General features: G+C 39.0%; 41 protein-coding genes and 2 non-coding genes across 90 annotated transcripts; 21 read left to right on the top strand and 22 right to left on the bottom strand.

Moving 5' to 3' along the window:
* Positions 1-19276: 19276 nt before the first annotated feature.
* Positions 19277-20080, top strand: LOC122398630 (39S ribosomal protein L30, mitochondrial). The gene is made up of 3 exons (XM_043398711.1): positions 19277-19442; positions 19510-19636; positions 19720-20080. The coding sequence occupies exons 1-3, from the start codon at positions 19336-19338 to the stop codon at positions 20005-20007; spliced, it is 522 nt and encodes a 173-aa protein (XP_043254646.1). The 5' UTR covers positions 19277-19335; the 3' UTR covers positions 20008-20080.
* A 166-nt stretch (positions 20081-20246) lies between these two features.
* On the bottom strand, positions 20247-32165 carry LOC122398629. The gene is made up of 15 exons (XM_043398710.1): positions 31926-32165; positions 31208-31833; positions 30143-30927; positions 28971-29208; positions 27273-27327; positions 26286-26567; positions 25445-25753; positions 24293-24708; positions 24021-24233; positions 23591-23953; positions 23357-23468; positions 22886-23301; positions 22604-22825; positions 22200-22542; positions 20247-21696 (listed from the first exon to the last, which is right to left on the bottom strand). Exons 1-15 carry the CDS (start codon positions 32163-32165, stop codon positions 21442-21444), a joined length of 4875 nt encoding a protein of 1624 aa, XP_043254645.1. The 3' UTR covers positions 20247-21441.
* Positions 32166-52011: 19846 nt separating this feature from the next.
* LOC122398316 (paired mesoderm homeobox protein 2-like) lies at positions 52012-54292 on the top strand. The gene is made up of 3 exons (XM_043398052.1): positions 52012-52195; positions 52905-53080; positions 53888-54292. The coding sequence occupies exons 1-3, from the start codon at positions 52072-52074 to the stop codon at positions 54290-54292; spliced, it is 705 nt and encodes a 234-aa protein (XP_043253987.1). The 5' UTR covers positions 52012-52071.
* Positions 54293-54781: 489 nt separating this feature from the next.
* LOC122398601 (dual specificity protein phosphatase MPK-4-like) lies at positions 54782-56738 on the bottom strand. Of its 3 annotated transcripts, XM_043398647.1 has the most exons (3): positions 56575-56738; positions 56414-56482; positions 54782-56139 (listed from the first exon to the last, which is right to left on the bottom strand). In XM_043398647.1, exons 2-3 carry the CDS (start codon positions 56454-56456, stop codon positions 55091-55093), a joined length of 1092 nt encoding a protein of 363 aa, XP_043254582.1. In that variant the 5' UTR covers positions 56457-56482; positions 56575-56738; the 3' UTR covers positions 54782-55090. The 3 variants fall into 3 exon arrangements, with proteins under 3 accessions (XP_043254582.1, XP_043254581.1, XP_043254583.1); XM_043398646.1 differs by having other exon boundaries at positions 56414-56738; XM_043398648.1 differs by lacking the exon at positions 56414-56482 and having other exon boundaries at positions 54782-56368; positions 56575-56585.
* Positions 56739-58208: 1470 nt separating this feature from the next.
* Positions 58209-60447, top strand: LOC122398600 (surfeit locus protein 4 homolog). Its single transcript, XM_043398645.1, has 3 exons — positions 58209-58441; positions 59142-59816; positions 59912-60447. Exons 1-3 carry the CDS (start codon positions 58391-58393, stop codon positions 59996-59998), a joined length of 813 nt encoding a protein of 270 aa, XP_043254580.1. The 5' UTR covers positions 58209-58390; the 3' UTR covers positions 59999-60447.
* Positions 60448-61187: 740 nt separating this feature from the next.
* LOC122398303 (histone-lysine N-methyltransferase ASHR1) lies at positions 61188-63026 on the top strand. The gene is made up of 6 exons (XM_043398030.1): positions 61188-61332; positions 61500-61741; positions 61825-62129; positions 62237-62516; positions 62586-62748; positions 62819-63026. The coding sequence occupies exons 1-6, from the start codon at positions 61217-61219 to the stop codon at positions 63024-63026; spliced, it is 1314 nt and encodes a 437-aa protein (XP_043253965.1). The 5' UTR covers positions 61188-61216.
* Positions 63027-63417: 391 nt separating this feature from the next.
* LOC122398209 (rab-like protein 6) lies at positions 63418-66673 on the top strand. Its single transcript, XM_043397898.1, has 6 exons — positions 63418-63677; positions 63911-64112; positions 64186-64670; positions 64750-65531; positions 65731-66232; positions 66304-66673. Exons 2-6 carry the CDS (start codon positions 63986-63988, stop codon positions 66502-66504), a joined length of 2097 nt encoding a protein of 698 aa, XP_043253833.1. The 5' UTR covers positions 63418-63677; positions 63911-63985; the 3' UTR covers positions 66505-66673.
* A 683-nt stretch (positions 66674-67356) lies between these two features.
* On the top strand, positions 67357-69527 carry LOC122398470. Its single transcript, XM_043398341.1, has 5 exons — positions 67357-67598; positions 67911-68414; positions 68504-68592; positions 68889-69110; positions 69187-69527. The coding sequence occupies exons 1-5, from the start codon at positions 67476-67478 to the stop codon at positions 69392-69394; spliced, it is 1146 nt and encodes a 381-aa protein (XP_043254276.1). The 5' UTR covers positions 67357-67475; the 3' UTR covers positions 69395-69527.
* Positions 69528-69672: 145 nt separating this feature from the next.
* Positions 69673-71796, bottom strand: LOC122398474 (DNA-directed RNA polymerase II subunit RPB7). Of its 3 annotated transcripts, XM_043398346.1 has the most exons (8): positions 71529-71796; positions 71257-71366; positions 71029-71188; positions 70907-70957; positions 70774-70839; positions 70380-70451; positions 70269-70302; positions 70111-70198 (listed from the first exon to the last, which is right to left on the bottom strand). In XM_043398346.1, the coding sequence occupies exons 1-8, from the start codon at positions 71538-71540 to the stop codon at positions 70182-70184; spliced, it is 522 nt and encodes a 173-aa protein (XP_043254281.1). In that variant the 5' UTR covers positions 71541-71796; the 3' UTR covers positions 70111-70181. The 3 variants fall into 3 exon arrangements, with proteins under 3 accessions (XP_043254283.1, XP_043254281.1, XP_043254282.1); XM_043398348.1 differs by lacking the exons at positions 70111-70198; positions 70380-70451 and adding an exon at positions 69673-69840; XM_043398347.1 differs by lacking the exon at positions 70380-70451.
* On the top strand, positions 71515-75746 carry LOC122398475 (uncharacterized protein C1orf131). Of its 6 annotated transcripts, XM_043398350.1 has the most exons (4): positions 71515-71641; positions 72569-72734; positions 74864-74934; positions 75186-75746. In XM_043398350.1, the coding sequence occupies exon 4, from the start codon at positions 75195-75197 to the stop codon at positions 75705-75707; it is 513 nt and encodes a 170-aa protein (XP_043254285.1). In that variant the 5' UTR covers positions 71515-71641; positions 72569-72734; positions 74864-74934; positions 75186-75194; the 3' UTR covers positions 75708-75746. The 6 variants fall into 6 exon arrangements, with proteins under 6 accessions (XP_043254285.1, XP_043254288.1, XP_043254287.1 ...); XM_043398353.1 differs by lacking the exon at positions 74864-74934; XM_043398352.1 differs by lacking the exons at positions 71515-71641; positions 72569-72734; positions 74864-74934 and adding exons at positions 74445-74609; positions 74734-74804.
* On the bottom strand, positions 72149-73689 carry LOC122398471 (nicotinamidase). Its single transcript, XM_043398342.1, has 3 exons — positions 73133-73689; positions 72781-73025; positions 72149-72713 (listed from the first exon to the last, which is right to left on the bottom strand). The coding sequence occupies exons 1-3, from the start codon at positions 73325-73327 to the stop codon at positions 72149-72151; spliced, it is 1005 nt and encodes a 334-aa protein (XP_043254277.1). The 5' UTR covers positions 73328-73689.
* LOC122398472 (exosome complex component RRP4) lies at positions 73689-74915 on the bottom strand. Its single transcript, XM_043398343.1, has 3 exons — positions 74634-74915; positions 74323-74563; positions 73689-74230 (listed from the first exon to the last, which is right to left on the bottom strand). The coding sequence occupies exons 1-3, from the start codon at positions 74765-74767 to the stop codon at positions 73718-73720; spliced, it is 888 nt and encodes a 295-aa protein (XP_043254278.1). The 5' UTR covers positions 74768-74915; the 3' UTR covers positions 73689-73717.
* A 174-nt stretch (positions 75747-75920) lies between the features above and the next one.
* Positions 75921-85527, bottom strand: LOC122398469 (b(0,+)-type amino acid transporter 1). Of its 2 annotated transcripts, none has more exons than XM_043398339.1 (6): positions 85115-85527; positions 77886-78236; positions 76938-77689; positions 76536-76749; positions 76140-76445; positions 75921-76061 (listed from the first exon to the last, which is right to left on the bottom strand). In XM_043398339.1, exons 1-6 carry the CDS (start codon positions 85137-85139, stop codon positions 75997-75999), a joined length of 1713 nt encoding a protein of 570 aa, XP_043254274.1. In that variant the 5' UTR covers positions 85140-85527; the 3' UTR covers positions 75921-75996. The 2 variants fall into 2 exon arrangements, with proteins under 2 accessions (XP_043254274.1, XP_043254275.1); XM_043398340.1 differs by lacking the exon at positions 85115-85527 and adding an exon at positions 78421-78570.
* Positions 85528-87121: 1594 nt separating this feature from the next.
* On the top strand, positions 87122-87194 carry Trnar-ucg. The gene has a single exon. It is a non-coding gene; the product is annotated as a tRNA-Arg (tRNA).
* A 386-nt stretch (positions 87195-87580) lies between these two features.
* Trnay-gua lies at positions 87581-87675 on the bottom strand. The gene is made up of 2 exons: positions 87639-87675; positions 87581-87616 (listed from the first exon to the last, which is right to left on the bottom strand). It is a non-coding gene; the product is annotated as a tRNA-Tyr (tRNA).
* A 3197-nt stretch (positions 87676-90872) lies between these two features.
* Positions 90873-122504, top strand: LOC122398468 (ABC transporter A family member 1-like). 6 transcript variants are annotated; one of them, XM_043398338.1, is made up of 27 exons: positions 91267-91616; positions 96662-96833; positions 100294-100667; positions 104235-104356; positions 109952-110125; positions 110205-110386; positions 110499-110703; positions 110797-110872; positions 111162-111315; positions 111494-111680; positions 111754-111897; positions 111971-112121; positions 112214-112287; positions 112355-112819; positions 112970-113319; positions 113514-113811; positions 113881-113920; positions 113988-114248; positions 114459-114726; positions 114798-114972; positions 115134-115470; positions 115559-115833; positions 115939-116085; positions 116169-116548; positions 116624-116831; positions 116920-117259; positions 117328-122504. In XM_043398338.1, exons 4-27 carry the CDS (start codon positions 104264-104266, stop codon positions 117429-117431), a joined length of 5088 nt encoding a protein of 1695 aa, XP_043254273.1. In that variant the 5' UTR covers positions 91267-91616; positions 96662-96833; positions 100294-100667; positions 104235-104263; the 3' UTR covers positions 117432-122504. The 6 variants fall into 6 exon arrangements, with proteins under 6 accessions (XP_043254269.1, XP_043254273.1, XP_043254270.1 ...); XM_043398334.1 differs by lacking the exon at positions 91267-91616 and adding an exon at positions 90873-90890 and having other exon boundaries at positions 113514-113920; XM_043398332.1 differs by having other exon boundaries at positions 91268-91616; positions 113514-113920.
* LOC122398473 (tubulin polyglutamylase complex subunit 2) lies at positions 105597-108864 on the bottom strand. Its single transcript, XM_043398345.1, has 2 exons — positions 108621-108864; positions 105597-107524 (listed from the first exon to the last, which is right to left on the bottom strand). The coding sequence occupies exons 1-2, from the start codon at positions 108862-108864 to the stop codon at positions 106944-106946; spliced, it is 825 nt and encodes a 274-aa protein (XP_043254280.1). The 3' UTR covers positions 105597-106943.
* Positions 122505-124931: 2427 nt separating the features above from the next.
* LOC122398614 (NADH-ubiquinone oxidoreductase 75 kDa subunit, mitochondrial) lies at positions 124932-136265 on the bottom strand. 4 transcript variants are annotated; one of them, XM_043398678.1, is made up of 13 exons: positions 132392-132484; positions 128420-128471; positions 128004-128197; positions 127780-127887; positions 127321-127686; positions 127004-127225; positions 126799-126934; positions 126364-126716; positions 126098-126283; positions 125825-126014; positions 125582-125757; positions 125376-125510; positions 124932-125279 (listed from the first exon to the last, which is right to left on the bottom strand). In XM_043398678.1, exons 3-13 carry the CDS (start codon positions 128160-128162, stop codon positions 125130-125132), a joined length of 2181 nt encoding a protein of 726 aa, XP_043254613.1. In that variant the 5' UTR covers positions 128163-128197; positions 128420-128471; positions 132392-132484; the 3' UTR covers positions 124932-125129. The 4 variants fall into 4 exon arrangements, with proteins under 4 accessions (XP_043254613.1, XP_043254609.1, XP_043254612.1 ...); XM_043398674.1 differs by having other exon boundaries at positions 124932-125282; positions 132392-132411; XM_043398677.1 differs by lacking the exons at positions 128420-128471; positions 132392-132484 and adding an exon at positions 136127-136265 and having other exon boundaries at positions 124932-125282.
* On the top strand, positions 132882-134570 carry LOC122398615 (elongation factor 1-beta'). Its single transcript, XM_043398679.1, has 3 exons — positions 132882-133221; positions 133732-134162; positions 134290-134570. Exons 1-3 carry the CDS (start codon positions 133007-133009, stop codon positions 134442-134444), a joined length of 801 nt encoding a protein of 266 aa, XP_043254614.1. The 5' UTR covers positions 132882-133006; the 3' UTR covers positions 134445-134570.
* A 73-nt stretch (positions 136266-136338) lies between the features above and the next one.
* Positions 136339-138812, top strand: LOC122398616 (lysozyme-like). 2 transcript variants are annotated; one of them, XM_043398680.1, is made up of 4 exons: positions 136339-136538; positions 138099-138287; positions 138371-138444; positions 138553-138812. In XM_043398680.1, the coding sequence occupies exons 1-4, from the start codon at positions 136478-136480 to the stop codon at positions 138691-138693; spliced, it is 465 nt and encodes a 154-aa protein (XP_043254615.1). In that variant the 5' UTR covers positions 136339-136477; the 3' UTR covers positions 138694-138812. The 2 variants fall into 2 exon arrangements, with proteins under 2 accessions (XP_043254615.1, XP_043254616.1); XM_043398681.1 differs by lacking the exon at positions 136339-136538 and adding an exon at positions 137478-137602.
* A 72-nt stretch (positions 138813-138884) lies between these two features.
* Positions 138885-141981, bottom strand: LOC122398613 (nucleolar MIF4G domain-containing protein 1 homolog). The gene is made up of 8 exons (XM_043398673.1): positions 141474-141981; positions 140838-141355; positions 140478-140762; positions 140214-140401; positions 139960-140135; positions 139513-139865; positions 139301-139432; positions 138885-139228 (listed from the first exon to the last, which is right to left on the bottom strand). Exons 1-8 carry the CDS (start codon positions 141913-141915, stop codon positions 138938-138940), a joined length of 2385 nt encoding a protein of 794 aa, XP_043254608.1. The 5' UTR covers positions 141916-141981; the 3' UTR covers positions 138885-138937.
* Positions 141982-142168: 187 nt separating this feature from the next.
* Positions 142169-145719, top strand: LOC122398576 (mitochondrial-processing peptidase subunit alpha). Its single transcript, XM_043398592.1, has 11 exons — positions 142169-142335; positions 142564-142814; positions 142891-142970; positions 143041-143226; positions 143468-143560; positions 143639-143811; positions 144548-144677; positions 144775-144983; positions 145061-145226; positions 145314-145446; positions 145526-145719. Exons 1-11 carry the CDS (start codon positions 142280-142282, stop codon positions 145702-145704), a joined length of 1656 nt encoding a protein of 551 aa, XP_043254527.1. The 5' UTR covers positions 142169-142279; the 3' UTR covers positions 145705-145719.
* Positions 145720-146325: 606 nt separating this feature from the next.
* On the bottom strand, positions 146326-148600 carry LOC122398577 (60S ribosomal protein L5). Its single transcript, XM_043398593.1, has 6 exons — positions 148495-148600; positions 147829-148014; positions 147619-147753; positions 147209-147411; positions 146765-146942; positions 146326-146532 (listed from the first exon to the last, which is right to left on the bottom strand). Exons 1-6 carry the CDS (start codon positions 148495-148497, stop codon positions 146344-146346), a joined length of 894 nt encoding a protein of 297 aa, XP_043254528.1. The 5' UTR covers positions 148498-148600; the 3' UTR covers positions 146326-146343.
* Positions 148601-148906: 306 nt separating this feature from the next.
* LOC122398585 (protein-associating with the carboxyl-terminal domain of ezrin) lies at positions 148907-152174 on the bottom strand. Of its 3 annotated transcripts, none has more exons than XM_043398621.1 (6): positions 152159-152174; positions 151682-151890; positions 151079-151523; positions 150817-151006; positions 150588-150724; positions 148907-150525 (listed from the first exon to the last, which is right to left on the bottom strand). In XM_043398621.1, exons 2-6 carry the CDS (start codon positions 151874-151876, stop codon positions 149567-149569), a joined length of 1926 nt encoding a protein of 641 aa, XP_043254556.1. In that variant the 5' UTR covers positions 151877-151890; positions 152159-152174; the 3' UTR covers positions 148907-149566. The 3 variants fall into 3 exon arrangements, with proteins under 3 accessions (XP_043254556.1, XP_043254554.1, XP_043254553.1); XM_043398619.1 differs by lacking the exon at positions 152159-152174 and adding an exon at positions 151989-152121; XM_043398618.1 differs by lacking the exon at positions 152159-152174 and having other exon boundaries at positions 151682-152115.
* A 3473-nt stretch (positions 152175-155647) lies between these two features.
* On the bottom strand, positions 155648-169243 carry LOC122398584 (protein PRRC2C). Of its 6 annotated transcripts, XR_006259200.1 has the most exons (20): positions 168864-169242; positions 167666-167813; positions 167231-167473; positions 166751-166907; positions 166281-166367; positions 165872-166167; positions 165255-165792; positions 164340-165128; positions 163717-164147; positions 161897-163621; positions 159770-161710; positions 158916-159110; positions 158503-158811; positions 158249-158434; positions 157987-158122; positions 157546-157896; positions 157333-157478; positions 156667-156940; positions 156355-156583; positions 155648-156284 (listed from the first exon to the last, which is right to left on the bottom strand). XR_006259200.1 is itself a non-coding variant. In XM_043398617.1 (19 exons), the coding sequence occupies exons 2-19, from the start codon at positions 167756-167758 to the stop codon at positions 156432-156434; spliced, it is 8010 nt and encodes a 2669-aa protein (XP_043254552.1). In that variant the 5' UTR covers positions 167759-167813; positions 168864-169243; the 3' UTR covers positions 155648-156431. The 6 variants fall into 6 exon arrangements, 5 of the variants coding, with proteins under 5 accessions (XP_043254552.1, XP_043254548.1, XP_043254550.1 ...); XM_043398617.1 differs by having other exon boundaries at positions 155648-156583; positions 165255-165753; positions 168864-169243; XM_043398613.1 differs by having other exon boundaries at positions 155648-156583.
* A 325-nt stretch (positions 169244-169568) lies between these two features.
* On the top strand, positions 169569-170485 carry LOC122398594 (peptidyl-prolyl cis-trans isomerase-like 3). The gene is made up of 4 exons (XM_043398635.1): positions 169569-169710; positions 169808-169882; positions 169969-170249; positions 170331-170485. The coding sequence occupies exons 1-4, from the start codon at positions 169708-169710 to the stop codon at positions 170455-170457; spliced, it is 486 nt and encodes a 161-aa protein (XP_043254570.1). The 5' UTR covers positions 169569-169707; the 3' UTR covers positions 170458-170485.
* A 29-nt stretch (positions 170486-170514) lies between these two features.
* Positions 170515-174472, bottom strand: LOC122398593 (sarcosine dehydrogenase, mitochondrial). Of its 3 annotated transcripts, none has more exons than XM_043398632.1 (15): positions 174206-174470; positions 174042-174144; positions 173715-173971; positions 173427-173639; positions 173019-173348; positions 172741-172903; positions 172511-172658; positions 172262-172400; positions 171992-172189; positions 171662-171929; positions 171455-171584; positions 171127-171383; positions 170905-171067; positions 170738-170845; positions 170515-170668 (listed from the first exon to the last, which is right to left on the bottom strand). In XM_043398632.1, the coding sequence occupies exons 1-15, from the start codon at positions 174227-174229 to the stop codon at positions 170515-170517; spliced, it is 2655 nt and encodes an 884-aa protein (XP_043254567.1). In that variant the 5' UTR covers positions 174230-174470. The 3 variants fall into 3 exon arrangements, 2 of the variants coding, with proteins under 2 accessions (XP_043254567.1, XP_043254569.1); XM_043398634.1 differs by having other exon boundaries at positions 174042-174115; positions 174206-174468; XR_006259201.1 differs by having other exon boundaries at positions 170648-170668; positions 170901-171067; positions 174206-174472.
* Positions 174473-174583: 111 nt separating this feature from the next.
* On the bottom strand, positions 174584-192601 carry LOC122398567 (probable E3 ubiquitin-protein ligase HERC2). 2 transcript variants are annotated; one of them, XM_043398568.1, is made up of 12 exons: positions 191838-192601; positions 191561-191761; positions 191260-191470; positions 190856-191113; positions 179420-190737; positions 179017-179340; positions 178601-178910; positions 177744-178465; positions 177202-177640; positions 176897-177120; positions 176639-176793; positions 174584-176545 (listed from the first exon to the last, which is right to left on the bottom strand). In XM_043398568.1, exons 1-12 carry the CDS (start codon positions 192028-192030, stop codon positions 176312-176314), a joined length of 14589 nt encoding a protein of 4862 aa, XP_043254503.1. In that variant the 5' UTR covers positions 192031-192601; the 3' UTR covers positions 174584-176311. The 2 variants fall into 2 exon arrangements, with proteins under 2 accessions (XP_043254503.1, XP_043254504.1); XM_043398569.1 differs by lacking the exons at positions 190856-191113; positions 191260-191470; positions 191561-191761; positions 191838-192601 and having other exon boundaries at positions 179420-189074; positions 189143-189286.
* A 166-nt stretch (positions 192602-192767) lies between these two features.
* Positions 192768-194963, top strand: LOC122398568 (xaa-Pro aminopeptidase 3-like). Of its 3 annotated transcripts, none has more exons than XM_043398571.1 (5): positions 192773-192987; positions 193105-194046; positions 194128-194490; positions 194556-194752; positions 194823-194963. In XM_043398571.1, exons 1-4 carry the CDS (start codon positions 192939-192941, stop codon positions 194720-194722), a joined length of 1521 nt encoding a protein of 506 aa, XP_043254506.1. In that variant the 5' UTR covers positions 192773-192938; the 3' UTR covers positions 194723-194752; positions 194823-194963. The 3 variants fall into 3 exon arrangements, with proteins under 3 accessions (XP_043254507.1, XP_043254506.1, XP_043254505.1); XM_043398570.1 differs by having other exon boundaries at positions 194556-194740; positions 194823-194948; XM_043398572.1 differs by lacking the exon at positions 194823-194963 and having other exon boundaries at positions 192768-192987; positions 194128-194396; positions 194556-194651.
* Positions 194964-195058: 95 nt separating this feature from the next.
* LOC122398570 (multifunctional protein ADE2) lies at positions 195059-197997 on the bottom strand. Its single transcript, XM_043398573.1, has 6 exons — positions 197859-197997; positions 196486-196809; positions 196073-196416; positions 195728-196003; positions 195436-195580; positions 195059-195358 (listed from the first exon to the last, which is right to left on the bottom strand). The coding sequence occupies exons 1-6, from the start codon at positions 197863-197865 to the stop codon at positions 195192-195194; spliced, it is 1263 nt and encodes a 420-aa protein (XP_043254508.1). The 5' UTR covers positions 197866-197997; the 3' UTR covers positions 195059-195191.
* A 1229-nt stretch (positions 197998-199226) lies between these two features.
* On the top strand, positions 199227-202912 carry LOC122398562 (amidophosphoribosyltransferase-like). Of its 5 annotated transcripts, none has more exons than XM_043398558.1 (8): positions 199227-199585; positions 200514-200721; positions 200784-201091; positions 201168-201417; positions 201560-201796; positions 201881-202008; positions 202125-202346; positions 202440-202910. In XM_043398558.1, the coding sequence occupies exons 2-8, from the start codon at positions 200520-200522 to the stop codon at positions 202710-202712; spliced, it is 1620 nt and encodes a 539-aa protein (XP_043254493.1). In that variant the 5' UTR covers positions 199227-199585; positions 200514-200519; the 3' UTR covers positions 202713-202910. The 5 variants fall into 5 exon arrangements, with proteins under 5 accessions (XP_043254493.1, XP_043254494.1, XP_043254496.1 ...); XM_043398559.1 differs by lacking the exon at positions 199227-199585 and adding an exon at positions 199647-199785 and having other exon boundaries at positions 201563-201796; positions 202440-202912; XM_043398561.1 differs by lacking the exon at positions 199227-199585 and adding an exon at positions 199647-199785 and having other exon boundaries at positions 200799-201091; positions 201563-201796; positions 202440-202911.
* Positions 201533-205005, bottom strand: LOC122398564. The gene is made up of 7 exons (XM_043398563.1): positions 204962-205005; positions 204554-204738; positions 204175-204433; positions 203294-204091; positions 202581-202735; positions 201874-202000; positions 201533-201664 (listed from the first exon to the last, which is right to left on the bottom strand). The coding sequence occupies exons 2-4, from the start codon at positions 204710-204712 to the stop codon at positions 203301-203303; spliced, it is 1209 nt and encodes a 402-aa protein (XP_043254498.1). The 5' UTR covers positions 204713-204738; positions 204962-205005; the 3' UTR covers positions 201533-201664; positions 201874-202000; positions 202581-202735; positions 203294-203300.
* LOC122398561 (protein SDA1 homolog) lies at positions 204895-210147 on the top strand. 3 transcript variants are annotated; one of them, XM_043398553.1, is made up of 10 exons: positions 204895-205092; positions 205458-205552; positions 205618-205722; positions 207442-207540; positions 207623-208138; positions 208218-208452; positions 208530-208665; positions 208736-209054; positions 209150-209773; positions 209852-210147. In XM_043398553.1, exons 2-10 carry the CDS (start codon positions 205466-205468, stop codon positions 210050-210052), a joined length of 2322 nt encoding a protein of 773 aa, XP_043254488.1. In that variant the 5' UTR covers positions 204895-205092; positions 205458-205465; the 3' UTR covers positions 210053-210147. The 3 variants fall into 3 exon arrangements, with proteins under 3 accessions (XP_043254488.1, XP_043254490.1, XP_043254489.1); XM_043398555.1 differs by lacking the exon at positions 204895-205092 and adding an exon at positions 205147-205264; XM_043398554.1 differs by lacking the exon at positions 204895-205092 and adding an exon at positions 205282-205357.
* LOC122398563 (origin recognition complex subunit 5) lies at positions 205532-207264 on the top strand. Its single transcript, XM_043398562.1, has 3 exons — positions 205532-205552; positions 205618-205722; positions 205828-207264. The coding sequence occupies exon 3, from the start codon at positions 205937-205939 to the stop codon at positions 207236-207238; it is 1302 nt and encodes a 433-aa protein (XP_043254497.1). The 5' UTR covers positions 205532-205552; positions 205618-205722; positions 205828-205936; the 3' UTR covers positions 207239-207264.
* A 356-nt stretch (positions 210148-210503) lies between the features above and the next one.
* LOC122398560 (cyclic AMP-dependent transcription factor ATF-6 alpha) lies at positions 210504-214598 on the top strand. Of its 3 annotated transcripts, none has more exons than XR_006259196.1 (9): positions 210504-211017; positions 211278-211475; positions 211551-211708; positions 211786-211999; positions 212083-212669; positions 212760-212914; positions 213035-213639; positions 213717-214337; positions 214404-214448. XR_006259196.1 is itself a non-coding variant. In XM_043398552.1 (9 exons), exons 2-9 carry the CDS (start codon positions 210936-210938, stop codon positions 214145-214147), a joined length of 2430 nt encoding a protein of 809 aa, XP_043254487.1. In that variant the 5' UTR covers positions 210504-210696; positions 210886-210935; the 3' UTR covers positions 214148-214598. The 3 variants fall into 3 exon arrangements, 2 of the variants coding, with proteins under 2 accessions (XP_043254487.1, XP_043254486.1); XM_043398552.1 differs by having other exon boundaries at positions 210504-210696; positions 210886-211017; positions 213717-214598; XM_043398551.1 differs by having other exon boundaries at positions 213717-214598.
* Positions 214599-214609: 11 nt separating this feature from the next.
* LOC122398454 (sulfiredoxin-1) lies at positions 214610-215067 on the bottom strand. Its single transcript, XM_043398298.1, has 2 exons — positions 214869-215067; positions 214610-214758 (listed from the first exon to the last, which is right to left on the bottom strand). The coding sequence occupies exons 1-2, from the start codon at positions 215065-215067 to the stop codon at positions 214610-214612; spliced, it is 348 nt and encodes a 115-aa protein (XP_043254233.1).
* On the bottom strand, positions 214956-217190 carry LOC122398565 (iron-sulfur protein NUBPL). Of its 3 annotated transcripts, none has more exons than XM_043398566.1 (5): positions 217148-217190; positions 216465-216793; positions 216003-216376; positions 215742-215923; positions 214956-215075 (listed from the first exon to the last, which is right to left on the bottom strand). In XM_043398566.1, the coding sequence occupies exons 2-4, from the start codon at positions 216728-216730 to the stop codon at positions 215754-215756; spliced, it is 810 nt and encodes a 269-aa protein (XP_043254501.1). In that variant the 5' UTR covers positions 216731-216793; positions 217148-217190; the 3' UTR covers positions 214956-215075; positions 215742-215753. The 3 variants fall into 3 exon arrangements, with proteins under 3 accessions (XP_043254501.1, XP_043254499.1, XP_043254500.1); XM_043398564.1 differs by lacking the exon at positions 217148-217190 and adding an exon at positions 217006-217139; XM_043398565.1 differs by lacking the exon at positions 217148-217190 and adding an exon at positions 217010-217113.
* Positions 216739-222780, top strand: LOC122398559 (protein SMG7-like). Of its 3 annotated transcripts, none has more exons than XM_043398550.1 (5): positions 216739-217105; positions 218148-218218; positions 218307-218645; positions 218740-221614; positions 221689-222780. In XM_043398550.1, exons 2-5 carry the CDS (start codon positions 218187-218189, stop codon positions 221905-221907), a joined length of 3465 nt encoding a protein of 1154 aa, XP_043254485.1. In that variant the 5' UTR covers positions 216739-217105; positions 218148-218186; the 3' UTR covers positions 221908-222780. The 3 variants fall into 3 exon arrangements, with proteins under 3 accessions (XP_043254485.1, XP_043254484.1, XP_043254483.1); XM_043398549.1 differs by lacking the exon at positions 216739-217105 and adding an exon at positions 217353-217442; XM_043398548.1 differs by lacking the exon at positions 216739-217105 and adding an exon at positions 217474-218034.
* Positions 222781-223674: 894 nt separating this feature from the next.
* LOC122398566 (transcription factor A, mitochondrial) lies at positions 223675-225487 on the top strand. 2 transcript variants are annotated; one of them, XR_006259198.1, is made up of 6 exons: positions 223675-223730; positions 223801-223949; positions 224242-224614; positions 224679-224777; positions 224963-225254; positions 225352-225487. XR_006259198.1 is itself a non-coding variant. In XM_043398567.1 (5 exons), the coding sequence occupies exons 2-5, from the start codon at positions 223891-223893 to the stop codon at positions 225164-225166; spliced, it is 735 nt and encodes a 244-aa protein (XP_043254502.1). In that variant the 5' UTR covers positions 223675-223730; positions 223801-223890; the 3' UTR covers positions 225167-225312. The 2 variants fall into 2 exon arrangements, 1 of the variants encoding a protein (XP_043254502.1); XM_043398567.1 differs by lacking the exon at positions 225352-225487 and having other exon boundaries at positions 224963-225312.
* A 255-nt stretch (positions 225488-225742) lies between these two features.
* On the bottom strand, positions 225743-227003 carry LOC122398557. The gene is made up of 3 exons (XM_043398547.1): positions 226458-227003; positions 226105-226343; positions 225743-225985 (listed from the first exon to the last, which is right to left on the bottom strand). Exons 1-3 carry the CDS (start codon positions 226564-226566, stop codon positions 225749-225751), a joined length of 585 nt encoding a protein of 194 aa, XP_043254482.1. The 5' UTR covers positions 226567-227003; the 3' UTR covers positions 225743-225748.
* Positions 227004-227017: 14 nt separating this feature from the next.
* Positions 227018-229727, top strand: LOC122398555 (chromatin assembly factor 1 p55 subunit). 2 transcript variants are annotated; one of them, XM_043398544.1, is made up of 5 exons: positions 227018-227109; positions 228212-228710; positions 228794-229051; positions 229122-229449; positions 229533-229727. In XM_043398544.1, exons 2-5 carry the CDS (start codon positions 228301-228303, stop codon positions 229710-229712), a joined length of 1176 nt encoding a protein of 391 aa, XP_043254479.1. In that variant the 5' UTR covers positions 227018-227109; positions 228212-228300; the 3' UTR covers positions 229713-229727. The 2 variants fall into 2 exon arrangements, with proteins under 2 accessions (XP_043254479.1, XP_043254478.1); XM_043398543.1 differs by lacking the exon at positions 227018-227109 and adding an exon at positions 227543-227661.
* A 1040-nt stretch (positions 229728-230767) lies between these two features.
* On the bottom strand, positions 230768-237028 carry LOC122398552 (slowpoke-binding protein). Of its 2 annotated transcripts, XM_043398539.1 has the most exons (10): positions 235945-237028; positions 234978-235838; positions 232824-232993; positions 232261-232526; positions 231852-232149; positions 231685-231776; positions 231270-231395; positions 231133-231206; positions 230998-231045; positions 230768-230908 (listed from the first exon to the last, which is right to left on the bottom strand). In XM_043398539.1, coding segments are annotated over exons 2-10 (1404 nt in total). In that variant the 5' UTR covers positions 235307-235838; positions 235945-237028; the 3' UTR covers positions 230768-230907. The 2 variants fall into 2 exon arrangements, with proteins under 2 accessions (XP_043254474.1, XP_043254473.1); XM_043398538.1 differs by lacking the exon at positions 230998-231045 and having other exon boundaries at positions 230774-230908.
* A 153-nt stretch (positions 237029-237181) lies between these two features.
* Positions 237182-238985, bottom strand: LOC122398556 (non-structural maintenance of chromosomes element 3 homolog). Of its 2 annotated transcripts, XM_043398546.1 has the most exons (7): positions 238844-238985; positions 238323-238522; positions 238179-238229; positions 237942-238110; positions 237773-237867; positions 237557-237688; positions 237182-237344 (listed from the first exon to the last, which is right to left on the bottom strand). In XM_043398546.1, exons 1-7 carry the CDS (start codon positions 238845-238847, stop codon positions 237261-237263), a joined length of 735 nt encoding a protein of 244 aa, XP_043254481.1. In that variant the 5' UTR covers positions 238848-238985; the 3' UTR covers positions 237182-237260. The 2 variants fall into 2 exon arrangements, with proteins under 2 accessions (XP_043254481.1, XP_043254480.1); XM_043398545.1 differs by having other exon boundaries at positions 238179-238522.
* Between the last annotated feature and the right edge of the window lie 5919 nt (positions 238986-244904).

Raw genomic sequence — 244904 nt, 5'->3', positions numbered from 1 at the left:
TGCTCTTTTCCAGAAAAAGAAAAGCAACTTGCACGAATTCTCGAGCGTTTCGTCGTGTTTCCTCGACTCTCGAAAGGGCGAAACAAATTGCAATCAACCTTTAACTCGGAACTCGAAGGAAGACCAAGTTTAGCCCGATGGTCCGACTTAACTTTTAATCATTGACCGACGCGACTCCCTTCCACGAGAGCTACAGCAACATCGCTTCGGGATTGGCCTGTTCATCTTTCGTACAGCGGAGGCGAATACGCTTTTCGATTCTCCATTTTCGTACCTTAAAATCAGGTTCGCTAGCAGCGTGAACAGCGCGCTGGGAAAATTGTTCCCCCTCGACGTTCTCCGGTATGAAATACGATTATTTTCCGCGTAAATATATCGCGGCGGGGCATAAATCGTCGCGAATACGTCTCCCATGGTAATTTTTAGGTGAGAATGGCTCTATCGCCGATACATATATTAAGGGAAGTTTTCCGTGCAGCCAAGAGTTTTCTCACAAATCTAGCGAATGGCGAAGACCCGGACGTATCGACTCGCGCGGAATTGAATCGCGCAACTTTCGCAAGCCTTCGGCTCCGCGCGACAACAACTTTAATATCCGAGGGTAGGAAGTTCGATACCGCGACGTTATGCTTCGACTTTTCATCGATCAGGCGTGCACCTGCAGGACCGATCTTCCTCGCAAAAGTTTTTGTCACAGTCACGATTCATACCGATATCCCGGGATGAACAATAAAAGCGAGACGCGGAAAGTCGCGTGATTAATTCGAGAAATTTTCAAGAAATTTTCACGACGTTCGATAAATCTGACCGCTTTTTCCCCGACAAAGTTTCGCGACGCGGCGTTAATTGCAGAGGCTGCATCTCGATGGTAGCGCGCGGTACGCTGAGTGTAGCTGCGCGACACAGCCCACAATAGACACCGAAACGAGATTACCGATGGTGCTTCGCTCACGGTCCATTAGCTCCGATGAAATTACACTCGGCCCTTGTGCGATGGAAATTCAAGTTCCATCTCGGACACGCTCGGAACGAGAAAAACGCGAGTGTTGCGTTTCCGGCGGCCTCCCCGTAAAGATTTCGGATTCGACGGAGGAACGGAATCGATGAATGGGATGGGAAACGCGGGGAAAGATTGAGCGAACAGATTTCTTTTTTGCGGGAATAAATGCTCGAACGAGGAGAAGCTTTCGAACGTACTATCGAGCGAAGCGGATTACCTTCGCTGTTCCCGTCTAGGAGCGTTCGCTGTTATTTGGAAACGATTCCGCGATACGGATCAAATCCAACCGTTGAAATTACTTACTCTATCCGCGGAATATAGCCTGCAGGGTCGACGTTGCGTAATTGAACAGCGTCGTGTCCGCAAACGTACCGGAACGCCTCACCGTTACCCATAAATCACCGTCTAATCGACATTTTAACCGCAACGACGGCCACCGCAGCGCGACGTATTACGTTTCGCTGAATAATTCCGCCGATGGACGCTTCCGATCACGAAATTTCGCTACAGCGCTGGAAGATGTCAAACGATACTGTTCCATTGTACGGTATGGACCTCGGATCTCTGCCATAATGAACCGAGTTATGAACTAATATTCTAAACAAGACCGCTGCTCTGAATCAAAGTACAAGTTCGAGTTTCATCCCTCCTTATTTTATAGACATTTGTATTACGTAGACAACGTTACAGAAAGATTGGAATTAATTCGTTACCATCGACGCGCTCTAAAAATGGGGGAAACCCGTGCTAACGAAGGGTTAAATAAAAACCGGTTACACTGGCTTACGAGGAACGATATGTAAACGCAAACGATTTTCAAAGTCTCTACCGGAGCTTTCGGAGTATGCAAAGTGCTTGACGTCAAACGATAAGCTTGACAAAGATCGTCCGCCATGAATACATTGCTCGAAAACGTAGGAAAATGTTGCGCTCCCGTGACCGGCGTTGCAAACGACAGCAAACGCGAGGCTGTAGCGAAGTTTCGTGACCGTTGGAAAACAAAAATTACCCTTTTTTCAATGGATTATTCGTACCACGGTCGCAAACGAATTTTGAGGGAAAATTGGAACGCGGGCTTCGTTCCATGCATCGCCAGATATTGAATACACACCAAACCCCTTTAACCATTGGTAAATTTAATAAGTTTTCCGGGAAAATTTCCAATTTTTGGTAACGCGTCGCGCGCGGCCAAACGAGCAAAAAGCAAACAGGAAAGAAAAAAGAACGGCGAACGATCGCGGTTCGATCTATTATTTCGGTGGAAAACGTCTGGAACAATGCGTTTGGGGAAGTTTGCACAGGCGGGGGAACAAGGAAGAGTGTTTCGACGCGGCTACATGCTGTAAAGTTTCGAAGAACAAGCATTTTTCTTCCATTCCGCGGTCCGGACTATTTTTTCCCTCTCGTCTCTTTTCTTCCGCTGTTCCCGGCCATAACACGGGTATCATTTCCGCGAGAACAAGTTTCCATTGAGAATCCACGCGAAGGAAGACTCGCTATACCGAATGGAATCGATTGTATCTATCCTGAACGTTTGGTCTTTGCGTTCTCAAAAACGCCCAGCCGCGCTTTGATATCGTGTTTGCATTCGATAGGTTATCGGAAATTCTTTCCCCTCGAAAACTTTGTCGATTCGTTTTTAACAGAGATATAAAGTAGCGGATGTAAACCAGCGGGGATGAAGTTTTCGAGGAAGATCTTTGGCCGGCGGAAAAAGTGTCGAACGAGGTAGAGTTTTTATTAGTCTCTCCGCGTTAGTAAAATGTGCGAACGAATGTATTACGTGTAAAAATTCAACTGTGAAACTGAACTTTTGTACGAGTGTCGAGAGAAATACCAGGTTTGGAGATACAGAAATTCTCGCGGAAGCTAATTACAGTTAATTAACTTTTCGAGCAACAAATTTTTTCGCGCAACGATTCTCGCGCGGGTCGCCGGACGTAAATTCGTTTCTGTGTTTTCGCAAACACGATGGCGCGGTATTTGTAAATTGTTCCGTGGAAACGGGATGCCAAGGAGTGTGCAGCACGTAGGAATGTGCTGTATTTCTACGTAATCTCTGAACACGGAGGGGTTGCCGGGTTGCAGACAGCCAGCCAGCCAGCCAGCAAGCCGGGTCAGGAAGGGAAGGAATATTTGAATGCGCAATGTCGACGAATTTGTATATACGCCAAACGCTCGAACGCGCCTTTAATTTCTTCCATTCGAAGCATTCTTGTATTCCTAACAATTCCCTGCCTTTTTCGCGCGGAATAGAAACATTGCGCGACAACATTTCCTGCGAAAATCATAACTTTAACGCGGTACCCGGTGACAACGATATTTGTTCTCCGCTTCCGTAAAAGGAATTTCTAGCAAATTGCACGAAAATTTAGTCGGGGATCAACGAAAAGTTTAGTGTGAATTCTACTGTAATATATTCTAGTCTTTAGCACCCTAACTAGATATTCATGGGAATGCTACCTGACATTCTTAATGGACTGATTTTACAAAGATGCTTTTTATCTGTATCCGCCACATTTTATTGACTTTTTCAAAGGTGCCCCCATCTGACTCTACTGCTATTGATTTTCTCAAAGAATGGTTGATTTTAAAAGGTACTTTACTCTTTCCTTCTTCATCGTCAGATGATATCGGTGTCGTTAGCACAGACGAGATATATGAATAGACCTTTCACCTTATGGACTTTCGCGGCCGAATCTGACTGCCATACCGACCTGAAAATTCGGAGGTGATTTTAGCGGCCTCTTCTCTTGGATGGCGGTCAGTTGAGAAACTCACTGAATTAGTGTGATAGGCAGCAGCTAGTTGCATGTAAATGCATACGAGTTGAAAAATACGAATTATTCGCCATTCCTTGACTAGTTAAAGTTGTAAATAATTTGCTAAAATCAGTCTAACCGCGGTTTTTACCTGACGCATCCCTCGGGTTCGTAATATCACAGACGAGGTACATATACGAGTAGACCTTTCACCTAATGTATTTTTTCGGCCCGTTTCTCTGGGGTCCCGGGACCACATTACCATTTTCGTGTCACTCGCAACGTTATCAACAGATTTAGAAATTAACACAAGAGGAAGTGAGACAAAAAATAAGAATAACATAAATTTTATTATTTTTTAACGGAATGAAAGCTGTATGGTCCAGAATTGAGCATCGATCGATTAATTTCATTGGAATAACCAATCGATAGAGATTATTTAAAGATTTCAAAATTATTAAAATACGTAAGGATCTCATTGATAAATACACCGCAAATCCTCTATTTTTTATTGTAAATTGTAATATATTATTTATTTAAAAACTAACTCGGCAAAAACGTATTTGCGACTCGAAATCGGTGTTATCAGACCACACACCGAGACGAAGAAGCTATGTGGACCTATACGAAGAACGCAGCCATTAGCTCATATTATTTGCTATGTAATTAATAATTATATTAATTACATAGTAAATAATATGACCCGGGTCTCACCACGAGGAGGTTGCTGCGTATGGAGACCCGCCCTAGCCTCGCCCCAACCACCCTTCCTTTGGCGAGGAATTCGAATACCTATCCAAGAGAGAAGCTATCGAAAAGTTAGAAATGAGCTAGAAAGGAACAAGTTCTTAAAAGAACTGTCCAATCAAGAGATGAAAGACCTAACAAAACGTCAATACATGTGAGATGATACACATGTTTTCTAGAAACGAAATTGAAATGTGCCCAACAAAATGTTGATACATGTGAGATGAACCAGCACATGTTTTCGAGAAACGAAATTGGAATGTGCAACTGCACGTACGAACTCTGACCGATGAAGAGATCAAAAACCTAACAAAATGATACATGTGAGGTAAACCAGCACATGTTATCTAGAAACGAAATTGGAACGTGCAACTGCACGTATGAATCTTGATTACTAAAGTATCAATGTGTACTTTATTATAAAGGATCCTGAAGATCCAACCAGAAATGTTAGAATTCTAATATGTATTTAATATTAATCATTCACACTTAAATTCACGCACACGTTTTGGTAATCCTTAATAAACGGCAGGAGAATGCTTTTTTATCTTATAATCTATATACATTTGTACTTATATTCTAACGCAATCTGTAGAAGCATGAAGAAATATCAGGAAACATTTTCTTCTTGGTGTCTTCATCAATCCCACGATGTTTTTCTAAAACATACACTCATATACAATAAAATATATCTCATAAAACAAAGAAATATGAAAAAATATTTCTTCTTGGCGTCTTGATTAATCCCACGATGTTTCCCTGAAACATAAATCAGACAATAAATAAAATTGTACGAAATATTTTTCTACGAACGATCAAGATGGAATCCGTGTACCATTTTCAATTCCATTCTTCAATAATTTTATATCCTGTAACAAGAACTTGTTCAAAGGATTAATAGCTGAAATGAAAGTGTATTAATGGACACAGAAAAAAATAATTATATACCGTCAAGATAGACTGAAGTTTCCACGAGCAAAAATTAATATTGAAAAGTTTAAAAACATAAATATTACGTAAAATTGAATGAAAAGATAAATTCGTCTCAGTGTTAAGATAAATACGAAATATTCATTTATCGAATAAAAAATTTTTCAAGACGTATACATTGCAATAACTATATTTTACTGTATTCAAAACTAAATTAGGTTCATATAGAAAAAGTAATAGCGAACGAAAATGTCGATTCTACGCGGAAATTAACTCTCAATATGAAATATCGAATTGCAATTTGCATACCCTTTTGATACAAGCATTCTATATTCCATCAATTAAAACAATGATCGCGAGCAAACTTTGATTTATGCAAAGAATACAAAATATTTATAAAAAAATCCACTATTTATAAATAACAATTAGGTCGAAAAGGTGATTATATCCCGTAAAAATTATCAACTCTAATAATGAATAATTGGTGATATATATATGAATCATGAATTTAATCTATGACACAATTAATTACAATACAGCATTTTTAAATGCATCACAAATCTGTGATCAAAATATATTCATAAAAATTACAGGTTTTAACGCGTTCTGAAGAAGGAAATAATTGGTCTATTCACAACAGTACTTTCAAGCAGTGTTTTCATTGGCAAACATATAAAGAAAAGGATATATTTTCCACTCATAAATTCAAAAAACAACCCGTGAGTGGATTTCTTTCGCAACGCTAATTTATAAAATAAAAAACTATACGCGAATGGTGCTTGTTATTCGGAAAACGAACCACACAGGGTTCCTTTATTAATTAAATCGCGTGCACCCATATTCAATCATGCGCAACACTAATTTTAATAATGACGTTGAGCCATTCGAGGCTTTGCAGAATCTCTTCTTGCTTCTTGATGATCCTGGTGCAATGGCCAGCGTTTTGGGCATTGGATCGCAACTCTAATTGATAAAAAACGCGACAAGTCAAGATCGCAACGCTAATTTATAATATAAAAATTCCAAACGCGATTTCTAACAATAAAAGCAACCGCGAATGGTGATTATTCGCAACGCTACCCTGAAAAGTAAACGCGAAAAATAGTAATTCGCAACGCTAAGAACAAACCGATCGGTACGTTCGCAACGCTATTCTTAAATAACGATAAAAGCAATCGCGTATGGAATTCGCAACGCTAACCTGAAAAGGAAACGCGAAAAATAGGAATTCGCAACTCTACGAGCAAACACGATTATTGTATATTCGCAACTCTATCTTTAATGGAAATATATTTGTTTCGCAACGCTAATGCAAATCGCGTTGCCCAAAAACGCTGGATCAGGTGCTGGCGTCTTCGGTTGTAGCTAGAAACATACATGCACACAATAAACTAACTACATCAAGCTACTTCAAACTACAATAGAGTGGCACATATGGGGATGAAGTTAGACGTTTTAAAATATCGCAACACTACGGGCAACAACGCGATAAATCAACAATCGCAACGCTAATTTATAATAGAAAAATTCCAAACGCGACTTGTAACAATAAAAGCATTCGCGAACGGTAATTATTCGCAACGCTACCCTGAAAAGCAAACGCGAAAAATAGTAATTCGCTACTCTAACAGCAATCGCGTTTACTAATAATTCGAAACGCTATTTTTAAAGCAAACGCCCGGTTCCTAGGTTTGCATAAAGACAATCGCGAATCGTATTTATTCGCAACACTGATATATCAACGCGATAAATATTTGTTCGCAACTCTACGAGCAAACGCGAACATTGTATATTATTCGCAACTCTAACTTTAATCAGGGGCTATTGGTACATGTACATAGACATGTACTGGCCACAAAATAAACTAACTACTGCTAGTACTACAATTGGGGTAGAATTTGGGCATTGAAAATATCGCAACTCTAAAGAAAAAATCGCACGATTGATCAAGATCGCAACGCTAATTTATAGTATGAAAATTGCAAACGCGGTTGATGTCCATTATATGTATAAAAGAGTAAAAAAGCAACGCGAATCGTGATTATTCGCAACACTACCCTGAAAATGAAACGCGAAAAATGGTAATTCGCAACTCTACGAGCAATCGCGTTTATCAATAATTCGCAACGCTATTTTTAAGCAAACATTCGGTACCTAAGTTTGCAAAAAACCAATCGCGTATCGTGTCAAGGCGCAACACTACCCTGAAAAGGAAACGCGAAAAACAGTGATTCGCAACACTACAAGCAATTACACGCGATTATTGGATATTCGCAACTCTATGTATATCATAACCGCGAGTTATGGGGACGGGTGGCTGGCATGTATGGTGCAATCATGTACCATCGGGTACATGCATACGTGAGCCAGTCAGAAAAATAAACTAACTACAACTACGGACGAGTTAAGTGACAAAGTAGTAAGAGGAATGACTTTCCATTTTCATCCGAGGATGAAGATGAAAAGCCATTCGTTGCAGCCCACTCTTGAGACAGTTTGTCAGGGCCTCTTCAGCTCATTGAGAGCCTTTTCTTTCTTCGGCGGTCCTGCCGATGCCTGGAACTTACTTAAGACCGGGCTCGAGATTTCGTGCAATACGTAGTCTTCCAACAATGTACGAATTGTTGAAAGAGCATACGTGGTCATCTCGAGCGGGACGAACGTTTCGAAAGGGACCTGATCCCGACCGCGAGCGCGAGAGAGCGACTTTAAGAGTCGCGCGATTCGAGGAGTCGAAAATAAAGCCGAAACAAACAGCACAAGTACACCGTTTGAATCAGCAAAATTTCTACTCTCGAAATCGTAACTACAGGAACAGAACTGCCACGCGAAAACGCGCCTACCCGAATTACTAATGTGGACAGTTCTGCCCTGACCCTACCTACTTAGATTAAGCACACACACACCAGAAAGTTACCTACCTACCTAACCCTATATTTAAAAAATTGCAAAACTCAGTCTCTCAAACAAACACTCCACGGTTCTCATTCACAATGTCCGGGCGCGACCTAAACTAGAGAGGACTCCCCGGGGTTCCTCCGACACCCGGACACAATCTCATTCATACTCTAATTGCGTACGTACCAGTTTTTGTAGTGGACTGACAAAGCTAGTGCCTATTGCGTACTTTTATTATTTATGTAAAACATTTTCATATATCTAATATAGTCTTTATGAAAATATACTCTACAATATACTCTATATAAGATTGAAAAGCTAATTCATTATGCATTTTGCAATATTATTGACTAATATGCAATACGAACAATTGCCAAGTAAATAATAACTATAAGTTTAATATTATTATTGTGACTGGTATGAATCTAATGTCAAAAAATTCTGTATCTGAATTGTAATAAACTTTTGCAACGATGCACTTCCACATCCTAACCACAAACACACATATGTGGACAGTACATCGTGCACGATACACTAGCATTGTCAGTCGCACGGATGAATTATTATTATAAATGTTACAAACTAAGTCATCGTGCCCCGTTGCCTTTGCTCGTGCAAATAACACTTGGGCATGTGCATGAACTTAGGCAACGAACACGGAAAAGTATCCTGAAAATCCTGACTAGAAAAACTGGTTATTAGTAATTAACTAAACGGTATCTATTCTCAATTAAAATCACTCGACTTGTTATATGTAATATATCAATAATAAAATATGATAATATTGAAAAATACTACTATTCGATAAAACTATTATAATTGAAATTGAATTATTTAAAATGAAAGACTCTACTTGAGATTTCATGATAAAAGAATTTACTTTAAAAATTGAAATGAATTCATTGAATTGTCAATCAAAATACTCAATTATCCTTGATCGATTTTGTCGTCAAAGTAAACTTTTTAAAAGATGAAACTAGTATAAAATGCATGTTACTTTGACTCAAAAATCGACCTGTCGCGAAATGCCTTCTTGCACGTTAAATCGCATGATAAATATAATGTTTTCACATTATATTAATTCATTTTCTATTCGATCATACAACTCGTATAAAGTTAAGAAAAATATTTCATATATTCTATAAAGATTGTATATTTGTAAAAATTTTATAATAATCATAATGTGTATTCATTTGTAACATTAAGAAACGCGAGTGCAAGAAGACCCTAAAACCTGCTCTAAAAAATATAACAGTGGATGTTACTATTCACTTAACTCGTCAAAAATAGCAAGTATACAACTGGTCACCCGTGTTGATTCGGATCTTTCATCCTACAACATGGTTGGGGACCAGAGGAAACAAAATAGCATGCGACTCACCAGTGATGACTTGAAGTTCCCGAAATCATCCATCAGTCATCCATCAGTCAGCATGGTCCTGCTGGTAAGATTCAGGTCCAGAGACTGTAACAAAAATGCAAGAAAACAATTAGAATCTATTGTGAAAATTATAGAGATTTTTAAGTAACAAATTTCAAAGTATAAATTTATACTTACGTTGTTCGCTCGTAGTCCACCGCCCGATACCCCCCGGGTACTGCTGCTGGTTCCCAGGATCATGTTCAGAAACTGTAAGAAAACTGTAAGAAAACAATTAGAATCTATTGTCAAAACTGTAGAGATTTTTAATTAAAAATTTATAAGTATAAATTTATACTTACATTGTTTGCTCGTGGAGCATCGCCAAATAATCCTCTTCCGTGATGCACTGATTCTAATTCCGGTAACGAGGAGTTTAAATGTCAAATTGAAAAAATAATTAATTTGATTGGAAAGTATTAAATTAGATTACCGCGACCGAGGATTGAAATCGGCGAACAAATGACTCTATTATAGCGATTGAGAAAACAAGGAGAGCCACGATGCTCTGGAAATAATTTAATACCGCGTAAGAAACACTGCTTCTATTCTCGCGTTTGCCTAACATCGTGAACGATAACGTACTCGGGGTCACTTTGCCCCGAGAAACAAACTTGTTGCTACGTACAATCACTGAATCTACCGGCCGCATTGCGCGCGGCCAACCTGGAAAGAAAAGAGCTGAAAAGAAAAGGACAGGATACAAGAAACACAACAAGCACATCTGTGCTTTGCCTATCGATTTTTGTTTTTCTTCTAACTAGAGTCCTCAACGAAAATACTGCTTTACTTAGTACTGTTGTATACATAGTTTGTCCTGTACAAGATCAATGCCACGAAGGCGAACGATTCTCAATCAATGAGAATTTCAACGATAAAATATTATCTACGAAAATAATTACGTACAAGTAATTATTCAATTTATAAATATTATATCACCAAGTTTCATAGTTAGAGTTGTAAGCATGATTATGTTTACTTTCTCGAACGTTAGAATATCCCGTAATTTTTATAAATATTCCGAAATTTGCAAGAATTAAAGTTCGTTGGTTATTTGTGCTCGAATAGCATATTTCAACGCCGAAGTTACTACATTTTCTTAAACTTGCATCGAAATATGTATGCAAATTGCAATTACAACAATTCATAAAGAGATATAAACGATCAATTGAATAAATAATAGTCGGAAATATTTAATCGCGATCAGAATACAGTCTAATATAAACTATTGCAATTTATCGTTGATATCTACCATTTTCGCCATTTTTGTGTACTTCGATATTATATCGAAGTGGATAAAAGGTTTGTCAAAGATTTTCATAATTTACCTTCACAATGGCCGATTATAAAATTATGATCATGCTCGCAACGAATGACACAATAAAGAGATACAAGTATATAAATATCGATATGGATGTTAATTTTGGTTACAATTGTTTAGAAGTTACCAATACTCCCTCCAAAATTTTTCGACTCGTCTGCCATCTGTTATGGTGTCGCTTACGCACCAATGAAACTCCATGGCCTCGAATTTCAATCAGAAACTGCAACAGAAACGAAATAACGATGCATTAAAGTATTGCAAGAGATCGTGGAAGGATAAACAGGTTAGAAATACGCACCTCGGTCGCGAAACGCCGATACGTCTCGACACGTCTTGCTATGTTTATTTTCAAAGTACGAATGATGGCCGTCCTCTGTGCTCGGCAACGCTCGCGAATTAGGTGGCGGGAAGGGGGAAGCTCCGATGTCTCGCGAAGCTTGTTTACGAACCCGTGGGATACCTCGGATAGAAACCGCGGATAGACTGATTTTTAGTAAATTATTTACAACTTTAACTAGTCAAGGAATCGCGAATAATTCGTACTTTTCAATTGTAGGCCGCTAAAATCACCTCCGAATTTTCAGGTCGGTATGGCAGTCAGATTCGGCCACGAAAGTCCATAAGGTGAAAGGTCTATTCATATATCTCGTCTGTGCTAAAATCACCTCCGAATTTTCAGGTCGGTATGGCAGTCAGATTTAATTCATGCAAATTATTGGCAACTTTAACAAGATAAAAAAACGCGAATAATTCATACTTCGCAACGCTAATACCAAACCGATACCAATTCTCATTCGTAACACTACTCTGAAAACAAACTCGAAAATATTCAGTTCGTAACGCTAAAAGTAATCGCGATAGGTTTATAATATTCGCAACGCTATCAAGAAACCAAACGCGATTATTCGTATTTCGCAATGCTAATACAAAACGCGATATCCAAAAACACCGGACGCTGTGGTACAAGTACCATCTGAAAAACTACTGAATACTACAACTACAAACGAATACAGTGACAATAAATAATGATTCTCCATCCTCATCCGAAGATGAAGATGAAGAACCATTCGTTGCAGCCCACTCTTGCGACAGTTTGTCAGGGCCTCTTCGACTCCATCACGAGTCTCTTCTTTCTTCGGCGGTCCTGCCAAAGCCTGAAACTTAAAACTACGCTCGGGATTCCGTGCGATACACGGTCCTCAAACAATTCTACGAATCGTTGTCAAAACAAGTGTGAGGAAACTCGAGCGGGACGAGCGTTTCGAGGGGGACTAACCACGACCGCGTACGCGACAACGACATTGAAGTCGCAGCGATATCAAGAATGGAAAATACAACCAAAACAAACGGTACAAACCGTTTCGATCGGCTAACTTTTCCACTCTCAAAATCCAACTACAGGTACAGGACTGCCACGCGAAAACGTGCCTACCCGAAAAAGACTGTGGACAGCCCTGCCCTGACCCTACCTACTTACATCTAACGGAACCACACCCGAACTTAAGTGACCTACCTACCTAAACCTATATTTAAAAAATAGTAAAACTCATTCTCGCCAAAACATACACTCCACGGTTCTCATACATAATGTTCGGGCGCGGCCTAAACTAGGGAGGACGCCCCGGGGTTCCTCCGACACCCGAACATCGCAAACATTCACACTCTAAGGTACGTACCATTTCCTGAAATCGGCTGACAAAAACTAGCGACCATTGCGTATATCTATTATATGTATATATAATGTTTTAACGTGTGCACAATTGAGAAGTTAATCTATCAAGCAATTACAACATTCTAAACTACAAAATAATGAACTTTTGAAACGACGCACTTCCACAGCCTAACCACACACACACATACATGTGGAAGTACGTCGCGCACGTTACACTAGCATTGCCAGCCGCACACATATACAAATCTTACAGTCTAAATCATCGTGCCCATTGCCTTTGCTCACCCAAGTAACACCTGGGCACTTGTGCGAGATCAGGCAATGAACACGGAAAAATAACCTGAAAATCCTGACTAGAAACACTGATTAGTAAATAATAACGAGACAATATAATATTTTTTTGTTTTTTCGTATTGTATTTTCAGTTGCAATGAATGGACTTTTTATTTGTAATAAATGAAGAGCAAAAGTTTGGTATTAATATCAATGTTAAAAAATGTTAGCATTACAGAAAATTTCTGCGATTAAAATTTAATTATTTAGAAGAAAAGACAGTAATGGAGACTTTAAGACAATATAAATTACTTTGAAAATTTGAGATAATTATTCGAAGTGCTGAATTATCAATTAAAATATTTAACTACACTTGGGTCGATTTCGTTGTCAAAGTCATTTATTTAAAAGATGAAAATAGTAAACAATGCACTACTTCGACTTGGAAATCAACCCGCCGCGAAATGCCTTCACGTACACGAAATTCCACATCATATTTTTAAACGACTAACAAAAGACTGTAGTGTCTTCCATGGACACTTATCAAATTATATTTTAACAAGAATTCAGAAAAATATAAAAAACGATCAATATTCAATACTTGTATTGTTATAATAACATCCATACTATCATTATTCTTTAGTAAATAATTATAATTTCATTATAATTATTATTCATATTTTAACGTTACTCAGTTACATGCACATATTAAAACACGCGGGATACGTGAAGGCCCTAGCCTGAACTAAGTAATAAAAAATACAAGTCACTGTATTCGTCAAAGATAGCACGTATACAACTGGTCACCCGCGTCGATTCGGACCTTTTTGTCCTACGACGTGGTTGGGGACCAGAGGAATAAAAATTGGCATGCAACTCACCAATTGTAGAATGCAAGGATCCGTACAACGATGTTGGCTAGTAGGAGTCATCAGCGAAGTCATCACCGACGTCAGCAACGAAGTCAGCATCAATGTCACCAGCAAAATCATCGACGAGGTTCTCTGGATCGACAAATACGATGATAAGATGTCAAGATCCTATAGAAAGAAAGAGTAAATGTTTTAACGAAAAAGTCACTACCGTATTTGAAAACTTGATGTAGGAAAATTTGAATCAAAGAATTTTTTTTAAACGTACTCGATTAAAAATGCGAAGGATACTTACATTTTTCACTCGTGAGCATCGCCAACTACTCTTTTTCGCATAAATACAAATTTCCTGTCGAAACGTGTTCAAACTCTCAAAGCATTATGGCGTCGCCGTGACCGTTGTTTGACCGTAGTTGAGCGTCCCATGTGTTAATTGTAATTACGGGCTCTAACAGAAATAAAATACAAATTTGTTAACAGACACTTGTTAATATTGTAAGAATGCATCGATGGAGAATGACGAAGAGAATAGAAACGGTTAAAAATAAAAACTGCGTACCTAATTAGACGCGAAGCTGTCAACGTACTTATCGCACCACTTTCCGCACGAAGAATGACGAACAGGATCGGACACGTCTCCCGCGCGAGGAGTGGGGAGTGGGGTGAGGGAGTCACGTAGTCTCGTCTCGATTCTCAATGCGTATCTTCGAAGGAAAAGTTAAACCTTATTATTTCGAATAACTGAAAATAAATAAAGTAAATACAGAAAAGAAATAAAATAAAGACAAAAAGATATCAGATAAACAATTAATTACTTACTTATTTATTATCGTTATATTCTTGTGACGTCATAATGCAAACCTGTCATTGGCTGTCCTTCAACGTTGTATATCGATCTGTTATTGGATACATAAGTAACTAGATCAATTAAAATATATTAATTCTAAACATAGAAACATATAATGTGTCAATATTAATTTTCAATCTAAATTTCAATCAGTTTCTTATATAAATGTTCCTTTTGTGTATAGTATATTTTCCAAAGTTATTTGTTTCAATTTCCACTAGATCTACGTAAAAACCTATCGTGATTCTGGGTCGATAACTTTGAATAATCTGTGCACAGATGTCAGCAGTAATATTTTTTTCGTGAGACACGGATTAACGGCACAGACAATGCATCGTGTAGATGTGTAAAAAAACACAGTTTCTCGTGCCACGCGAACAAGGAATACAGGAGCCCAGCTCCAAGGTGAAGTCGAGAGGACGGCGACGAAAAATATAAACACGGACGGATCGGGTTTCCAAAGCACAAGAGTCTCGAATCGCTGACCCTGGCTTACGAATGCTAGCAATGGTAGGAATAAAATTATTTTCAAGAAATATTTTAGAATACACAAGAAATAGGTACAGACGCGTAATAGATTAGAACAGTCATTTAGTCAAACATTGTGAATATGTATTAATGTCTTTGTGTATTCTATACATGAAAAGCATTGATTAATTTTTCGATCAAACATTAATATATTCACATGTTATTAAGTAGATATTTCGATCGATTAAACTACCCATGAATAGTATAATATATCGATATGTCATTTTTAAGAGACACTATCGAATATGTCGAATGTATCGATGTTCAAGCAGAGCCAATGAGAAGCTTGCATTATGACGTCACAAGAATAACGCGGTAATACATCATTAAGTAATTAATTGTTTCTCTGATATCTTTTTGTCTTTATTTTATAACCGCAGATCCTAAATATATATGTATATCATCAATGTTATTCGAAATATAAGGCTTAATCTCTTCTTCGGAAACAAACACCGAAAGACGAACGTCGAGGCCTTCCCCCCACCCCCCGCCGCACCCGCCATTCGTTCCTTCGTAACGGTCAACGACTATTCTGCTCAGCGGTCGTCACTCGTCCTTCGGAAAGTGGTGTCGTGACAGGCTTCGCGACTAATGAGGTACGTAATTTATAATTATTGTCATCTAAAAGTCCCGAATTACTCGTAGTACTTTCCGTTACTCTTTGTTGGTGCTTTCATGTAATATTAACACGTATCTACTAGAAATTCTATCGGAATCGTGAAAAAAGTCGAGTCAGTTTCGTGCGTTTTCTTACATGTCTAATCGACACCAATTATGATATCTGCAAACGTAATTATCAATTCATAGACCATATTTCGGGTTCAGTCGATCTTTAATTAAGGTGTGGATGCATTTATTTTAACGCATTGGATCGTAATTTTTGTTTTATTTCTGTTACAAACTTTGCTGCAACTCGGCTGGAAGGGGCGCTACCGGTATGCATTGGATGGACGCCATTAATGCTTGCAAGCTACCGGCAAACGGTGGATGGACGCCATTGATGCTTGGAAATCGCAGATCGAGGGAATACGAAATTCAATATTGGTAAACCATTATAAATCATTGTAACAAGTGATATGTTTACCAATTTTTGTGTTTTTATCGATGAAATTTAATACTAAATCGATAAATAAACAGATCTTTGTGTTTACTAAATTATTTTTTATTTCTAATCTCAAATTTTCATTTTATCTTTTAGAAATTTTGATGACCGCGCGCAATGCGGTCAGTAAATTCAGTGCTTGTGTCGTTTAGAATTTCTTGTTTTTCGAAGCACAGTGGCTTCTAGTAGATTATCGTTTCGATTTTAGGGACACGCGAAGTTCGAGTCAGTGTATATTGCACTCTCATGAATTTTAGTCAGAGCACCGGGGCTAATGAATCGCAATAATAGAGTCAGGGCATCACTGAACGGGAGTATTTGGCGATGCTCATGAGCAAAGATTGTAAGTATCTTCATACTTTGTTCCGAGTACGTTTAGAAAGAAATTGTTTCTTTAAAATGTTGCTACATTAAATTTTCAATATTAGCGGACGTTTTTTTATTAAAATTAAAATCTCTATAATTTAAGAAATAGGGTGTTATATTTGCTGTTTCTTTTTACAGGATCCTAACATCCCATCAACATATACATATACCTACTTATGGATCCAGGAACCTCTTGGATGACTTTGCTGCTGACTACGTTGCTGACGTCGGTGATGACTCCTACTAGCCAATCTCGTCGTACGGATGCTTGCATTCTACAATTGGTGAGTTGCATGTCAATTTTTATTCCTCTGGTCCCCAACCACGTCGTAGGACAAAAAGGTCCGAATCGACGCGGGTGACCAGTTGTATACGTGCTATCTTTGACGAATACAGTGACTTGTACTTTTTTATTACTTAGTTCAGGCTAGGGCCTTCACGTATCCCGCGTGTTTTAATATGTGCATGTAACTGAGTAACGTTAAAATATGAATAATAATTATAATGAAATTATAATTATTTACTAAAGAATAATGATACTATTGATGTTATTATAACGATACAAGTATTGAATATTGATCGTTTTTTATATTTTTCTGAATTCGTGTTAAAATATAATTTGATAAGTGTCCATGGAAGACACTACAGTCTTTTGTTAGTCGTTTAAAAATATGATGTTGCATTTCGTGTACGTGAAGGCATTTCGCGGCGGGTTGATTTCCAAGTCGAAGTAACGTGCATTGTTTACTATTCTTATCTTTTAAATAAATGACTTTGACAACGAAATCGACCCAAGTGTAGTTAAATATTTTAATTAATAATTCAGCACTTCAAATAATAATCTCAAATTTTCAAAGTAATTTATTTTGTCTTAAAGTCTCCATTACTGTCTTCTCTTCTAAATAATTAAATTTCAATCGCAGAAATTTTCTGTAATGCTAACATTTTTTAATATTGATATTAATACCAAACTTTTGCTCTTCATTTATTACAAATAAAAAGTCCATTCATTGCAACTTAAAATACAATAAGATAAAACAAAAAAATATTATATTGTCTCGTTATTATTTACTAATCAGTGTTTCTAGTCAGGATTTTCAGGTTATTTTTCCGTGTTCATTGCCTGATCTCGCCCAAGTGCCCAGGTGTTACTTGGGTGAGCAAAGGCAATGGGCACGATGATTTAGGCTGTAAGATTTGTATATGTGTGCGGCTGGCAATGCTAGTGTAACGTGCACGACGTACTTCCACATGTGTGTGTGTGTGTGTGTGGTTAGGCTGTGGAAGTGCGTCGTTTCAAAAGTTCATTATTTTGTAGTTCAGAATGTTGTAATTGCTTGATAGATTAACTTCTCAATTGTGCACACGTTAAAACATTATATATACATATAATAGATATACGCAATGGTCGCTAGTTTTTGTCAGCCGATTTCAGGAAATGGTACGTACCTTAGAGTGTGAATGTTTGCGATGTTCGGGTGTCGGAGGAACCCCGGGGCGTCCTCCCTAGTTTAGGCCGCGCCCGAACATTATGTATGAGAACCGTGGAGTGTATGTTTTGGCGAGAATGAGTTTTACTATTTTTTAAATATAGGTTTAGGTAGGTAGGTCACTTAAGTTCGGGTGTGGTTGCGTTAGATGTAAGTAGGTAGGGTCAGGGCAGGGCTGTCCACAGTCTTTTTCGGGTAGGCACGTTTTCGCGTGGCAGTCCTGTACCTGTAGTTGGATTTCGAGAGTGGAAAAGTTAGCCGATCGAAACGGTTTGTACCGTTTGTTTTGGTGTTACTTTCCATTCTTGATATCGCTGCGACTTCAATGTTGTTGTTCGCGTACGCGGTCGTGGTTAGTCCCCCTCGAAACGCTCGTCCCGCTCGAGTTTCCTCACACTTGTTTTGACAACGATTCGTAGAATTGTTTGAGGACCGTGTATCGCACGGAATCTCGAGCGTAGTTTTAAGTTTCAGGCTTTGGCAGGACCGCCGAAGAAAGAAGAGACTCGTGATGGAGTCGAAGAGGCCCTGACAAACTGTCGCAAGAGTGGGCTGCAACGAATGGTTCTTCATCTTCATCTTCGGATGAGGATGGAGAATCATTATTTATTGTCACTGTATTCGTCTGTAGTTGTAGTATTTAGTAGTTTTTCAGATGGTACTTTTACCACAACGTCCGGTGTTTTTGAATATCGCGTTTTGTATTAGCGTTGCGAAATACGAATAATCGCGTTTGGTTTCTTGATAGCGTTGCGAATATTATAAACCTATCGCGATTACTTTTAGCGTTACGAACTGAATATTTTCGAGTTTGTTTTCAAAGTAGTGTTGCGAATGAGAATTGGTATCGGTTTGGTACAGCTTCAGTTCGTTAAAAAACAAGAGTATTGCTTTAATTTCATTTCCTACCATAATAAGCGCTATGATCGTTTTCTATAGCCCGTTGGTAAGGCTGCGAGTAATACTCATTTGATACATTTTGCTTTCGTTTTTTACCGTTAGATCACACTGAAACCTAACCTCTCTATGGAGAATGTAAGGTACACAGTGCGTGCATAACCTTACTTTACTCGGTTGTACGACGTTTATCGTGGTTTTTAAAAAATGGCAAATCGTACGAATGTTCTGTTAACGTTTGTACGCCATCGACATAGTTCGAAACATTGGCTTAAGGATGGTGTTCGATACGGAAAGGTCACATATTACCAAAAGTAAGATGACGAAAGCTAACCTTTCGCAATTATTGTTTCGTCGGTACTAAACACATTCTTCTTTCAGAGACAAAAGTCTCGTGGATCCTCCGATTACGCCGTCGAAAGTCTTAATGGTTCATAGAGTAAAACCTATCAAAGGCAATCCATGGTGGGAAAAGAATATACTTGAAAGATTAGGCTTCGAGGAAAAAGTAAGATTGAAATTCTAATTAATCGAACGATTAGTAATTTTCTTGCACGAACACGTATTTAACTCGAAACTTGAACGGTACAGGTGAAACAACCGGTGTTTGTGAAGAACACGCCAGAAATGTGCAAGGCTCTTTGGGTTGTGAAGCATTTAGTAAAAATCGTTCCTGTACAATTGCCTGAAAAACTGCCAGAAGTAAACGATTTAACGAACATATATTTTCACGACGACGGATCTGTTCATTCTTATGGAAAGCTTGATTATGTTCGTTACGAAGCTACTATGAAACATAAAATGTCTATGAAAAGATTAAGTAACTATACCATAAGCGAGAAACTTAGGCTGAGGTGGATGCAAGGGAATCTCGTGTAATGGGACAAAAATTAGACTCTACGATACTAATTTGTGGCGCTGTAAGGTGATATGCTATGTTAGGAAATATAAATCAGACTATTGAACAAATAATATACTTTATTTGTATGTTGATTACAGCCTTGCAGCTGTGTTATAACCTACCAACAGTAATGTTAAAATTTCAGTGTTTTTTTTACAATTTTTTTTCTCGTTTTTGTATATTCGAGTAAGATCTATCGTGGAAGATGAGTGCCGCTTTGGGTCAGTCGTGCGGACCTACTTAAATACGGTGTTCAAAAAATTAAATAAATCGTATCTAAATTTTAATGAGCGAGACTAGAATCGTAACGAGCAGTCTTACGCGATAAACGAAACATCTTGAACGTTACAACTCGAAGACATTCCACTAGGCCGTTTCGCATCCTTTCTTTAAAGTGACCGTTCCGTTAAGAATTTGACAAGCGCGCTACGATACGGGACGCAACTTTTACACTCTGGAACTTTTTTTTAATCGGCTAACCGTTCCCGGTGAGAGAGTACTGATTTACTTGAAACCGTTTACAAGACGAAGAGATAGATCTAGTACTGGAAATCGTAAACCTAATTCCGTACAGTTACGCTAGATTCTATGAAAACAAGTTCGACCTTGTACATGCTTAAATAGAATTCAAAAAACTTGAATAACGCGAATACTGGAAGTCCTAATAACAAAGACACGGCCATTGCTCTGTCGTTCGCCTCTATCTTCCGGAACATATTCGGCGTACCCTCCGTTTACGAGGAGTTGGTTCGTCTCCGACTCCGAAGCTTCCAAAATCGCCTGTCCCTGGACGTATGATGAATAGAAATAGTATTTTGTGCTTTGGATCCCTTCTCGGGCATGTACATTCTGAGAAGTCTCGCTGCTCGTTCCTCCTGCGATCTATCCGCGGCCTTTCCGCTCAGGAAACTGAGTAGCTTCATGCTACGCCTTTTTATTCTCAATCGATTCAAGAAGTTTCTCTCGGTGGTTCTGGTGGGACTGTCGTTCAGATCGTCCGAGTCTTGCTCCAGCTTCTTCGATTTCCGTTGAAGCAGCTCCATCTGTCTTCTTCGATCGTGTTGCATGTCCCCCTTTTTCAATCTACGATTTCTCGCGTCCGCGGCCTCCGTCGCGGAATAAGCTTCTCTCTTGGCTCTTTCGGCGTTTTTGCTGCTAGTTTCCTCGGCTCTCCGTGCCACCGATTCCAGTTCTTCCAAACGTTCCGCCTCTTTGGAACTTTTAAGCGTGTCCGGCGACACGGGCTCCGTGACGGTGCCACCGTCGTCCACGTCCGACAGTTTCCTGTGGAGGTTCACTATTTTTCTACGGAACTCCTCGTCTTCTTGACTCAGTTTCGCGAAGATACGATCTCGTTCGTTCGCATCGGAACTCGAGCCGACGTTCTTCGACGTCGCCGTGTGAAACCTCTGTCACCACCATCCCACTTGATCCTTTCCGCTACCTGGCGAGTCCTCCTCCTCCGGGAGCGGCTCCAATCTTCGTCTGCCCAAAAAACACCTCAACGAGCTGAGGCTACCGCTGCCCAGCAGCTGGTCCATGTTCAGCTCGGGCAGATTGCAGTCTTCGTTCTCGGACTCCTGGTCGGCGTCGTCGTCCACGGACAGGTTCAGACCGTAGTTGTCCTCGCCGGAGGCGGCCGCGATGCTCACACCGTTCGGCGGCGGCTAGGGAAGTCAGGCACAGCTCGGGCTAGTGATTCTTTGCAAACAAAGGGCAAGCAATTGTCATGCAGATGCGTGCCAAGCTTACGGACTAACTTTTGTGTGTGTCGCCACCACTCCCTCTCTCTTTTCTGTGTATCGTTGAAGGTACGGACACATCCCAGTCGGGCTCGAATGGACATTTCGATCGTTCGTGGTTAGGAATAAGATGCAACTCTACGAATGTAGCAACGTTCCGAAGCGAATTTGGCGAAAGTAAAAGTATCACCTTACCTTTAACGCTTCGGGAATTCGCAACACGAGGATCGGCGTTGGTGTATGTACAAGCAAGCCGCTTTGAACGTGAGGTTAGGATGGAAAAAAAGCGAAATCGTTCAAGAAAAAATACGCGCGCATACGCAGCAAGAATTTTCCAACCCCTATAACTGTTCTCAACCCTTGAGGTTCACGCCAGTACCTTCGAGTGCCAAAGTATAGTGCTGTCTTAGAGTGACCAGTGTCATTACCGAGCTCGCGGTAAAGCTTTCGTCGTCCGGGCCACCGGAAGTCGGAGTTCCCCAAATATCGTCTCCCGAGGTAGCCCCAGACGTGGTGCCCTCGTCGTCGTTCGGATCCAAAGAGTATTCTGTTCGCTCCGGTGGAACCGGTGGTTGAAGAAGGTAACCACCGACACCCTCGCCAAGCTGCTCGAGCAGTACCATTTTACTGACCACGTAGCTGCTCGCCCTTGCGGTCCAGGCTCTCAATCCCGTAGGCGGAGACTCGGTGTCTCGATTGTCCTCGTCTCCTTGCTCCTCGAGCTCGTCGTCCTGATCCAGGCTGCTCATCGTGCCGAATCTTCTCAGAGCTCTGGAGGATTTCATCCGTTATTCTAAATAACTTGTTAAAGTCCCAACGTAGACCGTTTTACCTGTAAGGCGGTTCACCGTCGCAGTCGAGGTCGTCCTCGCTACCGTCTTCCGTGTTTCCGTCGGCCGGCGTGTAACTGGGACTGTTTCGTCCAGGGCTATCGTGCAGGCCGTTTCTCAGTCTGTGTCTGGTGCACAAGTCGGGAGTCGGTGGGACGACCGAAATTTTTGGAGGCAGTGGGGAGAACGGATCCCTCGTCAAAGGGGGCGTGGGGCAACCGGATCTAGGATCGCAACGTCCAGTTTGCCAAGTGATCTTTCAACGTTTACGGGTAAAACTTTACCTGTGGCATCTTCTGCAAATGTTAATCGAACTGGTCGAGTTCTCTTTCGAGGACGTTAGGCTCCCGTTCTTCTTGGCGGTCACGCTGTTCGACTTGACGGTGCTGAGACTCGCGCTAGAAGTGGTGCTCTGCAGCTCCACGTCGGAGTTCACCACTTCCGCGATAACTTCTTCCGACGGAATATTCTGTTCTCTGTCAGGTTCGTTTAGGTTCTCCTTGGGGGCTCTGGCCGCCAACTCCTCCGGAGTCCATTCCTCGATGGGCGCCTCCTCGTGATCCGGGGGCGGAATCTGACGGGAATTGCGCACCCATTGCGCCAGATGATTGTCTTCTCTCGAGTTCTTAATGATGGTATCGATACTCTCCGCCGAGTGCGACTCTTTTTCCTCGTCCTGCTTCTGCGATTCCCTGGTGGTCTGTCGCGAGACTCGATTATCATCCAACCCCTCTACGAATTTGATCACGACTCACCTGCGAGCTTTCCGTCGGTTCCCTAACCGCGGTGAAATTGCTACCGATGATCGGACTCTCTTCCGGGCTATCCTGGCTCGGCGTACCCCCGTAGCCTGTATTCACATAGATTCTAAAATACAACGGATTAGTGCAGACAAACGGACGAGCTTCGTCGGAATCCCGTCAGGGTCTGAGTGAGGACACGAGTTGAAATCGTGCCCCCTTCGAGGCGTTACGAAACCGAAGACTTACATCTGCCGCTGAAGAAGATTGTGCCAGACAGCCTTCAGTTCCGGAGTAGGGGCTCGCAAGACCATCACCCGTCTTCGCGGCCGACTGTGAGGACTACAACCCCCGGTATTGGATACTTCGACGTGGCCGTTCTCCGCGTTCCCGCTAGGATTGATGGCGATTTGCAGTCGAAATTCCGTGGGCCGTTTCCGGACGGTGAAGCAAGCCTCGGCGATGTTCGAGAGCCGCAGCGGCTCCTCCGTCACGAACAGAACGCGATCCCTGGAGACCCGAGCGAACACCAGAAGATCAGTCAGGAGCAACGCCCAAGAGGGCTGCAACCGCGCTCGACCTTCCACTTTCGCGAGCGCACCCCCGAACAGCCTAAAATGCCGTACAGTTGAGAAAATCGCCGAATTCCGTTCGTCTCTCGATAGTATGGCGATCAGACCATTGTCTTCCGGGCATGGCCAGAGTGAATGGCTTGCATCTCGCGAAAACTAGTCGGGACTCGACCTCCTGCAAGCTAAGCAGAGGCCTCCCGGTATCGCGCGGTGGCTCCATCACCCCGGCGTTGGCCGTCGCTTCCCTGTATCCCTGAGCCAAGTCTCTCGCTTGCTGGCAATTCCTCGGCGATGCCAGACCCAACAATCTCGTCATCTCTCTGCACAGGAAAACCTCCGCGTAACTGCAAAGAATCCCTACACCGGATCCAAGACGCACCTGTAATGTTCTAGAGGCAGGAGCAGAACGCCCGTCAGATCGGGACGTCTCTTTTGCGGAACGGCGGGTTCGCAGACGAGTTTCGCGAATGCCGTGTTCCGTCTGAGAGCGACCAGAAGACAGCAGGCTCGCTGGAGGCCGCTCAGGTATCTTCTGTAGGCGGCGGTGATTCGGGGAACGCGACAGAAGTAGCTGTCGACCCCGCCGCCCTCGTCGCGGATCTCCTCGGAAATCTTGAGCAACTCGTCGAGATTTTGAAAGAGTATCATATAGTCCGCCGCGGAGAGGACGTCGCGTCTCTCGGCCATCGGCGCCATGAAACGCGTGTGTCCGCTCTTGAGGACGCCCCAGTACCGGGACTCCCTCACGGACAGCTCCTCCTCGGGCGGCGCGTCCGGGGCCAGGTTCGGGAAAACCTGAACGCGCGTCCACTCGCAAATTGTCGTGCCATACGTTCCAGTTTATGTAAATGGAGGACGTTCACGTGATCGCAGGCGATGCATGCAGGAGGATCGTATCGACGACACGCGTTAACAAAAACAACATTCGCGTCGCCTTCGAGACACATGCACTCGGGGCCGACGACGACACGCGGTATCGTTCGTACGCGCTTAAAATTAAGGGATAAGGGTGAAATAAATGAACGAAACGCAATGGATGGTTTGAAACAGAACTTGTTAAACAACAAAAAAAAAAAAGAACAACCGTTGGAATTACAAAACATAACTTAACCGTGTCCCCCCGACAGAGTAATGGGGCACGCGCTATACACTACGCGTTTACATCAAGTACAACACAGTCATGAAAATGAATGTACAGGAACGTCCGCGCGTACATGCCGTGCAACGAATAAACATAAAAGTAAGCTCTGAAGTACGCATGCAGAGTGTCGCGGCTCGCAAAAACTCAATACGGCGGGCCATCTCCGGGGGAACCGTTTCAAAAGAAGCCTTTTATCGTTCCCCGCGCGATCGCGTCGAAGCTCGTGAGCTTCGATCTTACCCCCTCTGTCTCGATTATCACTCTGAGCAAAATAAAAAAATAAACGCAAAAGCCGTGACGCCGACATTGTTGCGGTACGTTCTCGTCCCGTAGAGAGTCGAATACGAAACCGAGAGCCTGTCGTGTTCAGACCAGGACGCCTGTACCGACCTCGGCGCTGAACGCAACCGCGGGCTGCCCGCCGCCGATCGGTTGCTGCAGGCTGACGTTCATCGAGCTAGGCCGGTGCATCGACGAGTGAATCTGCCCACCCTTGCGATAAACTTCCAAGATCAACTGATTCGTGGCCGCCTGGATCAGTCCAAGTATCTCTTCCCGTGGCCTCGTCACCACGTTCGTCATGTCGACGAATACCACGTAATCACCTGGTTTCAAACCGGATCGCTCCGCCGGGCTGCCGGGGTCCACCCGTTCCACGCGGGGCGGTCTTCCCCAGGACAACGAAAATCCCCATGGAATCTGCGTGACAAAATACCCACCGTTAGAAAAGAAAACTTGGAGCGAGAATGCATCGCAACGGTGCTGGATAAGACGAAAAATATATAAATTTGTTCCGTGACGAACGTCGACGTCTCGAATAATAATCTTCGTGCCACGGGAGGGCCTCCGGCGAAACTCCGGTGCAACGGGGGGTCGAAGCAGCGGGGTTTTAAAGGAGGCCTACTTTAATACCTACAATCGGCCCTAGTGCCGTAATGGTAACTACAAGCGTACCCGCTGCGAGTCTCTCGGGGCCAATTGCGCGAGAGGACAATGGCTTTTCGCGATATAGGTAGTTACATCGGGGCGGGTACTCTTGAATTTGATCGATTGCCTTTATCGACTGTCAGACCGTGACGTTAACTTTAACGATGCTTGGACGTTGTTAACGTATCGATACTCGATCCGCTATCGACATCGACGAGGGAGCCTAGACCTTGATCAAGGAACACCGACGAAAACCTAAAAACGTGAAACGGAAAGTTAGCGTGAAAGGAGGGAAACGACTAACCTGATTAGCAGTAGTCTGTCTGATCAGTCTCCTCGTAACGGTGCAAGGTGTTCTACCGCCCCTGGCAGTGAAACCCGGATGCAATGGCAGACCAGTCAATGGATCTACTGGCTCTAACTCCAGATGCCTCAAGTACGTCAGGTTCTCCGCTCCGGAATTATTATTATCTGGTTCTCCGTCCTTGGACAAGGGCGGCGAGACTCCGCAGTCTTGAGGCAAACCCGCATAAAGAGTGCTCGTGTTTCGACCGGTTCCTGCTTCTAGTGGATGCCATGTCGCTTCCTGAAAATTTACAATCGTGTCAGGAACACCGTCGGACGAATGATCGTCGCCGGAATCGAAATTACCTCCGTAGCTTTTTCAACCGCGAGCGCGTTAATCGACGATCGAAAGCTTCCGCAAAATGCCACGACTTCCCGTCTCGGAGCACAGACAGTTTCGAGACGGAAGTTTGTCCGTTCCATTCACGCGTTATTTAAAACGTTTGTCCGTTCGACGCGCGCAACCGACGAGAAACAGTCCCCGCGAACGTTCTCTCCATCGTTTCAGCAAAACATGAATATCTTCAACAGAACACCGACCACGAAAAACACCACGCAGTAAATGGCCACCACGATCATCGTCGCTCTCACGTGTCGCGTCGACGAACAATACGCGAAAAGAACAATTTTCGGATCGTACCGCCGGAGGGTGCACCCCGACGATGCGCGGCTGTCACTTTTAACGAGGTCAAAACGCAAGTGAATCTTCGCCGGATGAATTTCCGCTTCGTTGCCCCGTAACGAGCTTAACCCTGACCTTAAGCCAAGGAAGACTTACGAGTCCCGGTAAACAGCTGACGTGCGACCGTGTATGAAACTTCCTCGTCGCGAACGGAAAAAAAAAAAAACAGAAGAAATTCACGCCAAAGCGACGCTTCACGCCGCGGCGCCGGGATATCCCATTCGATACGCGTCGTATACATGCTTAAAAATTGCAAATATTTACCTTGTCTTGGGACAGGGGTAGAGGCAGAGTCATGCAGCCCAACAGTTCGCTACGTCTGAAACACGAAGAACGAAAGCGTGCATAAATCGTTGGCGGCCGTATCGGCGTGCGTTCGCCGATAGAATCGCGCTTCTGTGTGCGGATACGTACGCTACGCGGCTGGTAGCGTGGTTACATAGGCGGTACGCACACACGCGACTATTTGCACAGAGAGGAGGGCCGTTGCAAACACCGTTGCAGAGACGAAGTGCACGTGGTAAACGCGATGCGCATGCTTCCAGGGAATCGATTCCCCTCCTACCGCATGGAATCCGCGTATACCCCAGAAATTCGTTTCGCTATTCGGATGGACCGTTGCCTCCGAATCGACGGAAAATTATCTCATTCCGAGACAGTCGTCTATCGACCGCTAAATTATCGCGCTTATACGTCCCGTCTGGCCTTCGTAAGCGCCGCGGGGACGCCGCTGGTCGGTTAAACGGTCCGAGGAGACGTATGTACGTTTCTTCAGTCGCGTTTAGCGGAAGCTTATCTCGAGTCTGTCGCGAATGTTTGGGAACGGAACCGTGTAACTCGTTCGACTCGAACTAACGTAACCGAGTCGCAGTTCTTGACCTCGATACTCGTTTCTCGGAGACGGCGCACAGTGCGTCGCTTTGGGGCTGTTCTGCCGTAAAACGCGCATTTTTAGGTCCTTTTTGGCAAAGAACCGTGGAACGTTTTTATACCGATCGATGCTTGCGAAGTTTGCAGATATTTTTTCAAAATAAAGTTTCTGGAATCTATGCTTTCAGCTGTTTTTGAAATTGTTAGAACCAAGGTAGCTCGAATCGCGTGCATCTTCAGACACTGTGCAAACGTCGACTCTTTTGCAACGGATATCGCATTCATCCGCTTTTAAGAAATTAGTTACGTGTTACTTATGTTAATAGAGCGCTATTATCATTGAAAGAAACGTCTACGTCCTGGTATCGTAAATATGTAACTCGCGGAAGGACGCGAGGAATCAATCGACTAGCAAACAAGGACGGTTTCCGTCGAATCGCGTGCATCGATTCCTCCGTTGTTACGCGTAAATACGACAAAGCACCGACGAAGCTTCGTTCCTGAAAATGTACGGGACGAACGTTTACTCCGTTTCAAGTTTCGCGGCGGGCGTAAATGTACCGAAACATTCTCACGGTGCACGCAAGCTCGGTTTGCGTGAGAGATTCGTATCTCTCGGGTGGCGTTAACTATCGTTACCGAGTTAACCGACTATCGTTCGAAAGGTGTTATCCGTGGCTCGAATTGCATGGTACCTGAACGCGCCAATTACGAGGGAACGGTTAATTGCAACGTTAATACAAGGGGAAGACGTCCAGCGTGTCCGATGCCAACGCGTCCCAGGTCGAGCACGTTTCGACTAAGGTGATTTCTCGTGAACTTTAAGCAATACCGCGAATAACGAAACACCCTGTATGCAGCGTCGCGTAATTTTTGCACGGTCACACAGCCTTGCAAAGGCTATGCAGAAACGATCTACTTTGTTTCGTTGAAAATCATGACTGGGAGATGTTGAGAGCAATGTTAGGCTCGATAAATCTAATCTAATGATGATTCTTCTTCCTGAGCCCGTTTCACCGTCTCGATTCCCGTTATCGTCGAGCACCGATTCCCCTCTTCGTCTGTTGTTTTTCGTTTTTGGAGCATGCTCACCTTGCACGGCGATCCCTGTGCCACACCGCGATGTCCAGGGACGTGGGCTTGCTGGCGCAGTGGCTGTTGTTCGCCGGACAGGGCAGTATCAAGGTCTCGTGGAAAACGGGATTCGGTGTGGCCCGGTGCACCGCTGTCCGCTTCACCACCCCCTCGCGGTTAGTGTTCTTCAGGCTCACCTTCACGTAAGCGTGAATGGAACCCTCGTATACCCTCCTCAGGTCCTTGCACCGTATCACTGCACGAAACAGAAAGACTCGTCAGATCGCGAACCTGCATCGTCTCACACTTTCCCCGGGAAAGTAGTTTTATCGGAGACAAGAGACTGTCGCGGGCACACGTGCGATTAGATAGAGCCGCTGCACGTCCCGCCCCTATTCCCGCACGCACTACTCGCGCCCGACCAATGCGGCACTCTTCTACTAGCCGCGACAGTTATCGAAAAGTTCCTCCGTTCCCGTTCTCGCGGCCGAACAACCTCGTCGTTCGGACCGGAACGGGAGATCGATGCGTTCGCGGAGGACGAGATTTATCGACGGGGGGTTTTCCTCTGTCCTAGGAGGGGTGGCGCGCCACCGAGGGAACCCAGACAGAGGAGGCCTACGAAGATTTCACGAGGGTTGTTTACGCAAGGACGTGTACCGCCAGGAATCAATGTTGCTAGGCCTACTAACCGGGAGCCAATTGCCAGGAGGGTCTGTGGGTTACTGGCACAGTCGTCTATCGCGGGGTGCCAACTGAAATACCCCCTCTATCACTGCCTAACCGGCGCATGCCCTTTCAACCGAGCTTTTCAGGGACGTCTCCGCCTCGTCAAGAACCTCCACCCTCTGGTTCCGCGGTTTTTCTCCGCTCGACGAGGCACAGCCCTTTACTCTCGTTTCTGGAGGTGTGCGGGTTCTCCAGTTTGCAAGCTTTCGGCTAGCGTCGGGAAAAACCGGCCAAACTCTCGAAAATATGATAGCAAGATCCACGAACGTTACAGTGAATTTTCTAGTACCAATGGACATTCAATAACGAGCACAAAAATGAGCATCAAACATCAGGAAACAAAGATATTAGAGTCTCAACAAAAATTCGATTACGAGGGAAATAATTGCTCCCGGAAAAGCTTGAAACTAGCGAAGAACAAACGATTGTACGGTACGATGATTCCTGTCAAAAGAACTCACCTCGAACGTGTATCTGATCGCCGACGACAGAGTACTCGATCTCGATGGATCCATGGCAATTGGGTTTCGGTTGTTCGCTCTCGGGACTGTATTTCAGACACCTCCTGACAGTCGCGACCAACGGGGCTTCCGGCGTGTTGGACATGGAGTTCAAGAACGATTTGGAGCTCTGAAAGTCGTCCGTGATGGTCGACTTGGGGCTGTCCAGGTCCCAGGAGCCAACTTTCCTTCCTTCCTCGTCCTTTCGCGGATCCTCCGCGCCGCATAGCAACGTCTTCGGCGCGGACGCGCACTTCTCGTCCAACGTGGAGTCCAGGTCTGTCTCCAGGGCGAGTTTCTTCACGTTAGGATTCACTGCTTCCACCAAAAGGTCCCTCTGCTTCTCCGTTTTCGCGCTGGTCGACGGACTGTGACTCGACAACCGTCTTTTCGCTCGCTTTCCCTCGTAAATCTTCTCGGTATCCTTCCGATGCCGCTTCCTCCGTATGCCTCGCTGCCTCTTCAGGGTGAACTCTCCGTCCAGGTCGTCGGGCGGGGAGGAGAACGCCCACGACATCGGTGAGGGATCCTCCAAAAGCTGGCTGGCCGAAGAGACGGAACTGTCATTGTGTCGAGCAGTTTCCTCTTCCGCGTTCTCTTCTTGTTCCACGATCGTCTCGTACGTGTGGTCGGATTTAGTCAGGTTCTGGTCGTCCCGGGCATCCTCCAGAACCTTCTTCCTCTCCTCCACGTCCCCCAAGAGAATTTCCGCCACCGTCTTGCCGGTGAAGTTGATCTCTTGCTCCCTGAGAAAATCCAAAAGTCGTCAACATTTTGGAAACGTGTTATTTTACGATCGATCGAGTCCAATCGTTACACGATAAATCTTTGCATCCGTAGACCAGAAGGCGATCTTTCGGTCGACTTAACAGCTAACCGTCCGCATAAAATAGGTCGATAACGTTATACTAATGTGCTCACAGACGCGCGAGCCCATAATCGTTCGATTCCAGGACTCGCGCAGACTTTGATTGCATCTGATAATCGCTAAATTGGACACGCGCGAAGAAATTACAGTTATCTCACCTGCTGAGCACTTCCGTGACGGTGTTGTCCATGTTCTCGAATTTAGGTAGATCCTGGTCGATGGCCAGCGTCGATAGTTTTCCGGTCAATGGCGTCTGACCGTGATTCTTAGCCTTGAAAGGAGTCCCGACCTGACCGGTCTTGGTATGATACGGGGTTTTGCATCGAGCGTGGATCTTCGTGATCCTGGCCAGTTTCGGTAAATACGTCAGCTTGGCGCAATCGGCGAACTTTGGCTTCGATTCGCCGTTCGTGACGTATAGTCCGTTCTTCGCTAAGGGAACGGAGTCCGACTCCATCACGTCCTCCGGGCTTGTGGCCATCGAGATCTGTTGGAAAAAGTCCGAGACGTGGGATTGGAGGTTCGCCCTGGCCTCGTTCACGACATTCTGCGGCAACTCGCTGTCGCTCTGGAAGCTCTTCGTTCTAGTTTTCATAAACAACGCGGGATCCGTTGGCAGGGTCAGAGCCGTGGAGCATTTGCTACCGCCGGGGAAGAACGTTAGCGGACCGATATCGGTGTCGACTCTCGGGGTGCTTTGATAAAAGCTCTCCGTGACCGATGACTTATCCGTCTGCTGTGACATCGACTGACGCTTGTTCCCGCGCAAATTAGGCTTTGTCGCCTGCAAACAAACGTGTCTCGTTCAGAGTATTGGGTTGGAAATTCAAATTATAGGACTGATCTGTTTCGTTTGTTCGGGTAAGCAATCGATACCTGAAAGTAGGTTCTCAGATCGCTGCCGTGACTCCTGCATCTTCTCCGACGTGCTGGCGTCGTTCTCGCCGAAACACTCTCGGCCGTTTGGGCAGGTATGTTCCGGGTTTTGGTTCCAGCGGCGGGAGGCGTGTTGGACAAGTCTCGGAAAGGCCTACGGGGCGCCTTGTTCAAGGTGGATGGACCGTGAGGCGTCGAGCTATTCGCTGACAACGATCTCGAGACCGTCCACTTCAGCATCTCTAAAGGCAGAAAGCAAAGTCCTAAACAAACGGGCCGTTTTACACGCATAGCGTGTCTTGGAAAGGGTGCAAAAGATTAGCTCGTAGACGGTTTCGTGGGAGGACTTTTCCGTTATCGTTCGCGCCGAGGAGGGTTTCCACGCGGGTAAGAATAATTTCGTAAGGTGCACGCGTAGCAAAACAACAGGAAGCTTATCGCGGCATCTCGCGTTAAAGGGACACGATCGCAGGAAGAAGAAGGGTCGTCTTTTATCGGCCCGTATCGACCGTACGGGTTCCCGAAAATACATGTCCGGTCCTAATTACGTGGGGGGCTCGAGGCAATGACAAAAAAAACACAGAGAAGAACGCGAATAACAGAAAAACGATGACGAAACGCCGGGGTACGCACCTGTCGCGACATACGGGAAACACCGAAACAGGTGAAACCCGTACACCTGAGTCGGTTTCACCAGTTAACACTTGTCTTGCTCTAACGAACAGTTAAACGGGCCCCGCAATCGCTATTGCCTGGGTTCTATTATCGCAATTTCACCGCGCCCGTGAAAAGAAATCTCGTCGAACCGTAGGTCGTACGATTTTCATTATTTTTACTTGAAAAAAATCCTGCGCATGCTCGAAGCGTAGGCGAATGTATCTGCAGAATCCCAATACGAAACAGTCTTCGGTTTCCCTTTTAAAAAATAACACAGTGCCCTAAAGGTTCCGTACCGAAATGGCCTCTTAACTCTAGCCTGATTCGAATCTCATTTCAGAGAAGCTCTGTCGCGTCTGTCGATCGATTGCCAAAAATCTCGTTTTTCCCCCAAGACGGAAACAGGTACAAAGCAGCAGTAGCCAGCGGCAGCAGGTTTTCACTTTTAACGGTTCCTCAGGGGGGGTGAGCTCGCTGCATTGTGAAGTAGGTATAAAAATGCATTCATTTGCATACAGGCTGTTACCATGCCGCGCACGCGTTCTTGTCCCGTAACACGCACTTTTTCACGCGCGTTCACGTACTTTCGATTCTACCTTTGGCCGCGCACTCGCGTACGCACCAGCGCGTTTCGTACCGCACACAGTCTCGCGAGCCTATCGACATTTACACGCACACGGTCATGTAAAACAGCATGGGCACCTGCCCATATGGTGGAAGCCGCCGGTAGCGTGCTTTCCATCTGGTCTTGCAAAGCACGAGAACTCGGTGTCGAAGCACCGTCAACGAGACGATCGCTATCTAAGCTTATTTCACCCGTCTTCCTTCTTTAACGTATTCTATTCTTTACGCGACCCTTTTCTCCGCCATCCACTTCCCAGCGCGCACCACCGAGCGTTAAACAGCTTTCGGCGCCACTGACAGCGTGAGAAAAATGTTATGCAATCTGTAACGAATTAACAAGTTCGTACAAATGGACGTTCTTTTGCGGTCGAAATTTCGCAAAGGGCCACCGCAAAATGCCCGCCGCGAAATTAGCTAAAGCTTCCCGCCGCGGCTTTGAAACTACCCCGAGAAACATTTACAACCCTGGCGATGATACATCTTCTTTAAAAAATTGTATTGGGAATTGGAAAGACGCTTCTCGTCGCTCGAGTGATTGCAAGTCACAGCGATCCCTCGCTGGCTTGCTTTTTGTAATTTATTTATTTAGTTAGCGTACGGGATGTACCCATTTGCGTACATATTTGCAGTGTGCGAAGTCGGAGTTTTTAATGACCCCTTAAAACGTTTTAAGCGTTCGTATCAGCAAGCGGAAACTACGGTTCTTTGCGTAACGGCTGCGATTTTTGTCACCAGAAATGGGTTTCGAGTGTCGCGACAAAGTAGTCGAGCAAACTGCACCTGCGATCGCGCGTATCCTACTTGCTTTCCGGTTCGGTTCTCGAGGCGACAGTTTCGGTTTAACTATTTGCATGGCGCAACGCTAGACGTATGGTAACTCGCCCCTTGTTTATCGATACACCATGCATTGTATCGACTCATTTTTATTTAACCGGTCGGGATTCAGTTGATTAGAGAACAAACGTACCTTGGCGCCCATAATAAGCGCAGCTGAAGGGTCCTGGTGGCGTAATTACCGGTCAACGATAAATCCCGAGTGCGTGCTACAGCGCGCTTAGAAAGGGGACTCGTGGTCCACCTGTGAGCGCGTTATCGTTTCATCTAAACGATTTCCAGTGTACGCATCCGACAAATGGTCAGCGTAGATGAGAGACTCTCATTATTCGGAGCCCGCGTGCTTTGCGAGTAGAAACAAGTGCACGAAGGGAACGTTTAAGTGCACTCTCGATTCACTCCAGGTCGCTTTAAAGTTATTCGACCGATTCTCAGCCGCTGACGAGCATTTCAGATGCCTTTTTCGAAGAGCGAGATACTGTAAAATAGTCGTATACCAATTCTTTATAGACCGTGCTTTAAAACTACAATCGTTATAGAGGGTTAAGTATGGGTGAGAATTGAATAAACGCGTCCTATAAATGATTCGAGGCTGTAGAAATTTGGGTGGTAAACGAAAGTCCGAAATGTTCGACCCTCGGCGAGGTGTTTACATCCCGTGGATCGCGTGACAAGTGCAAAACGACGACGTTAAATTGTTCCAGTCCCTTTTGGTTCGTGCGAGTCGAATAGGACGCGGTCCATATCTGTCGCTTTTATGGCTTGTAAAATATCTGTGCCGACGAATACACGATACGCGTCGGGCTTGTGTTCCGAATATAAAAAGGGGGGCTGTTCCGGTCCCCTCGATCGGGTTTAATCCATTTCGGTGCTCCCTTGCGTACCAGGTACGCAGACCCCGCGAAGAACACAGGAGACAGGATCGAGCGGAGTCCTCCAACCGAGGAAAGGAATAAAATGGAGCGACGGTTGAAAATCTTAACATGCTTGCAAGCATAGCAAGACCCCTCCTTTTCGCGTAATGTATGCTGCGAGAGCTGTTTTTAACGACTTCAACGAGGAACGTTCCAAGAGGATGGGAATTAACCGAACACATCCCCCCTCGTTCCCCTCGCTATCGCCGATCGGAACAAGCCAATGAATATTTTCCCCCCGAACCCCTTCCAACGATCAAATGTTTCATTCTCTTCGAGCCTAACCCAAATAGCAAGCTTTGTAATATTGCAAGCGTAATGTCATTCTTTTTAACGAAATATGGAAAAGGATACCCTGGACAGGAAGGTCAAGCTCCACAATAATTTCTACGAAGCTAAATTTGTCAAGCAAAGATTGCAAATGGTCGTCTAGACGTGACACCGGTCGGGGATTGGAATTTGTCGCTGTCAGCGCGATTAATTCGCGTGAAACGCGCGACAGAGGCATCGCGAAAACCGCCGATACAATGCGATTATTCACGGCTCGGAGACAAGAAAGAAGAAACCATTAACGGTCCCGATTTGCCTCCTCGAGGGTTGCTTCCTCGGCTAACCCCGAAGAAAACAAGAATCGCCACGAAACTTGGCACGAGTTTCGCCCGGTCCAGCCCCCTTCCACGCATGAAGGGAGATCCACGGACGAGAGACGATCCGCATCGTTCTTGCGAACTGAATCGTGCCTTGATCGGTTCAAAGGAACCGTGCAGACTTCTTGCGAGCATAGAAAAACAAAATGAAAGAAGGATCGTTGTAGAAAAAGAGCAGGTGATCGCTGCGCGATCCCCCGAAATCTCTGGAAGATCCACCGATGGATTGCGTTTTCAAAGATCTCTTGGCTAAATAATAAAATGGCTCGATTGAATAAATAAACGGTACGAGCTTCGGTGGAAAATAAAACATCTGGATGCCGAGGAAGCTTTCTTGGAGCTGACGCGCGAAGAGATAAGAGATGACATCGCCGCGGAGCTGTGAGTTTCTTAAGATGATATTCGGTGGTCTCTGGCGGTGGAAAGAGGTGGTCGCAGGTGAGCACTTCGTACCTAATCCCCTTTGAAAACGTCGTGGTGAACACACGCGAGCAAAGGTTACACGCACGAGAAGAAGTGTACGGTCTGTGTACGGTCCCTAAAAATAGTCTATTCAAGTTGGCGAACCCGGTCCCCTCTCGCCCAGCCCCCTTGGCCGTCGTTTCTTCGGGTTCCTTCCGCGCTCTCCTCGCGGCCAGGCTCGGAGACTCGGTTCTGATTTATATTGGATTGACCCCGGGCACACCTTTCGCTGGTGGCGTTTCTCTCGAAATGGTCCCGTGTCTCCGTCGAGTACGAGGAACCGAGGGGCGAAAAACGGCCAAGGGCGAGACGAGCGAACGCCCGGTCGGTAAAGGAAAGACGACCGAAAACCTGGAACCCACCGGAGGGGTGGGATTTCACAAGAGAGCCAGTCGAGGGACAATCAAACGCGCATTCACGGGGTTTGGCTCGGTTTTCGGCGATAGAGCGAGACGGACGGATCGAACCGGAGCTGGGGAGGTCAAAGAATCGGAGCAGGGACAGGAAGCGGAGGAAACGCGTCCCGAAGACAGACTTTCGAGCCCGCGCTATTTGGAGCACACCTGTCCACCGGTTTTCTCCGTCCCTCTTTCCTATTCCCATGTTCCCCTCGACCTCGCGATCGCGATCCTCTTGTCGCTGAAACGTACTTTTCGGCGGGGGTGCAGAAACTAACAACGCAATTCGCTAATAGAAAACGCAAAATCTTCAATCCTTCGAACCAAATAATCTTCCAGCACCTGTACACGAACATAGTGTTTCCATCGATCGAGGAACCGAGTCGTCGTTAACTAGCATTATTTTCTGCTAAACTAATTCTAAAGTGGAACCGATTTATAGGTTTCCCGGTTAAGTAGTTTTCGAAGCCGAGGCTATAGACGGTAACTTTAGATCGATAACGCTTTCGAGCTACTTCCGTTACTCTAAATAATACATAGTTTGATACGTGTCGTTCTACAACGCCAATATAGCTTGGAGTAAATAATTCAATCTAAATTACGATATCGTTGCTCGAAGCACAATGGTTCGGTGTTTGCAAAACGCTAAAGATCCCGTTCGACGACAGTCAACAGTCACAAAGTCCAAGTTTCCCTTTCATCCCGAAGTCTGGGAATCGGTTAAAAGGGAACGAGTCCCGGCCCCAACGCGAATAATCGAAACGCAAATGACCGTCAAAGGGGTATGGAATAGCTGGAAGACCGATTGTAATTAAACTGGAAATTTGCGAATTGCAAAGGAAATCGGGGGCACGTTTCAGGGTGGCTGACACCCTTTCCCGACGGGCCGAGGCAGGGTGCGGACATTCAGGACGCGCCTCGAAAATAAGACAGGAACAATGGAGCGAAACGAGTCCTGGCGAACAAACGCCTGGCCATTTAAATGAAGGGATCCCCGAGAAAAGGTTCCACGAGCTGGACCTACGGGGTCCTTGGAACTTCGACAGGAAAGTTTGTATAGGACCCACGGGCCTCAGACTTTGCTGGCTCCTTCGTTACGAGTCCCTTTCAGTTTTTTCTACCCCTCCCCCCCTACTTCTTCTTATCCGTTTCTTTTTCTGCCTCCTTTCCCGATTCTCTTTCGTTTACCCTTCTTTGACAGATGTACCGGGAGCCACGCGCGTTCACGGTCCTTTTCTCTTCGCCGTCGTTTTACCAACGAAAGACCCGTGTGCTACAGGATCCGCGGTGCCTCGCAATTAGACGAACTTCTAACGTCGCTTTTAAGAGAGCACTTGGCTTTGTTCGGTCAACAACCAAATTCTTCGCGCCGTTTCGAGATAAGCCCCGACCCTCGCCTTGTTCGCGTTTTCCTTACCTACTCCGCGCCAAGGTCGCATCGTTCTCTGCTCCTACGCTTCGATGATCTTGCAAATTCGCTGGACTTTTAACTTTCGCGGTCCTCTTCCCGATAACGTATCGAATACGTTAGGAAATCGCGTTGTAGGAGAATTTTTAGGAGAAATTCCCCTGATTTCAACAATCATTAGAGATCGTCGAGCCATTAGGGACCCGAATGCTTTTTCCCTGGCGTTTTCTCCATTTTTCCACGGCTATAGAAGCCGATCGATCGCGGAGAAATAAACGAATACACGAGAAACTTGATAACGATTGAGACATAAAGGTTCGTGCAATCGGAAACGATAATAATCGGACGGTAGACGGTAAAGGATACCTATCGATCCGAGCCATTAATAATTCAGGGCTGATATCCGTGCGGTTACCGAAGAGTGCCTTCGATTGATTCCAAGGTGGATGGTCGCTCTAATGCCGATACGCCCGGGAATAGCGTTACAGCCAAGAGCTGATTAACCCCTTGCATTACGATTTATTTTCGAGCGAACTTGCTTACTCGGTTTATTAAATTTCCATTTTTGGGCAGCGAATTATACGGCTGCATCGTTCGAAAATAATACCTTCAAGACGATAAAAACAATTACCATTCTCATCGCTGACTCGAATCGTACCATTCGATTACTGTTGAAAGCTTATGTTTCGAAGAACCAACGAAAGACGATGGAAAAGTACAGCTCGGAACGGTCCAAAGGACGAAAACGTCGAGCCTGGTCCTCCGGGTTCGCCCAAGTTCCCGAAACCGGTCGGTATAAAATGTATACTCACTGTGTGTCCTTGAGGATAAACGCGATTCGGCTAATACATCCAAAATTAGCACCGATTGTCAGTCACTATTTCGATCACAGATTTCGATGCACATAATCCGCGGTGGCGAACACACTGGCGGGAAGAAACGAAACGGTTCGCGATAGAACGCAACGAAAGGTGCAGGAACACGGCACGGAGAGGTGTCGGGAACGTGAGCACTTCAAAGGCTGGCTCTCTACTGACGTGGTGGGGTGAGAACGTGGGCCTTATGTAGGAAAGGGTCCCTAGGTGAGGCTACGAAACAAGAGAGACCGGCTCTATACTGTCTGTACTATACCTGTATCCCCACTCCCGAGAACCACAGTGACCTGACCACGGCAGCCACTCCACTCGCCCCAGGTGGACGGGTCCCTGGACTCCGCGACTCGAAGGCACTGGTGGGTGTCTCGAGATTGCGGACGATTGGAATGTTAGGTACCGATAACGGAACGACCACCGGAGATCCTTCCGATAAGGCCCTCCGGACAGATTATTGTCTCTATCTTCAATGGAGGAGCCTGTTACAGCGATCTCTCGTTAACGTTACCGAGGGATTACTGTTTGTTGAAACAAATTAACTCTAGAGTTATAGAGAGCACTGATCATAAGAAAATTGTTATCCCCCTCAACACAGTTTGAAATTACCATCTTGCAAAATAACAAAGACGTAGATTCAGTCGTTTCCGTCTCTATAGAGCTCCGATGTCGCAATCTCGATCAACCGTGTCGCGTGTTCAACGATACGTAGCAACCGAAATAATCGAGTTTTCGAGTGGGCAGCTAGATTAAGATCGGAATGTTTTCCCAACGAGAAAACAACTCCGGTGCACGTTGCCAGTCGCCAACGTCGCGCTAAATAGTTAAAGTGCATTTGTACTCGTGCAAGAGAAAGTCGGGACACCGAGGGACCAACTGCCTACGTAGTATAGTCGGTTAGATCTGTTTACAAAAGTTACATCGAACCCACGTCAGGCCGGTCTTTCGCGTGATTTCTAATCTCACGGTTGTTTCCTCTATGGAAGACCTTAAAGGTTCGATCCCTCGACGTCCAGGTAAAGCATACATCTTTCAGAGGCCTGTCCTTCCGCGTTAAAGGCCTCCTCTGGTCGAGGCGTACCACAAATGTGCACGATGGACTTCGGTTCCAATATCGATGGCACACTTTTCATTCAGAGTGAAATAAAACGAAAACCTTAAACGTCAATCGTTAACGCTAGATTTAGTCAGATTCCATATTTAAGAAAATTGTTGGCAATTTCAATGTTTTCTATCGAATCCTCCAATTCTTCTTACGGATCTTTCTATAAAGTTATCCACTTCAAAAACTAGAGAGAATTTTTGTTGGTAAGATCTCACGACGTACGCTTGAATAAATGTTATTAAATTCCACAACCTGGAATCTAACAGGGTTTTAATAAGCTAAAAGAAGTAACCGCGTCCTTCGGGCGAATAGGTCTCTGTGCAAGGACTGGATTCTTTTGTGCACTCCCCCGCACGCGCCAAGAAAGAACTCGGGTCTCCTTTCTCTCCTCTCTCCCTTAAAACGCATACGCACAAGGTCCAATTACTCGGGCCGATTCGACGTATTCTTCGAGTCCGAGCTCCTCGATCTCGAACCTCTCGACAGATTCGTTCGGCATCCTCCTGACAGCTGGTGGTCTCTTCACCCAAAAATCGACGCTCGTATCGCAGGGAAGACCTCCTTTCCCGTGTCCTTATATAAATATAAGAAAAAGATTAAAAGTCTGAGGATTCGCGAGCGGAGCGCACAAAAGTCGAGGAACGTTGAGGAACCGTTTCATGGTTTTGTAGATGCGGGACAGCTGCGCTGGTGGGTGAGATCGTACGAGAAAGGATATATCGAGCAGAGATCCTTGTCCCGGGGAGAATAAAGCGGTTTCATTATTACTGGCGAATTTCGATGCGAACACAAGGCCCCGCATGTCCTCGGTCATAATTAGAGGCGGCCCGTTTCGCGTGTTCTTAAACGCAACGCGTACCCGCACCGAACCCCCCCTCCCAGACAAAGAAATCCAAGACAAGGGAACTCTTGACTCGTAATTAAAACCGAGTCAATGGTTCCGAGCGAGAAACGAACGGGGGCGCGATGACCCTAACTCAAATAATGGACCCTTTCGAAAGGAGCTCTCTCTCTCTCTCTCTCTCTCTCTCTCTCTCTTTAACGCGTTCGAATTATGCTCGAGTATAAGTGTACTCGCATTAAAAATCCTAAATGTAAACGATTTTGAAGATTAAATCACATTCTGTGGCAAAGAGTTCAGTTAATGGTACTGATCTACAATTTATTTAAAAACCCAACATAATTTCTAATTGTAAAGCGTTTCAACGACTTCAACGACTTCGTTGCTGTTATTCGAAACGAAAAGGGGAAAGAAAGGGAGCTCGTTTCGAACGTGACGCCATGTTGAAAGAAAAAACCGCAAAAGGGCACACGTACCAACGAATCACCCCAGTTTTCCTCGAGTTTTTCCGAAACGGGACCGGGAGGGAACGTTCGCCAAATTAGAGCGTGATTCGATTGTTCGGATTCGCGGGCCTGGAAACATGTAGACGGTAGATTTTTTTCAACATCGACTACGAAGGGAGAAGCTCCTCTTATTTTCTTCGTTCCTCTCGCTCTGCCCTTCGCGATTCAAGTTTTCGAGTTCCCACGTCTGTCACGGCCCCACAAGGCGACACGTCGCCCTTTGTCGAGAGATTTTTGCAAAATATGATCAAAATACGTTCTTGTTTGCCTTTCTCGTTAACGAAACAGTCGCTCAGGATCAGGGTTCTTCGAGCTTATCCACGAAGACCGATCCAATCCACCCCTGTATCCGGGAACAAGGTGAAACTTTGATCGACATCTATATAAAGAATTTCTGTCCATAAAGCGCACATAAATTTTTGAATCAAGGTTTGGATCGAGCAGCGGTGGCTCAATCTTTCTCAATTTCACATCGACAACTGGCACGGGTCCAGAATTACGAAAAATGAGTTCGTTAATTATTATTTATAATGACAAGGAATCGTAAATGTAGCTTTAATCTCTGGGAAATCATGGACTTGTTCAAAATTATTTAATTTCTTTAGACGTTTAGAAACGAATGACGCGTGCGGCTTTCGAGTCGCCAAAGCGCCTAGGGAAAATCGAGGATAATTAATAAAGCAACTGTGGGGAATAATAAACGCGGTAGCTGTGCCAAGCAAAAACAAAAGCAGCTGCGCTAAAGAATTAATAGCGTGTACGTTGATTATTCCTATCGATCGCTAGACGAAGGGAATTGGGGGGTTGTTCACATGGTGTCCCTGAAAGTTACACGTAGTCATCGGGTAATTCCCGAAGACAGCAGAGTTTCCTGGGTCGTTTCCCGTAAAATTAGTCCTCTAGATTGACTTTGAAAGGATCCTTTGGCTCGCAACCCTTTCGTCAACGGGGTTTAGACTCTCGAGGAACGTGAAAAGCCCGAAGAGGGGTCGATAGTATCTTCGAGCCTGGGACATTATTTAAAAACAAGCCCTACGAACGATCTCTCGAGAAACCCTATCGCTTCTGTGGCCAACCAAAACGTACGAAACCATTTCGTCGACAAATTTCTTTTCTGAAATTAGGGTCTGCGGACATTAAAGGGGTCCATGAAACGGCTCGACTATCCCTTTCGACTATCGGGTACAGCCTCCGTGATTGACCGGAAAACGAATCCTCGATTCTTAGATCGAATTTGTGAGATAATTCTCGAAAGTTATGGAGACGCAGCGACGCTTTACTAATGGCCATAAATCTCTAGTGTTCGCGAAGCTGAAAAAATAGTACTCGAAACTCTTGTTTCTTTTATCAAATATGATTTTATAGCCTCGGTGTCCCCTGCAGAATAGTTGTTCTATCAAACGTATTTAAATAACGAATCGAAAGGGAAAAGAGCACAGTGGTATTTGTCTCGATCGAGAGATTAGAATTCCATGCATGGAGGTGTTTCATCCACCTTATCGGACATATCGATCGCGGTTGGGGGTCGTGCGTACTTGTAAAACGTGTCGCGTAATCGCTCGAGGGGCTTACTTTTGAAAAGAAACGTCGACGTTTTGCGGTAAAGCGATCGCAACCCTTTCAACGAGCAAGTACCAACTTTTGCGCGGCGAACAATGGACACGAGTCGTTGACCCCTCCCTCTTAAACAATCAGCTATGAATGCCCCTATGGATTATCGTCTAGCGTTCGAAATAACGCGAGGAGAAATTTGTACAGTGACAAAAAGGGATCCTGATTTCGAAACATAATTTTGGATCAATTTTAATCCTTCGGGACAAAAGATGGAAACGATTTTAATACTTTAACTGCCGCGTCATCCATCTATGAATGACAGGATTTTTACGAAGGAACGAAAATAAGTACTGAGACGAGATCAAAGCTATATAGTTTACGATTGTCGAAGCTCGTACTTCCGTACCAATGGCGGAGCGAATAAATTAGTAACAAGTTTAATTCGGTTAGCGAGTCCGAGCCCTCGATCGAAGCTGATTGCACGGTTTCGTGAAATGTTTATGTAATTAGACGACGGCGTGCATAGATTAGGGATCGATCGGCATTGCCGCAGCCCCGACAGATTAACGGGGTTAATACTGGAACGAGGCATGAATCAGGATTACCACCTGCCAGGATTTATGACCGTGCTCATTGTACCGTCACGCGTTACTTTTTGGTCAGGAGGAAGGAATCGTATCCGCGTATGAATATGCAATTTCATCGACGGCTGCTCGCATATCGATCCGAGTTACGCACGGAACGCGTTTCTACGCCACGAAACACAAACGATCGTACATTTTACACATCTATCTCCGACTTTCTGAAACGAAAGCTACGAAAGACAATCGGACGCCCGTTTTTCGATGACGTTATAGGCTGCATCGAGAAAGCAAAGATAGCGTGGGAGTCACGAATAATTGAAAAATTGATGGCAAAGGAACGCGACGACCGACAGAGCTTCGATAAACGCGTGTCAAGTACGGAAGAGTTCCTCGTTGCAGCGGCGGACAGCAGCGATAAAGCGTGTCAATAATTCCGTGGACTTGGGGAAAACGGTGCAAGATATCGAGAAGCAGACGCCAGAGAAGAATATAAACATGTCACGGTGATGACGAGGAAATCGTGGAAAAAAAGAGGCGCGGAGATATTTATTAGAAGCTACAGAGCAGGAGGGAGCTCCCTCTCATCGACCTAATCGACTATTGTCGCGTTATTTCTAAGCCGTTAAGCCGGGCCCGATTCCATTCTCCGGTAGGTGACCGTCTCCCCGTTTCACCGTGACACTTTTTTCGTCGCTACCGCCACTTCTTCTTACTTTTCGATCGTCCTTCCAACGACGCGACATGTCGAGAAACTCGAAAATTGACGCTACTGTAAAGTACGTCGCAGAATAATCTTCATTAGAGGTTGAAACTGACATTGAGATGGTTGAAATTTCGTCGATCGGGGGGCGTCGGTTCGTGGAAAAGGCGGGAAGAAAGAATTTAGCCCATCGAGAGGCACATGTGCGCGTCTCTTCTTGCGTGGAGGGTATAGATCGAAGGAGACGGTTAGCAAAACTGCCTCCCATGGGGGCTTCTCTCGCGCTAGAACACGCGGATCCCGCTTCCGTTACGAAAATAAAGCACGGCCGGGAACGGCGCCGCGAACCGTATCAGCACCCGAACAAACAAGAAGAGCGCAAGCGTTCGATTGTGCTGCCAAAAGCTATTACGGTTCTATTCGAAGTCCGCCATCTAAACGGAAGTAAATCAGGGCCTTGTTGACGTCATGAAAGAAACGAGGGAACGCGCACAAGTCCCATCTAATCTTAACTCTTTCGCTTCCTCACCCTTTCCCCGTTCCGAATGTTCTTGGCCGTCCCGGTTTTACCACGAATCGGACTCTCGTACAACGCGGTTTATACGATACGAGAAATCCGAGAAAAATTATCGAATTGCGTTATTCTCAGCATGGTGTCACGTAATAAATTGTGAAGATCTCGAAATACTTCCAAACCACATTTCGAAAATGGTGGCGATACACCCTGACCTATGGGATATTAGGCACAGTTGTCGTTTCGGAGGGCACTGGACAGTCGGATATAAATCCCACCCCCGATTATCCGTGACACCCCCGACTGGGTAACTGCCAAGAGCAGCAGCGGTGGCAATGGAGCGAAGATATTGCCGGGAGGGATTGATGGAAGGCCGTGTTCGTGAAAACAGGTCAACGAAGAATGCTGCTACCGCGTGAGAATAACCTAAATACGTTGGACACTCCATGAAAACGACAGCTGAATTATCCGCAGATTTCGTTTACCTTGATCCTCGAGTTACCTTCCCTGTGCGAACATCTATTTCATTTTGTTTTCAATTTTACTGAGCTGTGTCGGATTTACGGGGGAAGCAATTTCGTTTACGGAGGTACGACAAAAATTGGACACTTTCTTATCCTACCAACTAGACTGGATGATAAGACAAAGGAACTAGTTTCCAGAAACTAAGGGATTAGTAAGTCACGACGTAACCAATACAAATCCAGCAAAGAGATGAATTTTTTAACAAGTTAACAAGTCGATGAAATGACTTTTCCATCGATTCAATACGTATCGGAACGCAAAGGGTTGGTCTTCGAGCAGCGAGAACCTTGCCGATTCGACAATTTATCGCGGCAGTTTCTCAAGCCGGTGCTTCTTTTCTCGAGGAGAGGACGTCCTTCCCGGGGAGGAAGACGAACGAGCGTGCGATATACGCCACCCCCGATCGGTCGAGACGCCCCTCCGAGCGTGAGAGGTCGAAAAAGGTGTTATAGGAGGGCAGGAACGTCGAAGGAAGGAAACGCGTGACGGAGCAGGTCGAGAAATAGTCCGTGCTCGCCGCGGGAAGTCCGACGTACAGAAGGATCCGGGACACGATAATGAGCCTGATTCTCGAATCAAGCCTGTCATTGTCATCCGAGCCATTCGTCGCCGTTGTATCGCATTATCCCGCCATAGAATCGTGCGTGTTACCGTTTTCTTTCATCCGAGTCGTCTCTTCCACTTTCTTCGCCGACCCTTCGACACCGTTAATCCCGAAAGCAGCTGTATCGGGATCTACGAGGCTCTGCGGCGAGAATTCCCGTGCAATTAGAATTCATTCGATTCAAATTCGGGAGATTATCCAATCCGTTGGTCAGCATTATCCGGAGAATTAACGAGGACGTGCAAACCGGAACCGTTATTTTGTAACGTTTCGGGGCCTCCACGCAACGCGAGCAGGATACTTTCGTTCGAACTATCGAGCGACTCTTATTTTATTACCACTTTCCACTCGAAAGCAAGGCATTTCTTTATAGGCCATAAAAAATATACTAGTCACCAGACAGCAATTTATTCGTTCCGGACGGCTTAACGGAAAGGTGCCAATGGATACGATGAAAAAGATGGCTCCGGCCAGGCTTCCATTATCCATCGCCATCGATCAATTATACTAAAAAATTAAGGGCAATGATTTTGCAACATCTCTATTTCCCCCTACAATTCGATGCATGAGCTCTTTAACATTTTGATCCACTTTGAAGGAGCGTATCGAAAAAATGGATAAAATAACTAAAATGTTTTGACCACGTCGCAATAATCGTGCATCGACTTATGTTCCCTCGACTGGGCTGCTTATCCATTATCCCCAAAATGACCCCGTGTTGGCCGCGTATGCCACGGTTACTGTCGACATTTCGTCGTCAATAATATGTGCGTTCTGGCGTAATAACGTCGACAGGATAAATGCCAGTGATAAGACCCTGTAATTAGGTAGGTAGACTCGAGTCCAGAGGGGTTCTCGCGCGCGCTCGCATTGTTAGTTGCATAGGTACCACCTCCCACGTTGGTCGTAGTGGTCAACCCTTGACATACATTACAATGAGAAACGTAAACGAACGTAGAAAAAGCATGAGTGCATAATTTACTGGGAACCGGTGGCACAGGCCACGGCGATGATGAGGGGGTGGTGCGACGAGTTACGGGGTTTACGCTCTGTTAACCGCGCACGGGGCACGAAGGGTTGGTATACGTGCCTCCCCGTGTCGCCGCGGATGAACGGCGGTTGTCCAAACAGAATGACGTTTCCTCCTTTCCACGAAACGCTAACCTTCTGCGCTTTAACTCCATTTTACACGCATTTTTATTTCAAAGGGAGGTTCGAAGATTTCCCTAATGTTTCTTTTATAACCACCCCTTCGTTCGTTCGAATTCGGTGACTATTTAAAAATTGAGTAAAAAAATCAAGGGTGGTCGGTGAATAGAGGACACGAGTGGGAAACGCATTTTTTGCACGGAAGAGTCGTTATCGAGAGATTGAAACAATTGAAACAGGAGCGGTGGGCTGTCTCTGTGTCAAGAAACAAGATCGACGACAGACGCCGGACCAAGGGGTAGCGCGAGTAAAATTATCTCGGTTCGGTCGGTGAACGAGCGAGGAAGAAAAATGGCGGTGAAGCGAAAAGGAGAGAGAGGAAACGTCGGGACGGTGGATTTTCTACCCGCTCCGACGTCGCTTCCTCCGCCGCTAATTGGCGAGAATGACGCACGACCCTTATAATTGCCCAAACGATGCGAAGAAACCGAAGGATGATATGTGTCTTCCTCCCGCGGGCCGCGCTCCAACTTTTCTCGTTTTCCTCGGAAATTTTCATCGTTATCGGATTACATTTTCTCCGACTTCGTTAAACGTAATATTCAAAGATCTCCTTACACGGTAAACCGATATACCTCTTAATTGTTGGCAAAACATGCCCGGCAAACAGTTCTTGGTTTCTTTCATTCCGTCGGAAATATGTACGTAACCATTTTCATTTACTCGTCGTTCTTAAAAACGAAGCAATGAAAAATAGAAAATTCAAGACGCTGCGACACGGCGGCGAAGGTCGCCGAGGAGAGTGCTTTAATTAAACCTTAATTAGTAACCTTATTTCGTAACGAAGCGACGAAAGCATCGAAAGCAGAGAAGCGAAAGCTATCGCCCGGAAGATTTAAGGGAACGGGCGAGCGATCTTGACCAGCATTGTAGCACGAGGGTGAACGGAGCTACATTTCGTCGGAAATTTATGCTCCAGCTTTATTCTTGGTTTCTTTAGACAAGGCCTCTTGGACACAGAGTTTTAACATTTTAATGGGAGATTCTAGAGGTCGAAATAAGACAAGAATCAAGAATACCAATTTGTTGATTGAATAGTAAGGAATAGTTTGACGAACGAATGTAGCTGAGGTTATTGTCTAGGCCCAATTCGTACAGAATAGAGCCTCGTGAAACTCGTCCGATTCGACGAAAACGTAACCGTCGCTCGAAAGAATCGAGGTCCGTTTCGCAGACCCCCAAAATTTCCTTTCATAGTTCTTAATCGAATGTCTTCACGGTGGCCAATGGCCGCCATCCGCGTACCATTCTTGTCTTCCGTTCTCCCGGGACGAGTTGCTCCTCTCCGCGACGCGTCTTCTTCTACTGTTACTTAGATTTAAGGCGTCACGGGACATTAAACGTCGCTGCTCGGCCGGCACCCTTCGACGTTCGTAGACACCCGACGAGAGGCGAATTTGAAAGAAGAACTCGGAAGTTGATAGTTAGGTAATTATCGTAAATTCACCGGGCTTCTCTGCCGTGACGATTGCCGTTCTTCCGTGGCGCAGGACACAGCCCCCTTCCTACGGCAGAGCAAATTTCTGTAAATATCGATGAAACCGACCATTTCTCATCCCGAAAACGAGCCACTCCAATTTCGAAAGAGTTTCTGCCACTTCTAACTTGAAACCTCTTCTCGCAAGGAACCGTTCCGTCGTTCGAGTCAGAGTTTTGGGCTACCACCTCTATCTAAAAGTGAATTTAATATACCGTCGAACAGAGAGCCCGTGAAGTAAATGGAGGCTATTGGAAAAACCGACAGTCATGTTTACTAGCACTCGTAAAAATGTCAGGGGACCATCGTGGTCGAAATCTGGAATTACGGAACGATGACGAGGCAGCTCTTCTATGCCAAGTCTAATGGCGTTAACCATACCGTAGGGAATGTAAATAATTTATTTACAATAACATTTTTACGAGATACTTGTTGCCACCTTCCGATCTCGATTAACGAGTGGTACCGAGACACACTGCGGACAGTGAAGAAGGAAGAAGACGGTGGAGAATATGGAAATATACGAAGAATACTTTGGAGGATGTTTCCCCGAAGTCACGCATATGGAAGCTATTCCGGGGGTTGTCAAGCAACGATCACTGTCACGGTGGTCAAAACTGCATCTGTGGTTTCGGCAGACCGACCCCTCTTCGCGTTTCAGAACGTCGGACACTGATCGGTCTCGACGGATGCTGGATCTCTCACGATCCCTTCTCAGCCTTCTGAAAAATCGGCTGCTTTAAAACGGAGAGTAAAACAGCGATCGAAAGCTGATGTACTTCTCGAAATAATAGTATTGTGAGCAGTGAAAACGACGGAGGAGCGTGGAAAGCGAGGGACAAAAGCGACAGGAGAGAACACGATGTCTTGAAGGCACACGGGAAGAGAAAGACGATGACAAAGACACGACAGAGTGTCCAGGCTCGACTCATAATTTTCCACCGAGCGTCGCACGATGCGCGACGTGTACGTGTCACGGCGTCGCGACGCACTCGTCCGTCTCAACGCGGCTGGAACACCAAAAACGAAGCTATTTTATTGCCGTCCTTCGAGACGGAGATTCCTCCATTTTTCTTTGCGCGGTCTTGCGGTTGTTTGGTGGCTCCCAACCGATTCTCCAGTTGTGTTTGAAAATCGCTTCTTCCAGTTAGAACCGACTGCTTTGCAGAGATGGAGAAATATCTATCGATCGATGGCTTCCTCTTTAATTTCGATCACTTTAAAAGTCGTGTAAGGCACGATATTATGACTAAATATTTGGCAAAGCAAAGGGTCAACGGAGCCTATTTTATAAGATAACCTGATACATTCGGCGGTTCCCTATTTATTCCGAGGAAAATAATCCGACTTAAGCGAGCGTCGAAAGTGGACAGCGAACGAACGGGCGCACAGACGCGTTTTATTGGGCCAGCACGGTTGACAGCAAGAGTGACTGCGCTCGTAAAAGCCTCGTATAAATAAAATCGCCGGGAATATAATTGTTGCCGAGAGCCAGTAACGTTCGTTCCACTCTGAAGTGTAGAACGCGGTCAGCTGTCGACAGTCCGTTCTCCAGCTTTTAATGCATTTTTACGTCGATCCTTACCAAACACCGTAAAACTCTCCTTTATTCTCGAATTCTACTCCGTGCCGGTCAGGCGAAATATTCTTATCCGCGCGGTACTTGGTTTCGATCGCTCGTAATTCCAAAGTATTCGAACCATGGACTTTCGGGTTACAGTAACTATTGCTCCTCTTTTCTCCTAATTCGAATCAGAAGCAAGAACCAAGGACCGTGTATCTCGAAAAAAAAGCGGGGGAAGTTCGGCGAGTAAGAGAAAGGATCGGGGTTCTCGCGTTAAAGCGAAATCGTTACTCGACACCCTTGTGTAACGAGAGCCAAGCCGCGGCCATGAAGAAGACCAATGTTCTGGGGTCATAAAGAACCGTGATTCGAAAAGACCCTGAAAATCGACACCACCGTGACGCCGGCGCCTGTCGTTTACTCTGTTTCCATGCTGAACTCGTACACTTTCGAAATTTCGACACTTTCCCCAGAAATTCGAACACGGAAGTTCGAGTTTTACGCGTTGGGAGTCGAAAAAACCGCGTCCACTTTGAAAGTATCGCGAACAGGAAGAACAAAAGACGTCCAACGAATTCCGTCAAGCGTGAAAGTGTTATCGCGATGACAGTAAAATTTCTTGAAGAATCGTCCGCGTACGAGTCTTTTTAACCCCGAAGAGCTGCGTGGAGAAAACGGCAAAGGCCCAGCGGTATCGTTTCGAAACCAATCAGCTTCTAATGAAGGTGGAGCTTGACGAGGAAATCTCCACCTACTCTTAAAATGCGCTATTTCTCTCCTCTCCTGCGTGCGTGTCTCTCCGCGTGGAAGGCAGAACGCGTCGAGGAACAGCGGGGGTGAGAGAGAAAGAGAGAGTGAGAGACAAACAGTCGAGAGGGGAAGGAACGAAGAGGAGAAACAAATGAAGAGACCGAGGAGGAGATCTTCAAGTACGTTTTAACTCGGCCAAGTCAGTTGGCATCCCGCCGCACCGACTAATACGATGGTTTCGTTGGAACACGGTTTCCGCGGTGATCTTTCGATGAAATCGATCGGTCAGTTGTGAATTTCGCGCGCGTCCTGACCGAGCAAACGAACGTTTCGTCTCGAGGCGGCAAAAACGACGATCTCTGTATTTCCGTAGTGGGTGATTATCGTGCGAATGTCCGAAATTTCGCATTTAAATTGAAATCGAAGACATTACGCTTCCCTAGAGAAACCAACAACCAGAAGGATATTCTCAATCCTCGCTACTGCGAAAGAGAAGATCACGAGAAGACACAAGGATCGTGAATTTCGTTAGAACTCTAACGCGTAGAGGAGCGATTCTTCCGACGGGAATTGATATTCGCGTAACGCGATAATTGGGTCGCCAGGGTTCTTTTTATCCCGCCTAATTTGCATCCTCGCGGTTGCATTTAAACGCGAGGAGTGAAGGCGCGCATTGACTCGATTCGCCCTTTTCAGCGAGGGAACGAATCGTAAAATTGATCGTAACGAACGACGAAATCTTAATCGTAACCATCGATAATATATTCGGCGATAAATCTCCGATAAAATTTCCACGACGATGCGTCGTCACGGATGCAGGAGAATTGAAACGCTCCCAAGGTAGTTGAGGGATAAAATACGAGAAATTAATGTTCACCGGACGAATACACATAGACGCGACTCAACTTTCAACAATTATTATTAAACGAGTGACGGACGATCGTTCGAATAGAAATAGAAAAGTTGGAACGACGAGGCCGATAGCGAGGCGAAAAATATTTTCGGAAAACCAATAAAACGTTTTTCGGAAGGTCGTAAAAACACTGAGGCCGTGCTCGACCGCCACGTGACAAACAAGACCTTAATTGCTGTGTCACGCTTCGCCTCGGCGATGCTTCGATTAACATATTCGAGCGCAAATTACGTATGAAAGGACCATCTCGTATATCTTCGTTTACCCGTAAATAATTGTTACATCCAGCCGAACAAGTTGGCGGTACCGGCGAATCCATAGGACGCCCGTTTCCGGAGATTGGAACGCGTGAAATGTCATATTGCGATCCGTCGGACACCGCAATAACGAAATCATCCTACAACGGTCGCCTCCGTACCTCGAAATAATCGCCCTCGAAAGGAACGTTAATCGATGCGTCCAGTGAACGAATCGAAAGAGGAATACAATGTTGTGCGCGAATTCCGAGCAAAATGGAAACAACGGCGTGATAGTTTCGCAAGTCGCGAACCTTCACGCGCCGCAAGACTTCACCGTTTCGCGCCTTTTATCCACGCCGACTCATTCGTTGGGTAAGAATCCTATTCGATACCATTTAATTTCTTCTAACGACATTTGGAATTCTTTGAATACGTGATAAAGAAACGCCATGATTTTTACTTAAAAGCGACCTATCGGGTTTTGCCATCCGACCGCAGGATTAATGCTTTCGTTTTTGCCGAGATAAAAAAAACAAAGAATTGTTAGCTTTAGCATTCAGGACGCACAGTGTTTTACGTAATTTTCTGTGGGCACACTGTTCGATATATTAATTCTTACAAACGCTTACGTAACGTGACAGGAATTGCTAACCGCGGTTTAGAGATCGCGCGTGTTTCGCAGAGGCAGACAACCGGAATATATCCTTGACGCGTTTCCACGTTCAATCCATGGTCCACGGTGCGTTTGATTCCATCGAAATCATGCATTTCCAGTCATGCTGTTCACGTTATACCGCTTTGATGAATGCTCAAGCACAGTGGATTCATTCAAGAATAGCCGCGCCTATGCCGCCTCTCTTCTCATTCTCCTTTAGTTTTTTGAACGCGTTGCTTCTTCATCGCTAGCGGCATCTCCGAGCATTCTGGTTAGATTTTCGTTTTAATATAATTAATCTCGCCCCCTGACCTCTCAGGTACAACAACAAGTCGGACACTTTCTGATCGTATAAGCAGGGTCTGATTTTCTATTTTTGGTCTAGACAGATCCTTTGTCGATGGTTCGATCGTTCAATTTTTTTAGAATGCAACGAGAGTTCCTCGCCGGCCGCGAGCAGGAGACCCAGACGAAGCAGAACGACGTTTTCGGCGCAACAATTGGCTGCTTTGGAAAGGGTCTTTGAAAGGACGCACTATCCCGACGCTTTCGTCCGGGAGGAACTGGCAACCCGAGTGTCCTTATCGGAGGCCAGAGTCCAGGTAACGTCTAGACTATCGTAATGAGTCGGAAGTAGTCGCGGGGTTTAACCAAGACCTTTTAGAAACAGTTTGCATAATAGAACCAAGGAGCAAAGAATGTCCCGGATGACAATTGACGCGACGAAAAAAGCTTCGACCTTAAGTCGCGGTAGTATCTTTTGATGACGACTTCCACTTTGCAAAGAGGAAGAAATGTCCGTCAGAAAAAGTATCGGTGCCTGTGATGGGCCAGGTTCACACATGTTCCACGAGATTATGGTGGATAGCGGCATAAAGACAGACGGAGGCGGTGGCGGAGGGTGGCGTAGGGAAGAGAGGGAAGGAGAAGAAAAAAGTGAGTAACGGAGAAGGAGGGTGGAGGTCGCGGATAGCTAGGCAGAAAATCGGAGGAGACAGGTTGTCAGGGCAAGGAGCTATGATTAGCTTGCCGGGATATCTGCGCCGTTCCAGCAGCATCTGTGCTTGGCATACGGCACAGAGGGTATGATGCGCGGCCGTATCCAGCACGTGTGTGGTGTGGCTCGTCTCTTCTCTTCTCCTATACACGGTCGGGCGGAGAGCACACTTTTCGTTGCTCGTGTCAAACCATCCGCTACCGCTGGGCTGTTGCTACGTCCCGCGTCTCCCGCGGATGTCTGTCTATCCGTCTGTCTGCGGACTGTACGCCTGCCAGGAGCCGTCACGCTGTCCCGTCTTTGCTCGGTGCATCCCTCCTTACCATTCGTCCGTTCGTCTCCACCTCGCTTCCTTTCCACGGTCCGGCCGGAATCTCCTCGATAAGACGTTCTAACGACAATTCCCTCGCAGGTATGGTTTCAGAACAGACGCGCGAAATTCCGTCGGAACGAAAGGAGTTCTGCTATTAACCGCGGAGTCTCCTCGAGCAGGGAAATGGAAGCCGCGTTGCCTCTGCGGCCAATCCGAGTAACCCACGCCCCGGAAAACAACACGGAAGCTTTGCAAACGTCTCAAACGGCCCCGTATCCGTACACCGAATACTGGCGGTCGTCGCAACACTACGCTTCCATGCAAGCGACGACAACCTGCCACGGGTTCATCAACGGTAATTTGGGAAACGTGAATCTTCCGTCTTACCATCAGACGGAAATTCACGGGGGACTAGAGGGAACCGCGATGAACAGTCTGAACGCGCTTAGGTTCAGAACGCATCCGTACGGAACCGCGTACTCCGCCATGCACGCGAGCATGTAACGTCTTCGTGAAACCGAGCAAGTGCTTCCGATCGCGATGAACAACCAGGGAAAACAACCTGATACACCGAAGAGAATATACACTATTTTTAGACGAACAATGTCCGACCATCGGCTGCATTTTCATACACTTTTTTTTTATAAAATTGGAATAGAATAGGAGTAGCGTGCGGTCAGATGTTTGTTTCCCTGATTGTACGTGCTTATCGGCAATCCCAAAGGCACTTCATCTCGATAGATGCCAATCTATCTGTTTATCGAATGCCAAAGCTTTTATTCTGTTATGTAAGATAATCCAGAAGCGCGCGAAATAACGAAGCGATAAAGACTAAACGCTCACACGCAATTATATAAGGTATATAGCGTTTAAGCACAAAACACAGGGTAGAATTTATGTAGCGTAATAAATGATAAAAATCGTAAATATATTATGTTATTGATACAAGAAATATATACAAGAAAACGATATTATAATCTACAAAGCCGACATTATATGTACGTTAATAGTAAAAAAAAGGAAGTTGTATACGAATACAAATATTGAAGTACGGAAGAACGGGACGTTCACTTGTTGCGGCAAGAAACATCTAAAATTACAGTCGTAAACAAGTATGGTTACTTGTACACATATAGTACGTGAATATTGGCACAAAATTAGAATTTATAGATGTATTGGTCATATTCGTGTCTTTTATAGTACTAAACGAGCTACAACCACGTAAAAAGTTTCCAAAAATGTGTTCTTTAGTATGTTATCGTCCGTCCAAAAATTCTTAAATATACAAATACGTCTCTAGTACTATACAGTTACTTGTACATTTTGTACAGCATTGCTCCAGTCCACTTTGGAAGGAACCAAATAAAACGCGGGTGCTATTTTGCTGCCACATGGGCACTGACTGCCGGCTATCCAACTAAAAGAACCCAATTTTGTACTGCATTTTGGGCAGTTCAACTTTCCTTCGACCTTATGCGTTATATCGGGCATCCAAGCCAATGGCTCTACAAATAATATTTTAGTACAAAGCTCTGCAGGCTGTTGCTCCTCTTTCTTCTGTGGTTCCACAGGCTCGTGCGAAGGTTTTGATTGCTTAGACGTTCTCTTTGTACTTATATGCCTCCAGATTTGTTTTTCCCTCGGCATATGCGGTAGAATGTTACTAGCACTAGCCACGATTCTCCGACATTTTTTACACCGATAAACCGTGGGCTCTGGACGTACCGTAGCAAGAGCTGGATCCGGTTTTATCAATTCTGTACAGTTTTGTGGTAAAATTTTTGCTTTCCGAACTTTATCGGCAGCAATTTGCAATTTGTACATCTTAAATTGGACGCTAGTACTGTCTATACCAAAATTCATTTCTTCGTAAAGTTTCAACTGAGCTAGAAACCCGGCATTAGGTCCAACAAAACGTCGCTTTTCTTTCACAACTTCAAACGTGTCGGAGAAACTTTTACCATACTTCTTCATTAAATACGCAATTACTAATGTGGCTGATCTAGAGACACCAAAATAGCAGTGCACCAATATTTTATTGTTCGATTCTAAAGCATGATCTATAAATTCGTAAGAATCTCCAAAATGAGTCAGGAGATCTTCGCGTGGCATGTCTGTAATTTGTATGTACTTTACAGTCAAATTTGGCAAAAGCTCTTGGATCTTCCTAGGTAATGGACAAGAATCCACTGTAAGTATATAGTTTATTTTTGCTTCTTTCAACCATTCGACATCCGTGGCAGCTGTAAGATTTCCAAGAAATAAACCAGAAATAATTTCATCGTAACTGGAAGGACCGGCGTCAAAATCTTCTCTAAATAATTTGTTTGTAGCTTCTTGCGCCATGCTGGCTACTCTGAAATACAAAATAAAGCTACGGTATGCAATCTTGAACGTAACTAATTGATTTTTCAATTATAATATAAAATGCATATAAATGTGAAATAAAATTTCTACGTAATCTTACTAATTACAAAAATAATTTGTAAAACCTAAGAAGTATTAAATTAAACATAAACTTGCCAAATAAAAAGACTTGTCCACGCGTGGTAGAACGATGAACATCCAAAATTTGCCAGCCTATTTATGAATCATGCTCTAAGTTCAAATTAAAGTGTTTATTACCTGGCTTATGCGTACAGCGAATAATTAAAATATGCCAGTTCATAGAACTAAATATTCTATGAATTTTGTCTAATAAAGAAATTTTTTTTCTAATATGAAAAACTTTTGTTTTAGCAAACGCAATTGCATTTCTAGAACAAAATAATCAACGGTTTTCAAACCTTAATCGTATCACACATCTTGCACACGCTTTGCTACATCTCGAACGTGAATAATATATCTTTTTTTTTATTTTTTAAAAATATAAAATAATAAAAAAGACAATATTTTACATTTATGAAATACGACTCGAGAGTAAATTTTTAGTTATCAACGCATGAGTGCGATGACTCTTGGTTGTAGTTGTACATTCATAAACAATACGATCCCTAGCGTATCAATAGTGTAAAACTAGGAACAAAATTTAATCCATTTTATGCGTTTACGTCGCAATCTACCAACATTAGAAGAGATGGTAAACTCTACGCTAGTAACTTTCCCCTCAAAATGTTGAGAACTAAATTGCCAACGATTTAAAAATATATTAAATCTGACAATTATGGTTCATAGTCTATCAGAATCAATTTGATCGCTTGCGTGTACGTCTATATAGTGAAATTCTATTTATATGAACCTGACGAGGGACAAACAGTTCATATAATCGGATAGGTTCATATAATAAGAGTCCACTGATTATCCCCACTACTTGCAACCTCTCATTCAAATAACCGGAGTTCTCGTTCAGATAAGTGGATATAATCATTCGTTTAGCTCATTGTTCAGATTATACTAATAATAATATTTCAATCTTTATGAACTTGTAGATGGCTTGTGAGGAATAAATGCTAGATCCTTTAAATCTTTCAAGCATTGTAGATTAATTTCATTTACATCCGGCTATGCTTTCGATCATTTAATAATTGCATTTACAGAATAGAGTAGGTCAATATGCCTGGAAACTAATTCGTTATACAATCTTCACTATCTTACACCGACAACAATGACAACAGAGTATAAATATGTTTTGTTTACATAACTGAAGTGACGCTTGGCAATAGTTTAGATAATGAAAGTTCAAAAGTTCATTAAATCGGGCATTAATAAAAATTTCGTTCCAATAAATGGAATTCTACTGTACTTCTAAAACATTCTAAAGTATTTAATTTCGACACGATTAACCTGTGTGCATCATATCGTATAGGATCGCTAAAAAATAACAATATTTTGATAACAGTTTCGCGATATTTAAACTTTTGTAGATGATTTAGTTGCGCCATCGAGCGAACGAATTGAATGAATACTTTCTAGTGATTAATTATTAATGTAACGATCTCACCTGCTTCAATAGTGATATTTCTCTCGCATATTGTTTGAAAATACACATTTAGACAAATTGTATTCTATAAGCAAAGAAATACTTGTTTTAAAATGGTATAAACTTTGTTAAGTAGCCATGCCATTGTTCGAATAAAAAGAACTTGGATAAATTTTGTAACGCAATTTCATTGACTTGAACTATTAAATTTTACTTTGAAATAATCGTAAAAATTAAGAACAATGTTCTTTGTTATTGTATATTTGTATAGATAGTAAAAAGTATATTAGCAAAGACTAAGGCATATCAACAGAAGAGACAAATTACCAAAGGAGGTCCAATTTATTAGTAAATTCAAGCGACAGTCGAGAAAGTAAATGTAATTCGAGTGGTCAACCCATCTTTACACTTTCGAAAAGATAGCGGAATAAGTTGTTTGACCACGTACGCCGGAAATGACGCGACCTCGATCCTCCACATCACTCGAAAGAGTCGCGAGAATATTGCTCGCATAGTCGTGCCAAGCTACTGTACCTGCCTGTTCCGTGTTTCTCCGATTTTCTCCCTCTATCTCGCTCCTTTCACCTATCTCTGTTGTTCTCTTTTCTGCGGTACCACTTGCGTGCGCGCACGTGTGTATACGTGAGTGTATGGGTTATTTTTTGATTTTTGAATAAAACAAGATGCGGATCTCTAAAGAGGTGATCTCTAAAGCAGAGGAAATCGCTGATCAGGTGAAGTTACAAGCCAATTATGCTCGATTTAATTTCTTGTGTGTGTGCAGTGTTGTGTTTGGAAAAAAATTCGTGGTGGAAACCAGCAGAAATCCTGTAGGAGCACAGGTGCACTCCTGTCAACGTCATCGTAGCCCGATTGCCTATATATACTCGCATATTTTAAATCGGATCTGTCCTTTCTTCCATAATGCGTTGTTGTAAAATGCGTTTTATGTCATTAAATGTTGCAAACTGTCCTGTATTACTACCTGTATACTTGGAAAGGTTATGCACTCTCGAGAAAATACATGTTGCAAATTTTACCATCCCACCCGGTTTTAGTTCGTTGTAAAATAATAATTCGAAATAGTTTGTTATTTGTGCAATACATTTTGTACTTGCCGGCAAAACTTGCTCTTGTGCTTTAAATTTAAATAAATTACATTAATAAGAATTTGAAAAAATATATAAATGATGTTCATTTTTATCATTATTCAGTTTATCTTATGTAATGCTGTTTTCACTATTAATGCTTGCTATGATACGTATGTATCATTAACTTTCACAAACATAATTCCATTCTTTCTTTTTTATTGTAATGCTGAAGAATGTTCAGATGATGCGACAGAAATGTTGTGAATGATTTTAAGAATTTAGTATACTATTATATTTTAAGTATTCAACGTTATTATAGTTAAATTTCTTTTCATAACGATAGGTAATCCGCAATGGGAAACACATACTACCAACTCTTGCAAGACTTTGCCTCATAGCCACATTTTTAGAAGATGGATTGAGAATGTGGTTTCAATGGTCGGAACAGAAAGAATTTATGGACAACACATGGAATTGTGGTGTTTTTTTAGCAACACTTTTTGTCTTGGTTAATTTAATTGGGCAGCTTGGAGGTTGTGTTATGGTTATTGCAAGATGGAGAGTCAGCATTGCTTGTGAAATCTTATTCTTCATAGTGGTCCTACAAACATTAGCTTACAACATTCTATGGGATGTAACATTCCTATTCAGAAATTTAGCATTAATAGGCGCACTTTTACTTGTTCTGGCTGAGTCAAGAGTAGAAGGGAGATCATTATTTGCTGGAGTACCAAGTCTTGGAGATAATAAGCCTAAAAATCTACTACAATTAACTGGCAGAATTTTGTTGGCATTCATGTTTACCACATTAATTCGCTTTGAAATATCATTACTTCAAATTATGCAAGATATTCTTGGAAGTACTTTGATGGTATTGGTGACCATTGGATACAAAACTAAACTCAGTGCCTTGTTACTTGTGTTACTATTAACAGCACTTAATTTCTACCACAATGCATGGTGGGCCATTCCAGAATATAAAGCACTTAGGGACTTCCTTAAATATGACTTCTTTCAGGTAATAATTTATTAACTATTATTACAGGGATACCAGTATTTAACTTACTTGATATTTCTTTTATTTTTTTCTTAAATAAATTTATTTATTTGCAGACACTGTCAGTGATTGGTGGGCTTTTAATGATAGTCTCCTTAGGGCCTGGAGGTGTATCAATGGATGAACATAAGAAAGAATGGTAGATGTCATGATGTTAACTGACTGCACATCATTACATTTTCATGATTATTAAGTAAAAACAGTCTCCCATTCCTGTTCCTTCCTATGCTCAATTGAGTTTACAATATGTTTACAATTTATTGAATGAAAAGCTGTAGCGTGCACTCATGTTGAATCGATCAATGTGGGTACAGGCATCATCAGAGTATTGTTGAAATTATGTATTTTAAGGTGACATAAATTAAAGTACATGAAATTATAGAGAAAAATACAAGAAACTCCAGGATAATGCTATTAAGATACAAACAAAAAGAAGACAACACCAAGACTAATTTATATTATGAAGCATTGTACTTATGACACTGCGTTTATCAAGGCAAAACAAAATATATTTTTTCTGTGTGTTTTTAATACATCAGCATATTCTTCCATAGAACTACAGTTATGTTATTTTATTAAATTTATAGACAATAGAGCAATGAAAATATCAAGTTTTCAAGATTTTTATACTATTAAATTATTGCAAATAAATATTCCATTTCAGATTTTTTCATTCATAATTATTTCTACGATCGTTAGACAATCATTACTCGTAAAATAACTATTGCTAATTACCAGATTTCGATTCTCCCAATAATAAGTTTTACTAAAATAAACTGATCTCAAAATAGTCTATAGGTAAACTTACATGATCAAAGTGATAAATAACTAGAGTTACTTAATGTTGCATTGCGTTATTTAATATCGTATTAAAATATAAAAAATTAATTTCAAATAATTCGTTTTTAATAAAAATGAGAATACAAAATGGATATAAACGGCTGCCCGTAGTTACAGGAACTACTATTTTAACTGCTAAACCTTTTGTTTACGTTTTACGATCTTTGTATCGTAGTGAAAGATGTGACCATTGTTTTCAAAGGTAATTACAATTAAATAAATAACTTTTGGTCGTAAGTGTACGCTATATATTATTCTTCGTTATTTACTATTTCTACCAATGACTAGTTTTTATTAAATAAATTTCTTGGGTGTTTACTATATATTATCAATATATTCTTTTATTCTTTAATAAATTACATTAAAATAAAACGAATGTGTAAAAACATTTAATCAATATTAATTTAGGTTATCTTTTCAAACCAATCGTTTCCTATACTCTCGTTTCTATTATTTACAATTTGTAATTGCTTATTCATGTTGAAACTAAACGTTTTTAATAAATAAAACTTTTGATAGAGATGAGTATACGTGAAAATTCTATAAAGAAAGGGAGTACTATATTAACTACCAAACCATTCGCTTATGTTCTTAGTTCAAAATACAAAACTGATCGATGCGATTATTGTTTAAAAAGGTATAATTTGATCGTTCTAAAAAAATGAAAACGTCTTTAACCTTAATTATATTTTTATACATTTTTGTAATACGTTTAAAATTTTTTTACTACTTAATAAGTTTATAATAATATTAACTACATATCTCAAAAGGACATATAATTTGAACTATATTTATATATTTTAGTGGGAAACTTCTAAAATGCTCTGCTTGTCAGTGTGTTTATTACTGCAATCGATCTTGTCAACAAAGTGCTTGGTCCGTACACAATACAGAATGTGCAAATTTAAAAAGAGTTTCGCCAAAAGTTGTTCCAGACATGGCACGACTTATAGCTCGTATAATTATAAAATTAAATCAAGGTGGAGGTGAAGAAGTAGGATATTACAGTGAAACAAATTACAGAAAATTTAAAGATTTAATGTCTCGTAAGTGTTTTATAATAGTTAGAAAGTCAAAAAAAATATCTGAACATTCTGTCTCATTGATAATTAACTTATTATATCGTTAGATTATTCTGATATAAAGAAGGATGAGAAAAGAATGGAACATTTCATGTGCTTATGCGGGGTTTTATTTGAATTCCTTCGAGATGTACCTATGCCAAATTCTGCAGAATTAATGGGCATTTTTGGCAGAATATGCATTAACTCGTTTAATATAATTGATTTGGATATGAATAGCATTGGTGTTGGTATTTATTTGGGACCTTCCATCATAGATCATAGTTGTGCACCAAATGCTGTATCTATTTTTGAAGGAACTACTATAATTATCAGAACAATAGAAGATCTTCCTTGTTTAGATTGGTCTCAGGCAAGTGTTTCACATTTTGATGCTTACACCAAGCTTCAATGAAAGTTTTTATTGGAAAAACTTTGTGCAATATACAGCATTGTAATTGTAACTATTTATATATCTAGATAAGAATATCATATATTGACATATTTAAGACAACAAAGGACCGGCGTGCAGAATTGCAGAGTTCATATTATTTTTGGTGTACTTGCAAAAAATGTGAACAACCAGATGTACTAGCAGAAGCTGCAGCATGTCCAAACAAATTTTGCACATATCCATGTACTCCTGATACAAATATGTGTCAAAAATGTAATACACAGTTCCCTGAAAAATTTAAAGAAACCTTTGAAGAGGTATCTGAGTTTAGTACACATCATTTACAAAACATGAAGAATATGGCTTGTATCCTTTTTAATGATAATATTGGGTAGTTGCATTAGCAATATACAATTTCTTTAACTAGGAACTTAGATCTAGATATAAGCAAGATGTGTCTGAAAAAGCAAGAAGGTATTTTACATTCTTTTAATGTACAGCATGTGCAAACTCTACAAAGTGCTTTTGACTCAGCTGTAAGTTTGCAGCATTGGGAGGAAGCAGAATCCTATGCTAAAAGACTTATTAATGGCTACTTGTAAGAAAACAAATTTTTTATCATATCCAATTAATAAATGAAAAATAATAACACATTTTCATGTTGTCAGGATCTATTATGGAGAAATTCATCCACTTACTGGATTATTGTATCTTATGACAGGAAAACTTCAATTGCATTTGGACAAATCAAAACAAGCTGTAGAATCACTAAAGAAAGCAAAAACGGTGCTAACAATAACACATGGAGAAAAGCACATTTTCCTAAGAGAGAATTTAAAACCTCTTCTTCAACAAGTCACAATGAAAGAATTTTAATAAATCATATTTATTAAAATGTATTAACAATTTGTAATAATACTAATAAACGGTTTTAGTACTTAAACAAGTACGATTAGTCTCCAGTTTTTATTAAAAATGCAGTACCCGTTAATATGCGCAGCACATAAACGGATCTTAAAAAGTACCGCTTGCATTACTGCCACAATTTTAGCAAATATTTACGTACCAACATTACCATCAGAAAATAAGTACCAACAGTAATGTTACCAAATGACAGACTGCTGACTGATGTCCAGAAGAAACTACTCCTTCCCTTACGCACGACCACAAATACATGAGCTTTTGCGCTTCGAAGAGCTTCGGAAATTCCAAAAAGAAGGTGAATGTGTACCATTCTTTCTCGCTCTAGAAACAACTGAAATCGAAAACGAGAAGGAAAGGCTCACGTTTGTCTACTTTTCTCAAATCCCCGAATTTGTTCGAAGCACCAGAGCTCACATATATGTTGCTGTGCGTTAGTGTGCGTAAGTGGAGGGGTAGTTTCCTCTTGGACACCGGTCTGCCGTCTGGTAACACTGCTCTACAGCCATGTACAGCTGCTAAGTGACAGCTGCTTAAGTTCTATTAAATCGGTTATCTGTTTCTAATGAATTTTTATTTTCAATGGAAAATTTAGAATAACATGTGGTAAGCAATCTAATAATCTGCTATTCACGTTGCGATTTATTCCTAAATTGATCATATTAGTATGTTTATTTTCCTACAACAAACATACTTTTGCAATATAATTATAACAAGCATTAGTGAATATTAGTTTGTTTATTAACGAAACACTCTCAAATTTTTCATCGTGTTGGATAGTTCAGTAGGTCAAATTATGATAGCGCGAACACTAATATTTGTCTACTCTTTCTGTTTAGATATTTGTTTTAATATTATTAAGGAAAATAGCCTTTTCCTACATTATTATTGACTGAACTGAAAAAACGTGAACAATGTTATCTGCATTTAAAAGATTAGCTGGAAAATCTGATGGAGTTGGTAATATATCTCCTAGACCAGCTCATCAATCGATGCCAACAACATTACAGAGAAAATTTGCCAAAGGTGTACAGTATAATAGTAAGTACATTTCATTAATTGATCTTTAATAAAAATGTAAAATACTTAAAATAAAAGAAATTTTATTTTTTAGTGAAAATTATTATAAAGGGTGATAGGAATGTGGGAAAAACCTGTTTATTCCATAGACTTCAGGGCCAAAAATTTATAGAAGAATATATACCAACAGAAGAAATACAAGTGACCAGTATTCAATGGAATTATAAAGCTACCGATGACATTGTTAAAGTAGAAGTTTGGGATGTTGTAGATAAAGGTAGACGTAGAAAGAAATTAGAAGGTCTGAAAATGGACAATTTACCATCCGAAAATATTATCGAAGAACCTGCATTAGATGCAGAATTTCTCGATGTATATAAAGGGACCAATGGTGTTATCATTATGATGGACATTACAAAATCTTGGACATTTGATTATGTACAAAGAGAACTTCCAAAAATACCTAGCCATATTCCAGTCATTGTTTTAGGAAATCATTGTGATATGGCACATCATAGAACAGTCACGTCAGATCATGTGACATATTTTATTGATTCATTACACGAAAGATCAGCGCAAGTAAATTTGCTGCTATTATTAGACATAATTGTTTGAAATAGCATGCTTGTAACATTCTGTACTTTCCTATTTTCCATAGGTAAGATATGCAGAATCATCTATGAGAAATGGCTTTGGATTAAAACTTTTGCACAAATTCTTCAATCTTCCATTCCTTCAACTACAACGGCAAACACTGCTGAAACAAGTTGAAACCAATGAAGAAGAAACTCGTTTAACGACCCAAGAACTTGATCTCTTTCAGGAGAGCACTGACGCCGATTATAACGTATATTTGGATAATCTTATTAACAAGAGAAGAGCCTTTGCTGACTCTATTTCTGCCACCATTCTAGTCCCCAATGTTACATCTTCTCTAAGCAATCATCAAATATCATCTTCCAATGGTAATACAAACGTAAATGTTGAAATTAGGAGATCGGTTACAATACCTGGTCCAATAGGAGGTGGAACACCGATTCCAGTGAAGAATATAGATTTGAAATCTTTGCCAAAAAAAGAAAATACGAGTACTTTAGAGAATCAAGCAGTTCCTATTAAAAACTCGCAAATTGCATCGGCATTATCTGCCACACAAATTATTTCAAAGACAGATTCGAAAATGGCTGAATTTTTAAATGATAATTCTGATAGAAAAGACTCGATTGGCAAACCACAATCACTTATGTCAAAGATATTTGGCAATAAAAAGGAAGATGAAGTGGACAGAGCAGCACAGACTAATAATACGAATACGAGTGTACCATTAACTAGCGTTGAAGATTTTGTACCGGACGACGGTCTTTTAGATCGATCGTTTTTAGAAGATGGTAGTCAAATTTCACCACAGAAAGTACAACACGAAGACCTAGATTCTGAAAGGTATATTGTAAGCAATTTAATAGTTAAGTAAGGCGGTCACGCGTCGAGCCAGGCTCGTGTTAACGTTTGTCCCGAACCAAGTACCACGAGTCACACTCGTGCTTATTGCTTTTGACCCGAGTTTCTTATCACAAGTCTCATTCGTCATTGTAGGCCAAGGGGTTAATTTAATTTTCACTATTATTATCTTTTTTAACAGTGAAACTGAAACTGCGAATCCTTTGGTCGCTGGTTATGAGGATGATTTATCATCGGCTGAAGAAACGACTCCTCCTGTTCAACCAAAATTGGTCGAAAATCCTTTATCTAAACAGAAACACAAACGTGAGACTTTATCGAACGCAGAAGTAAATTCAGAAAAGCAACGGCAAACCGATAAGCGTGATTCTGTTTCGTCCATAGACCAAGAATTGCAAATATCGAACGATTATGATATAAATGAACAGCAGGAAATTAGTTCCGACGCGTTTGATAGTTGGCTTCGACGCGATTCTAAATGGAGACAAAGTCCTGAAGGCGGTGAAGACGTAAGCAGTAACAGCACCAGGAAAGACAGACTAGAGTTAAGTGATAAAAGTTTAGACGTCAGCGTGACAAGTTCTAACGTTCATTTAGAATTACTTGACAATACTAGCGTACGTCAAATGAGTTCTGATGGCGGTAGCCCTGTACTAAAAGAAAAAAAAAAGCACAAAGAGAAGGTACGGAATTAAATATTTTTTAATGCATTTCCATTCTATAGTAATACCTCTTTGAACTGAATTTATTTTAGATGGAAGATAAGGAGAAAAAGAAGAAGAAAAAAGCTAAGGATAAAGACAAGGATAAAGACAAAACAGATAAAGCGGAAAAGAAAAAGAAACGTTCGCTGCATCGTTCTAGAGACGAAAATAGAGAACGCGATGAACTCGAGGAATTTCTCAATGGTTCAGCGACTAGAATTGGTGTTGATGTTGCTTATGAAGCGATATAGTGTTTTACATAAATAACGTTACATTAACCGTATTTTTAATTAATAACGTTGTCTTCTGGTAAGATGCGCAAAATGTCCTTTAACAATAAATTTACAAAAATCGAAATCAAATAAATGTTTGCAACTAATTTTACAGCAAGCAATATACGATACAAAAATTATGTTAACATTCTATATATGATAAAACAATATTATGAATTGTAACAAGAAAAGAATTTTTAGCAAATCAAAAGTAAAATTATATTTTTAAGTTTGAACCTTCGATACTTGATGATTTATATATATGCATATAGTATATATGTACATTGCCAAATTAGCATTCTACGCGTGTCTGATGTAAAAATGTGTACGATATCGTTCGAATTCAAATATTTTATCATTGCATGTTTAAAAGCATTTATAATCTTATGTATTTAAAATATTTATTTTGATACTAATTTTCACCAATGACATACTTCTTAAAATATTTGATATAAGTATTTCTTAAATTATTAATTGTAAGTTTCCATTAACGATCATTTTTATTGTTGAGTATGTTTTTTAAAATAAAGAGATGAAAAGTTACAATAAATTAATATGTTAATTAAAAAATGTTACATAATTATTGTTTCTTCTTTTCTTTCGAATATATCATTATAGTTCCACTGTTGCAGCCTCATGTTAATATATGTATATAAATAAATAACAAATTGTCATATTATATGATAATCTTCTATTTGTTCGTGATATTTCTGAAGACTTTCATACCTAAAAATATTGAGTTTCCCTCTGGCAATGAACGCCCTCTCCTAAATGTAAAGTTACGTCTGTTAAAAAGCTATGAAGAATTCGTTCGAAACATAGTGAATTTATCAGAGACTGTCTATAGTATCATGTTGAGGTCATGCCGACATTTTCGTCTGTCGCACGTTGTGATATATTCCTAATTGAAGAATATTGAGCGTGATAAGTGAAACGAAACTTCAGAAAAAATGTCTTTATGTTTACGTACTCTTCCAAACAAGTTAACATCTTTTGTTAATACAAGAAAACAAGTAACGAAAATCGACCGTCACTTACTGAAACATGTTACATCGTCTCTGTTATTTAAAGAGGTATATACTTGATATTTTTCCAAGACATTTGTTAGTTATTAAACTTTCAACAACATTTTTCTCTGTTAATAATTAAAATTCTTTTGTCATAAATTATTATTACTTTCTATCACTATACAGATTTGCCGAAATAAGTTAACCTTCAAATTCTTATGTAATAGGCATTTTGTTATATTAATTGTATATGTTTGTAATTTATGATTGTTATTAGAATTGTTATAACTCTGAAATTTCTCTCCCCTTTCCGACATCTGTTTCTAAAACTAAAATTTCAATAAATAACACTAAAAGATACATTTTATTCAATTTCAGTTTTTGGGTACGCAAACAGCAGCATATACAAGAATGAATTGTAAAGAAAAATCTTTAAATCCTACAATTCATTCGGTACATCAACATTTATTTGCAAATTATATGGATACTTGTGTAAAGTGGCCAAAAACATTAAATAAAACGTGTGACTGGAATCAAGAGCAAACATTATTGTTGCAACAACAGAGACAAACAAATACTAGAACATTGGATGCATGTAATATTAATGTTGGAAATAACTTTGTACTCGATAGTACAAAATGGTCGGAACCTTACATAAATTCTAAGTACTTGCATAGAAATAAGAAGTCTTGTATATTTAATACTAAGATGCTCTCAGTTAGCAGAACTATAGACAATGATTTATTTAATCCTGAAAAGCAAAGAATCTTATATACAGAATTGTCCCCTAATAAACAAAATGTAAATGAAAAGGCATCTCCAAAGGATCGTAAACCATCTGAAGCACAATTGCAACATGTATTTGATACTCTTAGCAAAGAAGTATGTTGTTCTATTTTGAAAACGAATTACATACTTGGAATGATATAATGTTTAATAACCTTTTTTTTATTGAAATATGTTTCTTTCAGTTACCTGCACTGTTTATTAAAACAATGACTTATGAAATGTATACACAGGATATAATATTTATAAACAATATTCGAGGAACATCAACTACGTACGTATATAATGTGAAATATTTTCATTGTTAATATTATTTATACAGGTATCCCGCGAGTTATGCGGTTAATTGGTTCCGCGTAAGTCGAGGCTCAGAATTAGTCTCTGAAATATTCTGAAATATGTACAAACTATTGTGAAATACATATCGTGGAATACCTATTATCTTTTTTATTTAAAAATATTCATCTATAATTACCGCGATAATTTCCGCGTAACTCGAGGGATACCTATAGTTAAATTAATATGTATTATAGAAAATGTATAATATATATGCTTGAAAATGTTTCACAGGGGTATTATTAATTATGTAAAACAAATTGCATTCTTAAAAATACTAGGACATATAAAGTTTGCCTATGTTAAATTTGATATTTTAAAAATAACTATGCATCCAGAAGATAGTAGTGTTAAAGTTCGTTGGCGAATAATAGGTATTACCGGTACACACGTATTTCTTCAATTTTGGAGAGTTAAAATTTGGCGGATGAAACAACATATACGAGATCAAAATTCGTAAGTAAATTCAATTATTGTTTTAGTAAATTATTTCTTATATTCTGTAATATCAATTACAAAATTTTATCAATAGGTGGTATGACGGTTTTTCTACGTTTTATGTTAATAATGACGGTAAAATATTTAAACACGTTGTCGATAAAATGATGCCAGATCAAGAATATACAAAACCATCTATAGAGGCAAAATTAGCTTTGTTTGCATCATTGCTAAATTTAGATTCCTATAATTTCAGTAAACTTTGTTCAAAAATGAAATTTCGTGTCAGTCAAATAAAATGAAATAAACAAATGTAAAAGAATTTGCGGAGTTACTATCCTAAATAAGAAGTAATTCATGTATCAAAGCACATTATCTGTTTAGATATATCACTTGAATATATCTGTGAAACTACACGTGCGAATAAACACATGGCATGAATATTTTATGTATTTATAATAAAATATAAATATTTAATTGCGAAGAAGTTTTGTGAATTACATTTTGAACAGTTTACACCAATGGAGTAAGAATAAGCAAACCCACAATAGTATTAATATTCTGTTAATACTATTAAAGTTGTGCAAATTGCCGTGGTCGTTATCGATACATTGTATATGGTTTCGGGTGCCAGTTATTGTATCTCACTCGCGTTTATCCTCTTTCCTTATCTCCGTTGAATTCGGAGAAGTTAACCATGCCCACCAACGACCACGGCCGGTCCTGACCGCGGACATTTAAGTGGGCACTACTATAATTATAATCACTTGTATGTTATGGGCATTTAATAACAATTAAATTATTTATTATTAATAAATGCAATAAAACATTTTTGGTTTAAATGTTCCTTAATTTTGTAAATTATATTTAGAATTTTATATTAAATGTACATATTGTGATTAAAAATTGTTTTCGTTAATAATTCTCAAGAAAATTTTTTTCCTTTGTTTGTTTGATATTATAGCAATTGGAGGAACTTATATGTTTTGATCTCTTATTGAAATGTATTTTAATATTATTCCGTAAAAAATAATTTTATTTACTGTTACAAATTTATGGATATAACTATACAATCAATCTTTATTCTCCTTAGTTGCACACAAGTCCTACAAAAGAGATACGTTTATAAAGACAGTATTATAAATAAAATTGTTAGTCGATAAAATATATAATTACCTAAATAATCATCCATTAATGTGCCAATGGCAAACTGTAAATAAAAATATAATATTAACATTTAGTAGCATAAAATATAAAGAAAGAAATGTTATGTGCTTCAATACTAACAATTCCTGTAGCATCAACTCTTGTACCAACAATTTTTAATCTTATTTCATCATCTGGTTGAATAATTACATCCTGTAATGTATATTATCATATATAGAGTGTTTGGCCACCCCTGGGAAAAATTTTAATGGGAGATTCTAGAGGGCAAAATAAGACGAAAATCAAGAATATCAATTTCTTGATCGAGGCTTTGTTAAAAAGTTATTCAAAAATTTCAAATCGTTCACGAAAAGATCATTTTTGAAGCCTCAATCAACAAATTAGTATCCTTGATTTTCGTCTTATTCTGGCCCTTAGAATCTCCCATTAAAATGTTTCCCAGGAGTGGCAGAATACCCTGTATAATTATAAGGTTAGTAGAACTATGTAACACATTATTTGTAACAAAATTTACCTCTTCTTTTGATTTGTAGCATGGAGGATTTACATTTGGGCAAAATTGCATATCTGCTGGGATTGACTGTAAACAATATTACTAAATTATTAAACAAAATTATAAAATTACGACTCGTTCGAGAGTAACTTACATGATGAGATATAAAACATGAAAGTGGACCAATTTCTGCAAACATTCCAACCTATTGAAAAGAAAAAAGAAATTACCAGTAATATTGTTCTTTTATATACATGTATATAACTATTTCTTTACCTTGTTTACTTGTGTTACAATAGCATCCAATACTTCTCCTTTGAATGGTCTAAAAACAATGGCTTTATATTTAACTGGATATACTACAAATCCTTGTCCTGGTTGTATGATACCTGCACCTATATTATCTATTGTTGTTACAGCAACTACAAAACCGTATCTAAAATACCATAAATTATTTAATGTAAATTTCCCTGCTTTTAATACAATTATAAACTATGAACTTACTTTCCTGTGCAGGTACCTTCAACCTCTGTGTACAATTTTTGTTTGACAGTATCTAACAATTGAGGTCCAAAATATCTAGGATGTAACAAAATTTCATGTTCCAAGGATATCTACAAAGGTATAATAATTTTCAATTACAATACAATTAGATCGAGTCAAGAACTATTTCTAATCTTGGATTATTAATCGTTATTCAATTACAGTATCTGTTTGTTAAGATTCTTTGTAGATTAGTAGATGGAAAAAAGTTTCGTACAACTGAAATTACTTACGTGATAAAACATGATGTGTTTTAATATTATAAAATCAAACAATATTTAAAAATTCAAAGCTCGAGAGGTGCACTACGTATGTGCCGCTGTTTTAGGTTATATTCGAAAATCGAGTAAGTACCATCTTTTATGGAGAATTTTCATTTTTATTCAAGAGTTTATAATTACTTAAATGTTGGGTAGATTTTTCTATGTATTTCGTCAATTATTTATTTACGATATTGATTTACAAGGAAAAATGTGAATCAATATTAAAATATAATTTCTGAAATTGATAGTATAGATATCGCGGTTATGTATCATTAATTGCGCGGGAAGATGTGGATAGAAAAAGAAACAGTTTACATCCATATTTTTATTATTTCTTATTATATTACATTTTTATACAAGAAGCATATTGCGGATTCAAAAATTAATTTTAGAAAATGATAACACATCCGAATTTGATGCAGAAAAATATATTTATTCTAGTTGGTTTAATACATTTTAGGAATTCTTAACAGAACTATCTCTGTAACATGTAATATTATATTAATTTAACTAATTCACGTACTAATTTCGGGCAAGCCGGTATGCTAGTTATTAATTTATACGAATTATAGATCGAATGTGAAATTAAATTATTTATCATCATCTACGGAGTTCATTTTTTTTTTTATTTCTAAAGCTAATTTGTATCCAAGTTCCGGTCGTCGATCTTTTCCTTCGACCATTGCTTTTACCTGATTCGAATTCACAATCACACCATTATCATTTATGACGGTAGCTTTCGTTTTTTCTATATCTACGAGATCTACTCCTCGACTACAATCGTCGATGAGAATAGTTCGATAACCACTTTTAAGCGCATCAACCGCGGTAGCTCCGACGCAAACATCATAAGCTAGTCCACAAATATATATATCTGTTGTCCCGGTTTCTTGTAATTGTGAGGACAACGTGGTATCTTGCAATTTCTTGTTATCCCAAAACACAGAATATGAATCCACTTCTGGATTTGTTCCTTTGTATATTTTAATTGCATTATCAACGATTTTTAGGTCTTTATGAAGCTCTGCGCCCCAAGAGTCTTGAATGCAATGACGCGGCCAAAGACGTTGCGTTAGTAGCGGTGGTCCTTTGAATGTAACCGTATCATAAACTTGTGCTATTTCTTTTGGAATTTCGCTGCTAGGATCAACTTCTCTGCAGAAAGATATTCAACTTGTAAGTATAAAAGTGTACTAATAAGATTCAAATATGTATTAATTACCTAAGATGTAAATTATCAATGAAAGAGACATGGTCTACAGGATGCCAATCAAGAGAGTAAAATACTGCATCAAATGGTACAGTATCCAACAAACGATTGATTGGCTCGATCACTTCTGAACCATCGTGTTGTGCAGCACATTGTTTTATATTTAACGAACCCGTTATAAAATCGTTTTGTACATCAACGATCAAAAAAACACTCTTTGGACGACAACATATTTTAATCCAACGATTCCAGCACATCTGCAAAATTATGAAAAAATGTTAAACTCACTTTCAATTTTTAACATTATAATTAGATTAGATTAGATCTCATAGTTATGTTGGGCATGCAATATTTACAAATATACCTCGAACTCTTCTCTATCAATCTTTCCATCTTTTTTCCAGTCAAATACAGAATATATTTCATTCAACTGGTTCTTGTCGAGACTGTAAATTTTTCCGCGATCGTTACGAAACAATGCACGACAAATGAGTTCAAATTCTGTGAGAGACAAATATCCATCTTCATCTTTGTCAAAAGCAGTGAAACATGCATCCATATTCCTTTGCTGTTACTTGTCTCTAAGTAATTTGTTTAATCAATACTCGTTTTAGCAGTGCACAGCCACATTATATACTTCTTTTTATACCTCCTTACAGGCAAAACTGCTGATAAAATACTGCAGTGTATTTCTATATGATCTATTTCAATTTTACTGCAGTGCAGTACTAACTTTTCATATTTTCATTCAGTGGAGCATACACACCCTGCTTCAATGTCATAACATTTTAATATATTTTGCATGTGAATATTAAAAAAAATTTATTAGAAACTAAAAAATATTTATTAGTGTCTGTCGTAAATTAAAAATTTACATTAAGAATTATTATAAAATATATATTCTGTTTATATGTCGAGTAACATGTAGTTATATAAGTGTAATACAGAATCATTGTGACAGTCTTTGATGAGTTAATAATGATACATCAACCATTGCCTCAGGTTCTAATAAGTTATTTACTTTATATTTCATAGATTCTTCGTAAGCATATGTAACAGATGTATCTGTTAGGTGCATATTACATTTTGCTAAAATTAAAATACAATTACGAAGTCGTGCGCAAACTTCGCGATTTTCCTGTGGGATCCTTGATAAATCTTGAGTGAAACCACCCTCTGATCTGTCGGTATCTTGTTTACTAGCTCCGATCCATATATAACCATTGTTTCCTAATATTAAACTTGCACCATTCTCCAAATTGTGAAAATGCGTTTTCTTTCGTTTTATGAGTGCTGGTGAAACTTTTATCATTATACCCTGAGATAATTTACCATATTTTAAGACTCTGGTATGCAACGAAAGCGAGCCATCTACAAAATTACTTTGTACTTCTGCACAAATTAAATCTCCCTCTTGAAGATATCGTCGCATTGTTTGTTCATCTTCTGCGGATCTTCTCCTCTGATAGATTACAATGAAAAATGTATGTGCATTTAAAATCATTTACACTTTAAATATCGAGTTACGAAAGATGGTATAGTTCTATATCCTACCAATTCTCCTCCAGGCAAATTGACACTAGATAGTAAAAGTACAGAGTCAAGTTTTGAATTAGTATCAACTTTCCATCGTTTTTGTTGTACCTCGGTTATACGGCCAACAACAACATCTCCTATTTCGCCCTGATAACGTGCCTTCAAGGGTCTTATCGAAATAAGTTTGTTTACTTTTTCTAAAACGCCAGCTACGGACGCACGTAATGTGTTCTCATCATCTACGTATGTTCCGTGACCCCTAATGAAAATTCGTATAGAATGAAAATTCTGCTACTTATTCATAGGTAAGTTACACGCAGTTTCATTACCTCAAAAAATCAGGTTGACTAGATATTTCTTCTCCCGGTGTATATATTCGCGGCTGTATATCTTCGCTCCTGATTAAATTTAGATCAATTCTATTTACAGCCAAACGTATATTAATCGGCGGATATTCTTCCATCGCAATTAAATTATAATTTTCCTATATTACTATACAGGTAAGAAATATTATCGATATGCTCAAACTTATTTTTTCTTATCTTTTACGCATGCACAGATTGTATTTGAGGTTATGTCTACGCATCGCTTGTATTAACCATTTCTATCCCGCAATTTTTCAATGTTCATGTAAGTAAACCTTAGTAATTGTAAATTTTTTATGAGTGTAATTGATATTACGAATAGTATAATTATTAGAAATGTGGTAACTATTTTTATTAGTCGTTGTTCGTGTACATGCGAAGAAAATAGATATATAACTAATAATTTAATATTCAACATTGTACAATAGTTTTTAGGTATCATTTTATTTAGTATGTATGTAATTATTATTTAGCCTCAACTAATTTCACTGCTAATAAGTATTCATTGTTTTTTAGTACATTACAATGGAAGATTTTATTCCGACGCGGGTGTCGAGGATGAAAAAAGACGTTGCAGAAGAATTCGTATCAGTTAATTATAAGCAGCCAAGGAAAAAGGTAAAGGATAATGTTAACTTTGGAGACGACAAAGAAAAGACAGATGCACAGGACAACACTAAAGAAGATCAAAAAAGGAAACAAGAATTAGAAATGAAACGTTTTAGATACGAAGTTATGAGATTTGGTATATCCGGCTTTGAAAAAGCAAAGGCAAAGAAATCAAAAATCGAGCTTGTTTTAAATTTAGGCGCAAAACCTCCTAAAAACAGGAGAGTAAATTATAAAACATTGAAAATGCAAAAAGCAAGGCAAAAGGAAAAGCAACAAAACGAGAAAGATGTATCGGGAGCTGCGAGTAGTATGGTAAAACATAAAACTACAAAGATTCGTAAGAAAAAATCTGATAATATATTGGAGGTTTATGGAAAAGTGAGCGATAAACCACAGAGTAAAAAAAAAAAAAAGATGAAATTTTAACTGTAAATGTTTAAAATAGTTTTAGTTGTTTCATCGTAATCTATACAACATCAACTAATTATGTTTAACAATAACATGTTCCATATATTATATGTTATATACGAACAATAATGAGTAATAAAATAATATTTTCATGTTTGTGAATTCATTTGAGCCAGCTTTGCGAGCTTTAATAATAGGATACACATTTTTGTCTATGCATATTTAAAATAGATATCCACAAATGGTTCACGATGCTGCAATGGAATGATTTGGCATTAAAAGAACCGTTCCTTGCATTCGATCGAGGTCAGTCAAAGGCTGCAGCCGTCGGTGCTACCTCGAGTAACATCTGAAGGAAGGCATTCACACCTTCTGCAAATCAGAAAAGTAATATTTTACCCTCAATATATTTGTTCCTTGTGTGTTGCTTCCTATTAAATTCCCGCTTACCCATAAATTTGGGCACATATCCGTATTTAACAAATGGGAGGTAGACAAGCATGCCCGCAAATATGAACCCGGTCGCGTACAAGTACTCGATTTGAGGCTTGTCAATGATTGGTGCTACAATCAGGTACGCAGAGATTCCAAGTACGAGCACAGGTATCACCAGCGGACATTTGTATGGTCGTGGATGATTTGGTCTGGTCCTTCGCATCACCAACAGAGCAAGCATTGCTCCGCCATAAAAGATCCAAGCGGTAAATGAAAAAAAGTCGATCAAGGAATCTATGTTTCCAGACAATACCATCGTTCCTAATTGACGTGAACGTATTTCATTAAATAATTAGTATCTCTATACTAATGTATATTTCGTTCTGTTTAGAATAGACGTATGAACGATACCTGCAACGAGAGAGTGGAAGATAAGTCCTGGCGCGGGAGTGAAGCGTCGCACGTGCACGTAACTGAGACAGTCGAGTAAATGACCCTCTCGGGATGCGGCGAAGCATAGTCTACCTGCTGCAAAGAGAGTACCATTTGCGGAACCGAACGTGCTGATTGCAACCGAGAGCGGCATGAGCCACGCCATAACGCCAAGAATCCGATTGCCAAAAGTCTGCAAAACATTATAGAAGGATGACTCTCTCCGTTGAATAGATTTTTGACTTGTATGCTTTTTTAAAGTTTTTCTTTTCGAGATATCCGATCGATCTTAGCTATAAAATATAACGAGGATGCTAGGTGTCTGTTCTAATTCTTGGCTTCTAATCGAAATAACGATGAAATTACAGATTGTCGTCTTACCACTGCAACGGCTTCGCTTTCGATCATTTCCGACGGCGACATCACGGCTAGATAAGAGACGTTTATCAACGCGTAACAGAGCGTGACAAGAGGTATACCGATCATGATGGAACGCGGCAGATTTTTCGAGGGATCTTTGATTTCTTCCGTGACGTAATTAAGATTGTTCCAACCGTCGTAAGCCCACAGGCCAGTGTAGAAGGCCGTGGCCAGTCTTCCGATGTTCACGGTATTGTTGCCGTCAATCATGTCGAACGCGCCTTTCAGATGTTGCGTGTTACCCTGTATCAGCTTGTAAGAACCGCCGGCGATTACAACGAGTATGGCGATCAATTTGGCCGCAGTGAACGCGTTCTGCACACCCGTGGCCAGATTAACGCTGTAACAATTCACCAGCAGTATAAGTATGATCGCCAGGAGCGCGACGATCTTTACGATTTCCTCGGGTGGATCGCAATCGGCCGCGAACGCTTCTACCGCGTATTGCGCGAACGAGAGGCATATGATCGCCATCTGTGACGGCTTCAGGACCAAAGTGGAGACCCACGAGAAGAGGAAAGCAGGCGGAGCACCGAACGCGTCCATGAAGTATGCGTATTCGGCGCCGCTGCTCGTGTTCATCGTACCCAGCTCGGCGTATGCCAACGCGCCGCACAGACTCAACAAGCCGCAGGCCGTCCATACGAGGAAGCTGATTCCAATACTGCCAGTTCGAACCAAAAGCCCTGACGGCGAAACGAATATCCCGGAACCTGGACCAGAAACGTAAACAAATGTTATGCATCCTACGATTAAAGTGCAGGTCCCTCGGGTTCCCGATTTTGGTAAAACCTTACACGCTCGTGGATCTAGGCATCCTGTTCATGATAACAGCTGGCATAATTTCGGGTCGAGGTTTGAGGTTTCACCGAAATCGGTGACCGATATTTAACGTTTATCGACCGTTACCTATCATGGTACCAACGATTAGAGCCACCCCACTGACGAGTCCCACCCGTCTCTTGAGGTGAACAGAGTTGTTCTCCTCTGGGTCCGCCCCCTCCAGCCCTCCACCCCCTCCACCCCCGTCTTCATCATCTCCCACATCCCCAGATTTAGTTTCTTTTTGTTTCCGTTCGTGTAGCTGTTGTTGAGGCTGAAACGGCGTCGTAACAACGGGGTTCCAGCCGTTGCTGTTCCCATTGATCCTAGCTGATCGCGAGACCAACGTTGTCTCGGGAGCTCCACTCCAACTACCGGGTTGCAGTTGTTGCTGCGGCTGATTGCCGTTGCTCGTCTGTGGATCATGTCCCACGGTAGCTGAAACAATTCATTTCATGTTTTTACTTTTCTATCCTCCGAAACACGATAAAATGCAAATATCTGCCAACGTATCACGTACGCCGCTACTCTCTCAAACATTCAATTTTATGATCCAAGCGTAACTTCACTAATTATCCTACTAATTATCGTATGAACTTTCGCGAAGGAATGGAATTTTTACCCGTCATTGATTCCTATCATTTGCTACCAGCAGTTATCGACAAGTGGAATTGTTAGCATTCTTCACTGCCGCGCGACATAGACAGGCAAACGGTGGTTGTCCCACGAAAAAAAACAGTTTCACTTATAGTTCCATTCGCATCGTTTAAGTGAATAGGAAACACCTGCTCGATATAGCCTGTTAAATCGGTGCTGGTAGTCGTGTGCACTCCAGTAATTGTTAAACACCGTCTCGAAAAGCCGGTTACACTGCGCCGCGAATCTTTAACAATATAATAATTTATAATATTGTATCAAGTACCGCGATAATTGTTCTCGAGCAAAAACCGTGCCAGGTTTGCTTCGATAAACTCGATCGACTCGAAATAAATTCAAATATCTTCTACGGACTCGAGAAGCTTAAGAACCACTGTGTTGCTTGAAAAATCACTTGCGGTTCAAATCACGCGACCGTACCGCGTCGTTTGCTTCCCGTGACTAACGAAAGATGAGCGAACTAATTCAAAGTAATTGTTGAGAGGATCCGAAAAGTGGCAGATCGTCGAGTTTGTGTTTACTTCGTCACGTGACATATATTATTATCTTTGGGACGTTGCTGTTACCGTAATAGTTCTCGTGGCCGGATGCCAAAAGATTTCTCGTGACCGAGATCGTTATGCCTTCTTTACGTGTATCATCGCACAATAGAACAACACGCGCGATTTTCCTCCGATTATACAGGATGTACTTTCGAATAGTTACCAGTTGTAAATATTTCGCAAACTTTATAACTTTTCAAACCAACACCTTGTACGGCGGAAATGATATCGGAACAGGTCGATACAGAGTTGATTGATCATTCTCGTAATTGGTTCCGCGATTTTACACGCACGTCGAAAATCAATATTATGGATAACAAACGACTGATAAGCCGTATAGGAAGGCAATAAATCTTTCTGGATCAAACGATCGTGTGGAATAAACGCATTAACTGCTTATAATGGCGCGCAATACGAGCACGTTGCATTCTTTCAAAACGGATTCAGTCTTGAAGCGATTGAACGCTCGTAATACGCCAGGCGTGTCGAGCGTGGTTTCTTATTCAAGGTGACCTTTCGATAAAGGATTATCGATTTTCTCGACGCCTGCTATGATTTTTCATCGTATAACATTTAAAGTACTGTCCACCTTAAAATATCGTTCACTTTTTCCCCTGAAAGGTGCACGCGTGCGAGTTTTTCTTTTTTTTTTTGCGTGGCAGAAATATCCATCGAAAATGTTTCAAACGTTCGACTCGATTTTCCGATAAAGCACTTATCCGCCAAGTTCAAAGATCTATACGTAATATACGAGGGTGCATTCTTTCGAGTATATTTTCAGACTGTAATACTTTATTACCGAACGCGTTAATGAAAGTCATTGTACAAATTGCTGACAGCAATAAATAATTTGTGTCACGAATACCTCGTGTATTGATTACACGCAAGAATTCGAAACATAAATTATTTCTGTCGTAGTCATTTTTCAGTTACAGGAATATTTCGTTGTTTTAAACGCCAAAATATCTAATCACAGCGTTGAACATTAATAATACCGCCTTTTCATAAATTTTTTGAAAATATGTTTTCTTATTATTATTGAATGTACACGTATTAAATTTTCATTAGATAGAGAGCAAGGTCATAGCTAGTAATTAACCGAAAATATTAAAGAAACGATTTATATGACCAAAAGTTGCGGCGTAATCAGTAAAAGAATTCGAAAGAAAACAGCGCCAGAAATTCATGCAGAACCGAATAATGCACGATTAAAATCAGTATCGTTAACAACTGTAGAAATACGTGTTAGGGATTTTAGCTTGAGGGAGTAGTATTGTTCTACCAAGAAAAAGATGATAACATCACGTATACACCTCACAGTGATGCATGGAGATAGATCTATTTAAGTCTGAAAGATGTTTGTCTCAGGAATAGGTGATCTTGTTCGCATAGATCGTAGATCCTAACAAAGAATATTATAAACAAATATTGGAACACCACGTCACCGCGTCTGGACTATGTCTAATCAGAGATTCGTCTTGCAAAAAGATAATGATCCTAAATATTCGTACAAATTTTTTAGTATACTTCCTCTTCTATTTTTGTATTAGTGATTATACTTAGGTCTGATTTTATAACTTTCTGACCTGCAAGGAGGAAGGATGCTTTTGGTTTTAGTGGCAAAAAAAACTACAAAGTTTTCAGTTACCTTATGTTAAGTATCGCAGGCCACTCTTTTATGATAACGCGCTTTAAATTGTATGTAACACGAGCACAAAAAATGCTTGGTAATAGTTCCTAGTCAGGTATGCAATTAACAATATATTAGTCGTATAGTTCGCAAATATCGACGAATATGTACTCTGTCGGCGGAAAGTTAAACCGACCACTTAAATGCTTGGCATAGATTCGTCGATTAATTAGAAATAAAAGTTAAGTCGGTTCGGTTGATGTACGAAACTAAGAAGAAATACAAAGATTATATTGTCCTAATATCGTATGAATTTATAAATAGAGCAAATCCAATGAGACCGCTCCGTAGTAACGAAAGTCTTTCTGGCTTTGATCGTTCGGTTGCAATGACGCAATACCGAAAATGATTTCCAACGTCCCGCGGCTTTCGAGATGATTTATGCGACCGAGACACAATGAGTTTAACATCGCAAAACTATTTTACGAGGCGTTACATAAAATGCTCGTACAAAGTAAAACGAAAGAGGGTAAGAAAGACGGTTTTCGTTACTTCGCCGATGCTATTGCGTCGTTTTCAACCGGAGAAGCGTGTCGAGAGTACGCAGAATGTAATTCGGTCTTGTTTAAAAGCAATTGCGAGCGATATTTCGTTCTATCGTCGAGCGATCTAATTGCTCGACTCGAAGGGAATACGAGTTTAATGGTTTTAAACGATTCAAGTAACAAAGATGTTGCTCGATAAAAGGTGATTGTCACCTGTCACGGTTGTTCTCGCGCTACGAATTAAGTTACAAATTTTTTCGAACCGGTAACACGATACGCTGGCTAACACTGACGTTTGCAGAGTTTAATAAGCAGTGTCTATCGATGGTTACTTTATCTATCGATACTGCGCAAACATTACATTCCTTTAAATGCATTAATTATCACATAGGCTGAGAAGATTTTTTACCAAGGAACTGAAAATATTAATTTCCACCGTGGAATGTCAAAGAAAGATGATCAATGGAAATCCAGACGATCGTATTATAAAATGTAAGTACTTTGATCATATTAATCTATTTATTCTTGTTTGAATTACTCTAAAAATTGCTTTGCTGTCAGTGAATGTAACACTATCCCGTACTTTTCTTTCAGTTAATCTTCAACGTACGGCCACGAAACGAAGACAATCGTCAGCGTCGTTGGGACTCACGTATGATTAACAAACCATAGAGCTGTTGTTAAATTGCGCGCTAATGGCTCATTGTGGCCAAGCATCGAGTTGATCCAATTGCGTTTAATTGATCGTATATGAAAGGAACCGATATTCGCGCGCGCGTAGACTCGCGAACTCGCGCGTCCACAACGAAGGTCGAGTCGGTCGTAAAATGAGCATTAAATCGCGCCTAGAAGCAATTAAATTCGTTTGACGGAGTCTCGTTCGTGACGAGAGCTGCATTTCTACGACCTCCTCGCAGCCGCCGGCGACACGTACGCGTCTGCAGAAAATCTGAAACGATGAGAGATCAACGGCTACGACAAAGAGGAACGGCTTTTTGCGTCGCGACCAACAGTTGTCTCCGAGTCCTATACGGTCGACACGTGGTTCATGGTGACCTACTCCGCGAACCGTGTGGTCTACACTTTGAACCACTTGGCCGGACGCGTGAACCCGTCGATCGATTCGTCGAGTCGAAAATCGCGTTGAAACGTCGCTGCATTCCGTTGATATCCGAAAGCTCCCGTTTCTGTTGCGCAAATACCGCTGGGAAACGTTCAATTCGTTTCCCATGCCAAGCCCGTAATATCGCCCGTGTAAAGCCGACGATTCGATGATTTTCGTTTCGTCTTATCGATCACGGACGCTCGCCGTTGTCTTATAACCCGGAGCAGATAGCTTTTCTTCGCGCATAAAATATAAATTGAAATCGAAACGACGTTACGCGGATAGGAACGGTCACGTCGGAAGTGATCGGTGAGCTTTTACAGTTTAAATCAGAGATTTTCTTCCACGCGGTTCTCGAAGGAATAAAAAATACCTAACGAATTTTGACCGCAGAACCGACGGACTTTCAAGCACGTATGACCCAGATAGCGACGGACCACCATTGAAAAGAATTAACGCGCGTATTGGTTTGCGCGTAAACGGGCATAATTGGCTTAAACGGTACGTGTCGCCTGAGCGTTTGTCGTCGTTCTTCTCCCTCGAGTGATTTGTTGAAGAACTCGATCGTCTATTTACGGCCACTTCGTACGGCACATATTCATTGTGAAACGTTAAAAATAAACCCGCGAACTCAAACGTGGGAAGAGTGTTCGATCGGCATCGAACTTGTATCCACAATGCTTGCTCGTTTACAAGAAACTATTTCTTCGTACGATTATTTCAATCTGGACGTTCGATTCGGTATAATAAGTGTAAAGAAATAATGTTAGAACGAACGTGTTCTTGACTTGGGTCATTTTCTTTGGCATTGCCACTCCACGGAGGGAATCAAACAGGAAGCACGAAGATATTTTCGGAATAACTTAAGGATTCCATGCACCCTGCAACTCGAGCTTTCCGTTTCACGAGATGACGCAACTGTCCGTAGATTTCGGTGGTCGGGCTCTCGGGTTGCATAACCAAGACTTTCCATTGCATTTAGACCTAACGAACGTTTCCGTTTTTATTCGACCTCACTGCCGCGAGTTCCGCTTTGGAACGGTTCGTTGAATCGGCCGCATATATAGCTATCCGTGCCAATTACGCGCGACTGTAAACATCCGAAATTGCCAAGATCAAACGGTGCACGTGCGTATATTACGTGCTACGCGTTAAATAGCGTTTCGTGTTGTTCTATACGATATTAAAGGCAAAGCGCAGAGAACTGCACGGCTCGATTTCCACGATCTGTCCCCACTCTTCTCACGAGCTCGGCAAAAATTGACCCAGCGGGGAGGGAAAGAGAATCGATTAACTCTGGGATTCACGGAACTCGTCGATTTAACGGGTTTCAGATTCCATAAAAGTTACAATTTCTATTGAATCGTATCGTTTCAGGTACAAGTGAAATGGTTTCGAGGACCACATAATTCTAAGAAGAACGAATGGCACGTACTTATGCGATGACCTAGTGCATAATATCAGCTGCAGTATTGCGAACCTTCGGAGTGTTATCAGCACTTCTCTTGTAATAGAAGATAGCGATAAAGAGTAATTCTGTACGAAGGGCAGTTCTCTTTCTATAAGGTAACGTGACACTTGAAAAACTCCAGGTGATAGACGACAAAGAAATTGTACGTTTGAAAAACATAGGATCTGAATTGTTTTCCCGCGTAAGAGAATATCAACTGGGTATATAACTAAATCGGGTACAGTGTTAGCGTCGTACGTCACTGGGTCTACTTCTTGGCTGACAAATTATGGGTTCAAATTATATTATAGAAAACCGTTCTTACAGGTAATGGTACCCAGAAGACTGGGTCGTTCGAGTACCCTGTCTCGGTCATACGGAGAATGTCGAGGGGGATGGTAATTCTGGGTCTTCCCCCCGCTCCCCTCCTCCCTTTGTTGTGGAAGGGCCAGAGGGTGGATTCTGTACACAAGCTGAAGGAAGTATGTAAGTAAGAAATTCTAAGAGTCTAAATAATACTGGAGGTTCGTGTGGAATGAATAATGTAACACGATACTCGTGTATTCAAACAAGAAAATTCAACACCAAATTCCACGAACAATTCATTATTACTTGTTCTAACGAACTTGCATTACGTCATCTGCGCTGTTTGTTTCAAACATTATCGCACGGTAGAAAATTATAAGTATTTTCTCTCGTATAGTACAGCGTTAGGAGAATCCGCCAGACAAGACTAAAACGTTAATACACGATTACACTCACCGACAGCCGGGTACAGCGAAACTAAAATGGCGGTGCGACTTGGCACGTGCTATCTCGTTCTATAACTCAAACACGAGCTTGGAACCAACAGGTTTTGTTCGACCGATGAATAGTGTCTTTTTCCGCGACGATTTCGAAACACTTTGCGCTTGATTTACGCTAACCAAGTAACGTCCTTCTGACCGGTAACTTTTGAAATATTTACATGTAAAGCAGTTTCTGTGATTTCGCTTATTATCTATATATTTTTAATCGTTAGTCGGAAATATTTTACGTGAAAATTAGTATACCGATAGAGTTCGTTATGTTTTTATAGTAACAAAATATTCTGTATAAAAAAGAGTCTCGACAGGGTCAGCGTTAAACGGTTCCGCGCAACTCGAAACTTTTCGTGTATAGTAACAATCGCGCACGCTTGACGCAGTGTTCGTATAGCTCGTCAGTCTCGACGAGAGGATCTTGCCCTAAGAATGAGAGCAGTGTTTATGAATGAAGTGGACCCGGCGAGGGTAAAAAGCGCGCGAATCTTTCCAATTACGAACAAGTGCCAAGCAGCCACGACGATATCGCGCGGCAAAAGGATAAAAAACGGCCAACGAATGGGCAAGGAAAAAGCGTCGCTCACCTCGTTTGAAAGGTGCGACATGCATGACTCTAATAGGGACCGATAAGAAGGGCGGACTGTGAGACCGCCTCTCATGACACCACGCCGACTTTTCGGTGCGACCACTGCCTTTGCCAGACTACAGCTGTCTTCTGCTCGCCGTCTGACTCTCTTCTCGCGCTAAATTTGCTCGCAGGTCTCTCGTTCGCGGTTCGAGGGGCGACCGTTCCGTACGCCCTTCTTTTCTGCCTGGATTCCTTTAACGGCGTCACCACGTCGCGACTCTCCTCTGCCCTGCGAATCCTCTGCGTCTCTGACTTCGGCTTTTCTACCGCGAATATCCGTATGCGTCGCGCGAATCTACGGTACTGCAACACGATATAAATCCCGATCCAGCTCTGACCAGCTCTGACGATGAACTGGGCGTTTAACAGAAGGAGACGTACTCGCCGAACAGCGAACAGAAACGAGGTCGGGTAGGGGAATCTAAAAGAGCGAGAGGGAAGGAAGGATGGACGCCGGAGCGCCCAGCGTCGGCGCCCGAACTCGCTCGATATCGTTTTTCTGTCTTTCGAGTTCTACCGGACACCTACGGATGCACCTCGTAAATCCGTAATATCCAAATATCTAAATCGTATCTGTATATCGATATCGTATCTAAATCACATCTATAAAATGCTCTAGCGTTCCTTTAATTCCTCGTCGCTGCTTCGACGAATCGAATCTTATTAATATTTCTCATTTTTTCTCCTCGAGCATCGAACGAAGATTTCCACCATTACGCGTATGGTAGAACGTAGATTGTTCGAAGTAATTTAAAAAAAAAAAATATGCACATATTTTATCCGAATAATGATTTCAGTAATGCAATATCTAACTAGACTTTGTTTTCGGAATATTCATTTCTGTGTCAATGGGTCTAATATATATCGTTGTTTGCTAATTTTTAACACGGGGATGATTATTACTGTGATCATTCGTTTCTGTTTCGTTGACTTTTCAATATTCCGTGGTTAAACTGGAAACTCCATCGCTTCTTTTGAAACGTTCCATAATGTGTAATTTCAACTACGTATTTACATTTAATATTTGCGGCACAGCAAGTGCGTTTACACAGTCAGAATTTATGCCAGTGTTACATATAACATCGATATAGACCGGGGAACATTAATTCTTGCTCTCCAGGAGAAAGTTACCAGCTTCGTATAATAACTTGTCAAGTGACATATTTACTATTGTATTTTTACAAAAATCCATCACGTGATTATATTTAACAACTCATCGTAACTTCGTTTCTATTCGGATGAATTGTTTAACGTATTTGAATCATTAAAGAATGTATCATGAATTGAGGACTGAACCACAGACTAGGTACAGAATAGATCTACCGATGTATTTTCGTGTCTCACGGTGTGGGGGTAATTTTCATTGGTCATAGTTCTCAAGATCACCGTGCCCCAAACAAAAAGGTCGCTCGAAAACCTATGGTTTCTTACCAGATCGGTATTGCAGTATGCGCGACACCAATTACCATAAGTAGTCTACCTGTATCGCAAATGTTACCTACAGATGCACAGACAATATTTTTGTCTTCGTGAATTTAATATTATTTAATTAGAAATTTGGTATGTAGTGTTTCCTTTTATATCTAATATCTACATAGCTTTAAACAGTTATCATGCAAAAGAAATTTTCTAATTTTTATTTTTATAAAATGAAAAAATTAATGAATTATAAGAATAAAAATGTTGAACATTATTTTCTGAAATTGTTTTAGTTTGTTTTTAATGTTAGTGTGTATAGATTATTATTTCATTAACATCAATATTTCAGCCTTTCTAATATAAGAACGTATTCTTGGTGTTAAATCGTTACAGATGTATAGTGCAAGAGAAGTGATATATTATGTGAATTAATTACTTTATTAGATCGATGTGCATGAAATATAAAATATGTTATTTGATATTTAAAAATAATATACTATGGTAAGCACCATAATATTCAAAGTTGGGATACAATCATACAACTGACCGTGTGGCCTAATGGATAAGGCGTCGGACTTCGGATCCGAAGATTGCAGGTTCGAGTCCTGTCACGGTCGAATGGTTAATTTTTTTTTTTTCTTGACTTTGTTTAATTTTATAATATTTATACACTAATAAAAAAATACATATTACATGTAAATTCATTATTTCTTAGCGACATTTTGATCGAATAGTAATTATATAATTTTATTTACTTGTTTCTCTACGTCCATTCGTTATGAAATGAAAACGATTGCATTCATTTGTAATGTAGAAGCGTAGAATTATTAAATACACTCTTAACATTTTATACTGTATGTTAATGTTCAGTATATGTCTTACAGCTAATTGCAAAAGTAATTACATCATTAATAATTGATAATATTGGGTAACAAAAATATTATTAGAATAACAAAGTTGTTACAATATATAATGCATTAAAAAGTGAGAATAAAAAAAGAATTCCTTCGAGCCGGATTTGAACCAGCGACCTATGGATGTCTGAAATTCAATCGTGCCTACTACAGTCCACCGCTCTACCAACTGAGCTATCGAAGGTTCGACGATTCTGGTCTGTCGTTAAAATAATGATAAGTAAATTATTGTATAGATTCATTCGGATCGTTTGATTTTGTATTAGTTACGAACATTGTTTCAGGAAGACTGAGTTAATACTTCGAAGTAACGTTTATGTTGCACACGAAGTGCATCATAGTCGTGAATTACGACAGAACACGAGAGATAAGAAACTTGATGGGCATTGTGCATTATTTAGAGCAGAAATAATTCATCAAGATGTAACGGAATATAATATTTCCAATCTTTCGTTTCTTTATAACGAGACTATCATCAAGTTCTTCGATAAAGAACACGTTTGAGGAGCAATTTGACCTCGAAACATTTCTTTCAACAGAGAAAGATAAAAGAGTGAATGTGACGCGAAGATGAAAGGAATTATTTGTCGCACGCATTGACATTATCGTGATTATAAAGGTCGGAGGTATTTTTTAAAATGTTATCACGGATTTCATGTATATTTTTGTTTGTAGACCATCATCGAAAATAATCAGAAGAAATATTACAGTATATGTATATTAACGATCAATTAGTGCAGGTTATGATTGTATAGGTTATGTAGCTTTTATATAAAACATGTAATTAGCGAACGTTTTCTTTCAATATTGAAAGAGCGTAATTAGAAATTATCTAGAGTAAATTAAGACGATTACCAATCAGGTTAATTAACATCTATGTACGTATAGCATAGTTCGAGGTCGTCTTACGTATCTAATCGATCTGAAAGGATGAAAATCGTTGTCAAGTGTAGAAACAATTAATGCGTGCTAGTGTGGCTGTTAATTTAATTACTGTGGCCAATTAGCATATTGTCAGCGCGTAATACGAAACGATAACAACGCGGTAACCTCTTGGAAGTTGTTTTAGGACAGATAAAGGCTATTAATGTATCCGATGAACGACGAATTTTCCTGTCTCGTTTAATTGTTATTTTCTTCAGTCGACCATCATTCGACACATTTTCTAAATGTTCTCGTTGGAATTATCGTTATATTGTTCTTTCTAAAATTGAATCAATGTTTTCAAAGTGTCGGGAAATGGTAATTTGTTTTCGCATAGGATTGCGTAATATGTTTTTTTTTTTATTCGAATGATTCGTATCGATTCGAAGCATTTTCACGGTAAAATCCATCTGGGTGTGTCGCTTCTCTAATCAGAATATAGCGAATCTATTTTGACATAACCGCACCTAAATGTCAGTCGTACTTCAGACGACCCTTCCTTTTGGTTTTGTTTCATCCATTCGTTCGTGCAACCAAATATATTTTGGATATTTCTTAGTTTCTTGTTTTAAAGGACAAGTACAAAATTGATTATAAAATGTGGATAATAAATAATTTAAAAAATGTTTGTTTAGTGCACGTATTAAGCGTCCGCCGGGAGAAACTTAAAAAAGTAAAGTAGTGAATTTTCGATCGAAGAAGCTTATAAGGAGAGTACATCAATAAAATAGTCAACATCGTCCTCCGCGGAAGTAAATATTCGATATTGCTCTACCAGTAGCCGGAAATTCGTACAAAGGATAGTTCAGTGGCATGCAAATACTTGAAGATACTTGGAAACTTCGATAAATATTCGGAGACGTCTATCGGATCAATCTCCGATCATCCGACACGATGCAACCGTTTTGCGATACAATTATTGTATCGGTTATTGTTGCACGATGTTATACACTCGTTTTAGCGATTTTTTTATTACGTTTTTAAATTCATGTATGCCATAGATACGCGTAATCGTGGCGTGCGGTAACAACATACGGTACAAAAATCGTGGGAAATTCTATTATGTATTTTCCCACATATTAAATAATATATGTCATCGATACAGCGGAACCCCTTTTCGATTGCGTGTACTTTTTTTTTATTTCGATCGCCAGCGTCGTTGCTAACGTATACAAAATTAAATATCTATATGTAGACATGTCGTTTGTTTTAGGGTGACTTGTATGTATAGTAGGACAATTAATTTTAAACTTTCGTATCGAAGGTTACATGTCACAATTAGGAAGTACCTGTATTCGTTAGGGCAGTTTGTACAACGATAACAGAATTTATTTATAGGTACCTTTTATTTTTAAATTACAAACGAACTGCGTATATATATTTATACATGTAAATACTATTGATCGCATGCTTCCGTGTTTAAATATTTATCGATCGCGTCTTATACAATAGTAAACGCAAATGTACTTCAATAAGTATTCCAATGACTGATACATTCGTTATAAAATATAAAACGCGCAAGTAATTTACAATTGCCCAGTCAATGAATGGCGAATATATTAGCATTTCGTATACGATAGATTAGAATATGCAGACTGCTTTATTCGGTTTTAGTATTCGATACATTTTAATGTAGGTCATGGCTGGCGAACTTGCGGCCTGTGGGTCGCATGCAGTTCCTTCCCCGCTTTGTCTATTCCGTTGAACAACCCCCATCATATCCATTTGACTCCTACATTTTACATTACAAAGAATACAATACATACATGGTGTTCCAAGACAGAGGGACTAATTGTTTTGAAACATTCTGTATATTTTGGACTTTAGACTTTGTACAAGTGGGGAATGAACTTCATACGGCCCGTAGCAGGAAGTTCGCTGGCCCTGATCTATGTAATGAATAACTAATACCCGACCTATGAATAAATTTTTACCAAAATGTTTAAGTGGTAAATTTCCAATTTGTATTTACATATTAATTCCTAGAAAATTTATTTGATCAAAAACTTATAAATGGTCAAGAAAACATTTGTTGTGTCATTCGGGAAGAGACTTTGAACAATGAAAAAATTATTGAAATCGATGCAGTAGTTTGTGAGTGTTCACCCCCGAACGCAGCCTACGAACATGCACGTTAAAAACGTCATTTTTGTCGAAGGTGCATAATTTACCCCGCACGGTCATACGTCCCCCGACGATGGCGCAAGAGGATGAAAACGCGTGTCGCCATCCGCCGGCTGACGTCGGCAGGCAGCATAACGTATTCCCGATGCCGGAGGGTGAGACGGGCGGGTAATTCCCTCCAGATCACGCTACTCCAACGAATAGTCTTGTAGCGAAGGAAGAGGATGAATAGAGAAAGAATTGGAGGGACAAAGAACGTTAGAAGAACGCAGACGCGGGCCTGTTCGTGACAGCGTGGTGCGCCTGTGCGGATCATGACCGGGCTGGAGGGCGAGAAAGAGGGTTACGAAGGTAGGGGAAGAGAATGGAAACACGGTAAGAAGAATAGAGAGAAAGATAGATGAGCGTGACACGAGAGAATTATAATAAAGGTAGGGAGAGGGAAGGAGATGCACTGAGAAAAGGAATATACGTGTAGAGGAAAGCATAGAAATTACAATACAATAGGAAAGCAACAGAAAGAGCGTTGGATGAAGATGGACAAAATGTTATGAGAAAATACACGAAGTTACGCGGTAATTAGAGGCGGCAATATAGAATATACATAATAAAACAATTGGCATATAGGATTAGATAATGAAACGAGTAACGAGTGGAAAGAAAATACGGATAAAAGGGTGGATAGAACTGAGAAAGATAGCATGCGAGACGTCGCCGCAAAAAAGAGAGAGATGACCAGTGTAAAACGATACAAGGGATAATAGTGGGGATGAAGCAGAACAGGCAAGAAAGGTGGCGCTCTCGGGCAGTCTGGCGTCGTCGGCCGACGGGTACGTTGTCGGGTTGTCGTTATTTCCAACCTACTGTCGTTTCATCGTATTTGCGGCCGTGTTCCAACCGCGATATCGTCGGTTTTATCGTTCTTGAGGACCATTCTTTCAGTGTCGTAGCAAAGTTTGTAATAGTATTAACGGTGGTAAGCAAGAAAACTCGTTACGCCGGTCGATGAGCTCCTTTAACCTGTGCCGTGGGGAATCTCGCGTACGATGGTCGTCGGCCGATTCGAGGGGTAATAAGGTAAAGTTTCATCGTGAGAGTTGCACTCGCGAGTTATTTAACGTGGACTGCTTGTCCAGGCCGGTAGCGGATCGATTTTCACGAGGAGTGGAAGCGGGTGCTGTATGAGAGGGACAGAGTGAACGAGAGGGCAGGGTGCGGAGTGAGAGAGAAGAATGGTAACAGCCAGGAATTCAGTAATGCGTGTAGGGTTTTGCCATCATTTTCCTTTGTCCTCTTACTACCCCCTTCCTCTCTTTCTCGTGTTTACCCCTCGTTCCTCGACTCGCCTTTCGACCCTTTGTTTCGTAATTTCTGACGCCCGAAACGTGTTTTTTTTTTTTTTTTAGTCCACTCTATTATTACATTCTCGGTTTCTTATTTCATTATTTTTCTCCACCTATTCCGCTCGGTTGCGCTTTCCTCTTTCATCCGCGTGCACAAGCGCGCGCGCGCGCGCGTATATTTCGCGATCAGAGGGACACGAACCCTTAACTGGAACTTGGAACACGCTCCGGTAACACCGCATCGACCATGTTACCGTAGATTGATCGTCGGGAAGTATCTTAGGTGAGACAAGTAAAAGAATCGGGAAAGATTGTCGGACTGTTCTCCCATCGATCGTGTTCGATCGCGCGGATACGTTATTTCGTCATAGAATGTGCTTTCGAATCACGAGAACATCGAGAAAACGAGGAAGAGGGTTTACCAGCTCGTGCGAAAAATGAGAGACTCCACGGTAGATTAATTTCAGCCATTGTACCCTCCGTGCACGAACGCGAAGACAAAAGCACTTGGCGGTTCAGAGGACCATGGATTTTCGAACGATTACGACTTTATCGTATCGCGATCAAAAGTGAGAAATCGCGAGTGGAATGAGATCGAACGATCACGAAGATGCTAATGACAAGGACGATTAAACGGATTATTACCAGATGCACGGGTGCGACGTTTAGCGACCTCTGCGTGCCGATGCACAACCAGTAATCGCTTTAAAAGCGTCCTAAACGAATTAGAATTCGTTGACCGGAGGAAAGCTTGACGCATCCGCGAGCACGAGAAACTCGTGGAAGAATTGTGCCGAGATGTGTGCAGATACGCGTACCGTGCCCGTAATCGTGCAGAATTTTCAGTGTGTACCGCGTCTCTGACCCTCTTCCGCCCTCCGATTCTCACCGGTCGATAGACCCGACTCGACGTGGGTAACTCTCTCTTTCTCTCTCTCGCTCCAGCGCGACTCCTGTAACGAACAGAGACGCCAGCATAAGAAACAAGGAACGAGTAAGATACACCGAAAATCGTACGATCGCGATTGCATATACGGGACACGGTGGTCTCCGCTGCGTTTCCGATCGATATACACGGTCGTCGAAGTGCACACGTAAACGAGGAGAACGTGATGATAAACAAAGTGACGGTGAAAAGGTTAGCACGGTGATAATTTGACCCTTTGTTTCGTAAGGATCGCGGACTCGGGACCAGGGAGGGATTCGAGGCACGGAAAAGGGAATTTCTAAAGCTCCGCGACCCGAATTAATCGGTACACAGAACACACGTCCGAGTTAGGATTTCCGGAAGGAAACGGTGTTTCTTTGCTCGCGATGGATCGAGGGCCCCTCGGGCAATTATGCTTTTCGACTTCATCCGGCGGTGAGTCAGCGACAGAGAACATTATGAGTGTTGAACGATGCAAACAGATGCGTGCGGTTAGTTGAACGCAGAATGAAATTTCATTCCGTTTAAACGAACGGAAACGGATGGCGCTCTTGTAACAAACGAGCGAATCTGTCTCGAAGAATTTAGGATTTGCCTCCTCCTTCTTTTGCAAATGAATGACGAATTTATGACGAACGTCGCAAATTCAATTAACGGATTTGTGCAGAGAATAGCGATGCAAATGTCTCCGTGTTTTTCGATTAAGCTTTCCGCCAGCGAGACGAACGGAAACAATGTTCTCGATGCTATCGTTTTATTTGCGTTCGTTTTATCCAAATCGCGACGTATTACTACCTTTGTTCGTGCGTTTAAAAGGTTAGGCACTGCGTGATGGGAAGACGAAGGTAATGAGCCAAGTTGGCACTTTCATAGGAGGAAGTAAAAGAGGTCGGTGCGATCAGAGCTTTCGGAACATAATAATCAGGTTCTGAGGGAATTCGTTCGCCTACCCTTTCTCGAGATGGAGATTCGCGCGGTACGAATATCGCGTTGGTAGTTTTTGTTTTGCCGCGAAGACAGCGAGTTCATATCGTGAAACCTTCTTCCGCCGTGTCTGCGGCTTACGCGACTTTCGTTTGATGCGATTAAATCCTGGATACGTGCGCGACGAGTGCACCGCAACAAGTAATCTCGTAGGGTCTTTGTAGTGCTTCGAGATTATACGCTTACGTGCCGGTTTGTTCCTATTCCCCTGTCTTCTCGATATTAGCCCCCGTTATTCTTTCATTACACGTATGTATCTCGTTTCACTTTGTCATCGCGACATTTTTCTCTCCGAAGAAAAAAACCCGACTGCTCGCTTCGCCCCCTAAAACTCTTCGAGGCGTAACTTAAACCGTACGCTGGCGTCAAGTTTTATGAATTTTTCTCCATATTTACGGTACAGAGAATATTCATGTTTTTAGACAAATTCGATAATACGGATGAAACATTGGTAACAACAAGAAAGACACTGCCTTTTTAATCCACATAATAATGTCCTCACAGAGTAATAGACTTGTAGCGCAAGTTGGAGCTCTTAAAGCATTGGCTTACTGAGAAAGTGACAGAGTCATTTAACCGATCCTCCAATTATTTTCAAGAGCCTAAGTGTCCATTATGTCCAAAGTAACGTGGGTGAGTTGAAAAAAAAAAAGAAAGAAGTTTAACCATGTATACGTACACGAATCCAACATTTGAACCTGCTTATTATAATCACATTGTTCTTTCGTAGTAATTTTACTTGTTACGTAATCATTTTATCCCGAATAGTAATTGAAATTTTTAATTGGAATCTAATTAACTGGAAACGCGATCGAGGTAATTTACGCGTCTGTGCTTCTAATAGCTTAACCGTCGAGCTACTTTCTAATTTAGTGCAGTGCAAACAATGAAGTTATCGCTCATCGTGCCCCCTCTGTTTGATTTTCTACATCGTTTTATCGTCGTTAAGCCCTTGACATTACTTTCATTTTTTTCTCGTTATCTTGAACATATATTCATCGCGATGCGTGCATTTTGCATAAATATTCACGAACGCAGCGGCAATTGTGCCAATTCCCTCGATTCATTTTCACGACGATCGCGCGACGAATAATCCTTTATTCGTTTTTTTGTGGACTGTTCGGGGAGAAGTCTCTCAGGAGTCTGTTTCACCACCCGGTATCATTATTCATTCCTAGTAAACATCTCATTATGACATCAGTATTCTGTGACGCACGTCGACAATATCAATTGTTCCGGCACGGAATCATCTTACGTATCTTCGATCGTGACGTTTACGACATGGAACGAATATGCACACATACGTGATCTATACTTTTCAAAAGCGCGACGTAAAACGCTCGGTGCCGTGCATAGATCGTGATACATAAAATTTCGTCTACATTCCTCGAATTAAATTAATATCAAAGTTCCGATAGAAAATATTTTTTTATTAATCTGATTCTTGAAGCGTTTATCTTTTATTCGATCGAGAATGCTTTTCTGTTTTGTTTGGCGTGTAATTCTAGCGGCGAAATCGCCGAATGGGAGGCGTAGAAAGCCACGATGGCGTCGGTTTGTCTCGTCGGCCGTTCCTTACCTCGACAACCCTCCATGTCGTGGGGTGACGACCCTGCACGTCTGGCCAGAGACTCCCGTGTATTTCGTATTTATTATTTATACGTCGCCAAGTGTCTACATCCGGTGGAAAAGCGCGGGGGATCCACTTCGTTAGAGCCGCCGTATCGTGCTCTTCGCGCAAAATTATACAATTAAGAGCTTCCCGGCTTCTTCTTCCAAACGAACGAACGTTAAATTCAACGCTAATGCGATATAACACGACAAAAGATGCTACACGCGTGTTTCATAAAATAGATTCCATTATCTGAATTCAAAATGGTATGAAATAAAATAATAAAAAAGAACGAATTGAAATATCAGTAAATAAGATGATTAATATTACGTACAGCAAATACTACTTGAAACTATTACAGTCTGAACAATTGTACCGATTATTTACGAAACGTAATCTGCTTTAGGGGGGATTAAAGCACACAATTTGTAGGATTTCTGTCTTAATTATTTACGGTTCTTCGCGTTGGGTAACATCCGTTCGGGAAAGAAATCGTTTGATTGGGAAATAGCAAATGCCAGTATTTATATCTAAATCACAACTATTTATACCTACACCCGTCTGTTGTGTTTCATTTATTATTTACGTCGAACGGAGGCGCGCACCCTACGTAAGTCCAGAGGAAGGAAACCTTTATAAAAAATGTAACAGCACGCGTGCAAAACGCGATATCCTGCGTGAAGCATTCTATTTCTGTTTGTTGATCGTTCCGAATCGTACAAATGCTCCTATCCGACTCATGGTTGCTCAAAGGCCACATTTATTTAACAAAACCAAGTATTGAAATTGATGTTTCGTCGATCTCCGACGTTAAATATTTAATGTTCGCCACGAGCAGCCGAGGGTTAATATTAATCGCGAAACGATTTTGTACGATACCGACAATATTAACGTCATTAAATATTGGTAGAAATCGCGAAACACGCCAAACTGTATATCGAAGAGCCGAAAAAGAACGTTCCTCGGTGGAATTTAGATTCACCGATTAGAACGAAACTGCGTATTTATAAAATAAAGGAATTTTCTGGGGAAAAACGATACGCCAAGTGCGTCCATGCTTAATTAATTCTCAAAGTCGATTATCTCGGAAAGGAAGCCCCGTTCAAGAATTATGTATCCCGCGAATTCGATTTAGTTTTCGAGATAGAAAGTCGATCTCGACGCACCCTGCCTAATATCGTACGCGAAATCTACTTTCATTTGGAATTAATGCGCTCCATGTTGGATAACAAGTTTCACCGTTGTTCGTTCACAGATGAGAGGTAAACTTTTCCGTTCGATTTCTATACGAGGGTAATCCATATGGATGGAGCCAGCGGAAAGGGTTAAGGGAACAAGAAAATCGTCGTTTCCTTGGTCTCCGGCTCGGCCCCTCGTCGGATCGCGTACGTCGACCAGGGCCAGGGTTCATCTCTCCGTGGCCAAATGTGAGTAAATCTATTCTATTGTCGATCCTCGGCTATTTCCTCTTCTTATACACGGTGTTCCACGCGTCTAGAAAAAGCCTATCTCGATACCAGATATTTCAAACATCAAGTACGCGACGAATAAATATTTATCTGCATACAGGAAGTAAACATATTTTAACGAAACAAAACATTTTCGTCCTATTTTTGTCCACGGAACGTCTTGCCAAAGTTTATATCGGAATCCGTTGTATTTCCTGCATGTTTTCCATCGTGCATATCAAGTCATAAATATGGACGACGAAGAACATTTATTATACTAATTTCTTTTCCCTCGGAATAATGATCGTTTCAGCAATCTAATGACGCAAAGAAATTCATAATTCGATGCATGGAAACGTTCCGGAACACGTTCGTTATTAAAATGATTTCTATCGCATTCAACAAACATTCTCAAACGTGTATTCAATTCGCGAGCGTGTTCGTGTCGATAGAACAGAAGTTGGTGCGTTTCCTTAATCTGTCTGCGTCACATATTGGCAAAGGTAACAATCTCTTGGCAAAATATCTGAAAAGTATATTGTACACATACAATAAATATGTATGATTATATAATTACTTGTCAAACATTACGCAAACACTAAAGTTGTTACAAATGATTTGCAATATTGTAACGTGCAGCAACACAGGATGTTAGTGGGATTTCAGATTGATTAGTTATTGACATTTAACTTTTTTTATGGGTATTTTTTTATGCAACACACCCACCCAAGCAACCGTACTAAAGGTTTAACCTTAAAATGCCACACCGGGGTACAGTGGACCCCCAGTCTATTTGTACACAGAGTGACATTTGGGTTCCTTCTCCCACGATCAGAAATGGTTATGGTACCAACGTTATGGTCGGTGTCGTGTATAAATTTTACAATCTTTTCCTTTCATCAAGAAGTACACGTCCACGTAAACTTACTTTGGCTCCCAATTGGTGGATCGTCGAGTATTGCCATCGTGTCTCCGATGGTATGAACAAGTTTTTTCGCGTGGGGTATACCACACAGTGTCCTCGTACGTTTCTTTCCTCGTCTATTAATAGCTGTAAGGTCTGTGAACTGTCTTCTCTGTCAAACGTAACGGGGCACCGAGGTTTGCCTTAAGATTTTTAAGGCATACGCGGTCCAGGTTCTTGCGATCGATCGTTAAAATAGCCAACTTTGATCGAATCGTTTCGAACGGTACACTTTATCCGCGAATATATCGGGCAACATTTACATTTACGAGCAATGTTTTTCAATTATAAATACAAATATAAACCTAGGACCATATAGAATGGAACTCTGAATACCATTATGCAACTTGCTACAACTTTGTCGAGGCCAAATGTTAAACAGCTTGTGTTTAAGATGTAAAGCCAGTCTGCGAACTTATTTAACCTCAAGAAGCCAGTAGAAAGCAAACTATAGTAAGCCTTTATAAGCCCTGAATATATGTGTATTTTTTCAAGCAAATTTTATATTATTACGTTACGGAATAGATTATTCTATTTTATTTAGTCTACCATTGCTGTAAACGTTAGCCAAAGAAGCGAGTCGATTGATAATGAGCCTCGTATCAAGGTAAATGCACCAATAACAAACATTAATTATTATTGAGTATATGCGCTGGATAGAAATAATATTTTGACTAATTTATATTATGTGTACATTATAATATGCCCTGGCGTCTTAAGCTGCTGAGTTATTGGTATATTTGTCTTATGAGAAACACGGTACAGTGGCGTGCAAAAATTTTTGAACAATTACTTTCATAGTTATCCCGCCGAGAGAAAAGTGTCCCCTGCAAATGAAATAAACGTTTCTGTTACATATTTCTGCCTTGTAGCTCATTGTATGTACTCTACTTCACCGGATTAAGGCCGTCGCATACTTAGCAACGCGACACATGAACAGCATTAACCCGGAATCGACACGTTCGCATTATTGTATACCATGTGGCCCAAATAGTGTTGCCAGATGTTTTCTCAAAGACCAACGAAGATATTGCCTTTATCGTGTTTTTTAATTAAACGATCCAGGGGGTTAATCTTTCCATTTACGCGAAAACAATTCTCGAACCATTGGATCCACGCTCGGTCGTTTATTCGTTACGTTGGCGGTCTTCCTACGAATGATTTAATTCTTTGTTATTACGAATTCATCTCTCGATGAAGATACGTAGTTTGTACGCCACTGTACGTCCCTGAACGATATATGAAATTTAATTACATTGTTGAAGAGATATCGCGTAACATACTAATTGAGAATTTTTAATAAAAATGTAGGGCCTGTCACGGCTCCGTGAGATCGTATTGTTGAATCAAGTGTTTTTTAATAATGTCTCGTGCTCCTGAACGAGGACAAAAGTGCAGTATATGTTTGCTGTTCGGGTTACAAGTGTGCAGCCATGTTTACAAACCGACTTATCTATAGTAATCTCGTATCGTGATCATCGTATTAAACAGTTTGATACGTAGATCCAGGACTGCGCAGCGGGTCAGAGTTAATTCGAAACTCGACAACGGTAATTGGTTAATTTCAGCGAGAACCGCGTAGAAAAGTATTCGATAAGTAATTTATTTAATATTTAACCACTAATTGTATTTGAAAACGCAAGTTATAGATGGAAAGACTGGCTTCGTTCCCATCGTGATTATGACACAAAGTCATACTTTATAACTTCTCGTAGTAGACAACGATAGTATCTTCTTAATGTTCTTGTCAGCTATGACTGTCAGCAACGACAACACCGCTCATGAACGTTGACATCTGCAAACAGTTATGAAATATTGATGCACGTATGTATAGACTTCATGGTGAATGTTAGATACCGTATAAAAATTGCTGCGTTGGCAACTCGGGGCTTTCCATTATTGGAGAACTGAAGAATTTTAATAAATAAAAATTGTATCGCATTTAAAATTTTACCGAAATTAAATTAATCACGTTGTTCTCGCTGAAAGCAGTCGATTGTTTTTGTCGTTCCATGGATGAATTTTGCCCCACTTAGCTGCAGAGTAAACTTCGAATGGGGTAAAGCAGGCATGGTAATTAGATTCAGTATGATTCAGTAGACTTTGCAAACTGCTTTACCATTGTACCTATTTGTTTCGCGTTTATTGTGATAACGCAGTTTTGTCTCCTGCGTGCTATTTATGCCGGGAGTATACATTTGCACGAATAACTTCTACCACTAACGAAAAACAACGCCTAAAAGATCGGTATCGGTTAATTTGGTCTTCCAGTTTTGATATTTGTTCCCATCCCCTATCGTAATTAACCATGGTGTTCGAAACTGGTGCCGACACTTGGTCTCTATCGTTGACCGGTGTTAAAAGGCTGCGAAGATCCGCGACCTTCGACGCGGTAGCCAGCTGCAAATTGGTCCTTGGGCCAAAATGAGTTTAACATGCCTGGGATAAAGGGTTGAACGGTTGGTCTCGTTTCAGAGCGTTAGCGATCAACGTCCAGCGATGCACGGGAGCCGGTTCTCGTAAAACCGAAACTGTGTTTGGCGAATTGCAACGACTCGGAACTGGTCGGTAATCGCTGTCGGCACCGAGGATGGCGAGGAACAGCGGCACTGCAAACGCATACCGACGATGCACCGATTGCACCGTGGTCGTTCATCGCGATGCCGCTGTCGCAGCCCGTAGTACGTCCCCTCGCGAATTACGATCGATCGGAATCGGGTACGGTAGAAACGGAAACGGCACTGGTACCTCCGGCAACACCAGCTACGCTACCAATTTCGATCAGGGAGAGGGCACGGCCGATTAGAGTCGTCTCTTTCTATATAACTGCCGAGCAGCACGTGATTCATGTAAGTCTTGAACCATTGATTTTTAGATACGCGCGCAATGTATTTATTTTTACCAAGACCCATCGTCCACCCACTCTAACAGCCCCTTCACACGATACGATTCTTCTTCATCGAATCGGTAATACCCAAAACAACAGGCGCTACTCTCGATAATATGGAATATGTTGCATTATCCATAACACTAATTTTATTTTAAAGTTTCTTTAAGAGATGCTCCTCATTGTTGATTCCACTGTATATGATACATGTATGGGATGTTTCACGCAACTGGCCCAGGCTGTAATATGTAAACCCGAAGCATTAATGTTAAGGATTATTTCATTAAAGTAATTGTTCAAAAAATCGCCACGTAACTACCATAAGATTATTTCATATTAATATTTAATTAAATTCGGTAAAACCGTATCGTGTGAACGGACGATACAGCGATCTATTTGCCATGTTTATTGGACCAGATGTACATATAATCGATAAAAATGTAGATGGATTTAAATGGCTATCTCGCTGAAATCCGTAATGACGGGAGGATTTGATTTTGAAAAATACATGGAAATTATTAGGTATTTTATCCATACAATAATCCCTCCTATTTCATATTTCGAGGGTTCGAAACGTAAATAGACCGTTCTCCACTTACTACTAATTATTTACTTACTACTACGAGTTATTTGAACAAGTTTTATATCCATTCGATGTGAATTATAATTTTATTCCGGAATCTAATACTCTTTTGTGGAAATACAAACTGACCTAACGTGGCATAATTCAAAATGTGTCGTTCTCTTAGATAGTAACTCTTCGTTTAAACATTAGAAGTGACGCCGGGTGCCATATGGTATACTAATTTTAAACTTCGATTCATAAAATTTTTACGACAAGTAGAAATATCCTACTGGTTCGATCGTAACAGAGAAATCGCTAGTTTTTATCACGTGTTACTTTAGTAGCTTACGCGCGATGCGTAGGTCCGTCGGTTAATTGTTTTTTAAGTATTTAACAAAAATTTTAGGAGCATCGAACTGACCTTGACGGAACATTGTTCTATTTAAGCAAACAGGTTTCGATTCGATAGTTGTATTAGTCATTCATTTTCGCGAAGGCAATGCGATAATATTGTCGTCGATTCTACGAAACGCTCAAAGGTTCCGGGAACACAGCCGTCGAATAGATTAGATTTTAGTCGGTTCTATTGGCTTTGTTATCAGGTAGTGGAATTTCTTTGGTAATTCACGATTCTACGAAACGTGTATTCGCGTTACGCTTAATTCGATGACACAAGTGTTACACCCATGTAGCGTAATACGATGATTAACTGTCAATTAAAGCCATTGTGTGGATATAGATAATACCATTACCATTTTAACGCGCGAAAAATAAAACGCGAGACCATTAAATGAGCCCGCAATATTAGAAGCTTTATTTATACCTAAAAACGTTTGAACAGTCTGTCGTATTTTGTACAATCACCTTGTGTTTCTAGGAATTATTGAATATGTTGTGCACGTTTATCGATCACAGCTTATCGATTAGATATCCAGGCAGAATTATATAACGAAACAGTTACAGTTTTGAACTTAGTATCTTTCTATCGTTAATATCAATAGCCGAGCAAGTCGTTGTTTAGGTTGGTTTTCTGGTTGGTGGGGTCATTAGCCTGTCGCTCTTATCGAAAACTGTTGTTTTCAAAGCGATCTGTTTCAATGGTTCGAGTTAATAAAATTTCTTGTCGTAAAACGTGCTGCGAAAACTTCGAGAAAAATTGTTTTGTCGCTCGAAACAACCGGGGCGAATGTAAATCCGTGGAAGTTGTTCCTTGTCCGGGCTTTTTAACTTTCGACGAGGTCTCGAGACAGGAATAAAAGGGCTCAAACATGGCCAGTCGAGATCGCGCGTGGAACGAAGTTAGAATTATGCAACAGCTTAAGCTAGCATGGTGATGCAACCTCGAGAGAGAGAGAGAAAAAAAAAATGTGCAATGAGTGTTTTATTATGTAATTGCATCGACTGTAAAAATTGGACGCGAGCGATGATTCAGGAATGATTATCGTGATTCTACGCGTTACGTACGAGGCTCATTCGGTTCTTTGATTTACTTTTTTTTAAATAGAAAATCAGACCGATGAGAAACGCCTGATTAAAACACGGTAAGAAACGACAGGGTTTGTGGGACGGCTTGATATATTAATCTTCAAAAACGCCTATTAATTCTACGATCTTTCGCTTTAATGAAAATTCTTCGAGCTGTTATGATTTTTCATAACGAAACACGTGGAAAAGGACGAGCGAGAATTTTTCAACCGGACTTTCGTTTATGAGAAAAACTGCTTTGAAAGTGGTCGCGCGCTGGTGCATTCGACAAAGCAGACTCAGTGGTTCTCGCGCTCTGCCGAGCAACGGTAATTGATTTTCAAAGTCAATTTTCTCGAAAAGGAAGCCTCGCGCGAGAAACATTTATTCCGCAGTTTCGACTTATTTTTTAACGAGAATGCGGCTGTCGTTCGTTTGGAACCCAACGATATTAAAGTTGCCGCAAAATTCGAGGAAAAAGCGAAAGCAAACTTACGTGCTAAGAATTTGAAAATTTCTATAAATCGAAAGATGAAAATGGCTGATTATTCCGTGCAGGAGATAGACGGATTGCTTCACGCTTTCCCCTTCCTTCGTTTTACGCCTCCATCGCTCAATATCGTACAACGAACCAGGTCCGCACAATATGTATCGGTTTTTTTGTTTCGTAGGCCACGATAGAGAACTATGCGAGGACCTTGACATATTCGTTGGTATATTGCTCGCTACTACACGCGCGAACGCTCAAATAGTGCAAACGACGAATTATCGACCACATCGCGACTGTTTCTCTGCGAAACAGACGTTAGAGGCCCTTGACAAAGAAGTTATGGTCGTGGTAAACAGTTTCGTCGCGTTTGGGTGGTGTTGGGCATTATTCGAACAATTTTATCGCAATTTTTATGAACCATACACGAATGTACAAAAATTACATAACAAAGTACAGGAAGTTATCAGTTATAGATATTGATATTATGTAATAAATTTTCCTACCACATTTTAATAAACGTACGAGTTGGTCGAGTTTTAAATCCTACACAGTAAACTTATTTTGCAACAGTTTTTACACGATATGCAATCTATGCTAATAACTTCGTATATTTTTCTTATGTAAGCACATTGTCCAACCGCAGGTTTTTATCGTTTCACAGTCGAGCACATTTATATAAACGTGCTCGCTTTTTCTTACCGTTTTCTTTAATAAAAATACCGGTTCTCAGCGTTTAGCCCCGAGAAATTGGTTAAAAAGCACCGATACGAACGATTTGGCTCCAATCAGGATGTTACGTTAGAGGGTGCACTCCCAAACTTGGCACACACTAACGGGTCACCCCGTTAGTTATAGAAGCGACACGTGCACTTGACTAACACGTCGTATTGATTGCTTTGGAACCGATCGTCCCGGTGTAGTTCGTTACATCCGCCTGTATATTTCGTTCGATCGAACGGTTCTCATCTCTCGTTCAATCGGCTGATGATCACGGTTCGTTTCTGTTGCAGAAATCGAGAGGACGAGTGAATCTCGCGGAATGGATTTGTGCGGGGTCTACTTGTCGCAGCTGCGAGCAATGCTCGTGAGGAATCTGCTCCTGAAGAAACGAGAGAAGCGGAAGACTACGGCGGTACGTACACAACTTTTCATCGTTGCTTCCTCGAAAATCGTAAAATAGATCCCGCGAGATATAGTACGTTCAAGGAGAATTTATCGACGTCCTTGGAACCGTAGAAAGTAGAACGATTCGCAAAATTTTCGTCGAATATTTTACGAAGTTGCTTTTAGTGTCCCTTTACGCCTCAAAAATCGATCGCCAACTACAGGTAATTTCCGATTATCCGGATAACTTGGGACTGGGGCAATGCCGGAAACTCAAATATGTTGGATAATTGTAATATATCTATATATAGAGCGATAAACACGAGGAATATAATCATAGATCTCTGGCCACACATTATACTTGCAGTAAAGAATTTTTTCCTCAAAGATGCGTAGGATTTCGAGGGTATGTGTATTGACCAAAAATGTTTGTAATCGACCCCTGCAGCTAAAAATAATTTTTTTAGAACGATTTGAAAAAAATTTTTTTCTCCAAAAAATGTACAACTACCCCCTGTCGATTTTTCTTAAAAATATGTAAATTCCTACGCTTTATTAGCCTGTGAAGGTTCTCAAACATTTCAAAAAGGTGCAATTGTTTTTTCCAGATACACCAGTGCATGAAACTGCATACAATTATTTTCAGATTATCGTTCGATACGATATTTTTATTCATCGATAATTGTTTTGAAAGCGACACACTTTGTATACGTTTGATGCAATATCGTTCATCGAGCAGGAACTGTTTCGATTCCTGAACGACGAAGAAATGCAAAGTAACGTCTCGTCGGTAATGAGAGGAGGATGTTTTATAAGACAGAGTGTACCACATATTACTACACACGTATTTTTATTCCGCTTTATGTCATCGGCGAGGTTTAACAATTTTATGGTAGAAGATATTTTAATCGAGTGACTCGCGTTAGGAGGGCGGGGCTAAGTATAGACGCGAATACTTATTTTATGTATAAATCGATTTTCTCTGCTTCTAACGAGCTATATTTAGGTTTGCTTTTCCCCTCTGCCCCCTTTGGTCGACCCTTTATCCCAGAAAATTGACGCAGAGGTTTGACGAGCGACGCTGAATTGTTCGAAATTTGATCATGGAAACGTGCTCCCCCGGGAGACAGGAATTTTTTTTCAAATTGGAGGTACATTGTTAAGCTGATACCTCAAAAGAGATTGAAAATATTCGGTGCAATTCTACCTCGCGAATAACAATTATTTTTACGATTTGGAAACTTTTTTTTCAGAAATGCGATATAGTAGTTGGTATTTCGATATTTGGTTGTTTTATCCAGACACGAACATTTGTCTGGATCTCGACAAATTGGAATCTTCTTAAGAATAGTACTCGAATTAGTAGAGTACACAACTGCGGAATGTTCTAATATGTAAATGAATGCCTGTAACCGTAGTCGAGGAACCACAGAATAAACATTTCGCTGGATAGCGCGGAAACGTTTTGTAAATCAAGAGTTATCTCGGCAATGTTGATACCCACGAAGAAGGAGCTTCCGAAAATAGCAACGAAATTATATTCCGCCCGGAAGAAGAGTTATTGAACTCGTTTAGACATTTGGAGAGGTATCCGAGCTAATAATAAAATTAATCGGAATTCGTTTGTAACAGCAATTGTTACGCAATTGAAATTTTTGAATTTAAATCACTTCCTCGGTAATTAATTAAAATGGCCAAACATTTCGATGGATAATGCGCAAATATTTCCCAAACTAGAGCAATGTTGGTGTCGCCGATGCTCGAAGAAGGAGAGAAAAAGCCCCGCAGCTCTCGCGAGTGCCAGCGAAATTATGTCTTCGCGAACAACAAGAATTATCGTATATTTCTACCGATTTGGAAGTTCGCTAGGAAATCCGTACTGAAATATAAAACAAACGTAAAGGAGCCTCGTAAGGCGAATCGAGTACGTATTAGACGAGAGGAAAAAAAAGGAAAAGAAACATGTGGACGGTCGACGCCAGCGTAGATTTGAATTTGCCAACAACAATCGCGAAACTTGGGAAAAGAGAGAAAGAGGGTGTTCGCAGACTTCCACGAATGGCGACGAAACGACTGCGTTTCGCGGACGGGTCACGTTTGCCAACCGTGAGGGCGTCTTGCCAATTCGTTTTCGGCGGATGTTTTTGCGTGCCCATTTTGCTCGGTGGAATTTTTCTGTTTTCCGCAACTTTCGTCTCGTTTTTCCGTTTCCTTTACGATCTCGATCGGATCGCATCGCGAACCAACCCTCTTCGATTAACGGTTCGCTTCAGACGATCGTCCACGGTGAAAAGTATTATAAAAAAACGTTGCTTTCGTCTGCGTGTTTCTTTTAAATCGAGCAACAAACGAAGCAGAATGCATTTATCCTCCTCCTCTAGCGATCTTAAAATAAAGTCGATCGTGGGATCCGTCTCGTAATTTCGGTGATGATTGCGCGTGTATTATTCTCCGCGGGATGAAAGGATGACGGAAGCGTAGACGGATCTGAAGATGGTTACGCAACTACGAAGAATCTTTGTCCTTTTGGACCTGGCTGTCGTGTAAAGTATCGTGCGAAGTGAGAATATTAAACGGTACCAATTTTAATATCAAGTACAATAGAGGATAAAAGCTCATTTCTTTCGAGAGATCTTCTGCTTCTCTCTCCCCTTGAAAATGGCGGGATCTAGGACGTTGATCGGTCCGTTGTTCCACATCGAAGTGGAAATGGTCTCGACGGGTTCGACGGTAGAAGGCAGTAGGTGTGGACCAACGAGGAAGTAGACTTGCTCGACCCACGTGGGCAGTGGAACAGCAGTCACGCAACACTGCCACATCGGTAGACCAAGATGGACGATCATCATGCGAAAGTACACGGTGAAATTGCCCGCCAAGTGGTACCATCGATCCGCGTCTTCTCGATGCAACCAGACGCTCGGTGGCTCTTGTTCCGGTTTCGTACGGTACACCAGATAAACCTTGGCCTTTCCACTACCCGGGAAACATCGGCCGATCTCGAACATCTTGCAGCTACGCGAGTCGTCGTGCGGAAGAGAAACCGCGTCCTCGAGGCTGGTCGCGCTTCCGGGTTCCGTCTCTGGTCTCTCCGGATCGACTTCCTGTTTCGTGGATTCCGCTTGCGGCTCTTTGCCGTTGTAACGTTTCAGGGAAGAGAAACTGCCGATTTCCATGCGACCCACCGAGAATTCTTCGCCTGCGAAACCGTGAAATTACTCGCACTGCGGTATTTTCCAAAGCGGGGGAGTAACGTCTATTTGTATCATTTTTAGAAGAAAAAAAACCTAGGAATTTTAACATTGAATAATCTTTAATTTCGAACGAATATTATATATTGTTTTAAAAAGTATGGTCGTAGAAATTCTCTTTTTTTTAAGCAAGATATTCTCCGAAAAGTTTGAAAACCACTGCCATAAGGTTACGTCATCCAATTGGGGACGAGTTGTACCTCGTGTTTCGTTGAAGATAGAACGAAATTGTAGAGGAAAATGTTCAATGGTATAACAAGGTCTATCTTCCTACGACCTCGCTTTTTTCCGAGTGCATCTGTGAAGTGCAATTCCACTTTGTATTAAACGAAACTGTATATCAATTTTTTTTTTTTTATTCTTGTTGCCTTGTTTGCGAAAATATTAGGGCAAGATGCCCAAGGAATGTAATAATGGAAAAGTATCGATGTAACTAATTATGCCTCTGTTCTCGCGTATTTATCCATGCATTTCGTTTGCAATTATTCTGTTATCACAACCGGCACGTTGAACATGGCGACAATCCAGGTCACCGAAAAACATTAAAGACAAAGACATTCTATTCGCCCGAAATAAATGGCTTTTTGATTTATGAACCAAAGACGGAACGAAGAAACGACTGATAGCAAAAGTGAAGATATTTGTATCAAGCATTTTTACACCCTGGTAAAAACCTCGAATTATTAGCCCTCTCGATATTCTCCATACCATCGAGGGGTGCTTGAACGATCCAATCTTGACTTGGAGTGCTATTTCGTGGATGATTTCTTGGGTTTCATTATTCGGTTCGAGTGTATAATATAATCCAGCAGCTCGGCCAGGAACTCTAGTCCCGGAAACACGGGAACAACAGAACGATAGTATTGATTTCTCCCGTTTGAAACGATACGAATGGAAGTACCGAGTGATCGTTAATAATTTCTGATTAATAATCGGCGGGAAATTCCATGGGACAGAAACGCCAAGAGGAAGAACATATGGCGCGGTTGAGACCCTAACAAAGGGAATAGTGGAAACACGTGGATAATTATCTTAATGGGTTACCTGCTATCTCGAGGTTCCACAGAAGCTGAAAGCCGTCGATCGAGAGATAGAAGTTCCGAACATCCTCTGGGAGAAGGCAGCAATGCCTTTGCTCCCAGTTGACGATGGTCGTCAACTCGCATCCGTTTCGCCTCTCTACTCGTACATTTTTCACGTACGGCACGTTCTCGAGAAACTTCACCACGCCCAGCGTCAGGTTCTCGTAGAAGGAATCCTCGGTAACGACGTCCACGTAGAAGGACATGTCAGCCTCGTGGAAAAGGGGCCCTGTCGCGATCAAACTCGAGTCTTGGACCGACAATGTTCGTGAAAATTTCCCTCCCGTTTCGAAGTATAATTTTTAAAACTCTGAAGCGTCTGTTTTATTACCAATTTAAAAAAAAAACAAACCTTTAAGCAACTGTACCTACGATGTTTCGTTAAAATCAGTCCACTTCGCTCGCGAGGCGAACTTCATCTTCGAATTCTTCGGTTACCCCCAATCGCCCTTAACAGTTTACACTTGCTCCCCGTTCGGAATGTCTCGATTCCCGAATATTGTCAAAGTTCGCGACGGGATCCCGGAACGCTTCTAATATTCGTGGAATCGAGGACAGTCGTCCCCGATAAGCTAAAATCGTACGGTTTGTTGATCGCCATGGTGACCGAGTATCAAACCGAACCTCCGTGTCTAACTTTTCAGCATTCGTCGACGTTGGGCCGTCCGTATCGAACCGCTTGCGCAGGTTGCACGACAGGTGTGGGAGAGGGTGCAGGTGGACTAATTATTATGCACGCACGAGAGAGTTTCTTTTCACCGGTGGCCCTACCATTTCGAATGCGGAATAATTATATAGAATTTTCAAGTTGCATTATTAACTATCAATCGAGGGCAGCAACGCCACCGGGACCAATTCTGCCGGAGTTGAAAGCTTGCCGGATCTGGAGCAAAAAATGTCTCCCTCTTTTTTTTATTTTGTACCCCACGCTTCGCGTCCGTTACGTACATCGCTAGAAAACTTTTGCTATACGGCGATATTCGTTGATATTTTTTTCAGAATAATTCCCCGTAGCAATCAATACGTTCGTGCATACGGCTAAACCGGTCATTAAACGTTTCCTGCCATTTTTCCTCCGATGGATTTGCGCATTGTTCGGTCCCACGATGCTGAAAGCGTTTTATTCCTAATTTGGGACAGCTTTCGCTCGATAAAAACAAATATCAAGCAATTACCAATCCTCTATCTGCGCGCCATATTTTCCTGCAGGCCGTGTTCGTCGATAAGTTGGAAAAAATGCATGGAACTTGTTGAGTTTAGGATTTATGGTTCCTTCGATTTGTTTGTTCACAGGAGATTTTCCTGCCCCTTTGCACCTTAGGCGTGTTGATCGTGGTAAAAGTCTTGCCACCGAATCCGAATTACCCTGCGATGACAACGCAGAGACAAGAGGGTGGGATTTTCGAGACGTTCAACGGGTACAAGAACAACACGGTGGCTGTTGTTCCCAACTCGACGGAAACTTTGGTACACATTAATAAAGAATTCACGAAGGAAAGAGTAGAGTAGAATTTTAAGTAATTTTCCTCCATTGGTCCTTTTTTAGAACTTTTTGAACTCGATGAACGTCCTGTGGTTGTCGATGTGGGATTATCCCGGCAAGCTTCCCCTGAATTTCATGGTGTTCGACACGAAAGACGATCTGCAAGCGGCATATTGGAGAGACCCTTACAGTGTACCCATAGCAGTCATCTTCGAAGACTCTCAGCCTATATCTCAACGTCTCCTGTAAGCTAATTGGATCAACCCTTTGCGGTCCAAGAGATTTTTAATATTTCTTTAATAATCTGGCTCGACGCGGGACCGCGAAAGGTTAAATTTGTATTCGTATGGTTCCTAGATACGAGATAAGAACTAATCCTTCGTACACGAATCCACCTTCGCCGACCGAATTGTATTCCGCCCCAGTTACTTGTCGAAAGGACACGAGCCACTGGATGGGTGGCGTATTGTCGATAGAGACTGGTGGATCATGCCCCGTGAACAATTACTTGCATTCTGGCTTCCTGGCGTTGCAATTGATAATGGATATTACAAAGATAAGAGTACGTCTTTAATGCTCCGTTTTACCCAAATACAAATTTACCGTCGACAAATGCACGATACTAACGCGACTGTGTACGTTTGGCACTTTGCAGCTAGACACAGGAAACAATGATGTAACCGTACCGGATGTTAAACTCGAGATGTTCCCAAAGGAAGCCTTCACTGCAGGTGAAATTATTGTCTTAAATGTTTGAGAGATTATCATCTTCTTGTACGTTTTTGCACGATAAGTAATAAATACTATCTACCTGATATTAGAATTAAACTTAGTAGACTAATGATTATAGAAGAAAGAAGGTACCTTTGTTTAGAGATTAAATTTATATTTAACACGTTGACTGCCATAGCGATAACTGGGTGACCGGACTAACAAGTATGTTTAACGGTCAACGTGTTAAAAAACTTTTTTTTTTTACTTTGTTTCGCGGGCATATTTCTAAGAATATGTTTTATTTAGACTGGATGCTGGCCTTTAGAGTTGTTATACCTCTCTTTATGGTTCTGGCTCTTTCGCAATTCGTCACTTATCTCCTGATTCTGATAGTCGGTGAGAAGGAGAAAAAGATCAAGGAAGGGATGAAGATAATGGGCCTAAAAGATTCTATCTTTTGGTAGGTTTGCAGTTTACGGTAGCGCAGCTTACGAATTCTATTTTTTACCCTTTTTTTTTCAATAAGCAACGCATGTTTAATGACACGTGTCTTGCATGAAGCAATCGGTAGAAAAGTTCACGCGAAAGTTTACGAATATGCCCGAACGATTAAGAAATAATTTCCTTTCTCGTTTCAGGTTGTCGTGGTTCATTATCTACAGCGTCTTTGTCTTGTTGCTATCCGCCGTTGGGGTGATACTACTTTTTACACTGCAAATGTTTCAGCACACACACTTTCTACCGATATTCCTTTTAGTAGTGCTCTACAGTTTCTCCATAATCATGTTTGCTTTCATGATAACGCCTTTCTTCGACAAGTCACGGGTAAGCATTCGAACGACGCTTGTGCCGTTATTATGTAAATGTTAAATTAAACAACCGTAACTCTGTTTTCCAGACCGCCGGTGTACTCGGCAACTTTGCAGTGACGATATTAAGCTTGATGTACTTTATCCAAGTTTTCGTGAACGACTCTAGCTCAATCTCATTCTGGGTAGTCTCTCTTCTCAGTCCAACGGGCGTTGCTTTGGCAATGGATAAGGTTTGTATCTATTAAATGAAATATTAACGCAAAAAAGTGATTTAAGTAAAAGACTTGACGTTCGTTTCTGCAGGCTCTTGTGTTGGATTTACAAGGAGAAGGGGTAAACTTTGATAATCTTTGGTCAGGGCCCGGTATACCGTTTGGCGGGAGTCTCATTATGATGACTTTAGACATATTTCTGTACGCCTGTTTAGCCTACTATTTCGATTCCGTCATACCTAGTACGTTTACTCAAATATTTTTTACACCCTTTGATGCTTCGCTGGAATTATAAATAGAAACAAATTAAATATCAAACGAATGTTTATCCTAGGTGAATATGGAATAAAAAGAACTCCCTGGTTTTGCTTCACGCCGAGATTCTGGTGGCAGAGGAAGGCTCCACGGGTGGGTTTAATGCATAACAATACAATGTATCGAATGCATAGGAAACTGGAAAAAATTTTGTTCACAGTCGTATTTACAGGTACCGTCGTCTAATGGAGAGTCGAACTCCTTTATACCTGGCGAGGAGACCAATCGTGATATCGAGCCAGTGGTGCGAGAAATGAAAGGACGCGAAGCCATTAGGATAGTCGGTCTTTACAAGTCCTACCAAAAATGTCGCAAGCCGGAGATCAAAGCCGTGGATGGCATTAACCTGACGATTTACGAGGGACAAATTACAGCAATACTCGGGCATAACGGCGCTGGGAAAACAAGTCTCTTCAACATACTGACTGGTTTAACCGCGCCTACCGCCGGCACTGCCTTGATTTTCGGTTACGATGTCAGAGATTCCAACGACATGCAAATGATTAGAAGCATGACCGGCGTTTGTCCACAGCACGACATCCTCTTCGATCTTCTAACACCAAGAGAACACCTTGAATTCTTTGCTGCTGTACGCGGCATTCCAAAATCGATGATCGAGCACGAGGTACGTGTTCGGTCTTCTTGTAACTTTTATCATTTATGAATCATCTCATTTTTCTTGCCTCTGTAGTACAAAGCAAACTCCTTTTTTTATTCTTTTTTTTTACCATCATTAAATTAATCTGCGGACAATTTGTTCCGTGATCATCCTCAGGTGCAGAAAACTTTAAAAGACATCGATCTGTACGAGCAAGCAGATACTTTCGCAAAATATTTAAGCGGTGGTCAGAAAAGGAAATTGTCCGTTGGTATCGCTATTATTGGCGATCCGAAAATTATTATCCTCGACGAACCCACCGCCGGGGTAGATCCTTATTCCAGGCGACAGATGTGGTCTTTTTTGCAATCTAGACGTCACGGGAAAGTGATTTTATTGACCACGCATTTTATGGACGAGGCGGACATATTAGCGGACAGGAAAGCGGTTATCAGTAAAGGAAAGTTAAGATGCTGCGGTAGTTCTCTGTTCTTGAAAAATAAATTCGGCATTGGATATCATTTAACGTAAGTCGGAAACATATTAGAGTATTTCCTTGAAAGATGTCAAGAAACGCTCAAACGTTTCTTCGTTGCGCTATAAACATGTTCGATAACGTTTATATCAGGCAAGTGAATATCTCTCAAGGAAGTAGTTGGGAAGTAAATAACACCATGTTATAGTAAGATGTGTTTTGGTACATTATAAAAATACTACACAGGTTGGTGCTCGAAGGGAACGCGAGAGAGCATGCCATTTCCAGATTAGTAAGTTCTCACGTGTCGAAGTCGGAGAAAGCGAGACGCCATGGACGAGAATTAAGTTTCATTCTGCCACACAATTCCGTCGAGAATTTTGCACCACTTTTCTCAGCCATAGAACACGAGATTAGAACTCGATCGAGTCGGTTGGGCATTAGCAGTTACGGGGTCTCTATGACTACTTTGGAAGAAGTATTTCTACATCTAGAGAAAGACGAGGGCACAGAGTGCACGATGGATAATTTGTCGAAAAAAATGGTGCGTAACCGTGCACTAAGCAGGTCATTGTCGTTGCAATCCAAAAGCACTTCTTATCAAAGTTTGCAGAACGAAGGTGTCACTGTTCAAAACGATGGTCAAGGAAAAGGTGTGTACATTTTTTTTAATGTATACCAAGTATTTATATAAAGTTTCAAAATTGCATCTGATTGCAGGCGGAGGAGATTTACCAGATGGAGTTCATAGTGACAGAAACCCTCCTATTCTCGGCCTCGGATTAGACCCCATAAAAATCCGGCCTAATTTCCTACAAATCCTGTACGCTATGCTTCGCCTAAGGATACTAAGGCTCTTTAGGAACATCCAGTTACTGTACTTCACTATCGTTGCGCCTCTTTTTCTGGTAGTCCTTGGCCTCTATTTGAATAGCATTCAAATGGTTGAGATCAAAATGCAATCTCTTAGATTGAATACCGGTACGTCGTGTCTTTCGTTATTGAAGAAACTGTTTTTTATATTTTTATAAATAAAGCGACTACGGAAAGTAGTGACAAGGAGAGTTCACGATTCGGACGAGGAGTTTTTTAACACTTTTGATAAGCTCGTCTAGGTCTTCAGCTTTCCTTGCGAGAATGTTCGTTAACGTTAAGACGTATGTACATATCTATTTCTTTCCATTTTGATAGACACGTACGGCAACGAAACGAAACTTTTGTACGCGAACAATACCGACTACGACATCACGGACTTGATCGAGGGAATAAGTCAAGACGTGAAGTACATTGACGAATACTACGGAAACTTTGCGAACTTGCTCAAAATTGCACCGCACATGGCAGCTTTAAATATTAACGAGTACAGCCTGCAGAAGCTCGATTTGACCGTTGCTTATAACGACACTACGCAACATTCCCTACCAATTTTGATAAATCTTTTATCCAACACCTATCATAGGTAAGATCAGAAGTTCAGAGAAATATTCGGAATTGAAATATTCACTCGTAAGATTTATTGTTTCCTGTTAGGTTGACCTCGGACAAAAGTCATTTAAAACCAATCGAAGTTAAGACACATCCTTTCCAGCAGACTTCCCAACCGCAGGAGTTCAATATCGGTACAGCTAGCTCTGCTGTATTCATCGGAATGAATTTTGTTCTGTTGCCAATAACTCTAGTTGTAGACATGGTCTACGATCGAGAAGTAAGATATCTTCATGGGGATTGTATATAAATAAACAGAATGCAGCTGAATAACATGCACGAGTGGGCAATTCTTCATAAGAAATTACATCCCGCTTGTACATGTTATTTAACCGTATCCCATGTATAATTTCATTAACTTTTAACGTTATGTACCCGTAGATAAAAGCGAAGAATCAACTTCGTGTGAACGGTTTGTCATTCTCTATGTACTTCCTGACATACTTCATCGTACTTGTCGGCCTGATGATGTTCATTTGTCTCTGCATTCTCGGCATTATATTTCTCTTCGATGTGCCTTCGCTTCAAGAAATACCAGCACTGATCACCCTCGGCGGTCTTTTAATGCTTTACTGTCCGTCGTCCATTCTATTCTCAACGTGTTTAAGTTACATTTTCGACAAGATGGATTCTGCCCAGAGTATTTTGCCCAATATATCAACATTCTTCGGGCTAATACCCTTTATACTAGTCACGATTCTTGACATGTTAGGTCTCAGTAAGTAGCAATCATTTCTGAACAGATCTATTATCAAATAGACATTTCTATACTTGTAAATGTTAAACATCGAATAATCAATTTTCAGGTGGTACCGCAGCATTTGTTTTACATGTAATCTTCTCGCTATTGAACACATTGTACGTGCCATACGCTGCGGTGTATTACGTAGAACGAGTCCACTTGATGTGCTCCATTAATGCGGCTTGCCATCATTTGACTATGTCCGATTATCTGACCACAGAAATCATTTTAATGGCCTTTGGCGTACTCCTGCACTGTCCGGTGTGGTTCTTCGTGCTTTTGTTATTGGACATTAAAAAGAGCGGTGGGAACGTCAGCGATATCTTCAAGCATTTCCTGGTTAGAATATTCTTTACACAATCTGTTAAAGGTGTTCCGTTAACGGGTTGGTTGCCGCATATCTAAAATTGCATTCGATACTAAAAGTACTTTTTATGCCCATAGCGCAATGGTGGTTCCGTTGGCGAGGAAATAATGGAGAACTCTGACATTGGAGAACACGAAGACGCAGATGTTAAAGCCGAGAGACAAAAAGTTTTCAATCTGATCACTTCATCATCCGTTCAAGAACCACCTGTAGTTCTAGTACAGGTATGAATCGTTCAATTGATTTTGTATTATAGTATAATTATAAACATAAAATTGCAATTACATTGAAACGTTGTATCTGTTAGAATTTGAGAAAAGAATATAGACAAAGGGAGTCAGGATCGTGCAGTTGCTGCTCTAAACAGGAAGAGGAAGCCAATCAAATACAACGAAAGGTTGCTGTAAGGAATCTCTCGTTGGCGGTCGAACCGGGAGAAGTATTTGGTTTATTGGGTCATAACGGCGCTGGAAAAACTACGACAATGAAGATTATCATAGCAGAAGAAGCAGCCACCCGAGGCAGGGTGCAGATCGGTGGTCATAACATTAATTCCAATATGGCGGAAGCTTTCCGACAGATGGGATATTGCCCCCAACACGATGCTCAGTGGAAGAACATTACAGTCAGGGAACATTTAGAATGTTACGCTGCGATACGCGGTGTACCATGGGGAGATATCAGCAGGTAATTTATTCGAACCAATTGAATATTACAGAACCTATTAGAAACGATAGAACTGATACAAATTTCGTTTTGTAGAATCGTGGACTTGTATCTTACTGGTCTACAAATCCACGAGCATGCCGACAAGCAGACTCAAGAATGTTCAGGCGGGACTCGAAGGAAACTTAGTTTCGCCATGGCGATGATCGGAGGTCCAAAAGTTGTTCTAATGGACGAACCTAGTACAGGAATGGATCCTAGATCGAAAAGGTTTTTATGGGATACAATTCTCGCCAGTTTTCAGGTTGGTTTAACTAAGTACTTATGATCTATGTTGCAAGAGGCACGACCTTTAAATATCATTTGTTCACTGGTAAACTTTTTTGCAACAGGGTGGCAGAGGAGCAATTTTAACGACTCATTCGATGGAAGAAGCTGACGCCCTGTGTTCTAGAGTCGGGATAATGGTGAAAGGAGAATTGAGGTGTATCGGTTCTACCCAACATCTGAAGAATCTCTATGGTGCTGGATACACCCTCGAGATGAAACTGTTAGGCGGTGACTGTACGCCGACGACACCCTCCGGCGACAGGATCACGGGTCTGAAGGAGTTTGTTTCCAGTCTCTTTCCAGATGCAAGTCTTGAAGAAAGTTTCGCTGACAGATTGGTTTTCGGTGTTCCCCAACACGCAGTTAACTCGCTGGCCGAGTGCTTTATGCAGTTGGAGAAAGGTAAGCGTGTAACGCTAACGATTGGTCGTATTATAAAACATTTATTACATAAAAACTTATATTTCTAGCCAAACTCGAGCTGGATATTGAAGAGTACAGCTTCAGCCAAACTACTCTGGAGCAGGTTTTCCTCAAATTTTCACACTACGATGAAACTAATCCAGGAGAATGATAACTCGTAAAAAGAAACGTGTTTGTTCTTATGTGTTGCATAGTGATATAATCGTGAAACTGTTCAGAGTCGTGCGATAAAGTGTGATAAAGTTCTTCTCGTCGAGAAAAGTGATTTGATTCTTTTAGTGTTGAAAAGGCGAACGCTACGCAAAGCTAACGAAAACAGGAACGATATCTGTATTCTAAATATCAAAAACATTATTAATAGTTACAAACAGAAATTCACATTTGTCATTTGATGCAGACTTCAAAGTTATGTATTCTTATTTTAATTTCGACGATCCTGTAAGTGAACAAAAATCGTAATATTTTTACGGTACATATCGATCGACCTAATACAGAAACAGAAAAATTAGATGGTATATCTTTTTTTTCTAACTGTTGTTCTGCGCTGTTATGTACATCAGAGTTGCAGTGACTTCCTGGTGAGTGAAATAAATAAACAGGACGTTGTAAAATTAACTTGATTTGTAAATAGTGGAGACTACGAACAATTTATCCCATTATCGACAGAAGTGGTAATAATACTATTCAACACTCATCGTTTTGAAATTGTATTGTAATCTAGTCTATTATTCGATTCCTACAAATAGGTCTCACAATTAATATTGCTGTGGAATTGGAACGTTATTATCATCATTATAAGTATATAAATATTCGTTGACAGGGGGAAAAAGAATAAGGATCAACGCATCGATATTAAATTCTTTTTAAACGCAGTGAATTCAATGAATTACCTATCTACATTGACAAAACATAGGGAATAACCTTAACGAAGGCTATTCGTTTAGCAACATTTATAATCGCTCGTGATTATTTCAAGCGTCGTTAACACGATGACACCGTTGTTTAGAAAGGGTGCTGTTATATCGAGAACGAGCTGCATATATACAATCGAGTGACTTAATTTGTGCATATAACTTACTGTGTAGTACGTATTTATAAATTTCTCCAGAGCTGGCTTACGGTAATTACCAAAGCCTTTCAAATAATGAGAAAGACACGATAGGTTGTTAATCTTGCCTCAATAGCACGTAAGATGATAATAATTTGACACGAGACATTCTCGCGATGGTGACAATTTAAGCATAATAGGGCAACTCGAATTCGGTAAAAATAATCCGAGGAGGAATTTTTATGGTCCATGAATTAAACTTTATCGTTGCATACGCATGTAGATCTTATAATTTATTCCAGTAAAATTTAATTATAAAGTTATTTGCTAGCAATCTTCCCGACACATTCATTTCTCTTGGCAACACCGAACTCGAATTATTCTTCTTTTTTTTTTTTTTGCAAATACAAAGAGAATCATTCGTCACGATGAAAATAAAAGATTAATATTTAAAAAAAACAGCCATTTTTGATTACATTGTATAAGGCTACTTTAAACGATTTCTAAATTTGACATTTGTAGGTAGGTCTAGAGGATACTAGATGTCTTATCTTATTAAAGACGAACTTTGAAGCATAACCAAGGAAGCCTGGTATGCGTAAAAGGATCCATTATTGGAAGAGTAAAAAAATAAAAAGTACGTAGTCAAAAGTATTAGGAAAAAAAAAATTGTACGCTCTTTGAAACTTTCTATGGTGAAAGATTTTGTTTTTAGACATACACATGCATACGTTCGATCTTCCGTGAACAGAATCCCGAAAAATCGAACGGAAATAAATAGTAGGGGCACCGTTTCCAGAACTGAATGAGATATTTTGTAGTGGATAGCGCATAGGTAGTCGAAAATTGAAATCTCGCGATTAAGGGATATATTAATTTTTTTGTAAATATAACTCGTTGTAAGAATGATTCGTATTATAAATCATATAGGATTTCCTATACGTCGTATAGGAGGAATTAAATGAAAAGAAAAAAAAAAAACAATACATACGTGTGCCCCGATGCATGTACGCATTTATAGGGATTGTGTAATTACGCACAACTCTCGTTCTAGCTAATACCAATATGATATAAAATTTAGTCAATTATGGAATTACACGAATAAAAACAAGAACTACAGACAATTTTATGAAAATTATATATAAATATATAAATGTGCGTATATTTATATATTTATATAAAGTATGATATATATGTATATATACATATATATATATATATACGTATACCATTTTTTAAAACACGTGTCACAGTTACGAGATTACACAAGAATATTGTAAACATTCCTAAAGACAAGTACTGTTGCTCTGCATTAAGAAATAAGCGTACTTGCATTCATGCCAAGTAATTTTATTATGTTTTTTTTTTTTTCTTTTGTCTGTAGCTATACCTACATCTCTCTTCTCTGCTCATACTAATCGCCACTTTTTGGCTTTACTTGTTACGGCTCGTTCATACACGTCAGACTTTCATATCGATCAATATATATACGTATATACACGTATAAATATTAAAAAAATGATATATGTTAATATATATGGATTTATATTTATGTATGCTATTGAAGAGTTTGCAACAAGAATGAGATCACGTTTTTTTAGACTTGCTCGATGGTACTTGTTCTTTGAAGGCTTACAGAAATCCATCGATTGTTTAATATTTTTAGAACAAATTGAATTCGAATAATCTTTAATAAAAAAAAAAAAATTTTTAAATTCTAATTCTACGGAGAATAAAAAGAAACAGTGCTCTGGTTAAAAGTTTCATCTTTCATTATCATGATCGAGGCAGAACGCGATCGTAAAATATATATAATAATATATATAATTGCCTCTTCTACTGCAAACCCTTTAACGATTTTAAAAGAATACTGTAACAATATCGTAAACCATTGAATTGATTTATAGCAATCGGTTGTACTTTGAATCTTACTTATTCTACGGTGATTTCTATGGAGACTAAAAGTTTTTCATACTTTACGTTTTCTATATATCGTAACTACGAACAAGTACAGAAAAATATGATATTGTGTAACGCTATCCAATTATTTACAGAATCGAATGAAAATAACCGAGTGTACGTGAAGCATTGTTTTCTTTGTAAGAATGATCAGGTTGCACATAATCGAATCTTAAGCTTGTAAATTGAATGTAAAATTGATTGCCCATTGGTATGTATGATTTTATAGGAGTAATATATACATATACATATACGTATCGAGATACGAACCAGCGGCCATTGTCGGCCGGTTTTTCGTTTTGTATATCAACGAGAGCTCGTTCGTACGAGAGAACGAACGAAAGAAACGAGGGAAATTATCCTTTGCACGTACAGCACTCATGCACTCTACAAGGACATCGCGCGTATAGACAAGACACGCACTCACACTCAAAGAAATTTAAGAGAGAAAGAGACTCGTATATAATAGATACAATTATTAAATGCGATTATCATCATCAATAAGCTACACGCCGAATACACCCTGTCGATAAACAATTGACTTTGCGGAACTACGTATTTGTTGTGTAAAGTGAATGTAATCAATTGGTTAACAGAAGCTTTTTCACCAATAAAAAAAGATCAGTTAAACATTTACGAAGTGTCCTTCTTCAAGCGTTTCGTCGTTTTTTAAGTATAATGCAAATAAGTATCGAAGAACAACGCGAACGCCCAAGTGTTTCTTGTTTCTCGAATCTATTCATTGTTGTTTAATGTATAATTTAGTGTAATTAAATTAGTGATACACGTTCGATCTAATTGATACCGTTTGTTATGTACTAATTAGCGAAGGTTTAGGGATAAGCAATATTTCCTTTGAAAGACTTCGTTTCATAGTGCATACGCTGCGACTGTAATGGAACTTGGCAGATTTTTAAGTTATCTGTCGAGGATCTTGTATTAATATTGGACTCGTAACATCTATTATGATATCTTCGATGGACTTGTCGATGAGGTGCATGCTCGCGGTTCCGAATAGATTTTAAATCTTTTATCAACGACGTCATTTTGAACAATTTTCTTCTTTTCCATTTAGTCTCGATCTAAGTTTTAAAAATGTATTAGCAAAAATCTGACGAGAGAATCGAGCCTACCCTGAACTTAATTCAATTAACTCGAAAAGTGAAACAGATAGGCAGGGAAAACATGATTCAAGGTAATTAAAATCATCGAATAACCTACCTACATACTTACCCCATCGACAAATTCACCGTATCTTACAACGTCTTACATTTATTTCTACCGGACGGAAGATAACATTTGTTAAACGAAAACTATATTTGTATAATCTTTTATATAGTTGGAAAGACAATAGCTTTGTCGAGAATTAATTGGCTTAGACTTTGTATACAGTTTTTGTAAATTGATTGAAACGTTTACGTTGTACGAGGATTTCATCTACCGTAAAATTATTTTTATTACTACGTAGGGTAGCAGAAGAAATTTCATTATCAATGATATTAGCATAAAACATATATTTGTCCTCCATTTGTATTTACACTACTGGTTCTTACATTATATACATACACGTACGTAGCATATGCTTTCTATCGAACAGAATTTACATAATAATGAAAAGTGTTCGTCACGTTTCGTGAACTGCAAGACGTATCAAAAATATTTCCGATCAACCCCTTAACCGTAGCGAGCCTCTTTTACTAAGATATTTAGACGATTTGTTTACTAACGATTGCCGACGATAACGATAATAATTAACTCTGTAAAAGGGCGTTAGGTCCGTCGCTTCGGATAAATAAATTTACAACATTCAATTTATTGTATTATTGTTATATTACAATAAATATATGTATACAAGACGGTTTATAAAATTGCAAAGGAAATGTTATTTATGATCAGCTCGTTTTATAATATTTAACGTACATGTATAATAGTTATGCCGTTAACCAAATGTCGTCCAAGAGTTTACGCGAAAAAATGTCCTGCATAGATGTTCTCTATTATCGTTACCCTAATTGACCCCAACTCTTTACCGCTTTCTCCGCTGTACAGTGATTGAAAAAAAGGAAATTCTTTTTACTATTCCTATGTATGAGCGTAGATACGTATACACCTTACCTTCATTCGGTTATTTAGACTCGATCGTATTAATAACACGTATACATATTTCTTTTTCTTCAATAATAATTAAAATATGATTAGTATGCTGTAAAGCATGCATCCGGGAAGGGGTCAATATGCACAGAGTCACTCAGCTTATTATAGAAATAACAAAAAGCACTTTGAACCTTAAAACTAAATTTCAATCGTAAAAGTACTATAAAAAAAAAACATACTACTCATCGATTTAATTTATTTACGAAATGTGCTATCAAGATTTCGAGGCATGTTTTTATTTAATAGAGTTAGAAATCTGTAAAACATTCCATATGTTTATATTAATAAAAAATTGAATCATTGTACATACTTCTCATGCTTCTTATTTACATTCCCCTCAACCTTTAACGTTAATTTCGTAATTTTTATAATCCCCTCACGACTGTTTCAAATATTATTCGACTCTAATTACTATCTAATTAAGTTCTTCGACCATCTCTCTATTCGTGTAATTAATAAGTTATAAACAATTACTGGGAGCAGGTATGTATTTCTCTTTATATTGAATTTTATTCTATCCGCGTCATATATGTATTTCAATTATTTGCGCAAAAAAGTGACAAACTACGGTATCGCCATCTAATATCAGGGATTCGAACTCAAAAAATCGTCCCAGGATCACAGAATGTGTGTGGAGGTATCCGGAGTACACCTACCCCCCCACTCCTCCTACTCCTCATACGCGAAAAAAGTGACAAACTACAGTATCGCCATCTAATATCAGTGTTTCGAAGTCAAAAAATCGTCCCAGGATCACAGAATGTGTGTGGAGGTATCCGGAGTACACCTACCCCCCCACTCCTCCTACTCCCGATACGCAGTACCTTGATTATTCGCTAATTACTCCTTTCCTGGGAATAAAATATGACCATTTAGAATTGAAGAATATAGTATAGACCCTTGGCTACATTCAGGGATACTTTTCAAAACCATTCCGCCTGTAATTAACAAGTTATTAACAAATATCGGAAGTCGGAACATTTGCGTCTGTGTCACTGTCTCCTTTAATCGATTAATTATCAACTTTTAAACAGTAACAGACATATATTGGCTATTGGAGAACCAAGTAGACATCCCTGGGAACATTCGAGGACCGATTTTGCAACGCTCCATGCTCTAATTAATTAGTTATTAGCGATAGATCCCCAAACTGTCACGTTAACAGGTTAGAAACAGTGTGCCGGCTTCCGATATTCGTTAATAACTATTTAATGAGGCACGGCATGGTTGCGACAGGTATCCTTGAATCTTGCCAAGGGTTCATACTATATTCTTAAACTCCAAAAGTTCATAATTTATTCCTAGGAAAGGCGTAATTAGTAAATTAAGGAGCAATTGTTCGTTAAATGCGAAGAGATACATAGTACGCTATTTCTGCCGCTAGGCGGCGACACATGTAAAAATCAATAATTCACCGATTTAATGAACAATTGCTCCTTAATTTACTAATTACGCCTTTCCTGTGAATAAATTATGAACTTTTAGAGTTTAAGAATATAGTATGGACCCTTGGCAAGATTCAAGGATACTCTTTAAAACCATCTCCTGCCTTATTAAATAGTTATTAACGAATATCGGAAGCCGGCACACTGTTCCTAACCTTTTATCGTGACACCTTGGGGATCTATCGCTAATAATTAATTAATTAGAGCGTGGAGCGTTGCAAAATCGGTCCTTAAATGTTGCCAGGGATGTCTACTTGGTTCTCTAATAACTAAAATATGTCTGTCATTAGTGAAAAGTTGATAATTAATCGATTAAAGGAGACAGTGACACAGCCGTAAATGTTTCGACTTCCGATATTCATTAATAACTTGTTAATTACAGGCGGAATGGTTCTAAAAAGTATCCTTGAATGTAGCCAAGGGTCTATACTATATTCTTCAATTCTAAAAGTTCATGTTTTATTCCCAGGAAAGGAGTAATTAGCGAATAATCAAGGTACTGCGTATCGGGAGTAGGAGGAGTGGGGGTAGCTGTACTCCGGATACCTCCACTAACATTCTGTGATCCTGGGACGATTTTTTGACTTCGAAACACTGATATTAGATGGCGATACTGTAGTTTGTCACTTTTTAGCGCAAATAATTGAAATACATGTATGATGTGGATAGAATAAAATTCAATATGTATAAAGAGAAATACATACTTGTCGCTTCCAGTAATCGTTTATAACTTATTAATTACGTGAATAGAGAGATGGTTGAAGAACTTAATCAGATTGGAATATTACTTGGAGTAGTTATAACGGAAAGATAAAGGAGAATATAAAGAAGAAGCATGGAAAACATGTATTATGGCTTAGACTTTTTATTAATGCAAACACAAGGAATGTTTTACACATTTCTAACTCTATTAAATAAAAACATGTCTCGTAGAAAGGTCAGTTGGCTGGAATTGGGGACACTTGTGGCTCTCAACGGGGAAGTTTGTCACCCCTGTTGTACGATATACTCGTAAGTAATGTTGAAATGAATATTTTGCTATTTCGTTAAATTAATACTTAATTTGTTTATTTTATTAAGTTAATATGTATCACATCGGTTAACATAATAATTAAAAAAAGGTCCTTTCACTTCTGATGTGTCTTTAATAAAAGTACCATACTTAGAATATGTTCTCATGTTACTATCTACTATGCGTATCTACCATAACTCATTCCTATTTACATTTTCTATAGTTAGTGGTTTACGCTGTACTTTCTCGTTGCCGGATAACTGCTTGCACACACTTGGCCATTGTAGACGAAGCGCGGGATATTGCGTCTGTCATGAAAAATTCATCCAACGTCTTTTGCTTAACTTCCAATGGACTCGATGATGATAAAGATCCGCTTGACTCCTATACGATCATGTATAAATCAATATTAACTCATTTTGTATTATATCATTAAATCGTATTTAATTCCTATTTAAATATTATATGTACGTGTACCTTTGATAACTGTAATGCCTGGGCAAAATAATTGGCTGGTTCCACGTTACCGTATCTAACCAAATGCGGTGCAATGTCTTCTAGTCTAGACCTGACCTCGTCCAAATTGTCGTACGGTAAACGAATTCCGCAAATCTATGGAAAATTTTCATTAACTCCAATCTTCCCGACTAATGCTAAATATTTAAGAAAATATTAAAAATCACCTCGGAAATAGCTCGAATAATCTTCCAATCTGGTCGTGCCATACCCGGTGGGGTAATTGCAGCACAAGTTTCTTGAGCACGACCTTCCGTATTTACGTATGTCGCCACTTTTTCGGTATATGCAGCACCAGGAAGTACAATATCTGCAATCAAAGCTCCTGCATCTCCATGGCTACCTGAAAAAATTCATTGAAAAGATATACATTTACGTTTGACCGCTAAAGAAGTAAATTAGCCATATACCTATGTATACGATAGAAGTGTTTGGAAAGTCTTCTTTCTTTATATTTGCATCGTCGGCTCCCAATAGGAATAGAACTTTTGGTTGCAGCTGCTTTATATCCTCGATGGTCGAGGAATAACCTATATCTAAAGCAGCTACTTGTGACGCATTCGTATGAAGAACATTTAGAACTTTCCATCCTTCGGGAGTCTAATGAAAAGTAAAATCATACAATATACCTGCAATGCATATGCGTGCATAAAGAAAATATTATACAGCGATTTCTTTCTTACATTCGTATTGTCTCCCAAAGACTGTGCCAGTAATTGCGTTTCGGACAAAATTTTCGCCCCATCTTTCCTATTTAATTGCTCGACGCCCAAAATGACGAGAGGTTTCTTAGCAGCTTTTAAAGTTTTCGAAAATGCATGAGTACCATTCCTCAATTGTGTTATAATTTCCGGAGACTGGCCCAAATGCTGGAACGAAGGTAAAACTTCAATTTTTGTACATCAAAGGTAAAGATAATATAAAAATTGTCAAATGATGCAGTACCTACCTCGTGATCGTATGTTAAATCTACATCTGGACCAATTAAAGCAATAGTCTGTTCACCATGAATGTATCCTTTTCTTAAACGAGTATTCACTAGTGGTGCTTCGTATCTTGGATTTGTACCAATCAATAATACGACATCGGCATCCTCGACTGCAGCGATCGTGTTATTTAATAAATAATTGCTTCTTATATCAATACCCGCGCCACTTTTTGGGAAATTTTGTTCCGTTGCAAGAGTTTCACTACCAAGTGCATTTACTAAATCCTTCAGTGCTACCAGAGACTCGGCATCCGCTAGTTTGCCAGCAATTGCTGCACACTTATTCGCGGCTACGTTATGTAAAACTTCACCAACTAAAAAATAGTATATTACAATTTGCTACATGCAATCTTTAACATCAAAGACCAGAATGCTTAAAATCTAATTACTACATACCTGCCATAAGAGCATCTTCCCAATCAATGGACTCCAACTTTCCATTAATTTTCATCATGGGTATTATGAGCCTTTGACGCTTAAGTCCGTCGTAAGAGAAGCGTGCTTTGTCCGATAGCCATTCTTCGTTTATTTCCTACACAGTGCCATGATGTTAAAGGTAATGAATACACTTTAAGTAGTGATCGCCAATAACGATACTAACTTCGTTTACCCTTGGTAAAATTCTTAAGACTTCACCTGTTCTGTGCGATAACACTATGTTACTACCAACAGCATCATGGACATCGATGCTATCTGTGCGACGCGTCTCCCATGGACGCGCAACAAAAGCATACGGTTTACTGGTTAAAGCTCCAACAGGACACAGGTCGATGATATTACCAGATAATTCAGATAGGAACATCTTTTCTACGTATGTTCCTACCTAAAAAATACAACATAATAAATACACAAATATTAAAAGAACTAAACTATACCTAAAACAAACACTAAGCTGATTTTAACAAATTATTAGCTTACTTGCATATCATTTCCACGACCTGTAGTTCCCAAATCATCGATACCAGCTACTTCGGACGCAAAACGAATACACCTTGTACAATGAATGCAACGTGTCATAATTGTTTTTACCAGAGGTCCAATGTCCTTATCTTCGACTGCTCTTTTACCACTGTAATTAATGTCAACAAATCTGCTCCTATCACTGCCAAATGCCATACTTTGGTCTTGCAAATCACATTCGCCACCTTGATCACAAATCGGACAATCTAAAGGATGATTTACCAACAAAAACTCCATGACACCTTCACGAGCTTTACGAGTTAAATCTGAATTAGTCTTCACTCTCCAGCCTTTCATTACAGGCATGGCGCAAGCAGCAACAGGCTATGTATATTTATATAAGAAAATATATACGTTTATATGTATAGATACATAATATTATTATTGTTTGTTTGTCATTTATACCATAGTACATACCTTAACTTGTTTTTCAATTTCCACCAAACACATTCTACAATTTCCTGCCACGGCTAAACGTTCGTGATAACAAAATCTGGGAATTTCTACTCCAACCTTTGCAGCTGCCTAAGAAAAGAATAATTAAAGAGTTACAAATTTTCATAAAATTCACAAAGTATCTAAATTGAATTTATGGACAAAAACGTTAATGGAATTTAGTAAAGAGATTAAAAATGATTTACCTGCAAAACAGTTGTCCCTGGTGGAACTTGAACAGGTTTGTCATCGATGAATACCTCTACCAATTCTTGTTGCAGCTTGGAGGATGTATGCAATCCCACAGCAAAAGGCCTACCATTTTGTAATCCTGTAGATAGTCTTATCACTGAGAGCCTCAACATTTTGGCTCAATCACCCCTTATGCGTCGATATTATGCTGTTATGTAAGAAAAAGTCATAGCTGAAGCTTCGACCAACAAACCAAATGTAATAACCTAGTTCTACGTCAATCGGTAGATCTACACTTTATTCTTTTAACATACATAGAATGAAATCAACCAGCAAGTCAAATTGTATAAAATAATAATACAATGAAACTCTACTCGGTGTAATTTCTGTTTTAAAATATTTACATTGATTTTATTTGATCTAAAATTACCAAAACTTTCCTCCGTCCCACGAATACCTTCCCAACGTAGGAAAGCCTGGACTTGGACAGAGTTGCCAGAAAAGCATCGACGGAGCCCTACGCACACATGCCAGATCACGCGTACGTGTGCTCGTGGAGTTTCGGACAGTCGACAAAGGCAAACTGACATATGCCCTCTTTCTCGATTCTCCGAAGCTGCCCGAAGTAATTTCGAACCATCTCGTGGGACTCGAGAGAGGAAGGCTCACATTTGCCTTCTCGTTCTTGAACAACTGACATTCGACCTCACGTCAACGGCATACGATTCCAAGTCTCGACTGCCCAGGTATTTTATACTTTACTATAACCCTTTTTACCTGAAGTATAAGGTAATAAGTACGATGTATAAGGTACGACTACATGTACTTTTCAATTTTCCTACAGTCCTCCGCCCGCCTCTACTGACTGCTGCTGACCATTCCTCATACTTTTGACAACGTATAGCGATTACTACGTATTACTGCTTGCTCCTGCTGGTCTCTACATGCCTCTACATGCCTCTACATGCCTCTACATGCCTCTACATATCTTTACATGCCCCTGCTGGTCTCTGCTGGCCTCTACTGGCCTCTGCCTCCCTCCGCTCGCCTATGCTGACCGCTGTTGACCACTCCTGATACTTCCGACAACGTATAACAATTACTACGAGTTACTGCTTGGTCCTGCTGGTCTCTACATGCATCTACATGCCTCTGCTGGCATATGCTGGCCTCTGCTGGGCTCTGCTGGCCCCTGCTGACCGCTGCTGATCACTCCTGTTACTTCTGACAACGTATAACGATTACTACGGGCTACTGCTTGTTCCTGCTGGTCTCTACATGCTTCTACATGCCTCTACATGCCCCTACTTCTCTCTGCTGGCCTCTGCTGGCCTCTGCCAGCCCCTGCTGACCGCTGCTGACCACTCCTGTTACTTCTGACAATGTATAACGATTACTACGGGCTACTGCTTGTTCCTGCTGGTCTCTACATGCCTCTACATGCCCCTACATCCCTCTGCTGGCCTCTGCTGGCCTCTGCTGGCCCCTGCTGACCGCTGCTGACCACTCCTGTTACTTCTGACAACGTATAACGATTACTATGTGTTACTGCTTGCTCCTGCTGGTCTCTACATGCCTCTACATGCCTCTACATGCCTCTACATATCTTTACATGCCCCTGCTGGTCTCTGCTGGCCTCTACTGGCCTCTGTCTTCCTCCGCTCGTCTTTGCTGACCGCTGTTGACCACTCCTGATACTCCCGACAACGTATAACAATTACTACGAGTTACTGCTTGGTCCTGCTGGTCTCTACATGCCTCTACATGCCCCTACATCTCTCTGCTGGCCTCTGCTGGCCCCTGCTGACCGCTGCTGACCACTCCTGTTACTTCTGACAACGTATAACGATTACTACGGGCTACTGCTTGTTCCTGCTGGTCTCTACATGCCTCTACATGCCCCTACATCTCTCTGCTGGCCTCTGCTGGCCCCTGCTGACCGCTGCTGACCACTCCTGATACTTCCGACAACGTATAACGATTACTATGTGTTACTGCTTGCTCCTGCTGGTCTCTACATGCCTCTACATCCCACTGCTGGCCCCTGCTGGCCCCTGCTGACCCCTGCTGACCCCTGCTGACCCCTGCTGACCTTTATTGGCAACTTCTGCCATGATATATATGTATTAAAACTTTGTAAATGTAAATCTATGGCAATAAATGTTATAATTTCAAAGAATTCTATGTCTTCTCGTCATTTTTACCTTCCTTTACCTCTCCAAAGCATTCCCATAGTTATAAGATACGTGCCACCTCTTCCCATATCATGTCCTCGTAATAACAAAGTCTAAAAATTTTTGCCCGAAAAATTTCTAAGTTCCTCGAAAAGATTTGGTCCTGAAACAACTGGGAAGTCCTAAAACAACTGAAAAGTCCTGAAACAGTTGGAAAGTCCTGAAACAGCTAAAAAGTCCTGAAACCGCTAGAAAGTCCTGAAACAATTGGAATGCCCTGAAACGACTTAAAATTTTGGAAATCCCGGGCCAGTTGGGAAGTCCTGAAACAGTGGGGTAGTTCTGAAACAGCTGGAAAGTCCTGAAACAGCTGGAAAGCCCTGAAACAGCTGGAAAGTCCTGGAATTTCTTGGAAACGCCGAAAATTCTTGGAAACACTGAATTTTTAACAAAGTTCTGAGTTTCAGGACTTCCGAGGTGTTTCAAGACTTCCTAGTGGGTTCAGGGAAACCAAGAAGTTTCAGGGAGTCTTATAACTAAGGTAATGATTTGGAGAGGAAGAGAAAGGTAAAAAATGATGAGAACACATAGAATTCTTTGTAATTATATCATTTATTGCCATAGATTTACATTATACAATGTTTTAATACATATATATCATGTCAGAAGTTGTTAACAAAGGTCAGCAGTGGTCAGCAAGGGTCAGCAGGGGTCAGCAGGGGTCAGCAGTGGCCAGCAAGGGCCAGCAGGGGCCAGCAGAGGCCAGCAGAGAGATGTAGGGGCATGTAGAGGCATGTAGAGACCAGCAGGAACAAGTAGTAACACACAGTAATCGTTATACGTCGTCGGAAGTATCAGGAGTGGTCAGCAGCGGTCAGCAGCGGCCAGCAGAGGCCAGCAGAGAGATGTAGGGGCATGTAGAGGCATGTAGAGGCATGTAGAGACCAGCAGGAACAAGCAGTAGCCCGTAGTAATCGTCATACGTTGTCGGAAGTAACAGGAGTGGTCAGCAGCGGTCAGCAGGGGCCAGCAGAGGCCATCAGAGAGATGTAGAGGCATGTAGTGGCATGTAGAGACCAGCAGGAACAAGCAGTAGCCCGTAGTAATGGTTATACGTTGTCAGAAGTATCAGGAGTGGTCAGCAGCGGTCAGCAGGGGCCAGCAGAGGCAAGCAGAGAGATGTAGGGGCATGTAGAGGCATGTAGAGGCATGTAGAGACCAGCAGGAACAAGCAGTAGCCCGTAGTAATCGTTATACGTTGTCGGAAGTATCAGGAGTGGTCAGCAGCGGTCAGCAGGGGCCAGCAGAGGCCAGCAGAGAGATGTAGGGGCATGTAGAGGCATGTAGAGACCAGCAGAAACAAGCAGTAGCCCGTAGTAATCGTTATACGTTGTCAGAAGTATCAGGAGTGGTCAGCAGCGGTCAGCAGGGGCCAGCAGAGGCCAGCAGAGAGATGTAGGGGCATGTAGAGGCATGTAGAGACCAGCAGAAACAAGCAGTAGCCCGTAGTAATCGTTATACGTTGTCAGAAGTATCAGGAGTGGTCAGCAGCGGTCAGCAGGGGCCAGCAGAGGCCAGCAGAGAGATGTAGGGGCATGTAGAGGCATGTAGAGGCATGTAGAGACCAGCAGGAACAAGCAGTAGCCCGTAGTAATCGTTATACGTTGTCAGAAGTAACAGGAGTGGTCAACAGCGGTCGGCAGGAGCCAGCATAGGCTAGCAGAGGCCAGCAGATGGATGTAGAGGCATGTAGAGGCATGTAGAGGCATGTAGAGACCAGCAGGAGCAAGCAGTAATTCGTAGTAATCGCTATACGTTGTCAAAAGTATGAGGAATGGTCAGCAGCAGTCAGTAGAGGCCGGCGGATGACTGTAGGAAAATTGAAAAGTACATGTAGTCGTACCTTATACATCGTACTTATTACCTTATACTTCAGGTAAAAAGGGTTATAGTAAAGTAAAAAATACCTGGGCAGTCGAGACTTGGAATCGTATGCCGTTGACGTGAGGTCGGGTGTCAGTTGTTCAAGAGCGCGAAGGCAAATGTGAGGCTTCCTCTCTCGACTCCCACGAGATGGTCCGAAATTACTTCGGGCAGCTTCGGTGAATCGAGAAAGAGGGCATGTGTCAGTTTGCCTTTGTCGACTTGCCGAAACTCCACGAGCTCACGTACGCGTGATGTGGCATGTGTGAGTAGTGCACTCGGTGCTGAATGTGGCATCACTGGACCTGGGCAAGCAATCGACAAGACTGATCATAAATAGGACTCGTTGCTATTTAATTTCGAATATTGGCAAGGAATCATATGTTCAATAATGGCTAATTTTCGAACAAACCTTTGACACGATCAACCAAAAATAAATTAATTTTGTATAAATAATTGTTTGGCTACATAAGGTAAGAAGACTGTATATACTTCTATACGCAACACGCTATTAATATACATTTCGTTCATTCTCGGAAAAATGTTCTACTTCGCAATACTTCTTTACATGAAGTAATCTACATGAATATAATTCTGAACTAGCTTTGTAGATAGATGAAACATGCAATAATAGTAATTACGACTCATATACCTTTCTAAACAATAATGTAGAATAAAAACAAGTATAGCTAAGACCAAGATAACTTGGCCAACGATGGCTAAGAGTCCAATCGGTGCAGTATTGAAAAAGTACAAGAGTTTGCGTTTGATAGTTTAATGAAGAATAACAGTTTCGTAATTTTGAGTAACATAGGACTTTAGAACAGATAAAGGGGGATCATCAGGTTTCATAATTTGGGTTTTCTATTTGCCAACCAGTTACTAGTTACTTTTTTATTTCCCGACAGTAATGTACCGGAATGACGTCATGTTGCATCGAGCAACGAATCGTCAAGTTTTCACCGCATGTAGCTTTCTCTTCCGGTGAGCAGATAGAGGGTACTTTGTTACCATCAGCTCCCATCAAGTACTATCTTTTTACCTGCATTTTCGCGATGGCTAATGGTGATCTTAAGACTGATAAGGGTATCAAAGATTTAAATTCTTATTTAGCAGATCATAGTTATATCGAAGGGTGAGTCTATTTCCATCATTGTAGAACTTTATTGCGGTACACGTGCTCATCTTGTCGGCATTTTAGTGAAACATATTCGTTTTTTATATTTCTGTATCGAGTAACGTCTTTTAACTAAATAAACATTTCAGTATGACAGTCTCGATGTCGTTTGACATTATTTTTATCAATCTATATACAGTATTTGCAATTATCTATGTTTTCTATTTTTGTAAATGTTTCGAACTTCCCTTAAGCCACCCGATCCATATGTGTATCGAAAATGTGAATGAAAATCGTACTTATCGTTAAAAAAAACTATTATCTAGTAGTTTGTACACGACTGTAATTAGAACTGTTATATATAGATACATTTAATATTGTGTACCATCCTTTAATCATTACAACATCCGTGATGTGTAATCACGTGTCTATTTTTGACGTTTCGTTAAAAATACAATTACATGACTTCCATTGACACAAGCACTTCACGTTAGACAAGAAAATTAAATAATAAACGATTTTTTCAAGGTGGCAACCCAGTCAAGCTGATGTGGCAGTCTTAGAAGCTTTAGGAAAACCCCCAACATCTTCAAATCCTCATCTTTTACGATGGTATAATCACATCAAATTGTATGATTTAAAGACACTTCCTGGAGAAAAGAAGGCACCTAACTTCTTAAATAGTGATAACTCTAATAATGCAACAACAATAGCTAAAACTGAAGATGATGATAAAGATGTGGATCTTTTTGGATCAGATGAAGAGGAAGATGCAGAGGCTGTGAGAATCAGAGAAGAACGATTAAAGGCATATGCAGAGAAGAAATCTAAAAAGCCAGCAGTCATTGCTAAGTCTAGTCTTGTATTGGATGTTAAACCATGGGGAGATGATACGGATATGAATGATATGGAAAAAGCTGTCAGATCTATTCAAATGGATGGATTAGTTTGGGGAGTTTGTAAGTTGACTTTAACCCTTTGCTGCTCAAAGCCAGAATATTTTTATTGTACCTTATCTTAACCTTTGTTACTTTTGCAAAGTCTTATACATTTCATAGATAATGAAAACTAACTTCATGTTTTCAGCTAAACTGGTAGCTGTGGGTTATGGAATTAATAAATTCAGAATAATATGTGTCATAGAAGATGACAAGGTATCTGTGGACTTACTGGTGGACCAAATTGAAAGTTTTGAAGAATTAGTTCAATCTGTCGACATTGAATCATTCAATAAAATATAAATGACTGTTTATGCCCGTTACTTTTAATATAAACTTAATAAATAATAACCATTGTTTTGTATATATAATTTGTTATTGGATGATCCTGAAGAATTACTAATGGAACTTCAGTGGTAATATATTAGCAAAGCTTTAAATAGTGTGTTTGTTTGAATGATTCTGCCATAGTAACAAGAATAGATTGTAACTTTCACGTTTTAAATTTAATATGGTCTTTGCCCGTTTCAAAATTTGATACTTTATATTCGTGTAACTACTTGGCAATGGATAATGGAAAGAGTATACTTTCTTTATTGATCAAAATATAGCATGCAATGTTATTAAGCTTGATTTAATAGCAACAATGATATAACGAAACTCCATTTTCCTAATTAAGAAGCATATCACATTGTCGTTTATTAAACACCTTTTCGAAGCGTTTCTAATTTATTGTAGAACCACTAAGTTCATACACTTCTGCATACTTCTTGAATAATTTGCCAGGTGAATTAATGTTTATCAAATACATGAAACATTGACCATAGAATACACATAGAAAAGCAATGAATACCATGTATGTTAAGACCCTGGAAACTGACTAGAAAAAGTTTCTGCTATGGAGAGTAGAAGAGACTGTCATTCTCTATTCTCAGTTGTTTGTATATTATACGAGTCATTTATGATATACATATGTAGCTTTCCCAATAAACACGTTGGTATGGATCAATCGATGCACGCGAAAAGTGAACTAATTGAGATGAAAATCTCAAGTTGAGATCCCTAGAGAGGTGAGCGTTATTGGAGCGTGCCCGATCATGATCGAAAAAGGATGATCGCATCCTTCTATGTCTTATAGCGTCCACCGAGAAGTACATACAGTGGATCATAAAATTATTCACTCGATCGATAATGCAGCAAAGGATATTTTTATACTTTCGTTTGGATATATATAATTTACAGTTCGATGTAACAAAATCGTAAAAAGATTTCAACAGTTCTGATTTATAATTGCAGAAAAAAAGAATTATAACAAATTTTTATACTTTTGAATATGAAGACCTGAGTTTATCTTACAGGGGGCTCTATAAACTATTGAATTATTAATTAATTGCAGAAAATAGTGTAAACTCTGAGAGTTTTTCGTATTATAGATGTTGCACGATCTGCTCTAGCGTTCATATACATATATACATGGCACACTTAGGCTTCAGTGTGTGGGAATCCGGGTTTTAACATGACGACATTCCCCCTCACACTTCGCCGCGCTGAAAGCATCGTTCCTTGTTTTATTCTATGTCCCCTTATTACTTCGTCTGTGAATATCATGCAATAAACAGCCCTTGAGGCTAGAAAAATTTTTTCGAACTGACTTTGTTCATGTTCAATATTGTATTAATTATAGGTGAAAAATTTGATCCGGAAAGAGTACGAATAAAAGGATACACGACTAAAGAATCAATATCTAATCGAATTCGATCGTACGGTTCTCGAGAATGTTAATATCTATGTCAGTCTGAGCATTGATTTGTTATTTCATAAATAAAAAGTTATCTACCGATGTAATCTTTCTTTTTTTATGTTGCCGTGGCCTTGAATTGTCTATGAATGCTAAATCAAAATTCAAATGCATAATACAAATCGAAATGTACGATTTGTCTAATTTCGACCTTAAACTAATATTCAATTTGATAGACACCACTTACAAAAAGAGAATGTCATTTCCTTCTGCAACCACGATGTCGCGACAACTCGAATTCCAAAAGAAGATACGAATCTTTGTTTTTCGATCGCGATCATTCTCAAAGGATTGCAGTCCTTGCCACTGACCTCTGTTGAGATCCCCACTTCTGTAGACGACTCACACGTTCACCGCCCACTTGCCGCACACGCTACAACTGTTTTCTATATAAAAGAACGAAAGAACGGAGTATCGAGTGAATATCGTGTCAACTATCGCGAGGGAATTCCCAAATATTAAGCACATTACGAGTTCAAAGATAATTAGCTTCTCCGTCGAATAACAAAATTACTCGAGTACGGAAACAGTGGGAAACATGGCCCTTCTTTCGAATATTTTCTTTACTGTGTGTTTATTGCCGGTAATATTAATTTACGGTAAGTAGACACCTATCGTTTCAAGTATAAGTACGCAAACAATCATTTCTGCTGTAATCTCATTTAAATTAAATATCAATTCTACTATAGAATAAAGCTTTTCACACAACATCTTCCTTAGACCCCAAAATGGAAGGAAACTTTAGAGGACCTCTGGAATAGTATTAAATTATTATTTTTGAAATAAAATAAGTTATTCGATCATAAAATGATATGGGGAACTGTAGAATTCTCTTTGTTAAATCGAGATTTCATTGCACACTGTCTAGCTGCCTTCAAAATCATGTATTTATATTTTATAATTTTATATTAGATTTAAATCGAGTGGATTGAATACGATTTTTATGACAGATTACCTGGTTAACTCGTTTAGTTTTAATGACGAGGAAGAATGTTTAAGACAAAAATTGTTTGATTTCACGAGAGACATAGTGTGATGACGTTTTTTAGGCCCACGTAGAAGCGTCAAGGATATTTCAAGGTTGAGATTTATAAGACGAATAATTTACAATTCAAAGAACAACTACGAAGAAAAATATTTGATCCCAAAAGACAGATGTAACAGTTATATTTTTATATTTAAAATTCTAATTTGAGCGTTCGAAATAATGACCTTGAACGGTTGATACGTGGAATGGATTCATACATGGTTGATGCATTATTGCATTTTGAATTTTATTTTCAACTACTCGTAGCACAAGCTTTTCTTTGTATTCCCTTTCCTTGTATGCACTTACTACTACATTATAATTCAACGACGTGTCCTTCAATATTAAAGAATATCTAAACAAAGAACATTCTATCATGATAAGGTAACGACGAGAGTTCTTTGCAATTGCATTCAAAGTTTTATAGTGTTTTATACGAATGAACAGTATACATATATTGACGTTCAAGATCACTATCTTGAATACTTACATTAGAACTTTTAAGAGTTACCTTTGATCGAGATCCACAACGGATGTCTTGTTTGCCACTAGGATAACGCGTCATTGCCCTCATCAGAAATTTGCGAATCCTTAGATATCCGTGAACCACTGCAAGAAACACTGTAGTCATGCAGAGTACGTAAATTTCAGTTTATCAGAAATAAGTCGTAAATAACATTATATCGCATTATATATTTTTAATATTAGTCATATCATCGTCGAAGTAGTTTAGCTGAACTCGATACAATGTTATATAAAATTCTTGATTGCTTTTAACCTTAGGAATAGTTTAAATTGCATAGATCAAGAATGTTCAAGAATGGAGACAAGGATATGGTAGAATTCAGGTTATCTTTTCATTTTTTTTACCGAGGGTAAAACTGCGTTAAGATGAAATCCGGTTTTCTATATAAGCATAATATTACGACCGGCGCTATTTACGAATGGTTCTCCCAAGGTGTAATGAACTATGCTTGACAAGTTCAAGGAAATCCAGTCAAGGCGTTGAAATAGAAAGCCTTATTATAAAAATACTTATTATTATTTACTTCTTTTCTATCCATATTTCGCTCCGAGTTATTTTTGAAAACAATACCGAACGAAAAATTCTAATGGGACTTCTTTTACACAGCACAAGCACCGGCATCAGGGGGTGTAACGATATCAAAAACTTGTTTCGGATGCATATGCGAAGCTGCCTCCGGATGCAATGTTACATTGGGTTGCGACGGTTCCGTTTGCGGAGCATTTCGTATAACATGGGGTTATTGGGCCGATGGTGGAAAACCAAAACTTGAGAATTCGGATCAGGACAAAGACGGTTATTATGAAATACTGTCGATGCATATACATAAATAAAAATCTTTTTTCTTTTGTTTTATAAAGATGTTTTCTTTCGTTTAGCGTATTCACGATGCGTGAACGACCCGTATTGCGCGGCTCGTGCGGTACAGGGTTACATGGATAAATTTGCTCAGGTAAATTTTCAAATAAACACATCTCTACGCACGTACACATACATATTTAGAATAAATATCAAAGCGATCATAATTGTTCTTTAATCTCATCACTTTCCTCGTTTATAGGATTGTAATGGAGATGGTAACATCAATTGTGACGATTTTCTACGCATTCATCGATTGGGTGGATACGGATGCAGTGCTCCTCTAGAGGCAAAATACGAAAATACTTATAAGCTTTGTATGAAAACCTTTGAGACGGTTTAATGACGAACTTTTAATGCCGTGCACGCATGACGAAATATGAATATTGAATTATAAAATTATGTTACATTTATTCTCATTGCAAGGTTTACAAACTGATCAAATAAACTTTAAAAATAGTCTGTGACATTGTTCTAGTTCGATTCCCTTCAAAAACGTGACGTAGGGAAGTAAAAAAAGGGTGGTGCGTTGAAGGTATTATTTACAATTATGTTAACGTTGGAGAATTTGTTATATTTTACTAGTATCAAAATATAACCTTGGACCCATCTGAAATTAATATTTTATCTACTAATTCAGCTCTTCTCTTTAACATCATTATTTTCGTATCTAACATATCGCTCGAGTTTATATTTTTTATTAGAAAACAACTGATGAATAAGCGAAGACTTTCTTTAAAAGTTTGCAATTGAGGAGAAATGGATATTCTCTTAAATACATCCAGACAAGCCTGTTCATTTTTGTGCAATAGAATACCCAATATGATTTGTCTAACGAGTTTCATAGTAGATTTGTCTAATTCTGTGAATTCAATAACCTGTAATAAAGAAAAGAATTCATTATACATTGCAAACCATTAATAATATATAGTAAAAAGTATAGAATTTACTTTTAAAATTGATAAAGCCAGACATTTTTCAACGAATAAATAGGTAAAAAATCGTGCCAGGTTGTTTAGCTGTCTTGTTCCATAAATTTCCAGTGTTTTCAGTTTATCCCATAAAGCGTATTGTATTGTGAGCTAAAATATTATTAATAATTTACATATCTGCATATGCTTGTGTGTGCATTTGTGCAACATATGAAATTAGAATACTGTACTTGGTATTTTCGGTTATATTCGCATAATTTTTGCGCCAATACCGCATAGTAAGGATTGAACTTATTTTCTTGCAAGCAACAATGCATTAATACATGTACAATTTCATCTCCTTGTTGGTCTTTCAAACCAAGATGATGAAGTTTTTCAAAAGCATCCAAGTAGTCTTCAGCAGTCATAAGAATGCAAAAAATATTTTTTCTTGTATCAGTGTTCATTCTTTGCTTCTGTGCCAGGTCTAATATTTTTTTACCGAAGTTAAGTTTATTTTGTCTCTCTGGCTTTCCTTGATTGTCCATATTATTAGATCCTGTCCAAGCTGAACCAATGATCCACCATTTTCCATTTTCATCAGCTATTGGAAGAAACAATTGAACACAGTATTTGAACTGTTTAAGTGCCAAGGATGATCGCAATACTTTATAGTCTAACTCAACAATATTACTTACTATGTAACAAATCCTCTAGGGACACATTAAATTGTGTTACACTATTGCCTTTGCGTATAACGCTTTTTATTATTTTCTTTAAATGTTCCACGTGTGAAGAGTCATATTGAGGCATTTTACTGATGTTGTTATTCTTTATTGCTAACAAAACATCCAGCATATATTTAACTCTTGAACTGAATAATAAAAATATTATGTAAATCAAGTATCTATGCTGGTTTCTATCTTTGAGATAATTAATGTACAAAGCTTACCTTTGTCCGTCACTATTGCTAGCCTTTTGTTGTAAAGTGTGTATAAATTCTTTCAAAGCGATTGGATCATCTTTTCGCAGTGGAAATCCGACTGTTTTTAAAATAAGCAATATCAATTCAATTTCTTTCTCTGTGAATTTGATCATAAGTGTATCGAGTATCTGATAGAGAAGTTTATGCCCATATACCTGTATTAAATTCAATTAAGGAAAATACAATCCAACATCTATTTTAATTAATGATCAATTAATAAAATTATTGTACCTTAAAGTTGTATAGATGGGAAATCATGAGAATCACATTATCTAATTCTTTGTTCTCTACATCCTGTGGTACTTCCATTGTTTTCACAAATTTTTTTACAAGTGTTTCTAAAAAGTGAGCACCAATCTCAACACCAACATTAGCATGTAGAATAGCAATTAACATCATATGTTCACAAACCAGACGGTCTGGTGTAAGTACATGTGCAACTAAAGCTTCAAATGCTAAATTTGATAACATGTGATTCATATTATTACGGCTGTGTGTCATGTACATTTCTTCAATCTATAATATGCAAATTATATAGTGAACAAATTTATCATTTTTACATCCCTGCTTTCCTTTAACATATACTATTACCTGATTGGCTATAGTGTGAATATTATGTTCTGCTACTCTATTCAAACATCCCTTTAATTGTTTTCTCAAGGAAAGTAATTTTTCAGAATCCATATTTCCATTTGGAATAATACGTGCAGCTGGAGGAATATATCTTGTAACTTCATGTACAATATTACCACCTTTATCCCTTTTTCTTCCATAGATGTCTTCCCATAAACCTTCATCTTTAATATCGATATTTACAGATTTTTCATTTTGACTAGAATCAGGTTTTACTTTGTTATCCATACATATATTTAAATTGCTGCTGTTAGCTGCAAGATCTTCACTTGTGCAAGTAGAACTATTATCTGTGTCTTCATTTTCATTTTCATTACTCTCAAACGACTCATTAGTTTGTACATTTTCTATCAGATTTTCTTTTACAGCCATAGTAAAATCTGCTTCAAATTCATTATTAATTTCATTTTCTAACTGCTCCCTTTCTGTTTCTACCATGCATTTTCTATCTTCCTCTGAACAAAAATCCAAAAGATCTGTATTCATATTAAGGAACCATTCATTTAGCCAAAAGTAATTTTTGAGACATGTAATAGTTTATCCTAATAAACATTCTAGGACAAGATAAATCGTTAAATAAAACAAAAAGGATACAATCTAAACCATCTGCTACAAAAGATTGAGGAATTGACTTCTTCTTTCTTTTATTTAATTTCAATTGCTTCTCCAATTTTTTAATGATTTTATCTTCTTTCAAGTTTGCTTCCTTAAGTAATTTACATTTTTCATTGTTTTTTTTGCATTCTACTTTCTGTCGTTTTTTTCCCTTGACAGTTTTTTGTTGCAAATTAATAGTCTTGTCAATCGTACAATCATCGCCATTCTCATCTTCGTTGGCTGTAACTGCTTTTAATCGTTTGCCACCACGTGTACCTGTAATACCCAATTCATTTTTCTTTTGAAAATAAATTGCTCTGTCTGTTTTCTTTTGCTTCCTTGCCTCTTTACGCATTTGTTTACGTGATTTCTTTACCAATTTTGAATTTGCATTTCTCCTTTCTTTATTCTTTACTTTTGATCGTTTGAACGAACTCATATTTATTTAATTTAATAAAACTTATAAAAGTATCGACTTCAAAATTCATTTAGTTTCATTCTTACTGCTTGCTTACATATTTTTAATATACGATTTCCCGTAATAATTTGTACAGTCTAAAGCGAAAGTTACTAGCACCGGTTGATCCTTTCTCTGTTTTAACAAGTCTTAAAAAGTCCTGCAACAGTGGCATCACTGATTCATACAATATTTCCTTTGATTCGTAATTCATAGCTATATGTTTGTTCATATTCGAAGGAAAATTGCTTATTGAGGCTATTTTTAGGTTAATCACTTTTCACTTTCGAAGTGCAGGAAGTGGAGAGTCAATTTAAATGTTGACAAATTTTTAACAATCACTAATATGCAAGCATTGATGAAGGTGTCACAAAGTTCCTTGATATTTGCCGTTACAAAAAGGTAACTATCATGAAAGAAGGAAAAATTGTACGGTAGTACGTATAAATTTTCTTTTTACTAACCTTCTAAAAGCACATACTTTTATAATTATGGTTATATTATCGAGGATCTGATCGTGCCTTTAATAACTGTGTGTTTTTTTAAACATAAGTAATGTTCTTACAACCAAAAGTATTACTCCATTCGGTTAACCTATATGATAAACAAATAAATTAATGTTTGTTACAGTACAATGCAAAGAAAGACGTTTTTCTTCTTGAGGAGGTGCAATTTTTCCTCCCAAAACATTTCGGATAATAAAATAGCGCGAAATTCAATTGTTACGCCATTTCCTTCACTGACCAAGCCTATTCCTAATTTACCTAAAGCAGTCTATGCTACAGCAAAAGAAGAATATCAAACAACTAAAGTTACAGTTCTCTCCAATGGATTGAGAGTTGCTTCTGAAAATAGATTTGGTCAATTTTGCACAGTAGGAGGTAAGTTTAGAAAAACATTTATGTACTATAAATGATTATGTTGTTGTCTATGTTGTGAATTATTGGTATTTTACAGTTCTACTTGATTCTGGCCCTCGCTATGAAATTGCATACCCAAGCGGTATTTCACATTTTCTAGAGAAATTGGCATTTGGAGTAAGATTTTTATTGTACATCAAAGAATTACTATTCGAGGAATAAAAAAATTAGTAATTTACTTTTGCAGTCAACAAAAACGTACGAGAGTAAAGATCAAATAATGCTTGCGCTAGAAAAGCATGGAGGAATATGCGATTGTCAAGCAACAAGGGATGCATTCATTTATGCTGCATCTGCAGAACGTCATGGATTGGATACAGTTGTACAAATTCTAGGCGACATTGTTTTAAGACCTCAAATTACAGATGATGAAGTAAGAAAAATGTCCTTCGTATATTTTATACATACATTATACATTGTACAATCTACAGTATAGAAAGCACCATGTAAATTGGTGACTGTCGCCAATTGGTTGTTCGCAAATCAATTTGCATGGTGGTTACTGTTGTACTATAATTGTGAATGTAATCTATAAACTATAAAATACAAAAATAAACCAAGCATTGATCCAGAATAACTATTGAAAGATAAAATATTATAATTTCTGTTTCTAGATAGCTACTGCAAGACAAATGATCAAATTTGAATTGGAATCTTTACTTACAAGGCCAGAACAAGAACCAATACTTATGGATATGATTCATGCTGTAAGTAAAAGAACTAGATTTACGTAATGTTAAAAGATATTCTAAATAAATATAAAAAACACGCGTTTAATTGTTCAGGCTGCATACAGAAACAATACTCTTGGTCTTCCAAAAATTTGTCCAGAAGAAAACATCGATCATATAGATAGGAAAATATTATTTGAATATTTAAAACACCATTATACTCCAAGCAGAATGGTAGTTGCTGGAGTTGGTGTAAAACACGAAGATTTGATTTCAGCTGTTCAAAAGTAATGATATATAAAAGTGTTAAGTATTCATTGATATAAATTAAAGTACAGTAAAACTCCCGTTAAACGCTCGGAATACATTCTTAACAGTTTGAGGTGCTGCAATAGACTCAACTTACTATTTTTGGATTCTGCTGCAACACAGTTTTCATTATATAACTATTTAAAGTTTTCCTTGATAGAACATAACATAGAGAATCTTTATTACATTTTACACAAATGAAATTTGATTTTCGAATGTTAATACCAATGGTTAGATGGTTTTTTGACATGAAACAATGATTCTCCTTCTTGCAATGACCCTCGGTACTCAAATGGCTAAAATTTAAAGCATTATACGAAACAGTGCTGAGTGAGGCCATTTTAACGTCAGATAAATAGGTAAAAGACAAATATACTTATACTAGACGTTGCTAAATTTAAAGTAGCTTCAATATCAATCTGACCAGGGTCGAATCCAAGAGTTATGAAATTTTAAGAACATATTATTTACTTTACATTACGTTCTATAAACGTAGACTATATTATTTTTCGTAAATAACTAAATACAATTTGTTTAAAAGACTTTCTTGTACGTTCAATAGCTTTAAAGATGACACAAAAGGACTCAAATTTTGTAAACTCATAACGAAACAATATTAAACGGGGTAGCGTTAAGTGAGGTCTTACTGTATTATCATTAGTATTTTAATTGATTAACAATATTCGAAGAAAGTTGACACTACTATTATTTTAGACATTTTGTTGAGAAAAAATCTATTTGGGAAGAAGAAGAAGAAAAAGGAAATACTAATTCAGTATCGTCGGAGAAGCTGTTAAATACAGTTGATAAATCCATTGCGCAATACACTGGAGGCTATATACTAGTAATTATCTAAAATTAGTTAATTGTCAATGACATACGCAAAGAGGTACGTTTAAATGTGGTGATATTTAATAATTTTAAGCTTCGTAATTCTATAGGAAGAATGTAACGTGCCCGTATATGCAGGACCAAGTGGTTTACCAGAATTATCCCACGTTGTAATAGGTTTAGAGGGTTGTTCTTATCAAGATAAAGATTTCGTAGCGATGTGTGTCTTAAATATGATGATGGGTGGCGGTGGTAGCTTCAGTGCCGGTGGTCCAGGAAAAGGCATGTATACTCGTTTGTATACAAACGTATTAAACAGGTGAGGGCTGGAATGTGTTGTTGGTCGGGAAAATAAATTATGTTTGAAGTTAACAATCACAAGAAATCATTTTATAGGTATCATTGGTTATATAGCGCAACTGCGTACAATCATGTATACGCTGACACAGGTATCTTTTGCGTTCATGCATCGTGTACTCCATTTCACGTGAAGGAAATGGTAGAAGTGATAGTGCACGAGATGGTTGCCATGACTAGTAATATAACGGACAGCGAATTAGCAGTATGATTTTATTTATAATTTCTATTTGTGTATTGATATTTATATTTTTTATTATAATTTAAATGAAACTATTCCTTGATAATTTAGAGAGCTAAAAAACAACTACAATCTATGTTACTCATGAATTTGGAACACAGGCCGGTTATTTTTGAAGATATTGGAAGGCAAGTTTTAGCCACTGGATCTAGAAAACGACCGGAGTTCTTCATAAAAGCAATTGGTAAGCAATAAACACCAATAAAATAAATTAAACGCTGTACATAATATAAAGTAGAATTGTGTACTTTGTGTAATTGTAGATGAAGTATCAAAAGAAGATATAAATAATGCGGCACGACGTTTACTTAAATCACCTCCCAGTGTAGCTGCCCGAGGAGAAGTGAGAACAGTTCCTTCGATAGGAGACATTCAAGCCGGATTGATCGACGAGCAAGGCAGATTACCTGGTTCTCGCAATAGATTGTCACTTTTTCGTTAATACATAAACATACCATTTTCCTCAAATTCATGCATCTTTTTTTTCATGCGGCAACTTTCAAACGAAAGTGCGTTATATCGAAGCCATCGTGTTTATATTGAAATGCAAGATAAAATATACTTTTCTAGAATATCGGAAAAAGTAAATTTCATATAACGTTTCATCTACTTGAACCTAGATTGTTAAGTAATTTATTACGATATCTCAAATTGTTATTATATTATTAGATGCATTGCGCATAGGTGCTCTACAATATCTAATGTACGTAATGTATGGTTGTAAGTATAATCCATAATATACTATGTTCATAAGTTGTAAATTAAAACTAAAATATGTAAAATGAAATAGTAAGAATGAACAGTCGTAATTATGTTAACGACTAATTTGAAACATATTTTTATGTTATACACGAGGCTTACCAATGTAGGGCGGTATGTTTAAGTAAATTATTGCATCATAATTAATTGTTATTCTAACAAATAAACGAAAATATGGAAAATTGTCATCGAATGTTTTTTTATTCTTATATCATAATCTTTTCTATATATTGGACACATACTCGAAATAAAAAATCCACGTGTTCCAGATAAACACTGATCTTGATATAAAATAACAAACGACTGACGACTGACGACGAACTTAAACCTCCACTTCTTCCAGTTTCTTGAGGAATGAAGCTTTTTTCTGGACGACACGATTCTTTCTTTCCGACAAAGATAATTTTGCGCGGTTCCATCGTTTTTTCACAGGTACTTTTTCTTTTACAGTCTTCGTGTGTTCAGGATTACTTCGTATCGCTTCATGAGCATTTTTATATATACCCTCGATCTATTAACAGAAACAATATGTTTTTCAAACGTAAAACATTGTCTTAATAGCAGAATATATTAATAACTAAGATGTAACATTGATCAATGTGAAAAATGCCATTGCTTAAGCTGTTATCTTTTATAATCAATGTATTTATTATAGTCCAACTGCGACACTACGAAGATGGTGATATCTGGGAGTAATTATTAGTTGGACGAAGTCCATGTGCATAAAATACGTTGATACTTACGCTATCGGCAGTAATGCCGTTTTTAATATATTGTGAAAACTGCCTCTTAAAAACTTCATCGTCCTCTTCTTCCAATGTTCTCATATAATTTGCAACGTGTTGTCCGAAAATGTGTTGTCGATGGACGTCATCATTAAATGATTTTGATTCGCTATCATATCCAGGAAACCTCTTGGTACTGGCAACAAAAATAAGAAACAAGGATTAGAAGCTGTCAACCTTTGTGCAACTGATATATTCTACTGTGCGTTATCAGAGACACGTTTTAATCTTTTTATATCTGTGCAAAGCTTGTACACTGTATTGTAAAACACAAATACAGAGCCATGCTATGCTGTGATTCAGATGACGCGCATGTGTCATAAAATCATCATTACGTCGTTTATCTGGTACTTTTTTGGCACTATGCAAAAAATATTCTGTAAAAACTTAATTAACAAATACCTATGTGGAATATTAAGACCACCATCAACAGCACCTTTCATGGCACCAAAAACTCTAGCACCCGTAGTTGTACGCATAAGACCAGTGTCCAAGTAACACCTGAATGCTCCAGGTCCTTTATCCGATTCTTCAACATTATATTCATTTCCCGTTACTTCTGTTGTTCCAGTATACAATGTGTCTAGACCCAATTTTTTCAGCAACTAAACAAAAATGTACTATTTTAAATGCACATGAATGTGTTACTTCAATCACATTTAATGTTACAAGATTATTGTTCAGAATTAAATAATTGGGAACAAATGAGTTTTCATCATTTAAGCATCGAAGCGAGCTGAGTGGTTCATCATTAGATAAAATATACATGATTAAATAAGATAAAATAGATAATTAAATAAGAAAATGCTTACTCTACGAGCTAAAAGAAGACCTGTGCAATATGCAGATGCATAATTAGTAAGGCCAACTTTAACACCATACTTGGGAAGTTCATGACTATATGCTGCACATACTATTCTATCTCCCTCGATTCTTGAATATGCAACCTATACAAAAGTATATGTGTTAATATCTTTAAGTTCAAACATTTATTTAAGTAACTTGAAATTAAGTATAATTACCTGGCATGTAATATCCTTGTTTGATAGACGTACTATTAGTCTATACTTGGGGGTATTATATTTATTTTTATCCTGAATAGTTAATCTTTTGCGTGCATAATAATCAGTCTTTCCTTCACGTCGCCTTTTGAATTTGACTTGGTAACGTTTAAAATACTGCTTATTTTTAACAACTTTTACAAAACCCTAAAATATAGTATACACCTATCAATATAAAAAGATACCATTTCTACATTCTGCATTTTATTTGTACGTAAGATTCAGTTATAGAGGATTAAATATATTCATATTTTTATCAAAGTGAGCTAAGATCATCATATAAAATAGAAACTTATTAATTCACATAATGGTTCTGTTAATTTATACATATATACTCTTACTAATATCATATATCTAAAATGAACTGTAATAAAACTTTTAAAATAATTCGTAACACAAAATCCAATATTTATAAAACATTATTTCATACAAAATATGTTAGCACATTGTTCCAGCTTATAAAAATAATGGTTACTCGGAACAGCTTCGTGGTCGCAACGAAACATGGATTTTCGAATCCTACTGAATTTCAAGCATCTAACATTTTTACTGACATTAAATAACTTGTGTAAATAGTAAAGAGTCTCATTTATTGAATTACATTAATCTTAATCAAATTTAACTTACCATTTTAATGAAAAATACAGGAAAGATCCTGTATGAATAGAACCTCCGAATGTTCCACGTACAAAAAGGAAGTTATCGTTTGTGCATGTTGCGCCCTCATCCCGAGTTGTGAATCTAGAGTATTTTACGTATGAAACTGTTCGACGAATTCTACGAGAAAATCACCAGCTCGGTATGCAACCACATTGTCGACTGTGATTGGTATAGATGATATATCTTGTTTAATGTTGCGATACTAAAATATAAAATTAATGTATTTCGATTTCCATTGTAAATTTAAGTTTAAAAAGCTTGTAATTTTATATTAATTTCAAGGACCTTTTGTGAAAAACCTTGTTATTCAAATATAATTTATTTCTTCTATCGAATATCATAGTTATTTTTCACGAAATTCGGCATGTTGAAAATTTGTTCGCTTGAAAATTATTGACAAAACTTTACTGTACACATATAATGATTACGATTAAGGGACTAGTATTCTTTTGGTTTAATTAGATACAGTTAACCAAATGTTAATAAGTATCTTATTTTTCATACGTGTAGCGCCACGGCCGACTCTGGTACTAGTCACGCTAAACGAGAAACAGTAAAACCGCGAGTTTGATTTTACACTTGAAAGTACGCAGCATTTATACATCTGTTATCCAGTGCAAAATCATACTCTAACAGATTTACTGCCTCTCGTTCAGCGTAATTCGTAAGAGATTCAGCTGTGGTAGGATGTACAAAATATTTCTTACTAAAATTTGTTAAAAAATTCAGCTTGACTTTGAATTCAAGGATGCAAAACAGAAGTGCTTTTTGGTGAGAAGCAATTTTATACAACCTAATTTATTAGCAAAAACTGTACCAATTTCTGTAAACTTTTTATTTTTTTTTTTTGTAGAGTAGTTTATACAGAAGCAAATAAAAAATTCAACGTTCAATTTCACAGTCAAGATGAATTTTACAATTATTTTTTTTAACAGCTTTGCATGGATTCAGATGCATAGATTCATCTGTGAAAGCTACGATAAATAATTCCATTTTTACACATTGTATAATAAATACGATCAAAAACAGTAAATTTTTCTTAAATTTTCAATTCTTGAGCATCTTCTGTTCCCCAATCACTTAAATCATCGTCCCAACCATCATTTTCTTCGGTTGCTTCTAGTTCGGTTAATACTTTTATGTCAAATACACTTTTTGGTAGTATTTGCGGTTGTTGTACATGCAAGACTTGTGTTTTTTTTATTACAGGTTCCATATCTGTGAAGAAATCGTACTCTTCCTTGGCAGAATTGGTCAGTTTTGAATTCTTGATATCAAGCTCTGAAATATCGGATAAAATAATCGATTTCTTTGGCAATTTAGATTCAATTATTTTGGCTTTGTCTATATTTAATATTTTGTCTGAATCTGTTTCAATCGTTAATGTTGAATCCACAGTTGAAATCTCATTAGATTGACAAATTATGTCAGGAGATCTTGAAACACAAAGATGTATGTCTCCAGTAGTGGTTTCTTGCGTATCCCAATCAGACCATGTATATTCTTCTTCAGTAATGGAAGACATGATTTCCTTTCTATCTTCACCTCCGTCTGGTGATGGTCTTTCCGGTAATTGAACTGTTTTTTTGTCATCGCTCATAGGGGCTGTAAATTCAACAATATTTGTAAAAGATGAGGTACTGTTATTATCTTGTCCAGTTTCTTTTACTTTGTTTGGTCGACCATCTGTAAATAATTTCCCTCTGTTTCCACCAATCACAGTGGCCGCACCTAGGATCGGAACTATATCGGCCAATGCTTTTAATGTTGCGGACACAAGATGATCGTTAGTATCTTTAATTCCAACAAGTAATTCTGGAAGTACTTGGGATTTCAGTTCATCCACTTGAAATGTATGAACAAACGAATTCAAATGCGATAACAGGACTAAACGAATTGACACATCTCTTATACAAAACATTTGCAACAGTTTAGGTACTAAGTAAACTTTGAATGTTGAAATTGCAAACAGATTATTGTCCATTTTGTCTTTCCCATCTGTAAATGAACATGTGCTCTCAATATATCTTAAGTACAAGGTTTTATTAAGAATTTACTACCTCTTGGTTTTAAGACAAATGGCAGAAGTTTTTCCTGTGCTGTTTCATCTAATAAAACCATCCTAGAAAGTAATAATCGGCCTAATTGTTCCGCGACAATACTTTCAGGAAATTTTCGTAATTGCATTATTAAGGTTCTGTAATTTGAATACATATTTTCTATGTGTAACATGAACAACTACCTTTTATTAAAAACACTTATTCGTTTGTTTTCATTAAAAATGTTTACCCAAAAAATATTTCTTTCTCTAGACTGTTCTTTAAGGGCAGTTCCTCTAAAAATGCATGTATTCGCATAAAATCATGGGTAAAAAATGGATGCCGAAGCACACTTGATAATTCGCTTCTCAAGCATGGATCTGAATTTTGCAAATTTTCCTTGCAAAATTGTTTAAATTCTAGGAGACTTGGGACATCTTCTGAAATGATATAAAGTATCTGTTAAGATTCTAATTTCTCAAGATAGAATAAATAATACATTATATGCTTACCTGAATCTTTTAATTTTAGTATGTCCTCAGCCAAAATTCCAAATGCATATGCATCGATGGTCGAGTAACTTGCAGATGAAACTGTTGCATCTTCGTCAGCTGATATTGCTCTCTCATACCTGTAGCTTCTAATCTTTTTTAAATAAATAGAAGTTAATTCCTTAGATTTACATAGACATTCTAATCCACCAAGTTTCCAACATCCTTCCGACGTAACATAAATAGAACTTCCGCAAATGTTGTTATGGGATGCAGATGCTTTTTCATGAAGAAATACTAATGCACGTAAAATGCTGTATAAGCCCATACATATTTGCAGAGTACTTTGTGTTTGTATTGATTGAATCAGAGGTTTAACGTGTTCGGTGGTAAGGAAAAATTTACTGCCTTTAGACCACGAAGAAACATACTTGAGTATACAAGGATGTCTATATAACATTAAATTCTGAAAAATACAAGCCTTATTCGTATAAACATATCTATAAAAATAATTTAGTTAGCTGAAACTATAACGTAAGAAAAATGCATGATTTGGGTGAGCGACTCGTACACATATGCGTGTAATCCTACAATATACGAAGTAATCAATAAACTAATGTTAACCTTTGCAGCTTTTTCTAAAGGAGATGGATTTCCAAAATTTGCGCTATAATGCAAAGATGGTTCACTGATAAAAAGGGACACTTTTTGTGCACCATAACCATTCACACAGGCTGTATAATGCACCCAAAAATCTGTTACTTCCACAGATTTTTCATCAATTTCTAGCCCGTTAAGGGCACTTATTTCATTCCCCATTAATTTTGCTAATCCTTCGAAGAAAAGAAATTCGTCGTTACAACGATTATAACCATCAAACCAACAATAAACATTTAACTCGTTCTAAAAGTATTTGTCGAAGGTTTATTACTTGTTTCACAATCATTGAAATTTATTAATTCACAGAATATCGACTATTACGGGCAACATTCGCCCATTTCTTATTTTTTTCCTCCGATAAAGTGTAGGTAACACCAGGTAACACTACGCCCTGTCAGCTTTCTGTCACTATATTTATAATAAATATAGAAACCTACCTACCTTACAGATCTGCGATTTTAGCGCCGTCAGATAAATTTTGCATCAAAACTTGCCAAACTTCATTTTATGCGATGTTGAAAAACAGCACGTTATTTGCAATGATTTTAGCATTTTGTATTTACAGGATATAAGAAAAAATATGCATGTATGAAAAAAGATAATATTTTTGGTGGGAAACAAACAAATTCAAGTTAAATGTTTTGTTACATCTACAAGATTAGATAAATTACGTAAATATCAGATACTGTCGAGTACCGATTAGAAATCGAGGATCGTTCTTTATCAGTACTTACTTTATTTTCATGTTTTAGTAGATAGTTTTATGTATAAGTTAGATCATTAACTATAGATAGATAAAATTATGGGTGCTCTAGTCATTAGAACTAGGTACGAGGGTCTGTCACATTTGTTTATGTTGCATTTTAAACATTTACAAAGGGTAATGATCACCGTAATATTTATTTCGTTACTTTCGCAGCACAGAACTTAGTAACGTGTCTTTGTAGTGTTCGAGAATATAACACTAAATTTAAAAACAAATATATAGCGATACATGTGTATATTGTCAGAAATAATAATGATTATCGCAATCACGTTCATTACACATTTAACGTTTTTGTACTAGCCACATACACACATATGCGCGCACTCGCTTCTTTTTTTCAACAGACGAAAAGTATTTTCAAATTTTACATCAATCATGAATAATTGAAAATACTCATCACCGACATAATAGTACATACTTTTCCTACGCCTAAATGTACCGGTATATTACAATTTCATGGTAAATTTTTTCATTATTACCACCTCGTCACAGAGTAATCAGACAGACCCTTGCGCCTGCATCCAAATCGGTATTTTTAATATACATCCCAGAAAAAAGATCATGTCTCATATAAGCGATAATAGGCAAACGAATAAACAGATTGTGTGTATTTATATATATATATATACATATACATATATATATATATGCTTTGTAATATTTTCGAGATACTTTCACGCAATCGGACGCTGTACTTCTTACTTACTCGTCTTTCTATTTGTTCTTCATCTTCATGTTGCCAGCTGCTGAATGTGCACTTGTAAGAATAATGTTGTTTAATTAATCATGAAGGTAACAATGACAATTAGATCAACAGTATTGATCTCATTGACAACAAGGATGATAATAATAGCAATGATAATGACAACGACGATTGATTATGATTGTATAAGAGGTATAGTCTAATACATTAACCATGAATATGTGAAACTGGTATATAAAATTCACGCAGTATGTTATACTGCATGACAATAGTAAGGAGGAGGAGAAGGTTGACGGCGACGACGGTTAGTGGTAATTATATCAAGTAGTAGTAAACGTAACACTAAGAACGGAATAGTACTTTAAACAATATAATGAAAAATGATAGTGAAAAAGAGGAAGGTGATACTCGATCTAGCATAATACAGATAAATGTAAGAAAACAAACAATAAATGTAGTGGTACAATTACAAAGTATGAAATAATACTACTGTAGTAATAAATAATATGCAGCAGTAGAAATAACAGTAGTAGTAGTAGTTGTTAAAGTAACAGCAGCGATAGTGTCTCGCATTTTAATAAACTGTAATAATACTTTTGCTACTGGTTGGTAGTGATGATAGATAGCTGAAGTAACAACGCACTACTATTACTATTTTTTTCACTACTGCTATTACTACTACTCTACTACTACTAGTACTACTGCTACTGCTGCTGCTGATGATGATGACGACGATGCTGCTGCTGCTGCTGCTGCCGTTGTCGTTGCTGCTGCTACTAGTACTAGACACCACCGCCGCTACTACTTCTATTAACAAATACTTCTGCTACAACTATATTACTATTAGAAATACGAGACGACATATGAGAAGAAAAAAATATAAAACGAGAAAGAATAATACACTGTCAGAACTTATTATTATTTTTTAAAATTTCGTCATTTTCCTTAAAATATTATATTTTTAACATCGTTCGAAATGAACGAAAAAGATGCTTATTTACGTGGCAGTATGTTAAAGGCACCATGTCTCATCTTTCTTTCCAAGCGTATGCTACAGTGTTGTAGTCGTATTTGCGTGTAGTCAAGGCCATTGAAATTTTGTTAAAAAATATGCATTAAAATGGAAAAAATGAATTGGATCTATAACAGGTACATTTTAAAAGTGTTAAAACTGTGGGTGTGAATGTATAAGTGCGCGAGGCGTCAATCCCAATTGGATTAGGCAAAGGCGACAGGGGGGAGCAGAGCAATTGAAACGAGTGGTTAATGCGGAGTGAGCTTGGATCGAAACGATTATTTTTATGTAATAAACTTTTTGATAAAAATTCGTGACAATCGTTGCTCTCGTAGCCAGCTTGATCCTACAAAACTGTTATAAGATTCTATCATTTTTAACGCCTTTTTAATTTGCATGCAATATTTGCATCGAAGTTGTATAACAGTACTTAAAGTTCAAGAATAGCGATCGATAATACAATTGGCAGTATATTAATTATTTCTTGATTACTTATATTTTGATAATATATAGTAAATTCCATTAAGCTTGTTTTGAATGAATATCTGTTATCCTAATAGAACTAGTAAAGATGAACTCTTGTAAATACTACTGTTTATTTTCATTGACTGCATAATTATAATATAGTAGCAATGATAATGTTGTTGATGAGGACTACGATGGTTATAATAATAATAATAATAATAATAATAATAATAATAACAACAACAACAACAACAACAACAATAATAATAGTAGTAGTAGTAGTAGTAGTAGCAGTAGCAGTAGCAGTAGTAGTAATTATAATAATAGTAATCATCGAAGTAACTACAATGAAGTGATGGTAATTGTCGTAGTAAATAGATAGTAAATAGTAGCAGCGGCAGTACTAACGACGATGATGGTAATATAACATTACATGATATAGTATACCGATACAATAGAAATAATAATAATAATAATAATAATAATAATGACGATGATGAATGATAACATTACAAATAATAATAATAATAATAATAATAATAATAATAATAATTGTAATGCTCGAATCGCAACGAAAGCAGAGAATATACAATCCTTTTTCTACAACTTGTACGTTGCGACAGTGCTGCGACCTAGCGAAATATTACTACGCACAAAAAACCGAGTGCGTTTCATATCATTTTTTTCAAGCGTTATCATATATTATTATATTTATAATTATTGGTACTCTTTCTGAGCGTGGCTAGGTCATGATAATATATTCAGTAACTATAAACAATTGTTGCACTATTTATTTTTCACAAGCTTCGTCATGACCTCACATTATATCAGTAAACGATTAATGTACACGAACTTTTTACTTGTCACACTGTATTAGGGACAACGTCATGCAGATCTATACGACCATCGCATGGGTAATTTATAATTTCGATATACACAAAACAGTCTTCTTTATCGACGTCTGTTTTTTTTTTCTTTTCCCCCATTTTAATGGTGCTCTACAAAATGTAGCGACGGTCGTGTAATATCTTTGTCGAACTACATTTTTCCGAAAAAATCTGGATTTTACATTATCGTATACCACAGACCGCCGTCGTGCCCATATACAGAAATATGAGTCTTGTGCACATTTATTATCTTCATATTTAATGTAATTAATTGTTAGGGTGATCGATTAACACCAAGTAGCGATACGTTGTGCGTACCAGTCCAATCGGTTGGCTCTTTCGAATCCCACTGCACGTTGAACTGAACAACGCGTTGTAATTGCAACATTATAATGTTGAAGTAATCCGCATAGACTTTTTCTTTTGGACAATACCAGTCTGTTCCCGATGTATCGATCGAGTTCATTTTTCTCGAATTTTTTTTTTTTATCATCTTTTTAACATTCATTGCAGCATTGCAATTAGTTCGCACTATTTTTTTTTTCGAACAAAGAGGAATGTTCGATAACGTGATTAGTTCGTTGAATTCATGAGTTAATTCGGAGAAGCATTGGTGTGTACAATGACAATATCACGTATTTTTCTTTCCATCGATGCACCAAGATTAAATTATTCTAACTAGACATGGCCAAGTATCAATTACGATTCCTAAGCTCGCGAGCTTCTTTAAACTGGCAAATACAATATCATTTGGAGCATTGTTTTTTCCATGTACGAGAACAATTAATCATTATCATTTACCTTTCAATCGACGTCATGTCAGTATGATCAAAACTGTATTCTTCAAATGGTAGAACGAACGCGGTCTTTTTTCACATTCACTCATTTTGTTGATTCACTTCTTCCTTATTCTCATTATCCTGTGGATTTACATTTGGTTTAGTACTTCCTTGCTGAGCACCAGAACCATTGTCGTTGATTTTATCATTATGGGAATCTGTTTTCTCATTTGTATCCATTTTGACGTTTCCTGAATGACAACAAAGTAAAATAAGAAATGTCTTCTTAAATCTGTAACGTTTCATCGATATAATGTCGTGTCAAAAAACAAACCTTGAGTAGAATAATATTGCTGTTGCATCTTCATATTACGTTGTTGCTGCTGCTGTTGATGCAAATTCGATCTGTGACGATTAATTTGAGTCTGTGATGGTTGTTGTTGTTGCGATGGCATGCAATTAGGCTGCTGCTGGGTAGGATTATTCGGATTTGGACCTGGTGTGAATGGAACAACTGGTCTTTGAATCGGTGGTGGATACCGTTGTTGCGACGATTGAATACCGGCGCGTGGTGGCATACCCATACCACGTACATTTTGCTGTAAAACCTGTCATTTAGCTAGTGTTAGTTTTATAATAAGTAATGCTTGTACTTCAATTACATTACAAATACCGGTTTTTACGAAACTTAACCGTTTGAGTCCCAAGCAGCGCGACTGCGCTGTTCGGGATTCTTCGACAGTGGTTTTTCAATATACCCTGGGACTCAAACGGTTAAATTACATTTTCTTCTCCTGTCTCCTTCGTTCATTATTTCTTTGTCTTACGGTCATGAGTGAAAATTCTTCTTATCTAAGGTATACTACTCTATAAGTATTAATTATAAATGAATTTTGTAACTTAGCAAACATTAAAAAAACATCCATGCTAATGAAATCCAGTATTTGTTAATCGGTTATTTCGTTAATGATGTTTGATTAAATGTAAGAGCGATACATACATAGTTATTATAACTGCTTACCAGAGCAGATTGATTAACGCCCTGATATTGTTGATACTTGTAATGTTGCGTGGGACTTGGTTGTGGTTGTTGAGACGAAGATTGTTGTTTACAGTTTCTCGACTTAGGAGACGGTATTTGTGGCGCTGTGACAAACGTTTGCCATTATTGTACATTGCAAAAATGATCAAGATAAAAACAAATCAAACTTACTGCAACTGAAAACTGATGCAAGAGCATCTTGTTGATTTCCTGACGGGCTCTTTAATTGTCTCGGTTGTTCCTGTGGTTGATGCTTGCTAAGAAAATTGGGCCCCGCGTTTCCCGGTCCCGGAAGTCCTCCCGTGGGATTACGAAATTGCTGAGCTGCCGCAGCCGCGGCAATTTGTAATCCGGAATTGGATAAAAAGCCGGAGCTAAAATTTTGTAGCCCAACAGGCGTAGCACTGCCAGTTGCCAAACTTTGGCTATGTTGGCCGAATCCTTGTAATCCGTAATGAGTGCCCGTCTGTTGTGTAGCACCGCCTGGTTGATAAAAACCTGTTTGCGAGCCGGGAAATACATCTGAAAATGTTGTTAGACGGGCATATAAAATATAAAAGTAACAATACATAAGCAGCGAAAATCGGTGTGTATTCAAGATTCAATACTTACCAGCCGAAGTCGCGCTATAATAACTATTGGCAGAGGCTTGGACATTCGGACCAGGTCTCTGTACCAATTGGGAGTTGCCCATGTAACTGCCACTCACGCCTAGTACTTGATTTGGATCATACGATATGTACGTTAACTAAAAAAAAGAAAGAAAAAGAAAGAAAAAAAGGACTCGTACATATGCCACAAACAATTCAGTACGTTATTTAACCCAAAGAGTTAATGAATCTTAACTATATCGTTGAACTAAATTAAGACGTACTGAGTTCGGTTGTGGAGCAGATGGTGCTTGGAAATGTGGAGCTTTTGTTCCAATAGCGCCAATGGGTTGAGAGGATGGCTTCACACTCGCTGATATCAAAGAGTTTGACGAGGAACTAATAAGAACTGTATTTGGATTATTACTGAGCTGCTGGTTTTGTCCGAAAGGGGGGGCAGCAGCTGCGGTCTATAACAAGTGAACATTATATATAATATTGTAAGTTTTCTTGAAATAAAGTATGCTATTCTACTTACAATGCGATACTGGGAAAGATTGTTCTGATACATATCCGGAGTAGGTGCATTTGGCGCATGCGGTGGCGGTGGTGGTGGTTGCTGTAAGTAGACGTTTTGTTGGCTAAACGAATTTTGAAGGGATGGCGCATATGGTGAATACTGTGTGAAAGAAGACCGGCTCTGGTCCAACTGAAATGCTCCATAAAGACCTCCTGCTTGTGCTGGTAATTGACCAGAACCCGTGTTAAACAATACGGCTGGTGGGGAAGGTATAGCAGACATACTGCCATACTGTGCAGCTTGAGAGCCTGGGTATTGAGGGAACTCCTAAAAGAAAACAAAAGATACGGTTTAACTATGTTATAGCAATAAAGAGGTGACTGCAGACAAAATGTAAAAAAGCTGGAAATGCCCTTCAAGAATAAAAGCACCTGATAATTTATGTGAGAAGGTTGTCCAGTAGAGTTAAATGGAAGTGGGCTCAATGGTCCTTGAAGACTAACGGAAGGATGACCAATAGGACTTTGACCTGCTCCGATAGGACTTGGTCCAGGAACAGTTGAACCAGACTGGCCACTGCTGCTGCCCGAAGATTGTTGCTGCGGCTTCACCTGCGGGGGAACCAGCTGCGCATCAGGCAAAGAGTCAGCATCTTCCCACAGGGGACATGGTGTTTCGTTATTTAGTTTCCTATTTACATCACTATCAACTGCCGTTCTAATTGATGCTGACCGAATGACACGTATTTCGAGAAACAATCTTTTTCTCCTTTAATCTTCTTCTAAACTCTGGTGAAAATAGTTAGGTTCATCGCTAACCGCGTAAGCTTCATAAAAAAAAAAAAAAAAAAAATAAAGAAATAAAAGAAAAGTAGAGGCCAACAAAAAACGAAGACTCTTACGCAGAGAAAAGCCGTGATTGGATGATGATAATAAAAGCAACAACGACGATGAAAGTGAAGGTAACATATTGAAATGGCAACGAGTATAATTAATCTATAAAATGATTATATACTAATATTTGTACAATGAAGAGTCTTATAGAGAAAATGATACGTGTTTTAAATGTAAACAAAATTGGATTAACGATGCGCGTTAGCCACTTACCTTTCTGATTTTCACCATGGTAACTACTTAAGGGAATTTTTAACTAACAAAATGAACAAATAAGAAAGTATATTTTACTTGAATTTATGTTGAATGCCGAGTCAATTTCTAGTGATGTAATAGCTTAGATATGCATGCATGATAATATGATAATTAATGTTCGCGAAATGATTTCTCACCTTGCACACGTTCGTAGAAGTGGTTATTTCACTTTTCATGTTATTTTGATTGTACTGTTGATGAGGACTGTAACTATCGTCGACATCTGTACTTTCGAACGCCTGAGGGAAAGTATTACCGCTACTGACAACATTGCCATCTTCGTGCTCGACCACCGTTGGCATAGGAGGGGCATTTTCCCACACTTTCTTCACCGATGCAATCTTTAAATTGAGCTCTGCAGTGGAGGGCGAAATAGTACTTTGGCCAGCAGCCATATGCATAGATCGAGTCATTCCTAAGCTTTTACTTTTATCTTCCGTCAATTGCGTGAGGTCCGAGTCAAAAGTGAAGTCCAATTTCATGTCGGCGTTATCTTCATTTTTGTTAAAGGAAAGAGGCATTTGAATTGGTTCTTGATTCTTGTCTTTCATCAAATCGTTCGGTTTGTTCGAAAATGCGACAGGAAGGCTTTGCTGTTGTTGCTGCATAGAAGTAGCATTACCTTCCTCTTCCAAATCCACGCGCTTCTCAACACGTTGTTGTTGAGTCTTTATATGATTTGGAAATTTCGTTTTCACTGCCAGATCGGAAGGACCAGCCTTGGTAGTTTTTGAATAATTTGTATTCTCAAAAATTAAAGTTTGCACCGGAGGCGAAGAAACATCAGAAACAGAGTTTTTTTCTACCAGCTGCTCTTTCAAACTCTTCCCGGTTTTTTCGCCGTTTGGTGAATTTCGTTGGCTACTGTTTCCAGAGTTCACTTGTTCGTTTACCTCGTGACTATGAACGTGACCGTGATCATTTTGTGTAGACAAACCTGGCATTAACTGAATATCAGTAGGAACAGTCGATGGAGAATTTGATCGTAACTGACTCGTTGTAAACGGTTTGTCCCAAGCATTAACGGATGGTGGTGGCGCTGGGCCGCTCGACGAATCTTTGCCATAGTTGTTGTTCGAGTTGTTCACTTTATTCGAATCGTTAGCGTCTGATGGACACATCTGCTGTTGTTGCTGTTGCTGCTTCGCTAAGCGTTGTTTTTGAAATCTTGGAGCAACGAATTTCTGACTTCTCGAAGCTCTGTCATACTGTTTTTGCAACATATTCGCAGGTTGTAGAATGGTTTGACCTAACAGAGGTGGTATATTTTGCATTTGTTGCAAAGAAGCCGGTTGCGAACCGTTTGCCTTCGACTTTGAACGATCACGTTCTCTATCCTTCTCTTTATCGCGTTTTATTGGTTTCGACTCTTCCTTTTGGCTATGCCTAGATTCCTTTACGTTTTTCTTCGAACGAACTTCTTGGAAGCCGTCGGAATCGACCTTATCTTCCGTAGCATTAGATCCATCCTCGGCGCAATTATTCGTCTCTATTTCACATTCGATCGTCGTCTTTTTTTCTTTTATCTGAGACTTCTTGTTAATGTCGTTAAGAGCTTGGTTAACCAAATTGGGGTCGCTTAACTTTATTTCATCTATACGATTCACCGTACTATCTTTTGTAGTCGATTTATTCAATATCGTTGAATTATTTCCAGAAGTTTGACTTCTTGATCTTCCATTTTGAACTTGACTGGTTTGCATCAGTGGTGGAATGCTAGAAGAGTGACTTTTCTGGTTGCCAAAACCTAAATTTTGCAAGTTTCGTTTTTCTGCGCCGGGTGCACGGGATGTTACATTGGAAGACTTTAAATTCTTTTCTCGGTGTTCACGGTTATTTCCTGTCTGCTCATTTCTGCGAGCGTGTATATTCGATCCTAGAGCATTTAGACTGCTACCTGAATTTGCACGTGCAGCAAACTGTTTGTTCCGACTGCTACGTGATTCTTTATGGTCTTCCACGTGTTCCTCGCTGTTCTCCGATGTGGTTTCCCAATCTTCGTTCCCTACGTCTGAAGAGGCTTGTTTCGACACGTTGCTGCTGCTCCCACGATATCGTGGTTCACGATTGTCTCTACCCTGCAAACACAGAACGAGTTTATACATAAATTGATCGAATTCGTTGAACAGTGTGATAGGATAAAAAGAACTTGATCGTTTCCCAGAAAGGAATGATTTCTCAGAAACGATATTAATACTGGAATATTTCTATTTTCAAAGATTTTTACATTTAATTCTAATATCGTCCAGAATTTTGAGACTTACCCTTCTGCTGCTGCTGCGGGTTCGCTTTGAGCGTGATTCTTCTTTACGAACTTGCACCTTTTGCGAAGTAGCGTTACTGCTTGCGTGATTAACGTCTTGTTTACTGGAAGGTTGTTGAGCCTGCTGAGACTGTTGGGAGGATTGTTGATTTGGAGACTTGGAACGTTTACCGGTTATTCCAGCAGTGAGTGCTTGTTGCTTTGCTATAATTTTGTCGCTGGCAGACTCGACCTGAGAAGACACCAAGGAATTTGTTTCCTTTTCGGGAGTAGGTGTCAGTGGATTCTGTCGTGTGGAATTTTGTTTCTCGTCGGCGCTGCGTTCAGACGAAAAAGGACTCTTACTGGAGGGTGGTCCGTATCCCTCCATACGGCTGCCTGTACTGGTCGCGCTTCGAATTCGAAAACTACCTCGACCACGACGAGACGGTTCACCAGATGGCGCGAATCCTTCGCGGCTAGATTTACTGTCGTACGCTCGTTTCTCGCTACGCTGTGACTGAGAATAGTCAGTTCGTTTCTCGTCTCTGCCGGATACTTCACGGTTACGTTCCTCTTTTTCTGCTTTCTGGTTAGGTTTCGGTGACCTAGAAGATTTCTTCTCTTCTTTGCCAGACTCGGTCGAACAGGATATCTCATCGGCACTATTCTCCGAATCTGTGTGTCCGTATGAACCGCTTCTGGCGGAAGCTGGCCTACCAGCAGTTCTAGGACCACCCCTTCGTCCTCTTGACTCTGAGCCACGCCAACCTCGAGTATATATACTACAGGTACCTCCCCATTGGCGTCCTCCTCGAGAATCACGGACTCTCGAATTCGATCCTCCGCTACTAGTTCGATTACGAATACTTTTCTCCCGTTTCTCTTCTTTTACTTGTTGCTCCGTCGCGTCTTCGTTCAGAGTGTCTTCCCTCTTCTCTGAACTTAATTTGTCAAAATTCTGTTTTATGTCGTCCGCATCCTTATCAATTTTAACAGGCTCCATTGTTTTTTCCTCCTCCTTTTCAAACGTTGGAGACACAGCATCGGCCCATGCTTTCGGAGAATTATCGCCTCTTTCTATCGTTTTATTATTATCGTTAACTCTTTCAATTTTTCTACTCCAAACTTCGGTTTCCTTCTTCGTTTCCGCAGAAGGTTCTTTCACCTGATCCTTCTTATCCTGTTCCGAACTCGCTCGTTTCAATTGAGTTAGATTGCGTTTCTCACTTTTCAATTCGTCTGCTTCAATTCTCTCTTTGGTTACCGGTCCGAGTGGTTGTCTCCTTTCTCTTTCCCGCTCCCGGGTATCTTCGTGATACGTGTCACGCTTATTTTCTTCGAAATCAGCAACTTCGTTCACCCAGGAACTACAATCGCGCAACTTGTGCGAATCGTCTTCGCGCAAAGACGTTTTCGATTCTCGTGAAGCACGACTGTTACGAGAATCTGGTCTCTGAGGACGTTCGTTACGTTCCACTCGCTCTTCTCGTTGCGTATCGCGGCGATTATCGATCGATCTGTCTTGTACGATACGCTCCTCGCGCCACTCTGTACTCTCTGATCTTTCTCTTTGATCACGATCTCGTTCACGATCACGCTCACGCTCTCGATCACGATCACGCTCGCGTTCACGGTCTCGGTCACGCTCACGTTCACGTTCGCGCTCGCGCTCGCGGTCACGATCACGGTCACGATCGCGGTCACGGTCACGGTCACGATCACGGTCACGGTCGTCAAAGGAATCCTATTGATGAACACAGATTTCGGATTACAATACATGAATATACGTATTACTATTAAATTTTAATTAACATGTTAACGATAGAAAATTCTAAATACCTTCACATAATTATCATAATCCTTCTTAACCTTGTTATCTCTTTCCTTGTTTTCCCTCACATCTCGGTTGTCCCTGTTTGCTCGATTATCTCGAACATCTCGACTTTCTCTGACCTCCCTCGTTTCTAGATTGTCCTTCGAATCTCGATCTTTGTCGTCGAAGTATCTTTCACGCTCCCAAGAATCACGAGAATGTCCTTCGTCGTAATCATGCTCCCTGTAGTTTCGGTTGTACTCGTCGTAATAACCGCCAGACTTGCGAGTATCGTAAGGTCGATGAGAAGAATGACGGTATCGATCATCTCGGAGAAGCGATCCACGATAATCTCTAGATGGGGGTCGATCGTCGTCCACTGAAGTAGAGATGTCCGAGTCCGTTCTACTCCGACGTTGTGACGGAGCACCATGCGACGGTTTCAAGCTATTGTCTACTAATACAAGTTTTATTGAATATGTAATATGTATTATTTACAAGAGAGTAATGAAAGTAGAAAAATATTTAACTATAAACTAAGCCTGTTATAAATAGTAACATAATGAATTGAAGTAGTGAAACGAATTATTCTTAGAACTAAAAGGATTGAAAACAAATACTGCGAAATGATATACTCGAAGCCACTTACTTAAAGAGCTGTGACTATGAAGCCATCTACCAGGATCATATTGCTGGGAGAATGAAACAGATTGGGCAGATGACCTTTCAGTATTAGGCGAAATTCGATTAAACCCAGCATTGCTTCTCTCCGCTTGTTGTTTTTGAAATCGGGGCGGTAAATTGTTTTGAAAATGACGAGAAAATGCTAAATGTTCACGATCCCTCATGTCTCTTTGATCACGATCGCGATCACGATCACGTTCACGATCACGTTCACGATCACGATCGCGGTCACGGTCACGTTCACGTTCACGTTCACGATCTCGTTCTCTTTCACGTTCGTTACGCACGGTAGGATCCTGTTGTCTCATGAAACTTTGCCGATCGTTTTGTCGGAAATCTGACATTAGCTGATCACGAGAATCTCTGCCATATTTCGGGCCATCTCTAGATTCACGTGATTCGCGGGCCAAAGACTTTTCATCTTTACCTTCGGAGGATACGGTGCAAGACCGTTCTCGTTCTCTGTTTTCTCTTTCACGTTCCCAGTCGGGAACCGGAATCGGAACAGGTGGAACACTTATCAAACCTTTCGATTCATTCGACTGTCCGCGTTCTTCTTCTTTATACTTTCCATGTTTCTCCTTTAACTTATGCTGCTGTACATCCTGCAATTTTTTAGCTGCTGCCTGTCTGCTTGATTCTTCGTACATTTTTTCTACCTCCTCTTTGCGTTGTTGAGCACGCTCAGCAACGGATGCAACTTCGACTCTTACTACTCTGCGCCTCTCATTCCACCCTTCATCGTCTTCCACCCCTGTTTTTAAGATAAAAATGAAACATGTATAATTTAGTACATATGGATACTCAGTCAAGTGTCACGAGTGAATGAAAATGAATTGAAATGCTATAAATATATTATTATTAACATAAATGTTCTGACCTCTCAAAGAATGCACCGAGTGCAGTTGTGACTGACCGCCGTAACTACCAGACCCATTTGATCCACGATAATCACGAGGTAAAGAGCTCTGAGTCCATGATCGATGAGTTTGTTGATCTCGAGATTCTTTCGAATCTCGATTATCGTGATTATCACGATTATCTCTAATCTTATCTTTATCTTCTGTTGTATTTTCTTCAGGTTTGTCTTCTTTAATATCTTTTCTTTCATCTTTTTTCGATGGTTCAGGATCGGCTTCATCGTCGCTAAACGTAAGTTTTTTGTTGTAATCAATGTCATCGTGTGCCGCCCAACCAGCGTCTCGAGAAATGTCGTCCATTCGTGTAAGATCCTCTTCTTTGATAATTGGTCGGGTGACAATTTCCTCCTCGGGAACACGCTCACGTTCCTGTTGACGAGGAGGCGGAGGAGGGAATCGTTCTGAGGAATAATTAACCCGCGGTCTGGTGGTCCCACCCGAACCCGTGTTTGATGGAAACTGCGAAGGGAACCCACCAGAAAAGTTTCCTCGATACATCTAAATTTGTTTATATAGGTTAACAGATTTTGGGATCTACCATTCGCTAAGAAAGGTAAAAAATAATAACAAAACTCACGAATGGAAGAATAAGTCCTCTGTAGTGATGTAGATTTGGACCAACTTGATGAGAACCAGTCGTTAATGCATTTTGGCTGTTTGAAGAATTATGAGGGCCTCCCTGGGCCATGGCCATGTTGGGAGACTGGACCAAGTTCTGTCGTCCGCCGCCAGATATGTCGGCATGTCCTCCCGATCCAGTAATGTTCAGTGGGGGGGCCTGGACCCCTGAAGTGGTCCCACTTCCGGGACCAGTTGTTCCTAACCCTACACCACTGGGTGTACGGCTTCCACCTTGTATCCAACTTCCTTCCGCTAATAAATAATTTCATTAAATAAGTAATTTAAGCTGTTTCTCGTTCAGCATGACTAATAACGGAGTTGGCTGTGAATTTTTGAGATAAAAATATTGTCAAATTAAGGCTTACTTTGTGGTCGTAAACTTGGTCCGGGTCCATATTGAGCACTTAATTCCCGATTTGTCGATTGCTGTTGTTGGCCTCCTGATGCAGTGCCTGATCATCAGTAAGTATAATAGTAACACAAACAAATAATTATTGTCCCGATGTTATATTAATTCTTAATTTTCTATTTGATTCTTTATTTTATACCTTATAAAGAATAGGCATGTTTAAAAGAAATTTAATCATGTAGTAAATTATATGAACAAGTAATAATTAATTTGTGACATATACTTTTTTATATGAAGCATCATTGATTAAAATATAATATAAATAAATTTACACGATACAAGCAGTATTGAATACAATAAAATTGCAAAAGAGAGTAGAAAGTAAAACAAACTCTTTTACAAGAATTTAAGTATTATAATTAAGTAACATTTATCACAAAGTACCATACATTTATGTGTATTGTAAAACAATGTGTTTTTACATACCATCTCCAGATTTGCTCATTATCGCGCTCCATGATGATTTGTTGCTCACATCGGAAGAGTATGAAGACTGAGAAACGTTTTGTTGTCCTGGGAGTAAGGGATGTAGTGATGTTGTTACAACAGTTCCCGCTACACATTGTGCGGGTGAAGAATTTGACTGTTAATAAAACGGCGAATTTTATTATTAAGGTTCCTTAATTTTTAATAAAAACATGAATTATACAAGTAAGGAAACAAGTTGTAAATATTAAATGTTGTCTAGCATATATTAAACATTATTGTAAAAGAATAGATGTAACAAAATACTGGTATCAGATTTGTAATCAATTGGTGAATGTAATACAATGTTTCTTTGTCAATGTTATTACAAAGCAATACCTATCTATTAGCACAAGTCTATAAATCTTGTTTAAAAGATATAACTGAAAAATACAGTAAAAATTGTTAGCAGTTTTGAACATGTGTTAATAGAAAATTTACAGTAGTTATATCCGATGAAGTTACAACTGTAGTGGTTGTTGTTGTTGTTGAATCTTTGGTAGTAGCCCAACCACTTCCTCCACTTGGTACAAGACTAACAGCTGGGTCGCTACTACTGTGTTCACTTTTCAAACTTGGCAGATTAGCAGGAGGTCGTCGTGCCGAAGGCACCTTTCCAAGACTTTGCATTCCATGTTTGCGTGGTAATGTGTTTTTCTGTTGATGTTGCTCCAAAGATTCTCCCTATATCCATAATAAATCAGATACTGATGTAGCTTTTATTATTTTTCAATGATATACAATGAATTCATAATTCATGAAAAGCAAAAAGAAAAAGATTTTTACACCAATTATCATGAAAGTACACACAAATTGCACGAATGGAATAATTGAAGACCACAATGAATGTAAATGAACTCTACTTAGCTAACTCACTCTATATTCCCTGTACAAGCTATTGATGTCTAATGATTGGAACTTGGATTTTCCTTTCTCCCCCTTCGACACAAGCCCTGACAGAGTAGACATGCTGTCTGCAGGCAACCATTTAGTACCAATCAGACCCAAAGAACGAACCTTTTGTCTGAAATCATAATTTATTTCTTGTGTTTTATAAATGTTTTATTTCATTAGTATCATAATAGAAACTCTCCGGTTGTGGAAATATATGTAATTTTCCAGGTACATATTAATAACAATAATAAATAAAGGTATACTTTATATAAAAAAATAAAAGTAAAAACAAAATTATCTGCTGATCTCTCTTGCATTACAATTTAATAATCATTATAATCTATTCCAACATAATATTAAATACATAGCTTATTTTATATCCATACAAAATTATTTGTTCTCATAAAAAAGTAAATAATTGTATTTATTAAATAAAAATAATATATACAGACGAGCGCGGGCATGCATACACATGCAATAAAAGCATGACACTAAACTAAATTTGATGAACATTAATATAATTGTTGGGAAAAAAACGAGAAATAATGGTAACTAAATTGATTAGAAAATTAACTAAAAAGGAGACCATCATAATATAAAAGTTACGATGAAAAACATTAGCAAATACAATTATACAAAACTTAAGAATAACACTTATGTACGTACAATGAACTACACAACAAGAAGGTTGACAAGAACGTTCGATGCGGAAAGTGAGCGAGAAAGAGAGAGAGGGAGCGCGCGAGAGAGGGCGAGAGAGAGGAAGAGAGAGTCGGATAGCTTTGTTATGTTGAAAAAATGAAAAAGAGAAACGCAGGCAAAAAGAAAATAGCAAATGGTTATAAAAATACAAGAATATCGAAGAAAATAAGTAACCGTAGTTAATCGAAAAGAAGAGGAACAGTTGGAGCGTAACATTCTGACCCAACCCCTCGATCGTGATGTCAAAGTCACGAAAATTCAAAACAAAAAGATTCGCATCGAAACAGTCATAAATTTAGTTAATCGGAAACGATCCGCGGAATGGAAAGCTTATAAAATATTGAAATGATGCGATGACCATAGAAATTTGGAAAAAGCATTCGAGGATGAATGCTCACAGGACGAAGTTGAATAGCAAGGTTTCCACGTAGAAAAAAAGATTTGGACAAGGAAGCAAATCAAGGAAATAACGACTTACCTTGGTCCGTCCAAATGGGTTTCTAATTCACAAAAGGGTTAATTCCCAGTTAAACTAATTAAGATCTGGATCGTCGCGGATTACAATTGTTACAAGCGTAGCGCCTGCGAGACACAGATACTTCTTTTCCACAATTCGTCCAAGATGGCGAATGCGCGACTTTCGGCTCTTCTTCCGCGATCAATACAATTACGTCATACGACCAAAGAGAGCCGTTTGCACAGACGCGCCACTCGTCCGGATTTTCTTGTCACTCCGTTATGACTTTCACGATTAAGTTTTTTCCTTTCTTATTGTATAAAATATAATGTTATTTTCAATTTAAATGACCTTAAATGCGCTTTTTACGAGTTAAACCTATGCCACGATACTCGATATGTTTTTTTTACCTAACCGTTACTTATGACGAGAAACGAGCGGAACATTCAACAGAAATAAGTGGCGCTGCTTTGATGATTCCTTACCGCTTCAAACCAAAGTCAAATTGATTACAAATACTTGGATATCATCTATGAATTACGTTTCATACATTTACTCGTGATCTAAATGCGCTTGGATTTACTCATTGTAACATATATTTTGTTTCCCTAGTTTCTTTACAATTTCTTTTACAACAATATATTAAACAATCTCTGAATTTGTTTGAAAATAAATACATACATTTGATCTCGTCGGTAATTCTATAAAATTCAAAATGGCTGACCATATATATGTATATACATACATGCGTACTAAGTTTTTTTTATTGATATTCATTAGACGGTGAATTAAGAATTTAAAAGACGTTAATAATAAGAAATAACACATTTTAATTTTAATAAACCAATTGATAGTTTTACTGAACATGGTGCATAAATAAACAATTTGTTTTATTTATTACGTTAGAAATATTTATATAGGTTTTGTACTAACGTATCCAAAATGCAATTGTTTCTCATTTCTAGAGCGTAACTTTACACACTGACGTCGGAGATATAAAGATAGAATTATTTTGTGAATTATGTCCAAAAACATGCGAGGTAATATTATTCTAATTTTTCATATTATAGCTTTACAATCATTCTTTTCTGTATTGCATTCATTATAAAACTATTTATTTTTACAGAATTTTCTTGCTTTGTGTGCTAGTAATTATTACAACAATTGTTTATTTCATCGAAATATAAAAGGATTTATTGTGCAAACTGGGGATCCTTCGCAAAGTGGTAAAGGTGGAACATCAATATGGAATCGTAAATTTGAAGATGAGTTTAAGGAAGAATTAAAACATAATGCTAGAGGTCTTGTGTCCATGGCTAATAATGGTCCAAATACAAATGGAAGTCAATTTTTTATAACATACGGACCTCAACCACATTTAGATTTGAAGTATACATTATTTGGAAAGTAAGTATTTGGGACTCACAGATTATTTTGATATCTAAATTAATAGACTCTAGAGATATTTAAAAAATTGTTTTCTTTCAGGGTAATAGATGGTTTAGAAACTCTTGAACAGCTGGAAAAATTACCTGTAAATGTTAAAAATTACAAACCGCTTACAGAAACTCGTATAAACAATGTAACTATACATGTAAATCCTTTGGCAGGATAGATTGAAATAAATTAAAATTATATAAGAACTTTGAGGATTGTTGCTATTTTCTCATTGTCAATATATTCCCATTAATCTTTTGTTTTGAGGATCAAATGGACTTCGAAGATAAAGGTTTGCTGTATGTCGTTCTCCCATTACTTCAATCTCATAACTACCAGTTTGTAGAAATTCCTTTGTCACATTTTCTCCATTTGGATGTTCGATATACCTAACATTATAAGAATAATAAGAGTTTATAATAAATACCTATATTTTCTATTAATGCAATTGTACTTACCCAATTCCAATAGTATTTCCATAGCTATATCCCTGTTCTGCTCTTCGTAAGTAACCAACAAAAGAATTATCTCTATATATAGCTTCCATACCCCATATTGGAACAGTACTGTTACAATGAGCAATATTATTATATGATGATTGGGAACGATATTTTGTAATACCTACTCATTCATATGAATATGGACCAGTCTTCTTTTGATTCCATTTTGTTGTAATTGATCAACTGCTAATTTTCCTAGATACTGACCAATACTACGACAACTAAATGCTAATCCAGCTTCCACAGGATTATCATCTGGTCTAAGATCTGAGCCCCAAAGATGATAACCTGTTACGTACAGTTGTATTAGTGATGCACATTCGTTAAGTAATATTGATCATATATACCTTTTTCACAACTTAGACTGTACAGTGCTCTGTATCCGGCAAGTCTCATGTCATATGACTTGCCACATTCCATTAAAGCTCTATACACTATTTGGCAGGATGATTTTGGAATGTGTAACTCAAATCCAAGTTCACCAACAAAACTGAGTCTTATCAAGCGCACTACTTCGCCTTTAATTTTTACTAATTTTGTAGTTGACAATTTGAAATCTTCATTTAAGAGTTCATCATCTATTAGTGTTTCTATTATCTTTCGGCTGTATCGTGAATCGTATTTTTTAAATTTCTAAATGAAAGTCAAATTACATAAGTTTGTTCAATACAATACCTATTTGGTCCTTGTACAGAAAGTAATCCAATTTGTTCGGTAACATCATGTAGAGATACGTCGAAGCCATTTCTTTCTATGACTTCGTTCATGTGAACCCACGTATGATAAGCCGATATGCCGCTTGAAACTAACATTCAAAATCATGAAAATATCGCTAACTCGATGACTTTGTACAAAGGAGGATAATAACTTCTACAAACATACCAATGTAAAATGCTTTTTCTTTAAATATTGGATTTACAATTCCACTCGAACCTGGTTCTAGAATTGTGACGGTGCAATCCATTTCCACACCTCCAGCATTATTTAGCATGCAAGTATAAACTGTTTTGTTGAATTCACAATTTGTATTTGCCGTAAATAAATAATCTGCTGTTTTTTGTGCTTCTGGCCCGCACAGATAAAATTTTCCAAGATAGGACATGTTAAATAAAGCAGCATTTTTGCGACAGGCGAGAGCTTCCTCTCGAATCTAATCAAAATATAGAATTTGTTTAGTAATACCTTCAACATACCTTACTTTCAGAAACCTACTATGTTATCATAGGATGACAATTGAAAACTGTACTCTTTTTCTAATATCGCGCGATATTCGTCGTTCTCGTTTCTTGGTATTTCACAATATCCACCATAATCATAGGGCATAACTTTTAGTTTCTTATTTCTATAAAACCATCCAGGTCGCTCCCAACCTTGACGTTCTTCCATAACAGCACCTTCTTCAACAAATAACTGCAAAATATGGATCTTTTATACAATGATTTATACTTAAATGCAATACGTATGTAGAATATAAATTTTTACATCGTGAAAAGGGTCTTTCTTAAAATTTCTGCCACTTAATGGTTCATCATGTGGAAATACAATATTGTAATTTTTTGCGTATGCCTCGTGAGATCTTTCATTTGTCCAAATTAAATTGTTTCTCTGTTCTGGAATAAATCTATGAAATAAAAAATAAATACGTATTATATTAATTACAAATATAATTACATATATAACAAAATGTAATCTTTCCTTGTATGTTTGAAAATAAAAAAGAATAATTTTTACCTTCTGATATCGTAGTTGAACATGTACCTATTTGGCCGGCCATTAATTATCCAATGTGCAATTTGTTCTCCACATCCACCCCCTAACATCATTCCAGCACTATTATAGCCACAAGAATAAAATAATCCAGAACAATTAGGATCTTCACCTATTATATATAATAAAAGTTGAACTAGATATCATATGGAACTGTAAGACCAAAAATTTGTTACATCATCTTAAATTCTTACCCATAATTGGTCTATGATCAGGCGTGAAACTTTCTGGACCGCATACTGTGGTTCTTATTCCAGTTGTTGATAATTTAGGAATCAATTGGGTCATTGAATTTTGGTGTGTACTGAAAATATCCCAATCTAACTCATAGAGACGAAATGAAAAATGTTCGGGTACCTTATACATAAATATAGAGTGCATTAAATAACTAAAAGTTATTCTTTAAAATACTTGCAGAAATTAGCTATAAATTTGCTTATTATGAACTGAATCTGGTTTAATGCAAACTTACAGATTCTAGTAAAATGGGATTCTTTTCATAACCACCTGCAGCCAAAGAGTTACCCTGAATTCGAAAGTATATATTCCTATCTGGATCTCTAACATTTGGAAGATGCTGTAATCCTTCTATTGGTTCTGTAACAACGTAAGCATGTTTCATTGGTGTTAAAGGAATATCTACTTGCACCATGTTTGCAACATTTTTGGACCAAACTCCAGCAGCATTAAGAACAATATCTGTTTTTATAGTTCCGTACGGTGTTTCTACGCCATAAACTCTTTTCTTGTTCAGAATGGTGTCCTTTTGGAGTATTTTCGTTACAGGGCAATCTTCGATGACCTAAGAAATAACAATAGTTTTCTGTTTCCTCGCTTAAATTACCATCAGTATTCATATAAAAAGCAAACAAATTTCTACCTGACAACCATTATTTTTTGCTGATTTTACTAAAGCATTTATTAACATAGTTGGATCGACACCACCGTCTTCTGAACAATAAATGGCTCCTTGAAAAGCATTTTCATCAAGTATGGGAAATAATTTTGTTGCTTCCTGAGGAGAGATTAGATGTGCTTCGATGCCAAAAGCTTTGGAGCTGGTAATTAGCCTTTTATAATCGGTTAATCGTTCCTAAAAAAATTACAAAGAATGCTATATAGTAACAGTAATAATAATAGTATGAAAATATAAAATTTGAATATTGACATTGGAATGAGCAATGTAAAGTCCACCGTTCTTTATCCACCCAGGATTTATTCCAGTTTCTTTTTCTAAAGAGTTTAGAACAGATTTTGTAACACTTAGTAATTCCATGTCAACATCATTTGGACTACGCATACTCCATATAAGACCTGCAGTGTGCCATGTAGTGCCAGATGTTAATTTTGACTTATCTAATAACACAGCATTAATACCGCGTTTTCCCAAATGATAAAGTGCATTACAGCCTGCACTACCACCACCTGGAAATGATACAGACTTACAATTTTACATGTTAATATATAAAATATTTTTTGATTTTTTTCTGCTTACCTACTATTACAATGTCCGCATAGTCCGGTAGTTGTATCGTAGACGATAAACTTAATGCTCTTGTTTTTACTGATCTAATGCACGTGATGCAGATTGTGCATAACTAAAAATGTATCGAAAACCCCGTGAATTTTATAAAAAGTAAAACAGAAATGTATAAATACCTGATGTTTTTTTAAGTGAAACATGTTTTTGTTTGGAAGTAGACAACACGAATTTACATCATCCTAGTAGCACAAGCATATTACACTTCAAGCGCTAAAACTGTTCTGACTATTTTATCGGCCCGGCACTTTTGTTTTTAATGTGCATTATCAAATGTACCGATTAATCTCCTATACTATTTAACAATTTTTTTTTTTTGTAATGACCTGTACTTACATGCAAAACATTCAAGAGATAATAGGCTTGGAATATTAGCAATCATACATTAAAATAAAATAACACATTTGAATATTTCTATATGTTGCTGCGATAATAATTTTCGAAGAATATGATAATGTCTAAAAAATAAATCGTTTTTTGTGCCTTATCAATGAAAGTCTTACCAGCGGATAATTTATTTTAATTCTCTTACAATATATTTTGCATAGAATATAATAAAAATATAATTAAACGATATTCTTTTCGATTATTATGCGCTTTTAAGGAATAAGCATTAAACCATAATATTATAGACATTATTGATAATGTCTACAGCAGTGTAAAGTTTAATGGACTTTCATGCGTTATCGAGTTCAATATATGTCAAGCGATACAATAATATTGACTTGTATTGCTTCCACGATATTTCTTGATTGCAAAGTGAAAACGACTCGTCAATAATTTTTAACGAAAAAATACTTCGAAGCAGAGAGAGAGAGAGAGAAGATGAGTAAATGTGTGTAATTTGTAAAATATATATTAAACATAAATAAATAAATAAATAAAGACTATAGATGTGTGCAATAAATTATGATCAATATTATGCGTATGTATGTATATACATGATACGTATGCGTATATGTCCATTACTCATAGTACTTTCACTGCATTTAATTATTTTACGAAGTATTTTCGGTGTAGTATTGTATAATATACTGCGAATTGTAGATACATATACATATACGATTAATAAATTTCAGCTAGAATTTTACCAACAACTAAAAAGCGATACATACTTGCGATTCATTATATGATCAACATTTTATATATTCTTACTGAAATAAATGAAATATACTCGCTTAAAATTTTTTATTATAATCTATAAACTGAAGCGTTAGTTGCTTTATTTCATGAATGATTTATAGCATATTTTGCTACCGTAGTTGTTGATATTAGATTATTTCCGCTTATTTATACTTAACGTGGTGCAATATTCTATACACACGTCGCACACATACGTAAGCACGCACACAGACACACGCTACACACATTCTATACTAATTATGTACAGTATCTGCGTTTTGCTTCGCTAAGGCTTAAATAATAAAAGAAAAAAGAACGCGTATACAAATCATACAGTTAAATATAAAAATGTGCGATGTCTCCATATATTCCAGGAAAAAAAAAAAAATGCTAAAAATGTCGAATTTAATTCACAAAATCATAATCTTTATTATATTCTAGTTGTACTTGAACAAAAGTCTAATTAGAAAATTTTAAGAAAGTTAGAAAAATACAGAACAACAACAGGTCTTGGATTCGATAGAGTTCATCTCTACACACAGTACGAATTCTATAATTAAATCATGATTGATTCTATAGTATCGTTCGTTGTTCTTGCTGGAACGCCACCCAACAATGCGTCTAATTGAAATGTTTTTCGTTTTTGTTTTTGAAAGCAGAACTCTTATTAACGATAACAATAATTGCTTTTAACGCATTTCGATAGTAGCCTTTAACTACAGTCTTCCATTTAAAAATAGCTTTTTAAATCGAGGACTATGAGCATTTATGATGATAGTAAATCGGAGATAATTGCCAAAATTCAATTAGAAATATGACTTTAGGATTTTAGGAATTAAATTCAACGTTTTTGCGTCAGGGTTCCAGTAAAGTACTTGATTGAATTGAATCCAACAAAAAAGAAGCTAATATGTATCACTATTTCGTTTTGGCATGCGTCAAGTACTTTATAAGAGTAAATCGCTCTTATTATTAACAACGCAACATACACACGAATTGCTGATGGATAACCAATCGTGAGAGATAAATATGTAATAACATTAAGAGGCCTAGATCGAAGAAATTTAAAGGACTTCAAAGGAAGAATTACGAAATCGATTTCATTAAAGCGATGTATGTTCTTCGCTAGTAAGACTGTCGGTTTCTTCGGTGTCTGAACCAGTCGCAGCTTGAACACGGGCGTATTCGTCGGTGTCGATACTCTTACAAAAATGTATCGCGTATTTTAACTTTTGACGCAATACCGGTTTACACGAATATCGCGGCATTTTCAAGAGGAAAAAACATGTATAACTTTCGGGAAGAAAGTGATCGGGTGGGCTGTACTTGTCCATTACCTGAGAAAATAGTTCCAGACACGTTACGACAAATTTGATTCGCTCACCGATCGGTAAGTAACGAAATGATAAAAGGAAAATACGACGTGTTACCTGTAAAACGAAATCTCTTCCGCGGAAATCGGCAATCGTGCGTGGTAAACGAGTTCTGCCCCAAACGAATCGAAGAAACAGAGATCTCTCTTGATTCGAAAACTCCTCCATCACCTCCCAGAACCACTGAATCAAAGGTGCAGTCGGTTCGATGCCTAAGACGTACGAAAAATTTTACGAACGAATCGATGAAAATTTGTAAAACTTAGCAAATATAAAAACCATACTATTATCATTATATTATTATTAAAAACATACCCTTGTAAGTTGCAACGGACTTCAATAAAGTAAGCGGTATATCTGGACTGCCACAGACCATTGTCTCCAATTCTGCTCCGCTAAATAATGCCAGAAACGGTACGGGAATTACTTTTGACATTCCCTCCCGCACTGCGGCTACCTGAGCGTCAAATTCCCGCAATCTATAGTTCAATGCCAATCGGACGTACTCGTGCTTATTTGTCGGTGTGATTTTCTGATATCTAAAACATAACAATTAATGGCAGAGAACGCGTTGAATTTAAAGTTTGCCGGAAGTAGCAACCGACGAACTGTTCACGCACCTATTGGATAAAAGTACATCGTGTCCAACAGCCGATGGCGTGGAGAAAGGCATTTCGAGGGTTTGAAATACCTTCTCGTTGGGATCCATGTCACGGATGCATAATAATCCAGGAACATAGTCTCTGTCAACCTCGGTCAAATCCGCGGGCGTTAAGGATGTACCTGCCAGTTGTTTCCACACAGGTTCTGCCAAGTTTAAGCTTAGGGGACTACCAGTTCTTATCGCTATACCCATCAAGATTCCAAGAAATTGGAACATATTCATATGCAACGTCGAATCGGCCATCGGATTCAACAGGAAACAATCCCTATTGGTGCCACTATCGTCTCGACCATTTGGGGTCGGTATAAACAACGGCAGGGAACCGTTCTGTAATTCGTCGCACATTTCCGCTATACTCTCGCTGTATCCACCACCACAATCATCTACACTCTCTCCTGTTGAGAAACGACGATAATTCAGTTAATATTGGATATTGGATCTTCTGTCAAAAACAACGAAGCGCGACCAATAGAAACGGATAATACTTTGATTACGCACCGACAAATTTCACTTTCCAGATTCTGTGAGGGAAAAAGAGAACGTCTTGCGTTAATAGAGACATCTTTGAAACCATTTGACCGAAGACCGACTTCATACCGTCGGGTCCAGCCAGTCCACCCTTTCCTCTAGCTCGTTTCACTTGAATTCGATTCAACTCTATCACTGGTCCGTGTTGTCGATCCCTGACCATCGTTGCTTGTACCACTTTACGAAAAGTTGCTTCTTTGATGCTGTACACCAACATTGGAGCCAATTTGCTCAAGCTGAGGGGCCCGGTGATTGGAAACATCGGCAAACACGGGCAAAGTAGTTCGGCAAAATGATGAAGAAGCACCAGTCGGTTGTGCAGTACAGGGAAGGGAAGATCTTTAACTAGATCATACTCCATCGGTGTAGAGGCAGGCATTCTGCTCTGTGTGGCTTTCATCGTGCTCCACGCCAAAGTATGCGCGCTACCGCAAGCGACTCGCGTGATTTTTTTACCTTGCAGCGCATGAATCAGTCTAGGTCTTTGAAGGGCGCTTGTTGTTCCGTCGCCTAACTGTCCCTCGTCGTTGTCTCCCCAAGTGAAAACTTCACCTTTATCGGAACACGCTACGCAATGTAACGAGCCCGTCGCTATCGAGATGATTTTCTTTCCCTGGAGCGATGTAACTTTGCGCGGTCTTCGCACATGATCATCCGTACCGTGACCTAAACGATGGTAATCTCCTTTACCCCTGTTTAAAAACATATTATTAACTATAAGAATTAATACGATCGAGATTTGCAGAAACAGGAAACCAAGACACAAGGGAGGAATAGAACAGTACCGAAGTCCGTTCACTGTGCAGCGTTAAATTAAATGGCCTTACCACGTATATATAGCCCCAGATCTTGTCAAAGCCACAGAGAATTGACTACCACACTCGACTTTAACAACACCAAGTCCCGCCAGTGATTCAATTTTCATTGGGACCTTGCAACCGTCGCTACCTCCTCTGCCCAATTTTCCGTAGTCACCGTCACCCCAACTCCAAACGTTGTCGTCGTCGGTAACGCAAAGAGTCTGCGCGTCTCCGCTTCCGCAAGCAACGTCGATCACTTTGTAATCCTGCAACGCTTCGATCAATTTCGGCGTCAATTGATCTTCGCTATCTCCGTGTCCTAAACGTCCATATCGGCCTGCAATCAGATCGAACCTGTTGCATTCTAACAATTCAGAAGGGATACCCTGTATGCTCGTTTAAGAAAACGAGATAGAATGAATCTTATTGGACAAATACGTCACCTTTTCCCCAAGTGTAAAGCCAGCCGGCGCTGGTAATTGCCGCGCTATGGTGACCACCGCATGCTATGTCCACGATTTCGGTTCCCAGCAACTCCTCGATTAATTTTGGTCGGTCATACGACAACCTGTTCCCGTGTCCTAATTTACCATCGTCACCCTCGCCCCAGGAGTAAACGTGGCCCTCGGAACTCAATGCAAGGCAATGTTTACCACCCGAATTAACAGCAACCTTCTTCACGAATACATGCTGGATGGACTCCAACAGAGTCGGTATCATAACAGAGTCCGTTCCCCCAATTCCGAGACGTCCGAGTGCACCGTAACCTGCGACAAATTAAACGATTAGATAGAGCGCAGCAAAACGCACAAATAAAAAAATGGCTGCGTCCTTGTGTATGCTCACCGGTTGCATAGACTTTTCCATCGGCAGTGACGGCGAACAAAGTTTGCTCGCCACCGGTGAGCTGGACAGGCCGCAACGCGGACAAGCTTTCGCAGAGAACGGGTAACTTCACCTTCGCTCCTTCCAGACCGCCAAGCTGACCGCGATGATTGTGACCCCAGCCGTAAATGGCCCCGGATCCGTTCCACGACAACGTCCAATCTTCCGGTCTTCTATTCAACCACTGCAACAACTGTTCGTCGTGTTCTTGCTTAAATAACTCGTGATTCTCGTGATCCTTCGTGCTACCCTCTCCAGCCGTGATCATCTCGTTGATGCGTTTGGTAACTTCGATACAAAACGGTTTCGGTAGCGGCGTTCGATTCACCAGAGACTTGGCGACCCGCGCGGATAAGCAGTACCTTCGAAACCAGGACCATTTGTGGATTTCCGAGCAGCACTGCATCCCATCCAACTCGATGTCGCAAGCGAGAGCTACGAGAACCTTGAAGAAATCGCTGTGCATCAATTGCTTTCCTCCTCTGACCAACGGATCCTCGTAAGCGTATTGTTTCAATAGCGCTTGCGGCAACGAACCGAGAAGAGAAGAGAGAGCAACTTCCGGACGTATCGCTGGTCCGGTCGTATAGACGACTTGCAACTTCTTCAGCGCCCACATTCGTTGCTGGGCCGATAGGACGCTCAGTTGGCTGCATTGGGCTAACGTTACGGCAAGCCGCGTGGCAATGTTCTTATCCAAATTGATCAGACTGTTGTCCAGCAAGCATTCCGCTAGAGCTATGGATGGCTGAGAGAGCACCGCCCTATCCGAGACGAGCTCGTGCGGTGCAAGCGTCGCGTGCACCGGGTACACAGTGAATCGCCATCCCCAACCGTTTACAGATCCATCCGAGGAGAATCTCCATCTGAGCTCGTCTCCTGGGATTCGAATCTCGCCAGCCCACTCGCTCCACTCTCGGCCCGACTTCACGGCCAAAACTCTGTTGTTTCCGTCCATTATCGTCAACGGATCGTGCTTCCTTTCGGTGGAGCAACGTCGATCGAACTCTATGCTCAGCCCCTCAGCACCAGGGATCCTTACGTGGCCCGTTAACGTGGTGCCGTCTATGTACGGATGCAAGCTCTCCTGTACCACCGGTTGCGGTGCATTCTTTCTATTATTCGAGTTTGCTACAGTGTCTTCCAGTTCCATGATACACAGCTCCAATATCATGCTCCGAATCGAGTGATTCGTTTTAGCCAACGCGACCAATACCGAGGATATAGTCTCCTTCGCACCCTCGCATACGCGATTGGCCACGGCCAATTTCAGCAGATCGACGAGCATTCTAGCGTCGTCTTCGGTCAGCGTGGATGTAAAATCGTCCAGGCTGGGGTCGCTGGTGATTCCCTCGCCGACCACTTGGGCGTTGGATGTGAGCGTAGCGGCGATCACGCTCATCGCGCTGGTCGACATCTTGGAGGCGCGGGAGGACAAACTAGCCGAACTGGACATCGAGGGGAACATCGCTAACGGATAGTCCTCGGATTCGGGACTTGTTCGTGGGTTGGTTATCAAGTTAACGACCTCTGCCGCGTTAGCCGGGGCTTCCCCGCCACCTTGGGCACTGTCCCCGACATTCTGATAAACGGTGTGCCCTCCGCTAGCGATGCTAGTGTCACTGACCGCTCCATCCGGCGGCATTTCGGTGACTGCACACCCGCCACCGCTGCCAGTCTTCAGGGTCGAGTGGCTTTGCAACGCCGTCACCAGCGCGATACGAGCTTGTATTATGCAAAGAGCGTTGATCACGTGTTGCAACGCTTGCTGTTTCGCAACGTTACTTTCCAACGACAGGACGATACTCGAAAGAGATGGTCTACTGGTATTGCGTACATTGGTACTAGTACTAGGCGAGCCATCGCAACTAGCATTACCAACAGTTCCACTGTTATTTCCGGTGGCCATCGCGTTTCCGTGACCGTGGCTACTTTTCGAGCAAGATGGCGGACAAACGACACTCGTTTCCGCTGTACTTTTAAACCTCAACGACGTTTGTCCCAACGGATCTTTCGTTGTAGGAAACATAACAGGTTCTTGATTATTGGTCGCCGGTTGATCGGTTAAAACCCAAGCAACGCTGTGACTCGAGCCACAGGACACTCGATTTACCCTGGTGTCGTCGAGCTCGTGCACCAACGACGGCTTCTTGTTAACAATCGTCGAGCCATTTCCCTGTTGTCCGTGATCGTTGTCGCCCCAGGCGTACACGTGACCGGTGTCCGTTACCGCCAGACAGTGCAAAGCACCTACAGCCACGTGAACCACCTTCTTCCCCCGCAGCCCGTCGACTAACGTAGGCTTTCGGACGTGGTGGTCGTTACCGTGGCCCAATCGAAAATAATCTCCTTTGCCCCAGGTCCAAACTTCCCCGTATTTGGTTAACGCGAGCGAGAACTGTGCCCCGCACTCGATTTGTACGACACCCAGGCCGTTCAGACGATCCACCGACAAAGGCGTGTAGCAACCATCGCTGCCTCCACGACCAAGCTTGCCAAAGTCTCCGTCGCCCCAGGAGTACACCGAACCGTCGGCCGTCAGCGCCATTGTCTGTGCGTCTCTGCTGCCGCAGGCAACTTGTATCACTCTCTGACCTACCAACGACTGCACCAATTTCGGTTTCCGTTGCGTGCTGGTGTCGCCATGACCTAATCTCCCGTATTCACCGAGACCCCAGGTGTAAAGCTCGCCGCTACTCGTTATAGCAGCCGAATGACCTGATCCACAGGCAATGTCACGAATTCTTTTCGACTTGAGAGACTCGATCAGCCTCGGTTTGTCCAAAGAGAGACAATTCCCGTGGCCTAGTTTACCGTCCTCTCCCTCACCCCAAGAGAAAACCTTGCCATCCTGCGTTAAAGCCAGGGCATGCTTTCCACCCGAATGCACTGCCACCTTTTTGATCACGTATTGGCTCAAGAACGGAATAGGTTTCGGCTCGCATACGTTACTGTCGTCTCCGAGGCCGAGCCTGCCGTTTGTACCTTCTCCACACGCGTACAATTTTCCTTCTTGGCTGACCACGAACAACGTCTTGCTGCCTCCAACGATATGAACGGGTTTCAATTTGGAAAGGGCCTCGCTGTAAATGGGCAGCTTGATTTTTGACCCTTTCAGTCCGCCGAGCTGGTCTTTGTCGTTCAAACCCCACACGTAGACTGCAGACTGCTGCGGTGCTTCTGTCCCGCGCTGCGAGCTCATTTGCTCTTGAACTATCTCCCAATCCGAAGCTAGAAAAGAAACGGATGTAGCCAACTGATTTTCGAATACCTTTCTTTTGCCGATTATCTGCAGAGCGTGAATCTTGCAATCTATACCACCGTTTCTACACTGTTTTATCATAATCTCGATACAAGGATAATATTCTTTGGTATCCTGCAAGAGCAGGACGTTGGTGTCGGTGTTGCGTACGCTGATGGTCGCCAACTCTCCCAGACTGTTGAACGAGTCGCCCACGTTTACCGCTATCAACGACGGCATGTAACTGCTGTCCTTTGGGTTAACAACGATTTTCAGCGAATGCACGAGAATGCCCGGCAACATTTCCAGCCGGATCCAATGCTTGCCCTGCGAGCCGCAACTCTGCCAATATTGTCCAGACTCGTTGACAAGTCGTGTCGCCCAGCCTTCACGCGAGGACACGCTCAGCGTGCGAATACACTTGGACCAATCGTCGATCAACGATGATTCTGTAAGATCTTGCCTATGATATTTGCCCGGTTTACCGGCGTACACCGCCGCCAGGCCCGGTTCCATGATACGTTTGAATCCGTGTTTGTGGCAACGTTTCGTGTAAAAACAGTTCTCGCACAAGTTGTAATTTTCGCAATACTTACACTTGAATCTAGGACCGGAGATCGGCAAAAGGTGGCAAGAGTTGCAAGCGACCGAATGATGGCAGGATGGTACTCTTTCCATTTCCGTGGCACAACCAGTCCAGCCACTCTGTTGCGGGAAATCTACGGACAGATCCTTTCCATTGTTTATTACACCGGTGACTATTCCCACGCTCTGATGATTCACCGATCCCCATTTGTACTTTGGTACCGTCACGGAGGCCTTTACTCGCACCTTGTCGCCGATCTTCGGCGCGACCGGTCCAGGTATCGTTGGCGGATGGCCCAACAATTCGATATGAATGAATCTCACCCAATAGGTACCTCCTTTACGCTTCCACGCGACTTGTACGTTCAAATCGTGCAAGCCTTCCGGATCGATCTTAATTACCTGACCAACGTCACCGTATTCGACCTCCTCGTAACTTTTGCAACAGCGTACCAGCATTCCCGGAATCAGATTGTCCCGCACGTAAATCGCGTACTCGTCGACCGACAGAAAGTCGGATCGTTTCATATAATTGGGCGGCATCAACGAGGAGACGGCATCGTGCGTGGACGGTGAATCGTCAATGTTCTCGCTGATCGAGTTCTCAAGATCCGACAGTCCGTACACGCTCGAGAGTGTTTCGCTGTCGCTCAGAGCAACGTCAGGATTCTCGAGAAGCCAAGCAACTACGCTTTCAGCGGTGATGAATCCCACGGTCGTGCTCAGGCTCTTGATCGCAAATTCCACGCTCTTCTTCGGGAATCCCATCTCTGTAAGTTGCGCTACCAGCGGACTCATGGGAGGCGGGGAACTTTTCCTCCCGTTGCTCCTGCAATGCTTCTTCTGGCTGGACGTTAGCGACACGAGCGAGCAATCGGACACTGGAGAATCCGGTTCTGAAAAAGGACCAATACGTTGAATAGGCGAATGTCTCAGTTCGGATGCCAAATACTGGGAAACTGCCAAAGCAGCCTCCTCCAATTCTTTTCGTTTGAATATAGGCTTTAACGGTTGCGGTCTTGTGGCTCGCACCAGCATCTCTTGGAGCAAAGTTGTGCGTCTGTCGCGACAATCGTCTCTATCGTCGACGATGTTATCGTTCTCGCCATCGCCGTCGTTGATAGCGTTATCGTTTCCATTTACGGCATCGCCGGCCCAACGAGTAACTTCCATATCACGACTGGGTGCACCGCCTTCGTCGTCGTCATCGTCATCGTCGTCGTCGTCGTCGTAATTGTCGTTGTCGTCGTCGTCGTCTTCAACGCCGTTGCCGCTGCAACCGAGACCGTTGTCGTCACCACCGCCGCCAATATCGTCGTCGTTTACGTTACCATCGTTGTTCTTATTAATCGTGTACTTCAATATTTTTCTCAATTTCATTTGATGGTCCAAGATCATCTTCCCGGCGTTTAACGCTGCAAGTTGTTGCTGTTGATTGCGCAAAATAGTTGCGTTCACCGCGCCAGCTATCACAGGCATGCCGTTTGGCCTCTTGTCCATTCCACGATGGCCCAACAGTAAATTGGCCCAGGTGGACAGAAAAGAGTCCGGCGTGGGCATACGATCCAAACGAAACTTATCGCCGAGATGTTTGACCGCGAAAAAGGGAACCATTTTCCGCGTGTCGCCATCGTGCATTTGAACGACGATCTTCGAGTGTTTGGTGAATTTGCAGATCGTACCGATTTGTCCGTCTACGTCGACCAAACCGCCGATCCTCGGTCTATCGTCGAGGCCTCCGACGACGAGGAGAGCTGCCATTACCGTTTGTTGAATGTTCGCGCTGTTCTCTCCGCCATTCTCGTTCACCTGTATGTGAAACAACGGACCGTCGCTGAAAAGATCAGAAGCCAGTGACAATTTCGCAGAAAGAAACACGTTTAACGTTGCGTTCCATCTTGAAAGGGAATGCAAGCATCTGATCAAAGAGACCAGCTCCTCGACGATCGTGGAACTATGAGAGGCCGTAAGGGATACGCGACATTTGTTCGAATAAAGTTCAGTCGACGAACCGAGGTCGCAAGCCAACGCGACGTGTCCCAATATGCGAAAAGTTTTCTCGAGAAACGGTATCGTGTTGGGATTGTCGGTGGACCAAGAAGGTAATACGGCCGCCAACAACCGCACTGCCATGATCTGTTCTTCCAAATTCGGGTGATCTTCCTCGGCAATTACGGACAACAAGAAATCAATCCACGCTTTGGTGCTCAGAGATTTGCAGAGTTCCGAGGACTTGGCGATTGCTCTCAACAAACTAAGAGTGGCCCAGGTTTCGTGATGCTCCCTCGAGAGCTGCAACTGCGTGGTGTGACCGGGCTTGTGTGCAGATGACGTTACGCCGCGTAAAATGGACGCGAGTATCTTTATAGCGGATGGAGCTACCTTGTCAGCCTCCAGGCCGCAACAGAGCAGAACAATGCGGAGCACGGTAACGGAGGCGGACTTGAGACAAGTGATCGGATGAATATCCCCGAACGTGTCCATCCGTTTCTCCGTTTTACCTTTAACGGTGTCGATCGGCGAATCGACGTCCGTGTCCGTTTCCGGCGGCGTGGGTGGCTCGGCCAGTTTCAAATCGTACTTGTCCTCCTTACCCATACGATACGAGTTCGTCGTGCCATTGTCCCACAGCACGCGTATCCAGCTATCTTCGCCGAGTTCACCGATCACTTGACCCTCTCCTGGCGGCGATCCGTCTTGATCGCCCCATTTCCAATCCACCCCGCGAACCACCCTGGTCCCAATTTTCATCAGGGCTGCCAGTTCCATTCCACTGAGCTGAACGTTCGACGGTTTGCTCTTTTCCAACGTGTCCTCGTATATGGCCGCCGTTTCTTTCGTTTTCGACTCGTCGATCGCCGCCGTGGACACCGTGGGTCCGATCTGTCTGAGCAACGTCAAAATGCTCGATATCGTTCCCGAATTGATCAGCAGCCCGATTTCGTTCGCGTGCTGATAACTGGTCAACATGCCCAAAATTGTCAGCAGAAACCTGGCTCTCGGTAACTTTCGCAGCCAAGTGTACGTCCCCTGATTCAGGCTGCTTTTGTCGCTGACTTTCGGTTTGCTCGGCAGTTCCGCCTGAACGACGTACGCACGTAAGGCTTCGACGGCCCACGATGTCACCTCCGCCTCTGCCAAAATAATCTTCGATTTCTGATACGGTGTTATCAGTTGGATATTCTTCAAGCAATGCGTGATTCCGTCGCCGAGAGATTTGTTCTCGTGCGACAGACCGAGCCAACCGTTCAACAACGAATACTTGACGGACGTTACCAGGCAATCTTTCTTCAACAATTGTTGCATCATCAGGATTCCCTGTTCGCGCAATTTAGCGCGCTGTATTTGACAATACATGGCCCTGCGTAGCGTCTCGACGTCCCCGCCCTCCTCGGTGACCACGAAATTTATAATATTTACCATCAACTCGCTCGAATCGATATTTAACGTTCGCTGTTTCATCTTCTCGGTTATCTTGACGATCATTTTCCTCGTATCCGACGCAGTCTCGAGTCTCGGTGACGCTGGGGGAGGTCTGACCTCTTTCGGTGTCGTGTCCTCGTCGGATTTAATCTTCATCTTCGCGTTTTGAATCGAGGCGTTCACGATGTCCTCCGGTTTGCTCGGTGATCCTCTGTTCCTTCGAATATCTCTTATCACCGTTCGAACGGTCTTCTTAAATCTGGGAACCGTGTGCAGCAACTTCAAATCCTGCAATCCTTTTATCTCGTAACTGGTCGCGGATCTCACTTCGTGAAGAAGAAATCTACATTTCTCCTGCGCTGGAGCGCATACCTCTTTGTAGCTTCTGTTTTGTTGCTGCCTGATGTGAATCAAATTCCATTTCGTCCGATGAATCGCCCTGACCATCTCGGCCAATGGCTTCGTGAGCTTTGCATTGTTATCGTTTCCTGTTTCCTGGTCGATCAAGTCGATCGCTTGGTGGCCTAGAGCTAGGTGCTTTATGATCACCGCCAATAAAAGTCGACTGACTTCTTCCACCGGATGATCGCCGCAAAACTCGGTATGCGCCAATAGATTGTTAGCCTTCGAATATTTATCGACCATCGTTAGAAACGAATGGACCTGTGCGTCGGTTTTATGGGTCTCGGCCAGCGCGTAAATAAACGCCGTGACGCGATCGTCTCTCTCCTTCTGCGGTTCGTTCTTCGTGCGTGCCGGAAGCAGAGGTTCGGTCGGTGAGTTCGCAGCCGTCGACGTGTTGCTTCTCGCCTCTCCTTTCTCTTCCTCGTACGGATTTGGTGGCTGTAATATTTGCAATCCGCCCCTCAAGAAATTCGCGTTCAGCCAAACTCCGGCTTCTTCCTCCGCCGGTTGCAGCGACGAGCTTTGCCGCATTCTGTGGGCGTGTAATCCCAGGAGAAACCCGAGGGCTCTTTCCGTGTCGAGCAAAGAGGAACACACGTCCGTGACGTCGATCGTAATTTTAGTATTTTCCGGCTCCGAATTACAATAATGACCAACGAAATAAGAATCCATCATGGTTCGCGGTGGTAGCTGGCCACGAGGGGCATGATTCGGGCTCGCCAAATACGTCCCGGATGAAACAGTTTGGTCCCAACCGGCCACAGTTTTCTGAATGCCCTCCAACGAATTCCCACCGAACGTTTCCAGTCGAACGTCTTGGACATCGTACACGTTGTTGTTCACGACTACCCAAAGGCCACCGTCGCGATTATGATTCTCCAGATCAGCCCAACGAATTACGGACGTTTCATCCGATATTGACATTTTATTGCCATGCTGAGGAGCTATGATGCCTGGCCAAGACAGATCGTCCGCCTCGTTTTTCTCGATCGTCGGTACCAGCTTGTTGAACTGATCGAGCGAGTCCAACATCGGTGTCATTATTTCCATCCAGTTCATGTTAAGTAGCAACATCGGATAGTCTACCTGCAATAAGATAAGGCAAGTAACCAATTCGGGGAGTAAAATGTTTACGATGTCGCCCCTTAGGACGGTACTGACAAAAACGAATTGCTTGACGCTTGCGTTCGCCAGCTCAGCCGCGGACGCCATTATCTCGTTCACGTGAACGCAGATTTGTGAAATGTATTTTTTTAAAAGTGATTCCGCCCCAAGCATCTCTTGGTCGCGTAAATTCTCCGTTTTAGACTCGTTGATGCACTCGTACACGCGAGCTACCAGTAACCGTTGAAACTTTAGCAAAAGATTCAAGCTGGGAGAACTATCGTTCCTTTGCTGCGACTCCTCGCTATGAACCAACTGTTCCGCCCAACCCTGTTGCAATCTGGACTGTGTAATACAGGTTCCATTTTTTATCAATTGTTTCACCAGCTGCAACAGCGAAATAGTTGTGTTATTCTTCTCGGAGTTCAGTTCTTTAACTTGTTTCGTGTCGCTGGATTTGCTCGTGTTGTTCATCACGAGAAACTCCTTCTCGTCGGTAACGTCGCTCATTTCCGCTTTCATCGCAGTCTTCAATGCCAATTCCAATCCACCATCCGCCATCAAACTGGAAACCAACAAGTCTGCCATAAATTGTTGACCGTTACTAGTGTTTGCTTGGTCCAAGTTTCCGTTCGATTTCGATAAAAAGTTCGAGAGAGTCTTTGCTCGTTCGTTTGCCGTGGGCAACAGAATGCTCCAACCAGTTTGTAACACAGCTTGGGCCGCTTCTTGAATTGTCGCCAAAATTCCTGTACTGCTCGCAAGTGTCACGCATCGTTGCTTCAAAGAATTTAACAACGGAGTACCGGCAAGTCCGACAGATTTACCATCAATGTTGTGCGTTACCATGGTATGGAGCTGCAATCGGACCAAATTTAAAGTGGCGACCGCCAAACATTCTCGATCCTGAGTAGGTGGTCGTGTACCTGGTAATCCTTCGCAACCATGTCCCAATAGAGTGTCTAGCAATCGAAAGGTGTCTTCGCAAATGTCTACAACGAACGCCACTCTACTGGCGACGGACCAAGCCGATGTACACCACGCAAAACTCTGCGTCGGCCCGCAAGCTAAACCAATCACATTTTTTCCAGACAACGTTGGGCATAAAGTAGGTTCGGGCACAACCGTGTCCAACGCTGAGTCGATTTGACCGTAATCGTTTCTTCCCCATCCGTACACCAATTGATCTTCCGTCAACGCCAGCACGTGTAAACTTCCCACGCATAGTTCCTTCACCTTTTTCGTTTTCAGCGCTTCGATTACTTTCGGATATCTTACGTGCTCCTCGTTTCCATGGCCCAAACGATACGCTTCTCCTTTGCCCCAACTATAAACTTCTCCGTATGCTGTCAAGGCCGCTGAAAATTGTCCGCCGCAGTAAACCTTTGCTACGTTTATGTCCAACAGTTTGTCAACGATCTTTGGCGTTTTAGATCCATCGCAACCTCCTCTGCCGAGCTTTCCGTAATCACCGTCGCCCCATGAAAACACTATACCAGACGCGGTGACGCATAACGTTTGCGAATCACCGCTACCGCAAGACACATAGACAACCATATGCCCGTTCAAGGCAGTTACCAGCGTAGGAATCGTCACATCGTCAGAATTTCCGTGACCGAGTCTTCCGTAATTTCCTCTTCCCCAAGTATACAATTCACCGTTCGAATTAAGCGCTGCCGAGTACGTGCTTCCGCAAGCTATGAACGTAATATTCTTGTCGGTCAGTGCTTCGATTAACTTTGGCTCGTCGTAGCATGTTCTTTCTCCGTGTCCCAAACGTCCGCCGTCTCCGTTTCCCCATGAATATACAGAGTTGTCTTGCGTTAAAGCCATGTAATGCTTACCGTCCGAGTGAGAGGCAATCATTATAACGGGCTTATCCGAAAACCCATACACTCTTTGCGGATACTGAGTCTCCGATCCGTAATACATCATGTACACATTCCCACTGATGGAAAGAATCATAAGAGCTCGTTCGGTGCAACAAAGTTGTTTGATGCCCAGCTCTGCAATCGCGTCGCAATAAAATGGAGACGTTCCGTTGCCGAACTGTACGCTTCCCCAAGCCAAAGCTTCTTGAAACGTTTGACTCTGAGTTTTTGGGAACCTGTCGGTGATAACAGGAGGTAACAAAGGAGCAGCTAGTCTGCTTAAATTACACATTATGATCACTGCCGCTTTTCGTAAATCGACAGATGTAGTGTCGTCCTCGGGAAGTCTCAAATACTTGAGTAAAACTTCACAAGGACCTGGTGCCACATTCTCATCTATTCGTCTTGACTTTGAAGCTGGAATTGTGTTCAACCGCCTCAATAGCGGTACCAATGGTGCCGTACTTCCAGGTGGCATTACACGATTATCTTGATGTTTATGTATATCACTGAGAAAAAGTAACAAACAAACGGAATCCAACAAACTGGACAATGTAGCTCTTTGCGTTACCAATTCCAACAACAGACAAAGAGCCGTGTGTTGATCGGATAAGGGGATAGGACACCACGATCTTCCGCTAACTATAGCCCTGAAAACGAAAATTTTCACATGATTATACTCGAAATAAATCCCTAAAATATCAATAGTTTCAATAAGCATTTTAAATCAAGTTAATAAAACGTGATAAATTTTTAAATAGAAAATACCCTGTAACAACTTGTCTTAAGAACTTTGCTGATCGCTCCACTACTTCCAACCAAACTTGAGAAACGTTACTTTCGTCGAAAAGCGTAGCTTCGGGCAACGACTGTAAAGCTTCCAACGATTCGGATAGAAGCTCGCTGCAAAATTCTATGTCCTCCCCAGATCTCCAAGCCCGTCTTAGGTATGCAAATGAAAAATTTAGTGCTGCACGAGATCCTACCCGCGCTAAACCTAATGTTGCCTTCTCATTAGGTCTCATCCTGAAATTGTTGTATACGCATTGAATAAATTGAAGTACAATACGCATTAATTCTAGGTACTATAAAAATTTAAATGATAAAAGTAAGTTTTATGCATCCTAATGGTTTTGATTTTACTACGTTATTTTGAAAATTGACCACTATACATTTTTTGTAATTTAGTTGAGGATTTTGATGATGTTGGAATATCTTTAGTTTCCTGTGGTTTATGACGAGAAAGAGCAGTGAAGTATCGTCGCGCTACTACTAATCGCTGTCTCAATCGTGTAGCGGATAATGTACTGTTCGCAACTTCATAACATAATTTTCTTTGTTCCTTGATTAATAAATCGATACATGCTGTTAAGTCGGAAACAGCTGAAAAGTTTGACACGAATTAAAAAAATGCAAGTAACCTAAATAAAAATATTTAGAATAGAATACTATGAACGAAAAGGAGTTTTTTACATGGTTGAGGACCCCATAGCCATGATTCCATTACATGACAAGCTGGTATGGTTTTCTCCACAAATGTGTTCATTCTTGCTGCTTCTTCTTCGTCTAATTTTTGACAAGGTCCACAGTTACAACCGTACCGTGGACCACAAATGCCATCGCAACAAGGACATGACAACACCCTCATATTACAATAATAATGGCCACTTTCACCTAAAAATAATAAAATATTGTAAGACTGTGATTAATTTCAATCGGAACGACATTGTATCAAACATTAAATCCGTACCTTTTCTAGATGTTATACCCGCAGCATTTATTAGGCCATCGCTAAAAGAACCGACAATTTCCCCATCACGAATCATTTCATTCCAAAGTTCGGCCAAGCCGTCTCGATAAAGTAAACGCTTCAAATCTGTTTTGAGCCATTTTGCATCCAAACGAATCTCTGGCCTTACTATAATATCCAATTGAACACTCATGATGATTTGTCAGTATATATTAAGTTTCTAAATTTGCTTGACTTATGTTGTGGAGATCAACTGTTTAGTTTTGGAATACATAATTAAGTGTACATACTCTCTATGATATTCCCTCTATTTTCTATCTAATAAAGTGTATTAAGAATACTTTAAAACGATATTGAAACACTGTTACTCATTCCACTCATATCATTTAAAGTCTGTTTCACGATCTTCACCATTTAATTGTGCAATTTAAATTCCAAACGAATAAGAAAAAATTTAAACGTTAAGTAATTTCTGATGCTGTAATTTCACAAAGCCGCTTTTCGTAGGTTAGTCAGACGATTTAGGTGAAATTTTCGTTATCATTGCATTTACGCATTTAGGAACTTGTAATTTACTCATTTCGTCTTAGAGTAAACCAATCGGTGTATATCAAAATTATTAATCATTGTCTTTTAATGATGCTTTAATGACAGATCGTTTGACAAGTCACAATAACAGTTGTCGATTTGTAAATACTTAAAACTGTCATTGCCAATTATTGGAAATATAACATTTAATTGATATTACTATTTTCAATTACGGCATCATTCAGCTTAATTTTTTTTACAGAAAATCACTCGATCTTCCTCTATGTATTGATCGTAAAAAAAAACTCAAACTATGGTCACGAAGTCGCGGTAATCAGTGAAGGATAACAAACGGCGCAGGAAACCCATCGCCGATTATTCAAGCAGATAGTCACAGTCTGTGACTGTCAAAGCTTTGGTAGCTATGTTCGTCCGGTACACTATAGACGTTTCATGGATACATTGCATAAATGACACTACACGGGTACCATGTGGTACAGTATGATATGTAAAAGCATCGATGTGTTAGAATTTTTTTAAACGAAAAATCTTGGTACATTTAAGTAAATCAGAATGTTTAGCAGTGTAAGAAATTCTGTTATATTACAAATTAGAAAATATGGTAAGAAATCAAATTGAGAATAGCTATAAATAATAGGTTATACGTTTGCAGACTGTACAAAGTAGCAAATGTGAATTTAAAATTTATATATTACTTTAATACTAATCGCAATTCTAGGGCAACGAACATACATTCGTCAATCTATAGGTAAATGTACAAATAACTTAAATCGACAAACCGAAGAGTCATCATCTACTCTTTGTCGAACATGTGGACAACCAACAGCGATAACACACCCTCATCTAATGAAAGATGGAGAAGTTGTACCAGGTATTCCACTCAGTGAGTTCAGAAAGAGAAGGAGTAAACTGATGGAAAATATTGTTTCACATGCTAGTGGCACAAGTCCCAGCAAACCACATGTTGTGATTATTCCATCATCCTCTAAAGTGTACATGTCTGACAAAATACCGTATGTTTTCCGCCAAAACACAGATTTTTTATATTTCACTGGTTGTCAAGAACCCGACAGTATTTTGGTAATTACAGCAAAGAATGAAAATTTTGTAACCACGCTGTTCGTAAGGGAACAAGACAAGCATTTTGAATTATGGGATGGTCCTAGAACTGGAGTTGAAGATGCACCAAAAATATTTGATGTTGATTTTGCACTTCCTGTAACAGAGTTTGAACAGTTTTTCGTTTCATTTATAAATGAAAACAAAAAGAGTTTAATTTGGTATGATAATATTGATACAGTACAACCAAACCTGCATAGAAAATTACTTGAATTAATTAAAGTAACTGATAGTCAAAGATTTGTTTCTCCAATAAGTATAATGCATAAAATTAGATTAATTAAATCGCAATATGAAATTGACTTAATGAAAAAAAGCTGTGAGATTGTTTCAGCAGCAATATCTAAAACAATAAAAACATCAAAACCAGGATTGAGCGAGCATCAACTGTTTGCAACTGTGGATTATGAATGCCGCATGAATGGTGCTGAATTCTTAGCATATCCACCAGTTGTTGCAGGAGGTAAAAATGCTAATATCATTCATTATATTACCAATAACCAGATTATTCAAACCGGAGATATGGTTTTGATGGATGCAGGTTTGTCAAATATGCTAATCCACATAAAAATTGACTTTTTCTTTAAGTTCAGCATAATTTTATCTTTCCAAATTTCTTTAGGTTGCGAGTACCATGGTTATTCATCGGATGTAACTAGAACATGGCCGATTAATGGCACATTTACACATGAACAAAGAATTTTATATGATATCATACTGGACGTTCAAAACATTTTAATTAATACATTAAAAGAATTGCCTTCCTTGGATCAATTATTTCAAGATATGTGTTCTTTGTTAGGCAAAAGATTACAAGAAATTGGATTAATACCAAAACATTTGAACAGAGACAAGTTACTTTCTGCAGCTTATTCTTATTGCCCGCATCATGTAAGTCATTACTTGGGAATGGATGTACATGACACAGGGAAAATCTCCAGAAGCATAAAACTTCAACCAGGGATGATTGTGACTGTAGAACCTGGTATAATAGATTGACAAATATCACTTTATTTGTAACTTTCAGAATAATTATTTTATTATTTTCAGGTATATATATAAATCCTAGAAACCAATTCGCCTTACCAGAATTTTATGGTTTAGGTATTCGCATCGAAGATGATGTCTTAATAACGGAAAGCGGACCGGTAATTTTAACAGAAAGTTGTCCAAAAGGAATTGTTGAAATAGAAACTTTAGCGAATCAAAATCAATAATAACAATAAAAATACTATGTAAATGTTTATGTCAGTTAATTCTTCTAATTTTACGATACACTGATGTAGATAATGAATTAATCATTTTATTTTATTTCAGATGAAACAAGAAATACGTTAAAACCGATTATGAACAAAATTATATAGATTCTCGTTATTTAAAAATTTGTTTAAAATGAAATAAGAGAATATTATGTACTTGCAATTCATAAAAAATAACTAGGAGATACAGTAAAGGAACTATTTCGACATATCGCTTACGGATCACTGCTCAAATTTGAACATTTTATACCATTGTAAAGGAATATACTATTAATAAAAAAAAGCAAAAAGTTATTACGTCCGCTGCAAGAATATCAGATTAAAAAGCATTTGTTATACCTTCACTTCTGATTTAATAGTAACACTATATTCGGATATAAAATAGTTATTATTATATATATAAAAATATTTATCAATGGAACATTTCTCACATAACAGCATTTTTTAATTTCATATCGGCTTGCTTTAAATCGATAAAATTGGTTAAGTGCTTTACCCGCAGACGTGCCCAAACGAGATGATCATGCAGTGCATGAATCTGAGCTGCTGCGAGTGCTGCACTTTCAGGATAAATGACTGTAGTGCATCCAATTCCTACGAGAATAGAATATACTTAATAGTATACTTTTAGCACAGGTTACAATTACAAACAAATATACTTTGTAATTCACCTGAAGGTACATTAATCGATGACCATAAATCTTGTGAAATGTTTTCTGGTTTGCAAGGTGGACAATTAATAACAGGCAAAGGCGTATTTCCAGACAGTACTGGACCCAATCCGTTACTTCTCCCTGCAACAGCTATTAGTACTACCTGTAACAGACAAAACTTGTAAGAATTGAGAATTCAGTTTTTCTATAAAGTAACTCTTACATTTTTATCGAGTATGTGAAATATGAAACATTTCTTAATAAGAAAATACTGATATTATAACAAAAAGATAATCAAAAATAAACATACCTTTTCACAGCTACCTTCATACTCTGCAAGAATACGCAATGTTTCCCGAGTACCTTTGTGAGCACTGCTTACTCGAAGTTGTACACTTAAACCTAAAGACTTAGCATATTTTGCTATTGTTTTACAATGCTCAATATCAGATGGTGAACCCATTAAGATAACAACAAGACTACTATGTGGTAGAATGAGATGGTCTAATTGATCTGCCACCCATTTAAAATTATGTTTTACAACATCCAAGTCTTTTTGAGTTACCGTACTTAAATTTCTATATACCTGGTATAAAAAATGTAATGCTAAAATACGAAATTAAATCATAGTAAATAAAATAATTGTATCAAGTACTTGTTTGTCTTTCATCAGCCTTTTATCACCAGATGGCCAAAGTCGCCAAGAATCACTATCAATTATATCTGCTACCATAATTTCACCATTTGTGTCTAAACCAAATTCTATCTTCACATCTATAAGAGCACAGTCTCTGGTTGCCCATGCTCTTTCCAAAATTTCAAAAACAACAAGGGTGGTATATTTCATAATATCATATTCATCTTTTCCTATTGTAATTCCATACAACTTGAAACCAGCAGAAATAATTTGTTCCTCTGACCATTGAGGATCATGATTTTTATCATCTTTAAAGAATGTTTCCTGTAATGGTGGATTAAACCTATATCCTTCAGGAACTCCTACAAAACCATATGAATATATACATACAAAATTCCACAAGTTAGAGGATATCTATTGAGTTTTTATACCTGAATGTCTACGTAGAAAACTACCAGTAGCTAATCTTCTAGTAATCCATTCAATTGGAACCATTTGACATTTTCTGGCAATGAAAGTAGTGTCGCTTACTACTTTAACAAAGGCAGTTTTCAGTCCAGCCTCGTTTAATAATTGAAACACTTTAGCTGTAGTAGCTGTACTAATTGCAGCTTTGCCTTCTAACTCATGAGATTTTACACCATCTCCAGCAGTAATGCGATCTTTACTTTGTAAGAGACATAATGTAGGATTATCAGTAAGTTCATAGACTTTTTTAGTCTTCCCTTCAATAATCAATTTTCCACATTTGTATTCTATACAGACGAAAAATTGTTTATAAAACAATTAAATAAATCATTAAGAAAGTATTACCTTAGATACATCTTTTAAATTAATAATATTTCGTTTTGATTTTTGTATAAATATTAATGATAACTCGAAATAACATTTTAACGCGATCGTTTAATTACCTATTAATTCCTGTTAATCGCATAAAGTGACTATTCGCTTAAATCGTAATTTAAACAACTAAAACAAAATATAGATTTAGAAATTTTATATACAAAAAATATTTTTATTAATCAATCAATATTTCGCTGAAATATTTAGTTCTTTAGACAGAAAATTATGTTTTAATTTTCTTTCGAATGATAATAATACTATCATCTATACTTTGTTTTTGATAATGCATAGGTCCCATTGTACAGTCCTTTCAATAAATACTTTTATACAATAATATGAATCTTTCCAATATAAGTATCGTGTCGGTACATTGCGAAACACACATTACGTTGAGTTAATTATAAATCAACGATATCATTTTATTTTGTTGTTTTAATACATGTCTTAAGGCCGCGATTCTTAACCTATGGTCTCCGGACCCACGGTGGGTCGCAGTTTTCACATACACACAGATAAGTCACTGAGAGAAAAGCATGCGATATTTGTTTGGAATGGTTCCGTGTTTAACGCTGTGACGGTACTTATTTATTCATAATAAATATCCTTCCTCTAAATTTAAAAATTGTTTATAAACAGTACTTTAAATATATATATATATATATATACATATGTGATGCACGCGATGGACTTAAATCTCATGTTAAATTTTGGGGGTCTGTGATAATAAAAAATTATTTAAAGGGGCCCGTGGTAAATAAAAAATTAAGAATCGCTGCTTTAAGCCAAATATATAACAATTTTCCTAATTGTCTGAGTAGATGAAGAATTTCTATCTCGAAACGGGAATCAAATATTTAAAAATTAAAATAATATGCTCAGATTTATAAAGCATATTACACATAGAAACAACAACTAACATTTTTATTTATAATTAAAGCATCCGTATTAAATTGTTACTTACCGGTCATGTTTCCTCTTATCCGTTTCCTTCACGAATGTCGGTTTCTCACTTATTTCAGAGATGCCAGATCGGCACCGGGTGCACCACTCACACATGCCAGATCACGCGTATGTGAGCTCGTGGAGTTTCGGAAAGTCGACAAAGGCAAACTGACGCATGCCCTCTTTCTCGATTCTCCGAAGCTGCCCGAAGTAATTTCGGACCGCCTCGTGGGAGTCGAGAGAGAAAGGCTCACATTTGCCTTCTTGCTCTGGAGCCGATATTAATAATATACGTATGTACGCTTATACATAGGAATAATAAAAAGAATTTCTTTTTTTTCAATAATTAAAATATGATCAGGGGGTCTTAGAACGTGTATTTCCGTAAAATAAATTTTACAAAATTTTTCAGAGCAAGGCAAATGTGAGCCTTTCTCTCTCGACTCCCACGAAGTGGTCCGAAATTACTTCGGGCAGCTTCGGATAATCGAGAAAGAGGGCATGCGTCAGTTTGTCTTTGTCAACTTTCCGAAACTTTACGAGCTCACGTACGCGTGATCCTAGCATAGTGTGAAAGAGTGCTTTCGGTGCACTTCTGGCATCTCTGACTTATTGTTGAATAGTTGACGACCCCCACTTCTAAAATTCTGCTTCGTTCGATTGGCGTAAATTTATAATATCTTAACACGGGTGAACTGGTAAATAATGTAGATCGCGCGTATCATATAAACAAAAACTATTCAAAAACCATAAAGGCCTCTATTGATTCTCGTGTGAATTGTATAAAATAAATAACAGAGAAAAACGATTCCATAAATAATATTTTGGTTATTATTTAGAAAAAGGAGGGAAGTAATTTATCTCACCGATTTCGATGATTTTTTAATATGTTGTAGAAATCAATATTTTGAACAACTTTTTCCTATACATATAACCGCCGCTCGGTCTTAGTTTTCGAGATTTTTCTTCAAAAAGATTGCTGCTGCTACAATGAATTCTGTTTATATGTACGTGTTGATTTTTTTCTCTTGTTTGTATTAATCGGCATGACAATCAACGACAAATAATGTATAATGTGTCAAGCCAAATCTAGTTCTGCATTGATGTATCTATAGAAACAATAAACAATTGGCGATTTAACGCTTACACACACGCTGCCACAGACACATACGTGTAGATAGAATTCATTATAATAGCAGCGATCTTTTTGAAGAAATATCTCGGAAACTAAGGCCGATGTATAGGAAAAAGTTGTTCAAAATGTTGATTTCTACAACCTATTCAAAAATTATCGAAATCGGTGAGACCCCCCTTTTCTAAATAATTACTAATATTGTTATCGTTATATAATTTTAAATTGATGCATAATGTGTTTACAGAAGATATAAACTACGACAACTTTTTCGATGCGAATAAGAAAATATATTAATGATCGAACGTAAAATAATAGTTGTTTAAATAAGTTTATTATTATATCCGTAGTCACATGATTAAATAGTTTTTATGAAAGTTTGGCGAATTATACTTGCTTTTCTAATTGATATAAGTAAGGAATTAAAGAATTTAAAAATAAGATAATAACTAAATGAGCGAACCCCTCCAGTCAAAAGCAGGTTTCCATTGGTTAACACATTCATTTGTGCTACGGAAGCCAGTCAAGAGGCATATTTCATGCGGATGATCCGCAGCCGATCTCTTTCAAGCTGACAGCAGAACAACACTACATTCAAACGTTTGACGCGCGTGGTATGTATGGCACATATGCTTTAAACTCGTATACTTAAATGAGAATGCCGTCCGAAATAATCATCGAGCCCTATAAAGCATACATTCTTACAAAAACGTTACGAAGAATGTTTATTCATGCGAAATAAAGCTTAAAAGAATTATAGATGTAACTTACTTTTTATATTTGGTACAAGGCCGCCAAGAATTTCATTCAACAAGTGAGTACAGTCTCTAATAAAATTATGATTCTAACACAACACAAGCTTATGTTACAATAATCGATTGAACCTTGAATAAATTAGTAAAATTATCACGATAACAATATTATCGAACAAAAATTAAATCCTTTACCAAATTATCTACATTTTTTTATGTAATTTATTTCCTTCAAACAAACTTATTTCAACCTGCATTATAAATACGCACTTGCGTATTTTATTAGAGCTCTTTAATTGTATAAAGTATAAGTTTTTTCATTAGAGCAAGACCTATAATATTATATCTGTCTGTAAGAGTAGTTTATAAGTATAAATGTTTTTCATGAACACTGATGTCAATGTGGTACAATGACGAAATCAGTTGCGAAATGCTGATTAAGCAAGTATATAGAAAAAATACAGTAGTAACATTGAAAGATGGGTTCTATCAGCTCAGCAGGGGTCAATAGTTTACAAGAACATTACTGATAATTCAGAAGAAATCTCGAGGGGGTCTGGTTCATGTTTTACAGTATAAGAATAATAGTAATATTGTTTACTTTTGTAAGGATTGTGTAATGTTATATATGTTGAAGAAATTAATTTTTAAATTCCAAGAGAAAACTAATTCTGTAATGTACAGTTAATAATCTCATTTATAATTTAACATAGTGAAATAAAATATTTATCATAAAATTATAATTTAATATACAGTTCAATTAACCATTATTTACATACATGGTTTTTAGACTTAAATGGAAATGTCTCGCAGCATGCAAGCAGAATCTTGCAGTCGAATAATGTCTATAGAAAATGAAAGAGGTAAAAGGTTGCCTGTTAAAGGAAAGGCTAAGAATCTAGGAATGTCTGGCCTTACACACGAATGTGGAGTTTTTGGATGCATAGCTGCTGGTGATTGGCCTTCTCAAATTGATGTTGGTCAAGTTATTTGTTTAGGTAATTTAGAACATATTTAACATTGCTTATTTCTTTTTTAAATCGCCAACTACTTTTGACAGACAACATGTTTATAGGTTTGGTTGCCTTACAACACAGGGGCCAAGAAAGTGCTGGTATTGTTACCAGTGAAGGTGTTTGTTCAAAGTCCTTTCATGTTCACAAGGGTATGGGAATGATCAATAACATTTTTAACGATGAAAATATGAAGAAACTCTGTGGAAATCTTGGAATTGGTCATACTAGATACAGCACAAGTGCTGCAAGCGAAGAAGTCAATTGTCAACCATTTGTAGTTCATACTGCACATGGGGCATTAGCAGTTGCTCATAATGGAGAGCTTGTGAATACAGAATCGTTAAGAAAAATGGTAATTCATGTATGGTACAGTTCAAGTGTAGTTGTGCTCCATTGGAATTTGTTATTAATACTTTGTGATTTATTAGGTATTAGGTCGAGGTGTTGGCCTATCAACCTACTCTGACTCTGAGTTAATAACACAAGCTCTTTGCTTGAATCCTCCTGAAGGTGAAGTTAATGGCCCAGATTGGCCAGCACGTATAAAACATCTCATGCAGTTAGCACCATTATCGTATTCGTTAGTAATTATGCAGAGGGATAAGATATATGGTGTTAGAGATCCTTATGGAAATCGTCCATTGTGCCTTGGAAAAATTGTACCGATTGGTAATTTAGGTATGTAACCAGACTGTAAAAGATAGATAAAGTAATGTTATAATAGAATACTAAAATTGTATAACTACATTTTATAACGTAACAAAAATAAATAACTTGTTTCTTTGCAATTTATTCAATTTGATGTAATATTTTCATGCAGCAGGAGATGAATCAGACGATGACGACGAAGCCGAAGGTTGGGTCATTTCATCCGAATCTTGTGGATTTTTAAGTATTGGAGCACGATATGTGCGCGAAGTATTTCCTGGAGAAATAGTAGAGTTGACCCGTGAGGGTATTAAAACTATAGATATTGTTGATAGACCAGATAAAAAGCCGCAAGCCTTTTGTATTTTCGAATACGTTTATTTTGCACGAAGCGACAGTATTTTTGAAGGTAAACCATAATAGTAAATATTGAAAGAAGAATATATATAATACAAATTGTGATATATATCTTGCACAAAAACTTACTTGATAGGACAAATGGTTTATTCTGTTCGCATGCAATGTGGACGAGAACTTGCTTTAGAATGTCCAGTGGATGCAGATATAGTCAGTTCAGTACCTGAATCTGGAACTGCAGCAGCACATGGCTATGCTAGACAGGTAAAGTTGTTAAATCTGTTCTTTATACGATTAATCTGAAGTATAAACTTGAGGTTTGTACACATTTTATAAAAGAATAAAAATAGCGTTGAAAAAGAATTTTTTTACTTTTACAGTCTCAAATACCTTTTGCGGAAGTATTGTGCAAAAATAGGTACGTTGGCAGAACATTTATTCAACCTAGTACACGACTTAGGCAACTTGGTGTAGCAAAAAAATTTGGAGCCTTGTCAGAAAACGTAAAAGGAAAAAAGTTAATTCTTATTGATGATTCAATTGTTAGAGGAAATACTATTGGGCCTATTATTAAATTACTTCGTGATGCAGGAGCAAAAGAAGCAAGTATCTTTTTCAACCATTTTTAATTTCGTATTTTACATATTATCCAGGAACATATGAAAAATAAATTACATCTACATGAATTTTCGTAGGTTCATATTAGAATAGCTTCTCCTCCATTAAAATATCCGTGCTACATGGGAATAAACATACCAACAAGGGAAGAACTAATTGCAAATAAATTAGATAATATAAAACTAGCAAAACATGTTGGAGCTAACAGTTTAACATACCTCTCAGTGGATGGACTTATTAAAGCTGTAAGATTTGGTATGGATAATCGAGAAAGCAGTTACATTGGTCACTGTACTGCTTGTTTAACCGGAGATTATCCCGATGAACTTCCTGGTGATTTGGATTGGTGAAATAATGAACTGTACTTACAAATCTATAGACAGTGATACATTATTAAACTATGTACTATCAACATTATCTATTATCATATCACAACCAAAGCCACATAACAAGATCTAATTTAATGTAATTTAAAATTTTGTTGTACATGTCAGCTCAGCATATAATATCAAAAATAATTCAGTATTTCGACAAATAACTTAAATAGTTGATACAGATTTGTTAAAAAGTATTGTCTGTGAGATTTTCAAATAAAAGAAACAGAAATTTTTCACTTTACATATATTAATTGATAAGTATAATGTAATAAGAAAATTTTATTAAAAAATATAAACAACGAAGTAAATAAATATTACTAAAAATATTAACGTCTTATGTTCCTGTTCTAAAATAAAAAAAAAAACTGTATATTTAGTGTCCCAATGTCCATTGGAGAGTTTAGTTGGAGAAAGACTAGGCAACTTTTAGCACGAAATAGATACTGTTTTATATTTAAAACTTTTGTTATAAAAACTAAAGAGATACTAAAATTATTGAGAAATAGGATATTAGCAAAATAAAACAATTGTTGAAAAGTAAAAGTAATACACACATTTATATCAATTCACTGCTGTGTTTGTATTTTCTTCTGCAATTGCCTTCAACTTTTCTAAAATCTCTTTCATTTTTGCTTCTCGTTTCAGTTGTTTTATAGTTTTGCTATTAGTTGAATCTATTTGATTAGCTTCCATTTTTGACCTTTCAATCAATGCAGCTATATGCTCCTCATTTAACATTTCATTTTCACCTTCGGTAATATCCAATGTATTTACACTTTCAGTAACACTGTATTTATTCAATTCTTCTGATTTCTTTTCAATATTTAATGATTCTTTATGTTTATTATCAAGTAATGAAGTTTTATCTTTTGATAAAATTCGTGTGTTTCTGTTTTTTATTCTCTGCGCATTATGAACTTTACTAATGTTCTTCTTTTGAGATGTCTTGGTTTTATATGTCTTTATAGATTTAACTCGGCAAGAACCATGATCTTTTGAGACCGAGGATTGGGCTTCTATTAAGTTCTTAAGTTCCTTGAGATTATCCTCAGAAATTTCTTCAGCCACATCTGCATTTTCACTGGCAATTTCTTTAGGGAACTTAAATTTAGAATAAAGTTTGCTGTCAGAGTAATTTTGCTCATCTTCTAATCTACCACAAATATCCTCAGATACATTCGTACTGCCAAATTCTTCTTTATGTCTATATATGGCAAAAGGGTTATCTTCATCGGAATCAGACTCTAACATAATACCTTGTGATTTTTTTTGTTGCCTAATTCGTTGTTTTTCTAAGTATAAATTCAATGCTTTCAATCTATTGTTGCGCATAGTCTTCCAAAAAGAAAGAGCTATAAAATAAAGTTTATTATGGTTTTAAATAACCCTTACAAGAAATATAATCTTACCAAGTACAGTTAATAGTAAATTATACCTTCTGTTTGATATCGATGCGGTACTCCAGCCTGTTTAAGTGTATCCAAATTTGGAATGCATTTGCAATGCTCAGAATCGCCAAGAACTTCAGTTCTAGGTTTCATGAAAACTCTTTGCATCTTTAGAAACTTTTTACTTTTAGCAAAATATTTTAAATCAGGAGCAACATCAAAGACAGGGTCATCCACCACAGAAGTGTCATTTTTTGTAAAGAACATGTATGTACCATTAACGTCTTCATAAGTACCTTCGTAGAACTAAAATTATAAACACTCGTTTAATATCAGAATAATTTTACGTCGTATTGTTCGATGTACACAAAATCATAAATCTAAACATTCGAATACTTTCGTTAACCGCAATAAGTTTATAGTTACCTTTCCGTTAATTTGCATTATCGGATGTTCTGTGTCTATACCGATCATATCCAACTGTAATTGTTCTTGACTAAATACATTACCATCGAGAGGTCCCTCGAATTCTACGTATACAAAAATCTCTTCCTCGTCTTCGGGTAACTCATTATCGGATCCCATATCGATCGTCACTTGTTAATCTTTCACTGGAAATCATTCATCGTGTAATACGTACTTACATACATAACATATACTTATCGTAATCGTTTATTTAAGGTTGGGACAGTAAACATTTCCTCCTACGTATCCCAGGGTATTGGTAATGGGTTGCATATATTTGTTACGTTGGTGAAAATTTTGGAATCATTCTGGAAAAATTATTTTCGGTTGCGAGGGTCAATTACAATCATTTTTGGTCAATAGACGTACCCCCGAAATCCTACGCACTTTCGAGAAAAATATTCCAAAATTCATAAATATTTGTTACCTTCGGAACTGTTATACAGAATTCCCACATTGCAGTAACATATATGTAGTGACATTACTAGATATTTCGAATGGTACGTAACGTATATGCATATTTAATGCAGATATTATCTTTCTTGCGTTCTTACGAAATAACTATTAATTAAATAATATGTATTAAAATAACAATTACTTACAATTAATTTTGTATTTAACAATTTATTCATTATTAATTAAGTTCATCAAATTGTATCATCCACGTGCTCGGTAAGAGGATATACAATAATTTTATTAGGTTTCAACAAATAAATAAGAAACAACAATGTTAAGCATTTGATCTGTTGAATGAATTTCCTGAAGGTTTATATTCAATAAGTTCGAATTAAATTGCAATTAGGTTTATTAAATAAATATATTTTTCTTTTATACTGTGAATGAAACAATTTTCTGTGTTGTATAGGTTAAAAAATGGTGAGACATAATAATCAATTACCGGAAAATCTTCCACAATTGCAGAATCTTATTAAACGTGACCCAGAGTCTTACAAAGAAGAAGTAAGTTTTTTAATATAATACTATGTACAAATTATAAAACGACTTACACACATGTATTCTTATAGTTTCTTCAACAGCAGCAGCATTATAAGTCTACTTTGGAAGTGTTTTGTTTAACACCAAATAAATTTAACAAGAGTCTTGATGAAATAATCACCTTTTTAGCACAGGTAAGCATTTTGATAGTGAATTTATAACTCTTATTAATTCATATCCTTAATATAATCCTAGTATTATAAAACTTCAGTATGTTAGAAGAGTTATTTCTCTTCCAGGTATGGTAAAGAAAATATAGGAAAAAAAAATTTCAGGAAACAGTTTCTATATTGTAATATTATTACAATTGGTTATTATATCATTGAGGAGTTTTTAAGAATAGTAATCATGGAAGAATATTTGGAATCTATAGAAGAAAAGATTATATGCAGAAAAAGTGTTATAAATAAACTTTATTCATTGATTGGTTACTCGGATGAACCGATGCCTTACAGCATATTTGTTTATGGCCATATAGCTACTGGAAAGTCTTTAATAGTGGAAACTATGCTTTCCTATTTGAAATACAATGTTACTATAATTAATTGTATTGAACATGCAAATAGCAAACACATATTTGATTATATCTTGAACGATCTATCTTTGAATGTGACTAATTCTAAGATTAATTCCAAATTGCAACACAAATGTGACAATATTATAGACTTTATAATTAATCTTAAAGAGGTTTCATTAATGGACAGACGGCCGATTGTAATAGTGTTCGATAAATGTGAAAAACTAAGAGATATGAATGCTAGTTTACTACCTGCATTCTCAAGATTGAAGGAGCTATCAAATGTTAATGTCTGTGTAATATTTATAAGTGGTATAGTATGGGAAAAGTTTCATGCAAAAATCGGTATATACGAACCGATTAAAATTCATTTTCCGCAATACATGCGAAATGAATTTGCTGAAATATTGCTTTCATTCAAACCATGCGATTATGAGGAATTGTTTTACAAAAATTATTTAAATTTATTTCTCTCTGTATTCTTTCGATTCTGTAGAGATCTTAATGAACTTCGTTACATGGCCAAGATAAATTTTTCTAAATACATACAACCTATTGAAACTGATAAATCTAATAAGGTTGACTCTACCATACTATGGAGAAACATTTCTGCTGTTTTTAAGGCAAACTTAGAAGTTATTTATCTGCGAGTTTCGTCTGACGATTTTGTGAAAAATAATCAATTCTCTAAAGAGATTGAATCAACAACAAAATTAGCATTAAGTTTTGAATTACCATATTATGCAAAGTATATATTAATTGCTTCATATCTTGCCTCGTATAATCCTGCAAAAGAAGACAAACATTTGTTTGTGAAAGAAAAGATGAAGAAAAAAATAAGAGCTAGTAGTAAAAAGAAAACAGCAAAATTAAGTACACAATGTGGCCCTTATAATTTTCCAGTATCTAGAATGCTTGCTATTTTTTGCGCTATTCTTGATGAAAAAGTCGATATAAATGCCAATTTACTTACACAGATACCATCTATGTGTCAACTTGGTTTATTAACTGTTGTGGGAAATTATAATTTAGATGAACCTAAGCTTAAGTGTTGCGTATCCTACGATTTCATTCTCGTTATAGCTAAGACTGTTGGATTTTCTATTCAGAACTATATATATGATATGCATTAAAGAATGTGTACTTTTGATAAAACACTATTATATATTGTCGTTTGTATGTATTTCTCGATTTTTAACGAATAAAGAGTTACAATTTCTAAATAAATTTTGTTTTTGTATGGACAAAATACTTTATAACAATATATATGTACATACAAAATTAGATACAGATTATTACATATCGATTATAACATAATTTCATTGTTTTAATGCAGGTGGCTCATTGTTACCCAAATACTTTAGAATCATTTCCTCAGGAAATCATTGATGTACTGCAAACATACAATACAGTACTTGACAATGAAATGCGATTAGTAAGTGTGCAATAAAATAAGCTATTATCAGATCTAGTTAATAATTTCTGAATTAATTATACTAATTAGTACTTTTTTGTAGACATTCTGCAAAGCTCTAATTCAACTGCGTAACAAATCTCTTTTGGAACCCACTGTGCTTCTTAATTTATTTTTCCAACTTCTAAGATGCCAAGATAAAAATCTGAGACAATTTCTTGAAACACATATTATTGCTGATATTAAAAATGTTAATGCTAAACAAAAAAATACAAAGCTTAATACAACTTTGCAAAACTTTATGTTTTCAATGTTGAAAGATTCTAACATTAGAGCAGCAAAAATGTCTGCTGATATTATGATTGAATTGTACAATAAAAACATCTGGAATGATGCAAAAACTGTAAATGTGTTGGCAACTGGATGTTTTGCTAAAACTACAAAAGTCATGGTCGCTTGTTTAAAGTTTTTTTTGGGGTCGAGTATAGAAGATCAAAAAAGTGACGATAGCGACAGCGATAGCGAACCGAATATTAAAGAAATTATTATGTCTAATAAAGTAAATAAGAAAACAAAGAAACGTGAGAAACAATTAGCAAAAGCAAAGCAGGTGTTAGCGGTAAGTCAATGACGATCAACACACTGTAGTCAATATTATAATTTTCTTCTACTGCATATTTAATTTTTCTCTATTTTAGAAGTCCAAAAAGAAAGCTACAAAAGCACCAGGATTTAATTTCTCAGCATTGCATTTAATTCACGATCCACAAGGTTTTGCAGAGAAACTATTTAAACAGTTGGAAAAAAATAACGATAGATTTGAAATTAAACTGATAACTTTAGATGTAATTTCTAGGCTTATTGGTTTGCATAATTTATTTCTACTAAATTTTTATCCATACCTTCAAAGATTTTTGCAACCGCATCAAAGAGGTAAATACTTTTATTATCAAAGAATTATCATTACACCTATATAAAATCTAATGACTGGTTATCCCTAATGATTTTAGAGGTAACGAAACTTTTGCAATTTGTTGCTCAATCCTGTCACGAACTTGTACCTCCTGATGTGTTGGAACCTGTTTTGAAAACCCTGGCAAATAATTTTGTTACTGAACGAAATTCTGCTGATGTTATGGCCATTGGGTATGTATAAATTAGCAGTTGATTTATGTTTCTAGAGTAGCGTTGTTTATTTTTTATAAATTGATTGCAGCTTGAATGCCATTCGAGAAATATGTGTACGGTGTCCTTTAGTTATGAGTGCAGATTTATTACAAGATTTAGCACGATACAAGCATTACCGAGAACGTAGCGTAATGATGGCTGCACGTTCTTTAATCGGTTTATTTAGAAGCACAATACCAGAGTTTTTACATAAAAAGGACAGGGGACGGCCTACAGAAGCAACTGTTACTTTAGAAGTCCCAAAGTATGGTCAAGTATCTGCTAATGATTTTGTTCCGGGAGCTGAAATTTTGCTTGATAATAAAGTAGACAAGGCTGAATCTTCTGCAATTTATTCTGAAAATGATGTAAGTAATAAAGATATTGTGGAATGATGTATAATTAATTTATGTTTGCGATTAGTTTTGTAAAAAGGACTGTAATCTTAAAATCTTGATTACAGAGTAGTGACAATGAGTGGATTGATGTAAGTCACAGTAGCAATGATGAGAGCATTGATGATGATGATGATTATGATTATAACGATGACGACGATGATAATGATAATGATGAAAACTCTCTTACAAATACTAAAAATGATGATAATGAAACTTCAGCATGCAACATTGAATCTAACACAAAAGATAATAGCGACAATGAAAAACACAAAGATGATAGAGTGAATGAAAGTAATGAGTTAAAGAAAGAGATCGCAGATGTAAGAATCGTCGTTAACAGTGTACAAAATAAAAAACAAAAGAGCAAGCATAATGCGATGAAAAGAATTGAACGAAAAAAGCTAAAAGTTAAGAAACAAGAAGACTCTAAAATTGAAAAAAGTCAGATAGGAGAAGCAGAAAAAAAAGGAAAGGCATCTGTAATTTCTACCGAACGGTTATTGACCGACGATGACTTCGTGAAAATAGATATGGCACTAGCAAAGCAACAAGTAACGTATGCCAAGCGCAGCTTAAAGAGAGCTCATTCGAATGATGGCGAACGTGGAGATTTTGTTAAATTGACGGATATTGAAAATATTTATAAGAAACGAAAACATGACAAACAAGCTCGTATCGAATCTGTAAAGGTTTGTTTCAGTTTTATCGCATAACTCAAAATGTCCCTCCTACATTTTTTGTGATTTATTTTTTGTGGTTTCTTTCAGAGAGGTCAAGAAACAAGAGAAAAGTTTGGTTACAAAGATGGTCGCCAAAATCCACACTGTAGTAAAACAAATCGCGAAAAGAGAAAGACAAAAGCTTTTCAAATGTTGAAACACAAAATAAGAGCAAAAGTGAAACGTTCTTTTAAAGACAAACAGATTGCTTTGAGAAATCATTTATTGAAGCAAAAAAGAATGAAATAACTGCAGATTCATAAGCTTGTGCATACACATCTAAGTATTTTATATGTGAGCTAGTATGTTCATGTATATAGATGACTGAATATAAAATTATGTGTATAACCTAATTGTAATATTTTATGTTATTAACATACATGTTGATTTTGTTATAATAAATTATAATAAATTATAATAAAATATAATACAATAATTTTAGACAAGATATTTCTGTACCTTTAACCTCTTACGAGTAAACATTCACTCATATTTAAACGAACAATACGGAAACAATCCGTAATGAATAAGAACCGTTGGTGTACTATGCTTACCGATTTTACAATGTTATGGTTCCGTTGATTATCATTCGTGAAGTCATCATTCTGAAACGTAGAGTGCGCTATGAAACCAATGAATTTTGTGAGGTTAGTGAATACTTCACTTTGAAACACTAACTTTCATTGAAATGCACCCTATATTACATTCTATCGGCGGTCATATATTTTTTCACCGAATGCTACGTCTATCCTAGATCTCGTTTGTGGTTTAATGTTTTACCAATACCGATGCCATCTCACACAAAGTTTGAATCATGACAAGATTGTAATCACCTCTTATCTGCTGTGTATTTATGTGTGCTACGCTTAACTGTATCGCAATATTATTGTGTGGTGTGTAGTAGACGCGAAGTAATCATACTTTGATCAAAATTGACATGTGTCCTTGCGAGTTAAATCGTTTTCGTTGTGCATTGATTACAAATTATTTGTGAAGTTAGATGCCGGCAAGACGATTTAATACGTCGTTATTTAGAATAATAGGTTATTAATGTTTTCATCTAACTGTTAGCGTTTCTGTAGGTTATTATTATTTCTATTTCAACGAACGAAAACATCGTGTTTAGTGTAATATGTTGATAAATCAAGATCCACAGTGGAGTGGCGTCATGGCGCCAGAAATACAGATGTTTCCAGACCTTGAACTCATCGGTGGTACGGCATACACTTTTTCAAAATAAAATACTTCATTTTTCTCATCTATCATTACTTTTCCATAATTTAATATTACAAAGAATATTCCGAGTTTTACATTCTTATTTATTATTAAATTAGTAATAAATGAACTAAACTGACTAAATTACAATAATTTTTTCAGAATTAAATTTATATGCTTCAAATATATATTATGAAAGATAAACATTTGTTATTGTTTATAGCTTAAATTAGATAATGATGAATAAATTTTTTCACAGATGGCGATTGTTTGCCTCTACCAGATGACTTGTTTCAAACATTAAGTTCTGAATTAGATATGCCACTTTTCATGGACAGTGAAGTATCTTTTGAGACAAACAATGATTCTGATAATCAAATTATGAAAGATGTTTCTTTAGGAGAATCTGCAACTTCTTTTGAAGATTTTACTGCGAATGTTTTGCAGCAGAGTTCAGGTATAAGCTTTACACATTATCATTTTAATAAGTTTACAATTATTTGTGAAATTATAAACACATAAATTTACTCAGATTCAGACGTAACCAATGATGTGAACATGGAAATAAAATTGGAACCTGCAAGCCCTTATGTTCAGCTGCCTCTTTCTCCAGCTTTAAGTCATTCAGAATCTAGTAGATACGAATTGCAAGTAGAAACAGACTCTGTTTCTCCATTATGTGATTTTAAGGTAAGATTGATGTAGCTAAATTTGATTGATTATGGCAAGACTGCCACATAAATGTTTTATATGTTAATTTATTGTAGCCAACTCTGGAAACACCACCAATTTCACCCCCACAAAATGTTTCTCCATCTGCATCTCCTGAACCAATATTGAATGCAATCATTCCAAAACAAATAAAGGTTATGCCTCTTACATCTCAGGTTGAGGAGCATGCAAAATTTATCCTCTCTAAAGGAAATATGGTTAAACGCATTAGATTACAACCAAAGGATAATGTGCAACCTATGACCGATGGTAAAGCAAAATTTATTTTAATTAATATTTTATATTCGCTTTTAAGTTGTACAATATTTATTTATGTATTATTTATTTCCCAGAACAGCCTCAGAAAGCTATATTTTTGAGTGCACAAAATTTTGTTGCGCTCACCCAAAAAGTTAAGCAGAATTATGCATCATATCCTTTTACACGACATTTATTGCCAACAAATGGAAATATTAAAACCCAAACTGCAGTACAGTTTTCACCGCTACAAGTGAAGGCGGAAGCAAGTACAGTTCAAATACCACAAGAGAATCATGTGAAAGTAATGGATAATATTCCTGATGTGTGTATATCAGGCAGAGAACCGATAGTTAGCGTTACGGACTCGCCCTTGATTCTTAAAAATGGAACAACTAGATGCACGTCTATAGTTGTAAAAAATGATTCGTCTGGTTGTAGGCCAATAGTAATTAAGGCAGAGAATTCGAACTATACACCAATTGTTATAAAAAATGAGACTCAAGATATAGCTAATTTTACCGGACGACAAGAGTGTGAAATGAAAGCGTTGAAACGACAGCAAAGAATGATTAAGAATAGAGAATCGGCTTGTCTTTCGCGAAAAAAAAAGAAGGAGTATGTATCTTCGTTGGAAAAACAAATCTGCGAATTACAGCATGAAAATAAACAATTAAAAATGGTGAGAATTATGATAAAGTTAGATATTCATTGCTGCACTAAGTTAGTCACCTTAAGATAAATGATGTAATTAAAATTGCGCTTGTATCAGGAAAATATAAACTTAAAACAGAAACTCTCAACATTAGAAGATACAATGGGCACTGGTAACAAACTTAGAAGTATAAAACTCAATGCAAATAAGAAGAATGTTGCTATTCTTTTGGGAATGGTTTTTATGATTTCCTTAAATTTTAATAGTTTTAGGTAAGTTTTCAACAACATCTATGATTTTATTATTAGAATGATTGAATATTTTATGTTTATGTATGAGATCCAATTGGTGTGGTGAAATAAGGATAAAAAATAAAAGTTTTTCTCTTACAGTGGTATATTTTTGCAAAGTAATCGATTGAACATCTTACCGGCTGACGTTCCTGTTAGCACACAACATGTCAGACATGGCAGAACATTACTTTGGACACTCAAGGATCAAATTCCAGAAGACGAAGAGAGTTTTCGTAAAAATACATCGATTCCTCAACCAATGTGTCCAATGCACATTAATCAAAGTGAATCTATTCGTTTAGATTACGAATTGAGACGATGGATCGGTAGAGAGTCTGATCAATATAATTGGACTATACCACAAAAAACGAAGTCGGATGCAAAGCTGGTGGGAAAATTGTTATCGTCGCCAAACGTAATGCTAAAAAAATTTAAAGATAAACATAAACTAAAGATAAACTTATCTCGAAGAAGCAAATACGAAATACATCGAAAAACGACGGATTCGTCGATATCGAACGCGGTGGAAGTATTTTCTCCGACATTAAAGGAGCATGCTTCTTTGTTCGAAGCATTGGGAAGAAGAGATGACACGTTTTATGTCGTTTGGTTTAGCGGAGAGCATTTGCTATTACCAGCTTCGAACAAAAATAGTACAGGTAGACCGAGAATGTCATTGGTCCTTCCTGCCTTGCCTATGAACGGTGAGAGTCTAACGCTTTATTTATACCTATCGAATAGAAACAAAAATGTCTACATAATCGAATGAATTATTTTACAGAAACATTTTCAACGCCTGCAAATCATATAACAATGATGCAAATCGACTGCGAAGTTACCAATACTCAATTGTTACATTTAGAACAATCAGTCATACCTAATCATTTGAAAAGTAATAATAGATCTCGAAGTCATACGCACGAAACTCGTGCTGCAAGTGACGTCTCGGATGCAATACCTGCGAACATGACTAAAAATTACAAACCATATTTCATCAAAGAAACTGATCACAAAATTTTCCACAAAAAGAACTTGAAAGATATTTATATAGATAAAAATAGCGAAGATCATAATAAAACAACCGCATATATATTAAAACAGAAATTTATTTCCGAATTTGATTTAGAGGAGGTGAAAACTGAAATGTTAAGAGATTTAAGGAAAACAGAATCGCGGACAAGGTCTATGACGTCACAAAAAACAGAAAAATAGAAATATTTATTGCAATATTTGACCGATTGTCTGCGTAAAATGAAATGTGTTGCAATAGGATTAAAGTAATACGCGAATAGAGTACGCGTACACCGCACATACAACGTATCAGCAAGATATACACAAATAGTTAATAGTGTTTTTACTCTATAAATGGATCACGATGTACGGTGGATGAATTCAACGAAAAGTAAGTAAAACTCTTCTTTTGTAAAGTTGGTGATCAAGATCTGTGTATCGTACACATTTGCATTAGATATAACTTTATACGACGAGGGTATTGGACCTTTTGTACGAAGGGTTAAAAATAATCTGTATGTAAGTATACATTTATACTTATTGCAAAAATAAAAAAACTTGAAAAGAATAGATTTTTTATTTATTGTAATAAATAAATTATTTTATTTTTCGTATATGCACTCGTGTAGTCGCTTAAAAAAAAAAAAACATACGCGAATATGTTTATTTTAAGTTTGGCGTAGAACCGCCAAGGTATGATCTTAAATCTATTATTGTAGATCGTATTAGTTTAGCTTTTATGAATGGTTTACCGAGTCGTTGATGAGCTGTGTATCGATGACAACCACCGAAAGAATAATAATAATCACCACCTATAACAAAAAAAGAAGTAGAGTTACACAATGAAATTTGAAATAATGCAATTTAGTTATATATATATTTTTAATATAAATAAAAAATTATCAACAATATAACGTATTACCTTCGCTACCTTTGATCCATAAAACGTCAATTGGTGGTACAAACGATTCCGTCTCGGGATTTTTTAACGTGTCCATTAAACTTTGTACCTTTTCCTCATCAACGATTGGAGGAATAGGCCTGATAAGTACATTCATTGGAATGTCGTAAATCTCGGCATTTACATCAGATTGAATGCTCGTGGGATTTTTATTATTCATCTTAGAATCTGGATTTATAAAATAAAATAAGATAAGAAAATTGATGACAAATCACGCTGTTTGTTTAAAATAAGATGGCAACACCACACACTTTTTCATGAATTATGCTTACATAAATACTTTTGCAGCGACGTGGAGTACATTACAAATTGCCTTATTCTAAGTGAGATCATGATTAATATGAAAATTTACAAAATCTTTAAACAAATACATACGTTCTAAAATTTGTACACAATAATGTCTGCGATTACACGATTTGCGTTTTTACGATATTATTTCGAATTATTTTTTAGTACGAATAAGTTATTACTTATTCTTTTATAATATTCACAACATAATCGAACGTGAAACGACACACCTAATTCTTAAGAAACATGCATACATAGAAAGCATTACGCACAATACAAATGCTCGCGATGAGTCATCCGGGACGAGCGATACATTCACAGTTTGTAGAGGTATCAAGAGAGGGGATAAAGTATTTAAGTAAGTAGGGATACAAATGATTACAGAGAAATCCTGAACTGAAAATAAATCCTACAAATCTTTCAGTATTTTGTGAATTCTTGTGCTGTATGATTGATTAAATAATGTAAAGAGTGAATAAAGAAGGAAATTAAGTAATCGATTACTTTTTAATGGAAAGTTACAATTAGGAAGAAACTTCTAAACACCTTTTAAAAATATCACTCTTCGTGTACTGGTTGATCAGCTAAAAATGAGATTATGCATTCTGCTAAATTTTTATATCCATCAGCTCGAATACTGTTTGGAGCAGACATCACGACTGGTTTACCAACTTCACAACTTTCTGCAATATCTTCAGAGAGAGGCATTGTTTGTAAGATTTGCACATCTAAAAAGAGATACAAAGAAGTACAAACCTATATTAGTATATATACATATATATATATGTATATTTACAAACTTAATACCAAGTTCTTCAGCCATTGTTCTGACTGCATTGCTGTAAAGGGTTATTTCATTATTGCATTTAGGGCACATTATGCTGCTCATATTTTCTAAAATTCCAGCAATTGGAACGTTCAATCGTTTAAACATGTCTGCCCCTCTCCTAGTTACTTCCAAGGCAGCTTTTTGAGGTGTAGTTACCAACAATACACCAGCAATTGGAAGGTTTTGTATTATAGAAAGATGTGTGTCTCCTGTTCCAGGTGGAGTATCTACAATGAGATAATCCAAGGGACTCCATGCTACTTGGTGTAACAATTTGTCAATTGCACTCATTACCATTAATCCACGCCAAATTACAGGAGACTTTTCGTCTATTAAAAAGCCCATTGACATACTATGCACGACAAAAGAACATGTTTATGATTCTAGAATAATTTTACAAGAACCAAACGTATATGCAAAATATGGAATCATGTCCTTACCATTTCACTCCATAATTTACAAGCGGTTCTATAAGATTTGCATCATTAACTACAGGGGATTGTCGTATGTTCATCATCAGAGGTATAGATGGACCAAATACATCAGCATCGAGCAAACCAACAGACTTTTCAGGCTGAAGAATTTTCAAAGCAATTGATAAATTTACAGCAGTTGTAGATTTTCCGACGCCTCCTTTTCCGGACGCGACCACAAAGATTTGTTTGATACCTTTTAGCGGCTTCTGTTTTGGAAGACCGCGCGCCATTATTTCTTTTCGTTTCGTTTCGATTTCTTTTTGCTTACGTTCGTCGTGAAAAACCGAACGGCTCTGTAATGGAATAAATAACAATATCGATAATTAGAAAAGAATATTTAATAAATGCATATCACCGGAAGTGTCATTGCCCACGTGGAGTTACGTTACCGCGTATGTAGTAGTACGTATCGTCAATTTCCACGTGCGTTTGAACAAATCAAACATATCGCAACGACTTACCGAACATGATGGAAAATATCATAGATGACAAAAGGTGTACATACTAACGAGAGTAATCGGTAATTATTCGCACCGCTATGATCACATCGGAAACGTGTGAGAATTTTGCTAGATGCGAATACGAACGACATCTTCGGCAACGGTGTACGTAGAACTGCTCGACGAAATTGCCAATATATTTCTAACCTGACATTTTAAATCACATAACTGTTGATTTGTTTTGTTCCGAGTCTCTGACAAACATGCTATACGATTTTTTTTAAATTTCCTCGTAGTATAATCTTTGGTTCAATACTTCATTCATGCGTACTTTGATAGTACGTTTTCATCGGTTTTGTTTGCACCCATTCAAGATTTTGATGTTCTCACTGAAAGTAACTTGAATGTTTAACGCGAGGGCGGTGCAGTTTTTCATTGCTGTGAAGCACATATCAGTAATGTGGTGCATTTTATGTTTTTTTAAAAATGTAAATATGTGAATGTAAGTTCCATTTTTGTTTTTAAGACGTTTCAGAATTAATTTCTTATCTGCATAACTTTCAGTGCTAATGTTGGATATCAGTTTTATCCTTTGTGAACTTCCTTCGTTACAGATGTACTATCGTTGTCTTATAGTTAACCTAGATTTTCAATTGTAACACATATCGACTTTCGTGCATTGAATAAATCATATTATTTGAAACATTTGTCAAAGTCTTGTTTCGTTGAAACGTCGCGTATTTAAATATTTCGGTCAATATGTAGTTATTCGATAAATTCTCTTGCATAGGTCAAGATAAGATTCATAATACGAAAAAACACGCGTAATCGTTTGGATTCATCAACACGATTCTGAATTAGATCGATACACCAAGTATTTTTCACGTAGGAATTATCAAATATTTTCTACGTAATAAATAATAAAAAAATTCGTACGTTGTGAGCAAACTAATTTATTAAAGGAAATCGGTAATTAAAATTCTGTGTATTGTGCTGTATCTATATAAACTTGATAAAATTATGATGGTTTTATGTGAGTGTATTAATTCTTAAATATGTATTTCTCGCGGACAAGCGCACGTGTCTATAAAAATGTATGTATTTCTTCTTGTTACGACACTTGACAAACCACCGGATATTATAAACTTCAATTTCTTTGTGTGTATCAAGTGGTATAACATGTACATTAAATTTTGTGTTTACATAGGCAAAACGTATCATATTAACAAGTCAAGGTGCACAGAATATGGGCCTAAACGCAGCTGTACAAGCTTTAAAGTAAGTTAACAAAGAGACAACCTTTTGAATGTACCAAAAGTGTCTATGTAATGTTTGTTGAAAATTTATTTGAACATAATTTTGTTAGAAAAGCCGAGCCATTAAAGGATAAAGTTCAACGTTGCAAAGATCTTTTAAATGACAGTGATGCATGGGTATGTCAACAACAATTACAAAAAATATATCAACAAGTTCTTATATTGGATCTGGAATATGCACTGGATAGAAAGGTTGAACAGGAACTTTGGAACCTTGGATTTAAGAATTACATAGCAACTTTGCAATCACAAGCAAAGGACAGGAAGAATCCAAAGCGAGGAGAATCACAGGCTTTGCTTAGTTGGTGTTTGGAAGCAGCAAGTGGTTTCTATTTGACATTACTACAGGAAATTTGTACTGCATTTGATCTAGATTTACCATTCAGGAGGTAATTAGTTGGAATACATCATCGTATACTTTTTTTCTTTTGTTCTATTCGATGAATTTTGCTTGCAAATTTATATATCGAATATGTTTTCTAGGAAAGGCTATATTTATGGGTGTACGTCGCCGTGGAAAGCCGTTGAAAAATTATCAGTGCCTCATAAGTCGTCGTGTTTTTACGCGTGTCAGTATTGCCTTGTGCATTTAGGTGATATTGCTCGTTATAGAAACGAGAGTAAACAAGCAGAGCTGTTCTACAGGCACGCGGTATCATTATCACCGTCCAGTGGACAACCGTACAATCAATTAGCCCTTCTCGAAGCGTCTCGTGGCAATAAATTAGGCACCGTGTTTCATTATACACGGTCTGTTGCCGTAAAACATCCTTTTCCTGTGGCTACAACAAACTTGGCAAAAACGTTATCCTCCGCCTTAAACGACACTTCGTTGAATATCGACGGAAAGACTAAATTAACTTCTCAAGAATACATAGCAGTCTTCTTAAAGCTTCATGGTATTATCCATAATCTTGGGGACTTGAAGGTTGCGTTCACGTATGCAAAATTATTGACGGAAACACTGACAGCTTTGGTCGCGACAGAAAGTTTCAGCTCTTGGATGCTCGTACAAATGTTCGTAATTAATTTGTATGCCTTGGAACATACGACAAGTGTTGTCGTAGGTAGCACCGAATCGTTGAAAAACGAACAATTTACGTTCGATGAAAAAAATGCTCGAGATTGCATTTTGGATCTCATAGCGGGCAGTTTATCCGCTTTATTACTACCTGTCTATACAATAAAGAATTCTATTGTCGAATACTTCGCTTTGCCTTCTATAAAACTGTGCCTTGATTGGATCCATACGAAACCCACAGTTTTGGAGGAAGTAGCTTTTACGTCGAGACTTCAAATCTGGCCCAGCCTTTGCGTCTTATTAAACGCCTTGCAGAATTGCGTAATCGATTTCGCTTACGATCAGTACGTTAAAGTACCACTGCCAGAGGATCGTGATTTACAAGGTTTCTTACCATTGGAGAAAAGTTTTGAGTATTTAAAATTTACAAGTACCGATTTAGAGGATGACATCGAGGCTTACAACAAATTACGGGCGGTTCGTATTCTTCGTTTAGGCCATTGTTTAGCCCAATATAGAATTAATGGCTCTGCATTAATTGCTATCACATTGGGAGAGGAGAAAGGCGATAACAAATTTAGCTCTATGAGCGAAGGAAGCGGGCCGAGCAACGAATTGATGAAAGAACTAGAAGAACTTAGTTTAAATAAAGAAAGACAGTCTGCGATATCGGCCAGCCCAGTGTTTTCGGAATCTGCCAGTAGTAAAGGTTCCACGGACGTCGATATGTTGGAGAGTACATTAGATAAAAGGATAGGTATATTGAAACCTCAGGGTTCATTGGAGCGAAGTAAAGATTCGAATACAGAATGTAACAGTTTTGAGAGCAACACGCTATCTATAACCAGAAAACCAAGACAAAATATAGCGATGCAAGCTATTATGCGACGTGCTGAAACCGAACAAAAGCAAGTCACTTTTAAGAATGTGTCTCCGCTAGTCGTGGAAGAGGAAAATGAGAAAAAGACTAAATCGACTTTGGTGTCGCCAGCAAAAAATATGCCGGTTGGAAACAAAAATATGTCGGTGATTGGAGAAGCATCAAAACCAAACAATGTTCCTAACGCGTCTACGAGCACATTAGTTACCGTTCCGAATCGGTTACCGTTAATGCCTTTTGCTACGACTACTGTACAAAGCCAGATTATTTCTGCTCAAAACCAAACCAAAGCAGCGAAATTACAGCACACTGTCTCGCAACCACCGCAGATTAATCATCTTGCTACAAAAGAACAGCAAACGTCTGGGATGCTAGCCCCGATATCGAGTATATCTCAATGCGTGGGAAATATTTGTTACCAAAGCCCATCGTTCAATGTACAAAATCCGCAATTCACGAAAAATTATATGACGAACCATGTCGGAAATATGTCGAGCTATCCAATTCAAGGACATTTTACTAATTCGGTGCAACAACCTATGTCTCAAAATCTAAGTTTGCAACATACGTCGAATCAAAATAGACCTTTGCATCAGAGAATGCAGATCCACAGTATGCCACAGAATTCGTTATTACATCAAAATGTTGTCCTTCCATCATCTACTCAGCAAAATGTCTTGCCGAATGTCTCGCAGAACATTAGTTCACAGCAAGCCGGAAATCTTGGTCTGCAACAAAGTATAAATATGCAACAACAGTGTCATAGTTTAGACATTCAACAGAATCGCAACTTGGGCGTGCAACCACAAAATCTGACAAAGACCAATCTTAGACCGAGCGCGATATCCTTACATAATCAAGTTAGTTTAACTAGTTCAGCGATCATGAACGCTTCAACTTTGTCAACGTTAAATACATATCAAAAGAAGCTTCATCAAACCGCGTCTATGGTGCCTCCAAATGTACCGAATGCACCGGGTAATACGTTAAGTCCAACCACTACATCAAGCTTCCAGTTTAATTTTAACCAAAGTGACTTCAACCAAAACAATTTTGGTCAATTATCTCAGAAACAATTATCGTCATCCATGTACAATAAAAGTTCGGATATCTTGGAATTTTCGTTTCCCAATCAGGTGGGCATATCGAAAAACACGTCGCAACCCGCGGATAATTATCCGCTTTTTCATAATTACGAGAATACAAACTTCAATTTGTGGAAAGACACCCGACAGTCACAGCTTTCAATACCTTGTTGGGGCTCGACTAGCGGAAACACGCAATTGCACGGTAAAGATGCATCCGTTGTGGAGAACTATCACAATTGGGAGGACTCTGTTAATCCTGGAAACATGATCTCGCAAGTTCCATTGAGAACTTCTAATTACCAATCGGATGTGCAACATGCCAAACACTTCACGGGTGGAAATAATTTCGAACAATCTAGATCTCTAGAAGTATGTATCACTGTGTCTTGGCATCCGACGTATTGCTACAAATACTATAGGTACTGTTACATATTTGTCCACAGGTGGACTTGAAATCGACTCAATCGATCAGTACGGGAAACACCTATTCGTTGTTCAGCAGTAACAATACTTGGGGATCTAGTTCACAAGCTTGTAACTTGTCGAGTCAAGATCAAGCAAAGACCCGACTCAGTCAACAATCTTTATGGTCCGGACCTGGCCCATCACCTTTGGAACGGCTTCTGGAACAGCAAAAATCGTTACGCGAAGGAGGTACTTGAAGGAAAGCGGAATAGATTGTGTCGAAGTATATTGGAAAGGGATCTATCCAATTTGTGGATTCAGCTAAACCAAGGGGATCTAGCAAAACATACCACAATAAATATCATCGATTGTTCGACGAAAATGTTAAATTTGTTACAAAGCAACAGTTAGTGAGAGGTTTTGTAGCCGCTTAGAAATTCGTTTAATTAAAACGAATAATACATACGTCCAAAGCGTTATGAAATACGCTCTAGAAATACATAGGTATTACTTACTTACGCTAATTATTACGCGCACGGTAGAAAATAAACTTATTCTAATAGTGCGTGTGGCACGATTGAGTTTTCCAAAATAGCCCTTTTAAAATCTATTAAAGCGTGTCTAATTGAAAATTTAATTCGGATCACGTAGAAGAAATGAGAATTCAAGGATAAAAATAATTCATCGCCAAGGAATAAGTAGTATAGAGACGTATGCACAGATCATGTCGCTAAAGCTAGTAGCGTGTGTAATCTGTGTAAGTTTATATCGTGAAAGGTATACATATTCCGGTCAGTCGATCAATTTGATACTTTGATTCTACGAATAAAATCGGAAAGAAAGCACCTTTCTTTTGTTTTATTTTTGAACATTAACATATATGTTCTTAAACGTACACATACATTCTATTCGTACATGTGTTGGTGCAGTTGTAATTGTTAGTATGCATTTTGTATCGTATTAATCAGCTTTACTATTGCGTATGTCTGTTTTCAACCACTCAATTTACAAGCATATTTATCTTTCAGTTTATTTTGTAACAATTATGTAAAACTTTTGCTTATAGATAATGCATTACAAAAGAAACACATAAAATGTATGAATATGCGAGGTACCCACATTTTGCAATAGGAAGGGGTAGAACAGTTTTGAAAACCAATGCGTTATTGAACCTTCGGACTTGAACGAAACAAATGAAATAATAGTGTCTAACATTGCAAAGCTGAGAAAGAACTCAATGTAACAAGTATTCACATAAACAGTAATTTTGTCTAAACGATTGAAATTAAAAGTTGCGTTGAACTATTTGCAAATACATGATGTTAAAAGTTTAATGAAAATTGTGTATTAATTTAATAAGTTTAATTTCATACCAATTCATTTTTTATCCAGTAAGTATAAGAGAATGGTGTCAACACGCGATACACATATTATATGAGATACTTATACATATAATCGTGTAGACAAACATTTAAATCATTAATATATTCCATGAACTTCAACATATTTTTTTTTAATTAGCAATTAATACATTTTATTTTTAAATATTGCAAGAGCATGGTTTTATAGTTATAGACTCAAATATTTTAGATTGTATAATAGGTTCCATAAACTTTTAGTTGATGATTGAATTATAACAAGAAGCCACTGTCTTGTTTGTAATGCATGTTTTTTTGATTCTTGTACAAGGCAATCATTAAACACTAATTTTTGTTAAATAACTTACCATGGATAAACACGGATTATTAATCCTTAGATTGTTTTAATGCAAGTAATATCATGCCTTCTTATAGTATACTCTTCATTTACGAGTCTGAGATCGTAATCTACTATGCGCTTCTTAGAAAACTTAACTTTCAAAATTTAAATTGATTAGAATCTAGTTTCAAATCAAATAGTGATCGAAAGCGCTATCTGACGGACCAATTTTGAACTTTAATTCATGAAATTTTTCCAACGAGAAGAGATATCTATATCATACTATTCATTGGTCGTAATTCAAAAATTCCATTTGTTTAGTTACTTTTGTAACTTGTGGGCGATATGTAAACCGATTATTTTGTTTATTCACGACCTTTTGGTAATTATTTGATATAATGTGCATTAAAATTTTTACGTTCAGTAATAAGTAAAATCGAATTCATTTTTAGATGTAAATAGGTCCTACGTTCAAACCCTAAATCCATCTATCTATACAGAGTCAATGCCTAAACCACATTGAGTTGTAGTTAATAAAGAAAATGGCACGTTTTGGAAGGTTAATACATTCTATAGAAATTGGAAACTTTTTATCCACAAGGTAAAGTGATCTTTTATTATACCGCATTCATGTAGTTTACATACTCGTTCAAACAAGCTTTTATAGAAGTTTCCAATACGAATAGTATGGTTGGAATTTCAGTGATTATGCATATGCGTTGGTTTATTTTTGGTGATATAATTTCATCTAATAATTTTGCTTAAATTCGTTGTTGTACTATTTATAAAGGCAATTTATTAATTAATTACATTTATAAAAGTGTACAAACAGTTTCTTTCTTTGTTACATTGATTTTCGTTAACACAAAAAAGTGAATTCATTTTTATTTTAGAAATTACCTGCTAAGTTGTAACCGGAATTTGTCAAAAAATGTATTAAAATGTTCGCAAGAAGACACAATTCCAATAAAACCAAAGAAACCTGAAAGTCCATTCCTTTTATACATTCGAAGTATTAAGCCAAAGTTTATGGGAAAAGATGATACTGTGCCATATAAGGAATTCCTACCAGTGGCAGCCAAAGAATGGGCAAATTTGAATCCTAATGAGAAAGAATTCTTCAAAAGACAATATAAAACAAACTATGAAATATATGTTCAAGAATTAAAGGAATATGAGCATTCCTTAACTACAGAGCAAAAACAGTTATTAGTAAATCAGAAAATCAAAGAAAAGAATCACAAAACCAAATTAGAGAATAAACAGGTAAACACATTATATTCTTTATCGATTAATATCTTTTCATTGTTTTATCTAAAGTGAATTCCAGAAACAAGAAACTTTTGGAAAACCAAAACGACCACTAAATGCATTTATGTTGTATATAGCATCGAGGAAACATGAAAAAACTTCAGACATAACTTATACGGTATGATAAATTTACCTTTGATTAATAAAAATATATTACTTCTCTATTAAATAAAAATTAGAAAAAAAATAATGTTAATATTTATTCTTTGTTCGATAGTTTCATTGCTTTCTGTATTAATGGAACATCTTCGGATTAGTCGATTCATATGTTAAGTCTTTTTTTCTTTTTGTTCATTTTATTAGCAATGGGTGAGTTTATTGACAAAACATTGGCATAACATGACGGATGTAGAAAAGGAAAGCTATTTTATAGAGGCAAAACAGTTGAAAACAAAGCATATTGAAGACCTACAAAATTGGGAATCGGATATGCTGGATTTGGGTCATACAGACATTGTAAGACGCAAAACTCTAGGCACAAATGCATTGAAAAAAAAACAAAAATAAGACCTGAATTGTCTTGCATTTACTTCCTTTTTCTATAATAGATTTAAAGTAATTTAAATAAACCTAATACCCAATAATGTTATAACACGTAAGAATGCAGATTTTGAATACTTTATTTATATTTCATGTACAGAGTACTTATTATTCCGCCATAATATTTTCATTTTATTATTCTTATTTTGTAGATCTTTCCATAAATTACTCTGGGTTTTAAAATAAATTCTTAATTAAGAAAGTCGATTATTAGAATATCGTTTACTGCCGATCAGCAACTATATTTTGAAAAGAAATAATTTACAATCCCATACTTATAAAAAAAAATTGAATTTTTTTTAGTATCTATTCCGACTCAATTTGTAAGTAGAATGTAAAGAAAAAAGGTTTGCCATTTTAAAAAGAATAAGACAAATACTGTTTTCAATTATTTAAATCTTTTCAGTTGTGGTCATCGTATTGATGAATTTTAAAAAAGTTGAATGCAATATATGACATGTGAATTTATTATCTATACAAATTTAAACAAAATTCTCAGAATAAGCATTTTGTTTAGTTCCATTTGATATATAATGTCGCACATTTAAATCAGTTAAAATATGAAAATATATAGTATATTAAGGTAAAACTAAAAATATATAAAGCTAAATCTCCAAGTATTATGTGAAGAATTGTTACAAATTTTTTAAATTGGTAAATCAAATTGGGTTTGATGTTACATAAGATTAAAACAGCATGCAGTAAACTACCATATTGCGTTTCCCGCGTATTTTTACAACTGTACAAACGTGCCATCGCTATTGGAAAGTATGGAATTGCAATTGCCTGAAACATTTAATCAGTAATTATATATGAATGTATACGAGTATACATATAATTATACTCTACGAGTATAAACATAAAAGAACAACGAAATTGTTCGGTATTCCAATATTTTTTATTACCTTCCCAAATATATAATCCAGTTCTAGTAAAAATAGTATATTGACAAAGAGAGCTAACAATACATAATTTATACGGTTTGTTAATAATGCAAGCGGTAACAATTCTGTATGAGCAGGAGTATTTTGAATATTTTCAGTTCTTATATCGTCATAATCATTTCTGGAAGTAGTCTGTATGTCATTCCAAATATCATCGAATTTAAAAACATTTGTATCGTTAATGTCATTGTTACATTTCTCTGTAACAATATAACAAACGAATAATACCAAACATTAAGATCTTCTCTTGTACAGTCTGTATAGAAAAATGAATTCTGACCAGACGTGTTTATAAATTATAACAAATTGTTTACCTTCTGATTTTGTATAACTAGTTCGACCAGTAAGTTTTAACAAACGTTTTTCTGAATTTTCCAAGATTTTCCTTCTCCTTGCCTCTCTTCTAGCACTAATATCGTCCATGGCTTTTGTAATATGTTGACTAATCGGATGTTATAGGTTAGAATTTGTACTCGTTCGTAAGAAATAATTCATTAGATAAATTTCATACGACGAACAATACAAAGAATATATAATTTCAGACGATGAAAAAATGATTTTTGAAATTTAGGTGATCGATGCTTCGGTTTGTCACAACATATTCGCGATCGCACGTATTGGCGACGAATACTCAACACTAATCTTGCGTTCACGGATTTGTTTTGCGAATTTTTAAACACTTAATGAATAAAACATACGAATTACATTCTGTAGATCGCATACAATAATTCAACGAATTTAAACTTATTGTGTATTGTAAATTTGACTGTATTGCCTAGCAGTGGCTTCCTTATCATTTAGTAATAGTTGTAATTGATATTATTTGTATATGGCATATATTGTTACCAGCAAACAGACCAGTGTCCAGAAGAAACTGCCCCTCCACTTACGCACACACTGTACAACCACGTGTACCTGAGCTCCGGTGTTTCGGACAGCTTCGGGGATTCGAGAAAGAAGGCGAATGTGAGTTTTTACTATAGAATCTATACTATACTTCAGTGGTCTTTAACCTTTTGTTTTCATCGATCCTTTTTGACGGCCTAATGAAGCTCGTGGACCCTTTCTATGTAATATTCCTCGGAATAACGTTCCTATATGTTTTTTAATCAATGTTAAAAATCTTGACTCGCTTAAGCATAACGTATCAAACAGAATGAAACATCCGAATCCTCTAAGACTTTTTTAGTTTGAATTCTAGCTTAGTTTTAATTCTAGCACCGTATAATTCTATTTATTTAATACGACACGCATCATTTATATATATGTAACATTAAAAAATGTACTATACAAACGTAATTTAAACTACGTATCGCAAAAGATTAGGTTGTCTATTCATGTGTGTGATTGTACAATGAAAACGCGGCGTATGTTTAAGGCATTCTAGCAAGTACGTTTGCATTTTTGATGAATTCCGGCTGTGCTTCGCGGCTTTTTGGCGGGTTAAAGATTTTGTCGGTATTTCACGAATTATATTAAAAATTTAACGAAACGTAAGGATGGGTGATAAAGACGGCGGTAAGAATAAGATTTGTTGTTTCGTAACCATGATAAGTTTTCTAATTGTTCATATAATTACAGCGGTCAGTTGTTCGTTCAAAAGACGCTTTCGTATTATAGTAAACAAGATTACTTTAAGCAAGAAATTTATATAAATTTATTTCTGTTAGAAATAAAATACGTTTCTCAAAATCGAATTCACCTTTAATATTGAATTATGGCTATGATCAAACGCTAAATGTTTCTGTATTGTGAAATGAAAAGGTTTAAGAATATGATTCGTATTTAGTGACCGGCAGGTTATATTATCGCGAAAGTCACCGATTCTATTAATTGAAACTTTAATCTGATTCTAATGTTGCGTTCTATTTGATTTTCCATAAACAGCTAAGTTAATCTATATAGAATATTTTTTTGTATAAACTAAATATTTTTCAGTTTGATATACCTTCTTTTTCATCATTTTTTAATAAAGTTATGCGATGTAACTGTTTCCGTTTAATATTTACGTTTACATTGATATTTTATTAATATTAATATGTTTACTCCATATTCTATCTCATTGCAGAGACTTTTGATGATGCTGTAGAGGAAAGAGTTATCAACGAAGAATATAAAATATGGAAAAAAAATACTCCCTTTTTGTACGACCTTGTGATGACACATGCTCTAGAATGGCCATCTTTAACCGCCCAGTGGTTGCCTGATGTAACAAGACCAGAGGGAAAGGATTACTCTGTACACCGCCTTATTCTGGGTACACATACTTCGGACGAACAGAATCATTTACTTATCGCTAGTGTTCAATTACCAAACGAAGATGCTCAGTTTGACGCCTCTCATTATGATAATGAAAAAGGCGAGTTCGGAGGATTTGGTTCTGTTAGTGGGAAGATAGAAATTGAAATAAAGATAAACCACGAGGGAGAGGTAAACAGAGCACGATATATGCCACAAAATCCTTGCGTAATCGCAACTAAAACACCATCTAGCGATGTTTTAGTATTTGATTACACAAAACATCCTAGTAAACCAGATCCAAATGGTGAATGTCAGCCTGATCTAAGGTGAGTAAGAAAAACTATCTTTTTGAACAAAGTTTATACGTAGTTGATATATCTATAAATTTTATTCGCTAACTTTCGATCAGATTGAGAGGACATCAAAAGGAAGGTTACGGCCTTTCGTGGAATCCAAATCTCAATGGATACCTGCTCAGTGCGTCCGATGATCATACTATCTGTCTGTGGGATATTAATGCGCCACCTAAAGAAAATCGCGTTATAGATGCGAAAACAATTTTCACCGGGCACACGGCTGTCGTCGAGGATGTAGCTTGGCATCTATTGCACGAATCTTTATTTGGTTCTGTTGCGGATGATCAAAAATTAATGATATGGGACACAAGGTAATTATTTATCATTGTCATCGACGAAACAAATAGGTAGAAAATATGATAATTTTTCAATAATTTATAGGTGTAACAATACCAGCAAACCAAGTCATACGGTCGATGCTCATACTGCTGAAGTTAATTGTTTAAGTTTCAATCCGTATTCGGAATTCATTCTCGCGACCGGTAGCGCTGATAAAACGGTAGCGCTCTGGGATTTAAGGAATCTTAAACTAAAGTTACATTCGTTCGAATCGCATAAGGATGAGATCTTCCAAGTACAGTGGTCACCGCACAACGAGACGATATTAGCCAGTAGTGGTACAGACAGGCGCCTACACGTATGGGATCTTAGTAAAATTGGCGAAGAGCAGTCTAGCGAGGATGCCGAAGATGGTCCACCCGAATTACTGGTACATTCGATATTTTTACTCATGGGGACAGTGGATTCGTACCGTAAGAAAAGAAAAGTCACGTGTCTGTTTGAATTTTACAGTTTATACATGGCGGCCACACAGCAAAGATTAGTGATTTTTCATGGAATCCAAACGAACCGTGGGTTATATGTTCAGTGTCAGAGGATAATATAATGCAGGTGTGGCAAATGGCAGAAAACATTTACAACGACGAAGAACCGGATACGCCAGCCAGTGAACTAGAAGCTGGTGCTTCATAAACCGTGAGAAATAATAAAGATTAAATTATTTGATATTGACATTTTCTACCAACATAAACGTATCCTCGCGCGAAACCAACTATCCGAACTAGTATAAGGAAAACGTTAAAACGAAAAAGATCATCAAGAAGCAATAACGCCTATTTTTATTACCAATTCGGAAAGCCCGTTTGCCAAGTTATGTGCACATTTACAGAAATGATTAATTGAGCGTCGAATAACCGTGTTCAGTGTTTCCTAGACGTGATCGATGCTTGTACTTCCCTGATCCTTGTAAGATTATAAGACACCTTATGTATGAAATTATCGGAAAATCAGTTTTTCCGTGGATTCTGTGATGTAATTTCTTACGTTCGTATAAAGTTGCGTCCCAAAGTTCTATGATTTCCAACGAAAGGTTCATTTTTTTGGGTTTAATCTTATCGGATACCGTAATTAGTGTATTTGTTTGAAAACAAATAATTATGTAAGACAAGATTGTTTCGGTAGTAGGAAGATTTTTATTCGAATTTAATCAAGTATTATTTGTTCGATAACTCGAGTATTACGGTAAAATGTGTTATTTCTCTGTTCGAAACGTTAACAAAAAAAAAGGAATGATATACGCACGCATCGTCGCTGGTATTTATACAAGAGAATATTATTTTTTTTTTCTGTTTATTTTTGTATCGTTTTGCGTTATTAGTGTCGATATATTTTTACTAAATCAGCGAGGGATGGAAACATTGTAGAAACATGTAATGAAAACACAACGAAGAGGTGACGAGTTTTCGACGATTGTAAAGTGATAGTTCATTCTTCCCCTTTATATTCGACAGATGCAGGTATCTTGGGTGTCTTTTAATACTTTAAATAATAAAGTTGACCGTACATGTACAACTTTTCTTTATTCGTTTTTCCTTATTTCTTGTCTTCTTCTTACTTTTTTCCATTAAATATATCATCGTTGCATCGTCGTTAGGATCGAAACTATTTTTTGGCACTTGGTAGAGAAACGTACGAGTACACGATCCCCAGACCTCGATTAAATGAACGCGTCCAAGGATCGCGTACCGAATAAACTTTGTTCCCACAATTATACAGCCGTGTTCGAAAGTTCGTTGTATATTTCGTCGAGCAATGAATTCTCGCAGACCGTGTCCGGTCTGTGCAGAGACACTGCATCGACGTCGACGGTATCGTCCAAGCTTGCGAGTCTGTAAAAGCAGGAAAAGTGGATTTAAGTTTTAACGATTGTTACGTTCCATGTTAATGTTGATTAATCTCGGATCTTTGGCGTCATTACCAAAATTTGCGTGTTAAATACACGTCGCTTATAGAGCGTGACCTCTGCCTGTTGTGCATGCAAAATGAATCTTTAGCGAAATAGAAAAATGGCCAGCAACAAGTCTATACGATATTGGCGTAGCGTATTCGTTACCTCTTATTGACGTTTTGTCGTTTAATGCCGTCGAGCAAGTTGACGATTGGCGGTGTTAAAGTTGGTCGAAATATCTACGAGAAAGACTGGCAGTAGGTAACTAATATTAACGGAACAAAATGATGGATAATTCTTACCGTTACGGGAGCGCTTCGCATTTCACGTAGATCGATGTTTCTGAATAAATCATGAACGAGAAGCTCTTGTATGATTTTCTGACGGTTCGTTGGTTCACCGAATATAAATTTCAGTAACTCGACGACCTGTACACGTGAACGGTTCGATCAGTTCCCACCAGTGCGAGGAAGGCCCGTGTATTTTTTCATGGACTCGCGAATAAATTAAACGACGATCGATCGAAGCGCGTTATTCGATTGTTCGTCGTCGATCAAACGTTGCAGATATCGCTGCTGCTTAAATTTTTACGAGCCCATGAAGAAATCGGACCGAACGACAATACTGTATGTTAAAGAAAGAAAACGGAAACGATCTGACGAGCGTGTGTGATAGATAAATAGATAGATAGATAGATAGATAGAGAGAGATTTGTACTTGTGGATACATTTCAAGATCCGAGAGATGCACGGAATTCGGTTTAAACGATCGTAATTCGTAACCAGCGCACATTTCAAATAGCATATGACCTAGAAGGATATTTAGACAGTGAAAAATAACGATGGTTGTGGCTCGATCGAGTAGTCGATGGAAATTTATCTTACCGAAACATATAGTGTCGATGGAAGTGGTTGGTTGCGACATTCGCGACGTGATCACCGGATGTATTCGACTGGTGAATCCGAGAAGCGTGTTCTCGAGGCCGGCGAGCCGCGCGACACCGTTTTGTACGAGCACGTTTCCCGAGTGTAAATGGGTCACGGTTGGAAATCCTCTTTCTTTCAAAAAAATCAACGCTTCCAACACTTGACGTCCCATTTGTTGAACCTGAGGCAAGGGGAGTCCCTTACCGCGAGAAGCGTACTTTTGGCCCCAATCTTCGTTCCAGCCGGTTCTTTCAATCTACCGAATAGCACCGACATCACGTTCAAAAACTCGTCATTTCTCTCCGTTTATATATCTTTTCTTTTTTTCATTTCGCGGCTACCCGACGCTATCGTATCGTTTACTCACCCCGTATATCAAGTCTTTCAGACTACCTTGGCTGATCGGCTGAACCAGGATAACGTAATTCTGATTCTCGTATTCGAGGAAATCGATATCGAATATAGGACATATGTACGGATGTTGCAAGGCTAAGAACAAATCGTTCAAGATGTTTTTCGTCAGGGGAGAAATGCTTAACGAACAGTTTTTGCTCAATGGAGCTAACGTGATCAGCCGGTCGGTCTTTAGGGAGTTGTCTCTCACCGCGAACCAGTGTTTGTCCATTCTCGAGCCTGGAATATCACCGGAAAGATCAAAAGACCTCGGTAGTTTTATTTTTTTGTCAAATTAACATTCACACATGGCCTTTATTAAATTTACTGATATCAAAGTCCTTGCTCTACTAAATTCTGTCGTCTCTGGCTACTTTGGTTTCTTCTTGAAACACACTACCAAACTTGGTGTACACGGATAGTGGATCGGGTGGTCGTTGAGGAAGGACACTCGTTCGCCGCAGAATACTTACGTACGCGTTTACGTGCTCGTTCTTGCACGTATACTGGAAAATAAAAGATGCAAAGCGAGCTTACCGAGATTATTCAGCTGCTTGATGAGACTGTAGCGCGGCGTTCCTCGGATATAAACCTGACAGATTGATAAGGCACGGTCTCGGGATCTTCTCTCCATTTCCATGTACTCGCCGACGTCCTCGCAAACGGACGGTCCGTGACCCAGTGCCGTGTAATTGTGTCTTCCATTTCTATCGCGAGCAAACAACGAAGAAATTTAGCTCGATCTTGTTCCCTTTCGCTACCAGGAATCGATTTCCGCCGTTGCAAACGCGCAAAGTTCTTTTTCATGCGCCTTTCAGTATTCCAACGATTAGATATTCAGAAGTAATCGTCGGTCTCTAACGATCTTTTGTGTCAAAACGGAAGACATGGCACTTGTTGCTAACAATAAGTGATTATCCCTTACACAATGCAACAACGGACGGGGTTCGTACCCAAATATCGAGCTTCCACTACCTTGAATTGCCTCGATGATGAAGCAACTATCACAGGTATTTGCATACCTGACGTATGGCAAGCCTACTTGTTGTCTGAGAGGTAATCGTGACGGGTAGTGTAAGGAACGAGAATGAAAGTAGAACAAGTAATACCTATCGTTCGGAAAATCATAATCGTGTTTAACAACAATTTCTTGGCCGGGTGAATGGTTTCCCGAGTGATCCCAATAATGGATTAGACTCCAGAAGCAACGAGTACAAACTGGATCGACCGCGTTACCGTTGCCAGCGAGCAGCCATCCGTGCCTACGAACGGAAGGGTTTCATCCAATTAGGCGACAGTTGTAAAATAATATCGAGGTTGTCGACGTACTCCCGACGCCTCACGGCTTTCGATTTTTCTACAGTTCGCGAATAAACTTAGCTTATCCCACCGAGTGGAACTTCTCGAATTCCTATTACCCTCTGCAACCTACGTTTTATCGTTTTAACAGTTTATTATTCGGATTTATATTACTTAAAATCGATAAACACGCGCGTGGAATTCGGAGAAAAAAAAATTTCACTCGAATGTCACCTAAACGACCGTGGTTGCGTCGTCGGTATACGTTTCCCTCGAAATTTAACGTTCTGCAAGCAATCCCTGTGACGATCGTCAGTGTGTCGCGATAGCGTCGTCATAATTAAAAGCCTTGATCGAGACCCCACGTGCACGTTATTTCGTTCCTTGCTGGCCACGAATAGCCACAGCCCTACTTTTTAATAGGGATAGAGTGCAGTTTTCACGGAGTTTTCACTTATCGCGTCGACGCGTTCCGATCGAAAATCGTTCGGATCGACCACGTTCGTAGGCACTTATAGCGATCGCGCGTTTACCGTTCAACAGTCGAACCGTTTGTAAACGAAAAGCCAACTTGGGTACTTGTGTATCGTAGTTGAGAGACCGAAGGATACTCGAGGTCGATCGATAGTCTTCGGTGAAAGAAATCTTGGAAACGGTGTCTCCGTTGGGCACAGTGTTAACTGGTTCGATTCGAAGCGCAGGTAGCAACACAATTCTGCTGTCGTTAGCTGTAATCGAGTAACTCTGCTGCTATCGATCGTACCAAACGTTTCTCTTTCTCTCCCTCTCTTCCTTATTGGATAGGTAATCGATAATATTGGGTTGTTCGAATAATTCGAGGCGAAATTTCTCTTCCCCCAACAGGTGTGTCGCGAAACGCTCGTAATAAATTAACCCTCGCTCAGCGGACTCCGGGTCCGTTTAGACCCGTGCAAATTATTTCTATCAGAGTCGCGAATACGCAGGGTAAAAAAGAAATAACATTTTTTCGTTCGAGGTCTTGTTTTTTTGAGAAAATATCGAGTATTTGGACTTTGGTGCAAGTAGAAAAAGCGATTAATGGTCAGACGCGGCATCGGTAAAACTTTCTTCGGGTGTAATTCATATTTTCGTATAGCTAATGACGATTCTTCAGTCAATCTCCACGATCGTTGTCGTACAACGCTATTATACAGGGTGGTACAAGTGCCAACGAGGCTTTGATCTCAAGAAAAACAACTTTGAGAAGGTACGCGTCAAGTTGCATAGCAAGTTCGTGAAAATATCTGTTGAGTCGAGGCAACCTAGGGCGCGTGCCCAGGAAATTTTCGAATTTAGCGAGCCTAAATTTCGTTATCATCCTAGTTCCTATCCTAGTTTTGTCACGGTGTGTAGCTAGACTGTTGCAATTACCTGACATCGGACTCCTTGCAGCCCCTTGCGGCGGACACGCGACTAAATAATATTTTTGCTAGATTGTCGATTTTATTAGTCAACTGGTAGCCCTTCTCATCGTCGCTGTCTTCGTCCTCGATGCTCGCGCTTCTTCCACGGCGCAGAGTTCCCCGCGCGGATACTATAGCCTCGGAATCGAGTTCGATGGCACTCTGGGTCCTTCGATTGACGGCACGACGTTTTCGCCGCGTCTTCGGACGTTCCTGCCAGAATCTGTCGTGCCCGGTGACCACCGGTTCCTTGTGTTCGTCGTCCCTCTTGTTCAAATTCTGATAAAGGTTGAACATTTTGCGCGAGTTCCCTGCCCCGCCGCGCGCCGTTTCGGATCGTCGACCGCCGTATCCGCTCCGCCGGGTAATAAATAATTCCCTATGCCTTCGTTCGCGATGCTTCAACGTGCTCGTTGCATCGAACCGTACACATACGCGGTGAAACAGGCGTTCGTTGTCACCATTAGAGGCTCAGCGAGTCCCGACTTTCATTCGGACAATGAGCTTTCCTTCTCAAAAACGAAAATTCATTTTTCCGTTCTTCTCGGCTCTCTCCAACGTCGAACAAGTCCGTGAGACGCGTGGCATCGTTCGTTGCAGGACGATCGTCCCGAAGGATCGCACGATGTTTCGTTGTTCTTCCTACGCGGTGCTCCCTCGGTGGTTGTAAATCGTTTTCATCGTTACTACTATTTTAGCTCGTCCTGTTACGCGGACGATTATATCGGGAAACGAGGTTCGCCCGTGTACGCGCGACTCCTCTCTACCGAATTTGGTCCCCCGTTGTCAGCGACTAATCGCCGGCGTTAGGCCAGAGATAGGCCTTGCACTAGGATGAAAAAAATGGTTTGCAGAAGTAGGGTAAGAGTGCAGGGATGCGCGCGGTACTGCGACACTACGAACCGCGCGCGCCGCGACGCAAACCGTCTACCTACCCACCAGACCCGGCTGGAACACCGACGAACACTGACCGTCGACTCCCGCGTTCAGCACCTGCTTCGCAGCCCGGCCTGACTGACACAGATTCGCTGCACTGGTAGTTGGACAGCTGGTACGGTTCACCGTGGGTACTCTTCACTGCGCAATCACGCTCTTGCCATTCGCGAACGGGAAAGTTACGTTTTCGAATGAAGAGCGCCGACGATAACGATATCCGTCCGCTTCGTCTATCCCCTAACGTTTCTACGATTTTTTACGGATTCGTACGTATCGTAACTCGTCCGAGAATCGACCTCTTCTTCCATGAATTTATCTACGTATCGCAGCCTGCATTAATTGCAAATGAAATTAATTAAAAAAAAAGATATTCACGTAGAGAGAAATTTATATTCGTACGAGTAGTTTATTATGCAATGCACGTTTAATCCTTCAAGTTCCAAAAGTCTATCACGAATATCTGAATGCTCTTTGTTTCTTCCTTCCTTTGCGAATTTTAGTAGGGCAACGTCATCGATCTGGATTTTCTCTCGATCGTCCGATATTTTCACTGAAAATCATGGTTTTCAACAATTGATAGCGATCGAGGACGAAAAACTCTATAAGGATAACGTAGCGGATATTGTAAAATAAAATTGGCGTTGGACAGTGTAATCGGGTTTCCGATGCACGCTGGAATAGTAAGAGATTAAGCTGCTACCGTCTACTTAACGGAAACCTCACGATTAAGCGTTCGGTACTGTCTGGTTTGATGTAGCCTGTCGCTTGTCTTTTTTTTCATGGCTGTCAAAATATAATAAAACGTGTCGTGGAAAAATCACAAGGTCAATGCATTTATGTTTATGCGTAAAGTAACTTACCGGAATGCACGTGAGGTTCTATCGAAGCATTATTCGCAAACAAAATTAGAACAGGACGGCTTGTTTTATTGCAAATTTCAAATCTCACGATAAAAACAATGACGATTCGATGGTTTCTGTAACTTCATTTCGTTCGAAGCTCGTTGTTGTGCAACGTAACGTTGTAAGAAAATATGAATCCGATTAGATTTGGTTAAAACTAGGGCAACTGAGCGTGTTTCAGATTCCTCTGACCCCTGCGCTGAACTCGAAGACCGTGTACGAACTTTAATCTCGCTTTGCACTTTTACGGCTGCACTCAGGGACGTTTGAAGAAAATTGCTAATTATTGTTAGTCAGGAAAATATCGTTTTCGAAACTACTCTGTTGACTGATTAACACAAATTTATTTTTGTAAAATGTATAAACAGTTAATAAACATAATCAGTCGATATACAGTTTATCCATAACGTGGATCAGTGGAGATTCTTCGATTTTTCTCGTGCGATCATAGTTTTACACTGCAACGGCCAATTTTGTATTGGACGTCCATTGTAGACCTACGCGTAAACGATATTGTATTTGTCGCTTATTCTATATGTATGCTATTACAGTAAGTCATCCACTTACGCGGTTAATTCGTTCCGAAGCTTTTAAGCGCGTGACAAATTGTATAAATATCAAAATACGGTAAAATTTTTAAAATCAAAGCTACGAATCCGCGTAACTCGAGGACTCACTGCACGGAAATAAGTATAGAACGTGTTATTACTTCTGACATAAATTCCAAACAAGCGCGTCGAGAAAATTCATACTCTGCTCTAGGTCCCCATTTGTATTCAATTTTTGATGAGTCATCCTTGTCCACGACTATTTTATCGAGATACTTTTGGGCAACAAATATCTGAACACGCAATAGTGTTGGATCAATATTATTCTTCTATCGAATTTGTAATATCGTGTAATACCTTTATCCCTTTCTTCTTACCTCGTCTATATAGTGTACAACATTGCCGAAGTAATAGTGATGGGTGTTGTCCGAGCATGTAATACCCAAATTTTTAAGAAACTGCCACAGTAATTCTAAAGCGTTTTTGAAAACGTTAACGGTATATTTTCATCTCTCGCGATTTTCTTCGGTAACGTTTAAAAGTTACCTTTGGTAGAGGATCCCTCGAGCATAAAGATGTGCGTGAGCACTAAAAATAACAGTATTTGTTGTTTACTTTGGGACTCGGACAAACGAATGTGCGATGTCGCGTTAGCTATTTCGTTCGCCAACATGTATTTGTTACCCTCCAGTTCCACCAAATGGTATCCAAAAACCTATCAATGCGTATCATTATGCGAAACGAATTGTAGCAAATAACGGGAAATTAAATTTTCGATTATACCTTTGATAATATATTTTTTGCTTCGGTCATCACTTTATGAAAATGTTTCCCCTGATTGCCAAAAATGTTCTTGATTATGCGTGATTTACTTATAATCTGCTTTTTCTTGTCTAATGCAAAAAAATACTTTATCAAGGTACAGACACGTTGATTTTCTACTTCATCAGCCATAAACAGTTCTTCATCAACATGTTCCCTTCGATTATGCCTCATCGTTTGATTATTTCTACTTCTGCTTTGAAGAGGTTGAGACAAAGTTGTAACATTTTTGATTCTTGGCCTGTTGCTCGTTTGTGACAAAAATTTAGTTTGGTGTAAGCTTGACTTCCCTTTTTGTGGTAAACCTGTGCAACCAAATAGAGTTGGTCTAGTTTATATGGATGTAAGGAATAGAAAACATAAATTAAATACTCCATTGTAGTGATTTTTAATCTATGATCCACGGGGCCCAAAGGGGCTGTAAAAAAATATCTAGGGGTCTACAAACTTACACATGGAAAGTCAGGATTTTTAACACCGATTAAAATACATTGATTCAACTAATATTTGGGAACGTTATTCTGAAAAACGTTGCATAGAAGGACCCATGAGTTCCATTAGACTATCAAAAGGGGTCCGTGGAAAAGAAAAATGTTAAGAACAAATGTTTTATTGTTACTACGTACCCATTTTACACAGTAGCCAATAAAAACACGTTATTTAAAAATACAGTATATATGTAACGTGTAAATCTGACAATTTAGGAAAGAATTCTTTATTCAGATTATATTTCGAGGTTAAGAGTGCACGTTACGCGCGTTGAATGACGCCAAAACACATTTACAATACAATACAGACAAGGTATATCTGACTGCCATACCGACCAGAAAATTCGGAGGTGATTTTAGCGCCCTCTCTTCATGGATGGCTTTCTTTACCAACGGAGATGACCTTACTTATCGTTAGTTGAAAATTTTCATTTGAACTATAGATGAGATACAGTGCAGACGTTTCATCTTATGAGTTTTGATGTTACTCGAATTGAAGAACCAATTTCATAAGAAATCAGTGGTTTTAGGACAACTTCGTGCATTTATCCGTGAGAGGAACATCTTTTCTTTGAATCAGATGACCAGAGGAAGGCAACTGACGGTCATATTCTTGTCAGGTATAGTGCATAACCTATTAACAGCTTTTTATACGAGATTGGACGAGATATTCATGCGAGCGTAAGCACAGGTTTTTATACGTTCTGTGCCAAGTCATTTTTGCATTACTTTGTACATATTTAGGTCAAGTGTACTTAAAACAGTATATGGTGAAGAGTTTGCCACTAATTTAAATTGTTTCCCGGCTATGACAACGGATCGCCACTTGCCATTTCTTACTGTGAAGTTCACAAATCCACCATTGGTGTCTTGGCGTTTGTACGCGGGTGTTCGCATCTACGTAAAACGGCGAAATTGGGTAAATTTTATTCGCGAATAACGATTAAAGATGTGAGATTCGTTCGTAAATTAGAACTAAGTTAAATAAAAGCGAGTTTACTAATGAGTGTAATAGTTTTATTCGTTATTCGTGAATGAAATTTGTTCAATTTTGCGAAACGGCTAGTCGGCATTTCTTGGTCGATTTTGATTTGTGGGTTAGAATACAGCACGGTAAAAGTGGCGCTATCTTCATCTTGTTAGTGATGATATATTGATTACATAGCTACACTCTTATTATTGGTAAGCATCACGATGTATTATTTGAAATTTATACATTCTTTATTGTGTAAAGTACATATACGTGTTACGTCTTTTGCTATTGTAATATAATAATACGATCACACTCGTATTAGGTTGTTTAGACTCGACATACGAGTATACGAGTATAAACGTAAATTATGATTCTAGCATTCGATTTTAATGGAAAGCATGATGGCCGTTGCCATGGTTACCCCGCTTGTTATTTTGCGTAGTGACGAGAGATGCGTTTTAAAGGATCAATTGTTACAAATCGATACCGAAAGAATGACGAACAATACAGAAAACGAGTAATAGTGATGTGTATTTCTACTCGTATTAGGTCGTTTAGACTCGATATACAAGTAAACGTAAATTATGATTCTAGCGCTCGATTTTAATCGAAATCAAGATGGCCGTTGCTATGGTTACGTCGCTTGTTATTTCGCGTAGTGACGAGAGATGCGTTTTAAAGGATCAATTTTCGCAAATCGATACCGAAAGAATGACGACCAACACAGAAAACGAATAATAGTGGTGTGTATTTCTACTCGTCGTGTTTGGTTTCAAGATGGTGTACCAATACAAGGTATAGTTAATGCATATACGAGGTCGCATTAAGTACATATTTGTCAGTGAACGAACAACGAATTTGTTACGTTCGAGGTAGAAATCGTAGAAAAGCCATTCGTTTTGTCTATTCGCTGATAAGGCGACTGAATCCATAGTGAATTGTTATATCTGCATATGTAGAATAAAATTAATCAGTAATTAAGTCGTACTATAATTCATTTAGAACTGGAGAATTTAAAAATAGTAAATGTTACAGGTGGTTCTACGACGTTCGACCGAGATTGTTCACCATAATATCGCCTACTTTTGCAAATAAACGTTCGAAGGAATCGACATTTTCTACAATTGGCAGGTCAAGACTGACAACAATGGGTAAGTGATTTTATGTGTGTACTTAACATTAATTCATTGGGAATCTAAAATTTCAATGACCAAACCATGTTATAAACATAGGCGAGAAAAACGCGATTAAAGTATTGTTACTGTTTTCGTGAAATAAGGAGTATAGACTCAGGATATTCGAGAAGAATTGGTATTTTTAAAGATTCATAATAGAATAATTCCTTAATAAAGCTTTCAAGGACCTACGTTTATATAACAGTTTTTTTGTTAGGTTTTTATATTGACAAAGTTTGGCTATTCAAATTTGAGATACACTGTATAAAGAATGAATTTCACACAAAATAATTTTTCATATTGTTAAACTTAAAAGTCGTATTACATTTGGCTGTGTAATTTTTAATTTGTGCCCAGAGCTAATTGTAAGTTGGGCTTAGTTCATAGTGATGTACTTGCAGTTAAAGTATAATTTTCTTATGATTACTTGCCATTGCGTTGCGCTCCTGATACATTTTTCGATAGAACGTCGTGTTGATGCAACGGACCAATGAAATGGTCAGGTAACAAGCTTTGTTTACATCCAACTTTATCTTCTTAGGAAACGTAGCGGAGTAGTAGATTCTTAAGACGCTTGAGAATAAAAGGAACGCATACAGATTTATTCGTGTGAAATTTTCTCGTTGTTGGTCTCCACCGACAGCGTCCAAAATGTCGCACAGAGGAGAGTGTGAAAGGATCGATGCGATGCGACGCGAACGAACGAAGAAACGCATCGCGTATCACGTGGTTCGTGAAAAAAAAAACGTGCTCTGGTGGCTGTATTCGTTTTTTGCCGGAGAACTCTGTCAAACGACTGGCTCCGTTGGTTCTTTCTCGAACACCCTGTACACTGGTCTGCGCGCACCGTCGCGAAAGAGCGGAGGAAACTGGCTTGTATGCGAGAGCTTGGCGCCACACTGTCGCATCCTATATACAGAATCGCTCTCGCACCGACTACACGAGGAGCACATACTTGGACAGAACACGTACGCACTGCGTGCCTACGGGGGAGAGATAGAGAGACAGATAGCGAGGGAGTTGCGGCCGATTCTTGCAAGAGAACGGTATCGTTCTCTTTGCTCGTTCTTCCTTGTATTTGGTCTTCCGTTTCTTCTTCGCTTCCCTTTATTAAATTTCCACCTCCCCCCCTCTCGTTAGTTTCCTACGACCGAAACCTTTATTGGTTTTCCAAAGTTTCGGTTTTACGGCCCGATTCGGTCGGACCTTGGATCATCGACACCAGGGTACCGAAAGTAACTGTTTCAAACTGTTATATTAGGTCATAGGTTTGTGTCGAATTTTGCACTAGAACTTGAAGCAATATTTCAAACGTACCATGGAATTTTAGGGTAAACGATATATCAACCCCCTCCCATTATTTTGATTTTCCATTAGAGTGGTCAAAGAGAGGTGCTTTTATATAGTAAGAAAAAGGAAAGGACTAGTTAAAATTAATATGTGTTTGAAATACATCGTATGTAGTCGTGTAGAAAATCGATCCAGAAATTGAATCCCCCATAGAGGATGTTTGTGGTTTCTCCGGTGGCGTACCGGCAGAGAGCCGAGATGCTGCGTTAATTAAGCGCAGGTACCGATACCTTGTCACCCGCCATTTGCCGTTCGTGTCCGCGTTCGTTAGGATAGTCGCGACCTACACGCATACAGAAATCGGGACACAAGGTACGGTCGATCCGATTTGTAGCGAACGATTCTGTTCGTCCGGTACCAAAACGCGATCAAAAAATGCGCGCGGAAAAGGAACGCGTTACGGTCTCGGTTACGATGAAACCTCTGCGCTATCGTGGACCACGTTCGCGTCTCCTTTTTTCCCTTTTGTCCCCTTTAGCCAGAAACCAACAGACGATTTGTTCTCTTCCACTAACATAGCGCCGACGTTGTTTTCGATACCAGAGAGACGGATACGTAACACGACTACATAGTAGAGCAGGCATCGAGCCAGCGAATCGCCGAACCGGCAATCTAGTCAGCCAGACAGCCAGTCAACCGAGCAATTAGACGAGCAACAGCGAGCCACATGGCAGTGAAAAAGGGAAGTGGAAAATAAAGTAGAATGATTGGCTCGATGCCTGGCGCGGTATAGACGGGAGATCGAAAGATCGGTTTTGTCGACCTACGTAAGATCCACGATTAACGCATCGCAGACAACCTTAGCCGCATATTTAACAATTTAGCAAGAGAACAATTAACTCTTGCGCTAGAATTCTTGGATCGTACTAGAACACGTATCGTCCTGGGGGTTCCCCTGTTTTTGGTAGTCGGAAAACCATAGCGATTCCGTCGGGCCACGTGTTAAATCTCACGACGAAAACCATGCGTCCACGGGCGAAAGAATCTCGTGGGGAGACGAGGAGGAGGAATCGAATCGCGAAGCGACGAGCAGACCGTGGTCTCGGAGGAGATTGTTTTGCGCTCGGCTGGTATACCGCGAATCACGCTTACCAGGAGACTGGGAACAAGGTCCGGGAGTAGGAGCAAACGTGTACGCACGCATTCGCGTAGGTCGTTCGACGTAGCGACCGGCGACCGGCGACCGGCGACGGTCAGCTGGCGCCAACGCTCTGGCAACCTCCCACCAGACAGTATTTCGCCTCGTTAATCTTGTTTTATGGTCACCGCTCTACCTAAATTCCGCGACTGTTTTCGTCTCCCTATGTTCTGCGTGACTCGCGACTCCGTAACTCGAGACCCGGTATATATTTCCGTGCATCCCTATACTCTTGGATCTCCATCTTTCACGGTGGACCTCCTTTCTTTTCGACCCAAGAATCCCAGAGCAATTTCAATCAGCGTCGTATCGAGGCTTTCCAAGTTTGGAGAACAGCGAAACTCCCATATCCGTGGGGGGTTTGGTTCCAAGCCTTTAAAATCATCATTATATTTTATATCCGTCTCGTTCCTCGATTATTGTTACGTTCACGGTTTCACGGTTATAGCGTAAAGCCTCCTCGAGCCCTGAAAGTAATTACCATCGAAGAATAATTGTACCACGGTATCGTTTACATAATTCCACGTTGCGTCGGTCTGCGTTCGATGCACGGTTAGCGTACTGATCGGCCGTTGACGAACGTGTCCCGAACAGGAGACGTTTGATTGTCTCTGGACGAGATGCAAAGCATGGAATTAGTCGTTGTCAAACAGCGGGATCGCCGGCGCGTCGATGTCGACGTCGATATCGTTCGAGGGTACGGCGTAGCGCGGTAATTTCGTCGCGTTCTCTTTGTAAGAGAGTCAAGAGCCGTCCGATCCAAGGAGCCGATTATTATTCGCGGCGTGTACCCGCCGAAAATTAAGCGATGCTCATGAAAGCGGGTAAACGCACCTGCGCTCCGCAGCAGGTGCGCGAGTACAATTTCTCGCCGTGTCGGATCCGCTCGATGCAGTGTGAATGGCGACGAGTAGGCACCGCAGCCGTGCATCGCGGCCCGTTTCGTTTCACGTTCCGTACCGTTTTCTCAATTTCCGATCCGTTCGCGTTTCCCGTTACACGGCACCGTTGAAAAAATCAATTTTTATTTCACCTTCGAAAGGAAACTCGATCAACTGTATCGCGCGAGTGATCGATTCGTATAATCGACGGTCGCGCAGCGTGCGCTCGATCGACTACGCGTCGCGACACAGCCAAGGGTATCCCTAACATGGGCATCGTGTAGCGCCTCGCCAGGAGAGACAGAGAGAAAACTCCGGAGCGCAAAAACACATCAGCCCTTCTGTTCCCGGTGGTCCCGTTTTTGCTCTTGGCTTTTGCGACTGTCGTTTTACTTACCTCGTACAATTCGTTTCCTCTTCCTGTCAACGCTCGCAAACTAACCAGGAGAGGTCTCAGAGTGTGAAATCACCTTTTGCACAATTGTCTATCGAGGAGTACGAGTACGAAAACTCTGTACTTTCTTCCCTCTCTCTGTAACCTGGAACGCTTTAGCTTTTCTTCCGTATCGATTCCCTGATAGTTGTTTCTGTTCGAAATCGATTTCTTTGCGGAAATCGATCATCCTCGGGTCATAAGACGCGTCGAAACGCGGATAAACGCGGCGAGGCTGAGCGAACCGAT

Source organism: Colletes gigas, unplaced genomic scaffold (assembly GCF_013123115.1).
Source record: "Colletes gigas isolate AHSC1104 unplaced genomic scaffold, ASM1312311v1 Colletes_gigas_Sc00011, whole genome shotgun sequence".
In the NCBI taxonomy this organism is placed as follows: domain Eukaryota; kingdom Metazoa; phylum Arthropoda; class Insecta; order Hymenoptera; family Colletidae; genus Colletes; species Colletes gigas.
The sequence above is the reverse complement of the archived record's forward strand: the minus strand, read 5'-3'. Positions and strand labels throughout refer to the sequence as shown.

Excerpts from the sequence above, each read along its gene's own strand:
- LOC122398600 (XM_043398645.1), top strand. The coding sequence starts at position 58,391 with ATGCGGATCTCTAAAGAGGTGATCTCTAAAGCAGAGGAAATCGCTGAT. Across the intron at positions 58,442-59,141 it reads CAGAGGAAATCGCTGATCAG|GTAATCCGCAATGGGAAACA; the intron begins GTGAAGTTACAA and ends TCATAACGATAG. Across the intron at positions 59,817-59,911 it reads TTAAATATGACTTCTTTCAG|ACACTGTCAGTGATTGGTGG; the intron begins GTAATAATTTAT and ends ATTTATTTGCAG.
- LOC122398567 (XM_043398568.1), bottom strand. The coding sequence starts at position 192,030 with ATGAGTGTTCAATTGGATATTATAGTAAGGCCAGAGATTCGTTTGGAT. Across the intron at positions 178,911-179,016 it reads GCTTTACACTTGGGGAAAAG|GCCGATATGGACGTTTAGGA; the intron begins GTGACGTATTTG and ends ATCTGATTGCAG. Across the intron at positions 178,466-178,600 it reads TCTGGGGCTATATATACGTG|GGGTAAAGGAGATTACCATC; the intron begins GTAAGGCCATTT and ends GTTTTTAAACAG.
- LOC122398555 (XM_043398543.1), top strand. Across the intron at positions 229,052-229,121 it reads TTAATGATATGGGACACAAG|GTGTAACAATACCAGCAAAC; the intron begins GTAATTATTTAT and ends AATAATTTATAG. Across the intron at positions 229,450-229,532 it reads ATGGTCCACCCGAATTACTG|TTTATACATGGCGGCCACAC; the intron begins GTACATTCGATA and ends TGAATTTTACAG.
- LOC122398473 (XM_043398345.1), bottom strand. The coding sequence starts at position 108,864 with ATGTCCTTCTACGTGGACGTCGTTACCGAGGATTCCTTCTACGAGAAC. Across the intron at positions 107,525-108,620 it reads GTGGAACCTCGAGATAGCAG|GCGAAGAATTCTCGGTGGGT; the intron begins GTAACCCATTAA and ends ACGGTTTCGCAG.
- LOC122398454 (XM_043398298.1), bottom strand. The coding sequence starts at position 215,067 with ATGAATAATAAAAATCCCACGAGCATTCAATCTGATGTAAATGCCGAG. Across the intron at positions 214,759-214,868 it reads ATGGATCAAAGGTAGCGAAG|GTGGTGATTATTATTATTCT; the intron begins GTAATACGTTAT and ends TTTTTGTTATAG.
- LOC122398570 (XM_043398573.1), bottom strand. Across the intron at positions 196,417-196,485 it reads TTTTCTACGTAGACATTCAG|GAGTTCCTGAAGGATATAGG; the intron begins GTATAAAAACTC and ends ATGGTTTTGTAG. Across the intron at positions 196,004-196,072 it reads GGCTGATGAAAGACAAACAA|GTATATAGAAATTTAAGTAC; the intron begins GTACTTGATACA and ends TTTTTATACCAG.
- LOC122398557 (XM_043398547.1), bottom strand. The coding sequence starts at position 226,566 with ATGGACGATATTAGTGCTAGAAGAGAGGCAAGGAGAAGGAAAATCTTG. Across the intron at positions 226,344-226,457 it reads TAGTTATACAAAATCAGAAG|AGAAATGTAACAATGACATT; the intron begins GTAAACAATTTG and ends ATATTGTTACAG. Across the intron at positions 225,986-226,104 it reads TGGATTATATATTTGGGAAG|GCAATTGCAATTCCATACTT; the intron begins GTAATAAAAAAT and ends TAAATGTTTCAG.
- LOC122398613 (XM_043398673.1), bottom strand. The coding sequence starts at position 141,915 with ATGAGTTCGTTCAAACGATCAAAAGTAAAGAATAAAGAAAGGAGAAAT. Across the intron at positions 139,433-139,512 it reads AATATAACCGAAAATACCAA|CTCACAATACAATACGCTTT; the intron begins GTACAGTATTCT and ends ATAATATTTTAG. Across the intron at positions 139,229-139,300 it reads TGGCTTTATCAATTTTAAAA|GTTATTGAATTCACAGAATT; the intron begins GTAAATTCTATA and ends TCTTTATTACAG.
- LOC122398562 (XM_043398558.1), top strand. The coding sequence starts at position 200,520 with ATGGAAATGTCTCGCAGCATGCAAGCAGAATCTTGCAGTCGAATAATG. Across the intron at positions 201,092-201,167 it reads CAGAATCGTTAAGAAAAATG|GTATTAGGTCGAGGTGTTGG; the intron begins GTAATTCATGTA and ends GTGATTTATTAG. Across the intron at positions 202,009-202,124 it reads CACATGGCTATGCTAGACAG|TCTCAAATACCTTTTGCGGA; the intron begins GTAAAGTTGTTA and ends TTACTTTTACAG.
- LOC122398614 (XM_043398677.1), bottom strand. The coding sequence starts at position 128,162 with ATGTTGAGGCTCTCAGTGATAAGACTATCTACAGGATTACAAAATGGT. Across the intron at positions 126,717-126,798 it reads GGAAGATGCTCTTATGGCAG|TTGGTGAAGTTTTACATAAC; the intron begins GTATGTAGTAAT and ends ACTATTTTTTAG. Across the intron at positions 126,015-126,097 it reads CTTTGGGAGACAATACGAAT|ACTCCCGAAGGATGGAAAGT; the intron begins GTAAGAAAGAAA and ends ACTTTTCATTAG.
- LOC122398209 (XM_043397898.1), top strand. The coding sequence starts at position 63,986 with ATGTTATCTGCATTTAAAAGATTAGCTGGAAAATCTGATGGAGTTGGT. Across the intron at positions 65,532-65,730 it reads GAAGACCTAGATTCTGAAAG|TGAAACTGAAACTGCGAATC; the intron begins GTATATTGTAAG and ends CTTTTTTAACAG. Across the intron at positions 66,233-66,303 it reads AAAAAAAGCACAAAGAGAAG|ATGGAAGATAAGGAGAAAAA; the intron begins GTACGGAATTAA and ends AATTTATTTTAG.
- LOC122398568 (XM_043398571.1), top strand. The coding sequence starts at position 192,939 with ATGTTTAGCAGTGTAAGAAATTCTGTTATATTACAAATTAGAAAATAT. Across the intron at positions 194,047-194,127 it reads TATGGTTTTGATGGATGCAG|GTTGCGAGTACCATGGTTAT; the intron begins GTTTGTCAAATA and ends AAATTTCTTTAG. Across the intron at positions 194,491-194,555 it reads GATTGTGACTGTAGAACCTG|GTATATATATAAATCCTAGA; the intron begins GTATAATAGATT and ends TATTATTTTCAG.
- LOC122398585 (XM_043398621.1), bottom strand. The coding sequence starts at position 151,876 with ATGGGGAATGAAATAAGTGCCCTTAACGGGCTAGAAATTGATGAAAAA. Across the intron at positions 151,007-151,078 it reads ACTAAAATTAAAAGATTCAG|AAGATGTCCCAAGTCTCCTA; the intron begins GTAAGCATATAA and ends ATATCATTTCAG. Across the intron at positions 150,725-150,816 it reads GAGAAAGAAATATTTTTTGG|AACCTTAATAATGCAATTAC; the intron begins GTAAACATTTTT and ends TTCAAATTACAG.
- LOC122398616 (XM_043398680.1), top strand. The coding sequence starts at position 136,478 with ATGGCCCTTCTTTCGAATATTTTCTTTACTGTGTGTTTATTGCCGGTA. Across the intron at positions 136,539-138,098 it reads GCCGGTAATATTAATTTACG|CACAAGCACCGGCATCAGGG; the intron begins GTAAGTAGACAC and ends TCTTTTACACAG. Across the intron at positions 138,445-138,552 it reads ACATGGATAAATTTGCTCAG|GATTGTAATGGAGATGGTAA; the intron begins GTAAATTTTCAA and ends CCTCGTTTATAG.
- LOC122398615 (XM_043398679.1), top strand. The coding sequence starts at position 133,007 with ATGACGTCATGTTGCATCGAGCAACGAATCGTCAAGTTTTCACCGCAT. Across the intron at positions 133,222-133,731 it reads GATCATAGTTATATCGAAGG|GTGGCAACCCAGTCAAGCTG; the intron begins GTGAGTCTATTT and ends GATTTTTTCAAG. Across the intron at positions 134,163-134,289 it reads TGGATTAGTTTGGGGAGTTT|CTAAACTGGTAGCTGTGGGT; the intron begins GTAAGTTGACTT and ends TCATGTTTTCAG.
- LOC122398474 (XM_043398346.1), bottom strand. Across the intron at positions 70,452-70,773 it reads GCTACAAATCAAAAGAAGAG|GATGTAATTATTCAACCAGA; the intron begins GTAAATTTTGTT and ends TATACATTACAG. Across the intron at positions 70,303-70,379 it reads GAGTTGATGCTACAGGAATT|TTTGCCATTGGCACATTAAT; the intron begins GTTAGTATTGAA and ends TTTTATTTACAG.
- LOC122398559 (XM_043398548.1), top strand. The coding sequence starts at position 217,996 with ATGTATTTCTCGCGGACAAGCGCACGTGTCTATAAAAAT. Across the intron at positions 218,219-218,306 it reads GCAGCTGTACAAGCTTTAAA|AAAAGCCGAGCCATTAAAGG; the intron begins GTAAGTTAACAA and ends TAATTTTGTTAG. Across the intron at positions 218,646-218,739 it reads CTAGATTTACCATTCAGGAG|GAAAGGCTATATTTATGGGT; the intron begins GTAATTAGTTGG and ends TATGTTTTCTAG.
- LOC122398556 (XM_043398545.1), bottom strand. Across the intron at positions 237,868-237,941 it reads CGAGGGATCCTCTACCAAAG|AATTACTGTGGCAGTTTCTT; the intron begins GTAACTTTTAAA and ends AAAACGCTTTAG. Across the intron at positions 237,345-237,556 it reads GTTTGGAATTTATGTCAGAA|GTCTACAATGGACGTCCAAT; the intron begins GTAATAACACGT and ends GTTTACGCGTAG.
- LOC122398469 (XM_043398339.1), bottom strand. The coding sequence starts at position 85,139 with ATGCATGTCGCACCTTTCAAACGAG. Across the intron at positions 76,750-76,937 it reads AAAGCGAAGCCGTTGCAGTG|ACTTTTGGCAATCGGATTCT; the intron begins GTAAGACGACAA and ends AATGTTTTGCAG. Across the intron at positions 76,446-76,535 it reads CTTCCACTCTCTCGTTGCAG|GAACGATGGTATTGTCTGGA; the intron begins GTATCGTTCATA and ends CACGTCAATTAG.
- LOC122398565 (XM_043398564.1), bottom strand. The coding sequence starts at position 217,092 with ATGTCGTTCGTATTCGCATCTAGCAAAATTCTCACACGTTTCCGATGT. Across the intron at positions 216,377-216,464 it reads GTAAATTATGGAGTGAAATG|TATGTCAATGGGCTTTTTAA; the intron begins GTAAGGACATGA and ends TGTCGTGCATAG. Across the intron at positions 215,924-216,002 it reads AACAATGGCTGAAGAACTTG|ATGTGCAAATCTTACAAACA; the intron begins GTATTAAGTTTG and ends ATCTCTTTTTAG.
- LOC122398303 (XM_043398030.1), top strand. The coding sequence starts at position 61,217 with ATGAGTATACGTGAAAATTCTATAAAGAAAGGGAGTACTATATTAACT. Across the intron at positions 62,517-62,585 it reads AAACATGAAGAATATGGCTT|ATCTAGATATAAGCAAGATG; the intron begins GTATCCTTTTTA and ends CTAGGAACTTAG. Across the intron at positions 62,749-62,818 it reads AGACTTATTAATGGCTACTT|GATCTATTATGGAGAAATTC; the intron begins GTAAGAAAACAA and ends TCATGTTGTCAG.
- LOC122398472 (XM_043398343.1), bottom strand. The coding sequence starts at position 74,767 with ATGGAAGAATATCCGCCGATTAATATACGTTTGGCTGTAAATAGAATT. Across the intron at positions 74,564-74,633 it reads AGTCAACCTGATTTTTTGAG|GGGTCACGGAACATACGTAG; the intron begins GTAATGAAACTG and ends AATTTTCATTAG. Across the intron at positions 74,231-74,322 it reads ATTTGCCTGGAGGAGAATTG|AGGAGAAGATCCGCAGAAGA; the intron begins GTAGGATATAGA and ends GTAATCTATCAG.
- LOC122398475 (XM_043398353.1), top strand. The coding sequence starts at position 75,195 with ATGGAAGATTTTATTCCGACGCGGGTGTCGAGGATGAAAAAAGACGTT.
- LOC122398471 (XM_043398342.1), bottom strand. The coding sequence starts at position 73,327 with ATGGATGCATGTTTCACTGCTTTTGACAAAGATGAAGATGGATATTTG. Across the intron at positions 73,026-73,132 it reads TTGATAGAGAAGAGTTCGAG|ATGTGCTGGAATCGTTGGAT; the intron begins GTATATTTGTAA and ends ATAATTTTGCAG. Across the intron at positions 72,714-72,780 it reads ATTGATAATTTACATCTTAG|AGAAGTTGATCCTAGCAGCG; the intron begins GTAATTAATACA and ends ATCTTTCTGCAG.
- LOC122398564 (XM_043398563.1), bottom strand. The coding sequence starts at position 204,712 with ATGGGATCCGATAATGAGTTACCCGAAGACGAGGAAGAGATTTTTGTA. Across the intron at positions 204,434-204,553 it reads TAATGCAAATTAACGGAAAG|TTCTACGAAGGTACTTATGA; the intron begins GTAACTATAAAC and ends TTATAATTTTAG. Across the intron at positions 204,092-204,174 it reads GCATCGATATCAAACAGAAG|CTCTTTCTTTTTGGAAGACT; the intron begins GTATAATTTACT and ends TTTATTTTATAG.
- LOC122398601 (XM_043398646.1), bottom strand. The coding sequence starts at position 56,456 with ATGAACTGGCATATTTTAATTATTCGCTGTACGCATAAGCCAG. Across the intron at positions 56,140-56,413 it reads TCGCTGTACGCATAAGCCAG|CCAGCATGGCGCAAGAAGCT; the intron begins GTAATAAACACT and ends ATTTCAGAGTAG.
- LOC122398566 (XM_043398567.1), top strand. The coding sequence starts at position 223,891 with ATGGCACGTTTTGGAAGGTTAATACATTCTATAGAAATTGGAAACTTT. Across the intron at positions 224,615-224,678 it reads CCAAATTAGAGAATAAACAG|AAACAAGAAACTTTTGGAAA; the intron begins GTAAACACATTA and ends AGTGAATTCCAG. Across the intron at positions 224,778-224,962 it reads CTTCAGACATAACTTATACG|CAATGGGTGAGTTTATTGAC; the intron begins GTATGATAAATT and ends TCATTTTATTAG.
- LOC122398630 (XM_043398711.1), top strand. The coding sequence starts at position 19,336 with ATGGCAAATCGTACGAATGTTCTGTTAACGTTTGTACGCCATCGACAT. Across the intron at positions 19,443-19,509 it reads AAGGTCACATATTACCAAAA|AGACAAAAGTCTCGTGGATC; the intron begins GTAAGATGACGA and ends TTCTTCTTTCAG. Across the intron at positions 19,637-19,719 it reads GATTAGGCTTCGAGGAAAAA|GTGAAACAACCGGTGTTTGT; the intron begins GTAAGATTGAAA and ends TGAACGGTACAG.
- LOC122398629 (XM_043398710.1), bottom strand. The coding sequence starts at position 32,165 with ATGCTGAAGTGGACGGTCTCGAGATCGTTGTCAGCGAATAGCTCGACG. Across the intron at positions 26,568-27,272 it reads TACCCCTGTCCCAAGACAAG|GAAGCGACATGGCATCCACT; the intron begins GTAAATATTTGC and ends GTAAATTTTCAG. Across the intron at positions 24,234-24,292 it reads CTGCCTCTAGAACATTACAG|AGAGATGACGAGATTGTTGG; the intron begins GTGCGTCTTGGA and ends TTTCCTGTGCAG.
- LOC122398584 (XM_043398613.1), bottom strand. The coding sequence starts at position 167,758 with ATGTCTACTCTGTCAGGGCTTGTGTCGAAGGGGGAGAAAGGAAAATCC. Across the intron at positions 161,711-161,896 it reads CCCGCAGCAGCAGCAGAAGG|GGTAGAGACAATCGTGAACC; the intron begins GTAAGTCTCAAA and ends CTGTGTTTGCAG. Across the intron at positions 156,941-157,332 it reads TAAGCAGTTATAATAACTAT|GTTTTACAGCAAAATGTACG; the intron begins GTATGTATCGCT and ends GCTAAATGACAG.
- LOC122398577 (XM_043398593.1), bottom strand. Across the intron at positions 147,412-147,618 it reads GTCTTCTTTTAGCTCGTAGA|TTGCTGAAAAAATTGGGTCT; the intron begins GTAAGCATTTTC and ends ATTTTTGTTTAG. Across the intron at positions 146,533-146,764 it reads ACGGCATTACTGCCGATAGC|ATCGAGGGTATATATAAAAA; the intron begins GTAAGTATCAAC and ends TTCTGTTAATAG.
- LOC122398316 (XM_043398052.1), top strand. The coding sequence starts at position 52,072 with ATGTTGTGCGCGAATTCCGAGCAAAATGGAAACAACGGCGTGATAGTT. Across the intron at positions 52,196-52,904 it reads CACGCCGACTCATTCGTTGG|AATGCAACGAGAGTTCCTCG; the intron begins GTAAGAATCCTA and ends CAATTTTTTTAG. Across the intron at positions 53,081-53,887 it reads TATCGGAGGCCAGAGTCCAG|GTATGGTTTCAGAACAGACG; the intron begins GTAACGTCTAGA and ends ATTCCCTCGCAG.
- LOC122398468 (XM_043398334.1), top strand. The coding sequence starts at position 104,264 with ATGGATTTGTGCGGGGTCTACTTGTCGCAGCTGCGAGCAATGCTCGTG. Across the intron at positions 111,898-111,970 it reads TTGCTTTGGCAATGGATAAG|GCTCTTGTGTTGGATTTACA; the intron begins GTTTGTATCTAT and ends TCGTTTCTGCAG. Across the intron at positions 114,249-114,458 it reads ATCTCTTAGATTGAATACCG|ACACGTACGGCAACGAAACG; the intron begins GTACGTCGTGTC and ends CCATTTTGATAG.
- LOC122398552 (XM_043398538.1), bottom strand. The coding sequence starts at position 235,306 with ATGTTCAACCTTTATCAGAATTTGAACAAGAGGGACGACGAACACAAG. Across the intron at positions 232,994-234,977 it reads TGCAAGGAGTCCGATGTCAG|AAATGGAAGACACAATTACA; the intron begins GTAATTGCAACA and ends TGCTCGCGATAG. Across the intron at positions 231,777-231,851 it reads CATCGACACTATATGTTTCG|GTCATATGCTATTTGAAATG; the intron begins GTAAGATAAATT and ends ATATCCTTCTAG.
- LOC122398594 (XM_043398635.1), top strand. Across the intron at positions 169,883-169,968 it reads TATGTCCAAAAACATGCGAG|AATTTTCTTGCTTTGTGTGC; the intron begins GTAATATTATTC and ends TTATTTTTACAG. Across the intron at positions 170,250-170,330 it reads AAGTATACATTATTTGGAAA|GGTAATAGATGGTTTAGAAA; the intron begins GTAAGTATTTGG and ends GTTTTCTTTCAG.
- LOC122398560 (XM_043398552.1), top strand. The coding sequence starts at position 210,936 with ATGTTGATAAATCAAGATCCACAGTGGAGTGGCGTCATGGCGCCAGAA. Across the intron at positions 211,018-211,277 it reads AGACCTTGAACTCATCGGTG|ATGGCGATTGTTTGCCTCTA; the intron begins GTACGGCATACA and ends ATTTTTTCACAG. Across the intron at positions 212,915-213,034 it reads TTAAATTTTAATAGTTTTAG|TGGTATATTTTTGCAAAGTA; the intron begins GTAAGTTTTCAA and ends TTTCTCTTACAG.
- LOC122398563 (XM_043398562.1), top strand. The coding sequence starts at position 205,937 with ATGGAAGAATATTTGGAATCTATAGAAGAAAAGATTATATGCAGAAAA.
- LOC122398470 (XM_043398341.1), top strand. The coding sequence starts at position 67,476 with ATGTCTTTATGTTTACGTACTCTTCCAAACAAGTTAACATCTTTTGTT. Across the intron at positions 67,599-67,910 it reads CGTCTCTGTTATTTAAAGAG|TTTTTGGGTACGCAAACAGC; the intron begins GTATATACTTGA and ends ATTCAATTTCAG. Across the intron at positions 68,593-68,888 it reads ATTCGAGGAACATCAACTAC|GGGTATTATTAATTATGTAA; the intron begins GTACGTATATAA and ends AATGTTTCACAG.
- LOC122398593 (XM_043398632.1), bottom strand. The coding sequence starts at position 174,229 with ATGTTTCACTTAAAAAAACATCAG. Across the intron at positions 172,190-172,261 it reads AGAAAGACCCTTTTCACGAT|TTATTTGTTGAAGAAGGTGC; the intron begins GTAAAAATTTAT and ends CATATTTTGCAG. Across the intron at positions 171,585-171,661 it reads AGAAAAAGCATTTTACATTG|TTTCAAGCGGCATATCGGCT; the intron begins GTATGTTTGTAG and ends TTTGAATGTTAG.
- LOC122398576 (XM_043398592.1), top strand. The coding sequence starts at position 142,280 with ATGCAAGCATTGATGAAGGTGTCACAAAGTTCCTTGATATTTGCCGTT. Across the intron at positions 143,812-144,547 it reads TTGATTTCAGCTGTTCAAAA|ACATTTTGTTGAGAAAAAAT; the intron begins GTAATGATATAT and ends CTATTATTTTAG. Across the intron at positions 144,678-144,774 it reads ACACTGGAGGCTATATACTA|GAAGAATGTAACGTGCCCGT; the intron begins GTAATTATCTAA and ends GTAATTCTATAG.
- LOC122398561 (XM_043398553.1), top strand. The coding sequence starts at position 205,466 with ATGGTGAGACATAATAATCAATTACCGGAAAATCTTCCACAATTGCAG. Across the intron at positions 205,553-205,617 it reads CAGAGTCTTACAAAGAAGAA|TTTCTTCAACAGCAGCAGCA; the intron begins GTAAGTTTTTTA and ends GTATTCTTATAG. Across the intron at positions 209,774-209,851 it reads CTCGTATCGAATCTGTAAAG|AGAGGTCAAGAAACAAGAGA; the intron begins GTTTGTTTCAGT and ends GGTTTCTTTCAG.